The following is a 288358-nucleotide window of genomic DNA, read 5'->3' on the forward strand; positions in this document are numbered from 1 at the left end:
GTAGTTACCATTTAAAAGTTTTCTGTCTTACTTGGTTGCCCCTTTCTCAGCCCTTTGGTTACAGATTTAAAAAAAAAATTAAAGTATAATTCACATACAACATTATATTAGTTTCAGGTGTACAAAATAGTGATTCAACACTTGTACATACTACGAAATAAATGATTACCACAATATGTCTAGTGACCATCCATTACCATAAAAAGTTCCAAAAAAAGGTTTTTTGTCTTATGATGAGAATCTTTGAGATCTACTCTCCTGGCAACCTTCAAATAAATACGCACTACAATACCACTGACTCTAGTCACCATGCGGTACACCACATCCCATGACCTATTCATTTCGTGCTGGATGTCTATACTTCTGAACCCCTTTTACCCATGTTGCCCACTCTCCAACTCCCCGCCACCCAGCAGCCACCACTCTGTTCTCCCTATCCATGAGTTTTGTTTTGCCCTGTTTATTTTTTTATCCTGAATATGAGAGATCATACTATTTGTCTTTCTCTGGCTTATTTCACTTAGCATCATACCCTCTGAGTTTATCCATGATATTGAGAATGGCAGGATTTCATTCTTTTTTATGGCTGAGTGGCATTTCATCATGTGTGTGTTTGTGTGTGTATACCACATCTTCTTCATTCATTCATTGATGGACACTTAATTTCCACATCTTGGCTATTGTATATAATGCTGTAGTGGACATAGGGATGCATGTATCTTTTTAAATTCGTTTTACTTTCATTCTCCTTGGGTAAATACCCAGAGTAGAATTGTTGGATCATATGTTAGTTCAATTTATAATTTTTTGAGGAATGTCTGTGTTGCTTTCTACAGTGGCTACCTAGTTTACATTCCCATCAACAACATACAAGTGTTCCCTGTCCTTACATCCCTTGCCAACACTTCTTACCTCTTACCTTTTTGGTAACAGCCATCGTAACAGGTGTGAAGTGGTATCTCATTGTGATTTTGATTTGCATTTCCTGCTAATTAGTGATGTTGAGCAACTTTCCTATACCAGGTGACCATTGGTATGTCTTCTTTGGAGAGATGTCTACTCAGGTTCTATATACATCATCCATACATGTATTTTGAAAAATATATAATCATGTCTTCAGAGGTCTGAAAAAAAAGTGAATATAGAATGAGTAAATGGATGTATAGTGGATGTATTTCTCCTGTTCTTAAAGAGAAAGTTTAAAACTACCTTTTGACTTTAGGAGTGAAAAAGAATCTGGTCCACTCTATTTCTCTGTACATAACTGTATTGAAAATATGCAAGACCATGAAATTTTAATTTGCTTTTCAATACTGAGTGCTAAAATAAAACAAATAGCAGTGAGTTCGCGTTGCCTTCATTTACTGAATGAAGGCTTTTGTTTTGCTTTGTTATTTGTTTTTTATTTGTTTTGGTTTTTGGTTTTATTATTAAGGGTAAGTCACAGATATTTATAAAAACTCTAAACTATTTTCCAAACTTAAGTTTCCATGATTTGGAAGCTTAAAAAAAATAGAAATGAGAGGCGACGGGGTGGCTCAGTTGGTTAAGTGTCCAACTTCAGCCAGGTCATGATCCTGTGGTTCATGGGTTCAAGCCTTGCATCAGGCTCTGTGCTGACAGCTCAGAGCCTAAAGCTGCTTCGGATTCTGTGTCTCCCTCTCTCTCTGCCCCTCCCCTAGTCATGCTCTTTCTCTCTCAAAAAATTAACAAACATTAAAAAAAAATTAAAAATAGAAATGAATTCTCCAATACTACTTGTAGTATTAAGGCACATTGCAACACAGGCTCTAACATTCTCAGTGCAAAACTGAGGCCAAATACAGAATTTTTTTTAAAAACAATGTCTCAGAGTTTCTGTAATATTAAAATTTAAAGCATTTTAAAAATGTTTTTTTTACTTTTAAAGATGCATACTTTTAATAAAGTGTATCAAATGTTATAGCTGTGAATACCAATAGTCATGCAGTTTATTTGGAAATGAAAATTAATTTCTCAGATCATTGTACTCATCTGCAAAATGAAAAATGATTAATTCTCATGGATATTGTTAAGTTTCTTTTTTTACATTTTTTAAATTTACATCCAAATTAGTTAGCATATAGTGAAACAGTGAATTCAGGAGTAGATTCCTTAATGCCCCTTACCCATTTAGCCCATCCCCCCTCCCACAACTCCTCCAGCAACCCTCAGTTTGTTCTCCATATTTATGAGTCTCTTCTGTTTTGTCTCCCTCCCTGTTTCTATATTATTTTTGTTTCCCTTCCCTTATGTTCATCTGCTTTCTCTCTTAAAGTCCTCCTGTGAGTGAAGTCATATGATTTTTGTCTTTCTTTGACTGACTAATTTCACTTAGCATAATACCCTCCAGTTCCATCCACGTAGTTGCAAATGGCAAGATTTCATTCTTTTTGATTGCTGAGTAATACTCCATTGTGTATGTGTGTGTGTGTGTATGTATGTATATATATATTGTATATACATACATATTGTGTATGTATGTAGTTCAATTTTTAGTTTTTTGAGGAACCTCCATACTGTTTTCCGGAGTGGCTGCACCAGCTTGCGTTGCCACCAACAATGCAAAAGAACTGTTTTTGATAGTATCCTGACAGTGCTACTTAAAGTATAAAACTTAGAGAACTATGAAATCTATGTTCTCTTAAAAAATAGAAGGCTTTGAATGAAAAACCATTAAGGGTACATTAAATCTTATGACCAGTACTATGTATGTTAAAAATTATGCCATTTTGAAAAGGAATGAAATCTTGCCATTTGCAACAACATGGATGGATCTAGAGAATATTATGCTAAGTGAAATAAGTCAGAGAAAGACAAATACCATATGATTTCACTCATATGTGTAATTTAAGAAACAAAATAAAAGAAAAAAAGAAACAAAACAAAAAACAGACACGATTATAGATAACAAACTGGCAGTAGTCAGAGGGGAGGTAGTTGCAGGGATGGGTGAAATAGGTGAAGGGGATTGAGAGTACACTTACCAAGATAAATACTGAGTAATGTACAGAATTACTGAATCACTATATATACACCTGAAACTAAGATAGCACTTTATGTTAAGTATTCTGGAATTAAAATATTTAAAAATAATAAAAAATAAATTAAATAGAAAGTATCACATAAGACATAGTTTAAAATGAGGGCATCTCAGGGGTGGCTCAGTCGCTTAAGCGTCAGACTTTGGCTCAGGTCTTGATCTCATGGTTCATGGGTTTAAGCCCCATGTCAGGCTCTGTAATGCCAAGCCAGAGACTGCTTTGGATTGTCTGTCTCTCCTTCTCTTTGCCCCTCCCTATGTGTGCGCTCTCTCTCTCTCTCTCTCTCTCTCTCTCTCTCAAAACTAAACATTTTAAAAATAAATAAAAATCAGGGCATCTTAATACCCCCCCCCCAAAAAAAAGTATGCCAATTAAAAAAATTACCAGCTTCTCAGAAAGACAGGTATTTATTTTTGCTGGGAAAGCAAAGACAGGATTTCTGAATGAGAGATCCAACTTATTATTTACAGCAATAACAGCAATTTTTCCTTTCTCTAATTCTGCTCAAGAGATGTGTCAAGAGCAGATGTCAGCTGTGTATACCATGCTGTGTACCACCGAAGAGGAATCCCAAAATTATGAATCTGGAATCTTCTATAAAAACTTGACAGTAACACAATTTACTTCACTTCCTAAGAAAGGGAGAGAAACCTTATATTTTTAGTGTAAATAAATTCTATATAGTCAGAGAAAGGTGGAGAGGCTTGTGCTAGGATACAAGGATTTGACTCCAAGAAAAATAAGTTCCCCTGTTCTTTGAATGAAAACAGACGTCTCCATCATAAAGGAGACCACCTATCTAACACATTGGGAAGGTGAGGAGCAAATGGGTCCTGGGAAAAAGAGACATTCTAAAGAATGAAAATATTTACTTTATCCTTAGAGCCTTATGCTGTTACATCTTCCAGTCCATGGAAATGTGTATACATTGATTTAGAACTTCTATAGCTTAGATATTTCACTATTAATTATGATGTTGCCCATATATCTTAGTTTTTGTAAATGTATTTACATTTTGTTAGACTAAAATAAGGTATCTTTTATGTCCGTTTTAGTAAGAGCATTTAATGAATGAATATTATTTTATCAAATTATTTTTCCTTTCCAATTGAGATATTTAGGTTAGTATTTTTATTTTATTCAGTTCATATGGTGAATTACATTCCAGAAATATATGCAACTATTGTCATATTTTGTTACTTAAGTTTATACAGTTCTCATAAAATAAGACAGGAAGTATAATGCCATTCTGTGTTCACTGGAAAGATTATTATTATTTCTTCTTTAAATGCAGAGGACACATTTGCAAAGCTATCCTGGTCTAAAGATGTGTGTGTTTGCATGTGTGTAGACAGGTTTTTAATTATCAATTTTATTTCATAAAATTTTCATAAAATTTTATTTCACATTTACACGTGTGCATATATGCTTTTTAATGTTTATTTATTTTGAGAGAGAGAAAGGGAGAGAGAGAATCCCATGTAGGCTTCACACTGTCAGCACAGAGCCGAATGCGGGGCTCAATCTCACAAACCATGAGATCATGACCTGAGCCGAAATCAAGAGTCGAATGCTTATCTGACTGGCCACCCAGGTGCCCCTGAATATATTCTGAATTTTTCTATATTTTTTGCATTAGGTTGATTGTGTTTTTATAAGAATTTGTCCATTTTATTTAAATATTTAACTTTATTTTCATAAAGTGATGCAAAATATCCTTTCATTTTATTTTCAGTCTCTGGAGGATTAGTAATGATTATAAGATCTTAGTAATATGTACCTTCTCAGTTCTATCCTTAATCCATTTTGCCTGACGTTTCTCAATTTCATTAGTCTTTTTATAGAACCATTCTGATTTTGTTGGTTCTTTCATGTACACTTGGTTATCTGTACTATTTACTTCCACTTCCTCTGGCTTTAATTGCTTTTTTTTTTTTTTTACTAACTTCTTCAGATGGATATTAAAATCTGATTTTCAGATTTTCTTCTTTTCCAATATGTGTGCTTAATGCTAGCAATTTCCCTCTAAGCCCGTTTGTGGCTGAATGATGCACATATATACCTTTTATGTTATTATTACTCAGTTAAAATATTTAAAAAATTTTATTATAATTATTTTTTAAAGCATGAGTTATTTTAAAATGCATTTTTTAATTTTGAAAAGAAAGTAAGTTACCTCTGTATTATGGATTTCTAACATAGTTCAGCTGTGGTGTGAGAACATGTAGAATCTAATCCTTAAAAAATTATTTAAATTTGTGGTATATTTCAGGATATAATCAATTTTCATGAATCTTTTTCTTATAGTTGCAAAGAATGTGTATTTTGTATTTGTAGTTGCAGAATTACATATATGTTAAATGGGTAAAGTTTGTTTCTTATGTTTTCCAAATTTATATTCCTTTATTGCTTTTTTGTCAAGTTGGTATATTATAACATCCTGGTGTATTGACATTTATCATTAGGACATGTCGCTCTTTTATGTGCTTATCTCCTGTTAGTGGAGCTATCCTTCTTTTGATAAGTGTTTCATGTTCTTACTGTCAACTTTCTATATCCATTTATTCAAGGTGTATCATTCTTATGCAGCATAGCTGGGTTTCTATTGGATGTCTTGTTTGACAATCTTTATTTTTAATTGACTTAAAATTAGTTCATGTATTTATATCAGTATATTTTTACCTAAATCTATATTTTTTGATATAGGCTTTCATCTTGTTTTATTTCTTTTATCTTTCTCCCACTGTTTTCTCTCTTTTGAAATATACATGACTATTTATTATTACATTTCCATCCCAGTTAATTTGTTAGTTAGACATTCTACCAATATCTTTTAGAGATTGTCCTAGAGATTACAGTATTTATCTTTGCTTTATTCAAGTACAATATAAATTAGAATTTTATCAGATTCTAGACAATATAAAGATGTTTAAAATGGGAACACCTTTTATTACCCTCACTTGTGTGTTATTATCGTCTTTTCATTTCCTCTATATTTTAAGTAGCATAAAAAGTTATTATTATTTTATACAGTCACTATTCATTTAAATAAACCCACATATTTGAGCTTTGTATTACTGTTCATATCTCTTTGCATATCTGTTTGTTTGGGTTTTTTTCCTTCTGGTATCATTTTTCTTTTTCTGAACTATTTCATTTCACATTTCTTAGTGAGAGTCTGATAGTCATTATTTTGCTCATTTTTTGTTGTTCTGGAAGTGTTTTATTTTTCTTTCTTTAATAATATTTTCCAAACATACAACATTTTTGTTGTTAGTTTCTTCTTGCACTTCATGATGTTCTTTCATTTTTTTTTGTCTTCCATTGTTTTCTGTTAATATGTCAATACTTAGACTTATTGTTGCTATCTTAAAGGTAACTTCTCTTTATTTCCCTAGTGACTTTCAATTTTTTGTCTTTATTTTTTTGTAATTTCTATGCCATGATTTGGTATGATTTATTTGCTTTTTATCTGACTTTGTGTTCATGGTACTTCTTGAATATATGCTTGTTATTTTTTATTGGATTTGAAAAACTGTCAGCCATTATCTGTTTGAATAAGACTTTTGGTCCTTTTTTCTACTTCCTCTCCTGAGACAACTTTTCAGGTATCTCTTGTCTTTTACCTAGTTTTCTGCATTTCTCATTCTTTTCTCCCTGAAATTTTAATATCAACAGTTTTTTTTTGTTTTACACACATTTCAGTTTATTTATTCTCTCTTACTCTGTGTCCAATCTAGACCTAAACCAATCTAAATAATTTATAGAATTTCCATTTAATTCTTGTTATAGCTTTCAGTTTTCCACTTAAGTTCCCATCCTGTCATTATAGATTGTGCTAATAACATCAATCAAGATCTGGATCTCCTATGGTTTCTTTTTGTCTCTTCTTTTCAATAAACTTTTGTCTTTATGTATGACTGATTTGTTTTGGAGTTTTATTGAGATATAATTTATATACCATACAATTCATCCACTTAAAGCATATAATTCACTGGTTTTTATTATATTCACAGAGCTGTACAGCCATCACATATATAATTTTAGAACAATTTCATCACTCCACAAAAGAAACCATTGCTAATGGGTACAGACTCTATAACAATGACCATCTGTTTTGTTTGTTTTAAGCTAACTATTGTGTATGTAAAGTTGTATAGACAACCTAAGACTTGGGATAATATTATCTCCCTCCATAAAAGCTTGGGGTTGAAATCATTTACTAAATTTCTATCATGTTGTAGCTGAAGATACTCAAGTGTAGTACAAAGATGAAGTGATGAGTCCAAGATTCTACTCTAGCTATGGACAGAAACAGGACGAAAGGTTCATTTATGTTAGTTCTACTCCATAGATGTAGTGTATAGTATATAAAGAAAGAGTAAATATCAAATGAAAGAATTAGAATATGCAACTGAGGTAAAGATGTATTAAAGAAAATGCATTGTTCTGAGACTATAGAAATCAGCACTATATCTATACATTGCTCTTTTATTCCTTCTTTCATTTTTTACTGTAATATCATGACACTTAAATTTCATTTTCCCTGTATTAAATTTCATTGGCTTCAGAGTTCATTTTTTTTTATAATCACACAAATAAACACTTGTTTCCATAGTGGACAATTTTATTTTATTTTTTAAATTTTTAATGTTTATTTATTTTTGAGAGAGAGAGAGACAGAGTATGAGCAATGGAGGGATGGCAGAGAGAGGGAGACACAGAATCTGAAGCAGGCTCCAGGATCTCAGCTGTCAGCACAGAGCCAGATATGGGGCTCAAACTCACAAACCATGAGATCATGACCTAAGCCAAAGTCAGGCACCTAACTGACTAAGCCGCCCAGATGCCCCCAGAGTAGAAATTGAAAACAAAAAATGTTTATTTATTTGAGAGAGAGAGTGAGTGGGAAGGGGCAGAGAGAGGGGGAGAGAGAATCCCAAGCAGGTTCCACACTGTCAACACAGAGCCCGAAACGGGCTGTATCCCACAAACCAAGAAATTGTGACCTGAGCTGAAATTAAGAGTGGGATACTTAACTGACTCAGCCACCCAGGCCCCCCAGCAGTGGACAATTGTATTAAGTATGTTTAATTCAAATTTGAGTTGTAATTTTAAGTTTGAGATTACATGTAAGTACAAACAGAATAATTAACTTCTTAAAAGCAAGCGTAACATCAATTGTGTTTTTCCTTACAAGTCTAGGTATAGATATATCATCTTTTATAAAGTAACTATGCATTCATAAAATGACCATGCATTCTGTTAAGATAGTAGTGACTTATTCTGGCATGAAATAAGCTCAGGTAAAATTTTTTACATAATCAAGAATTTAATGCAGTATCTTTAGCTCCACAGAACAAATATATTAAAATAACTCCCTTCATGTTAAAATAACATATGGTTCTACATTTTACAACAATTGGTGAAATTTATAGAGAAAATTGAAATGGACAAGCAGATAGTATTAAAGTCACCAAGCATGTTATTGAATTAGAAGTAATTAACTATGCTTTAAAAAAGCAGCTACCATAGGATTTAGGATAATAAACTTATATTTCAAACTGACTTAAGTTGAGGCCTGATTATGCTATGTAAATAATTAAGACTATATGAATAGTAATGTTTTCTAAAATCTGTAAGGTTATAAAGTATAAATATCTATTACACATTTATTACTGCTGTAGAAATTTTTAAAATTCATAATTCACGGTCTGTGAACATTATGCTTTAACTTGATTTCTTCTTTTAGACCCTTAGGTTGTTGTTTAGTGAAGTTTATTTTCTGTGCATATTTACGTCAACAAAAAAATTTCTATGATTTCCATTTAATTAAAGCTACAATAATTAAGTTAATTAGTGTGATAGGCAGAATACAAAGATCCTCTGTTTTAGTTCCCTCAAGTTAAGCCACTGATTATGTTATATTACCTGGCAAAGGGATCTTGCAGATGTAATTAAGGTTTTTAATCAGTTGACTTTGAGTTAATCAAAAGGGAGATTATCCAGGCAAGCCTAACTTAATCACCTGAGCCCTTTAAATTTTTTTTTTTCAACGTTTTATTATTTATTTTTGGGACAGAGAGAGACAGAGCTTGAATGGGGGAGGGGCAGAGAGAGAGGGAGACACAGAATCGGAAACAGGCTCCAGGCTCCGAGCCATCAGCCCAGAGCCTGATGCGGGGCTCCAACTCATGGACCGTGAGATCATGACCTGGCTGAAGTCGGACGCTTAACCGACTGAGCCACCCAGGCACCCCACACCTGAGCCCTTTAAAAGCAGGTTGTCTTTGGCTGTTTATAGAAGCGAGACAGATTCAAAGGATGCAAGAGATTCAAGGAAGGTTCTCTATTGCTGTGGTGGAGGCAGGCACAGAGCAAAGACCTGAAGCAGCCTCAGAGGCAAGGGCAGTTCCTCTCTGACAACCAACAAGAAAATGAAGAACTCAGTCCTGTAGCCATAAAGTAATGAATCCAGCTAACAACCTGAAGAATGAACCAGCAAGCAAACATTTCCCAGGGCCTCAAGATGAGAACTCAGACTGGCTGACACCTGGATGTCAATTTGTGATACCCTGAGCAAAGAACCCAGTCATACACCCCCCTGGAATTCTGACCTACTGAAGCTAGAGATAATAAATAGGTGTTGTTTTAAGCTGCCAAGTTTACTATAATTTGTAATGCAGCAGTAGACAACTGATACAATCAGTAAAATTTGCTGGATGAAAACTCTTTACATGTTCAAAGAGACAAAATGTAGGCTGGTTTAGAGTACCGGTTGCCTGCAGATAGGTAAGATATGTGAGAAGCTTAGTGTGGGAAGAACTGGGGCCCAGAGAAGGCTTTCCCAGAGTCCAACTTTTGTCTGAATCTTCACATGAATATGGATTAATAATTTGGATTTGAAGAATCATAGTGTCCTGAAAAATTCCTGGAAGTAGAAGTTAGCTTTATAGCTATTAAATGATGGGAAGTTCTAAAGGCTAGAAGCAGCAGCTTTTTCTATGGGTGGTTCCAGAGTAAAGAGAGAATATAGATCATGTAAGAATTTAAGGGGCGCCTGGGTGGCGCAGTCGGTTAAGCGTCCGACTTCAGCCAGGTCACGATCTCGCGGTCTGTGAGTTCGAGCCCCGCGTCGGGCTCTGGGCTGATGGCTCAGAGCCTGGAGCCTGTTTCAGATTGTGTGTCTCCCTCTCTCTCTGCCCCTCCCCCATTCATGCTCTGTCTCTCTCTGTCCCAAAAATAAATAAACGTTGAAAAAAAAAAGTCTAAAACTTAAAAAAAAAATAAACAAAAACTTAAATTTGTTCTTACAGAATTCTGGTGGCTAGAAATCTGAAATCAAGGTATCAGAAAGGTTGGTTCTTTCTTGAGGGCTCTGAGGAAGTCTGTTCTGTGCCTCACACCTAGCTGCTAGTGGTTGCCATCAAATCTTGGTGTTTCCTGGCTTCTAAGTGTCTCCAATCTCTGCTTCTGTCATCAAATGGCTTTCTTTCTGTATGCGCCTGTTTCTAATTTTCCCTTTTATTATAAGGACTCCAGTCATTGGATTTAGGGACCTCCCTATCCAATATGACTTAATCTTAACTTGATTTACATCTGCAAAGACCCCATTTTTAAATCAGGTCACATTCACAGGTACCAGGGGTTAGGGCTTGAACATATCTTTTTGGGGGACACAGTTCAACTCACAACACCTCTTTTAAATTTTTCTCAACGATTGTATCAGGATTCTCCAGAAAAACAGAAAAAAATATATATATACACATATATATACACATATACATACATATATACACACATACATACATACATACATACATATACACATACACACACATATATGCACACACATATACACACATAAATGTGTGGCTGAAAAAAAATGGGTTGGGGCTAGCTGTAGGACCTTGTCAGGTTATCATTAGGAATTTCAACATGGTTCTATGTTCATCATATATTTATAGTAAGGAAGCTATTTTTAACAGCTATATGTTTTTTTGAAATGTAGCTGTTTTGACATGTAGAGGATATATTGAGGACATTAGTGGCTTGTGTCAGGGTAAATTTATTAGGAGGTTATTGCTATGGTCAGTCAAGAGAAGACGGTGGTCTGCAATGTTGGAATAGGTGTGAGAATGCAGAGCATGAGATATAAATGGGAGAGACCTCTTCATTTCATATAAAACACAGAATGCCTATTTAAACCACAGGTAGTAAATGAGGACTCAAAAACTGTAGACAAAGAAGGTAAATTTGTCATTCAGTAAGCATCAAGCACCGTCCTTCTGTCTACAAAGCATTTCATGACAGGATCTGATACCGTGACAATATAAGGTTTGCCCAGCCTCCATTTCCACATTCCAACCCACCTTCAGCTCAGTAACAGTAAAAACATCAGCAAAAAATTTTAGGCTTCAGTGGTGGGAGCTGGAAGGGATGCTCAAGGTGGAAAAGGACCCAGGGAGGTAAGGTAGAGGAAAATAAGGTATTTTGCTGACTCACATCTGCAAAATAGGATTTGTTGAAGGTGAATTTAAAATGACTTTTTAAAAATGTCTTCTAGTTGCTATGTAAATTTTTAATATTATAAATGAGGTAGTCAACTTTAGACAAATGCTTGTACTATCATTTAAAAATTATTTGGAAGAGGGGCGCCTGGGTGGCTCAGTCAGTTAAGCCTCCAGCTTCGGCTCAGGTCATGATCTTATAGTTGGTGAGTTTGAGCCCAACTTCGGGCTTCGTGCTGACAGCTCAGAGCCTGGACCTTGCTTCAGATTCTATGCCTCCTTCTCTCTCTTTTCCTCCCCAGCTCTCCCCCTGTCTCTCTCTCTCAAAAATAAATAAAGATTTAAAAAAAAATTTAAAGATAAAAATAAAACAATAAAAATTCTTTGGAAGTGAGAAGTTATAGTTAACTTCAGGACAATGTAGCCTTTTAACCTCTAAAATCTATGACTTATTGTCAATTAGCATTGGTAACTGCTAAATATATCTCTCACTCTACTCTTCAACAGTTCAGTGTGAATTGAGATTTTTCAGTAATGACCTCTTAATCTCCTCATTTCCCTAGATCTTCTTTTAGCATGAATTTTTCACTTTAGCCCTGAGTTATGGTTCCAGATTTTTATCTATATTGAATTGCATGCCTTCGTCCTTTGTAAGAGAATTAACCTAGATATAAAAGTATGCAGTTACATTCCTCTTTGTTTGCTATCTTTTCCAATTAGCCCCTTTATTTAAATTTTAAAGTCAGAATTTCATTACTATGTTTTAATTAATTTGCTTTAATGTTCACTGTGAAATTCTACCGACTTTCCCTGCATTGAATCAAAAGTAATTCTCTTATTATGTATCATGACTGAATGTTTCACAAGTTAATATTTCCCAGTGATTCATTATGCATTTGATGTTTTAAGAGCTTATAAAATATAAGAAATAAATGTAAAAGAAACTTTTAGTTTATGGAATCACATTCAGTTGGGGTGTTAAAGCTTCCCTAATGTTGATATGACTGATTAAGGGATATAAGAGACTGGCTGAGGGATTCCTTTGTAATACACAATCTCACATGCCTCTAGGTATACATTTTTAAATTATGCCTGTGACTCATTGTACTGTTTGTGTTTAAGTGTCATTACTCCTAAGGTTCTGCAGTAGCACTGAGATCTGCCTTATGGTTAAATATCAGGCAATCTAATTTTCTCTCTCTCAGCACCTTCCTCCACCCCTCTCTCAGGGCTTCCCTATGAGCATTTTTTCTGTGGTAGTCTGTTACATTAGCAATAAGAAACTAATAAGATGTTGGTACCTGGAAGTGTGATGCTGCTGTAACAAATACCAAAAAAAAATGTGGAAGTGGCTTTAAAACAGTAATGGGTAGAAGCTGGGAGAAGGTTGAGGAGCATTATAGCGAAAAGCCTAGATTTCCTTGAACAGACCGTAGGAAGAATTAGGGCATTAAAGGAGCAGGTAATGGAGACTCAGAGCAAGTAAGAATGCACAGTGGAGAAAACCTATATTGTCTTGGAGGATATTTAAAGCATTATAAATAGACTATTGGCAGAAATATGGGATATTAAAGCCACCGCTGGTGAAAGTTCAGAAGAAATAAAGAAAATGTCACTGGAAAAGGAAGGAAAAGGCTTGCTATTAAATGGCAGGAAATTTAGCTGAATTGTGTCAGTTGTATGGAAAGCAGAAGGTGTAAGTGATGAACTTGAGTGTTTAGCTGAGGAGATTTCCAAGGAAAGTATTAAAGATGTGGCTTGGTTTCTCCTTGTTACTTGTACTAAGTTGTGAGAGAAAAGATATAAATTGAAGGACAAACTATTAAGCAAAAAGGAACCAAGCTGGATGATTAGGAAAATTCTCACATTATCTAGATTTCAAAAGATGCTACTATTAAGAGATTCACTGTCAGGAAAGCATGCTCTGGAGAGAAAGCCACTGGTATAACTAGCCAACCTTTGTGAGTGCCTGCAAGAGATTAAAAGAGCAGTGTATTTAATCACCCAGAGAGATTTTTGAATTGATTAGGCATGTTAATCAGGGATTTCCTCAGTTATCCCATCAGAAATCAGGGGTAGTGACAAGATTGTCTAGAAAAATCTGTGGACAAGCCTCTTGTCTAATAAAGTGAACTCCCATGACATATGGTAGAAACCACCAAGATTCTTGAAGTGTTACCAGCAGAAACGCCACCTGTTTGTACTGAAAGGGACAAAAAGAGATGTGACTACAAAGTCAGAAGTGAGAATGATGCAACTATATGCCACAAAATGCAGGCAGCCAGCCTCTAGAAGCTATGAAAGGCAAGGGACACCTTCCCTCCTAGAGCCTCAGGAGACGCCAACCTGGTCAACACCTTGACTTTAACCCAGTGAGACTGATTTGATACTCTGACCTTAATAATTGTATGACTCTATGTGTGTGTGTGTGTGTGTGTGTGTGTGTGTGTGTGTGTGTAAGATACTCATTTTGTTATAATTTGTTACGGCAGCAATAGGAAGCTTTTACTGATTACGATTTTCTTTAGAATCATTATTACATTATTGGATAAAGGAAGATATGAGTGGGTCTTTAATAGTGGATTCTGGGTAGATTTTCTTGAAAAATACATTGACAACAATTATTTTTATAAATGAAATCAGGTTCTTTTGCCAGGTCATCAAAAATATTCAATCCTTGCTAGAATGTAAGCTTCCCAAGGGGAAGGGCTCTACGTTTCTTATTTTTACTGTTTCTCCAGGATCTAATAACACCAGTGTCTCCTCTTGGTATGCACTCAATGAAGAGTTATTAACTGGAATATGTAAATTAATTAATTAATTAATGGTTTATTATATCTAACATTTTTACTTAACTCTTTTGTCTTAGCACAAAATTTTCATTTTTGGTTACTTCTAATGACCTTATATCTTAAGTGATAGAGTTCCATAATAATTAGTTCACTAAGCTTCTTTCCCCTCCACTCTATCCTTCCAGATTAATCATTCTAAAACAGAGCTCAGAATATCACTTTCCTGCACAGTAACCTGGAGACATAATGACTTACCCATTAATCATACACTTCTTAACCTGCCATCTAGGGCCCTCTTGACTATAGCTTCACCGTATTTTTCTAGCTTAAACTTACTGTCACCCTACCTATAATCTACTCCAACTACTGCTTTCCTACCCTAAACTTTCCCACATCTCCATCTTGTCCAGTTGAAATGGTGTTTACTGTCACTACCACTACACCTGTTAAAATCCTAGCCAACTATCAACTATCTCCTTTAAACTGCCTTTTTAAACTCCCTTAAAAAGACATCTTTCTCTTCTTTGAACTCTCAAGGAACTTTTTGTAACTATAGTAATTTGTGTGCGATTTCTCCATATTGCCTTATCCTAATTAGGTGATAAGCTCCTTAAGATGAGGAACTATGTCTTGCTCATCTTGTTATCTTCTAAGTACTAAGAACAGTATGGTCCTAAATTTAAAAAAAAAAAAAAAAGATTGTTCAATTCTTTTTTTTTTTTAACGTTTATTTATTTTTGAGACAGAGAGAGACAGAGCATGAACGGGGGAGGGTCAGAGAGAGAGGGAGACACAGAATCCGAAACAGGCTCCAGGCTCTGAGCCATCAGCACAGAGCCTGACGAGGGGCTTGAATTCATGAACTGCGAGATCATGACCTGAGCCGAAGTCGGACACTTAACCGACTGAGCCACCCAGGTGCCCCAAGATTGTTCAATTCTTAACACATCCATTTATTTCAAGAATATAAATTCTGGTGGCACCTGGGTGGCACAGTTGGTTAAGCATCCAGCTCTTGATTTTGGCCTAGGTTATGATCTCACAGTTTGTGAGTTTGAGCCCCACATCAGGCTCTGTGTTAATGGCATGGAATCTGTCTGAAGGATTCTATCTCTCCTTCTCTTTGTTCCATCCTGCTTGTGTACACATGTGTGTGTTCATGCTCTCTCTCTCAAATTTAAAAACTTAAAAATAATTAAAAATAAAAATAAAATAAAAATAAAAACATATTCTAAACTCTGCCAATTTCTCAGCTTCTAAGTTATTTTCCCATTCTTTGTGTGTGTGGTGGGGGAGGATTATGACAGAGGAAGTAATTATGTAATTGAAGACTTAAATTGTTTAAGCTTAGAATCAATATTTAATGAAGTGTGACCTTAATTTCATCCTGCTGTTTTATCAAAAGGAATATCAAGTGTTTTAGAAATTTTAGGTTTAGCCATGTGATCAACCTGATGAGCCATTATACCACTTTTCATGGAGTTAATTCTAGAACCTAACAGGACATATGAATCTTATCCAAGATAATAACCTGAGGTATTATATTGGATAGTCTTTATACAAATAAAGAAAATTTCTATGCCCTTTAGACTATGGCAAATTGGATTGAAATTTAGAAAAATAAAAATCATCCAAAGTGGAAATCTTAGTGTTATTCTTTGAAACTCAAGACACTGAAATATTTTAGGTATATGCATTTCAGAAAACTCTATGGATTATTTATTCATTTGTTTTTGAAATTTACAAAGCCATAGTAAGCTGATATCAAATATATTCTGTTTACATTCTGTTTACTCACTGAATAAAAAAATTGAATGCTACATAAATCTAGCACCACGTGCCTTGGTTTTCTTCCCCCTTGAATTAATTTGATAGCAAAGCTCTTTTTTTTTTTAATTTTTTTTTCAACGTTTATTTATTTTTGGGACAGAGAGAGACAGAGCATGAACGGGGGAGGGGCAGAGAGAGAGGGAGACACAGAATCGGAAACAGGCTCCAGGCTCTGAGCCATCAGCCCAGAGCCCGACGCGGGGCTCGAACTCACGGACCGCGAGATCGTGACCTGGCTGAAGTCGACTGCGCCACCCCGGCGCCCCAGCAAAACTCTTTTTAAGAATATTCTATGATTATAAGAAGGGAGGTGTGTGGAGGGATGGGTTATATAGGTGAGGGGGATTAAAGAGTGCACTTGTGTTGATCACCAGGTATTGCATGGAAGTATTGAGTTACTATATTGTACACCTGAAACTAATGCTGTATGTTAACTATCTTGAATTTAAATAAATATTTAAAAAAGAAACTAAAAAAAGAATATTCTATAAATATTGGCCTCTTAACGGAGCATCTTACTGAAAAATATGACTTCTGGGGCACCTGGATGATTCAGTTGGTTGAATGTCCAACTTTGGCTTAGGTGATAATCTCCTGGCCTGTGAGTTCAACCCCGTGTCGGGCTTTGTGCTGACAGCTCAGAGCCAGGATCCTGCTTGGGATTCTGTGTCTCCCCCTCTCTCTGCCCCTCTACCACTTGTGCTCTGTCTCTCTCAAAAACTAAATAAACACAAAAAAATTTTTAAAAAGTATGACTTCATGTAGAGGGATTTTTTTTAACATCAAATTTGATCCTTTCATCTTATAAGTAAAAGATACAGATTTCTGCTGTCAGCTGGTTCCAAAGCATATTTGATGAGTAATAGTGAAACAAGTTCATAATGATAAAATAATCATTCCAGTGTCTATTAAAGTAAATTTTCATTGCTTCAGGATATAGCAAATAATTTGGAATCCAGATCAATTTAGGTATTATGTTATTTGCCTTATCTTTTGTTACCCAAAAATGGTTGTTAGAAAAAGAATTAGTAGCAAGCCAGAGTAGAAAAGTAGAAACAATTTGATATATTAATTTGTTTTCAAGCACACAAAATAGGATGGGAAATTCCCAGGCCCTGGGAGCAGTAAATATGAAGAGCAGTAAATCACATGTTCACACACATTGTTCAATATTCTGACAAACTTAAACTGTTGCATTATTGTAAATCAGTTGGGAATTTTATCTTATTTATAATACTTTTGGATGCATCTTTTTGTGAACATCACATTTTATGCAGGTAGAATATAAGAGATAGCCTCTGTTTATGTCTGATTAGGCCCCTTTAAATCTCTTTGGCCTTGGCCAAATCCCTTTACTTATCTGAGCTCAATTTTCTCATCTGTATAACATCTATTTCCTTTGAGATACATAGTTGCACAACTTGAAGTATGTTAAAATTGTTTAGAGCTTTCCTGAATCCTAGTACTAATCATCAGAAACTGTGTACAGATTCTGTATTCTTTAAATATTTGTACTGTCTTTGGTAGAGCTAACTTCCCTTTGAAATAAATAGTAATAGGGAAAAAAAACCCAAACCACTTACCCAGTGGTAAGACAGATGTAAATACATAATAATGAGATGCTGTGATATGATTGGGTATAATGTATCCTCCTCGGTTTGGGAAATGATACAGCAAGGTTGCTGACTAAGTGCCTATTTTTTACATTAACAACATATTTCCTCAAAAATGACTAGTATTTCTATATGAAATAAATGCAAATAACAGTAAGTAGAAAAGACCATATGAAATGGTGTGTGTAGGCAACAACTCTGTATGGTTATTTTTATGTCTTATTATTCCTTTTTGACTGATGAGGGATTTAGAGTTGAGAATCCAAATGCATTGCTCAGCAACACTCAGCTAGTATGTGGTAAGACTGTCTTACCTCAATGCCCATGCTTTCATCACTGTGTTACAACACTTCCCAGGAAATTTACTAGTATGAAAGAAAGTAAAATATTGTGTACTTTGGATGATGGATGGGACATTTTATTAGAGACAGATTTATTTTATATTTCTTCAGCATTTCTGTAAAAACTTTCCATTTTGTAATAAAATTTCCATTGTCTCATGTTTTAAAATATTGCTTCTTTTCTAGGACTGAAATTTAAGAAAATATTGCTACCTTGAGTGTTTTACCTGCTGAAAAATATACGATGAATCTTTAAGTCTGTTATTCCTTTTTCAGGTTTTTAAGGAGTCCAAGATTCTGAGAAATTGTATTGCTTTCTTTGATGCTATTCAATGATCACACATGAAAATATATAAAAATTGTATATACAAATTACTTGTTAAATTAATTATGTAAAATTGAATATTCGGTTATTTGCCCACTCATTTTAGGAGGTTAGTAGTAACTCACATTAAATTTTTTTTTCTTTTTTTAAAATTTTTTTCTTACATAATTAGAAAAATTTTTTAAGTAGAAGAGAGGAAATATGCTTGATAGAGTACTTGTGAATCCACAAAATTTGTGTTTCAGTGTTTGCTATTTTATAATTTAAATAACTAAAAAAATGAAATGATTAAGCAAAACACAGAAATAAAAGAATTGCTGGTATAGCCCATGGAACACTCTTTTATTATTTTTCTTAGAGTTTCACTATTATTAAATAGTGAACTTCCTTTTATGGCATGACACTAGCCCTGAAATTAAGAGATGAAACATTTTTATTTTGTTAAATCTGTGCTTAAACTAATAGTCTGCATTTATAGCTTTGAAATATATATCCCACATTAGAGGTTTCCTATTTTTTGTGAGTTAGTAATTTCCGGAATTGTTCTACTTGTATACTTTCATGAAACACATCAATATTATTTCCTACCATGTGTGTGAGTGTGTGTGTAAAACGTGGGAAATAGTCATTTACTGACAAAAACAAATATTACTCTTATTTCTTACTTCAAACTGAAATACGATGATATAATGGACGATGCACCTACATGATTATTTAGTTGTTCACTACTTCTTAATGACCTAAAATAACCAAATTGATGTTTGTGTAACCAGTGGATCAATAATTTGTTATATGGTTATATCATTGGTTTATTTTTTTGATACAGGATTTTAAAGCATGTGTATACATTAGTGACAGCTTTAAAAATAATACAGTTTTAAGCTTCTGTAAATAAAATCTTAAGACTCTTTAATTTCTTCTTTATCAATATGGATGCCTCTTATTTCTTTTCTTGTCTGATTGCTGTGGCTAGGACTTCTAGTACTATGTTGAATGAAAGTGGTGAGAGTAGACATCCTTGTCTTGTTCCTGATCTTAGAGGGAAAGCCCTCAGTTTTTCCCCATTGAGGAAAATGTTAGCTGTTGGTTTTTCATAGTTGGCCCCTATTATGTTGAGGTATGTTCCAACCCTTTTTGTTGAAAGTTTTTATTATGAATGGATGTTGAATGTTGTCAAATGCCATTTCTGCATCTACTGAGATGAGCATATGATTTTTATCTTTCAGTTTGTTGACATGGTATGTGATGTTGATTTGATTTGTGAATCCCAGAAATAAATCCCACCAGATCATGGTGAATGATTTTTGAAATGTATGTAGTTTGCTGTCACGACCGGCGTGACAAACACCGAGGTCAGGGTCCTGAGGGTAGGGGAATGCAAGAAAAAAGAGAGAGAAGAAGTTTGGGAACAGGAGGGTCCCCTGGGCTGATGGCCCAAGTGACGGCTTTATTGTTGCTGTACACAATCTTTTATATCCAGACTCTTATGGGTCAGGCCATTCTAAGAATAAACAGGTTTCACATAATCGCTGCCAACCAAAACATTTAGTTCTGTGTTTCTTGTGCATTTTCTAGACGGGGTCACAACAAGACCTTGTGATAAGATTGCTAGCAAAACACAATTCCCATGTTTGTTTCTATCTGACTCGGGGTAGAAAAAGGGAGGTAGCATTACTGCCAACACCTGCAGACCACAGGCTTCAGGAATTAACTTTCTCAGCCTTGACAAGGCTTTTGTATGCCCTTGAAAGTGGGGGAATGGGAGGGGGAACCACCAGGTTGGCTAAGTCAACAGGGAACGTTGCTCGACCCGGTCTCAGCCTGGCGCCGGGACCCGGCCCCCCACAGTTTGCTAATGTTTTGTTGAGGATTTTTGCATCTATCTTCATCAGGGATATTGGCTTGTAGTTTATTTTTTTGTTGTGTCGTTGGTTTTGGTATCAGGGTAATGCTGGCCTTGTAGGATATACTTGGAAGCTTTCCTTCCTCGTCTATTTTTTGGAATAGTTTGAAGAGAATAGGCATTAACTCTTCTTTAAATGTCTGATAGAATTCATTTGTGAATCCTTCTGGTCGTGCACTTTTATTTTCTGGTAGTTTTTTTTTGTTTTGTTTTGTTTTTTACAAATTCATTACTTGTAATTGGTCTATTCAGAATTTCTATTTCTTTGTGGTTCAGTTTTGGAAGATTGTATGTTTCTAGGAATGTATTCATTTCTTTTAGGCTGTCCAGTTTGTTAGCATATAGTTTTTCATAGAATTCTCTTATAACCCTTTGTATTTCTGTGGTATCAGTTGTTACTTTTCCCTCATTTAGGATTTTATTTATTGGGGTCCTTTCTCTTTTTTTTGATGAGACTTTTTGTGGAAAAGGATGGTTGTTCAGTAGCAAATGAAGATATAGTAGGAGAGAAGTTTTACTTTGTTTTGGGGAAATATCTTCATAGTAACATATTCTACCCATACAAACAGCTTTCCATATCTTGCAGTTTGCAACATACTTTTCCTAAATGAATAATGGAACATATCTGTTATGGTGGAGAGTTTCTTGTATCACATTGTTTATTCATGTTTTTCTTATAGAAAAATCCATTTTTAAGCCTGTACTGGTAAATGATTGGATTTTTGGATATAATAGTGTGAGTTTAATTTTATCCATGCTGTTTAATCTGTTTAATAATCTATTTAATAATAATGTATAACAACTATACACTTTTCTAGGTTCAAATTGCAGAATGTGGTGGAGAAGGAGGTGTGATACCCAGATGTTTCATTAAGGAAACACTTACTGCCCCACTAACTATGAGTGGTAGCAGCTCTCCGCTGCAGAGAACTGTCTTGCCCAAGTTCATGTTCTTCTAAGAGCAGGCCACAATTGATAACTGCTTGAATCAGAAACATAAAGACTTGGTCATTTTGACCCATGCATGACGATTCTGATGGACCATTTAGTTCCACAGGTCCCTGTGGGATTGACTGAAACCACTGGGCCTGGGCTGTAACACACTTCTGCCTTGGCCCTTATAGTCATCCTGCATACTCAACTCTGCCTGAGATTTTGCTTCCCTGGAGAATTATCCAACTTGTAATACAGAGATAAGAACTCAGGGAGCTCAGAGGAGAAAAGAATCCTATTGTGGAACACATACACACACACACACACACACACACATATTTAAGATTATTTAACCCCCTTGTATGTATAATATATAATATAATAAATATATTAATATAATATTAATATATATTACATTTATATATAATATAAACTATGTAATATACAACTAGTGCCAAAGAACATGATGTAGTTAAATACACATTGGGATTATTCTAAAAATCATATGTTAATATTTCTAAGAATTAATTCAAAAATGTTTTTAAAGTCTTGCTTAAAACCATGCATAAGCATAAATATTTATAAATTATATATAATTTTCTATAGAGCATTATATGTAAGCATTTTAGGAGTTCAATAAGGTTTTTAGACAATTTTGTGTGAATTTTAGAATAATTCCAATATGTAGCTGTGCCAGTATTTAATTATATCATATTATTTGGCATTAGCTTTTCTTTCCTTCAGGTTTCTCTTATTATAGATCATGTTACAACAAACATTCTTTTTGTAAATTTTGTGCATGAGAGTTCCTTTTTTATTCCTCTTACAACTCTGATTATTACAAAATTGAACTGTTTTATAGTTATAAAAAGTATTTTTATAAGTATAAATATTTATTTGTAGATAGAAGAGTTGCATTTTGCAATATAAGCTGTTCCAATAGAATGTTAATAAAGCACTAAAACAGAGCCTAAATAAAATTCAATTTATTAGACTGGGTTTTGTGGATTATAATTATAAATTAATCATGAACTTTTTGTCCAGGCTCTGTGTTTTGGGAAAAGTATAGAATTTTATAAACTGGATCTCTCTTGTCTTCAATTATTTGTATTACATTTTTAAAAATATATTGATGCACTTAGGAAACAGGTTTTAGGGCAACCTGTTTTCCAAACTGTTAATTCTGCCCTATTATTAAAGTTTTTCTACAGCTTATAATTGGCTTCACTAGTTTTTATTATGATCTATAATAGTCAGTTTATAACCAAATTTAATGATGCTAATCCATTTTTCTGGATGACCTATAATGCCTAGGATTTCTGGTTATCTAATACTTGTTAGAGATACATATTTTTAGCCCCAGTATCTTCTAACTATGACATCAAATTGGTAGCAGTTATTTATTTTTTTACTGCACCTAAGTTGCTGATGGAAATGTCCATGTAACTTAAGAGCTAAGTCTATAAATATATGTGGATCATGATTGGAAAGCTGCTTCCAGTAGGTTCAGAAAATGTAAGTCTGCAAAGGAATCTGTAACTCAAATATCCCTATTTATTTCTTATATATTTCTATATATATTTCTTATATATTTCTATATATAGTTTTTGTTATGTGTGTTCATTCAAACTGGAACAACATGTAGAAATATTTTTCCAAAAGCATTACACATTTATGCTTTATTAAAGCAATTTTATATCATTAATATTGAATTTTATCAGGCATTAGTAAAGTAATTATTAATGTGTTCTTATTTTTTAAATTTTCTTGGAGTGCCTGGGTGGCTTAGTCAGTTAAGCGTCCAGCTTTGGCTCAGGTCATGATGTCATGGTTGATGAGTTCAAGCCCCATGTCTGGCTCTGTGCTGACAGCTCAGAGCCTGGAGCCTGCTTTGGATTCTGTGTTTCTGTATTTCTCTGCCCCTAACCCACTAGCACTCTGTCTCTCTGCATCTCAAAAATACATAAACATTAAAAAATATAGAAAATAAAATAGGGGCGCCTGGGTGGCGCAGTCGGTTAAGCGTCCGACTTCAGCCAGGTCACGATCTCGCGGTCCGTGAGTTCGAGTCCCGTGTCAGGCTCTGGGCTGATGGCTCAGAGCCTGGAGCCTGTTTCCGATTCTGTGTCTCCCTCTCTCTCTGCCCCTCCCCCGTTCATGCTCTGTCTCTCTCTGTCCCAAAAATAAATAAACGTTGAAAAAAAAAAATTAAAAAAAAAAAAAAGAAAATAAAATAAAGTAAAATAAAATAAAATAAAATTTCTTAAAACAACCCTCCCATGTCCTAGGCAATTTTGCATTTAAGCTATGATTAGTTGGTCAAATACCCAGAGAAAGAGTCTGTCTCATTTTTTATCAATTAGAGGCCAGTGTGTTCAATGACTCCTAATCTCACACACCTGACAGGTAATAACTTTTTACTTTTCTTTGGGAAATATTGATATATTCATGATCTTAGAGAAAAAGTGCCCAGTTTCTCACCATTAACATGATGTTAGATAGAGTTGTTTTCCTTTTTTTAATCTTTTATTTTTCAGAGCAGTTTTAGGTACACAGCAAAATTGAACAGAAGGTATGGGATTTCCCATATACACCTTGCTCTCACACATGCATAACCTCCCCCATTATCAACAGCCCATACGATGGTATTAAATTTGTTACAATGGACTACATTGACATATCATCACCCAAAGTCCATAGTTTAGATTTGGATTCAGACTTGGTGTTGTATATTCTATGGGTTTTGACAAATGTATAATGACATGTATCCACTATTGTATTATCATACAGAATAGTTTTACTTCCGTAAAAATTCTGTATGCTCTACTTATTCATGGATTCCTTTCCACTAACCCTTGGAAATCACTAATATCTTCACACTGTCCATCATTTTGTCTTTTCCAGAATGTCATATAGTTGGAATCATGCAGCATGTAACCTTTAAAGTTTGGCTTCTTTTACTTAGTAATATTCATGTAATTTCTCCATATCTTTTCATGGCTTGACAGGTCACTTCTTTTTAGCAGTGAATAATATTCATTGTCTGAATGTACCAGTTTGTCCGTTCACCGACTGATGGACATTGTGGTTGCTTCCAAGTTTGGCAATTATGAATAAAGCTGTTATAAACACCCATGTGTAGTTTTCGTGTGGACATAAGTTTTCAACTCATTTGGGTAAATGCCAAGGAGCGTAAGTGCCAGATCCTATGGTTAAGAGTATGTTTAGTTTTGTAAGAAACTGTCAAACTGCCTTCCAGAATGACCATACCATTTTTCATTCCCACCAATAACAAACAACAGTTCCTGTTGGTCCACACCCTAATTAGCATTTTGCGTTGTCAGTGTTCTAGATTTTGGCCATTCTAATGGGTGTGCATCTCAATGTTTTAATTTGCAATTTTCTTTTGGCATATGATGTTGAATGTCTTTTCGTATGCTTCTATGCCATCTGTATATCTTCCTTAAAGAAGTGTCTGTTTCTTGGCTCATTTTTTCACTGCGTTGTTTGTTTTCATATTGTTAAGTTTTAAGAATTCTTTACAATTTTTGGACAGTAATCCTTCATTAGGTGTATCTTTTGCAAAAAAAATGACTCCCAGTTTGTGGCTTATATTTCATTCTTTTGACATTGTTTTTATTTTAATAAAATCAAAAGTGCAACTTAGCAATTATTACATGGATCATGTCTATGATAATTGTATTAAGAAAGTCGTCACCAAACCTAATATCATTTAGATTTTCTCCTATGGGTTTTAGGATTTTTGTAAATAATATTTATCAATCTAAGGAATTCCCCTCTATTTCTAGTTTGCTTGGCAGTTTTATTATAATAGGTGTTAGAGTTTGTCAAATAACTTTTCTGCACCTATTGATATTATCATATGATTTTCCCACTTTAGTCCATTGATGTTGGTTATATTGAGTGGTTGTTAAGTTTTGGAACTCTTAAGTGTTTTAAGATTTGCATAACTAGAATAAATAACAGTTGAAGTAGTGGGTTTTTATTTATTCAATTTTGTTGAAACTGATTTGCTAATATTTTGTTGAGAATATTTGCATCTGTATTTATGAGATATGTTGGTCTATAATAATCCTTTTTGGTAATATCTATCTGGTTTTGGTATTAGGATAATTCTTGCCTCATGAAATAAAGATTGCTCTTTCTGCTTCTATTTTCTGGAAGATCTTACAGAGAATTGAAATAATTTTTTTGCTAAATCTTTGATAGAATTCAACCATGAAAGCATCTGACCCTGATTCTTTCTGGAAGGTTATTAATTTTTCATTTAGTTGATTTAATAGATATAGGCTTATACAGATTATCCATTTATCTTTGTGTGAATTTTGATACTTTTTAGTACTTTTCATTTAAGTAATCAAATTTGTGGGCATAGAGTTTTTCATAGCATATCATTATCATCTTTTTAATGTATATGAGATCAGTAGTGATGATGGTGTCTCCTTCATTTCTGATATTGTTAGTATGTACATACTTTCTTTTTTCTTTCTTATTTATCCTTGCTAGTGTTTTGTCGATCTTAATTGATTTTTTTTCAAAGAATATGCTATTGGTTTTGCTGATTTTCTCTTTTTTCCTGTTTTGATATTATTGATTTCTGCTTTATTATTATTTTTTTTCCTGCTTGCTTTAGACTTAAATTATGTGTTTGTTTAGTTTCCTTCAGTAGAAACTCAGATCACTGATTTTACTCCTTTCTTCTTTTTTTTTAATTTTTTTTTAACATTTATTTATTTTTGAGACAGAGAGAGACAGAGAGAGACAGAGCATGAACAGGGGAGGGTCAGAGAGAGGGAGACACAGAATCTGAAACAGGCTCCAGGCTCTGAGCTGTTAGCACAGAGCCCGACACAGGGCTCAAACTCACGGACAGCGAGATCATGACCTGAGGTGAAGTCAGCCACTTAACCAACTGAGTCACCCAGGCACCCCTCCTTTCTTCTTTTCTAATACATACACTTACTACCATAAATATCCAAGTACTGCTTTTACTGAATCCCTAATATTTGTTATATCGTATTTTTATTTTTATTGAGTTCAAAATACTCTGAAAATTTCTCTTAAGACTTTTTTGATCAATGTATTATTTAAAACCATTTTTAAATTTTTTAAATATTTTGGGATTATCTATCTTTTTTTGTTATTGGTTTCTAGTTCAATTCTGATGTGGCCTGCAAAATGTTTTATATGATTTCTATCATTTTAACTTTGTTTCAGTGTATTTTATGGCCCAGAATGTGGTATATCTTGGTAAATGTTCTAAGTGAGCTTGAGAAGAAAGTATATCTTGCTATTGTTGGGTGGAATATTAAATAAATATAAATCAGATAAAGTGCATTGATACTTCCATTGGTTCTTTATTTATTGGTTTTTCTGCCTATTCAATCTATCAATTACTGGCAAAGTTTGTGTTGAAGTCTCTTATTATAATAGTGGATTTGTCTATTTTTTTGTTGCTGTTTTATGTATGTTGTTGATCTGTTGTTAGCGACAGAGGTACATAAATGTTTCAGATTGTTTTGTCTTAGAAGATAATTGATCCTGTATCATTATGTAATGACTCTATTTATACCTGAAAATTGTCCTTGTTCTGAGGTCTGTTATATCTAAAATTAGCAATTCTAGCTTTTTAAAAATTTGATTAGTGTTAGCATGGTAAATATTTCTCTTTCTTTTTACTTTTACCCTGTCTATGTACACACAAAGTGGGTTTCTTATAGACAATGGAGTTATCTTTTTCTAATTTTTAATTTTTTTTTTTGACAGAGAGAACAGAGTGCGAGCAGGGGAGGGGCAGAGAGAGAGGGAGACATAGAATCTGAAGTAGGCTCTAGGGTTTGAGCAGTCAACACAGAGCCTAACATGGGGCTCAAACTCATGAAATAGGAGTTTGTGACCCGAGTTGAAGTTGGACGCTTAACCAGCTGAGCCACCCAGGTGCCCCTAATCTTATTTTTTATAATCCATTATGACAATATTTGTCTTTTAATCATGGTATTTAGATGATGAATAATCACTGAGAGTGATTATTGACATATTTGGATTAATAGGTACCTTGTTTTCTATGTTTCGCATTTATTCTTTGGTTTTACCCCTTCCCCTCTTTTTCTTCCTTCTCTGGTTTAAATTGAGCTTTTTGTATGTTTTCATTGTATCTCAATTAGCATTTAAATTATATTTCTTATAAAAAGTGTAGTGGTACCACTAGAATTTCTAATATACACTTATAGTAACTTAAGTCTATCTGCAAATAACACTCTACTGCTTCAGGTTTACTACAGGTACCCTAAAGTATTTGGCTGATTCTTTCCTCCCATTCCTCCTGACATTGATTATTTCATTTCACTTCAACAATAGTAACATTTTTACTATTATTACTTTAAGCAAACAGCTAACTTTTAGATCAGTTAAGAATAAATAATGAAATATTTCATTTTACCTTCATTTTTTCTTTGTACATTTTTCCTTTATGAACACCTGTTTTTGATTAGTGTAATTTTCCTTCTCACTGAAGAACTTCTTTTAACATTTCCTACAAAGTAGATCTGCTGGTGATGAATTCCCCCAATTTTTGATTTTTCTAAGAAAGTCTATTTCTGTATTACCTTTGAAAGATAATTTCACTGGCTATAGATTATACATTGGTGGTTTTCTTTTTTCAACACTTTCAATATTTTATTTATATCACTCTCTTCTCGCTTGCGTGGTTTCTGATGAGGAGCCTGCAGTAGCTCTCCTCTTTGTTCCTTGATGTGTCTTTGTTTCCTAGGGCTGCGATAACAAATGACCATGCTCTGGGTTGCTTAAAACAACAGAATTTTTTCCTCTCATACTATGGAGGTTAAAAATTTGAAATCAAGGCATTAGTAGGCTTGGTCCTTTTGAAAGCTCAGAGGTAGAAACAGTCCCATGCCTTTCTTCTAGCTTCTGTGGATTGCCAGCAACCTTAGAAATTCCTTGGTTTATAGTTTCATCATTCCAATCTCTGCCTCCATCCATGTGTTTTTTCTTCTTTGTATTTGTGCCCAAATTTCTCTGTTCTTATAAAGATATCAGTCATTGGATTAGGTCTCATTTTAATCCAGCGTGACCTCATTTTAACTTGATTACATCTGCAAAAAATGTAATTCCAAATAATGTCACATTAATAGGTACCAGGAGTTAAGACTTCAAAATATTTTCTTTGGGAACATAGCTCAACTCACAACAGGTAAAATGAATCCCCCATGATTCAGAATGTTCTTTTTGTCTTTAGTTTTGCTATTTGAATGTGATATTGATGTGGAAATGTTGGGGTTCACAGCCCGAGCCAAAGGCCAAGAAAGAATTCTTAAGATGTCTTAGGTGCAAAAAGGTGGTTTTATTAAAGCACTGAGACAGGACCTGTGAGCAAAAAAAGCTGCACTGGGGTTGTGAGGAGTGACTGATTATATAAGATTTTCTGTCCTGTGGAGGGGAAGGTGATGTTAGGGCTCTGGGAAATTGAGTGTATAGGTTTCTGGAGATTGCCTTTTTGCTTGCAAATCATTAAGACTCAGGTGATCTCTATCAGTTAACCATTTGTTTTCCCTCTCCTTTCTTGTTGGGCAGCCAGGAATGCCAGAGGAACGTCACACATATCCCACAGTGAAGGTGGGGGGAGGGGGGTTGTGGGCTGTTAACTTGGTTTTGTCCTCAGCTTGCCTTTTGCTCCCTCATCAATATGACCAGGTATCAATTTTTGTTCCTTTAAATTTCTTTTTAATCTTGCCTGGTATATTTTCTGAGATGGTTTAGTGTCTAGAATGAGTTTTGGTAAGTTTCTTGGCCATTACTTCTTCAAATATTTCTTTTGCTCTATTCTCTCTTTATTTTCCTTCTAGTATTCCAATTATGTGTATGTTTTTAAATTTTCTCAAAATTCTTGTTTGTTTTATTTTCTTTTTCCCATTTTCTTTGTATTTGAGTTTGGAAAGTTTCTATTGACCTGGTCTACTCTTAGTCTCTATAAATTCATTAAAATTGCCATTTAAATGTTCCTATTAGTTTATAGCTTCAGTTACTTTGGCTTCAGGCAAGCAGATCTCAGCTGTGACTCTCTCAATTTGTCTGTCTCTCCAGATATTATGGGGGTGAGTTGTTTTCCCTGCAACCTCCTTTCTCTCATATGTCCCAGAAAAGTCATTGATTTTTAATTTGCTATGTTTTTTTCTTGTTTTAAAGATGATAATATGACTTCTGAGGTCTTTACACACTGGAGTTAAAACTAGATCTTTCCACTGTTTTTTTCCCCCATAACACATATTTTATTATTTCATTGGATATCTCCGAATACTCATTATTTTAACTAAGGAAAATTGTTATCTTGCTCTTAGAATTCAATATCAGTGGAAACTTGTACTTCACGTATTAATCTTGTTTTTCCTCCTCTTGGTTCTTGCATTCCCCTAAGTATATTTGTAGCTTTGTATGTATTTATTAGCTTGAGTCGACTTTTCAGATTGCTCAAGTTTTTAAACTTGGAGTACTGGAAATTAGAAAGTATATTCATTCTAGCTGGCCATGAATTTTCTACTGATGTAAAAAAGGGAATTCCCTCATTCAATTCCTCTCCCATGCAAAAGTATACACCCCAAACCAGGAGCAAATTACATCATAAACACAAAATGCTAAAGCCAAACCATTTAAATAAGAAGCATGCCAGGAATACTTAATAGCATAATGACTAACCAACATTTTGAGATACTAATTAAAACAATATGAAAGTAAAATAAGATCATTATAAAAGTGTTAAAATAAAGACACTATTCATTAATAAAAACATTAAATAATTATCTCTTAGTAGGAATTGACTATATAAATATACAATCAATCCTTTAGAAGTTAGCAAAAGTTGGTAAAATTAAACAGAGAAACCGATGTCAGGTGGAAATACACAAAATACATAAATACACAAAAATCAAGTTTTAGTCTTCTTTTTTTGCCTCTACTTAAAATAACCAACTGGAAACGAACAAATTAGTTTATTCACAATAATAATAAAAGATATGAATTTTTAGGTGAAAATAAAAGAGATAGATCTAAAAGTACTAAACAGTAAAACCTATACAATTTTATTAAAGGAAATGAGGACTTAGGTAGAAGAGTACAATCTATTTCTACAAGGAAGACTCAATATAATCAAAATACCATTAATTTCTAAATTAACACACAAATAATGCAATTACAATTAAAATCCAAACAAGTATGTGTTTAACAATATGAAATGGTTTCAAGTGCATATATCAAAAGTAACATAGGAATGCCTGGGTGGCTCATTTGGTTAAGCGTCCAACTCTTGGTTTCAGCTTAGGTCATGATCTTAACACTTCGTGGGTTTGAGTGCCGCAGCAGGCTCTGCACTGACACTGAGGAGCCTACTTGGGATTCTCTCTCTCTCCCTCTCTGTCTGTTCCTCCCCAGCATGTTCTCTCTCAAAATAAATAAATAAAATAAAATAAACAGTAATATAAATAAAAAATAAAGAAAACGTTAAAAAATGAAGAATAATGAGAAGGACTGGTCTTAGAAGATATTAAAGCTTAAATTAAAACCAGTGTAATCAAACTTTGGCTCAGGAATTGATCAAATCTTTGTTCACTGCCTGAGGGGGGAAAAAGGCAAAGTATAATATATCTATGGGAATTTAATATGAACATATATGATACTTAAACCTGTAAGATATTCATTTAATAAATGGCATTGGAACAATAGGCTGTTCAACTGATAGAATAAAAAGTTGGACTACTAAAAATTTAGAATAAAAAAATAGAACATGATTTCCTTTTTATACTGGAAAACCTCTGAGACTATGAAGTAAATGATAGGCCTTGCATTACCAACCCCTCACAAAAGTGTGCAGAACACATGCTACAATAAACAGAAAACTGAGGCTGACAAAATATTTGCTGTGTATGAAATATTAAAAATTGATATGTAATACAATGAAAAAAAGGGCAACTTGTGTGGAAAGACAATTAACAGGAAAGTAAATACACATATGAGAAAATGCTCAACTACTGCAATCTGTAATTGCATTTGAAAAATTACTAGATTGTCAACTACATTAATACTGGGTGTTAGCATGTGAAAAAACGTATCATATACATTTCTGTTATGAGCAAAAATTGTTATTTTTCTGGAAAAGATGAAAAAATACTTTTATATGTTTTATGATGATACAGTAGAAGAAAAGACTGCTGATTTCTAAATCCAATTATCCTGTCACTTATTTGATTTTTGTGGCTTCAGTCAAAGCATCCCTATAATCTTTGTGAAGACGATGGCTAAAATAAGAGGCTCAGTCCAAGGAATCTTAGTAAGAGTAAAGACTTGGCAGACCATCTCTGCATGATATGATATACAAAATGGATCTTGACAGTTTATAGAACAACAGTCTAGAAATTCATTACATAAAACTTTGTTGAGGACTGACAATATCATTTAATCCAGAGTTGTAACTCTAGAAGTTGTGTTTAGTTGTAATGGTATATGGTTGAAAGGGTGCTGGGTTTAGCTCTAGCTGTGATAGAAACCCATATTTTTCCAACATAAATAATCAGCAAAAACGGTAACAAAAACTAGCCTTCTGTATGTTTTGAAATACACAGTAGGGTGCTCCACTTAGCTTGTATGCACATTATATAAAGATGATGGACAAAATGGTTTTATGTTCTGTGAAACATGAGTGAGCACAAAGTGAGTGAGCAGTGCAACTCCGAGTCTTTTCTAAGTCCCTTCTCTGTCTCCAGGAAGACACAGAAAAGCTGAATTAACTGACTTGAGTAACATAAAATATAGCAATTTTAATATATCTTAAAGGAATGAGGACAGTAAGGATCAAGGAACTTGCCATCTATCTACTGGAAAAGTGAAAATAAAAATAAGATAAAAATTAACTGAGGGCTACAGGATGATAAATGTAAGTAAAGAAATCCTCAGGGTTGTAAGTGAATGGATGCTGGATGAGTAGTAGAAAGATTTAATAATCCCTGCCACATGGTAGTCACACTCTTATGCAATCTCCCTCCCTCTCTCATTCTCTTTCTTTCTTGCCTTCTCAGCTTACTCACTTTGATGAAGAAAACTACCATTCTGAAGCAATCCACATGGCAAAGAATTTATGGCAGGTTACAGCCAACAACTAGCAAAGAACTGAGTTCTCTCAGCCCATCAACCCACAAGCAATGGAACCCTGGCAACAACAAGTCCTGAGTTGGCTTGGAAGCGGAATTTGCCCCATTTAAATCTGAGATAAGTATGGACCTGGCTGAGATTCCAGGCTTATTATGAGAGACCCTGAAGCAGAAGATCCAGGTAAGGCAGGTTTGGATTCCTAATCCACAGAAGCTGTGAAACAATAAATATGTGTTGCTTACATCACTAAGATTTGTAGTAATTTGTTATGCAGCAGTAAATAGGTAATACAGTATGTGCTATTAGTTAAATATAAGAGGGATTATTGTGACATAATATGATTTAAGAAAACTTCCTGAAGAAAGCAAATAAGCTAAATCTTAAAGGGGGAATAATAGTATTTGCTGTTCAGTTAAACTTAGCACATTCTTTAAATTGCAAGGATCAGGAGGAGTTAAGATGGCGGAGAAGTAGGAGAACCAGGATTTCTTTCCTCCCTCAAACACAGCTGTATTGAGATCATAACACTTGGAACACCCAGGAAATCAATCTGCGGAGTGACAGAAAAATTTCCACAGGTTGAGGAGACAGTGTGGTGGGACAGAGGTGCATGTATGCAAATTGGGGGAGATAAAACACGTAGGCATGGAGGGGAGGGATCCCCTTCTATGGAGAGACAAAAGAGAGAGAAAGACAGAGAGGCCGTGGATTGTGGTATTGTGTTAGGACAAAGGAAAAAACTTTGAGTTTTCAAAAGTGCTCAACGTTCTCAGAACTGAGGCTTCCACTCTGTGCGCACACCTGGGGGGAGGAAGCAAGCCCTTGGACAAGGTAGTGATCTCAGGGGTGCACTGGGAGAGAACAGTCCCCACTGTTGAGTTCTGTGGAAAGAGGGTATATTGCCTCCCTCCTTCCCAAGGACAAAAGACCCTGCAGGCACCGGCCAAAGGCCCTTTATTGGAGGGGCAGAGTGGCACTACAGCAGAGCAGAATTCACAAAATGCAGGGCCCCTTACAACATTGGGTTTTGAATCCTAGCCTAGCGCCTAGGAGGTGTGAGAGACTGTGAAGCAGGACAATCGTACCGACTGTGCTACTCTGTGAGGGCTGCCTGAACAGCATGGTTTGAGACAGCTGGTCCAGGGAGGAGAGATTGGGGTGTCGCCATCTTTATCTCCATCACCAACATGGTGGGACTTCAGGGAACAGGACAACAGCTCCCAATGGAGGCGGGACTGGCTTGCACCAAACCCCGCCCCTCTGTGCCTGGCAACTGTTTATCTACCTTGGCAGGACTGACACTGACCAAACCAGAGGGCTTCTCCTCCAGACTGGCACAGCCACTGATCCCAATACCAATAGACAACTGTCCTACAGTTTTGTAGGTTAGTCTGTTGCTCTTTATTTTATTTTATTTTTTTTTTTATCTTTTCTTTCCTTCTCTTCTGTTTTGTTTTTCTTTCTACCCTCTTCTTTTTTTCCTTTTGAATCAGGCTTATAGTTTCTGATTTGATTTTTGGTCAATTCCTATATATATTTTCTTTCTTTTTTTCTTTCTTTCTTTCTTTCTTTCTTTCTTTCTCTGGTTTGTTTGTTTAATCAGGCATTTTTACTCTATTCTTTTTACACCTTTTCTATGTTTTCTTTTTTATTTTCCTTTCTCTTTGGACTAAGCCTTATAGTTTCTTTGATTCTCTGGGTTTTTTTTTTTTTTTTTTTGGCTCTTTCACTTTTCTCTTTGTATGGGATGGGATCAGGTTCCCTGCCCTTTCCTTTTTTCGAAGGTTACTTCAATGAACAAATCAAAGCACACCTGATGGAAGGTCCAAACAATCCACCACTATGAGCAAGGAGGCACTTTGTAGAGGACTGACCAGTGGGATAGAGCAGCCAAATATGCAACAACCGAGTGCACACAACACAGTCCAAAAACACTTTCTTGAAGTGCCAGGCCCTGGACAGTGTATGAGCCCTTTTTAATATAGTAGTACTCACAGGTTCAGGACACATAACAAGTTATTAAAACATGTAAAAGACAGAAACCTAGCCAAAATGATGAAATGGAAGAATTCTTCTCAAAAGAAAATCCAGGAAGAAATGACAGCCAGAGAATTGCTCAAAACAGATATAAACAATATATCTGAACAAGAATTTAGAATAATAGTTATAAGACTAGTAGACAAGCTTGAAAAAAGCATAGAAGACAGCAGAGAATGTATTGCTGCAGAGTTCAAAGATCTAAGAAATAGTCACAATTAAGAAATGTTGTAAATGAGATGCAAAATAAACTAGATACAGTGATAGCAAATGTGGAAGAAGCAGAGAAGAGAATAGGTGAAATAGAAGATAATATTATGGAAAATGATGAAGCTGAAAAAAAAGCAGGAAAGGAAATTACTAGACCATGAGGGGAGAATTAGAGACCTAAGTGATTCAATGAAACGAAATAATACCCATATCATAGGAGTTCTAGAAGAAGAAGAAGAGAGAGAAAGGGGCAGAGCGTTTATTTGAACAAATTATAACTGAGAACTTACCTAATCTGGGGAAAGAAACAGGCATCCAAGTCCAAGAGGCAAGAGAACCCCCTTTAAAAACAACAAAAACAGGTCAACACCAAGACATATCATAGTGAAACTGGAAAAAAAAAACAAAGAAAAGAGAGAATTCTAAAAGCAGCTATAGACAAATGGTCCTTAACCTATGAGGGTAGACACATAAGGGTAGTAGCAGAAAGTTGACAGGCCAGGAGGGAGTGGCAGGAAATAGTGTGCTGAATAGGAGATATATGCAGCCACGAATCCTTTATCCACCAAGGCTGTCTGTCATTTCAGAATAGAAGGACAGATAAAGGCTTTCCCAGACTAAAACTAAAGGAGTTCATAACCACTAAACAAACCCTGCAGGAGATCCTAAGGGGGACGCTGTGAGTGGAAAGCAGCAAAACAAAGACTTAAAGGATGAGACACATCACCAAAAGCAGGAAACCTACAGATAACACAATGACAGTAAATCCATATCTTTCAATAATCATTCTGAAAGTAAATGGGCTAAATGCCCAAATCAGAAGATATAGGGTATCAGAATGGATTAAAAAAACAAAATCTATCTATATGTTGTCTACAAGAGACTCAATTTAGGCATGAGGATACCTACAGATTGAAAGTGAGGAGATGGAGGGGTACCTGGTTGGCTCACTCGGTTGAGCGTCTGACTTGGCTCAGGCCATGATCTCTTGGCTCAAGTGTTCGAGCCCCTCGTTGGGCTCTGTGCTGTCAGCTTAGAGCCTGGAGTCTCCTTAAGATTCTGTGTCTCCCTCTCTCTCTGCCCCTCCCCCCCCACTCACACTCTGTCTGTCTCTCTCTCTCTCTCTCTCTCTCTCTCTCTCAAAAGAAATTTTTTTTAATTTTAAAAAAAAGGGGGCACCTGGGTGACTCAGTCAGTTAAGATCTGATTTCGGCTCAGGTCATGATCTACTGGGTTGTGAGTTCAAGCCCCACATTGGACTTTGTGCTGATATCTCAGAGCCTGGAGCCTCCTTCTGATTCTCCCTCTTTCCCTCTGACCCTCCCCTACTCACACTTTGTCTCTGTCTCTGCTTTCTCTCTCTCAAAAAATTAAATAAATAAAAATAAAAATAATTTTAAAAAAAGAAGGGGCACCTGGGTTATTCAGTCGCTTAAGGGTCCAACTTCTGCTCAGGTCATGATCAGGTGGGTTGTGAGTTCAAGCCCCCGGTCTGGCTCTGTGCTGACAGCTCAGAGCCTGGAACCTGCTTCTGATTATGTGTCTCCCTCTCTCTCTGCCCCTACCCTTCTTGCTCTCTCTCTCTCAAAAATAAATAAACATAATTTTTTTTAAGTGAGGGGATGGAGAACCATCTATCATGCTACCTAACTGCAAAAGAAAGCTGGAGTAGCCATACTTCTATCAGATAAACTAGATTTTAAAACAAAGACTGTAACAAGAGATGAAGGGCATTATATCATAAATAAGGGATTGATCCAGCAAGAAGTGCTAACGATTGTAAATGTTTATGCCCTCAATGTAGAGGCACACAAATATATAAATCAATTAATCACAAACATAAATAAATGTATATATATAATACTGTGATTGTATGGGACTTTAATACTTGACTTACAACAATGGACAGATTATCTAGGCAGAAAATCAATAAGGAAACAACAGCTCTGAATGACACATTGGACCACATGGACCTAACATAGATTTATAACTTTTCATCCAAAAGCAGCAAAATACACATTCTTCTTGAGTGCACATGGAACATTCTCCAAGACAGATCACATAATGGGTCACAAAAAAGACCCCAACAAGTAGAAAAGGCTTGAGATCATATCATTCATATTTTCATATCACAATACTAATAAACTTGAAATCAACCACAAGAAAAATTTGGAAAGCCCCAAATACAGATTAAAAAAAAAAACATAGTAAAGAATGAATGGATCAACCAGGAAATTAAATAAGAAATTTAAAAATATATGGAAGCAAATGAAAATGAAAACACGACAGTCCAAATCCTTTGAGATGCAGCAAAGACAGTCCTAAGAGGAAAATACATTGCAATTCAGGACTAACTCAAGACGCCAGAAAGGTCCCAAATACACAACATAACTTCACACGTAAAGGAACTATAAAGGCAGCAGCAAAGAAAGCCCAAAGCCAGCAGAAGAGAAGTAATAAAGATTGAAGCAGAAATAAACAATATAGAATTCCCCCCCAAGAGAACAGATCAATGAATTAAGAGCTAGTTTTTTGAAAGAACAAACAAAATTGACAACCCCCTAGCCAGACTTCTCAAAAACAAAAGAGAGAGGACTCAAAAAGATAAAATCATGAATGAAAGAGGAGAAATCACAACCAATACCACAGAAATTCAAACACACATTAGAGAATACTATGAAAAATTATATGCCAACAAACTGGACAATCTGGAAGAAATGGACAAATTCCTACACACTCACACACTACCAAAACTCAAACAGGAAAAAATAGAAACTTAGAAGTGACTGACAACCAGTGAAGAAATTGAATACGTTATCAAAAATCTCCTGACAAATAAGAGTCCTGGGCCAGATGGCTTCCCAGGGGAATTCTACCAGACATTTAAAGCAGAGTTAATACCTATTTTGTTTAAGCTGTTCCAAAAAATAGAAATGGAAGGAAAGCTTCCAGGCTCATTCTATAAAGCAAGCATTACTTTGATTCCAAAACCAGACAAAGACCTCACTAAAAAGGAGAATTGCAGGCCAATATCCCTGATGAATATGAATGCAAAAATTCCCAACAAGATACTAGCAAATCAAATTCAACATTATATTAAAATAATTATTCACCATGATCAAGTGGGATTCACTCCTGGCTTGCAGGGCTGGTTCAGTATTCACAAATCAATCAACATGATACATCACATTAATAGGAGGAAGGATAAGAACCATATGATCCTGTCCACAGATGCAGAGAAAGCATTTAACAAAATACAGCATCCTTTCTTAATAAAAATCCTCAGTCTGGATAGAAGGAATATACCTTAACGTCATAAAAGCCATATATGAAAGGCCCACAGCTAATAAGATACTCAATGGAGAAAAATTGAGAGCTTTCCCCCTAAGGTCAGGAGCATGACAGGGATGTCCTTTCTCACCAATGTTGTTTAACATAGTGTTGGAAGTCCTACCCTCAGCAATCAGACAACAAAACAAAATGAAAGGCATGCAGATAGGCAAAGAAGAAGTCAATCTTTCACTCTTTGCAAAAGACATGATACTCTATGTGGAAAACCTGAAAGCCTCCACCAAAAAACTGCTAGATCTGATACATGAATTCTTGCAAAGTCGCAGGATTTAAAATGAATGTACAGAAATTGGTTGCATTTCTGTACACCAATAATGAAGCAACAGAAAGAGATATCAAGGAATTGATCCAATTTATAATTGTACCAAAAACCATAAAATACCTAGGAATAAACCTAGCCAAAGAGGTAAAAGATCTATATGCTGAAAACTATGGAAAGCTTATGAAAGAAGTTGAAGAAGACAGAAAGAAATGGAAAAACATTCCATGCATGGATCAGAAGAACAAATATTGTTAAAATGTCGATACTACCCAAAGCAATCTACACATGCAATGCAATCCCAATCAAAATAGCACCAGCATTCTTCACAGAGCTAAAACAAACAATCCTAAAATTTGTATGGAATCACAAAAAAGCCCAGATAGCCAAAGTAATGTTGAAAAAGAAAGCCAAAGCTGGAGGCATCACAATCCCAGACTTTAGCCTGTATTACAAAGGTATGATCATGAAGACAGTATGGTATTGGCACAAAAACAGATGTATAGACCAATGGAATGGAATAAAGAACCAGAAATGGACCCACAAATGTATAGCCAACTAATCTTTGACAAAGCAGGAAGGAGTATCAAATGGAAAAAAGACAGTCTCTTTAGCAAATGTTGCTGGGAGAGCTGGACAGCAACCTGCAGAAGAATGAAAGTGGGCCACTTTCTTATACCATACACAAAAATAAATTCAAAAGGGATGAAGATCTTACTGTGAGATAGGAAACCATCAAAATCCTACAGGAGAAAACAGGCAGCAATCTCCTTAACCTCAGCTGCAGCAACTTCTTACTTGACATGTCTCCAAATGCAAGGGAAATAAAAGCAAAACTGAACTATTGAGACCTCATCAAGATAAAATCTCCTGCACAACAAAGGAAACAATTAACAAAACTAAAAAGCAACCACATAATGGGAAAAGATACTTGCAAATGAAATATTGCTAAAGGGTATCAAAAATCTATAAAGAACTTACCAAACTCAACACCCCAAAAACATATAATCCAGTTAAGAAATGGGCCAAACACGTGAATAGACATTTTTCCAAAGAAGACATACAGATGGCTAACAGGCACATGAATAAATGCTCAGCAATACTCATCATCAGAGAGTATATATATATATATATATATATATATATATATATGGAGAGAGAGAGAGAATGTTTATATTTATAAACATACAACTGAACATTACTCAGCCATCACAAAGAATGAAATCTTGCCATTTCAATGACTTGGATGGAGCTGGGGAGTAATAAGTCAGGAAAGGGAGTATAAATCAGTCACAGAAAGATAAATACCATATGATTTCACTCATATGTGAAATTTAAGAAACAAAACAGATGAACATGCAGGGGGGAAGAGGGAGGCAAACCATAAAACAGACTCAACAATACAGGACAAACTGAGGGTTGCTGGAGGGAGATGGGTGAGGGGATGGGTTAAATGGGTGGTGGATATTAAGGAGGACACTTGTGATGAGCACAAGGTGTTGTATGTTGGTGGTGAATCACTAGATTCTACACCTGAAACTAATATTACACTGTATGTTAGCTAACTGGAATTTAAATTAAAATTTGAAAAAAAAAAACACTTATTAGTAAAGATTGGAGTCTCTGAGGAATTTGTTAGTGAGTAGAAGCAGAAATAAGTAAATAAATAAGACAAAGAGTAAACCAGATTGTAAACCAAATTATCACCATCATTTTTAGTAGAGGCCAAAATAGAGCATGTAACCATGTGGCCTGCTAGTTGGGCACTGAATGAAGGAAGTGGTCTATGAGAAGAGCCACCTCTGTTGGAGTAATTCAGCTAGTGCTTCTTCCAAGTGAAACATGGATCTGGAAATGTCTATATCATTCTCAGTTTCTTCTCAAATTTATCAATCATTTATTGCATCTCTCCAGGGCCAAACTGAGGAAAGGGGCCTGGGAGGCCATGAATGGGTGTAGGAGCAATTCTTCCTGGGGGAGACCACGAATAGGGAAAATAATGTTCCTTTAAAAACAAACACATGGAAACTAGTCAATATCCTTACTTAGACCATTAAATTATATCCTTCAGGTGTTTTTTATCATGATTTATTCAGCTCCTACTCTTTTCTCATAATTATGAAACACTAATTCTGAAATTTCAACCAGCCATAAGGACATAATTATACACACAAAGTGAGCATAACCTGTTAATTAAAATAAAATTATGTGACTGGACTAACATACCTATTATTATCTCAATTATCTACTCTGACACTGTGTATTATTGTATTTTACATTGTATTAGTATGTATAGAAAACAGAGGGTAAAGGAGTCTTTAACAAATAAATCAGAGTCAGCATCTCAAAGCAACAAGGAAATTCAGAATTATTGTAGTCTACAGAAGAGGCACTGTGCAGACTTTGTAGAGGAAAGAATCAGAGAATTATTTACCACCCACAACTCATTGAAGCACTGGGAATATATAGGGAATATAGACAGACTGTTTGACAAGGCTTAGGCATGGAAAGTAGGATTGATAGAACACATTAGGAGGAGTTGAAGCCAAGTATTGAGGACAGATCACTGGAACATTTATAAGATACTTAGGAATGATTTTTTCATCTTGTAGTCCAGTGGTCTTCAAACTTGTTTTTCATGCACACTTATTTGTAAAAGTTTTGATAATATAACTATATTTACATCCACATGTTTAGAGATATATATATCAAATTATATATAAGTAATATTGTCACATTATTTAACTGGTCTTAGTAAAGTTTGATATTTGGATTTTCTGGTTTCTCAGTCTATACCATATTATATACAGAAAATTGGAAGTAGGAAAGTTGATGGAGACTAATAGGCTATTTACAATGGCAAGTTTGTAGAGGGTAAAATATCTGATTGTCATAATATAAATCCTTTGTCAGGAAAATATTCAATTATAGTTATTATCTCCCACTTAGAATTAATTATATAATACATTTTTGAGATATTGTCATTATAAATGTTTAAATACTAAATTAGGTATTTAAATGAATAAGCCATGTAAAATACATAATTATAAGAATAGTTACTTTCTTCCATGATGATAGATAAATGATTTGTTTCTGTCACTTTTGATTCTTCCTTAGACCTCATATGTGATGAATTATAATAATTATTTATAATGACACACTCTTACCTTTGTCTATGCATGGTTTATTTTTATCTAGTTAATTACATAAAACTACTATACTAAGTACCTTAAAACATACCAACTAAAATTTAGCTCCTTTTTATCAGTTTTGCCATTGAATAGTTTATCATGGATAGCTGAAAGAGGTTGCTGACTGCTACCAGAATAAATGTCATGCTTTAGAAGGAATTTTTCTTTACTTTTTTAAGACTGAACTTAAAAAATGGAACCACTCACTTACTTAGTGGCCACATACCTTCTTTACAATTACTTTAAATCCACTGCTGTTCTTTTCAACTAAGTGGTAATAACATGACAACATTGGAGAACTTAATTTTATATTCACAGTGGCTCATACATGATCACATTGATTACTTCTACTTAACACATTATACAATTTGTTGACTGGCATTAAGTCTTGAAATGTACGATACGAAAAATGATCAAATGAAATATTCTCCTAGTTAATGAGTTGAAAAGAAATCACCTACTAGCTTCAATTTTTCTAGGTTAATAAATATATAATAGATATGTTTCACGTAGTGTTTATTTTGTCTTTTCTACTAAGGTATCAAATGTTCATGTTTTTGTCTATACTAATGAAATGTTCCTCACTTTCATTTCATTTTAATGTTAAAGAAGCTAGAAACTGATCATAAAATAAAGCATTGCAAGGAAGGTGAACTTTAAATAATTTGTTCTTTGAATATTAGTTTTATCTTTTGGCGCCTGGGTGGCTCAGTTGGTTGGGCATCTGACTTCAGCTCAGGTCATGATCTCACGGTCTGTGAGTTTGAGCTCCGCATCGGAATCTGTGCTGACAGCTCAGAGCCTGGAGCCTGCTTCGGATTCTGTGTCTCCCTCTCTCTCTGACCCTCCCCCATTCATGCTCTGTCTCTCTCTGTCTCAAAAATAAATAAACATTAAAAAAAAAATTAAAAAAAAAAGAAAATTAGTTTTATCTTTTTCAACTCCCAATTTTTTTGTCCTCACTTTCCTTTTTAAATATTTTTATGGTCACAGCAGGAGATTAACTTCAGAACCAATTTTGTAATATGTGTTTTAATATACACTCAGATTAGAATATGCTTTATTTAAGAATAATCAAGAATAAACTAGTTGTAAATTAGGTAATATCCCAGACTCATTTAACCTTACTCTACTCTCTAACACTGAGTCTGTGTCAACCAACTCTATGACACAGTAGATAGTGATCCAACCTAGTAGAAAGTTAGCTTGTAAAAGAAGGTGAGAGAGATAGAAATCAAATTCTTATTTTCTGAAATTCAGAGGTAGCTGCTATTTCAATGTGTAAATTGTGTATTCAGTAGATAATATTTTCATGAGTATAAATAGATTTTTCAGAGTTTTCTAAGTGTTTATTTTGGTATAATTCAGTAACCTGTCCTCTTCCTCGGTCATGAAATATATATTTTAGGCTTAACCAGTACATAGTAGAGATATGTACTAACTCTATAGACAAATTAGGGAGGAGGAACCAATTTGGCCTTTGTACGGGAGTTGTAAAAAATGAGTATAAAGCCAAAAAAAACAAATGTACAAAATTCTGGGGAACAAAAAAGCATCATATATTTTGGAAATTTTGAGAATTTCAGTAAAGCTTTATGATATGTCTCTGTTAGAAATGCTACATGCCAACTTCAATGACCCTTCTAAACGATCAGTAGAATTGGGTTGACAGCTACTGCAGGCACGAAGTGTGAAGGCAAATATCTCCTAACAGTGGATATCACACAATATAAAGTATCAGCTGTACCTTCTGCCCTCACTGAGGCTAATTTGAATGTAGATAAGACCAACAACAGAATAGTGAAAATCCAAGGTATTGTTAAATTGAAGTCATCTCCAACCTCCTGTTGTATCTAAACTGGATACTGAAGAAAATTATCAGGCCCTGGGTTTGAGTTCAACCTTCTTGTGACCTAATAGGTTAGCCTGTTGTTTCTGTTTCATGGATGCTGGTAGAAGACATGAGACTCCTGGGTAGGAGGTAAAGAATTTTATTACTCATAGCAGCATGAGCACCATGTTTGTATTGGTTCTCCTTTTCCAGCAGTCCAATGGAGCCAATGCAGAGAGCCCTGAAAGATGCTGCACATGCAATGTTGCATTACAGGAGAAAAAACATGAAACATGAAGAATTTACCAATTCAAAGCAAGCATGAAGCAAGCCTGCTGTTTGTCCCAGAAGATGACATTACCTCATACCTCAAGCTTGCCTGCTATAAACACAACCCTGAGAAGTGGCCCAGGTAAAATGCTGTCAAGGCTTTGTATTCTTGGCAGACCTATTCAGACTTACAGAAGTATGAAAGATCATGGAAGACTCTTAACAAAAATGTAGTTGAGGCTGTTGAAGTAAGCCCCCATTTGCAAAGTCGCACCATATAAGACTTTTCTACTTTCATTCATTTATTCAGTTAGTTTTTGGGAAATAAAACTTCCCAGGATTCTCAGTTTTTAGGTAAACAATCATAATTCTGAGACAATATTCTCCTCACATACTGTGAGAATTAAATCTGGGGCTATTTGTCTACTAAATGGTTCTGATCTGAAAGGATAATAAACTTCTTATATTTCCCTCCAGAAGGCCAGTGGATGCAGCCTGGAGTAGGGCCCTAGGTTAAGCTACAGGGTGTCAAGAGACTAGAGTATTATTTCCTCAGCTGTTGACATTTAGGAAGTAATAAAGCCCCAGACACACAGGACTGTCTGGCTCTTAGAGACATTTTTACTTATATACTGAAGGATTGGAGGACTTTTTGAAGAAGACCCTGTCAGGAAGGGAGGGAGAGCTCCCTCCTTCTCCTTTATAAACAGAGAAAAGGCCTTTTAGTTTGTCTCTCATCTTAGGAGTTTGTGACTACTCAAGTGGGAAAAAATCCTATCAGCTTTTATTGTGTTGCCTGAAGATGGGAAAAGAGGAGTCAATGCATTTACTATTTACTATGAGGTAATAGGAAATCTATCTCTAACCCAGAATATATCCTGGGAGCATTTAGGATAAAATTAATAAGCATGAATATTAAAAACCAATATTAGTCAGTTTTCAGCCAATATCTATTGAACATCTATTTTATGCCAGTCCCAGTTTTAAGGCCAAAGATAGACTAGAGCTAAAAGCTCTAACACATAGGGCTCATAGCATAGAAAAAGCATCAAATGAACAAAAATTATACAATAAATGCACTCATATATTCTTAAAAATGCTTCAAAAATAAAAATAAACTATAACTCAGGTTGTTAGAGAGGAGATTGGGGAAAATCCAAGTTTGATTGGTATTAGACAGGCTTCTCTTAAAAATTACTTCACAATAGCTAATATATATTCATATAGATACACATATTTACATTCTCTTCTTTCCTTTCTCTTATAGTTTGGCCACTACTGTATCCCAGTACCTAAGACAAGGCAGGGGATACTTGTTGAATGATGAATAAATAACTCAGTAAGAACAGGTCATTTAGTCATTTAACCTGATCTCTGAAGTGTAACAGTTAATAAGGCCAAGAAAAGGGGGAGAAACATTTCAGATAGACAAAAAAAACCATGTTAAAAACCCCAGGAAAGGAGTAAACAAGAGCTTATTGGTGGTGTTAAGGATTTCATATTTATCTCAAGAGTGACAATAATAATTAGCCCATTTTAACAAACGTACAACAGGATCCAATTTCTATTTTTGAAAAATTCAACTGGCTGTTAAGTGACAATAGATTTTCTAAGGGCAAGAGGAGTCAGGACATGCCCTTAAGAAATACTCCATTAAGCCATAGTTGATAGGTAAGGAAGGCGACATAAAGTGGAAAAGTAAGTAAGTGAGAAGACTGAATATGAGACTTATACATAGAATCATCAGGACTTGCTGATGGGGAATGAGGGAGAGGTTGGCATCACCAGTGGTAGGTATGGAAACCAGATGGGAATCCATTAAAATTTGAATCTGAGGTAGTACTGTGAGCTTTGAAAGGACTGCTCAGGGATACATCCAGCATTAAAATTTAATCCACAGAAAAGAAGTGAAATGTAAGAAACAATGGAGAGCAAATTAATCCGTAAAATATTTGGAGAATGTTTATTATTGACTGTAATATGTGGCTCATTTTGTAGATGTCTTTTAAAATGCTGGAACTAAATTTCCCGACAAAAATTATTTGCAAGATGGCAGTGGAAATATTTTAAGGGTAGTTAAGCATAAGGTTCTTGGTGAAATCTTTGGATTATGCTAGAAATATATACAGTTAAATATGTATGTTGAAATTTTAATTACTAAAAATAAAACCTATAATATCCAAACCAACAGATAAAGTTAAAAAAAGAAGAAAATGGGAAGAGACAGCTAAGATTCAAGTGACTTGGAAGCTTCCAAGGCTAAATAGGAAGATAATTTTGCATAAATAGGCAAGTGGTACAGCAGGAAGATGAGACAAGATCAGAAGATTTAAGATCATAATTTGATACCTTGTTAAGGGCAATAAACACCAATTTGAATTATTAACAGTTCCTTTAAAAAGTGCAATCAATTAATTGAAAAAAATAAAATTAAAGATATGTTTTAGCATATGTAAAATCTACTAATTTCTGACCCCTGGCTGTTAATGGAATGGGATTTAAAAAAACAGTGTGCGGGTTGGGGCTTTACTTTAGGAAGGCATTCCCATCACAATTGAAAGAAAAACCTGTGCCTACTGGATAAAAGAAAGAATGATGTTTGCTTTCTTAGCCTTCAAGAGGGAAGACAAAGAACTTGAGCGAGAGAGAAACTCTGGCAACTGTGACCAAGAAATATTATTGCTCTACTGCTCCTGCCCTCAACCCCAGACATAATAAAGGAAACTATAACCTTGGTAGATACATTTGCTTTAATTGCAGACTAGATACTTATGCAGGTACAGTGGGAACACAAGGAACACACATGTCATAGAAGAGGGTGTTGTCAAAACTATTAATACCCTTAGAAGTATACAAGTCCTAAGTACGTTCATCCTGACACTATCTTTTTGTTCATCCCTTCCCCAAGGTATGGGTCCCATACTTGTTTCAAGCTCATCCTACACTTGAGCCTTATTATTTTTTTAAGTTTATTTACTTATTTTGAGAGACAGAGAGTGGGGGAGAGGCAGAGAGAGAAGGAGCGAGAGAGAGAATACCAAGCAGGTTCTGTGCTGACAGCAGAGAGCCTGATGCGGGGCTTGAACTCATGAACCATGAGATCATGACCTGAGCAGAAGTCAAACACCTAACCAACTGAGCCACCCAGGTGCCCCCTAGAGCCTTATTATTTTAAATGATAATAACCAAGTAGATTATATTGCGCTTTATATTATTTTATAAGGAATTTATATTTTCACACAATCCCAAGGGACAAGTTGATGTGTATATGATGTCCATTTTACACATGAGGAAGCGATGACCAGGAGAGGTGAAATGGCAGTCCTGTGTTTGCAGGTCTTCGGAGGGGAAAATAAATTGGGGCAAGTCCTAGATTCTTTAGGTTCAAGTTTGGTTCTCCTGTTTAAAACAAGATACATGTTAGATAGTATCATTTAATAAAGTTGGTTTGGTTAATCTGATTTATAAAGTAAAGGACTGAGAGCATTACATGGTTACGGTTTTAAATTAATAAAACCACACTATGCAGAGTAGATTTGATTTAAAATCAATACTTAGGGAGATGTGCATTAATAAAATATTTTAACAGTAATATGCATAAGAGCTGAGGGAGTGAAGTCAGCATATGGAGACAATTATTCTGACAAGCCTGGTAATCTCTAAGGGTACTAAATCTTACAGCTGGGTAGAGTACTGCTAGTAAAAACTAAAGATTTCTTTTCTGGTCTCTCTCCCTCAAAACGGATCAGTGTGTAAAACAAAGGAATGGTGGAATCAGCAACTGTTGTTATAGGACCTGGACCATACAGGTTACTTGAGCCTTAGGCATCTGCTGACACGTCCCTCCCTTGTCTGTCTCAAGGGTTCACAGGAGAGGGGGTAACTTTATTCAGTTCTTATGCTCATACTCTCTCCTGTGGGTCAAGTTAACAAGGAGATTTGAAAGCAAGGACTAATTTTTCACAAACTCTTTAGAGCAATGATTTACAAACTGGAGTATAGCCACAGAATCTCCTCATGGGCTATATGAAAATATAGATGTATAGTTCTCATGCCTTGATATTTTAATTCTCTATTGCTAGGGTGTGCTTTGGGCCCTTGTATGTGTTGAAAAAACCTTGCCTCCCAAGGTGGGAGCAGCTACTGTCAAATATTAACTTATGGGACCAGGGACTCTCATGTCCCCTCTTCAAACTTCTGGACTATCCACCTCTTTAGAAACACTCCAATCCCAAAGGAGAGATGATAGCAACTATTTTGTTGAACAGAGCTCAGGACATTCATTGGGCCATATTTTCATGTTAAATGAGATTAGTGTTCCTTACAGGAGACACCCATCATGGCATTGTATCCTTACTCCTTGGCATACAACCAATCAGGTTCTGCATTTTCCTACTTATTTTGAGCTTAATTGATTGGCTAATTTGGACTGGCCCTACATTCTGTTCTCTACCTTTTTCTCTATATATCAAAATACCCAATAGTAAAAAGGAGTCACCAGTAAATATGCTAATGGTTCTGAGTTTTTATATCTATCTCCTTATATTTCTGAGATACATTCTCTCCCAGGCCCTTTCAATCCTTAAAAATAGAATTCCTACGCTTTAAATTTGAGTTGGGAGCAGATAGTGGTCTGTTTAAGCCTGAAGCATAAACCATGTACCTAGCTGTTTGTTTTTGTTTTTGTTTTTCTTTTGAAGCCCTGACTTGGGAGTTGTGGGTTCATGAACAACAAAAACAAAGCCTTACTTTGATTCTTTTGTCCCCATGGTAAGCACTAAAACCCAAAAGGTATTTCAATTTTTCACAACTGACAAAATATAGACAGTTATGGATAAGAGATCTTTTCAAAACTTAATGCCAACCTTTAGTTTTGATAAGTGTTTAATTTATTTTATTGGATTTCACAGTGCTACAATTTATTTCACTGAAAATGCATTGGTAGTGTTCCTCCAATCTATTCTCAAGCACAGTAAAATGTAAAGTCCGTGGAGGCAGAGACTGTTGTCAGTTGTGTTTGTCGCTGTATGGCAGTACAGCACGCTGCCTGACGCATCACAGACACAAAGTGACTATGTGGTATTACTGAATTATGGCATCAAGGAAACCGTTGGGAACCTTGGTAGTCATCCACATGGCTGCCCAATATTTGATATTATCAATTACATTTTTATTTCACCATTCTAAAATATTTTTGAATGTCCTTTAAAACTATTAGATATATTCAGAAAGTTGTCTTCATTCTCCTCTATAGCCACCAAAATGAGGTAACTCCTTCCTCTCCAGTGTTGGTTCTGTATTTGCACACCATCTAGGTTATTCTGAATCATGTGAATAATACATTTATAATTTTGTAATTCACTGTGTTTATTCATAGTAATTATTTTGTTTGACCTTTCTTCATTACTGGCATGGTAAAGTGTAAAAATTACAAGGCTAAGCAGTTAGCAAATAAGGTTACATAAACATTTGGAGCAGAATTTTGTTAGTTCCATTAATGATCACCTCAGAGATGATAGTACTTCAGATATTCTGTTTGGAAGGTTCTTCTCCTCTACATGCCTGGGAATATCTTCAGCTTCTTTGATTTGGCTCTGAAATTGTTTCTGAGCCTTATTGCCTATGTTATGTACTGCCTTCCACTATTTAAAGACATTGTCATCTTTCTATGGCACTGTCAGTCATATATTCAACCCATATCTCATTCTCTCATGTTTCCTCCTGTCTTTCTCAGGCCAGAGTTCTGGTGTTCCCCACTCTTTGGAGGAACTGATTAGAGAAGCAGTTCCCACTGCTCTAAATTATGCTCATTTAGGCCATCATCTGTGCTTAGCTCCTAAGATCCAAAATTCTCTAAGTTTGTTGTAACCCATTCACTCCCCAATACATGTATTTACCACCAGGATACCAAGTTTGGGACAAATCAAGAAAGAGTCACCACTAAACATGTTGTCAATTTTGCACTTTATTGCAATGTCCTTGTAGCTGTGACAAATCCTCTCCCATGAAATCCCTTCTGCCTCTTAAAAAAAATAAATGTTTTGTTGCAAATCCCTATATCTTCAGACATGACTGAGATTCTTGTCATAAGAGTGTCCATAGTCCCCAGGTCAGGGTGGGGGTGGGGGGATTGGGAAAGTTGGGAATAATACTGGCAGACTGATGTCAAATTTCATACTGAAATCTCAGTTCTGCCTTAGTTGGGTCCCCTGCCATCCCATTCAGTGCCTAGTACTGTATAATTTATATACAAATTTATTCACACACACATATATACATACATACTTATCTGTATGTATTTATCCATCTATCTAATCTATCTATCTCTACCTATCTATCTATCTATATCAATCTCTACTTCCTCCTTACATAGATTTACCTTTATTAGCTTCGTGACACTATGGGCCTGGAGTAATCTGAGCTCCATTGGAGATTTGCATTTAACATAAATTCAGTTGAAGTTCTTTTTTTTTTTTAAGTTTAGGATCTCCCTTTAAAAGATTTTTTTTTCTGTTTTTAATGTGTTTCCCGAAGTACTTAATCTAAACAGCAAGAAAGAATAGTATTTAATCCATTTAGAATCTGAAATACATTTTTATTTATTTAACATACACATTTTTTTGTTGTATCTCAGGCTTTCTTATTTGATTTCTTAACCTTTGCGTTAGGAATTATTTTTATTTAAGGATTATTAATATAAAAATAATACATGGTAATGATAATAGAGATTAATTTTACATATTCACATTCCTTAATATAAGTTAACAAGAAAATTTCTGTAGATTTTTTCAATTTACTCTCAAGTATGATCCAATACATCTGATTTATATGGCAATTATGTAAAACTCTTTATTACCATTTGAATTAAGAGTACTTTAGGACATAATCTAATAAAATGGTGATTAAGCTATAGCAGCTCCTCCAAATGAGAACATGCAAGTTCTGGCCTTTTTTTCATTTTTACACTATGTTCTATACATAGAGTTTCAGTGAGGTCTGGAAAAATTTAGCTTGGGCCCCAAGTGACTCTATCTCTACTAAACATACTCCACTGAGGAAAAAAAAAATCTACTGGCTGTCAAGACTGAAATCCATTCCAATCAGAAGTCCGAATTTGACTCTTTTGACATCTTATTTTTAGAAACTGTCAAACTCATGAACAATAGAGAATCCTGCAGGATTTTCCTCTGTTATTAGTCTCAAATCATTCCAGAGGGTTTGGGGAAATCTGCGTGTACCTGGACCTCTGGAACTCAAGGAAGCTCAGCTAAGTCTAGCCAAGAAAAATGGAATTGAGATTTGTTTCCACTTAGTGCAAGCAAACTCAACCAATCATCATCAAATTGTGCTTCTTCCTCTTTAAGTTTCTTGGACAAATGACTTGGTTGCCTGTGAACAGATTTTGGGGGAGGCCATGTTACTCAGGGCTTTATGCATCTGAAACCTTTAGTTTGCATATCTTTTAAAATAATTTTGAAAATGTATGTACTCATTTACTATTTTAAATGACTCAAAATATTTTATTAAAAATGTATACAGTTGGAAGGCATATATAATTTAAACAGAATATTATAACAGTATTTTTAAAAGTGCCCTAATTATAAAACTACCATAGTTTTTGAAGCCTACTATTATTGATTTCAATATATATGAACAAAATATTTTAATAATCAGATATTTTATGTTGTTTTTTCTTCTTGAACACATATTTCCTTTGTACATAGTCCACAGAAATTTTTTTTCCAATTTAATATACTTTAAGCTTGAAAGACATTCTTTATCATCCTATCCTATTCCTTTGCATCAAAAACAGGTATATAAGCTTAAATTTAATAGAGTAATTTGTGTGATTCAAAAGTTTTACATGTTATGATTTTCATATGAATTGTTTTATCACCGATTATTAGAACACATGTCATCAAATAACAGAAATATATAAAATAATTTAAAAATAAGCAACATGAAAGTACAGTTTTACTGGAAATGCATCTCTTTATGAAGTAGATGAAGAGTTATAAAAACCTGTTCACATGTATCAATGAACAGATGTTAATTTTTAACTGAATATTACATGGCCAAAAATAAGTTTTTACATTTATTTTATTTTTACAAACTTTGAAAATCTTTTCAACATAAATTAGTAGGTAAGAATGGAATGGAGTTCTATGCCAAATATCATGTAGTAATCAATCATCAAAAATTATTTTTAATGATCTGTGTGCTGAGAATTCAGTTAATTTTTGCATCAATTTTGTTGAAAATAAGGCACTGAAACAACCTGCCTTGCAAAATGATTTGCTAATCCTTAGAGTTATTCAATCTCTCAACACTAACAATAATATTCCTTTTTTCTTTTTTTTTTGGCAATTGAAAAGGAGGGAGGCCCTCAGGAAGGAGAATCCATACTGTGACTTACCAGTAGGCACATTCTCAGGATAAAATTTTAGGAAAGAGACGTGGGAGTTGAAATTTTTAAATTTAAGTTCCTTAAAACTCTTCATGCCCAAGAACCCCTAGGAACCACCCACTCACTGGTTGCCTGTAACCATGATTCAAACCACTGAAGTAGAGAAGTGGTCTGAAAGATTTTCTTGATTTCAGGCTTATAAACTCCAAATTAACTGAGGCTGGAAAAGTCCCTGGGACACAAGCACTGGCAAAAGTTCTGTAGAGGCTTCAGCTACTTACACTTCTCTGAAAAAGTGATGCCTTATATGTTGCTTGGGTCCCCAAACATGATTGATAGCAATGTACTTCCAAGAACCCAGCTCAATCTTATGTGTACAGTCTATAGATCAGCCAACATACTACATAACTTCCCTGTGTATGTAATTAACCTCGGTGGTACTAAATTACACATCTGAGTTTCTATTGCCTTAGAAGAGGAAGGGGGAGCAAATTTGGAATAGTAAAAGAGGAGAAAAAGAAAAAAGTATTGTTTTCTTTTAGCCAGTATAATTTTGGCCTTAAATGCTGACACTATTTCATAGAGAAGTTCATGAGTGCTTATTCAATTTTTTAATAGACCTTATTTTTTCAGAGCACTTTTAGGTTCACAGTAAAATAAAGCAGTAAGTGCAGAGCATTTTCCACACCCCTGCCCTCACACATGCGTAGCTTCCCATATTATCAATATCCCCCATCCCAGGTACATCAGTTACAATCATTGAACCTACATTGACATGTTATTATAACTTTTTAAAATCCATAGTTTACATTAGGGTACACTCTTGGTTTTGTGCATTCTGTGGGTTTAGACAAATATAAAAGGACAAGTATCCACCATAAAAGTATCATAAACAGTAGTTTCAGGGCGTCTGTGTGGGTCAGTCAGTTGAGCGTCTGACTCTTTATTTCAGCTGGGTCATGATCCCAGGGTTGTAGAATTTATCCCCACGTTGGGCTCCATGATGAGTATGGAACCTCCTTAAGATTCTCTTTCTGCCCTTCTCTCTCTCTCTCCTCCCCCCATAAAAAAATAAATAACAAGAGTGGTTTCACTGACCTAAAAATCGTTTGTACTGTGCCTGTGCATCCCTTCTTCCCTCCAAACCCTGACAACCATTGATCTTTTTACTGTTTCTATAGTTTTACCTTTTCCAGAAAGTCATATAGTTGTAATAATATAGTATGTAATCTTTTCAGATTGCCTTCTTTCACTTAGTATTATGAGTATAAGGTTCCTCCATGTCTTTTCATGGCTTGATAGGCAATTTCTTTTTAGCACTGAATAATATTCCATTGTCTAGATAGATGTACCACAGTTTATTTACCCATTTACCTACTGAAGGACTTCTTGGTTGCTTCCAGGTTTTGGCAATCTTGAATAAAGCTGCTATAAAATCCATGTGCAACTTTTTGTGTGATATCCAACTCCTTTGGATAAACACCAAGGAGTGCCAATGCTGAATCATATAGTAAGAATGTGTTTAGTTTTGCAAGATACTGCCAAACTGTTTTCCAAAGTTGCTATAATCATTTTGCATTCCAACTAACAATGAATTAGAGTTCCAAATGCTCCATATTCTTGCCAGTATTTGATGTTGTCAGTATACTGGGTTTGAGTCATTCTAATAATGTGTGGTGGTATCTCATTACTTTAGGTTGCATTTCCTTGAAGATATATGATGTGGGGCATCTTTTAATATGTTTATTTGCCATCTGTATACCTTCCTTGATGCGATAACTGTTAAGGATCTTTGGCCCATTTTTAAATCTGGTTGTTTTACTTTTGTTAAGTTTTAAGAGTTTTTTGTGTTCAATATAATCCTTTACCAAAAATGCCTTTTGCAAGCATTTTCTTTCAGTCTGTGCTTATCTATTCATTCTCTTGACAGTTTCTTTTGCATAGAAGAAAATTTTAATTTAATGAAACCAAGTTTATTAATTATTTATTTGAGACATCATGGCTTCAGTGTTGTATCTAAAGTCATCACCATACCCAAGGTCATCCAGGTGTTCTCCTACATTATCTTCTAGGAGTTACATAGTTTTTCATCATACAGTTAGGTCATTTTGAGTTAATTTTTGTTAAGCGTATATGGTCTGAGTCTGGATTTATTTATTTATTTTGCATGTGGATGTCCAGTTGTTTCAACACCATTTATTGAAAAGACTACTTTTGCTCCATTGTACTACCTTTGCTGTTTTGTCAAAGGTAAATTGACTATACTTATGTGGTTCTATTTCTGGACTCTGTTTTATTCCATTGATCCATTTATCCATTCTTTAGCCAGTGCTATACTGGCTTGAATACTGTACCTTCATAATAAGTCTTGAAGTTGGGTAGTGTCAGTAATCCAACTTTGTTTTCCTTTAATATTGTGTTGGCTATTCTGGGTCTTTTCCCACTCCATATAAGTTTTAGAATCAGTTTGTGAGTATCACAAAATAACTTGGTAGGATATTCATTGTGATTACATTGAATCTATAGATCCAGTTAGGAAGAACCAAAATCTTGACCATATTGAGTCTTCTTATCTAAGAGCATGGATCATTTCTCCATTTATTTACTTTTTCTCTGATGTCTTTCATCAAAGTTTTATAGTTGTCCATCTTGTACATATTTTGTTTTATACATACATATTTTATTTTTGAGGGTGCTAAAATAAGTTCTATTATATTTTTAACCTCAAATGTCACTTGGTCATTTCTGGTATATAAGTAAGCAATATTCTGGTATATTAACTTGTATCAGCAATCTTGATATAATCACTTATTCCAGGATTTTTTTTTGCCCACTCTTTGATATTTTCAACATGGAAAGATATGTTTTCTGCAAACAAAGGCAGTTTCATTTTTATTTCCCAATTGTATGCTTTTGATTTCCTTTTTGTATCTTACTGCACTTAGCTAAAGTTCTAGTGCCATATTAAGAAACAGGTATGTGATGGGACATCCTTGCCTTATTCCTGATCTTAGTGAGAAAGCTTTGCATTTCCCACCACAGTATGATGTTAGCTGTGGGTTTTTTGTATAATTTTTTTTATCATGTTGAGGACATTTATCAGTGAACAAAATATTCAAGGGAAAAACTCCCATATTCCTAGTTTACTGTGTGAGTTTTTATCATAAATGGGTATTGGATTTTGTCAAGTGCTTTTTCTGTTTCTATTGCTATGATTAGGTGATTTTCCTTCTTTGGCCTGTTAATGTGGTGGATAATGGTAACTGATTTTCAAAAGTTGAACCAGCCTTCCATACCTAGGATAAATCCCACTTGGTTTTGGCATATAATTATTTTTATATGCTACTGGATTCTGTTTGCTGATATTTTGTTGAGGATATTTGCATCTATTTTCATGAGAGATATAGGTATATAGTTTTATTTTCTTGCAATGGCTTCTGATTTTGTTATTAGGGTAATGCAGTGTCATAGAATGAATTAGGATGTGTTTGCTCTGCTTCAATTGTCTGACAGTGTAGATAATTTTTTCCCTTAAGTATTTGGTACTATTTACTGGTGAAGTCACCTAAGTCTGATGCTTTCTGTTTTGGAAGATGCTTACTTAGTCATTCAATTTCTTTAGTATATATGGGCTTATTCATGTTGTCTATTTCCTCTTGTGTGAGTATTTGCAGACTGTGTCTATTAAGGAATTGATTCATTTTCATCTAGGTTATCAAATTTGTGGGTATACAGATTTCATAGTATCCCTTTATTATCCTTTTAATGTCAATGGGATCTATAGTAATGTCTTTGTTTTCATTTCTGAAATTAGTAATGTATGTCCTTTCCCTTTTATTTTTCTTAATTAGCTTGGCTAAAGCTGATTGATTTTATTGATCTTTTCAAAGAACTAGCTTTTTATTTCATTGATTTTCCTTATTGGCTTCATGTTTTCAATGTCATTGACTTCTGCTCTGCTTTTTATTATTTCTTTTCTTTTTTCCTTTTTTTTTTTTACTTTGGATTTAATTTGCTATTCACTTTTTAGTTTCCTAAAGGAGATTATTGATTTTTAGATTTCTTTTCTAATATATGCATTAGCTGATGTAAATTTCCCTCTAAGTACTACTTTAACTGCATCCTCAAAACTTTGATAAGTTGTTTTTATTTTCATTTAGTTCAAATTATTTCTTTATTTTTGTTGAGATTCCTTCTTTGATTCACGTGTTACTTAGAAGCATACTGTTTTAATTTCCAAATATATGCAATTTTCCAGCTACATTTTTGTTATTCATTTGTAGGTAACTCTATCTTCTAAACTCTGAGAACATACATTGTATGGTTTTTATTATTTTACATTTGTTAAGGTATGTTTTATGGTCCAGAATGTGGTGTATCTTTGTGAATGTTCTATGTGAGCTTGAGAAGAATGTTTAATCTGCTGTTGTTGAATTAAGTAGTCCATAGGATTCAATTATATCTAATGATTTAAGGTGCTAGTTAGTTCAACTATATCCTTGCTAATGTTTTGCCTGCTGGATATGTCAACTTTTAATAAAATAGTATCAAAGTCTCCCATGTAATAGTGAATTCATTCTTTTCTCCTGAAAGTTCTATCAGATTTTGCCTCATATATATTTTTATGTATATACCTATTGAGGATTGATAGTCTTCTTGGAGAATTAATTCCTTTATCATTATTTAATGCCTTTCTTTATCCATAACTTTTCTTCCTCTTAAGTCTGGTCTGTCTCTCTGTCCTGCTTCCTTTTGATTAATGTTAGCATGGCATATCTTTCTCCACCCATTTACTTTATGTATAGAAGTTATTTTATATTTAAAGTGAGTTTCCTGTAGGTAACATTCAGTTGGGTCTTGTTTTTTGATCCACTCTAACAATCTCTGTCTTTTAGTTAGTGCATTTAGATCATTGGCATTCAACGTGATTATTGATATAGTTGGATAAATATCTGCCTTATTTGTTACTGTTTTCTCTTTGTTGCCCTTGTTCTTTGTTCCTATTATAGTGTGCCACTCTTCTGTCTTTTGTGGTTGTAATTGAGCATATTATATGATTCCATTTTCTCCCCTTTCTTAGCATATCAGTTTTTTCTTTTACTTTTTTGTCTTTTTTTTTTTTTAGTGGTTGCCCCAGAGTTTGTCGTACGCCTTTACAACTAATCCAAGTCAACTTTAAAATATCATTTGACTACTTCATAGGTAGTGCAAATGCCTTATAATAACAAAACAAAACAATCTTAATCAAAATAATCCTAATTCTTTCCCCATCCCTTGTATTATTGCTATTGATAACTTTACTTATACATAAGCATACATAAATATATAGATATAATATATTGTGAGATAATAGAAAATATATGTATTAACCTCTCCCCCCAGGTCCTGGCACAGAGTTCCTGAAACTTTGCAGATTCCTAAGTGATAGGAGCATTAACAGCATCTTTTGTTCTAATATTTGTTCTTTGATCTCAGTTCCTGACACAGGCCTCTTAAATCCCTTGGAATTTCCTGGGTGAAAGGAGTGTCTTTTGTTCTAATGAGGCAAATCTGGGTGGCCTGGATGGCTCCTGTATGGGGGCATGTCACCAGAAAGACCAAGCCACTGTTAAAAGCTTGGAGTTTTCAGGGGGCACCTGGATGACTCAGTCGGTTAAGCGTCCCACTTCAGCTCAGGTCATGATCTCACAGTTCACGAGTTTGAGCCCCACGTCAGGCTCTGTGCTGACAGTTCAGAGCCTGGAGCCTGCTTGGATGCTGTATCTCCCTCTCTCTGCCCCACCCCTGCTCGTGCTCTGTCTCTCTCTGTCTCTCAAAAATGAAAAAAACATTTAAAAAATTTTTTTAAGCTTGGAATTTTCAGCCACGTTCCCCATTCTCCAAATAGGGGAGAGGGGCTGGAATGGAGTTAATGATTGACCTTGCTTATATGATGAAGCCTTCATAAAAGCCCCAAAAATGTGGTGTTTGGAGAGCTTCCCGGTTGATGAACCCATCCACTTAGCAGGAGGAGACAGAAGCTACTGTGCTCAAAATCCTCCCAGACTTTCCACTGTTAGAAAGAGAGAGAGAGAGGGAGAGAGAGGAAAGAAGGGGAAGAAAGAAAGAAAGAAAGAAAAGAAAGAAAAAGAAAAGAAGGAAGGGAAGAAAGAAAATAGGAAAAGAAAAATAAATCCTCCCAGACTTTGCCCTATGTAACCCTTGCTGTACATCTACTTTTTTTATCATATCCTCTAATAAACTGGTAGAACTAAGTAAGTGTTTCCCTGAGTTCCGTGAGCTCCTCTAGGAAATTAATTAAACTTGAGGAAGAGGTTGTGGGAACCTCTGACATATAGGCAATCATTCAGAAACATGCGTGACAACCTGGACTTCTGATTAGCACAGTCTTGTGGGACTGAGCCCTTAACCTGTGGGATCTGACACCTCTTTAGGTAGACAGTGTCATACTTGAGTTAAATAGTAGGACACTCAGCTAGTATAACAGAATTTCTTGGTTGGAGAACAAACCCAACAAACATTTGGTGACCAGAATGTTTGTGAATAACGAAGGAGACACACAGGAGGGAAACTGTTTTGTTTTTTCTCTAAAACATACATAAACATTCATAATTGAATACGTTGTTGCTATTATTATTTTGAACAAACTATTTCTGCTAAATAAATTAAGAATAAGAGAAATAAAAGATTTTATTTTACTTTCGCTTATTCTTTCACCAGTGATGTTCTTTTCTTTATGTAGATTGAAATTCACTACCTATGCCATTTCTTTCTGTCTAAAATATGTTTTAAGATCTCTTAAAAGGCAGGTTAACTGGCAACAAATTCAATTTATTCAACTTTTGTCTGAAGAAGACTTTATTTATTCTTTACTCTTGAAGGATGATTTTGTATGGTACTATTCTAGGTTGGTTGTTGTTTTTTTCTCTGAACACTTTAAATATTTCACTTCACTCTCTTCTTGCTTGCATAGTTTCTAAAGAGAAGTCACATTTGATTCTTATCTTTGTTCCTCTATAAATAAGGTATGTTTTCCTGTTGGCTTTTTTTTAGGATTTTTTTTCTTTATCCTTGATTTTCTGTAGTATGCATATGATATGCCTATGTGTATTTTTTTAAGGGTTTTTTTTTTTCTGCTTGTTATCCTTTGAGTTTCCTGAATATGTGCTTCATTTCTGACATTAATTTGGGGACATCCTCAGTCATTATTGTTTCAAACTTTTCTACTGTTGTTTCTTTCTTTCTTTCTTCTCCATATGGTATTCCCATGACATGCAATGTTATACCTTTTGTAGTTGTCCTGCAATTCTTGGATATTCTGTTCTGACTTTTTTTCCAGGAGGTTTCTATTGAGATTCTCTCAAGTGCAGAGATTTTTCCTCAGCTGTGTCCAGTCTAATAAGTTCATCAAAGGCATTCTCCATTTCGGTACAGTTTTTTTTTTATTTCTAGTATTTCTTTTTTGTTTCTTAAAATTTCCATTTATGTACTTACATTGTCCATTCTTGTATGATGTCCACCTTATCCATTAGAGCCTTTAACATAGCAGAGTTTTTTTAAAATCCTTATTGGATAATTCTAACATCCCTGGCATATCTGAGTCTGGTTCTGATGGTAGCTCTGTATCTTCAAACTGTGTTTGGTTTTTTGTTTATTTTGTTTTATTTTGCCTTTTAGTATGCCTTGTAATTTTTTTCTTGCTAGCTAGACATGATGCACTGAGTAAAAGACACTGCTGTAAAAAAACCTTTACTGATGTGGCAATCAGGTTAGGAAGGAGAGGAAGTATTCTATAATCCTGTTATTAGGTCTTAGTCTTCTAGTGAGCCTGTGGCACTTTAAACTTTACAAGTGCTTCTCAGTTTCCCATTCCCCACTTAGATGGGACAGAGTGGCTAGTGTGGGCTTGAGTTGATATTTACTTTCCTCTACATGGAAGACTAGAGCCAGTTGGAGTTGTATATTTCCCTTCCCTGAGGTCAATTAAGCTCTGATAAAATCCCAGCAGGATGGATTCTGGTTAAGTAGTTCCTCCTCAGGTCAGACCTTGTTAAGAACACATGCTCTGGTGTATTTCAAACTAGTTCTTTTCACCCTCACTCTTCTGGTAGCACAAGAGGATTTTTCTCTGATATTCACTGTGAAAGTCTGCTAGAGCTCCCATAAGTAAAACTCACAAAAATTTGCACACCTCCACTGCCCCTACCTTGTCTGGGGCCCTCTGGAGTTTTTACCTCAGATTTGTCCCCTCTGACACTTCCATAATTCATTATGGTTCAGGTTTTTCTATCCTGGCACTGGTTCTCATGGAGGTTTTTGCTTGTGGGTTTCTGCTTTGGTAAGTTGTGATTCTCTGCGCTTGCCTGTTTGTCTCTCCAGTTTTGGGAGTGATGGTTGGCCCTGTGACCTCTCCTACATATTTAAGAAGAGTTGTTAATTTTCTCTTTGTTCAACTTTTTACTTGTTCTTAGGATAGAGTAGTTGACTTCCAAGCTTCTATCATGCTGAACCAGAAAATGGAAGTTCTTTTAATTCTTTGTTCACTTTTAAGAAGAAAAAAAAATCTCTAATTATAGATAAAAGAAGAATATTTGTGTTTTATATTCAGATACAAATATACACATGACATGGTAATTCTAATTAGAAAACAAATAATGAGAAGATGTTAAATTTGGAGTTACTTCCTAAACACAGTTCTATTCCTTGAAGGGTAGAGCAAAGACATCTAACTAGTGCTGCCTGTGCCATTTTGGCTCTAACATCTGTTTCTTTATCAAGAAGGTTCATCTATAAAAGAAATCTATAAGATAAAAGTCAGTAATAAAAGATCATGCTTTATGCTGACAATCTATTGCTCAGATTTATTGTTAAAAGTGCTAGCAGGGCATAAGAAACTTGTAGATAACTCCAAGTGAAATAGATGATCTTTATACACTTTGACCAAACCTATTTAAAGAGAGAATTGAGTTTGTAGGATGGGGCATATGTAATTGCCCTTCTGAGCACAATTTATCTCACCTAATAGTGCAGTTAAGTCTATAGCATTCCCTTAGCAATAATCAGTGTGAGTGTTCTGGAAATCCCAATATCCCATGCATAATTCAGGAAAACAAACGGGTGGTTTTAGATTTTCTTTGGTGTAAAATCTAGATCTAAATTTACTCTTTTATAAACTTAGTGTTCCTACTTCACCTCTGTAGAAGAGATACATTTATTTACCTGCAATATCAGGCCTAGATGCTTTATCATTTACTTTCCTGCTTTATACTTTGTAGTACTATGTGTACATAAATACTAATATCAAATGAAGATGGACAATCATATTTTACCCAAGAAATATATTTGTCTAGGCATCTATTATAGACATTTAAAAGGAGGTACATGAAATTTTCTCTTTCAACATAGTGAAATTAATTCTATCAACTCCTTTACCAATGTAATAACACAGTAGACATACAGTAAGACTAGGATTAAGTAAATCTGTTTCAAGTGTTGCTTACTATTGATTGTGTATTCTTGGATCAGTTGCCTGTCTTTTCTTAGGACCTCACTGTTAAATACACTTGTCAAGGAAATAATAGCCCTGTGCTATTTGCCCTATACACTGATTCTGATTTTCAAGACTTCTGAAAAAAAAGCCAAAAACCTTTGCATTTGATACCGACATTTCATAATTCTGTGCATTTATCCTAAATATCAGTACTCAGCCCATCATTTTGTGGGCAGCTAAGGATGTGGCTTTTAACTATGGGCACCAGTGGTTGGTTGCTCTTCTTGCTGTCACTGTGTTCAACCTGGTCCATTCTTTCTGTCCATTAGCTAATTAGCTACACTCCATGCTGCTGCTAGACCTTTGTGTATATGGCACCTGGTTCTCATCATTCTCTTATCCCCACGCTATAAAACAAGTGTCTTAAAAGATATTTGGAGTAAGAAACCAGATGGGACTGTCACTCTTGAATTTCTATCCTACTGATGGGATTTTTTTTCTTTGCACGTTCCTCAGTGGCAATGTTTCTCAAATGCCTAGTGCCAGCATGTTCATCAGGATGATTGATCTCATTTTCACTTTAGAAAAGTAGTTCTTGACCTAAATGGAGCTTTCAAGAGTGCTGACACCCCACTACCAGATTCTGATTTCATGTTTTTTGGACATGATCAAGGGCTGAAGATATTTGTGAGCAGATCTGGATTGAATAGTTTTTACCTTAGTTTTTCATTCATGTGCTAAAATATATTCAGTTCTGTTGCTGTGTATTGCACATATATGATGTCCTTAAATAACAGATGTAAAATGCATATAGTACATGTGGCCGACTATATGATGAGTTTGATGAATGACAATATTATGAGTTTGAGGCTTTCTTGGTCCTAGATAGCTTTCCTGTCTTAAGAAAAACTTGCTTAAAATCTGATAATTTCTACTATAGAAAATACTTTCGGGGTGTCTAGGTGGCTCGGTTGCTTAAGAATCTGACTTAAGCTCAGGTCATGATCTCACGACTCCTGGGTTTGAGCCCCGCATCAGGCTCTATGCTGACAGCTCAGAGCCTGGAGACTGCTTTGGATTCTGTGTCTCCCTCTCTCTCTGTCTCTTCCCATTGCCCCCCCCCTTCTCTCTCTCTCAAAAATAAATAAACATTAAAAAAAAGAAAATTCTTTTTTTTCCCCCCAGAGAAGCTTGAAGAGCAAATATATGTCATGTGGGAACACTGATTAACATGTCAACACCAACTGTTACATCAGATTATCTACCTTTCACCTATAAGAACACTGGGATGTAAAGGATTAGGACATAGTAGGGAGATATTTTAATTGGGAGTTTGGAAATAAGAAAGGTCCAGTTTATGAGACAGACTTCAGAGAGGACTACTGGTTTTTACCAGACCATAAGAAGCAAGGCAAGTAGGAATGGGGCATATGTCAAGGAGGTAGGTAAGAAGTCCTGGAGCTGAGCAACCAAATCTCAGAATAAGAACTGGGCATGTGTTGGAGATAAGGAAAGGAAAGAAAAACTTCCTGCTTTATGTACTAAAGGCTAGGTAAAAATAATGTAAAAAGTTCACTATTTAATAATGCTTACAGTTGTTCCTGGTATCCATTATCCATTAATATCTTTAATAGTGACTAAGAATTTCATGATGAGGGTGGGAGAGACAAAGAGAGGAGGACAGGCTGAGAGGGAAGAATTTCACACTTTTCAGGAATAGCTGACTTGGGGGGTTAAGGAAAAAATGAAACTTCTCCTCAATTCAAAAATGACCTTTCCTCTTTTTTAACCAACTCTAACCCCTCCTTGCCTGCTTATCAATTCTTCTCTTACTGTTTATTCCAGATGATACTGTATTGCAACCCAAACTGTGTGTCTTTCAGAGCAATTGTATCTCATTCATCTCCTATATCCCTGTTCTTTCACAGACCTGGCATATAGAAAGCTTCTAGTAAACACTGACATTAACTGAACTGAAAGCACCCCATTGGTTTTCTGGTTTTCCAACCTGAGTAAAATTGGGTGTAATGATTGTTTCCCTATAAAAAAAAGCATACTCTGTGGTACTTTAGAGCCTCAAGCAATGCACTCTCATTCCACAAAGAGCCAGCAGTTTGCTTACAAACCACATTTGCATCTATTAATTCAAGATGGCCTAATTAAAGTAGCAAATATGTTTGAAAGCAACATTAAGTAATAGCCATGAATAATCGTTTTGCTTCCTGTCAAATTGATAGAAAAGGAGAAAGCATTTTTTTCTAAGATTAAATGCGTGATCTCAGTGTCAGTGGTTTCATGTATTAAAAAATCTTGATGTTAATATTTAAAAAAAGAGCATCATTGAATCTATTAGTAATCTGGACCACAGGAGAGCCTCAAAGTAGCTGCTAAATGCATGACATGTTTTCACAATTATAATCAGTTAAATTGCTTAAGTGAGTGATTCTATTTAAATTAGGAAATTAAAAGTTTGAATTATTTTTCTACAAATTTGCTACTGCTTCTTGAGGAAGCTAAAGGTTTGCTGAACGCTGAAATTCTCCATAGCCACTGATTGTGTGCTGTTTACAATCAATCTACAATTTGCCTAGCTGCTTCCAATAAAATATTAATGCAATCAAACCTAAACTGTTTTCTTTAACATTTATCTTCTCATCCTGGGTCAGGCTGTAACTTCTTTTATTAAAATGAACCATGCTGTTTAACTGCACACATGTAAGTTTGGAAATCACATCCTAATGCATTCAAGAGAGTTTTTTGAATTGAGACTTCATCATCTGTAACTACATGATTTTCAACAAAGTATTTATTGTTGATATATTTTTATGTCTTAGCACAGTTTGACTAGGCAAGATGTAGATTACTAATGGGTATAGGATAAAGTCTCTGACATTTCCAGTATGCTTTGGGAGACAATAATATATGCCATGTATACATATATGTAATGTAAGAATATTAAACAACGTGTTCTCAAGAGTTCTTCAGGTCATCATTTCTAAAAAGGAGTGGCTTTCATTGTGGGTCTGGAGTAGTGTCAGAATACTCATGGTTGGAGAGCACTATAAGAAATGGAGGCCAGCAGTGTGTAAGCCCTCCTCCCCTCCAAGTGACTCCGATCCTGTCCCTGATTCAAAAGTAGAGAGCGATTGTAAAAGCAGTTTAATAAGAGGGAAACCTCATTTATCTTGAAATGGCCACATATTAAAGAAGAGAATTTTGTTGTACCTGAGCTGAAGTTCTTAAGACTGGAAATTGGGCAGAATGAGACATGAAGGGCAGGGCCTTCCAGCTGCAGAAAAAAGAAAAACAAAAATCAAAACAACAGCAAAACAGGAACAAACCCTTGGGAATAATTATGACCTGGAAAAAAATGAGCAAGCATAAGTGAAATAAAAATGATGAAAGTAGTCTGGAACAAATAGATTTATAGCATTTTTGAAATACAAAGATAAGAAGAGTTTTTGTCTCAAAAATAAATCCCACAAAGGCCTTGACCATGATGACAGAGCTTTGATTTTCAGACGTCACAGAGATTATACTGGGCCTAGGACTTCTTTATCCTGGATATGATTAGAACAATCCTAAACTTCCTTGATGCCATCAGAGATTCCACATTTAGTAGCAAGAGAAGAGAAGCCCAAAACTCACCTCATACTATGCCCTGCCACGTGTGATAAGAAAACAGGGTTACTGGCTTCACCATTCTGAGCAGCAAATAGATTACACCAATTAAACAGCTTCTCACTTCATTCAGATATTCTAATTGCTTCTGATGCAAAAACTTATGTCTTACCAAACACCCTTTTGTCTTATGCCTCATGTCAAATCAAACTACAGACACCACTAAACTGGGGAAACAAAGCAGAGTTGGCTTATTATTGGGCAAAGAGAGCTAGATCATTTAAGAAACAAGCTTTGTGGGTCTCCTTGGGCAGAAATATAATGGACTAGCTTAGGGTTTCTTAGCAGTGGCACTACTGACGTTTGGGCTAGATAGTTTTTCACCGTGAGTGAATGTGTGTGGGTGTTCTATATATTGTGGGGTGTTAGCAGTATCTCTGGCCTTTATCCACTATATGCATGTTACCCCACACCCCTAGGCGTGACAATCAAAACTGCCTCCAGACATTTGCAAATCTCCCTTTGTGAGTAAAGTCACCCATGGTTGATAATCACTGGGCAAGATAAAGGAAAAAAGAATAGCAATTTATGCAGTATTCTGAGTTTAAATCTTTGGTCGACTTATGAAATAGATTGTAAACGCTTTTGTTTTTCTTTTTTTACAAATGGTCTTTATATGATTAAGTCTCAAAAGGAAGGGTGCAGCTCTCAAAGAGGTCCAAGACGAGATGAATAAGGCTATAATTAGGCTTTTGGATGTGCATAATACAGGCTTGGACAATTTTTCTTCAACATCCCACTTTATGGACCACTATTGTTCCTGAAAATACAGAAAAGGCCAGCACTGGGTTATATGTTAATAGCTTCCAGGTCTTCACCACTATATACATTATTACGAGCAGATGTTCTATGAAGTGGATTTAGATGAATGTTCTGGCATTCAGTGTGAGAAGAGCAGAAGCAGTTTATTTTCCTTTTGTTGAAGAATGAGTTTTTGAGAAATCTGACAAGAAAGCAGTTATGCAGCATCATTTAAGACTCTGGAGACCAGACATCTGAAGACGTGAGTTGAATAAGAATGACTACAGTCGTGTGAGATGGGACTAGAAGACACTTCAGAACCAGCACTGAAGATTCCCCATTCTTGACAAGGAGAACAGGTCCCAGAGACCTCCAGCGTCTATTTTTAATAACCAAGTTTTTCTTCCCTTTAATATGCATATAAATTATTCAACTGTCTCTGTGGTATTACTCCAAGCACAGAAGGAAATGCTACCAATGGCATATACTCTTCCTCAGCACACCAGTAGGAAAATTAAGGTGAGACTATTGTTCAGAAGCACTTAAGCCAATGTACTTGGTCTAGTTTGTTGTGCTCCTAGGGTTCATGCAGTGCCATTTACCACAGTCCCAATAGCTGAGTAACTTTTGGATTGGTATCTGTCCTTTAGTATCCTGGATTTTCCCAATAACACATAATATCATTTTGATGAGGTAACAAAATATGGTATAAGAAGTTAACATAATATGCAAAATGACATGAATTTTTCCATGAAGTGATGTTGTGATAAATCTCAATATTATAAGAGGATCTCTAATTTTATATGGTTTAAATGAAATCTTTTCATAGAAGGTGAGATGGTATGGTATAGAATATCATCTGAAAATATGTTTTAATCCCTACACTTGCATATACTGATACAAATTTGCATATGCAATATAATTGCATACTACCATAGGCACTGTGGAAATCATTAGAAATGGTTGATTCATACATTTCTCCCTTCTTAGTAATATATCTGTTATCTTTAACCTTTCTCATAGTTACCCTTCCTGCCCAGCCTAACATTAGAACCACAATTAGTAGCTATCTTTTCCCAAATTCTCATCTCTGTCTTGTTTGCCTTCCTCCTTTTAAAAACATTCTACCATACTCTAAATTCCATTCAACCTAGGGATTCTTTCCTCCATCATGCCCAAACTCCCCCCCTATATCTTCTGTATCTTCCTTAAGTGCCTATCACTGCACATTAACAAACCCTTGGCTTACTTCCTTTTAACATTTCCCATTGGGACTCTGGTAGAAGGAATCCCATTCACTTCTCTGAACTAATACAAAACTGTATTGTTACACATCTGAATTTCTGGGTTTGAAATTAGTTCATATACACCATGCTTGCCACATTCTTGTTTTAATCACACACAAACTTCAAGGAATAAATCTATCTTAACAACATTTTTTATGGAAAGGGAAAAGGTTCTACCAGGTTTTTATTACTAATTTAATTGTAGCAACAATATAGAATTGCTACCTACATAAAACTAATTTGTTTAGAGATTGCAAAAGTAGACATACAGTATAAAGAAATAGAGAGATTTTAGCTCCCAATTTACTTTGAACCTCAATGTTTGAAGTTGCTTAATCTCTGACAATCATATTTTATTTTTTTAATGTTTTTCATTTTTGAGAGAGAGAGAGAGAGAGAGACACAGAGTGAGAGTGGGGGAGGGGCAGAGAGAGAGGGAGACACAGAATCCGAAGCAGGCTCCAGGCTCTGAACTGTCAGCACAGAGCCCAACAGGGGATTCGAACTCATGGACCACAAAGTCATGACCTGAGCCGAAGTCAGACATGTAACCAACTGAGCCACCCAGGTGACCCTCAACAAGGTAATTTTGACACCTGGTCAACTTCAGAGCACAATTTGAAGGTTGACTTTTTCCTTTCTCTCAAGTGCTGATTTCTGAGGTCCAAATGTGTTTTAAGGTTTAGTTTACTGTAGACAGAACCATGTCTTCAAATGTGGGAGCCGAGTCTTACAAACTTTGTAAGATTTTGTAAACTCCAGACTTTGAGGTGTCAGCACAGAGCCCGATGCGGTGCTCAAACTCATGAACCGTGAGGTCATGACCTCAGCCAAAGTCAGGAACTCAACTGACTGAGCCACCCAGGCACCCCTGACAATCATATTTTAAAGATAGATCAAAGCCTCAAGACTGTACAGAGAAGGAGAGCCAGAGTAGTGGATATGTCTAGAAAGTATGTCAAATATGAAAGCTGTTGTATTCAAGGGTTATACTTTGTCTATTTAGTTATATTTCTATCCATAAGGTTTAGACATGTATTTTTCTGTGTATAAGTAGAAAAGAGAACTATAAATAGTTAAGAAAAATGTAGAAACTGTATCAAAGGCAGAAAATAATTGGTTAAGCCTAATCAGGTATAAAAAGGGCCCATCAAGGAGTTCTAGTATGATGGGTCAGCCACATGCATTAGGAGAGAGTATACAACACAGATTCGGTATCTTTCTCTTACAAGAGCTAAAGCCTCTGGATGACTGTGTGGGCAACAACACATTGCTAAGAAGTCACACTAAGGGACATTTCTTTGGACAAAGCTTTATAGATCTGGGGGAGATATCAAGAAAGAAGTTGGAAGTAAGGAGAAAAGCGAAAAAAGGAAAGGCCTCCTAAATTTTTTGCTAATTGACTGGAGCCTGTGGTTGTCCATTTCTTACTTCAAATTCCAGGTCATGGTGTAAACCAAGCATTTTCACTAGAAGAGTTTAAGAAATTAGCAATGTTCAGCTGTGAAAATAGAATATATTAATAGCCATCACCAAAACTTGAGGACTGTCATAAAGAAGTGAGATTAGACCAACCAGTAACCATCCTTAGACCCATTCAAGGTATTTCTGTGTTGTGAGCCATATGATTTAGGAAGATCTGAATACTGTGCATGTACACACATGAACACACACACACACACACACACACACACACTAAATGTATTAGAGAATACTCAGGCACCTCTGTCACTCAGAATCTGGCATGCAGTTCTGGTACAGCTCAACCTATAACCCAAACACGTGTTCTTGTGACTCAGTCTTTCAGGCCTCTAGGAAATTCTTCCACATTTCTTGCTTTACATTTTTTCATTTGAGTATAGTTGAAATACAATGTTACATTACTTTTAGGTACAGAACTTAGTAATTTGACAAGTTTATACATTATGATATATTCACCACAAGTATAGCTACCATCTGTCCTGTTCCATTGCTATTACAATATCACTGACTGTGTTCCTTGTGGTGTGCCTTTTATTCCTGTGACTACTCATTTCATAACTGGAAGCCAGTATCTCCGACTCCCCTTCACCCATTTTGCCCATCCCCACCCCCTATAAATACAAACTTGTATTTATAGGTCTGATTCTACTTTTTGGTTTTTTATTCATTTGTTATTATTGTTGTTCTTATATTCCACTTATGAGTGGAATCATATGGTATTTGTCTTTCTCTGAATTATTTCATTTACCATAATACCTCAAGGTTCATCTATGTTGTCTCAAATGGCACAATCTCATCGTTTTTTATGGCTGTATAATATTCCTCTCTGTGTGTGTGTGTGTGTGTGTGTGTGTGTGTATCTTTATCCATATATTGATGGATGCTTGGGTTGTTTTCATATCTTGGCTATTGGAAATAACTGTGCAATAAACATAGGAGCACATATATCTTTTTAAATCAGTGTTTTTATTTTCTTTGGTTAAATACTCAAAGTTGAATTACTGCATCATATGACAATTCTACTTTTAATTTTTTTCTGAACCTCCATAGTATTTTCTACAGTGGCTACACCAGTTTGCATTCCCAACAACAATGCATGGGGGTTCCTTTTTCTTCATATCCTCATCAACACTTGTTTATTGAGTTTTTGATTTTAGCCATTTTGACAGGTGTGAGGTGATATCTAATTGTGGTTTTGACTTGTATTTCCCTGATGATAAGTGAAATTGGACATCTTTTAATATGTCTGTTGGCCATCTGTATGTCTTATTTGGAAAAAATGTGTATTTAGGTGCCATGCCCACTTTTAATTGGATTGTTTGACTTTTGTATTGAGCTGTATACGTTTATGTATTTTGGATGTCAACTCCTTATCATATATATAATTTGCAATATCTCTTCTTCCATTCCGTAGGTTGTCTTTTTGTTTTGTTCATGGTTTCCTTTGCTGTGCAAAAGCTTTTTAATTTGTTTTAGTCCCAATAGTTTGTTTTTGCTTTTGTTTCCCTTGCCTCAGGAGACATATCTAGAAAAATGTTGCTGTGGCCAATGTCAGAGAAATTACTGCCTGTGCTCTCTCCTAAGATTTTTATGGTTTCAGTTCTCACATTTAGGTGTCCATATTACCCAAAGCAATATACAGATTCAATACAATCCCTATTAAAATACTGGCAGCATTTTTCACAAACCTAGAACAAATAATACTAAAACTTGTATGGAGCCATAGAAGACCCTAAATAACCAAAACAATCTTGAGAAAGAAGAACAAAGCTGGAGGCACCACAATACCAGATTTCAAGATACATACAAACCTGGAGTAATCAAAACAATATGATACTGGCATTAAAATAGACACGTAGATCAATGGAACAGAATGGAGGGCTGAGAAATAAATTCACAGTTATATGGTCAATTAATCTTCGACTAAGAAGGCAAGAATATACAATAGGGAAAAGAGACAATGGTCTCTTCAATAAATGGTGGGGAGAACTTCACAGCTACATGTAAAAGGAAGATGGACCATTTTTTGATACCATACATGAAAATGAACTCAAAATCTGTTAAAGATCTTGCCCTACATTTTTGAAAAAAAAGGTAACCTTGGCCAAAAGTTTTGAAGGTTTGGATTGTGCCACTAACCCCTTTTTAGGTAACTGCTTTGAACTAAAAGAAGAATTTCAGGTATGGAGACAGTTGAGTCAGAACAGAAACCATTAAACCTGTGCATCCGTCCTCTCCAATAGCAAGAATGCCATAAAGTCTTGCAGAATAGAGTATCTTTGGCTGGTGCTGGTGCTGCTAAGCTTTTTTTTTTTTTTTTTTTTTTTTTTGCTTGCTTGCTTCTCATTTTCTATTCTGTAGTTCCAGAGAAAATCACCAAAATAAAAATATTAGATATATTTTAGATAAGATATAAGATACAATAGAAGAAACAAATGAAACAAGAGTGATCTTCAAATAGAGTGAATTATGGTCTTTTGCCAGAAACTAAGCTTAAGTTTTAATTTGCACTGTTCACATTATTTGTTATAAACTTACTTATTTTTAGTAATATCATAAAGCTTAGCAAAAAAAAAAAGTTAACATATCTGACTGGAAAAATGCAACATAAGTAACATTCCAATAAAGAAACAAGATAATTAGAACAAGGAAATGAACATTATAACCATGAATATGAAGAATAAGATTCATGTACAAATAATTTCAACACTGATTTCTAAAGAGAATAATATTTTCTGGCAATTATAGATCAAAGTATATGAAGATAAGCTTGAAAAAAAATGGGCACCATACTGCTACTTTTATTTTCTATATAATATTCCAGCATTGAAAATTTTGAAAGAAGAATGTAAACAATAATCTATGGAATACTGCCATAAGAGATGGTGAAAATGGCAATGTAAGATGGCAATATGTGAAATGAAATTAAAATATTTTGCAATATTTTAGAATGATCATACTTTACTATTTGCTACCCCATTACAATGTTTGAGCATATTGTTTTAACCCTATAATTCCTGTTATAGTTTTTTTAATTTTTTACATGGCAAATGGGGTTTATTTTATTTTATTATTTTTTGAAACAATCTTATTTATTTATTTATTTATTTATTTATTTATTTTCAATTTAGCTAACATATAGTGTACTCTTGGCTTCAGAAGTAGATTCCCATGATTCATCACTTACATACAAACTCAGTGCTCATCCCAACAAGTGCCCTCCTCAATGCCCATTACCCGCCTTCCACACACCCCCAAACCCCGACCCCTATCAATACCCAGTCTGTTCTCTGTATTTAAGAGTTTTTTATGGGTTTGTCTGCCTCTCCGTTTGTATCTTATTTTTTTCTTCGCTTCTCTATGGTCATCTGTTAAGTTTCTCAAATTCCAAATATGAGTGAAATCATATGATATCTGACTTTCTCTGACTTATTTTGCTTATTATAATACCCTCCAGTTCTATCAGTGTTGTTTCAAATGGCGAGATTTCATTCTTTTCCATCGCTGAGTGGTATTCCATTGTGTATATATACCACATCTTCTTTATCCATTCATTGGTTGGTGGACATTTGGGCTCTTTCCATAATTTGGCTATTGTTGACACTGATGCTATAAACATCAGTGCATGTGCCCCTTTGAATCAGCTCTCCTTTAACCTTTGGATAAATTCCTAGTAGTGCAATTGCTGGGTCATAGGGTAATTCTATTTTGAATTTTTTGAGGAACCTCCATACTGTTTTCCAGAGTGGCTATACCAGTATGCATTCCTACTAACAGTGCAAGAAGGTTTCCCTTTCTCTAGACCCTCACCAACATCTGTTTCCTGAGTTGTTAATTTTAGCCATTCTGACATGTGTGAGATGGTATCTCATTGTGGTTTTGATTTGTTATTTCCCTGATTATGGGTGACGTTGAGCATCTTTTCATGTGTCTATTTGCCATCTGGATATCTTCTTTAGAAAAGTGTCTATTCATGTCTTCTGCCCATTTCTTCACTGGGTTATTTTTTTTTTTTTAGGTGTTGAGTTTGGTAAGTTCCTTATAGATATCTGATACTAACCCTTTATCCAATATGTCATTTGCAAACATCTTCTCCCATTCTATCAGTTGCCTTTTAGTTTTGTTGATTGTTTCCTTTGGTGTGCAGATGCTTTTAATCTTGACGAGGTCCCAATAGTTCAATTTTGCTTTTATTTCCCTTGCCTTTGGAGACATGTCAAGTAAGAAGTTGCTCTGGACAAGGTCAAAGAGGTTGCTGCCTGTTTTCTCTTGTAGGATTTTGATGGTTTCCTGTCTCACATTTAGATTTTTCATCCCTTTTGAATTTATTTTTGTGTGTGGTATAAAAAAGTGACCCAGGTTCATTCTTCTGCATGTTTCTGTTCAGTTCTCCCAGAAATATTTGCTAAAGAGATTGTCTTTTCTCCTTGGATACTCTTTCCTGCTTTGTCAAAGGTCAGTCAGCCATATATTTGTGGGTCAATTTCCGGGTTCTCTATTCTATTCCATTAGTCTATGTGTCTGTTTTAGTGCCAATACCACACTGTCCTGATGATTACAGCTTATAATCCTCCTTTCTAGTGGAGTTTGTGTCTGGTTTGAGAATCAAGGTAATGCTGACTTCATTGAATGAGTCTGGAAGCCTTCTTTCCATTTCTGTCTTTTTGGAACAGTTTAAGAAGAATAGGTATTAACTCTGCTTTATTTTTTTTTTAATTTTTTTTTCAACGTTTATTTATTTTTGGGACAGAGAGAGACAGAGCATGAATGGGGGAGGGGCAGAGAGAGAGGGAGACACAGAATCGGAAACAGGCTCCAGGCTCTGAGCCATCAGCCCAGAGCCTGACGCAGGGCTCGAACTCACGGACCGCGAGATCGTGACCTGGCTGAAGTCGGACGCTTAACCGACTGCGCCACCCAGGCGCCCCTAACTCCGCTTTAAATATCTGGTAGAATTCCCCTGGGAAGCCATCTGGCCCAGGACTCTTATTTGCTGCGAGATTTTTTTTTAATGTTTATTTATTTTTGAGAGAGAGAGAGAGAGCGAGAGAGCAAGCGCACAAGCAGGGGAGGTGCAGAGAGGGAGACACAAAATCTGAAGTAAGCTCCAGGCTCCAAGCTGTCAGCACAGAATCCAATGTGGGGCTCCATGAGGTCATGACCTGAGCCAAAGTTGGACACTTTACCAATTGAGTCACACAGGCACCCCTGTTGGGAGATTTTTGATAACTGATTCAATTTTTTCATTGGTTATGGGTATGTTCAAATTTTCTATATCTTCCCACTTGAGTTTTGGTAGTGGGTGAGTGTCTGGGAATTTGTCCATTTCTTCCAGATTGTCCAGTTTGTTAGCATATAATTTTTCATAGTATTATCTAATATATGTTTGTATTTCTGTGGTGTTGGTTTTGATTTCTTCTCTTTCATTCTTGATTTTATCTATTTGGGTCCTCTCTCTTTCCTTTTTGAGAAGTCAGGCTAGGGGATTGTCAATTTTGTGTGTTCTTTCAAAAAACCAGCTCTTAGATTTATAGATCTATTCTACTTTTTTTTTTTTTTTTTTGGATTCTATATTGTTTATTCCTGCTCTAATCATTATTGTTTCTCTTCTGTTGGCTTTGGGCTTTCTTTGCTACTGACTTTCTAGTTCCTTTAGGTGTGAAGTTACATTGTGTATTTGGGACCTTTCTTGCTTCTTGAGTTAGGCCTGAATTACAATGTATTTTCTTCTCAGGACTGCCTTTGCTGCATCCCAAAGGGTTTGTACTGTCGTGTTTTCATTTTCATTTGCTTCTATATATTTTTTAATTTGTTCTTTAATTTCCTGGTTGGCCCATTCATTCTTGAGTACGATGTTTTTTAACGTCCATGTATTTGGGGGATTTCCAAATTTTTTCTTGTGGTTGATTTCATGTTTATTAGCATTGTGATATGAAAATATGCATGGTATGATTTCAATCCTTTTATACTCGTTGAGGGCTGTTTTGTGACCCAGGATGTGATCTGTTTTGGAGAATGTTCCATGTGCACTCAAAAAGAATGTGTATTGTACTGCTTTTGGATGAAAAGTTCTGAATATATCTGTTCAATCTGGTCCAATGTGTCATTTGGAGCCATTTTTTTCCTTATTGATTTTCTGCCTAGATGATCTGTCCATTGTTGTAAGTGGAGTATTAAAGTCCCCTACAATCACAGTATTATTATCTATACATTTATTTATCTTCGTGATTAATTGATTTATATATTTGTGTTCTTTCACATTGGGTGCATAAACAATTACAATTGTTAGCTCTTGATGGATCAGTGGGTTTGGTGTAAGTGGTCTGGCCTCCACTGGTGATGCTGTCCTGTTCCCTGAAGACCCACTGTGTTGGTGTTGGGGAGAAAAATGGGGATACCCCAGTCTCTCCTCCCCAGACTGTCTCAAACCATGCTGTTCAGGCAGCCCTCCAGAGTAGTGCAGTTGGTCCACTTGCTCTGTTCCAGTTTCCTGTGCCTCCTAGGCACTGAGCTGGGATTCAAAACCTCATGTCTTAAGGGGCCCTGCACCATGTGGATTCTGTTCTGGTGTAACACCACTCCACTCTGCCTATAAAGGTCCTTTGGCTAGTGCCTGCAGAGTCCTTTGTCCTTGGGGAATAAACCTCTTCCCATGGTACTCAAGAGTGGGGACTGTTCTCTCCCAGTGCACCCCTGAGATCACTACTGCACCCCAGTGCTTCTTCTCTCCCCCTAGGTGTGCACACAGGGTCATGGCTTCTGTTCATTGTAAGTGGTGCACTTTTGAAAATTCTGATCTTCAGCTCCTAAGGCTCTTTGCAAAGTAGAAACTGGTACTCTCCATATTTCTCATTCCCCAGTCTGTGGTCTGGAGAGGTTTTTCTCTTGTCCTAACACAAAACCACAATTCACAGCCTCTCATTCTATCCCTTTTGTCTCTTCATAGAAGGACATCCCTCCCCTCTGTGCCCACTGTGTTTTATGTCCCCCAATTCATATACACTTGTCTATCCAAGCCATCTCCCTCCACTTTTGTAGATTTTTCTGTCTCTGCAGAAAGAATTCCTGGGTATTCCACATGGCTGACTTCAATACAACTGTGTTTGAAGGATGAGGGAAATCCCATCCCCCTACTTCTCCACCATCTTAACTCCTCATCCTATAATTCTTTTTTAAACCTAACTTTAAATTTAAGAATTTTATTGTCAATTCCAATGACTATTGTCTCTGTAGACTACAATTTTCCATATTGAAACTATAAAATAACTAAGAACTACAATAACTCAAAAAGAGCTGATATTGATTACAGGGAGTTATATAAATGGGCTTGAGGGAACTTCTTAGAGTAATGGGGATATCAAATAACTTCATTATTTTGGTGGTTACATGACTTTAAACATTTGTCAAACTCATCAACTGTACACTTTAAAAGGTTGAATATCACTGTTTGTAAAGTATACCTCAATAAAATTGACTTAAAAAATTACACCATCTGTTCTTTGAGCTCTAATACACAATTATACACCATTATTTCAATAAATGATCCAAAACATTTGATTTTGTTAAACATTTGTTTAAGTTTTCTAATTTAATATTACTGTCAAGGAAATAAAAATGTTAAAATTTTGGTTTTAACAACAATTAAGGGTGTTGATAAAGTAAAAGCTAAGTTTGTATAGAATTAACATAATCATGAATTATGTCATTCTGAATTTATTAACCACTCAAATACCACTGGTGTATCAATAATTGAATATTCAAACAAACACAATAAGATTGTTTACTTACTGTTTATATTTTGCCACCTTTCAGTCCACTAAAAATGGTATCTTAACATATATTTCCATTTTCTCATTATGTGGCTACATTTTTAGAATAGAAAAATAAAAAAAATATTGTATGTATCAATTGTGTTAGTTTGATTGTAACTTTTAGACAAGGGGTGTATGATCCTCCATTTTCACGCCACAGGTCCCACAAATATCAGAGGTGGGTCTGAGGTCCCCTTAATCTATGAGACTATTTATTGGAAAATTATTTCATTTCCAACATAAAAAGGAACATATTAGCCATTAATGGTGCCCTAAGCTAGAATGGACAAACCCCTTAGGCTGTGTATTCCCTATAATTAGACCAGTTCAAGGTCAGATGAACAGTTGCCAGAGAGAGACACTTTAGAACAGATTTCTTGCATAAGAATAAGGTTGATAAATGACATACTAAGGGTATTTTTAAATGCCAAACTACCTTCTGAGTACATTAATATTTATTGTTTAGAGTACTAGCCTCTGTGGTAAACACTTCTTAAATATTAAGTCATTTAAGCTCTACAAATTTTAAGGTAGGTGCCATATTCTCCATTTTATAATAAGAAAATCCAGCCTAGGGGAAATAATTTTAAAATAAATAATTTCCCCAAGATTAGCCTGCCACTATATTCAGAGTCTTAATTTGACTTCTGGTCTATTAGCCTACAGTGACCATGTGATTATTCATTACACAATAGTGCCTTTCATTTACTTCTCAATTTTGAAAGGATGTTTCCTCTAGAAGACATAACAGATGCTATCAATGCCTTACCATATCCTCTGAGTGCTCCCCTATTCCTTGAATTCCAGCCCACTTTCCAGCACATTTAACATCTAGCACCTGCACCTTGTTGCCAGAAGAATTTCTCTGACCCAGGCTAGCTCTGAATATTCAGATGACAGGTTAGAAATATCAGGAAACTAAGCCTCCTTGGGAACAATCTCCTAACCAATAACTGATGGGAATTACATGTAAAAGACCCTCTTTATACCTCATTTGGAAAAATTCCTAGTATGTGTCCCAGTAGTCTCTAGTAGAAATTTTATGCCCATCCACTTATTTGGAAAAATGACATTTATTTTACATAATAAAAGATATTCTATAAAATGTATTATAAATATACAAATGTGATGTTATTATATAAAAGCATAATAACTCCTTAATCCACATCATATAGTTCTCAGCTAAACCTATGTAAATCTGCAATGCTTCAAGTTATTAATTTCCTATAGCCAGTCTACAGTGTGTTCAAGGCTATTCAGGATAGAATCCCTAATGATTCAAATTAAAATTACTAAAGAAAATATTTTATAATATTATAAAAATGTTAATGGTAGCTTAATTGAAAAATGCTTGCAATACAAAGTTGGCTATAATTGAAAATAGGTCTTCCATCTTTTTAAGCCATAATCTGAAATATGATAAAAATTGATTGAAAGTCATTCTCCTATATTACAGATATTGCATTAAAAGCATTAAAGTATTTAAGATTTTTATTTCTTATGTGCATAAATTCATTTAATTGAAATCTTTGGTATTAACCAACTCTGCATGCTTATCAAGTAATCCTTTTGTACAAGTGGGTGCTGAACAGTCATTATTTTTCCCTTCCCCCATTTCCACTGATTGGTTTTATTGTCAGTAAATAACTTTGTTTTTAACAAAAGAATCACACCTGGAAAATGTGCTTATATAATACAGCCTGTTTAAATCAAATTATATTTATATGCTCAGGGTTCTAAGGAAGAGAGGTATTGAAAGAATCAGAGGATTGTGGCAGTGGACCCAGTGACTTCTTGTTTAGTTAAAGGAGAAGTTGTGTGGTTCATAGCTCTCAGGTGGTCTAGACAATGGCATAGGGACCTCAGGTGGCTCTATGGAAGCTGGACATGGTGGAAAGGACCTCAGATGTTCTGATTCTTTAACTCTCAGTGCTCACCAACACACACATCCATGCTGAAAAATGAGATGTTCCTCCTGGTTTAGTGATTTATTGATTTTTCATTGGATGTAAAATGTACCCTTTAATGGTGTCTTTTATTTGCTCATTTATCAATATTCTATAAGTTTCTTTGGGCATTCACTTTGGGATTTAACTCGGTATTTTGCATTAGACACTAGTTTTTGGAATACTAATTCTGTGGTATGTTCATAGAATTATACTGTGATAAACAAATGTCAGCCAGGGTGTTATTTACTAACTTTAAGGTACTGAGAGAAAGGTATGAAACATGAGCAAAAGAAGTGGGGAAAACAGGAAGAAAAGAAAACAACACAGGACCAGTGTTGAGTAGGAGTATCTCTCAAGTCTTAAGTTCCACATATTGCACCTACATCCTTTGAAACAGGTACTAATGCTTCAGCATAAGCTTGGATGTAATGCGGTAATTATCTTGGTTGCTAACTTGTTATTAATAAGGAAAATAGAAGAGTAAAAAGAAAAGTATTCTTCCTACTGAGTATACTTGAAAAAAAAAAACTAGCAAAACTAAAGATATATCTCCATGCCCTCAGAATTCTCCAAAACTGAGTTGGAAGGCCAAATCAGAACAATATTACCCTTACAGAGAACAAACTGAGGGGGAGTGGGCAGGGGGATGGGCTGATGGGGGGTGGGCATTAAGGAGGGCACTTGTTGGATGAGCACTGGGTGTTATATGTAATGATGAACCACTGAATTTTCCTAAAAGTAATGTAAAGTTTATTTACACTGTACATAAACTAATTAGAATGTAAATAAAAACCATAAATATAAAAAAAGAACAATATTACCTTGATATAAATTCTGCACAGTACAGTGTGGAAATGGTAAGAGGATAGATAAGGAGATAATAGAGTAAAAGTGTTCTGTAAAATAATCCATCAGGCAAATATAAGGGGTAATTACAAAATATTAAGAATAAGAATGCTAATATATCTTTATTTTTTTCTCCCCGCCCCCCCCCCCCCCCCCCGCTAATATATCTTTAAATTAAATGGAGAATAACTTTAAAATAACCATAGAACTAGCCGGGGCGGGGGGGGGGGGGGACTTGCTACATGGTATTTACCCTAAGAAATATATACTTTTTAAGACATTTGCAGGATTTCTATGCTCTTTTCACAAATGTTCCATGTTATGAATACTCATGTTTAATAACTTTGGAAAGGAAATTTAGGAGAAAGAATCAGGCACAGTATAATCTATTCTACCAAATTACCTGTTTGGAAGGGATTAGGAATGCCTGAACTTTTCTGATCCCTGTTGATGTGAAGAATGCAATCATTTTCCTCATGGTGAGTATTTTGCATACTTGCCTAGGTTTTGGCTCCAGAGCAGGTAAACACCTAACACTTTGAGGGAAATTTCTGAAGCTCCAAAGAGAATGAATTTCTCCATCTAATACTCCTTTCTACTAGCTTATTGATTTTAAATTTAATATCCCAAGCGACATTATTTATGGTGGCTTTCTGTTGCTTCTAGTTGTCACTTTATGGATATTACTAAACTTGAATTAAAATGGTAACTATTTAAAGAATAGTCTGATCTAATTTCAAAGAACTAACACAAATGTTGATAACTGCAGGAAATCAGAGTACCATACAAGCATTGTGGGAAAGTAGAAGGAAGGGTTTCCTCTATCAGGTCCTTAAATTCATTGGCATTACTAATTGGTGTTAATCTATTCTTTCTATGTAATGTTGACTATTTAAACCTTAGAATCTATTTCTCTACTCCAAACCCCACACACACAGACACACACACATACAAACACACATGCACACACACACCTACACACTCCCCCACCATGACAGAAAGGAAATGTACATGTACCAAGATAGTGAGAGAAAGTCTAGAATCTCTACAAGGTAATATTTTTTTGAACAATTACAAATATCAAAAGATTAAAAGGTTTATATCCATAGAAAACTATTTTGACTGTATATGTGAATGAAACCAATGAATGGAGTTTGACTATTTTCTTAAAATTTTGTAAAAATCTGCCTGAGTAATAGTCTAGAAGTTAAGATTAAGAAGCTGAGATAACATCTGAAAAAGAACAGCAGGGTTGATCAATAAGAAAAAAATGTACAAGAGAAGGGCATTGACTAGATTGAATTTTTTTCTAAATCTGATCGAGTCGAGCAATACAGAAATCACTCTTACAGTTATTACTCACATCACTACCACTACTAACTGCAGTTAATGCAAACAGAATGAACACAGAATCACAGCAATGAATAATGATTCTGCAAATCAGGATTGCCATAATTAAAACAGGAAGCAATTTTCTGTATCAAGCACATCACACAATTTATCGTTTAATCTGCACAACTCTGTTAGGCACCCTTATCTGCTTCAAGTCATGACAAACCTGGGGTGATGAGATTCCTAGTCTCTCATCATTTGTAAGATTAAAGTGTTTGTTTATTTGCCTATTTGTGGTTGTGCTTTCAAGGAAACAATTTAATCGGTAGGACAAAGTGAATTTTCTTCAATGATTTATGTATGTGAGACCCAAAATAAAGCCGATAGAAATTAGAAAGTACAAAATAGTAATAGTAGTTAACACATAAAATAGATACATATTTAATATTCAAAACAACCCTCTGAGATACATACTGTTGTTATCCTCATTTCATAGATAAGAAACCTGAGGCAGAGAATTAATAAGCCTAGAAATCAAGCAAAACTAGGGAGATTAAAAAAATAGGTGAACAACTTAAATCTTTTAGAAACAGATTTTTAACCTATCAAACTAGCTTCTTCAAGTTACATGTAACTTCAAGGACTTGTAAAATTCTAGAAAGCATCCTTATCAAATTTTCCCACAATTGGGAGACTGTCTCCTGAAAAGGCACTCCTGATTTCCACACTAAGGTCTTTGCCTTTAGCCAGCTAGATGGGGTGGGTGGCTATGCCCTGCCTTGTAACCACCATATGGAATTCTCTGACTTTGCTTATGACAGTGAATGCTAGACACACAAAAAAGATTACATGGTATTCGAAGGGCATTACTTTGCCTAAGAGGAACATTTTTTCTTTCTGGTTATTTTTCATTGGGCCCGTTTCTCAGGGGAGGAGTTTTTGTGATAGCTGTAGGAATGAGAGGATTTACAATAGGGTGTTTCACATCCTTCTTTGTTATTTAGAGGAAGATGTCAGAGCAATAGTGTACAACCAAAACAGATGTGAATGGTCTATTCCACTGGGCCTACATGTGTTCATATTCTATACAGTTATATCAAAGCAATATATAACACTGTCACATCTTCACATTTTTTTGTTAAGTTCCCAATTTTGCCATTGTACAGTCTTACCAGAGGAAAACCGATAAGTACTATCCTAGAAAAGAATGGAAGAGATAAAAGGAAATCATGGTAATGCCGAAAGCTGAAGAAATGAAAGGAGGTCAAAACTGACAAATCCCTGTTAAACCTTAGTATGATGTCGTTGGTGATTATGAAAAATGTAAAATCAATAAATACAAAGACTGAGGAGAAACAAGATAATGATGTAAAGACAGATGGAGCCCTAACTAAAAATTAGAGTGATAAGATTGAGTGGAATTTTTTTTATTTGTATGTTTGCTTTGGCGGGGGGTTTGTTTTGTTTTTGAATGCTGGGAGAAACTTGAATGTCTATAGAAGGCATAGAAGTTGTAGAGGAAAGACTGATGAAGACGGATAAAGGAGGGCGATGAATGGGGTTGTGATCCAGAGATGCAAGGCAGAGTTTGGATGGGAAGCGTGGCTTATTTCCAAGGAAACCAAAATAAAGCAGAGAAAGGCTGACTGGGTACACATGTACTGGGATATTTGTGAGAGACAGCAGGTTTAAGCGACTTCACACCTAACAGACTCAATAGCCATTAGGAAATAAGAGCCAAAGACGTTTGCTGAGAATGAGAAGAAAGTGGGCTTTCAGGGCAGGGGGGTGGCACTGAAATGAACTGCCACTTGAAGGGAAAGTTTTCTAAGAAAATCTGAGCATACAACTAAAGCTGGAGATTAGGAATGTGTAATGACTTCAGCACAATCATGGATCATTTCCTCTAGCACTTAGCCACATGGGCATAGGGACTGGAGAGATGAACAGTTGAATTTATACAAGGTGGTTGTTACTTTTCTGGTTACAAGTGGGTAAGTATTGTAGGTAATTTGTGCTAATTTGATAAGGAAAATGAATGAACAATATAAATCCAAAGTACCTGCAGCTTTGGTTTCTGTTGAAGGAATTTGGGTCAGGGGCAGTGTTGAAGGAGCTTCCCTAGCCTCTCTGCAATCACACTTTACACCTATATAACCAACAAGCCAGAGTCCCTGAGTGGTTACTTGCAAGGGCACTATAATCAGAATGCCAGGTTTCAAGCCCTGCCTTTGACACTTCCAGCTATGTAGTGTAGGGTCAGTTTCTAAATTGTTTGACTTCCTGACCTTTAAAATGGAAATAAAAGCATTTGTGCCAACCTCATGAAGATTCATTAAGCTAATACCTAGAACAGTGCCTGCCTGGTCACATTAAGCATTCTATAAATGTTGGAACTGATTAGACTCTACAGCAGTCGCTTCCTCAAATTCAATACAATCTCCACATGATGAAAGCAGAAAATTAAAAATATGCAAGGAATGAAGCCAAGAAATAATTACTTGATTTTTCTATTAATGTTATAAATAATATATGTAGTATTCCATCTCTCAATTACATTAACCACTGAATGCGGATAAGGTTCAGGGTTAATTTTTAAAAAGCAGTTAGTTTGCTCTACTAGTGACAGAACCTATTAACTTATTGCCATTTACTCCATTTCTTTACACATGGACAAAATCTTAATTCGGCTCCGAATATAGCTGTTCCAATGGCTGAGAGTAGTTTTATCACCAGCTCATTAGAAAACCATTCTTTGACATTTCTGACTGAGATATATTTTAATGGCAAAAACTCTGCATATGCTAGGTAGAGCAGGGTGGTGAAATTTGAAGAGTATGCTCTTTGTTCTGTAATCAGAGGTAATGAGGTGCTTAATTAAGGATGATTGGCACATCCTTATGCATCCATTCATAGGGCAAGAGACTAAATAATTCCTAAACGCCCAATGCTCTCCTCTGTTTCATTTGACTACTAGTCTTGGAAAAGTGCATTTGTTTAAGGAGGGTTGAGGAGGTGAACTTACACAGAGACTATCCTGGGGAGTTGTGCTCTGAGTAATTGGGTCAATAATCTCAGCATCACCTGTTAGAAATGTAAAATCTCAGTCCCCACTTTAGACCTATCAAAACAGTCTTGCATTTCAGCAAGATGCCTGGGGAATCCTCATGCAGGTTAAAGTCTGAGGAAGTTCTTATTCTCTGGAAAAATGGAAGCTGATTTAAGTTGTCAGCATTCTGCTGTTTTCCATCCCTTTGGTTTCTGACTAACTAGAAAAATTGTTAAAGCAAATCTAGGAAATTTGAGAACCAGTCTGGAAGGCAATCTGCCTCTACCAGCTACCCCATCTCCTCTTCTTTCCCAAAACCTAAGTGAAAGAGACTCTGTATTCACACACACCCCTGACCTTGGTTCTCCTCATAAAGTGATGGATTTGGGGTTGAAGAAATAGGATGCTCATGCTGCGGTACCAGCAGAGCTCATCAATTTTAGCAACCACAGCTTTTGAAAACAAAATCATAAAATATGACTGAACATACAGTTTGAAGACCAGGGATAAATTCTCCTATGACAAGAACATTTTTTAAGCCCACAAATTTGTCCTGGGTGATATGTGCTTTATCAATAGAGACAGGTGTTGTGGCAAGTTGTCAGGCTAAGTAGATTTAAGAGAACAAGGAGGGATGGGACGACACAGCCCAAACATATTTTTTTACAGTTATGAATTAAGTATTTCTTGTATTTGTTTCACTGGCTTATATAATCTTAGCATTTAGGAGAGAAGAGGGAATAATGAACTTGGTTCTTAGAACAAGATTTAAGAGAATTGAGTTTGAAGTTGCACCGATCATCTCTGATACCTTTTCAAATGATAAATCAACTCTTTATTTTGAAGGTATTTGATAAAACTAAAATCTCACAATTGAATGTAAATGACATTTTCTTCATTAAATCTTAGTAGAAATACATCTGAAGTAATACTTAAATAATATTTCTCCCCTGAGGACAAGAGTCTTTAAACATAGCAAATTGTAGGTTTCCCATGACCATACCACATCAATTTCTAAAATCAAATTATGTTCCCAATTACTGTGCAGATGAGTTGAATGTTTTTTAGATGATAACCCATTTTTTTTTGCCTTGATATATCTTCTGTGGGTTTAGTTCCATCTCAAAATTTACTTTGAAGTATAAGGTAAAAGAATAAGTTCAGAAAAACAAAACATAAGTAGATGATACAAAAAAATAGCATGATTATGAATAATCTGTAGTAGTTAATCTGCACTTGTGGTACCCTACCTGTTGAGATTTTAAAATAATGTTAGATAATCAGACTTAGGGGGTTCCAGAAATATTTGAGACTTGAAGTTGAATGTTCACATTATAAGGGTAATCCAAACACTGCCACATGGTGATCGGGAGTAGAGCTTTTCAAGCCTGAGTGAAATGCAGTGCCCAGGTCCACACCAGCCCAACTGAATCAGAATTATTCAGGGGATGTGGCTAGGTTAATATTAAAAACAAACAAAAACTCTCCAAGTGATTCTAATTACAGTTAGGGTTGAGATCTACTTCCATCTCTTATAAGATATCCATGGAATTAGTATTTGATATACATAAAATGCAATTCAACTTTAATTTTCCAATAAGGAAAATTGTACCTAATTATTATCCATAGTGTCTGAGTTTGAATTTCAGGTTAGTAAATGTAATTTTATAAGACTGATCATAAAATCTCCACTGAGTGAGATACTGCTTTAATATATGAAAAATACATTCGGATGAAATATCTGGCCATATTTCTTTTTTGGGGAGATCAGAAATGTCATTGTTTCTCACTATTAGTGCACTGCGATTTTATTGTCTTTAAAACTTTATACAGTGAGGAATATAGTCTTATAAACATCCTTCTAAGAAAAATAGAATATAACTTTTAGCTTAGGTGATTCCATCCACAATATAAATATCCTAGAGTTCAAGATATTAAAAAAGATTGTTATGTTTTATTGAAGTGACAGTCATTAAGCAAAATATCATTACTTACTTTTTCTTGTAATGCTCAGGTGTTAAAACATTTTAGCAAATTTCATACTGAAGCATTTTTGATGGTGACAAGCTGAGTTATTAGCTCTGTTTATGGCTTAGTGATTTATCCTATGTTCTTGTGAAGCTACTGGAGAAAATAGGTACTTTGTCTAATAGTTCACCAACTTTTTTGGGGAAATGTAGTTTCTCTGAGAGGTAGGTTTTATTCATATTCATGGCAAAGGGGAATATTAGGAGGTATGTGTATTTGCAAATAGATATAGGCCTAAATATATAAAGAAATGTATTCTCTGTATTTAAGAACTTTGCTTTGAGGACTTAAAAAGGCAAACAAAGAAACAAAAATCCCCTTGGAACAAGTTTCCTTTTAAGACTGTAGATTGTATATCCTACTTAAACTAAGTAATATATAATAGTTTCACGGTTTTGAGTAACCTAAAGGTATTACCTAAAGTTAGGTAGAGAATACAAAGGCTATTTGTAAATAGGTAACTGTAGAATCTACTGTCTCTAGTATAACTTAAAATATATAGGAAACAAAAGCATTTCTTAAAAATTTAAAAAAAAGGGAATGGCTGAGATACACACAGATATGTGTGTGTGTGTGTGTGTGTGTGTGTGTGTGTGTAGGTTAAAGTCTTGAAACAGGGGCTATGAATGTGCCAGATAGTTTGAAGGGAAGTGTTTGCTTCACTTCTCTACATGGTGCCAGTGTGAACTTATGATGTAAGACTGGAAAAACCATCAGATGATTACGTTATTTAGGAAGATTAAGAAGATACTTCATTTAACAAAATAATAAGGAATATACTGGTGAGAGAGCCCACCAATGTTAGAGCCTACAGTCTAACTGTAAGTGAGGATTTATGGGAGGAAGGTATTGAGAACTGGGCTAACTGATAAGAATGAGGATGGTAAGTTCCCATAATAATGGAGTCTAGGTAGTGGCTTTTATCAGTTTAAAGCAAGATAAGCTCAATGATTCTCATGGGCAGCAAGGTTGGAATGACAATCAGAGGGGCTTGGTAGCAGAGAGCCATAGATATGGCTAAAATAACAACTTTCTTGGGATCAGCGTAGATGTGCACTTAATGAGGGTATTGCTCAATCTCTCTAGCAACAAGTCAAGGAAGGATAATCAAGGAAAGAGACTTAATACTTAAATGTCTCAATCTTTGCACAATATCCAGATGTGAGCCAATTTTCCACTGAATAAAGGGCAACCTGGATCCCCAAGAAGTATCCTGTAGCACTCCAGTTATAACGATTACCTCCTCTTTTCCCAAAGAGACCTACAGCCATTTACTTAAGCATACACTAGGGAAAAGGGAATACCCAAACATTCTGAGGATTGTCGCACCTCGAGCTGAGTGGTCCCTTCTCTAATTGGCAAATGTATAATTTTCATGAACACTTTTGGCAATTAGCACAACCCCTACCTATAAGAAAAAATCCTTGGCCTATGAAGTACAATCTATCATAGTGGAAAAGGCAAGAAAATGGAAACCTCTGACACATTCCCCAACCCTGCCCCCCAACACAGGCTAGTGACAATATTTCAGGTGAAATGACAGAGATTGGTACTACTTTCAGGATCTAAAGGAGCAGAGGTAGTGCCTTCATCATATCTGCATTCCGTTCACTGGGTGGTAGGGCACAGGTGATACAAAGGGCCCCGAATGGGAGTCTGTGCATCTTGATCCTTCTTTCACTCTGGAGCATGATCATTAGGTATTCACTCTTTTAGCAGACACTAGTATTAGTTTCCATTTACTACTTATTACAAATTGTACAAAGCTAGTTGTTTAAAACAACACAAATCTAGGCGTGCCTGGGTGGCTCTGTTGGTTAAGCGTCCAACTCTTGATTTTGGCTGAGGTCATGATCTCACAGTTCGTGAGTTTGAGCCCTGAATGGGGCTCTGCACTGACATTGTGAAGACTGCTTGGGATTCTCTCTCTCTCTCTCTCTCTCTCTCTCTCTGCCCCTACCCTGCTCATGCTCTCTCTCTCTTTCTTTCAAAATAAATAAATAAACATTAAAACTTTTTTTAATAAATAAATAAATAAACATAACACAAGTCTGTAATCTTACAGTTTTGGGGTTCAGAAGTCTAAAATGAGTCAGCAAAACTGCATTCTTTCTGGAAGCTGTAAGGGAGAATTAATTTCCTTGCCCTTTATATATTCTAGAAACCATCCATATTCATTGGCTCATAGTCCTGCATCATGCCAACTGCTTTCATGGTCACTTACCTGATTCTGATGCTCCTCCCTTTTAAAAGAATACTTGTGATTATGTTGGGCCCATGTAGGTCATTCAGGATAATCTTCCCATCTCAAAGTCCTTCATTACATCTGAAAAGTCTCTTTTGCCATGTAAAGTAAACCATTCCTAGGTTTTGGAGATTAGTTTGTGAACATCTTTGGAGGTGATTATTCTGCCTAGCACCCTACCTCCATCCCCCATTCAGTATCTCAAGATGAGTAGTCTTTGACCTTGCTGCACCTGAGAAAGATCTGGGGCATTTAAAAAATGCCTATTATGGATCCCATCTCGAGACTGGTTTAAGTGGTTTAGCAATGAGGCCCAAGCAACTATATTTTGAAAGATTTCCAATTGCACCCTAAGTTAAGAACCATTACCATTACATGCCGTGGACTTATTCTCAAAGTCTCTAGCCTGACTCTCATTCCTAAGAACAAAGAGTATTCAAATGTAATTCAGTTTTACCTCATTTACTTATATATTCTAACCATTCTCATAGAAGTTCTTTCCTTATTCAAAATAAACTCAAAATTCCTCTATGTCCTTGGTTATAAATATTAACTTTCAAGCCTAATTTGGCCTCTATCTTCTCTGCAAAACTTTCTTTGTAGAATCTTTCAACAGCATTATCTTCTTTTTCCAAATTTCTACTTATATTTAAACGTATCGTTTCAGCTCACCTAACTGAAAAGAAGTTGCTTACACCACTACTTTGGCACCTTACAAGGATGGACTTGTATCTTGGATTGTTTTCCTGTGCTTCCCAGGACACAGGTACCTATAATCCTGGGTGTGGGTCTTTGTTGCCACAGTAAGTGGCTCACTTTGCTAAAACATAAGCTTTCCTGAATATTTGGAGAAATATTAGTGGTAATAATAAACTTATCAAAATATTATTAAAATTAAAATTATTTAAAATAAAATTAGCATTGCATCAAAAACAAAAGGAATAGTGATATGAATGCATTTTTTTTCAGATTCTATGGTGATCATAATCAATGTGGTCAATAAATGCAATTCTTTTGAAGAAAAAATGAGGTTTGGGAAGGTAACTTCTATTGCTGGATTATGGGATAACAGGTATAAAGGGCAGGGTGTCTAGAGAGACCATGCAGAATAGCTGAGAGGAGCTTGTGTAAAACACAGAATTGTAAAATATTGATCATTTTCTTATTGGGCCGAGACTCACTGGGATCTTCAGGAGAGTGGAGGACAGGTGCTTTCAACCCTTAGGCACACCTGCCTGTTTCTCCCCTCATCACCTCCTCTATTTTTTTCTCCCTCTATCCTACTTCACTTTTCCTTTTTCTCAACCAAAGATACCTCTCCCTTTCCCCCATCCTCTCAAGGAACTCAAATATTCTTAAAAGACTTGACCATCATTTGTTTGTAGGCAATCACTACTTTCTTTTCTGCAACCAGTTTCCTTGGGGAAAAACAAAACAAAACAAAATGATGGCTACATTCCTGGTAAAGGAAGAGATGAATGTACACACATTAAAGTCTCAATAAATTTTGTGGCAACACATTATAAAAACACTTCTCAGTAATACTCTCAAGTAAGTATCATTATAAAATACAAACTCCTTAATCCCCAATCATTTAGTGAGTGTAAATATAAATGAACCCATTTATGGAAAAGCTAGCTTCATGACCTAGGGTCACCTCTCTGAGACTCAAATTTCTCATTTTTAAAAGGAGGATATTAGACCAGGTGATCTCTAGGGACCTTTCCAAGCCCCAAATCCGCCTCTATATTATTGAAACTGTATGAAGAAAAAAGCTCAGTGGGATAGCAACTTATGAAAAATCTAACTTATTCCAGCCAGGAATTCTTCATCTTAGCAGGTTTTATGTCACGATGGGAACAGATGCCGTTTGATTTTGTAATTTGAGTTTAATTGATTTATAGGCTTATGGTGCCCTGCAGCGCAGTGGCTTCTCCAAGTAGGAGAGAAATGCTACTCTGGAAGATCTTTAAATTCTCTGATATGACATTATGCTTGTGTTTCATGCAGAAACCACAACTGCTTTTCTGACTTTCCCAAGGACCTGCCCTTGGCCTGCTACTCACTCTTGTGTCATGCCCTTTCCTTCTTTGTTCTTTTCCTCTTAGAAAACTTTGAACTATATCTCTCCAGACCCCTTCCCTGAGTTCATCCTGGATTTCCATCTGCTTGCCAAACATCTCCAGTTCTATGATTCTTAAAAACTGACACTCAACATGTCAAAAACAGATTGACTTTGTCTCCCTTCATTCTATGTCATTTTTCTGTGATCATCCTCTGCATCATTTCTGTCACTGAGGCTGGAAAACTGCTATCATGTCAGAATCCTATCTTTCCCATGCCTCCTTGTCAGTAGTGGGGTTCTAGAAAAGCACAGTTGCTAAGAGTCCAGCTCTAGACTGAGATGGCCTAAGTTTAAATCTCAGGTCCACTACACCCCAGGTCTATGGTCGTAGGTCTCAGTTACCACTTCCCAGAATGCAGCCAATTGCTCTTCTCTTAGGCCTGTTGAGGATAAAATTAAATAGTGTATGTGGAATTCTTGGCACAGAATAATCAACCAATAAGTGATAATTATAATCATTACCCTAATTGAGCTCCAAACTCAGTATTTTTCTGAAATCTCACTTCCCAGTCGCATCAAGCTAACATGAGCTTTCTTTGCCTCACACATAATCTTTTCACTTGCCTTTCTTTCTTTCTTTTTTTTTTGTCATTTAAACTTAGCATATCAGTCTGTAGGAACAGAATAGCTTCCCAATTCTGTTTTTCTATTGAATGAAATCAAAACTCCTTAGTATTCAACAACACTCAGGATCTGAACCCAATATTCTTTTCCAAATGTATTTGCTGCAGTTCCATTACTTGTAACTTTATTTATTTATTTATTTATTTATTTATTTATTTATGAGAGAGAGAGAGAGAGAGAGAGAGAGAGAGAGAGAGAGAGAGTGTGCAAGCAAAGGAGGGGAAGAGAGACAGGTAGAAAAAGCCCAAGCAGGCTCTGCACTGTCACCAGAGTCCAAGGCGAGGCTCATACCCACAAACCATGAGATCATCATGGTCTGAGCCAAAATCCAGAGCCAGATACTTAACTGACTGAGCCACCCAGGTGCCCACCCCCCCATTACCTATAACTTAAACCAGTGTTAAATGGTTACTTTCTTCCAACCATTCTGTGTAACTTGCCCATTCTCTGGTACTTCTTTTTCATGTTTTCCCTCCAGTATCTCCATACCCATGCAAGAGCTCAAATGCTACTTAGGTCTTCACATCCCTCATCATTTGGGAGTTTTTTTTCCTCTCTAATGTCCCCAAATTTACCTGTGCTTTACTTACAATGCTCATCTCCTTTCTTCCTTTTGTTAATGTCACTCATGTACCTAACTCAGGAATTCTGCAAACTACCTCAGGAAGGGACCATTTCATTTCATATTTGTATACTCCAAATAGATGTCCCATCAGAAATGCAAGTGGGCCACATTTTTAAAGAAAGAAGGATTTAAATAAATAAATACTGGACAGGTAAATGAATGAGTGAGCTATCAGACAATAATTATTTATTAGCATATGCCTTAGCACATTAGCATGTGCCTTTAGCACTCTAAATTGGGAAAGCGAAACACCAAAAGAAGACTTGGGTAGGAGAAATACAAACAAGTCAAAATTAACTCAGGAAATCACACTTTGGGTGTTACCACTGATGGAGTGAGACAAATAGTGGGAGAAAGCCAGGCAGGGGAATTAACATGGAGGGGCTAAGCTTTAGATCTGCTACTCAGCAGGTTTACCATCTTTGTCACCTATATATGTGTGTGATTTTACTCTAATATAAGATATCTTCAGTGCCACCAGAAACTAGTCTAATTAAATGTTAACAATAATATACTAATTTCTCAACTTATTGTTTTTTAATTTTTTTAATCTTTTTTTGAGAGAGAGAGAGAGAGAGAGAGAGAGAGAGAGAGAGGGGGAAGAACAGAGAGAGAGGGAGACACAGAATCCAAAGCGGTCTCCAGGCTCTGAGCCATCAGCACAGATCCCAAAGCAGGGCTTGAACTCACAGACTGTGAGATCATGACCTGAGCACAAGTTGGACGCTCAACTGAACAAGCCACCCAGGCACTCCTACTAATTTCTTATCTCACGCCACTTTATAGTTTCCAAGTATTTTTATGTATATCACCTCATGTTTAGTCTTCAAAATGATGTGGTATCAGTATTTTCTTTATTCAAAAAAGGGATTTGAACAGCAAAAATGATTAAGTTGCCCACCTGCTTAGTAATATAAGGCCTGGGACTCAAATCCAGAGTTTATGAATTCAAATTCAGATTTCTCCATTATTTCATTCCTGCAACGCATGTAGAGTAGATGGTATGCATCCAAATTCGGCAAAAAAAAAAAAAAAGTGACAAAGCTATATATTATCCTTCTAAAAATCCACTCCTACTCTGATGGATGCTATTTTTAAATAAAATACTAAGTTCAATTTGTCAGTGCTGAATATGAACCCTTTACATGCTGCTCATGCTGCCCCTGACAAAGAATAATGGCCCCTCTAAGATTTCTCACCAGAGTGTAACAAACCTGGGATGTAGAATCCATGCTGCCAACCTGTTCTGAGGAATTGTGTTGTTCCTGTATAATTTGTTTACTTTATCCCTGGGGTCTATTATCTCTGGATGATTTCAGCCCTGAAAATAAGGCAGAAATAGCAGCAAGCATATGAATGTTTCCTGACAAATGCTGCTTTATTGTTCTGGAACACATACACACACACACACACACACACACACACACACAAACACTGCACAAGGGAACTGCATATTGCAATACTATGAAAAGAATAATTCTTTTAAAGTAAAGAATATTGAAAAATAAAAAGAAATTGACTTATGACTTCTTGGTCTGAGTGGTACAGACAATAATTCACTAATGAATTTGACCAGCTGTATTTAAAATTATTTTATTTGGTTGCCCAAAGAGCTGAAGTTTGAGTTTAAACTGTATTTAGGCAATTTTTCCCTGCTCTAAATATGAAGATAAAATTAATTTATATTAACTTGTATAAATCACATATAATTTATATATTATCAAAGAAAGCATCTAATCAAAATGGAATATAAAATTGAGCATGCTAACTTGATAATTTAGGAATCTCAAAACTGGGAACAAATTCCAAATGATTCACAGATCCTGTCCATTGGAATACCTACAAAGGACAGAAAACGTTAAGATGACAAAAGAATGGGTAAAAATCAACCTGAAAGTAAACTCGTTAGTAAACGATTCACTGGGTAGATGTGTAGAACTGACTTCAAAACCACAACCAGTGAGAAACACTTGTTTTTCCTGAGAGGACCAAAAATTGCCAAGATTGAAAAGTCTTACTGGGAGACTCAGAGCTCCTTCCACCTTCTGTCTCCCAACTTTATAGTCTTAGAATAATCAGTGACAAGAAAATTGAGCAACCAAACTTCTCTTTCATTTTCATTTAGTGAGAAAAGATATTTTTGCTCTGCTTCCACATCAATATCTCTCCATCCGTAGCCATCTATAGATTGTAACACACACACACACACACACACGCATGTGCGCGTGCATATTAGAAATTAAGTGTAGGCTTGTGTTGCTTTTATTTTGCAGAGGGGGGAAACAAATCACCAAAAAAATGGTGATTTTTTTTTAAGTTTTGTAGTTTCAGAAGAACATAGAAATATAACTGAGGGTAGTACGTAATGGAAATTATAGTTGTGTTTGTGCAATCTGTAGTTTTACAGTGATCAAATCTATCAGAAAAACTCTTTGCTGAAACTAGTATATATTTGAGGTCTGTTTAGTAGTACACACTGGTTTTGTAGCGTATCCTAGCAATAACTTGTATATACTTTAAGGTGATTTGGGAACAATGCCAATATACAAGTTAAGAGTAACCAAGGCTTAAATCTTTACTTGATGACAAACATGGGTCTAGGATAGACTCCAGATTTATAACAATCCATAAACAAAAAAATCTAGAATGAGATATATGAACAATACTTCAGCACAGCAAAACATTAAATATCCTCAATACCTCAATGAATAAAAATACCACTGAGAATTATTTTTTTTCAGAAACCAATGAAACAATAGAATCTATTTGGTATTTTTTTTTAAATTTTTTTTCAACGTTTATTTATTTTTGGGACAGAGAGAGACAGAGCATGAACGGGGGAGGGGCTGAGAGAGAGGGAGACACAGAATCGGAAATAGGCTCCAGGCTCTGAGCCATCAGCCCAGAGCCTGAAGCGGGGCTTGAACTCACGGACCGCGAGATCGTGACCTGGCTGAAGTCGGTCGCTTAACCGACTGAGCCACCCAGGCACCCCTCTATTTGGTATTTTTAATTCAACGAAATAACTCATGAACTACAACTAACACATTGCTTAGAATTGTGCCTGGAACATAGTAAGCATTCAGCAAATTTTTACTCGTTACTAGAGACAAATAGCACATTATATAATGTTAAAAGGATCAATCCATCATGAAGGTTTAACTGTCATGAGCATATATGTACCTAACAGGAACCAAAAATACATGAAGCAAAAACTAACAGAGTTGAAAGGATAAATGAACAATTCAACAATAATATTTGGAAACTTTAATATCACACTTTCAATAGTGGATAAACCAGCTGGAGAGAAAATCAGCAAATAAATAGAAGACTTGAAGAGTGCTATAACAAACTAAACATAAGAGAGATCTATAGATCAATCCAGTCAACATAATCATAATATACATTCTCAGTTTCACATGGAACATCCTCCAGGATAGATCAAATCTCAGGTCACAAAACAAGTTTCTATAAATTTTAAAGGACTGAAATGTTACAGTATATTCTCTTACCACAAGTGTATGAAATTAATCAACAACAAGAATATCTGAAAATTCTCATATATGTAAATTAAACCACACACTAAATAACTTACTTAACCTAATGAGTCAAAGAAGAATCATCCAATCCCAAATAACTAATAGGTCAATGAAGAAATAAGAAGGAAAATTATAAAATAACTATAGATAAAAGAAAACTAAAACAAAACTAACAAAACTTATGGAATGCAGAGCAACTGTGATTAGAAGAAAATTATAACTATAAATGCCTGCACTAAAAAGAATGCAGATAGAAAATCAATGATCTAAACTTCTACCTTAAACTGGAAATAGTACATTAAACCCAAGCAGATTAAGGTAGGAATTAATAAATGTTAAAAAGAAAATAAATGAAATAAGGAATAGAAATAATAGAGAAAATCAATGAGACCAAAAGTTGTTTCTTTGAGAGATCAACAAAATTAACAAACTTTTACCTAAACTAATGGTGGGGGTGGGGGGTTTTCCAGGGTGGGTGAAGAATTAGAGAGAGAGAGAGAGAGAGAGAGGGAGAGGGAGAGAGAGAAGAATCAAATTCCTAAAATGAGGAATGAAGGAAAGGACATTATTACAAACTTTACAGAAATCAAAAGGAGTGTAAGGGAATAAAATGAATTTTCCACTCACAAATTAGATAAGTGAGATAAAATGAGCAAGTAAGTAGAAAGTAATAGTGAAACTGACTTTTAAAGATAGAAAACCCCTTTGGGGGCACCTGGGTGGTTCACTTGGTCAAGCGTCTGGCTTCACTTAGATCATGATCTCACAGTTTGTGAGTTTGAACCCCATGTCAGGCTCTGTGCTGCCAGCTCAGAGCCTGAAGCCTGCTTCAGATTCTGTGTCTCCCTCTCATTCTGCCCCTCACCTGCTCACACTCTGTCTCTCTCTGTCTCTCAAAAATAAATAAACATTAAAAAAATTCTTTTTTAAAATAAAAAAATAGAAAATCCCAATTGATTTACTAAAGAGAATAAATTAATCAAAAAACTTCCCACAAGAAATGCCTAGGATCCTACTTCACTGTTGAATTCCACCAAATGTTTAGAAAATTAGCACAAGTCTTTCTCAAACTCTTCCAAAAAGCAAGAGTTGGTGCTTCCCAACTCATTCCATAAAGCCAGAATTACTATGAAACAAACTGAAGACATCACAATAAAACTACAGAATAGCCTTCATAAATGTAGACTCATAAATCCTCACAAAATACTAACTAACCAAATTAAGCAGCCTACAAAAAGAGTATAAGTCATGCTCAGGGAGGATTTATACCACAAATACAAGGCTGTTTCAACATATGTAAACCAATCAACATAATATGCCATAAGAATAGAATTAGGAAAAAAAACCAACAACACATGATCATCTCACTAGATGCACAAAAAGCATTTGAGAAAATGTAACAATCTAATTTGATTTAAAACAACTCTAAGCAAAACAGGAATATAACAACTTCCTCAACCCGATAAAAGGCATCTGTTAAAAACTCACAGATAGCATCCTTTTTAATGGTGAAAGCATGTAAGCTTCACCCCTAAGATCAGGATTGAGTCAAGGCTGTCTACTCCTGCCAGTTACATTTAGCATACTATTAGAAGTTCTAGCCTGGGCAATTAGACAAGTAAAATAAATAAAAGGATCCCAAATTGGGATGGAAGAAGTATAACTATCACTATTTGCAGATGGCATGATCTTACACATTGTAAGTCCCAGTACACCCACACCAAACATATTAGAGCTAATAAATATATTTGCAAGGTTGCAAGATACTACATCAACACACACAAATTAGTTGCATTTCTGTACACAAGCAACTAATAATCTGAAACAAATTTTTAAAAAATCTATATACAGTAACACTAAAAAGAATAGAGTAAGAACTAATTTTAACAAATAAGTTCAAAAATTTTACACTAAAAACCACAAAACACTGTTCAAATAAAGTAACACTTATAAACAGATGTTTCATGTTAATAGATTGGAGGATTTAGTATTTTAATATGTCTATACTCTCAAATTAATCTATAGATCCAATGTGATCCCTGTCAAAATTCCAACATCCTGGGGTGTCTTGGTGGTACAGTTGTTTAAGCATCCTGCTCTTGATTTCAGCTCAGGTCATCATCTCATGGTTCATGAGATCGAACCCCACATTGGGCTCCATGCTGACAGTGCAGATCCTGCTAGGGATTCTCACCTGCTCTTTCTCTGCCTCTCTCTCTGCCCCCCTGCCCCGTCTCTGTCTCTCTCTCTCTCTCTGTCTCTCTCTCTTTAAAAATAAATAAATAAATAAATAAATAAATAAATAAATAAATATTTTAAAATATATTCCAACATCCTATTCTTTAGAAATTAGTAGCCTGATCCTAATATTCACATGGAAATGCTAGGAATAGCCAAAAGAATCTTGAAAAGAAATGACATAATAACTTGGAGAACTCACACTTCCCAATTTTAAAACGTATTAAAAAGTAACTGTAATCATTATAGTGTTGTACTGACATAAAGACAGACATATAGATAAATAGAATATAATTTAAAGTTCAGAAATAAAGCCTTGCATTTATGGTCAATTAATTTTTGTCAGTGGTGCCAAGATGATTCTGTGGGGAAACAGTCTTCTCAACAAATGACACTGGGACCACTGGATAGCCACCACACAAAAGAATGAATTTTAATCCCTACCTCACATCATGTAAAAAACTTTATGCAAAATTAACTAAATGTAAAAATAAAACTACACAACTATTAAGAAATAACTGATATGTAAATCTTTAGGAGCTTGGATTAGGCAACCATTTCTCTGTTAGATAACCCACAAAAAGGGAGAAAACACTTGCAAATCATATCTAATAAAGCTCTAACCCTGTAACTCAACAATAAAAGAACAAACAAGTCAAAAGTCAGGGAAATATTTTAATGGACATTTCCCCAAAGAATATAAATAGTAGCCATAAGTACACAACATGATGCATAACGTCATTAGTCATTAGGGAATTTCAAATCAATGCCACAATGATGTATGTCTTTATGCCCACTGACATAACTATAAATAATAATAATCGTTGATAAGGATGTGAAGATATTGAACCCTCATGCATTGCTTCTGCTGTTGAAAATTCTGCTCTTAAAAACAGTTCAACAGTTCCTCAAAAAGTTCAACATAGATTTATCATATAATTCAGTAAGTTTACTCCTATGCATATGCACAGAGAAAAAAACAAGAGAGGGCCAAATAATTAAAATTATGAAATTATAAATGAAAGAGCAGAGTTTACAAATGATACCACAGTCTCATAGGAGACTACCATGAATAGATATATGCCAACTAAGTGGACATCCTAGAAGGCATGAATAAATTTCTAGAAACCTACAATTTACCAATACTGAATCATGAAGAAATAGAAAAAAGTGAACAGACCAATAACAAGTAAAGGTATTGAATCAGCAATTAAAAATCTCCCAAAAAAGAAATGCCTAAGACCAGATAGTTTCACTGAAGAATTTTAAAGAAGAACGAATGCCAATCCTTCTAAGCCTCTTCCAAGAAATTGAAGAGGAGAGAACACTCCAAACTCATTTTAAGAGGCCAGAATTACCCTGATACCGAGTCAGATAAGAACACTACAAGAAAAGAAATCTACAAGTCGATATAACTGATGAACATAGATGTAAAAATTCTCAGATGTAAAAATTCTTAGCAAAATGAATTCAACAGCACATTAAAGATCATACATCATGATCAAGTGGGATTCATCCCTGGGATACGAGGATATTTTAAAATCCACAAGTCAACAAATGTGATACACCACATTAATAAAATGAAAGATACAAGTTATATGATCAGCAGTAGAAAAGGCATTTGACAAAATTCAAAATCTTTTCATGGTAAAAACTTTCAAAAATTGTGTAAAGAGGGAACACACCTCAACATGATAAAGGCCACATATCACAACCCCACAGCTAACATCATACTCAATAGTGAAAAGTTGAAATCTTTTCCTCTTAGGTCAGGAACAAGGCAAGGATGCCCACTGTCACCACTTCTATTCAACCTACTTACTGAAAGTCCTAGCCAGAGCAAGTAGGCAAGAAAATAAATAAAAGATACCTAAATCATAAAAGAAGTTATAAAATTTTCTCTTTTTATAGAAGATATGATACCCACCAAAAAACCTGTTAGAACTGATTAAAAAATCAATAAAGTTTCATGATACAAAATCAACATACAAAAATCAATTGAATTTCTATATGCTAACAACAAACTATCTAAAAAATAAAGAAAAATAATCCCATTTACAACAGCATCAAAACAAAATGCTTAGGGGCGCCTGGGTGGCTCAGTCGGTTAAATGCCTGACTTTGGCTCAGGTCATGATCTCGTGGCTTATGAGTTCAAGCCCCACTTCAGGCTCTATGCTGGAAACTCAGAGCCTGGAGCCTGCTCTGGATTCTGTGTCTCCCTCTCTCTGCCCCTTCCCCAGCTCACACTCTGTCTCTGTCTGTCTCTCAAAACTAAATAAACATTAAAAAAAATTGTTTTAATTGCTTAGGAATAAATGTAACTAAGGAGGTGAAAGATCTGTACACTGAAAAATATAAGACATTGATAAAAGAAACTGAAAAAGATACAAATGTGTTAAAATATATCTGTGTTCTTGGATCAAAAGAATTATTATTAAATTGTAGTATTAAAATTTCCATACTACCCAAATCTATGGAAAGATTCACTGTAAATCATGAAAATGAAAACAAAAATGGCACTTTTAGCAAAAATAGAAAAACAGTCTTAAAATTCATATGGAAACACAAAAGACCCCAGATACTCATGGCAGTCTTGAGAAAGATGAACAGAGATGGTACTGTACCGTCCAACGGAATAGATTAGAGATCCCAGACTGATCTTTGATTCTTCCATATGGGACAATGTGGATGAACCTTGAGGGCACTGTGCTAAGAGGAATAATTCAGATAGAGAAAGACTAATACTCCATGATCTCACTTTTATTTGAAATCTATAAAAAGACTTTCTCAGAGAAACAGATTAGGGGTTGCCAGGGGCTGAGGTTTGGAGGAAATGATTAGATGTTGGCCAAAGATCAGTAACATTTATAAGATGAACAATTTCTAGAGATCTAATGAACAGTGCAATGACTAGAGTTAACAATACTATATTATATCCTTAAATGTCTCTAGGAGAATAGATCTTAAACTTACCACATGTACACAGATAAGAAGTAACTACATGAAGTTATGAATGTGTTAACCAATCTAAAGTGTGTGTGTGTGTGTGTGTGTGTGTGTGTATAATTTATATATAAATTCCCAATGAAATATACAATTTGTATATATATAAAATCATCATATTATATACCGTAAACTTATATAATATTATTTGTCAATTATCTCAATGGAGCTGGAAAAAGATGCTGATTACTAGCTATTAGTTTTTCTACTTAACTCAATAATGCCAGAATCTTAGAACACTTTATTCAATTTAACCTCCTCTTGAATAATGTTTTATTTTTATCATTTATTTAATTCTTACACTTTAAATCACCAAAGGTACTATTTTCTTCATTTAAAACTCATTTTTATGCCTGCATATTTACCATTTCTGTGACTCTATTTCTCCTAATATTTATGCTGAGGAACTCACTTTAGTATTCATTGTTTAAAAACATAAAACATCTTTATGTCACTATCGTATTTTAAGATAATTATGGTTAATTTTTACTGTATGATTAAGCAGTATATTTATCCACTCTAATATTTATGTACACAGTTTCCAACTATGGGGTAACACGAAGAGTGACTTCAGAAACTGTAACGCCTGCCCCATGGTAGTGAGATAGAACCCAGACTGAAGATGATAAAAGAACTCAGTCTATCCAAACATCAAGAACTCATGAGGGTGAGTAGACTATATTATTGTTTGGGATATATTTTGGGCTTTAATTGGTAAGTTTAACTTATAAAAGGAAGCTAATATGGTTTCATAATTTGAATCAAATATTGTTTTTCAACATTAATTTTTAAAATAATTTAATTTTTGGATTTTAATATATACCAAAAACTTCATAATGGAAAGAATTTACATTCTTATGTAACAAATATCTTTGTTGTTACCATTCTTATGGAAATATCTAATTTTATGTAATTTTTGAAGTCTATTTAAAATATTGTATAACATCCTTTGAGCTATAATGGACTACATGTTTGAACCTAATTTGGGGTGAGAAAAAGAATATGGAATTGGCTTTTCAGTCTTGTTTATAGAGAGCCCTTGGACATAATTGTTTCAATTCACTGTTCTAATAGATGTAAGAGATGTCTAGGGAACTCTGAAATCTCTACTACATGCTAGTGGTCCCCAAACAAGATACATAAAGTAACTGTAGCTGGTAATAGGAAAGTGGGTTAATAGATTGCAAGCTATTAATGATTTCCTGTTGTGAGAGAGACAAGACCAGCTTTGATTAAGAATGAGTTTAATGGCTAAGCCCACTGAGAAAGGAATCATACCCTACAAAATGTGATTAGAGAGGGAGTCTCTTTCCTCTAATGTTATGTATGATACTACTTGAAGAGAACATCAGTAGAGTGACAGTTCTAGCCTTTGCTCTTTTATTCATTCCTTCCCAGTGGCAACTTTGGTGACATGCCCTCATAATGCCCTCTACAAATGTCCACATTCTAATAATCCCTGGAACCCGCAAATATGTTGTCTTATATATCAAAAGGCACTTCTCAAATGTGATTAAAGATCTTGAGATGGGGAGACTATTCTAGATTATCTGGGTGAGTCCAATGTACTCACAAGGGTCCTTACAAAAAGGAAGCAAGAGGGTCAAAGAAGGAAAAGACAAGGGGATAAAAGAAGTAGAGGTCAGAGCAATGAACTTTTGAAGATGGAAGAAAGGGACCACGAACCAAGGAATGCAAGTGGCTTATAGAAGCTAGAAAAGGCAAGGACCTGTATTCTTAGATCCTCCACAACGAATAGCTGTGCCAGCACCTTGATTTTAGGACCTCTCTTCTCCAGAACTGTTACATAATAAATACATGATATTTTAAGCTAGTAAATTTGTGGTAGTTTTTGCAGAAATAAGAAACTAAGATGGAAAGATTGTATCAATTTTGCCCCCTCCCTCCTCCTTCTCCTTGTTCCCTTTTCCTTCTTGTGATCTGCCTGCTTGCAGAGGACATACATTCCATTCTGTGCTTTCATGGCATATATTTTTCAGGCAGATCCCTGTGGAAACCATTGATTTTTAAACTCTGCCAAGGAGAGTGATTGACTAAGTGTGTCCAATTTAGTGTTAAAATATTAACACCCTTACTTGTCTAACAGATTTAATGTCCTATTGTTCAACATAAGCATTGTAAGTAATGAGTTCATTTTTTTACATACATTTATTTGATTCCAATATCTACTTCTCACTTTTTTCTTCAGTTCAGAAAGGTGAAATATTTGTGCTGTATATGAGCTCTTTCAAATCCCTTCAGTAGTCTCGTAGGTTAGCTAACTGTTTACATGTATGGCTTTGGGCTAGTCACTTAGTATATCTGTATCTCTTTGTCCTTATCTCTAAAATGTGACTAATCATAACATTTGACCCTCAGGATTGTTACAAGAATCAAATAAATTAACGTTTTGAGGCACCTGGGTGGCTCAGTTGGTTGAGCATCTGACTTTGGCTCAGGTCATGTTCTCCCAGTTTGTGGTTTGAGCCCCGGCTCAGGTTCTTTGCTGACAACTCAGAGCCTGGAGCCTGCTTCGGATTCTGTGTCTCCCTTTCTCTCTGCCTCTGCCCTCCTGGCACTCTGTCTCTGTCTCCCAGAAAAGTGAATACACGTTAAAAAAAAAAAATATATATATATATATTGGGGCGCCTGGGTGGCTCAGTCGGTTGGGCGTCCGACTTCGGCTCAGGTCATGATCTCGTGGTCCATGAGTTCGAGCCAGTGTCAGGCTGTGTGCTGACAGCTCAAAGCCTGGAGACTGTTTCAGATTCTGTGTCTCCCTCTCTCTCTGACTCTCCCCCATTCATGCTCTGTCTCTCTCTGTCTCAATAATGAATAAATGTTAAAAAAATTAAAAATATATATAATATAATAAATATTTATATAAATATATAATAATATAATAAATATATATTATATATAAATAAATATATAATATAATAAATATATTATATATATAATAAAAATGTAGGGGCGCCTGGGTGGCGTAGTCGGTTAAGCGTCCGACTTCAGCCAGGTCACGATCTCGCGGTCCGTGAGTTCGAGCCCCGCGTCAGGCTCTGGGCTGATGGCTCAGAGCCTGGAGCCTGTTTCTGATTCTGTGTCTCCCTCTCTCTCTGCCCCTCCCCCGTTCATGCTCTGTCTCTCTCTGTCCCCCAAAAAATAAATAAATGTTGAAAAAAAAATAAAAAAGAAAATATAATAAAAATGTATATGTATAATAAATTAATGTTTTTAAGTGCCCAGACCAGTGCCTGCTATACAATAAGTACTTTTTCAAGGTTACCAAGACATAATATTTTGGAAAAAGAACAAGCAGAGATTCTCCATATAGCCACGAGTTAATAGATGTTCTAAAATATTAAATAATACATTTTACAAATTAGTTATTTGCTTAAATGATAGAAATGTTTGTTTTTCTCTGTCTTAAGTTTATTGGCATAGCAATTTGAAAATTATGAGGTGGAGATAATATTTAAGCCATTAGAATTTTTACTTTAAAGTATTATTGAGCACAGTATGACAAATTGAATGTTCTTGTCCAGGAATTCTGGCTAAAACTGTTAAAGAGCAGGTTGTCTCAAAACAGTTTAATTGATCTGGATAGCTGTCTCTTTTCATATAAATCATACATGCTTATCAACCTTCTCTGTCCTTGTCATGCTGACACTATTGATAGCATAATATTAATATACATATTCTAGGTCTGGGGGTCACTTGAGAGTGAATTACAGTCTTGGAAGGACCTCACAGGTCATCTTAAGCACAGCTGTTCTTTTATTTTGTTTTCAGCTCTCGCCTTAGGAAAAAGCTTTCCAAAACATTTACGTTTCTCCTGTTTGCACCCAGTATCTGATAAAACAGGAAATAAGCACAGTATTCTCTCCACACATCTTTAAACAGGACTCTAGATCCTATTTCACAACTAAGAATTTAAGTTTTGTTGACAACCATTTCAACCTCAGTTCAGGAACTTAGTTTATTAGAAACTCTAGAAATGATACCGTTATCCAGCAATTGTTTTATATAATCTTTTTTCAGGCTTTATTTCATTACAGCAAATTTTAAGAAGAGACTTGGGGATGGCACTGGAATTTTTTGTTCCATTGAAAATTCACTTAAATAGGGAAATTCCCCCAAAATGGTACAGTACCAGTATCTACTAAGCAGATTTTATTTTTTAATTTTTTTTCAACGTTTATTTATTTTTGGGACAGAGAGAGACAGAGCATGAACGGGGGAGGGGCAGAGAGAGAGGGAGACACAGAATCGGAAACAGGCTCCAGGCTCTGAGCCATCAGCCCAGAGCCTGACGCGGGGCTCGAGCTCCCGGACCGCGAGATCGTGACCTGGCTGAAGTCGGACGCTTAACCGACTGCGCCACCCACGTGCCCCCTTTTTTTTTTTTTTAATTTTTTTTTCTACTAAGCAGATTTTGGACGAAGATACTTAAGATGAAGAATTTTTCTCACTGATACAAAGTAAGAAAATGACGTAATAATGTTAGTGATAGTTGACTATGACTGACATCCTCTATACTTGGGGAATTGAACTAAATGTTGGTAGATGGAATAAATTAAAGAAAATGGCAACCCATTTCGTCTTTTGGGTGACTCAAATCTTCCTTTTATTGAGCAGTTGCAAAACATATTAGAACATCTCTTTTTGCTCCTTTTCTCACCTATCAACCTTACACATCTAAATGATTGAGAATTGCAGCAATTCCCAACATATCTGTGAAGTGAGATTTGTGTCAACATCTGTCTGATGAATTGAGCAGGTGGACTGTGAGCACTTTGCTGAAGAATATAAGGTGGTATACCTCTTTGTTGAAATAAACTGGCTCTTACTTCTGGTGACTTCTACTCTGGTTAAATTTTTTATGTTTAACTGATGGTAGGAGATTTATAATGGCTCAAATAAGGTATGTTATTTAAGTAGCATTTTTCCTTACTTGGCTCTACTTTTCTTTCTGTTCAGCATGCTTTTGAAATGAAGACTCAGGCCCTTTCACTCTGAGTCCATTTGCTGCACCTGGTGTTAATAGAGATTTTCAAAATTTCTTTTTTTTTCAAAATATTTTTTATAAGACATGGAGTAGTTTCTCAGTAAACTTAAGAGGCACAACAAATGTATTGAACTTTCATTTTAATCAAGATATGTTTACTCAGTAGAGTTAGGAAGTAATACTAAAGGTAGGTCTTCTATGCAATAGGGATGTTTCTTTCAGGCATCATTTCACTATTTAATCTAGTAGTTTTGCATAGCAAATCCCACTCTTACTATTACAGCCTTAGATTATAAAGGAATTTTAGAGAAAGCTATTCGAAAGTGTTTTCACTACAGTTGAACTGAACATTCCAAATCTCTGTATTTATATGACTGAGCAGAAAAATAATACCAGCTAATTCATTACCTAATTGAATGGCTAGGAAAGACTAGAGCTGTGGTTGCAGAATTTGCAAATAAGAAATCTCATTTTCACACACTGACTCCAATTCACCCAGATTGTGTTTCCTAATTCAAAGTGTTCCGGTTCCCCCTAAAATCTGCCTCCGTATCGTCATATATGTCCCAATCAGATGGTATTTCCAACATCTTGAACTCTAAGATCCTTGACTGAATTTGGGATGGCATGGCACAACTTGAACCTTGGGATCCACTCCTAGCTCTCTTTTCTGTGTATCTATGTAGCTACTCTTCCATGGAATGGAGCTCCTTGGTCTCCTGATGTGTCCCTTTTCCTCAATCTAATGTCCACCCCTTTTTATCATTCGATTTTCTTTCTGCTAGCTTCACCTATTGACCTAAACATTCAGTTTCCACTGGTAATCATTCAACCCACTAAGCTCTGCTCTTGCTGTCTTGGGTTTTATGTAGGACTCATTTTGTAAATTACCAAACCTGACCTATGCAACCGGTCTACATTTTGCTATCTACACTTTGAAAAATCTGAAATCTAGCCCGTGCTCAAACCATACCCATGAGTTCCACACCTATATTTTTATTGAACATTCCTGTCTTCATGTTTCATAGACATTTCAAAATCAACACATTCAAAATTTTTTGCCTCCACACCTCCCCCTCCTGTACTTTCACCTTTGGTTAATAGAAAAACCATCTTCAGTTTAAGTGGCCACAAATTATTGCCTATCACAGTAAGCTCTTACTAAAGAAATGGGATTTTAAAGTCTCTGTTTATGATTTTATGTGTAGTGTATTCCATTTAAATCTTCTGTTCAGGCTCTTAAAATACAAATATTCTGAAATGGATGTCATCATATATTTCCAGTGAATAATAGCAATAATTTTAGAGCAATCTAGTATTATGTATGTATGAGAAATAAGAATAAAGAATTGCATTTAAATAAGAAATTCAGTTATATTAAGGAGTCTCCGAAATCATTAACATCTACTTGATTTTACAAAACATTTATTATAGATATTATTTATATTTTTTTCATTCCTAACACAATTTTGGATGAGAGGCTTTACACTGAAAAACATTCACTTTCTACAAAAAGCATTTATTAGTTCTGACAAACCATCTGAGACATGTTCAGAATGTTAACCAACAGATAATACATTTTTTTCAAGCATGTTATAAAAAAATACATGTCCCAGGGGCGCCTGGGTGGCGCAGTCAGTTAGGCTTCCGACTTCAGCCAGGTCACGATTTCGCGGTCCGTGAGTTCGAGCCCTGCGTCAGGCTCTGGGCTGATGGCTCAGAGCCTGGAGCCTGTTTCCGATTCTGTGTCTCCCTCTCTCTCTGCCCCTCCCCCGTTCATGCTCTGTCTCTCTCTGTCCCAAAAATAAATAAACGTTGAAAAAGCCAATATTTAAAAAAAAAAATACATGTCCCAAATCTCATTTCCTTTGCTTAAGATTAGTCTTCTAGCTGAGAGATAATACTCCCTCCTAAAATAATCATTTTTTAATTTTGGTTTACTTCATATCTTGATCAATAGTGTCATACGTGAAAACAAAATTTCTGTTTCAAAGGAATCAGGCTTTATCTTTAAAAAGAAAAAATCATAACACAAATGTATATACCTAATTTAACTATTAACTGCTACCATATCAAACTTAGGAAAACCTTTAATTTTTATTCTGTTAGAGATATACAAAATAATTAAATCTCTCAAGCACTTTTAGTTTTGCTTTTTAATTTTCTTTACTTTCTGTGACTTTACCAGTTCTACACAGCTTTATGAAAGAACAGTGCCCCCCAAATCATTTTTCAAATAGTTTATTTCTAGTGAAAAGGTACATAGCTATCATTTCAGGATAGCTGAAATTTTATGCTAACTTACATCACCAGCAGGAAAGTTAAAAGCAGTAATATTTGTTAATTTCCATATATATATATGTGTATATATACACATATATATATACATATATATGTATATATACACATATATATACATATATATATGTATATATATGTTACACATAATATTTAGGATACATGATTGTGATCCCTTTTAGTTCTTGAGTTGTCTTTCATTGAAAAAACCTAACATTGATTTGTACAACATTTTTCATTCTACTACAAATAGCCTATTTTCTTTCCATGCTGGATGCTTCCCTTCAAATATAATTTCTGAGCTTCAAATAGGAAACATATTGGGGCGCCTGGGTGGCGCAGTCGGTTAAGCGTCCGACTTCAGCCAGGTCACGATCTCGCGGTGCGTGAGTTCGAGCCCCGCGTCGGGCTCTGGGCTGATGGCTCAGAGCCTGGAGCCTGTTTCCGATTCTGTGTCTCCCTCTCTCTCTGCCCCTCGCCTGTTCATGCTCTGTCTCTCTCTGTCCCAAAAATAAATAAACGTTGAAAAACAAAACAAAACAAAACAAACAAATAGGAAACATAATTTTGCCCTGGATGTTCCCTTGACTTCTAGAATAGCAAATGATGCTATATTCATGTCTGGAAATGACTACACTTAAAGTCTCTGTATTCAGTCAGCCAGCTAGTTTTGATATTCACCAGCTGGGTGGCCTTAGGCCAGTTGCTTAACTTCTCAACATAAAAAAGTACCTATTTCATAGTCTTAGTTTGGATTAATATGTGTTAATATATGTAAAGTGCTTAGAATAGTGCAGAGCACATAAATGGTCAATAAATATTAGCTAAAGTTAAGTTAAAAAGTCTATATGAAGAAAAAATATAAACTGTAAACATATTCCAGCTTCCATAATTTCTCATTTGCTCCATTCTAAGCAGGAACATTAAATCATATGATGTGGTTCAAAATGCTTCTTTCTAGCCTATATAAACTGGGAGCAATGACTTCATTCTTTTTTTCCTTTAAAAAAATTTTTAAGTGTTTATTTATTTTTGAGAGAGACAGAGAGACAGAGCATGAGTGGGGGGAGGGCAGAGAGAGAGAGGGAGACACAGAATTCGAAACAGGCTCCAGGCTCTGAACTGTCAGCACAGACCCCGATGTGGGGCTTGAACTCATGAATGGTAAGATCATGACCTGAGCCGAAGTCAACACTTAACCGACTGAGCCACCCAGGCGCCCCACCTCCATTCTTTATCTTTATTTTCTTAAGGACAAGCTTTGTTTCTTTACTCTTATCTAGATCATGTACAAACCAGTTAGGGGTGAGGAGAAGAGAGTTGGAATAATTACCCACAGTTTAAGACAAGAGTCGTATTATTACAAGTTGTCTGTGAATGGGTTGTTTAAATTACCACAGAAGACTTACAACTTAGTTCATAGTCTTAGATACAGAAGGCAACATGCTGGGGAGCTAGAAAAGATTATGTACTAGTCACTAGTCACTCAATAATTTATTATTAAAGCCTTACACTCAAAAACCTTGCTCTTAAGAATATCAAAATGCTACATAGATTTCCATTGGAACCAATATGTAAGTTGAAATAAAAAGTTAAATGTATTTGTGAATCTAGCTTCCAATACTAGTGACAAAATTATTATATCTCTCTTTCTTTATTGTGCATGAATTCAGAGCCAGAATTCATTGAGAATATGCTGTAGGCAAAATGCATTATATTAAGCCAGGTGGATTTGATCCAAAGAAGCATTGCCAAATACAGATGGTATTTCTCAAAATGAGTGTAACTGATTTATTCTACAAGTGAAATGGAAAAATGATTAGATGTATATTAATAGTATATTTTTGGAACACCTGGGTGACTCAGTCAGTCAAGTGTCTGACTCCTGATTTCCACTCAGGTCATGATCTCACGGTTGGTGGGATTGAGCTCTGTGTCTAGCTCTGGGCTGACAGCACAGAGCCTGCTGGGGCTTCTCTTCCTCTCTCTCTGCCCCTCCCCTGCTTGTTCCCTCTCTATCTCAAAAATAAATAAACTGAAAAAAATAGCAGATTCTCCACTCATTTATGCCTGCTTAATTTTAATTTTTAAAGTGTTTATTTATTTTTTGAGAGACAGAGACATAGCACAAGTGGGGGAGGGACAGAGAGAGAGGGAGACACAGAATCCGAAGCAGGCTCCAGGATCTGAGCTGTCAGCACAGAGCCGGATGTGGGGATCGAAACCACGAACCATGGGATCATGATCTGAGCTGAAGTCCAATGCTTAACTGACTGAGCCAGCCAGGCACCCCTATGCCTGCTTAATTTTAAAATAATGTTTTCTATGTATGTGTGCAGCCAGGAATATTTCCATTAACATTCCAGTAATGTAGTTTATATCCTATATTGAACCAGATTTCCAGTTGACTAGATTTTAAGTCTACAGTAAAAGCTTTATTGAGATATAATTCACATGCTATATAATATATTCATTTAAATTTCATAATTTAGTGATTATTTGTATAGTCACAGATATGCACAAATATCACCACTGTTAATTTTAGAACATCTTATTCACCTAAAAAAAAATAACATTCATACCATATAGTTATGACCCATCCCCCACTTCTTCTATCATACCACTTGACTCCAAGCAACTATTAATCTACTTTCTGTCTCTACAAATTTGCCTTTTCTGGAATTTCATATAAATGGAATCATGTGATACATGGACTTCCATGACTGGCTTTTTTCACCAAGGATAATGTCAAAGTTCATCCATGTTATATCATGTAACAGTGATCCATTGCTTGTTCACAGCCAAATAATATTCCATTGCTTTAATCTGTTATTTTTTACATCTATCAATAAGTGGACATTTGGATTATTTATAGCTTTTGATATTAGGAATTATGCTGCTATAAAAACTTATGTGCAAGTTTTTGGGTGGACATAAGTTTTTACTTCTCTTGGGTATATATAAAGGAGTGGAATTGTTGGGTTGTATGACATTATATGTTTTATGTTTGAGGAACTTTCAGACTGTTTTTCAAAGTGGCTGCACGATTCTGTATTCCAGTCATCAGTGCTTCAAGGTTCTACCTTTTCCACATTCTCACCAACATTTGTTATTATCTGACTTTTTTTTTTATTTTAGCCTGCCTGTTGAGTGTGAAGTGATGGTATCTTATTGTGGATTTGATTTGTACTTCTCTGATGCCTAATGATGTCAAGCATTTCTCAGTATGCTCAATGTCTTTTTTGAGAGATGTCTATTTAGATCCTCTGTCCATTTTAGTTTTGTCATTTTTTTAAGTTTATTCATTTTGAAAGAGAGAGAGTATGAGTCAAGGAGGGGCAGAGAGAGAGGGGGAGAGAGAATCCCGGTGCAGAGCTCGATTTCACCAACTGTGAGATGGTGATTTGAGCCGCAATCAAGAGTTGGACGCTTAACCTACTAAGGCACCCAGTATGCCTCCAAATGAGTTTTAAAACCAGATGATTTCCATAAAGAATTTCCATGAAGAATCCAGCTGACTGGTTCGATTAATTTAGTGAAGTCTATTTTTCCCTTCAGTATGAAGCCTTTGATGTTGTTTCTCAGAGAATGCAGCCTAGATATGGCCACAGACACCTTGGGATAGCCTTGCCTTCAGTGCGGCTCTCCGTCCCTATCTACAACGCTAATTAGCTGGTTGTCTATTGTTTACAACAATGCTCTGAAACCTGATCTGCTCACAGACTGATCCAATAGCAAACCCAGACTCCTTTGAAGAGATAGTTCCTGTGGTTAGTGTTTGTTACTTGTCCTCACCCAGAAAGGCTCCCTCCTATCTCTTTTCCTCATTTCTCTCTTGCAAGTGAAGCTGCCTAACATTTAGCCTATATTTTCAATAAATCCATCTTATCCCAATTGTCTTTTATGACAGTCCTCACGGTTTTTGAGTGCCCTTAGACTTAAGCTTCTCCATTAAACTCTGTTGCAAATTAAGTCACTTCCTATGAAAAGAGATTAGGCATTTTCTGTACTATGGCCTGCTTCTCACCAGAGTAAAATCTTTGTGCCATGTCTCTGGTGCTGGGGATGGGACAATGGTGTTCTTCACTCTGAATGACAACCCCAATTAAGAACTGAATATTTCCTTGGAGTGGGAGGGCAACAGCCCTAGGTCTCCTTGGCTTCCCACTCCTGGCTTGGAATCCCTGATCCATAAATTAAGGCAAGAGGGAAGAAGACTCCTATCTTCAGTGCTATAATGCCCAAGGTAGAACCTTCATCTCACCAGTGGGGGTTGAGTGGCAAAAGGCATCTCACTGATCTGCATTCCCAGAACTCAACCTCAGTAACAAGTAGCTGGGGGCATCAGGAGAAATTGTGATGTCCAGACTCTTCTGGGAATATACCCCTCTGACTGGAAGCTGTAGGTGGTGAGGGAACCTTGCATTCTGGCTGTACCAGTCTAAAATTGGAGTTTCCATCTCACTGACCTGAGAAGGGAGAGATGGAGTGAGTCTTAGTTCAAAAATCACAGGCTCTTACTGTTCTTCCTGAATTTTAGTAGATTTTCTTGAACAGATGTTTCTTCATTTGCTGTATGCCCTTAGGAGCATTTTCAAGGACTTTAATGGTTACAATTTTATTTTTAGCAATTTTCACCAATTTTGCTGGAGAATGTGTCCACAGAGCTAGAAATCCTTTTAAGTTCTGAGTTTTGTACTAATAGAAAGTCTATAAGGAATACACTGAAAATATTGCTTGAGGCATTATCCAGCTTAATACTGCTAAAAAAAAAAAGCAAACTAGATACTTTTTTCTAACAGACACTCTTAAAATAGCCATTACATTTTCCTTTACTGTGAACTTAACTTTAATATCACAATTGAACATAACCCAAAAGATGTTCTGCTATGTTTACTGTATATTATTTAAGAAATATCATGAACTAGTTACTAGTAAATTTTGAGTATGCTACTACTCACTTTCAAAATGTGTATTAATATTTTTCATAAAAATATTGAAAATTACCTTGATATTTAAAATAAAATACATTCCTGTTCTCTTCATCCTTTTTAAAATAATTTCTTTAAAAATAACCCACCTAGGGGCGCCTGGGTGGCACAGTCGGTTAAGCGGCCGACTTCAGCCAGGTCACGATCTCGCGGTCCGGGAGTTCGAGCCCCGCGTCGGGCTCTGGGCTGATGGCTCGGAGCCTGGAGCCTGTTTCCGATTCTGTGTCTCCCTCTCTCTCTGCCCCTCCCCCGTTCATGCTCTGTCTCTCTCTGTCCCAAAAATAAATAAAAAACGTTGAAAAAAAATTAAAAAAAAAAAAATAACCCACCTAGTTCAACATTTCCCAAACCGAAATCCTGTTCTGGTCATTGAACAATTTCCAATGTTCCAAAATCAATTTAGCTACCAAATAACAGCATCAATTATCTATGCTGTGGAATGAAATTATTTTAAATAAGTTTTAAACATGTAAGTAAGTTCTCAAATCTTGTGAAAAGGTCTAGTCAGGTATTAAGAATATTTTTCAAAGCAGTATGGAGTTTCCTCAAAAGTTAAAAATAGAACTACCCTACAATTGAGCAACTATACCACTAGGTATTTATCCAAAAGATATCAAAAATACTGATTTGAAGGTACACATGCATCCCAATGTTTTACAGCAGCATATCAACAATAGACAAATTATGGAAAGGGCTTAAATGTCCATCAACTGATGAAAGGATAAAGAAATTGTGATATATATAAATGGAATCTTATTCAGCCATCAAAAAGAATGAAATCTTGCCATTTGCAAAAATATGGATGGAGCTCAAGTTTAATAAGCTAAGCAAAATAAGTCAGAGAAAGACAAATATCATATGATTTCACTCATGTGTGGAATTTAAGAAACGAAACAGATGAACATAGGGGAGAAAAAAAGAGAGGCAAACCAAGGTCGGCGGCAAGATGGCGGCTTAGGAGGACGCTGGGCTCACCCCACGTCCTGCTGATCACTTAGATTCCATCTACATCTGCCTAAATAACCCAGAAAACCGCCAGAGGATTAGCAGAACGGAGTCGCCGGAGCCAAACGCAGACGAGAGGCCCACGGAAGAGGGTAGGAAGGGCGGCGAGGCGGTGCGCGCTCCACGGACTGGCGGGAGGGAGCCGGGGCGGAGGGGCGGCTCGCCGGCCAAGCACAGCCACCGAATCTGGCTTGCAAAAGCGGAGGGGCCTGACGGACTGTGTTCCCACAACAAGCGCGACTTAGCGTCTGGGAGGTCATAAGTTAACAGCTCTGCTCGGAAAGCTGGAAGGCTGGAGGACAAAGGGAGGGAGAGCTGCTGAGCCCCCTGACAACAGAGCTCAGTTTGGTGGGGAACAAAGGCGCTCGCCAGCGCCATCTCCCCCGCCCATCCCCCAGCCGAAATCCCAAAGGGAACTGGTTCCTGCCAGGGAACTTGCTCGATCCGCGCAAACACCCAACTCTGCGCTTCTGCGGAGCCAAACCTCCGGCAGCGGATCTGACTCCCTCCCGCTGCCACAGGGCCCCTCCTGAAGTGGATCACCTAAGGAGAAGCGATCTAAGCCAGCCCCTCCTGCCCCCGAGCACCTTGCCTACCCACCCCAGCTAATACGCCAGATCCCCAGCATCACAAGCCTGGCACGGTGCAAGTAGCCCAGACGAGCCACACCACCCCACAGTGAATCCCCCCCCTAGGAGAGGGGAAGAGAAGGCACACACCAGTCTGACTGTGGCCCCAGCGGTGGGCTGGGGGCAGACATCAGGTCTGACTGCGGCCCCGCCCACCAACTCCAGTTATACACCACAGCACAGGGGAAGTGCCCTGCAGGTCCTCACCATGCCAGGGACTATCCAAAATGACCAAGCGGAAGAATTCCCCTCAGAAGAATCTCCAGGAAATAACAACAGCTAATGAGCTGATCAAAAAGGACTTAAATAACATAACAGAAAGTGAATTTAGAATAATAGTCATAAAATTAATCGCTGGGCTTGAAAACAGTATACAGGACAGCAGAGAATCTCTTGCTACAGAGACCAAGGGACTAAGGAACAGTCACGAGGAGCTGAAAAACGCTTTAAACGAAATTCATAACAAAATGGAAACCACCACAGCTCGGCTTGAAGAGGCAGAGGAGAGAATAGGTGAACTAGAAGATAAAGTTATGGAAAAAGAGGAAGCTGAGAAAAAGAGAGATAAAAAAATCCAGGAGTATGAGGGGAAAATTAGAGAATTAAGTGATACACTAAAAAGAAATAATATACGCATAATTGGTATCCCAGAGGAGGAAGAGAGAGGGAAAGGTGCTGAAGGGGTACTTGAAGAAATAATAGCTGAGAACTTCCCTGAACTGGGGAAGGAAAAAGGCATTGAAATCCAAGAGGCACAGAGAACTCCCTTCAGACGTAACTTGAATCGATCTTCTGCACGACATATCATAGTGAAACTGGCAAAATACAAGGATAAAGAGAAAATTCTGAAAGCAGCAAGGGGTAAACGTGCCCTCACATATAAAGGGAGACCTATAAGACTCGTGACGGATCTCTCTTTTGAAACTTGGCAGGCCAGAAAGAATTGGCATGAGATTTTCAGGGTGTTAGACAGAAAAAATATGCAGCCGAGAATCCTTTATCCAGCAAGTCTGTCATTTAGAATAGAAGGAGAGATAAAGGTCTTCCCAAACAAACAAAAACTGAAGGAATTTGTCACCACTAAACCAGCCCTACATGAGATCCTAAGGGGGACCCTGTGAGACAAAGTCCCAGAGACATCACTATAAGCATAAAACATACAGACATCACAATGACTCTAAACCCGTATCTTTCTATAATAACACTGAATGTAAATGGATTAAATGCGCCAACCAAAAGACATAGGGTATCAGAATGGATAAAAAAACAAGACCCATCTATTTGCTGTCTACAAGAGACTCATTTTAGACCTGAGGACACCTTTAGATTGAGAGTGAGGGGATGGAGAACTATTTATCATGTGACTGGAAGCCAAAAGAAAGCTGGAGTAGCCATACTTATATCAGACAAACTAGACTTTAAATTAAAGGCTGTAACAAGAGATGAAGAAGGACATTATATGATAGTTACAGGGTCTATCCATCAGGAAGAGCTAACAATTATAAATGTCTATGCACCGAATACCGGAGCCCCCAAATATATAAAACAATTACTCATAAACATAAGCAACCTTATTGATAAGAATGTGGTAATTGCAGGGGACTTTAATACACCACTTACAGAAATGGATAGATCATCTAGACACACGGTCAATAAAGAAACAAGGGCCCTGAATGAGACATTGGATCAGATGGACTTGACAGATATATTTAGAACTCTGCATCCCAAAGCAACAGAATATACTTTCTTCTCGAGTGCACATGGAACATTCTCCAAGATAGATCATATACTGGGTCACAAAACAGCCCTTCATAAGTTTACACAAATTGAAATTATACCATGCTTACTTTCAGACCACAATGCTATGAAGCTTGAAATCAACCACAGAAAAAAGTCTGGAAAACCTCCAAAAGCATGGAGGTTAAAGAACACCCTACTAACGAATGAGTGGGTCAACCAGGCAATTAGAGAAGAAATTAAAAAATATATGGAAACAAACGAAAATGAAAATACAACAATCCAAACGCTTTGGGACGCAGCAAAGGCAGTCCTGAGAGGAAAATACATTGCAATCCAGGCCTATCTCAAGAAACAAGAAAAATCCCAAATACAAAATCTAACAGCACACCTAAAGGAACTAGAAGCAGAACAGCAAAGGCAGCCTAAGCCCAGCAGAAGAAGAGAAATAATAAAGATCAGGGCAGAAATAAACAATATAGAAACTAAAAAAACTGTAGAGCAGATCAACGAAACCAAGAGTTGGTTTTTTGAAAAAATAAACAAAATTGACAAACCTCTAGCCAGGCTTCTCAAAAAGAAAAGGGAGATGACCCAAATAGATAAAATCATGAATGAAAATGGAATTATTACAACCAATCCCTCAGAGATACAAACAATTATCAGGGAATACTATGAAAAATTATATGCCAACAAAGTGGACAACCTGGAGAAATGGACAAATTCCTGAACAACCACACTCTTCCAAAACTCAATCAGGAGGAAATAGAAAGCTTGAACAGACCCATAACCAGCGAAGAAATTGAATCGGTTATCAAAAATCTCCCAACAAATAAGAGTCCAGGACCAGATGGCTTCCCAGGGGAGTTCTACCAGACGTTTAAAGCAGAGATAATACCTATCCTTCTCAAGCTATTCCAAGAAATAGAAAGGGAAGGAAAACTTCCAGACTCATTCTATGAAGCCAGTATTACTTTGATTCCTAAACCAGACAGAGACCCAGTAAAAAAAGAGAACTACAGGCCAATATCCCTGATGAATATGGATGCAAAAATTCTCAATAAGGTACTAGCAAATCGAATTCAACGGCATATAAAAAGAATTATTCACCATGATCAAGTGGGATTCATTCCTGGGATGCAGGGCTGGTTCAACATTCGCAAATCAATCAACGTGATACATCACATTAACAAAAAAAAAGAGAAGAACCATATGATCCTGTCAATCGATGCAGAAAAGGCCTTCGACAAAATCCAGCACCCTTTCTTAATAAAAACCCTTGAGAAAGTCGGGATAGAAGGAACATACTTAAAGATCATAAAAGCCATTTATGAAAAGCCCACAGCTAACATCATCCTCAACGGGGAAAAACTGAGAGCTTTTTCCCTGAGATCAGGAACACGACAAGGATGCCCACTCTCACCGCTGCTGTTTAACATAGTGCTGGAAGTTCTAGCATCAGCAATCAGACAACAAAAGGAAATCAAAGGCATCAAAATTGGCAAAGATGAAGTCAAGCTTTTGCTTTTTGCAGATGACATGATATTATACATGGAAAATCCGATAGACTCCACCAAAAGTCTGCTAGAACTGATACAGGAATTCAGCAAAGTTGCAGGATACAAAATCAATGTACAGAAATCAGTTGCATTCTTATACACTAACAATGAAGCAACAGAAAGACAAATAAAGAAACTGATCCCATTCACAATTGCACCAAGAAGCATAAAATACCTAGGAATAAATCTAACCAAAGATGTAAAGGATCTGTATGCTGAAAATTATAGAAAGCTTATGAAGGAAATTGAAGAAGATTTAAAGAAATGGAAAGACATTCCCTGCTCATGGATTGGAAAAATAAATATGGTCAAAATGTCAATACTACCCAAAGCTATCTACACATTCAATGCAATCCCAATCAAAATTGCACCAGCATTCTTCTCAAAACTAGAACAAGCAATCCTAAAATTCATATGGAACCACAAAAGGCCCCGAATAGCCAAAGGAATTTTGAAGAAGAAGACCAAAGCAGGAGGCATCACAATCCCAGACTTTAGCCTCTACTACAAAGCTGTCATCATCAAGACAGCATGGTATTGGCACCAAAACAGACACATAGACCAATGGAATAGAATAGAAACCCCAGAACTAGACCCACAAACGTATGGCCAACTCATCTTTGACAAAGCAGGAAAGAACATCCAATGGAAAAAAGACAGCCTCTTTAACAAATGGTGCTGGGAGAACTGGACAGCAACATGCAGAAGGTTGAAACTAGACCACTTTCTCACACCATTCACAAAAATAAACTCAAAATGGATAAATGACCTGAATGTGAGACAGGAAACCATCAAAACCTTAGAGGAGAAAGCAGGAAAAGACCTCTCTGACCTCAGCCGTAGCAACCTCTTACTGGACACATCCCCAAAGGCAAGGGAATTAAAAGCAAAAGTGAATTACTGGGACCTTATGAAGATAAAAAGCTTCTGCACAGCCAAGGAAACAACCAACAAAACTAAAAGGCAACCAACGGAATGGGAAAAGATATTTGCAAATGACATATCGGACAAAGGGCTAGTATCCAAAATCTATAAAGAGCTCACCAAACTCTACACCCGAAAAACAAATAACCCAGTGAAGAAATGGGCAGAAAACATGAAAAGACACTTCTCTAAAGAAGACATCCGGATGGCCAACAGGCACATGAAAAGATGTTCAGCGTCGCTCCTTATCAGGGAAATACAAATCAAAACCACACTCAGGTATCACCTCACGCCAGTCAGAGTGGCCAAAATGAGCAAATCAGGAGACTATAGATGCTGGAGAGGATGTGGAGAAACGGGAACCCTCTTGCACTGTTGGTGGGAATGCAAATTGGTGCAGCCGCTCTGGAAAGCAGTGTGGAGGTTCCTCAGAAAATTAAAAATAGACCTACCCTATGACCCAGCAATAGCACTGCTAGGAATTTATCCAAGGGATACAGGAGCACTGATGCATAGGGGCACTTGTACCCCAATGTTCATAGCAGCACTCTCAACAATAGCCAAATTATGGAAAGAGCCTAAATGTCCATCAACTGATGAATGGATAAAGAAATTGTGGTTTATATACACAATGGAATTCTATGTGGCAATGAGAAAAAATGAAATATGGCCTTTTGTAGCAACGTGGATGGAACTGGAGAGTGTGATGCTAAGTGAAATAAGCCATACAGAGAAAGACAGATACCATATGGTTTCACTCTTATGTGGATCCTGAGAAACTTCACAGGAACCCATGGGGGAGGGGAAGGAAAAAAAAAAAAAAGAGGTTAGAATGGGAGAGAGCCAAAGCATAAGAGACTTAAAAACTGAGAACAAACTGAGGGTTGATGGGGGGTGGGAGGGAGGAGAGGGTGGGTGATGGGTATTGAGGAGGGCACCTTTTGGGATGAGCACTGGGTGTTGTATGGAAACCAATTTGTCAATAAATTTCATAAAAAAAAAAAAAAAAAAAAAAAGAGAGGCAAACCAGAAAACAGACTCTGAACTACCGAGAACAAGCTGAGGATTGCTGGAGGGAACGTGGGCAGGAAGATGCGTTAAATGGGGGATGGGTATTAAGGAGGGCACTTGTATGAGTACTGGGTGTCATACATAAGTGATGAATCACTAAATTCTACTCCTGAAATTAATATTACACGATATGTTAACTAACTGGAATTTAAATAAAAACTTGAAAATAAAAATAAAAATAAATTTCTAAAAGTTAAAATGCCAAAAAAAGAATATTATTCAAATTTCCAGAATTCATCTTGTGTGGTATGAAATGAAAGGGAAAGAAATATTTATTTGGTTTACTATCCTATTTTTTCCTATTATTTTCTCCTATTATTGAAAATACATTTCTATACAATAAAGAGTGTACTTTTTTTTTACTTCCTCTCTTACCTGACACTTAATTTTGCAAAATATTTTGTGGGTTTTTTTCTATGTAACTAATATTTATTGAGAAATTTGGTCCTAAGTGATCAAAAGAGGAACGTGATTTTTTTTTTAATACAACCACCTTTAAAATAAAATTTCTAGCACCATTTGCATTTCTTTGCAAAGAAGACAGTATGAACAAAGAGGTTGGGTAGGTGCTTCTTCTGGAGATGACTGCATTCTTTTTCTTGCTGATTTTATATTTTAGTGGGAATTATATTAGTATTCGTAGGGAGAAAATGATGGGGAAGATCTGAAATGATTAACTGATGTATTCTGGTGTTGAAAGGAGAATTGAAATCAAATGATTTTTGCTTTAAAATAATCTGAAGAAAGAGATATGTAACAGCTCTGTGCTCACAGGAATCCAGATGTGCCAATTTTTGAAACTGTGTGCTCCGAATTTATTTCAAGTGATATGTTTGGTGGATTCGTTTTCTTTCTTTTTACATAAGAAATTATATTTTTTTACATTTTTGTTTTCATTTATACCATGATACTAAATTGTTCCCAGTTAACCTTTAATAAGAAAGATGATTGTTAATTACTATTTTCTTCGGTGTTCTCTCATCATTTAAAATCACTTTTCTATGTAGTACCAGGTGACTTGTACTTGTTTTTCTAAAGAAGAACTTGCCTCCTGAGAATTTAGTTGTTCCTTAGTCTAAATTAATAGCAGCATTAATCAGGATTTAATGTGGGGAATTACTTACAATTAACAAAACCCTTTTTATTATTCTGTTTAATTAAATCCTTATCATTTGTTGAAATAAATGACCCTAACTTAGTTGCTATATACCTATATCTTCATGGTGCACGTGTATACACACACACATACACACACACACACACACACACACACACACACACGTTACATCTCATCACATTTATGGAAATGTTCCAAAGCCATAGAATTCAAAAAAATTTTACCATACCATTTTCAGAGTGCCCTAGAATTAAATATATGAGCTTTTGGGATTACTTTCTTTGATGTATGAACACCCCTGGAAATTTATATTAATATTAATATCCAGGTATTAAAATATTTGCTATCTTCAGTTACACCTGGTAGAACTATAATGATTGTCAGTCATTTAGGAAGTGATATAATTCAGATGAGATCCAACATTCAAAATGAATATTGAGGACAAATGTTTCAGTAGCAGCAAATAGGGATTTCTGGGGTGTGTGAGCAGTCATTACAGTTGTTAACACTACCATAACTCAGGATTCATTTCACAAATAGAAAGTTACTTTTTAAAAATAATTTCTCCAGTTGTACCAGGTTCTTAGTTACAAGGTTTTCTCCTATATTCTGCATTCTAAACATACTGTGTATCTACATCTAGCCTCCGTGGGGTACTTCCAAGATAATCATTTCCAAAACGAGTATGCACAAAGCTCTGTGATCTGGGCTAGAGTGCACACTGACTTAAAGTGAGTAATCTGGGGTACCTGGGTGGCTCAGTCAGTTGAACATCTGGCTTTGGCTCAGGTCATGGTCTCGTGGATTGTGAGCTGGAGCCAGACAGCTCAGAGACTGAAGCCCGCTTCGGATTCTGTGTCTCCCTCTCTCTCTCTCTGCCCTTTCCTGCTTGTGCTCTGTCTCTGTCTCTCTCTCTCAAAAATAAATAAACATTAAAAAGAGATTTAAAGGGGCGCCTGGGTGGCGCAGTTCGAGCCCCGCGTCAGGCTCTGGGCTGATGGCTCAGAGCCTGGAGCCTGTTTCTGATTCTGTGTCTCCCTCTCTCTCTGCCCCTCCCCCGTTCATGCTCTGTCTCTCTCTGTCCCAAAAATAAATAAACGTTGAAAAAAAAATTAAAAAAAAAATAAAAAGAGATTTAAAGTGAGTAATTGGTTCTGAAGGAGTTTATAGGAAAGTTAGAGAATCAAACTATATATATATATAATATATATATATATATATTATATATATATATAATGATTAGTCAGAAAAAAGACTGTGCCTATAACAATAATATTAATAATAAAAGATCATTTATGTGGTACATTTTAAATATTTCAAAGAATATTTTATATAATTCAATAACACATTTAACTATATGTTATAATTCCCATTTTATAATTGAGAAAACCAGAGCTCAAAATATAAGCTGCCTAAATTCACACAGTTAATAAATGGCAGAACCTGGATTCAAATTCGGTATATTTCTTTTTATATACACTGTCATTAAGAGCTGAGTGTTCTGGTTTCTCCACTCTTTGTTTTACAGTTCCCTTACTATTCCTGATAATATTTCTGGGTTTTTTTTTGCAAAAAAAAAAACACTCTGAGATGAACACTATAAAATCTAATCTTTTCCCATCACCAATAGACATCACTTTTGCTTGATATGCTTTGTTCACATTTCACATACTTCCCCAATTTATTTTCCACTGAATAGCAGTGATGCCTTTTTCTTAGGACTTCTAACTAGAGCGATTGTAAGAACATGCTAAGAACATCAAATTAAGTGTTTTATAATTAGTTATCAGAAGCCATGGCTCTCTTAAAACCCATGTTGATCACGTATTCCAAAATTGTTTTAAAAGACAAAATTATTGTGTCTCTGTAGTCCATCCCAGCACTACTGTTCTGCCTTCCAACACCTTTCATATTAGCCCCTTCCTTAACATTCCTACTGCTACCACCTCTTTTGGGCCATCATTACATAAAATGTGGATGGTAACCATTGCTAAGCAACTAGATTCTGTGTATTTCCAGTTTCTCAAAGCAATCCACCCTGAACACACTGCCACAGTAGACTTCCTAATGCAGTAACTTGCAGTAGCCAACAATATTCTATGGATCTATATTACCTCTGGCATAAAGTCTAACTTGGTAGCAGCTAGAAACTCAAATGTCCAATTAACAAAAGAGAAGTGAATAACTAAAAAACCAATATTTCTACGGGATAAAACTCCTTTAGGGAGAACATTAGTATTAGTTTACGAGGGTTTCCAGAACAAGGTACCACAGACTGAAACAAAAGAAATGTATTTTAAAAATAATTTCTCCAGTTGTACTGGGTTCTTAGTTACTCCTGAAACTAATATTACACTATATTCTGGTTTTTTTTCTATACCTTCTTATCTCTTATTACCGATATATCTATCTATCTATATAGATATATATCCATATATATATACATAGGTATATATATAGAGAGATAGATAGGTATATATAGATAGGTATATATAGATATATAGGTATATAGATATAGATATTACAGAGATATACCTATATATATCTATATACAGATATATACATACATATATATATATATATACACACACATATATATATACCTATACCTCTCTTATTACAGAGATAAGAAGAAGAAAAAACTTCTAGTTGGAATAAAAATTTGGGCCATATTTTTGAAGGATAAAATTGAGGCAGAATTGAGGCAAAATTTAGCAAGTAGTCAAGTGTGATTAAAACTGTTATGGACTGAACTGTGTCCCCCTGCACCAGATTCACATATTGAAATCCTAACTCCCACTACTCAGACTATATTTCTAGATAGGGTCTTTAAAGAGATTATTAAATTAAAGGTCATTAAGATGGGCCCCAATCCAGTATGACTGGTATCCTTACATAACAAGATCAGGATAGAGGCATACACAGAAGGAAGACCAAGAGAAGACAAGGAAAAGCTGTCTATCTATCTACAAGCCAAGAAGAGAGGAGTTAGAAGTCAATCCTGGCAAACATCTTGATCTTCAATTTCTGGCCTCCAGATCTGTGCAAAATACATTTCTTTTGTTTCAGTCTGTGGTACCTTGTTCTGGAAGCCCTCGCAAACTAATACTAATGTTCTCCCCAAAGGAGTTTTATCCTGTAGAAATACTCACAAAAGTGGGTGAAGACAAAAACATTCATGATTGCCAATTGAGTACTGAGTATATTTTAAAAGCAGGAAATTCTCCCCAAATATTTTATTTGGATATTAAATAGAAACATTAAGTTCTGCATAAATAGAAAAAAATGGAATAAATGGAAAGCAGTTCTTATTCATGGAAAAAACAAGTTTAAGAGTAATACATAAAATATAATCTCATATAATAATAAACCCTTTGAACTTTTTTGGCTTATTTTATTTGCATGTTCTCTTGGATATCACAGTTTTTAATAGTAGCATAGCTTATAATTCATTTCAAACTGGAAATTTCCTTTTTAACAGTAATTTTTTCAGTTGAATTGCTTCTCTTTCAGTCCCTAGAAAGTTTGTTTTTATTTATTCTTGCTAGTTATCTATTTCTGTTGTACATAACCCCTTAAACGATCTTATATAAATTTTTCATCACTTTATAATCTGTTCCAAGTATTTATTCTTCTATTCTTATGCTTTTTATTTTGATCAAGATTAGCTTATTTTCCTCTTAATGCTGAAATAACTCTGCTGCTACTTCTGGTAGTGTGTTAATATGAACATTAAACAGGAGGAAAATTAGAAGCACATCTTTTTTACTGCATTATCAGCACTGGGATGATTTCTGAGTTACTAGTTCAGTCAAAAAGTATTTAATAATCTGTTTACTTCCTTGAGTCTATGCAGCAGACTGTAATCTCAAGAACAATGGCCCTACCTGTCTTTACCACTCTATCCCTAGCACCCCAATACTTGACATATGATTGGTTAAATTAAGAAATAAACTTTGTAGAAATTTTTGAAAATGTACAAAAATTTTTTAAGCAAATATTACTCAGGACTTAATACAGCTAATACAGGAAATTTTCAAAGCAATGTTTGTAAGTTTAAGACAAATAATTTGCTTATGTCAATTAGAAGATATTTTTAATGGATATGAAAAATAGGTGAGAAACATAAAGGGAAAAATTGTGCCATTCCAATTATAAGTGCTGAATGTCCTTGGTATTTAACCTATGGTCCACGGACCTGCACATCAGCATTACCTAGGAGGTTGTCTGAAATGCAGAATCTCAGGCCCTATCACAGACCTACAGAAATAGAATCTATGTTTTCATAAGATCATCAGGTGATTTGTTTGTACATCAATATTTAGGAAATGCTCTTGATGGACATCAAATAATGTAGATATTCAAAAGAGGCCAAAGAGTCAGGAAAGACCTCATAAAGGTGCTCAGTGAAGTCACATAAGTAGATAATTTCCAAGAATGATAGACGTCCTCTAGAACTCTGAGAACTTTCCAGACATAAACTAAAGTTTTACAACATTGTTGGTTTTCCTTGTATTTAATTTATATTAAACTGCTTATATTCATTAGAAGTAAGAGAAGAAAGAGTATCCTTCTTTCAAGCTTTTAGTGTTTGAACAATCTATTCTAAAATCTGAATACTCCCTTATATGAAACTTTTAAATTATATGAGCAACAATTAGACATCATTGAGAATTATATCAATTGAATGGTATAATTAGGTGGTGTGAAATTAAAGAAGCAGCAGAGACAATATATAAGCAGAGGACTGAGAACCTTAAGGTTGGTGCTGGTAAGTGTGGAGTACCAAGTCCCCTGAAATGATTAACTGCCCGTTAATCTTTCATGAATATATACTATATGCAGGTAACATTAAATTTCTATTTGCTCATTAACTTGAGGCACTTGAATCACAATAGCATGAAAAAGGCATAAACTATAGATCAAATTATAGCAGCTGCATGTAATTTTTGGATTGATCTTATTTTTGTATTCATATTCTCTTCTAACAGACTGAATCATTATCACAAGATCATCTTAATGATGTTGGACATTTAAGAAACTCACTGGTTTAAGGACAGTACTAGTTGTTAAAAATAATTAATTATTAGTTAAATAAAAATTGATGTTTTTTTAAGTACATGATGCAATGGCTTAGCATTGTATAAAGCCAGTATCAACTACACACATGAATTGTGGAGTGTAATGAACAGGTAACACAAAATCAAGAATAATCCAAAATCCCTTTGTATATATCATTGCAATACAGTAAGTGATTTTTCACATCTGACTAGCCTTTCCAATTTGCTTCTGTAAAGCAGTACTAAGATGACAATATAATTTCTAATCAATATAAACATAACATGATAGTTGGGTGCATACTGGAAATATGTAAGGGATGCCTGACTACACAGAATGGAGAAGTTAATTTAGAACAGAGACTTTATCATAATAATAACTGTAATAATTTTATTATCATATTAAGCTTATATTTATAGATTTAAAGTAATCTCTAATATAAGATTGGGACTGATAGAAATGCACTGACATTCTGTAAGGATGCTAATCTTAGACAGATGTCATCGTTCCTGCATATGCTTTATCCTTCGGAAGAAATTGATTCATGATAAGGACATTCATACGCAGAGTACCTCAAATATCCCATAGTACATATTTCATGTTTCCCTATTTATTATGTCAGCTTTTTTGTAAAGTTTAACTATTGTCATTATAAATGAAGATTGTTTTGACTTAATACAATCAATACATTGTACATTCTCTATACATTCTCTGTACATTCTCTATACAATGAATTTATAACAGATATTAATGCTAGGATTTGGAGCATTTTTTAAAGTTTATTTATTTATTTTGAGAGAGAATGAGAATCCCAAGCAAGCTCCACACCGTCAGCACAGAGCCTGACCATGGTGCTCAAACTCACAAACTGTGAAATTATGACCTGAGCCAAAACCAAGAGCCAGATGCTCAGCTGACTGAGCCACCCAGGTGCCCCGGTTTGGAACATTTTTAAAATAGATACATGTATTTTGGTGTTCTGTTCTCAGTCATTGCTATTATACAATTAATATTACTTAATTAGTTATTTTACGTTGAATTGGAATTGCAGTTAACCTCTGGCATTAACTTTTCTGAGACAATATTATATTGAAAGAGTATTAACTTTCTAAGCATTTATTAAGCTATCCTCCTTCCTTTAATTGATATTAAATTATAATGTCATGATAACAGAACTAATATGTTAACAATTAACCATGAAGCATCTAATTTGGAAACTAAGTCAAAGAGTAAGTTCATTTTAATATGAATCTTTATTTTAAGCAAAACGTGACATGAAAAACAAACTGAGCCTAGCCTTACAAATTATCTTGCCTTTCCCCTTTGCTTTAATATATACAAATTAAAAATTAAATGCCTTTTCATTTTGAAAAACTAGTGTGGGCTCTCTTATATAGCCCAATCCTGGTGATACTACAGAAGAGGAAATCTCTTATATCCCCAGGTCTAACAATGAAAAAAAAGGATGGGGGGGGGGGGGGAAGAGCGCCTGGGTGGCTCAGTCCGTTGAGTATCTGGCTTAGTCTCAGGTTCGTGGGTTCAAGCCCCACATCAGGCTCTGTGCTGACAGCTCAGAGCCTGGATCCTGCTTCCGATTCTGTGTCTCCCTCTCTCTCTGCCCTTCCCTCCCTCATGCTCTCTCTCTCTCTCTCTCTCTCTCTCTCAAAAATAAACATTAGAAAAAAGAATTTTAAATGATGGAGTGGGGGTAATCTCCTTAGGAAGAAGGTGTGGAAATGAAGTGATAGCCCAGAAAGGAAGAGGTCATTGACAGGAAAGGGGATAAAACCACTTCTTCCTTTCCTTCCCATTGTTTTTTCCCCCACCTTGCTCATTTCATTGCCTTATTACAGCTTAAGAAAGCAACACTGCCCGACCACACAGCCAGTTTGTCAGGGAAACATCAGGGCATGCCCAGATCCACTATGGCAAGTGTAGGTGAGCTGGCCCACACCTGAGAATTTGCTCTTGTACATCCTCCGTGGTTTGAGACAAACTGCAGTCTGTATTGGAGCTTTCCAGTCTCCTCATTTCCTGAACACCAGAAAGAGAAGCTAGGTCACGAGGTTCAGTACCTTCCCAGAGGTAACGAACACTATTGTTCACAAAAACTGAAAATCATGAGGATATTTGGAGGTGAAGTTAGAAACTAATGTGTCACCAGTGAAATTTCAAGCTCTATGGGAGACACGCAAAGTAGCATATAACAGAGTCCCCAGAAAACGGAATTTGGGGCCAAACTTATGTTCTAAAACTACTGTAATGTGTAATCCCCATGATCTATGAGAGAGGGTTAGGGAAAGTGAGGCAGTGAAGTGTAGGAAGCAAATACAAGGTGATTCATTATGGTACTGGCCACACTGGCATATAACTTTCCCTCTATAAGCTTCTGCTTTTGACACTAAATGGCCATAAACGTGACATTTGGTGTCTCTGGTGTCAGTGTCAACTCAGACCCCATATCAAACAGCCCTCAAAATGTTTTCAGGTTTTGTCAAATGGCTGCTGATATTGATGGAAGTATTAAAACATGCATTTTCAATGGGTGTGATAGCACCCGTGAGGGGCCAGAAATTGGTTCTAGGTGGTGGTGGAAAGGGGTTCCAAAAACCCGTACACCTAAGTATGATGTGTATGCATACAGTTAGGGCCAGTTGCATAATTTGCAATGCCTTGTGCCAAATGAAAATGCGGGGCACCATATTTAAAAGCAGGGAAAAGAGTGCCACTAAAGATTTTAAAATATATGGCTTTTTCCTTTTGTCTGCACTCTAGTTCTTTGCTTGTGATGGTGTTTATTTGCTGTGTAATGCCATTCAAAATAAAGAAAAATGAGAAATTTAAATTTTGGGATGAATTTCTCCTTCATCTTTACATCGTGCAATCACCATTTTAAACGCAAATGCGAGGCCAGTCTATTTAAGTCCTATGTGGAATCACTAAAATTACACAATCTGTGTTTCACAGCTCGTATATACATATGTATTTTTTTTTTGACAGCACACTAGAAACATTGAACAAAACTGTCTTACAAAGTGGGGGATTTATGTACTGGCTCTTCTTTCTCTCCTATTGATTAAACATTTACTTCTAGGGAGTTAACTCCTCACACACTTTGAGGTTCCATCACTTGGTCTTTTTACCAACTGCTGTTTGAAATGTATTGAAGTTTCTCTTTTGCACCTATTTTCATGCGTGTTCCACATGCTTTTAAGAAGAAGCTTTATTTTCTAGCATTGGTGCACAAAGTGGGATGCCTATTATATATCTTTATATATCTACCTTTAAATTAAGTCATTTAGGACTCCTTAGACTTTTTACTTATTTAATTTGCATAAATAAAGGTATTCTAAAATCCCTCCTTATCATAACTCTTCTATCTTCATTGTAAATTATAGTCATTACTATTATAAATTAGCTCTCTTGTTTAATATTGCTTTGCTTTGTCTAAATTCAGCCTTGTCAGAGATTATGTTTGTCACTCTGTATTTTTGTTGTGGTTGTTGCCTTTGCCTTGGTATTTCTTTACCATCCTGTAATTTTAGCCTTTGTTAATGGCTTTGTTTTAGGCGAGTCCCTTTCACACAGCAGAGGGCTGGGTTTTGCTCTCTGTGCCATTAGAACATCTTTTCTTTTTCAAAAGTTGAGATAAGTAGAGTTAAATGTTCTGATAAAATGGATTTGTTTAGTTTCTCTTCTGTCAGGTTATTTTATGTTTGATGTTATGATATATGTTCTATTTTGTCTCCACTGTGTGGTCTGCTTTCTTCAAATTGAAATTTTCTGTGGTTTTGTATTTCTTTTGGTATTTATTATTTTGTTGTTACTGTTTCAGCAGACACACTAATGCTAGTATCTTTATATAATTTCCTCAGTCCCAACCTGCTTGCCCTAGAATCTTAGTATTGATGTGTACATTTAAAATCTTATGTATTGCTCCTGTTTCTCACTTGTGTGTTCAACAATGCAATTTTGTATTTCCCATCACTCACTTCGCTCCTCCCACTTATTCTACTATGTCACAGCATGTACTATATGTGTATTGTTCTTATACTTTTATACCCACCTTTGTTATCCTTTAGGTTTGTAATTAAATTTATCCAACACTTTACGGCAGTTATTTTGCTAAAGTTTCCTATTTCACTTCTGAGGTGAATGAAGTTTCATGTTAACAAGATTATTAAAGAAGGTCTCATTAGTACAAAATTACTTAGCATTAGTTGTTTAAACTGGTTTTTCATAGCCTTCCTTTTTGAAGGAAAACTTAGTTTGATACAGGAAAGAATACAAACAATATTTTCAAGAAGCTTAGTTTTAGTAATTGTGCATGTTATAATTTTATATATAGCCATGAGATAATAAAAATGTAATGTGTAATTCCCATGCAAATAAAGGCTTAAAAATGTAATTACCCAAACACTCGAAAAGAAATCAAGAAATGAAAAAAGGAAGTACAAAACTGGCAAGGGCACCTGGAAAATACAGGTGGTATTAAAAAGTTATAACCAAAGGGTGTCTGGCTGGCTTGGTCAGTTGAATATCCAACTTTGGCCCAGGTCATTATCTCACAGTTCCTGAGTTCAAGCCCCACGTCTGGCTTTGCACTGATAGTGCAGACCCTGCTTCAGATCCTCTGTCTCCCTCTCTCTCTGGTCCTTCCCCACTTGCTCTCTCTCTCTAAAAAAATAAATAAACATTTAAAAAGTTATAAGCAAATATTTTGGAAATTTCATTGTATGTAAATATCCTAAATGATCTCATCAAAAGGCAAAGGTCGTCAGACTGGATTTCAAAAATCTAACTTTTTGTGGGGCGCCTGGGTGGCGCAGTCGGTTAAGCGGCCGACTTCAGCCAGGTCACGATCTTGCCGTCTGTGAGTTCGAGCCCCGCGTCGGGCTCTGGGCTGATGGCTCAGAGCCTGGAGCCTGTTTCTGATTCTGTGTCTCCCTCTCTCTCTGCCCTTCCCCCGTTCATGCTCTGTCTCTCTCTGTCCCAAAAATAAATAAACGTTGAAAAAAAATTAAAAAAAAAAACTAACTTTTTGTGATAAATTCATCTAAACAACTTAAAAGCAAAAGACATAATAAAGACACAGCATGCATATGTCCACAATAATAACTGCAAAATGACCTTTGGACAAAAAACATTTGTAGAGATGTATAAGGTCATCCTATAATGATTAAAAGTTTATTTCATCAGGAAAACAAACTATTGTGAATTTTTATGTCTCTAATCAAATGATCATAATATAAAAACATTTAAATATTCCTGGAAGAGATAGAAAATCTAATAATTATACTGGGAAATATTAACACACACTTCTCAGTAGTTGACAGAAAAAATAGACAAAAATAATCAAGGATAGAATATTTTCAATAAAAGGGACTTCCATACAATGTTTCATCTATAATTTCAGACTGAACATTTTTATCTCATACTCACATGAAGAAGTTACGAAGATTAATCATATACTGCTGCACCATAAAGCAGAGCCAACTCATTTAGAAGTTCTGAATTCGTACAGACTGTTTTCTGACCTCATGGAAATTAAGCTGGAAATCAATAAGAATGCCTAAAATCCTAAAAGACCTCAATGTTTGAAAATGAACAATGAGATGAGACTTTCTGGAATTGAAAGGCACGATGTACCTTGAACAGAGTATATTTTTAACTTGATTCTGTGTAAATGAGAGGAGGCAGGAGGGGGAGAGGGGAAAGAGAAAGACAAAGACTGAAGAGAACAATGCATACATTTCTCAAAGTGGTCACAACATGATGAGAAACATAATTTAAAATGAAGGGTAAGTACTGCTCACCAAATACAGTTTTTTCTATTTCTGATTTTGTTATTTTATTTCTTTACCTCCCCCCCACACCCCTTAGGCTTCCATGATTTCTAAAATCTCAGCAGGCAAAGTCTCCCTGGAAAAAAGGCAGCTCAGACTGAGTGATCCAAGGAGAGCCTAGCCTGTGTCTGCATTCAGGCAGGCTGTAGCTGTGACAGGTGTCATCTTACTTGACTGGTAGGTTTTTCATGGGCACTGGTGCCCACTCATGTGGCAGATACCAAATGAAGACTTTTTCTGTCCTCTGAGATTTTTCAAACTGGGACTTCAGCTTATAGGTCTCCAGGTCTGCTGGAGGTCCCTAATTGTCTGCTGGAGGTCCAGGCCCCCTCCAGCAGACAATTATCGTTTTTCTCAGTCCCTAGATTTCCTGCCATACCCAGATATTGTTTCCTCCTAGTAAGTGCCTTTTTGGGTAGACTCTCTCTCAAGATAACTAACAGTGGCTCCCTGAATAGGAACCACATTAGACCATGAGAGACAGACCCCTGACCTCTCCTGTTAGTGGACATAAAAATAAAATTTACTTTCATCCTGTCTGTTCTGCCATCGAGGCTGCACTAGCCACCCCTTGCCTTTATGAATCAGATATATTCCCTATGGCTCTGGTGACACTTGTCAAATTTTTCACATGGGTCTGAAATCCTCTTCACTTGGCTTGGTTGAAAAGGGAGGAAATATCTCAGCTTTCTAATAACTCTTATTATATAAATCCTTTCTAACCCTCCTTTGACCCAGCTCCATGACCCTAGATGCACCCAGAATGATGAGATAAGCTACATGCTCCAAAGCTTGTTTTGCACGTTGTTATCGTGCTGCACATAGATAATTTAGCACCTAAAATTCAAGCATTTAGGAAATCTGAAATTCTAAGACAACAAGAAAATAACGGTTAGCTTCCAGCTAAAAATATTGATATATGCACGTGTTCGTATACTATTACATATAAATGTTAATGCTATAACATATACATAGGCACACGTTTTATATGCTGTTACATGCATAAATACATACACACAAACACACATGCATGTACATCACACACAATTAAAAAACCAGCATAATATTTGGTGTTTATGTGTTATATATTGATGTACCTCACAAGTTATTTATCCAGTTTATTAAATGTTAGACAACTATTATCATTCTAGAGATGGAAGCCAATTACCTTGTCATTCTTTTTTATCCCTGAATTGGGGAGAATAGAGTCTAAAACTGGAAAATATGCAAATGCAAAAAGTCATTTATTATGTTACTTTTAGATCATCAATATTGATAGACGAAGAGAGTGCATAGTTTACAGAAATTGGATTTAGTCATAATAAAATTGGGATGGTTAGGTTACTTTGATTGCCATATATTTTCATTGGAAGACATTTAGGCTGCCATTTTACCACTGCGTATATGTTGTTTGAGGTGTATAGTCTCTGACCTATATAAAACTAAATATAATACAAACCAGAAGCCCAAAACCCTAAAATTATAAGTAGCATAGTGTGCACAGATGGAATAAAAAAAAAAGTCCCAGGTTGTCTAAATTCTTAAACTGGTTTTCCTAGAACTTGTCATCAGGATCTGAGAAAAGATGAGGTTAATAAACAAAGTAACAAAAAATAAAGCTAAAATAAGATAAAAATTTAACAAGAATTCTTTAACAAAAGAAAAACATAATGGATACCATATGTGAAAAATGCCAGAATGAAAAGAAAAATTTTAAACACAACGAGATGCCCTCTTTCACCCACAAATGAGCAACCAGAGTAAAGGTGGACTGAGATACGCACTTTGATACACTGCTTATAGGAGTGTAAATTGCCGTAACCCTTCTGAATAGCAATTTGACAATCAAGGACCTAAGAATGCTTCATTATCTTTGCCCCAGTAATTTTACATCCAGCATGAGGAAGTAACTCTAAATACAACCTCATGAATAAAGGCATCTGTTGTGAAGTTATTTATAATACTGAAAACAATCAGAATGTCCAAGAAGAGAATGCTTAATTAAGTCGTTACACTCACATATGAATGTTAAGCAACCTTTGAAAATTATGTTTATGCAGAAGTAGTTATAATATGAGAAAGTACTTATGGTGAAATTAATAATAACTGACAAATATTATATAAAAATATGATCCTAACCATGAGCAAATATGTCCTGCAACTCCTGCCAAAAACAAATACAGAACCTCTTTGCAGGAGGGTATCCTTGATCTCAGGCTCCTTAGTGCTCCTACAAATAAATTCTATAAAATATGAAATGAAAAAAATCACAAAATAGAGGAACTAACCAGCAACTGTAAGAGTATTTCGTATATAATAACTTTCATATATAAAGGGGAAAATTACCTTTAGTATCTTTGAAGAAATGGTGACAAACAAATAAGAAACCATTACAAGTGATAATAAATTTTTGTTAAAGACTCAAATAGAACCTCTCAAATAATATATATGGGGGTGCCTGGGTGACTCAGTCGGGTGAGCATTCAACTCTTGGTTTCTGCTCAGGTCATGATCTCATGGTTTGTGGGATTGAGCCCCACCATCGGGCTTCTCACTGACAGGACAGAACCTGCTTGGGATTCTCCCTCTCCTTCTCTCTCTGCCCACCCCCGCTACTCATATGTGCATGCTCTCTCTCTCTCCCCCCAAATAAACTTTAAATATACATACATATGATTTGTAATATAATACAATAATATTTAATAAAAACAAAAATGAATGCATATTTAAATACTACTAAAGAATTAATAAACTAGATAATAGGGCTAAATTTCACATGGCATGTTTGTTTATTTCCCTTTATTTCCAACAATCTACATTCTTCATATGTGAATCTGAAAATAAAGAAATAGATTCTGAATCCACTTACATAAGATTGGTGACATTGGACTCAAATGAAGATATTCTGAAATACTCCTTTCTTTAGTCCTGATGATCTTCTTTCAACATTTCTCTTCCTTTTGTGCTACGGGCAGAACTGGTATGAGAAGCTGTTCTATTTATATTAGTGACCTGTACTAATGTACTCTCATTGCTTGGGGCCTTGATTTGAGGCAATATGGATGCCAAAATTGATTCTGTCAAAGAATGCCTTTAGAGGAGTTGTGACCTCCACATAGAATATGAAGTTCATAATATTGTTCATATAAGCTCCTAAAATTGTAAAGTTGGAATATGAGGAACTAGTCTGCAGCATAAGCAATATACTCTTATCCAGTTATCCTTTCACTTCTGAAATACAGATTTCTGAACTACAACATGCCATATTGGCAACAAGATTCTCACATGCTCAATAGAAGCCCTGGATGAAATAGTCAAATGATCCAGATCAGCATTGACACATGGTATGAGGCCCTCAGAAATAATGGTCATGGGGTGCCCGGGTGGCTCAGTCAATTATAGACATCTGACTTTGGCTCGGGTCATGATCTCATGGTTCATGAGTTCGGGCCCACATTGGTTTCTGTGCTGACAGCTCAGCCTGGAGCCTGCTTTGGATTTTGTGTCTCCCTCTCTCTCTGTCCCTCCCCAGCTTGCATTCTGTCTCTCTCTCAAAGATAAGTAAACATTAAAAAATAAAAAATAATAATTATGAACATGATGGTACTCATAGTATCACCATTGGTAAGAGTGAACAAGTGCTTATAAAGTGAGGGAGAGTTAAGTACATTGAACAATATTTAGGAGCAATTATAAGTATGGGGTAACACCAAATACACGAACTTAAAAGATTCTCCAAATACTTGTTAAGTTAGAATTTAAAAAAACAAACAAACAAACATATAAAGCATAGCCCTACTTGTATTAAAAATGTTAACTAAAATCATATATATTCACATATGCTGCTATTGATTTTTATGGATGGGGAAACTCTGTCATTAGCAGTGTTTACAGCTAAAAGGTTAGGTTGGATTGAGAGCAAATAAAGTTGTTTTATAACTCTTTTCAATACCAAATTTTGTATTGTTTACTTTTTGTCACTAACATTTATTCTTATATTATTCGATGAATTACAAATAATCCAGGTAAAGTTGCAATATAATCTCATGAGAATAGAATAACATATTAGTTGGGAGGTAGCTGAGTTTTTATTGCTTTCTTGGTACAAATACATATTTCCAAGCATCTTTTGCCCCCAAATCCAAAAGCTTCATGTCCAGATTTTTAATATACCACCCATTTATGTTAACCTGCTTTCCCCACAATTTGGCACATCCATCTGGCAACAATCTCCTCTGTGTATGCTCTTCTTCAGTTTAAGAGAGTACAAAGAGATAGCAAGGAATGTGACAGATAGATATCAAGACCTGTGCAGAGTCTGAGATTTTACCCTACTAGAAGCCATGATATTCCTGGTCAGAGACAAAGGACTTATTACTAACAATAGCAATAGCAAGTGATTAGTATTTTCTTGTATCATTTCCCTTGGCTCACCTTCCTACCAGGAAATGCAGAGAGTCAAATGACACCTGCACATATAGTGGATTATACTATAGGAAAGAAACTCTGAGCTTATGATATAAATCTACTATAAATGGTCAGTTAGCATGTCTGACACTATTTCTATCAGCCAGGCTTGTATATTATGAAAATATGCTTGAAAAGTAGTCCAGAACAAAAAAGAAAATCAATGCCTGTGCTTGCAAGACATATATGCTGAAATACAAAACATGAAAAAGCACACTAATATCATTTTGATGAGTCACTGAGAACACTGCAAGGCTCTGTCATGTCACTGAACTATAGAGTCATGTTTCTTATAAGTAAATACCTTGCACTGTATAATTGGGTGAGCTTTGATAGTATTAACAGATGTTTAAAAATACACAGAGAAGGAAACTAAGATTTATGGAAAATCTTAGAGATGGGTGGAGGAAGTTCACTGAAATTTAAGCTAAGGGACAAACCATTCCTACTAGAAACAGTCAAACAGAACAAAAATTATTGTTAAGCAATACTTCTAACTAAAACTATAATGGTATTTGGAGAAAATGAGCTATATTGCCCTGTGTTTTGTGAGACCACACTAAGAAATTCAGAAGAAAAAGATTAACAGTAAAATGTTTTAATTCATTCTTTTTTTCTGGAAAATTAATTGATTCCAGAACTGTGTTTAGGAAAAGATACATATTTTCAGTGGAGAAATCTGGCAAATGGCATCCTAACCAAGTGATCAAATTTAACATCACCAGCACATCATTACTTATTGACACCATGTACTTCTAAATAGATGCACTGAAAAGGGCACAGAATTACTCCTGTGGTATACTTGCCAAAGATTCATATGCTTAATCCAATCATGAAAAAGCATCAGATAAATCCAGATCTGGAGACATATCACAAAATTACTGACCAGTGCTCCTCAAAAGAGGAGTCATGAGAGACAAGACAAGATTATAGAACTGTCACAGAATGGAGAAAACTAAGGAGATAAGAGGAAATCCTGGATTGGATCCTGGAACAGAAAAATAATATTAGTAGGAAAATTAATGAATCCTGAATAAAGCCTATACGTTAGTTAATAATATTGCACTAATGATTAATCCTTAGTTTTGTTAGTTGTCCTTTGGTTATGCAAGATGTCAACATTAAAGGATATGTGTGAAAGTATATGGGAAATCTCTGTACTATTTTTTTGCTTCTTTTCTAAGTCTAAAATTATAAAAAAAATGCTTAAGGTATATGAAACCAATAAAATAAATGAGACAAATAAACCATGATTTTATTTACCCTGGAGCATCATATTAGATCATTAAATTAATGGCCCCTAATAAATCATACCTCCTAGTATTCACACCATCCCACATTGACTCAGATGTTGGTCTTGCAATTTGGTTTGGCCAATGACATATCGGCAAACATAAGGCAAGCAGGGACTTAATCAGTGCTAGAACATTAGTATTTGCCCTCCTAGGATGCCATGACTGCCATTTGGTCCAACAGGTTATTCTGCTGACAGAACCAACAGAGAAGGATAAGTCACCCCAGACAACAGGCATAGCTAAACACCAGACATGTAAGTGAGACTCTTAGACAATCAAGCCCCAGTTCAAGCTACCAGCTGATAATAGTTTTTACAGGAGACCCCAGAAAAGACCAGCAAAAGTATCATCCAGCTAATTATAGTTTGATTGCAGAATTATAAGCAAATAAGTTGTGTTAGTCTTAAGCTATAGATATAGATATTATTTATTGTGGTAACTACTCAACTATGTGCACAATTTGATGTGTCATTCATGTTGAATAAAGTGAATGTGGTAAGCAATACTTATAAAAACATGGGTATGCATCATTATTCACCTAACATAACTAAGGTCAGAAGAATGGTAAGGGCCTCTTAGATCTGTATGTGTGGAGATTTTCTGTCCTTTACTTTTGAAGAGTGAAGGTGAACAGTATCTCTAAGCAGTGGACCACTTCTTGTAGATGTCTGTAATCAATAGCTGTAGGAAGAAGAGATCATCTCTGTGAACTGGAAATAGACAGCATGTGTTTGGTATTGTCTACTGGCACTGATAGCTGCTCTCCATTATTCAGTGCAAACCTCTTTGTAATAAAACTCATGGTAATTTAATGGAATATTCATACTCATTGCTTAAAGATATAGCTTCTTGACTGTACCAACAAAAAAACAGGTACAGTCAAATGTGCATCCTTTGGTCAGTATTCTTCTCTGAACTTACAAAATCTCTGAGATAAAACCCCTACCCACAAGTATTTCCAATGTTTCAGTCTTTCCTTACAATAACTATACAAGGTTTTTCTGACAGGCTCTGATTCAGGGGAATAAAGGAAGTGAGCTTCTTTCAAGAAGCAGAGACAGCTCATAGCCTCTGAGTACTGCTCTCAGGTATTTGAATTGTTGTTCTTTTAACCTTGGGCCCTCTTGGTCAATATCAGTCCTCATTAGATCTTCTTTGAGAGGAAACCCTGGGATTCCCCCTGAAGGCCAGAGCTCAAGATGAAGATCTCTGATTCTTGTGTCATCAGTCTTCTTTTTACAAAGGACACGAAGAGTTATGCATTGGATGCTTCCCTCAGGCCTTCCTAAGATAGATTTCTTCATTATAACTATTCTTTTTCTTTTCGTTTTAAATGTGTTTTGCTTTAAGAAATGCTACCATGCTGATACAGAAATAATGAAAGGAGAGAATAAATTATAAAGCACTCTATTTTTTCTAGATGGTGTATCAAATGCTGCAATCTTTCAATGAAGAAATCGTGTTTGATAAAATGTATATGAATTCAAAGTGAAATATAAATCCATCATAATTTGCAGATAATGTTATACATTAAGACCCTCAAAGTATCTATAGATACATTATTATAAGTAAGAGGATGATTTAGCGAAGTTGTGGAATACAGTACCAATATACCAAAATATTTAAACTCTATTGACTATAAACTAGCAACAAAAAATTTTAAATGACATATCAATGTTACCACTTACAATAACTTCAAAAATTATTAAATGAAAAAAAAACACAACAGAATAGTATTATTCCTTCATTAGAATTTAAAACAGATAAACATCAAATGCTGGAGAGAGGATATGGAATAAGTAGAACTTTTACATGGTGCTTGTAACCAGACACTAAAGTGTTAGCACTTATCTGGAAATAGTTTTGGCAATGTCTTGTAAACTAAATAGTCATCTTTCCTATTCCTTTATACACCCACTTCTAAATATTTACCCAATAAAAATGAAAATATGTGTCCTACACAAAGACGTGCACTAGAGTGTTCCTAGAAACTTAATTCCAGCATAAAGCTGGAAATAACTCAAAATGTCCCTCAGCAGAAGAATGGATAAACGATCAGTAGTATATTAATAAGAATAATGGAATATTTCTAAGCAATAAAAAGGAAGGAGCTATTGGTATACATGATGACATGAATATACATGACCAACATAATGTTAATTTAAAGATGCCAGGCACAAAAGAGTACCTAATATATAATTCTGTTTATATCTATTAATCTATAGTTTTAAAAAAATCAAGTATTTGCCTCAGGGGGATGATTAACTGGAAAGAGGCAGGGAGTAAATTTCTGGAGTGATGAAAATATTCAATATCTTGTTAGGATTATGGTTTATGCTAGTAAGTATAAAAATTACCTTAAAATAGGAATAGACTAGAAATTTTGAAACCATTTCCTCTATATTTTAGTTTGATTTAAAAAAGGAAATATATTGAGAATAATGGTAGACAGGATCTTACTATTGGAGAAAAGAGTTACACATCTGGAAATGGGGAAAACTGTATAATGTATTTCTTTTGGTTTCTAAATATTGTTTTTCACTATAGGGAATCAGGTGTCTCTCAAGAAAAGCCTGATTCTCAGGTGGGATGGAGAAAATACAAAATGAGCCTAGAAAACTTCTTTGAATTAACGAACAAACAAACAAAAAACAACTACCCAGAATTCTGATACAGAATTGAGCATGGCCTGTACAAAGAAAACCATAAAATATCAATGAGAGAATAATAAGAACTAAATAAATGTAAAGCTATAACACATTTAAAAGATTGGACAAATGAATATTAAAAATATTTCAAGGGTTGGGGCACCTGGGTAGCTCAGTAGGTTAAGCATCTGACTCTTGATTTTGGCTTAGGTGGTGAGTTCAAGCCCTATGTTGGGCTCTGTGCTTACAGCGTGGAGCCTGCTTGGGATTCTTTGTCTCCCTCTCTCTCTGCCCCTTCCCCTCTTGCATGTTCTCTCATTCTCTCTCAAGAATAAATAAAATAAACATTAAAAAATGTATTTCAATGGTTAACAAGTTTATTATAGATTCAATAAGCTCACAATAAAAATGTCAGCACCTTGAATGTCTGTGACTGAGTGTGGGTAAGCACGAGTATATGTGTAAATTGCTAAGCTGATTCTAAAACATATTTGGAAATACAAAAGGCCAATAATAGCTGAGACAATCTTGAAGAAGAACAAAAAAAGTTGAAAGATTTATACACACAAATATCAAGGATCATCATGAGACTACAATTGTTAACACATTACGGCACTGGTGTAAGGACCCATGAATAGACAATGGGATAGCATAGAGTCTAGAAACAAATCAACATATAAAGAGTTTGTCAAAAGCATACTGAATTAGAATAGGGAAATGATGAGGGTTTTTTCCTGGAAATTGTGCTATGACAACTGGATGCTCATATGGCTAACATAATACCTCACCACACAGAAAAATTAATTACAGGTAGATTGTGAACCTACATGTCATAAAGGGGAAAATTTTTTCTAGAAGAAAATAAAAGAAATTATATTCATCATCTGAGAGTAAGTATTTATTGAGCAAGCATAAAATAAATGAACAATAAATTGAACTTCATTAAAATTTAAATCTTTTCTTCTTCAAACGTGTTTTATCAGTGAAAGAACCAGCTATAAGGTGGGAGAAAAGTTTTTGAGGGAGAGGGGAAGAAGATGGCGGCGTAGGAGGACGCTGGGCTCACCGCGCGTCCTGCTGATCACTTAGATTCCACCTACACCTGCCTAAATAACCCAGAAAACCGCCAGAGGATTAGCAGAACGGAGTCGCCTGAGCCAAGCGCAGACAAGAAGCCCACGGAAGAGGGTAGGAAGGGCGGCGAGGCGGTGCGCGCTCAACGGACTGGCACGAGGGAGCCGGGGTGGAGGGGCGGCTCGACGGCCAAGCAGAGCCCCCGAGTCTGGCTTGCAAAAGCGGAGGGGCCTGACGGACTGTGTTCCGACAGCAAGCGCGACTTAGCGTCTGGGAGGTCATAAGTTAACAGCTCTGCTCGGAAAGTGGGAAAGCTGGAGGACAAAGGGAGGGAGAGCTGCTGAGCCCCCTGACGACAGAGCTCAGTTTGGTGGGGAACAAAGGCACTCGCTAGCACCATCTCCCTCGCCCATCCCCCAACCAAAATCCCAAAGAGAACCAGTTCCTGCCAGGGAACTTGGTCGATCCGCGCAAACACCCAACTCTGTGCTTCTGCGGAGCCAAACTTCCGGCAGCAGATCTGACTCCCTCCCGCTGCCACAGGGCCCCTCCTGAAGTGGATCACCTAAGGAGAAGCGAGCTAAGCCTGCCCCTCCTGCCCCTGTGCACCTTGCCTACCCACCCCAGCTAATACGCCAGATCCCCAGCATCACAAGCCTGGCAGGGTGCAAGTAGCCCAGATGGGCCACGCCACCCCACAGTGAATCCCGCCCCTAGGAGAGGGGAAGAGAAGGCACACACCAGTCTGACTGTGGCCCCAGTGGTGGGCTGGGGGCAGACATCGGGTCTGACTGTGGACCCGCCCACCAACTCCAGTTATACACCACAGCACAGGGGAAGTGCCCTGCAGGTCCTCACCACTCCAGGGACTATCCAAAATGACCAAACAGACGAATTCCCCTCAGAAGAATCTCCAGGAAATAACAACAGCTAATGAACTGATCAAAAAGGATTTAAATAATATAACAGAAAGTGAATTTAGAATAATAGTCATATAATTAATCACTGGGCTTGAAAACAGTATAGAGGACAGCAGAGAATCTCTTGCTACAGAGATCAAGGGACTCAGGAACAATCACGAGGAGCTGAAAAGCACTTTAAACGAAATGCAAAACAAAATGGAAACCAACACACTCGGCTTGAAGAGGCAGAGGAGAGAATAGGTGAACTAGAAGATAAAGTTATGGATAAAGAGGAAGCTGAGAGAAAGAGAGAGAAAAAAAATCCAGGAGTATGAGGGGAAAATTAGAGAACTAAGTGATACACTAAAAAGAAATAATATATGCATAATTGGTATCCCAGAGGAGGAAGAGAGAGGGAAAGGTGCTGAAGGGGTACTTGAAGGAATTATAGCTGAGAACTTCCCTGAACTGGGGAAGGAAAAAGGCATTGAAATCCAAGAGGCACAGAGAACTCCCTTCAGACGTAACTTGAATCGATCTTCTGCATGACATATCATAGTGAAACTGGCAAAATACAAGGATAAAGAGAAAATTCTAAAAGCAGCAAGGGATAAACATGCCCTCACATATAAAGGGAGACCTATAAGGCTCGTCACTGATCTCTCTTTTGAAACTTGTCGGGCCAGAAAGGATTGGCACGATATTTTCAGTGTGCTAAACAGGAAAAAAATGCAGCCGAGAATCCTTTATCCAGCAAGTCTGTCATTTAAAATAGAAGGAGAGATAAAGGTCTTCCCAAACAAACAAAAACTGAAGGAATTTGTCACCACTAAACCAGCCCTACAAGAGATCCTAAGGGGGACCCTGTGAAACAAAGCCCCAGAGACATCACTACAAGCATAAAACATACAGACATCACAATGACTCTAAATCCATATCTTTCTATAATAACACTGAATGTAAATGGATTAAATGCGCCAACCAAAAGACATAGGGTATCAGAATGGATAAAAAAACAAGACCCATCTATTTGCTGTCTACAAGAGACTCATTTTAGACCTGAGGACACCTTTAGATTGAGAGTGAGGGGATGGAGAACTATTTATCATGCTACTGGAAGCCAAAAGAAAGCTGGAGTAGCCGTACTTACATCAGACAAACTAGACTTTAAATTAAAGGCTGTAACAAGAGATGAAGAAGGGCATTATATAATAATTACAGGGTCTATCCATCAGGAAGAGCTAACAATTAAAAATGTCTATGTGCCGAATACCGGAGCCCCCAAATATATAAAACAATTACTCATAAACATAAGCAACCTTATTGATAAGAATGTGGTAATTGCAGGGGACTTTAACACCCCACTTACAGAAATGGATAGATCATCTAGACACACGGTCAATAAAGAAACAAGGGCCCTGAATGAGACATTGGATGAGATGGACTTGACAGATATATTTAGAACTCTGCATCCCAAAGCAACAGAATATACTTTCTTCTCGAGTGCACATGGAACATTCTCCAAGATAGATCATATACTGGGTCACAAAACAGCCCTTCATAAGTTCACAAGAGTTGAAATTATACCATGCATACTTTCATACCACAATGCTATGAAGCTTGAAATCAACCACAGGAAAAAGTCTGGAAAACCTCCAAAAGCATGGTGGTTAAAGAATACCTTACTAAAGAATGAGTGGGTCAATCAGGCATTAGAGAAGAAATTAAAAAATATATGGAAAACAATCCAACACAACGAAGGCAGTCCTGAGAGGAAAATACATTGCAATCCAGGCCTATCTCAAGAAACAAGAAAAATCCTAAATACAAAATCTAACAGCACACCTAAAGGAACTAGAAGCAGAACAGCAAAGTCAGCCTAAACCCAGCAGAAGAAGAGAAAAAATAAAGATCAGAGCAGAAATAAACAATATAGAATCTAAAAAAACTGTAGAGCAGATCAATGAAACCAGGAGTTGGTTTTTTGAAAAAATAAACAACATTGACAAACCTCTAGCCAGGCTTCTCAAAAAGAAAAGGGAGATGACCCAAATAGATAAAATCATGAATGAAAATGGGATTATTACAACCAATCCCTCAGAGATACAAACAATTATCAGGGAATACTATGAAAAATTATATGCCAACAAACTGGACAACCTGGAAGAAATGGACAAATTCCTAAACACCCACACTCTTCCAAAACTCAATCAGGAGGAAATAGAAAGCTTGAACAGACCCATAACCAGCGAAGAAATTGAATCGGTTATCAAAAATCTCCCAACAAATAAGAGTCCAGGACCAGATGGCTTCCCAGGGGAGTTCTACCAGACGTTTAAAGCAGAGATAATACCTATCCTTCTCAAGCTATTCCAAGAAATAGAAAGGGAAGGAAAACTTCCAGACGCATTCTATGAAGCCAGTATTACTTTGATTCCTAAACCAGACAGAGACCCAGTAAAAAAAGAGAACTACAGGCCAATATCCCTGATGAATATGGATGCAAAAATTCTCAATAAGATACTAGCAAATCGAATTCAACGGCATATAAAAAGAATTATTCACCATGATCAAGTGGGATTCATTCCTGGGATGCAGGGCTGGTTCAACATTTGGAAATCAATCAACGTGATACATCACATTAATAAAAAAAAGAGAGGACCATATGATCCCGTCAATCGATGCAGAAAAGGCCTTTGACAAAATCCAGCACCCTTTCTTAATAAAAACCCTTGAGAAAGTCGGGATAGAAGGAACATACTTACACATCATAAAAGCCATTTATGAAAAGCCCACAGCTAACATCACCCTCAAGGGGAAAAACTGAGAGCTTTTTCCCTGAGATCAGGAACACGACAGGGATGCCCACTCTCACCGCTGTTGTTTAATATAGTGTTGGAAGTTCTAGCATCAGCAATCAGACAACAAAAGGAAATCAAAGACATCAAAATTGGCAAAGATGAGGTCAAGCTTTCGCTTTTTGCAGATGACATGATATTATACATGGAAAATCCGATAGACTCCACCAAAAGTCTGCTAGAACTGATGCACGAATTCAGCAAAGTTGCAGGATACAAAATCAATGTACAGAAATCAGTTGCATTCTTATACACTAACAATGAAGCAACAGAAAGACAAATAAAGAAACTGATCCCATTCACAATTGCACCAAGAAGCATAAAATACCTAGGGATAAATCTAACCAAAGATGTAAAAGATCTGTATGCTGAAAACTATAGAAAGCTTATGAAGGAAATTGAAGAAGATTTAAAGAAATGGAAAGACATTCCCTGCTTATGGATTGGAAGAATAAATATTGTCAAAATGTCAATACTACCCAAAGCTATCTACACATTCAATGCAATCCCAATCAAAATTGCACCAGCATTCTTCTCGAAACTAGAACAAGCCATCCTAAAATTCATATGGAACCACAAAAGGCCCGAATAGCCAAAGTAATTTTGAAGAAGACCAAAGCAGGAGGCATCACAATCCCAGACTTTAGCCTCTACTACAAAGCTGTCATCATCAAGACAGCATGGTATTGGCACAAAAGCAGACACATAGACCAATGGAATAGAATAGAAACCCCAGAACTAGACCCACAAACGTATGGCCAACTCATCTTTGACAAAGCAGGAAAGAACATCCAATGGAAAAAAGACCGTCTCTTTAACAAATGGTGCTGGGAGAACTGGACAGCAACATGCAGAAGGTTGAAACTAGACCACTTTCTCACACCATTCACAAAAATAAACTCAAAATGGATAAAGGACCTGAATGTGAGACAGGAACCATCAAAACCTTAAGGAGAAAGCAGGAAAAGACCTCTCTGACCTCAGCCGTAGCAATCTCTTACTCGACACATCCCCAAAGGCAAGGGAATTAAAAGCAAAAGTGAATTACTGGGATCTTATGAAGACAAAAAGCTTCTGCACAGCAAAGGAAACAACCAACAAAACTAAAAGGCAACCAACGGAATGGGAAAAGATATTTGCAAATGACATATCAGACAAAGGGCTAGTATCCAAAATCTATAAAGAGCTCACCAAACTCCACACCCAAAAAACAAATAAGCCAGTGAAGAAATGGGCAGAAAACATGAAAAGACACTTCTCTAAAGAAGACATCCGGATGGCCAACAGGCAGATGAAAAGATGTTCAACGTCGCTCCTTATCAGGGAAATACAAATCAAAACCACACTCAGGTATCACCTCACGCCAGTCAGAGTGGCCAAAATGAACAAATCAGGAGACTATAGATGCTGGAGAGGATGTGGAGAAACCGGAACCCTCTTGCACTGTTGGTGGGAATGAAAATTGGTGCAGCCGCTCTGGAAAGCAGTGTGGAGGTTCCTCAGAAAATTAAAAATAGACCTACCCTATGACCCAGCAATAGCACTGCTAGGAATTGATCCAAGGGATACAGGAGTACTGATCACAGGGGCACTTGTACCCCAATGTTTATAGCAGCACTCTCAACAATAGCCAAATTATGGAAAGAGCCTAAATGTCCATCAACTGATGAATGGATAAAGAAATTGTGGTTTATATACACAATGGAATACTACGTGGCAATCAAAGAATGAAATATGGCCTTTTGTAGCAACGTGGATGGAACTGGAGAGTGTGATGCTAAGTGAAATAAGCCATACAGAGAAAGACAGGTACCATATGGTTTCACTCTTATGTGGATCCTAAGAAACTTAACAGAAACCCATGGGGGAAGGGAAGGAAAAAAAAAAGAGGTTAGAGTGGGAGAAAGCCAAAACATAAGAGACTGTTAAAAACTGAGAACAAACTGAGGGTTGATGGGGGGTGGGAGTGAGGGGAGGGTGGGTGATGGGTATTGAGGAGGGCACCTTTTGGGATGAGCACTGGGTGTTGTATGGAAACCAATTTGACAATAAATTTCACATATTAAAAAAAAGTTTTTGAAATATATTTATCTCACCAAGAACTCAAAGAATACATAAAAAGTCTTATAAATCAATCTAAATCAATGAGCCCAATTTAGAGAATTGGCAAAAATATTTACTGGGAACTTTCAAAAAAATCAAAATGACCAATAGAGTTATGAAAAGATGCTCAGCTTTTAAATTCACCATTAAAGTGTGAATTATAACCACAGTGAGATATCACTACACAACCACTAGATTATCAAAAATGTAAAAGGACTGCAATATCAAATGCTATTTAAAAAATAGTAAAATACGCTCAAGGCTATTTGGAGATATATAAATAGATACAACCACTTTGGAAATCTATTTAGCCACATATAATAAAGTTGAACGTTAGTTATTTTGTGACACAGTAATTTGATTTATGGAAATATATTCAACAGAATATATATATGTATATATATATATACATATACATATATATGTATATATATATATACATATACATATATATGTATATATATACATATACATATATATATACATACATATATATACATATATATATACATACATATATATACATATATATGTATATATATATACATATACATATATATGTATACACATATATATGTATATATATTCGTGGGAAATCATTTTCTAGTTTGAAACCGCTGGTTAACAAATATGCAATTTTCTAGGAAGTTCAGAGATACCTATATTACTATTGACTTACCCTCTTTTCCCAAGAAACACAAGCACATGCAGAAAATAAGGACAAAAAAGAAAACAGCTTTATTGTTATTTTGTTAACAGGCACTATCAAAGAATATCTAGTATGTTAGAAATGATGATTTTGAGTCACTTGTTATTTTCAATTCCTTCCTATTTATTTGCATTCAAAAATGAATTGATCTCACACTATTTGGTATAAAGTGGCAATAAGAGAAGATGCCTGCACATAAGGAAATTAGATTCTAATAGATTTTAATACATGGATTTATTCAAGTATTAAGTATAAAAATGTATTTGTGACAATGCAAGTATTTTTCCTTCATTCATATTCATTTAATACAAATTTGAAGACAAAATTCTCCATGGGTATCAATCAAAATCATTTCCCTTGAAACATTTTTTGTCACAATTTTTGTTTTGCAGAAAACTATATATATGACTATTAATAAGCTAAATAAGTGATGGCTACCTGACATCTCTCCAAAATTTGGTCCATGAATTGAATTAGAATCTCCTTTTTAAATTAATCACTTGCTTTATTATCTTTCACTATAAAATTTAATTTGGTAATTACAGCCTGAGATTCATTAATCTGTCATTCATATGCCTTCCAAACTAGCAACAACCTATTCCTCTTTTGTGTTCATGTATTTATGCATTCACTCATTCATTTAATTTAGCAATGCTGATTCACCAATTACAATGATCCTAAGCTAGTTTCCAGAGATAAAATAATAAACAATGTAGTGCTTAACATTACATTTTATTTTTTTTCATTTGTGAGCTTCCTCTAGCCTCTGAGAGAGTAGAAAGGACACAAGTTTTCATAATTGCTCATGGTATCCAGGAGGCAACTAATATTTTTCAGAAATTCTCATACATTATTTTCTTCTATTATTATAATGTATATAAATTTCTATCTGAACATAGGATGGCCCTGGTCCAGAAGGACAGATGTCCACATTTCTGGTAATAAAAAATAGCTTACCTCAGCCTCTATGACCTTACATAAGATGTTCACTTTTCAACAAAAATTACAGGGCAAACAAAAAAGTAACACACCTCAATTAAAACAGACTCAGGTGTGATAGAGAAGTTGGAATTATTTCACTAGGACTTTTAAATACTTATGATTATTATGTTAAAAACCATTATGGAAAAAGGTGGACAACATTGAAAACTCAGATGTATAATTTTCAAAGGCTGATGTAAACTATAAATAAAATCCTAATGAAATGGTAGAAATGAAAAGCACAGTTAAAAGCAATGAAGTATATGTTCACCAAGCTCATCAGCAGATTCAACACAGCTCTGTTAACAATCAGTAAACTTTCCCCTAAAAACAGGAAAAAAGGCAAGAATGATCTTTCTCACTAATTTTGAAAGTCCTAGTCAATGAAATAAAACAACAAGAAAAAAAAGGGCACACAAAATGAAAATAATTAAATACATTTCTATGTCCTATGGATATTTACATACATCACATTACATTCCCAAAGAATCTACAAAAAAGCCCTTAGATCTGATGGATAGATCTAATATAGATATGCCTCAGGATACTAAGTCAATATAAGAAATTCAATTGCATTTATGAATAATGGGTTTGAACAATTGCAAATTGAATTTTTAATGTAACTTTTGCAATAACATCAAGAAAAATATTTTAAAAAGAAAAACAAAATAGTTACTAAGCTAACAAAATACATATAGAATCTGCATGTTAGTAACTATAAACACTGACTAAAAATATTAAGAATGTCTTAATAAATATACTTAGTGGATTAGAATAATTAACATTTAATGATGCCAATACTCTACAAATTGGTCTATAGAGTGAATGCAAACCCAAACTGATTTTTTGTAGAATATTTTTGTAATATTGATGTTTGTTCTGAATTTATACAGAAACAGACAGTATCTGGAATTACTAAAACAAGTAGGAAAAAGAAAATCAAACTTGGAAAATTCATACTTCCTGATTTCAAGATTTACTAAAAAAAGTTGCTGTAATCAAGATATTATGTTATAAGCAAAAGAAAAACCATACAGATGAATAGGAATAGAAACAAACCCACAAAATACAATCAGCAAAGAAAAATTTATTCAACAAATGGTGGTGGACCAAGTGGACTTCAATACATACCTCCAAACTCATGCAAATAATTAAATCAGTATGAAGCACAAACTGAAATCTAAACTCTAAAACTTTTAACCCATCAAAAAGTATATATAAAGGAAAAACTTTGTGGTTTGGGGTTAGACAAAGGGTTTGCTTTATGCCATACCACGAAGCACAATCTATTAAAGAAAAATATTGATAATGGGATTTCACCAAAATTAGAAACGTTTGTTACATAAATAAGTGACCGTTACCATGTTAAGCAAATGAAAACACAAAGCATGCATTCTCTAATAGAATGAATAAAGGATTCTTGGAGAAGTGGTAGACTCTAAGATGAGTCTGGAATACTCTGCAGTGCCTGAAAATAAGGGAATGTTCAAAAGAGTACGGAGTCATGTTGAAATGTTACAGAAAACCCAAAAGAGTTCTCAAAAGCTAAAACTAGAAAAATTTGAGCAAAAAAAAAAAAAAATGATAGCATTGTTTTGTGATTCGGAAAATAAGATATAAATGAGCCATAGTAATACAATAAATAATTAAGTAAATAAACAAATAGAGGAGAATCAACCGCTATTCTTTGCAGAAGAATTCCAGTTAATACATGTATAAAGAAGTTGGGAAATAGAAAATCAGCACTCAAATCACAATGTGGTAACTTCTGCAGTCTATATCTAATATGAATTCTAAAATTATTTGCCAAATTAGAGGAAAAACAGGGTATCTTCATCATCTCCATGTTTCTCCCTAGAAATATTTATTAATAAAGGAAAAAATAATAACTTTACAATGAAGAAACTTGGAAGCCATAATCTTAACCAGGTGATCAAGATTAACATTATTAGTAATGGTATAATAACATCATCTAACTTGTGACATGAAGCATTGAGAAGGACATATCTCTTCTTTGGTTTTCTTTTCAAAAATGCGAAACTTCAATCTCATGGTGAGAAAACATTAGACAACACAAACTGGAGGACAGTCTGCAATATAATTGACAACCACTCTTCAAAAATATCAAGGTCATGTAAGACAAAGAAAGCTTTAGGAAGTGTCATAGATTGGAGGAGACTAAGGAAACATGACAAATGCATTATAAGATCCTGATCCTAGAACAGAGAAAAGCTTCTTTTCTGGAAAAGCTGGTGAAATCTGAATAAAGTGTGCAGTTTAATAATAGCAGCATAAGATAATTTACTTTGTGGAAAGGCTAATTATATTTTTATGCAAAATGTTAACATTAGGGGAAGTTGGATGTAGAGTAGAAGAGAACTTTCTGTACTTGTTTTGCAACTTTTCTGTAAGGCTAATAATTCAAAATTTAATTTTAACTTTAAAATTTAGAAAACAGGGGCACCTGGGTGGCTCAGTAGGTTAGGTGTCTGACTCCTGATTTCAGCTTAGGTCATGATCTCATAGTCATAAGATCCAGCTCTATGCTAGGTGTGGAGCTTGGTTAGGATTCTCTCTCTCTCTCTCTCTCTCTCTCTCTCTCTTGCTCTCTTTCTCTTTCTCTCTCTCTCTCTCTCTCTCTCTCTCTCTCTCTCTCTCTCTCAATCTCTCTTCTTTTACCCTGTCCCCACTTTCACTCTCTAGCTCTCTCAAAAAAAAAATTAAAAACAGACACATACAAAAGTAAAAATTTTGAAATATATTTACCATGCAGACAGTAAACATAAGAAAGCTGTGGTAGATATTATGTAGATCTCATGAGGTAGAATATTACCACAAAAAAAAGCCATTTCTTTTCAAGCATGTCACCTTCATCAATTTTTGTAAATGTTTGTTACGTACCTGAAAAGAATGTTTTGTGGCTGTTTATATATAAAAATACAACACTGAAAACCCATTAGAAAGGCTGAATTAAAAAAAAAAGAACTGACTTAACCCAAACAATCTACAGATTCAGTGCAATCTCTATCAAAATAACATAATTTTCACAGAACTAGATAGAACACATAATCCCAAAACTTAAATGGAACCACAAAAGACTCTGAATAGCCTAAAAAATCTTGAGAAAGAAGAACAAAGTTGGAAGGAAGTATCACAATCTCAGGTTTCAATATCTACTACAAAGCTATAATAATAAATAACAGTATGGTACTAGCACAAAATAGACAAATAGATCAATGGAACAGAATACAGCCCAGAAATAAACCCATGCTTATTAGTTAATTAATCTAAGACAAAGGAAGCAAGAATATACAATGGAGAAAAGAAATTATCTTTGACAAATTTGTGCTGGGATAACTGGACAGCTACATGCAAAAGAATAAAACTGGACCATTTTATTACACCATACACAAAAATTCAAAATGAAACTCAAAATGAATTAGGGACATAAATATGAGACGTGAAAACATAAAACTCTTAGAAGTTAACATAGTATTTTTTTACATCAGCCTTAGCAACATTTTTTCTAAATATGCCTACTTAGGCAATGGAAGCAAAAGCAAAAATAAACTATTAGGACTACATTAAAATAAAAACCTTTTGCACAGCAAAGAAAACCATGACCAAAACAGAAAGGTAACTTACTTAATGGGAGACGGTATTTGCAAACGATATATCCAGGAAGGGGTTAATATCCAAAATACATAAAGATCTTCTACAACTCAGAATCAAAAGATAATTATAATAATAATAATCTGATTAAAAATGGGCAATAAAACATTTTTCCAAGTAAGACATAGAGAGGGCAAACAGACACATGAAAAGATGCTCAACATCACTAATATTCAGGGAAATGCAAATCAAAACCACAATGAGATGTCACCTTACACTTGTCAGAATAGCTACAATCAAAAAGATAAAAAATATCAAGTGTTGACGAGGATGTGAAAAAAAAAAAGGAATTCTGGGGCACTATTGATGGGAATATAAACTGGTGCAGCCACTGTGGAAAATGGTATGGAGATTCCTCAAAAAATGTGAAATACCGATACCATATGATCTACTAAAAACACTACTTAATATTTACCTAAAAAATATACTAATTTGAAAAATATATGCACTCCTATGTTTACTGAGACATTATTTATAATAGCCAAGATACGGAAGCAACCCAAATGTCTATCTATAGATGAATGGATAAAGACTGGATGGTATATATAGCTATATATTTCTCAGCCATAAAAGAGAAAGATCTTACCATCTGCAACAACACAGTTTGACCTAGAGGGTATTACACTAAATGAAATAAGAAAGAGAAACATAAATGCCATATGATTTCACTTATATATGGAATCTAAAAACAATACAAATAAACAGATTCTTAAATACAGAGAACAAATGTGTTACCAGACAGGAGGTGGGGAAAGCGTATGGGTGAAATAGATAAAGAGGATGAAGTGATACAAACTTCCAGTTATAAAATAAGTCACCAAGATGAAAACTACAGCACAGGGAATATAGTCAATAATGTTGTAATAGCGTTTGGTGACTACATTCATCGTGGTGATGAATGAGTAGTGTTAGAATTGTGGAACACTATGTTGTACCCTTGAAACTAATATAACACTGTATGTTAATGACACTTCAATTTTTAAAAAACCTGAAAATATCAAGGCAGATAATACCAAATGTAAAGATGCACAGCAGTTACAACTTTCGTAAGTTGCTGGTAGGAAATCAAAAGTAAATACTACAGCCATTGAAGTCTAGTTTCTCATTCCTCATAAAGCTCAACTCATATATAGCATACAAGAGAGTAATTTCACTCCTAGATGTGTACAGAAGATAAATAAATACATTTTTACCCCCAAAAGACTGATACATGTATGATCATAGCAATTTTATGCACAATAGGCACACTGAAAGTGGAGCAAATATAATTGGTACATTTCCCTAATAGTATAAAATAGTTTATAAAAATGAGTAAATGTCCATTAACAAGTGAATGGTTAAACAAATTGTGGAATATGTGTACAATGAAACTCAGAAACTTAAAAGGGAAGAACTAACCGGTGGTTGACAAGAATTGGAGATGAGGAAAGCTTGATGCCATCATCACTCTATCATTACCAGAACTACTGACAAACCAGAGAAATCTGGGCATAGAATGCAGTGAAACAAAGCATAACCAGTGAGTCATGGTGCCAGTATCCTGCTGAAAAAATGAGCAGTGTCTAGCCCAAGACTATATATGGATTATCTAAATCCTACTCACAGTTAAAAGGAATAGAAACAGATGCAGTAGAATAATACTAACTTTTAAAATAATTGCCTTGTAGAAGTGGAAGAATAAATATAGTTTTAATTATATTACACAGCTCTTGGATGATATATTTTCTATAAGTCTGTTTGAGTGTTATTTACTATCTCTATGTCTCTGAAATTTTGTGAGTTTTTGAAAATAGAACAAGACACAACTTGTATTTGCAAGTTTGCATTTATAGAATTAGGAAACCATGTTTTAACTAACAGTTTCTCTCTCTCAACCTCTATCTCTCTCTGTTTCCCTGTCTCTTGTCTCACACACACTTGTGCACAAGTGTGTATAATTTTTAAATTTTTTCTATGAATTTGATATATTCCAAACTCCAACCAAAATCCTATTGCCTTGAGGATATTCTCAAATACAACCTTGATCCCACACCTACTGAACTTTCTTAGGTTCCTACATACCCTATAATAATTAACAGGTAGAAATGAAAGTACACAGTTCCCTTTTCATTGCCTAATGAAGGCAACATATCTAACCGGAGTTTTTGAGGAAGACACATCAGTTGGAAAAAACTATTTTATGTTACTTCATCAAAAAGCCAACAAAGTGAGATTTTGCTCATTAATGAAACACAGGTTTAATCTCTTTTCAACTTGAGCTGAAAAATATTTCTAGATCTTAATGAAACTATTTTAATGGTATTTTTAGAGGTGCAAATGTATTTGATTTACCAAGATCTAAGTTAAGCAAAACTCATTTGAAATCATGATTTTCTGAACTCCTGCAGATTCTGGAACTTAGATCTTAGGTGCAATGTATGTATGTGTGTATGTATAATAATAACATACTCTTCCAACTAAAAGAAAAACTTTTAGTTTCTCTTCCTACAGCAAAGAGAAAGCTAACAGACAAGCTCCTCTCTTCATCTACTCATTCATCATCTAGGTATATGACTACAAATCTTCAGTTGTTTTGCTCATTTGCATGTAGCTAATACTGAACCTTCTTTCTGCTTTCTTCCAAGATCAAAACTATTTTTAGATTCCTACATGGGCTTAAATATTTTTACAGAGTAATCACAGAACCACAATAGGAAAGGAAAAATGTTCTGAATTGTATGGGGACTCAGAAGTTTATAAGACAATCAGGTCCAACAGTGAAACATCTTATGGGTGGTAATTAAGACTACACATTTCTTGGTCTTTGCCTAAAATATGCCTGATTGATAGCACCTTACCTGAACACAAGCCTTTTAACTTAATGCACAATTTAGCCTCATATTTGAAAATACCCAATTTCCCCAAGTTCTTAATAAAATAAACAATATCTTAAGAAAGAGCTCCATATGAATCTCAAGTATTCTGAGATTCCTACAGAGATATCTGAGATATCTGAGAATCCTACAGAGTTCCTCTCATTTGTCATCCAATATAAAATTTCCTTCTACACAATTACTCAAGATGGCTTTCCATCTATATAAGCCCCAAATACCTCCCCTTGTTTTCAGAGTAGCTTTTAGGTTGGGTATCTGCCCCCAGATGTTTGGAATTATCTCTTACCTCCCTGATACACAATTTCTTGCTTTGATCTGGTCTATTCATTCCCATCCTGTGACACACCTATGAATTGTGCATTTTTACCAGCTCTTTTCAGGATGATATTTTATTTGGACTTTCTACATGGCTTTGATTTTAAATCAGTGCTAAACTTGCCTCTTGTATCACACTCGGCTTCATGCTCTGCAGGCTGGGCATGAATTGGACTTAGCAATTGCAGACCCTCAAGTTCTCCCAAATAATTATCCAGCCTCTTCTTGGCTTTTAAAAACTTCTTCAAGTAGCTATTGTGTCCTCACTTAGTTCTTTTGTCTATAGTCAAAGTATCCATAGTAACTTTAATGTTTACTCATAAGCTACAAAATGTAGTACAATGATTTCAAACTATAATAAAGGATATCAAGGGATCATGCATATCCTTTTACTACTAGTGGGTTGGTTGGGGCTTGAGAGAAAGCCAGAATGTGTGTGACTCCGGGTCCTGCCTCTCTATCTCAAGATCTCTCTATCTCTGACCTCACACCTGTCAGAATGGCTAAAATCAACAACATAAGAAACAACAAGTGTTGGCAAGGATGTGGGGAAAGGGAAGCCCTCTTGCACTGTTTGTGAGAATGTCAACTGGGGCAGTGACTCTGGAAAACAGTATGGAGATTCCTCAAAAAGTTAAAAATACAATTACCTGTGAATACCTAGTAGTGTAATCCAGCAATTACACTACTAGATATTTACCCAAAGAATATGAAACACTAACTCAAAGGGATTCATGCACCCTGATGTTTATAGCAGCATTATCTACAAAAGCCAAATATGTAAACAGCCCAAGTGTCCATCAACTGATGAATGGATAAAGAAGATGTGGTATATATAAACAATGGAATATTAGTCATATAAAAGAATGAAATCTTGCCATTTGCAATGATATGGATGAAGCTAGAGGGAGTATCATACTAAGCAAAACAAGTCAGTCAGGGAAAGATGAATATCATATGATTTCACTCATGTGGAATTTAAGGAACAAAAAAAATGAGCAAAGTGAGGAAAAAGAGAGAGGCAAACCAAGAAACAGAGTCTCAACTATAGAGAGGAAATGGATGGTTACAAGGAGGGAGGGGGGTGGTGGGATAGGTTAAATAGGTGATGGAGATTAAGGACTGCTCTTGTGATGAGCACTGGGTGTTGTATGGAAGTGTGGAATCAGTACATTGTATGCCTGAAACTAATATTACACTGTATGTTAACTAACTGAAATTTAAATAAAAATTTAAGGAAAGAAACTCAGCTCAATACCTATTAGCTATATTACTTTGGATAGATTAAGCCTATAAATACTCAAAATCATAGGGGTGCCTGGGTGGCTCAGTCAGTTAAGTGTCTGACTTCAGGTCAGGTCATGATCTCACAGTTTGTGAGTTCGAGCCCAACATTGGGCTCTGTGCTGACAGCTCAGAGCCTGGAGCCTGCTTCAGTTTCTGTGTCTCTCCCTCATATGTCCCTCTCTCTCTGCCCCTCCCCTGCTCATGAGCACACACACACTCTCTCTCTCTCTCTCTTCCTCTCTCTCTCTCTCTCTCTCAAAAATAAACAAATACTCAAGATTGTCGATTGTAAATGGGGAAAGAAATCTGTAATTCATATTTTGGGAGGATATAAAATGAATTTATGTTCCCAAAATTCTGAAAAAAACCCCACTTTCATGTAATATACTTGAAATATGATTCTTGGAATTCCAATTGTAGTCATAATAGAGTAATGAGTATCAAATTTAACCTTATGGTATAAAAATTTATAAAATTGGACAAGATATGTGAAGCAACAACATATGAAGATATATGAAAACAATGCTTTTCAAGCAGTGGACAGCACAAACAGTATTTTGATCATTTGAAGATGTGAAATACATTAGGAGAGTTACACATTTACCCCAATTTTCCACCTGTGGAATTTTCCAAATATCAGTCCAGAGAAGAAGAGACCAAATAAAGAGCAGTGGTTTCAGTACTTGGAGGTAAAGAAATCATTGTTCATGAATGCTGAGATTGTGGTAGAGCCGCTCCCTAAGGAATATGGTGGAGGCCCCTCAGAACAAAGGAAGGCAACTTGGTCCAGTCAACTCCTATACAAGTATGCATAACTGATACAACTCTGCAACTGGGACTGTGTCCAATCAGTGGGAGACAAACAAGTAGAAATTGCATAAGAGCTCAGTCTTTTTGGGGTCTTAGCCCCCTGAGCCCATGCTGGTACGAATAAAGTTGCTTCCTGGACAAAAAGGCTCGGTGTCCCGTCTTTCTGTGAGAGAACCTGGCTACCTTTCTTGGGGGCTCGCTTCCAGGATTTGGAGATGGTGCATTTCCACCTCCTTTGTCATGGGGGTGAGATCTCGAAGTGCCAGAAGCAGCATCCTAACTTGGCGCCAGTAGACCGCTTGATCCATAGGAGACTAGCCTTTCCTGGCATGTCGGAGCAAGGGCCTCGGATGCACAACAGAACCCAGTGAGGCCCAGGAACCAGTTCAGGGAGCACCGCCCATCAAACTGGTAAGAACCCAGGTTCATTTTGGTAGATCTGCCCCTAAGATGCACAATGGGAGGCTGATCACCTCCCAGAGTTGCCCGAATAGCTCCATAAGGAATAAGGAAGGAAACTGCAACTCTAAGGTTCTGGGCACTGGGTGGCAGGTTGGAGTTGCTACCTGACTGTGTGTGAATTAGACAGTGGAAAGTTTTTGACCTGACCAAGGGCCAAAGCAAGTGTTGAGTCCCCATCTGTGGTTAGTAGTTCCATGGTGACCTCATACGGCTTAAGGCAGTGTCAGACTTCCTCGTGAGTCTGGTCTGGGTCAGGGCTTGATACTGAACCCGCCAATGCTAAAAGGTGCCTGAAATATCTCCTGGAGGATGGGAGAGTCCTGGCCTCCTGAGGGAAGTATTCAGTACAGTACTCTCTCACAGTTAGATCTGTATTGTAGAAGAGAGGGTAAATGGTCAGAAGTTCCTTATATGCAGGTCTTCTTTGCCTTAAAGGGGCCAAGAAAGGCAAGTACTTGCAGACTTGCCCCCTGAGGCCTCTCCTCAGGAAAAGCCACCTGGTAGACCTTCATGCCCTCCTTATCAAGGATTGCCAGGAATAAAAAAATTCTCCACCTAAAATCAAGGCATGTTCAATGTATCTATGGACTGAAATGCCTCATGATGGATTTGGCTCCATAAAGGTCCCATTTTTCTTGCAAGATTCTAGGCCAACAAAAAGGACCTGGGCAAATTTTCAGACAACTCTGATCAATATATAGAAGTGTCAAAAACCTAACCCAGGTTGCTGAAAAAACAAAAAACAAAAGAAAACAAACAAACAAACAAACAAAAAACACACAGGCCATCCCTAACAAAGGAGACTTTAACACTCTTTCTCATTGTTTCTCCTAATACACTCTGGTTACTCTAACTGTACGTGGGGGTTTCTCCCTCATTCATTTCCTGAGTCCATGACTGTGAGGACTAGAGCCAACTGTCTCTGGTTAGTCTACCTCAGGATGGAGACTTTAAGGAATATTCCCAAGCAGCTGCCAGAACTCCTTTTGTTTCAGGGAAATTCCCGGTCTTCTCTAGCCCAACATGGACTGCCTAATTTCATTTGTTGGTGGGAAAAAAAAAAAAAAAAGTTTGCATCTGCTCATCCGGTCGAGCTGACAGGCTTTAGGACCAGGAGACCTCTTTCTCTGCCCTCTTGCCTTTTATCCGCCTCCAGGCCTCATGGCAGCACCTCACCTCTTCTGCCCTCCCCTCCTGTTTCTGCCCCCCCTTGGGTGTGGCCTGCGGAACTGGTTCCTATACCATCCTCAGTGCCTTAGACACCATTGGCTTCTCCCATCCTCAAGGTCAAGGAGCAAAGAGCACCCCCTTGGACCACCCACTTCAGAATCCCCCACTGTTATCCCAGGTAAAAACTGACAATGAGCAAAGCTGATTGACTTATGAATGGACGCAGGTGAAACATATTTGGTGTTCAAACTAATTTAAGTTTGTTGGACCTGTCTTTAAAGTTATCAGCATTAAATATAAAACTTTTATTCTACTAAGGTTTACTAAAGGTCAAATAAACTCATGTTATCTCTGTTGCAATTTGTTAGCAAAAAAGATGGTTAATTTTGTCTGTTTCAAAGTTTTCATGGGTAATTCTGAAGATAGCTTTCAAAGTCCTTGGTAACCTGAAACTTTAAAGTTTTGACTGCATGATAAATGAGATTAAATTCATTGGATATCTAGGTCTTTTCCAAATAGGATGGAGTGCTAACGCTTTGATTACTAAACATAGGTTTGTGCTTTTAACTTCTTCTTGCAGAGAAACTAAGGCTATTTGGGTCTATTGGAAAACATGCTTTGTGTTTAATTGATTCATGAATTTGCCATCTAAAAATGTTCTGATGTAAACACTTCTCAATTGGTTACTAAGTCCTCAATTGGAGACTAAGGTTTCTAAGAGTTAAAATTCTGCTAAGTGTACTTAAGACTGATGCAGTAAGGAAAGCAACTCTGTAGGAAAGTAGGAGATATGCAAGAAAGATAAAAGAAATGAGAATACATTTTTGTTGAAGGTCAAAGAAATTAATTTTGTCCTAAATGGACTGGTTGTTTGGAGAAAAAGGGCTTTGGTCAAAATCTGAAAGCAAAGGAAAGTTGTAGAATGTTTGTGAAGGGAAATCTTTGGAAAAAAATTTTTATATATGGTCAAGACGGACTAAGGTTCAAATAAATGGATTTTCAACGTATGCTGGTATAAGATTAAAATTCTGCTTTACTCTGTTAAAAAGGCAAAGTTTTCTTAGATTGTTGGTATGCTTTTGATAAAAAAAAAAGAGGTAAACAAAGGCTTTTCCCCCCTTTTTGTCTGCCTAAAAAGATAGGAAAAAAATATGATTTCAACCAAAAGAACAGAACACCCGGGCAACATGCCTTTTTGAGTTGTTTCACTCAAGTCTTGCTTAAAATTGCCCCTCCTTTGATCCAAAGGCTGGGGTGCAGGTGACATTGTCCTCACTGTCGGCCTCCAAATGCTCCATATTTGCATTGTTTCTGTTTAGCAAAGGAATGGATGCCTATGCCATATAAGGGATAGATGAGTATGATATATAAAGGGCTTTTACTGGGATACATATGAGCCATTTTCCTACACTTAGCCCAGTGTGTGCCAATTTGTAAAAACCTAGAAACTCTAAAATGGAAATCCACATGGCTTGAACACCTTTATGTGGGACTGCTGAAAAAGGCAAGGAAATAGACCTCGACTTTGGCCCTTTTAGCCCCCTTGACAGCCAATTTTATGCTTACAAAAACAAAAAAAGGTTTTTGCCACCCTTTTAAAATATATTTGTAATGAGGATTACTGTTGGGCCAAAATAAAATTAATGTATCCTTCTACAACCAGGGATGTCTTGCTTGGTCACAGTTGATACCAGAAAAATCCCACAGGCAGAAGATAGAGGGATAGGAGAAATCAGGGGAGACAAGGTCAGCTCTCAGAGGTAAGGTCAAGCCTGGATAAGAGCAACTGCTCCCAACACTTTGCGAGACTGACAAAGCTTTTGGCTGCCAATCGAATAGCTAGCCAAAACCCAGGGCCAGCAGATGAGGCTTCTCCTGGCCAACTATGGAAAATTAAGATAAGGGATGCCTCTTCCTCCTTTTTCCCATAGATGGGCAATTCCCCAACCAAGGCCAGTACTCCTTTGGGATGCATTCTGAAAAATTGGGATGATTTTGATCCATAAACTCTGAAAAACAAACAAACAAACAGCAAAAACCGACTCATTAACTATCATGGAACTGGAGGTCCTACAGGGAACTTCCAGTTTCCTACTGGGGCCCAGGAAATTCCATCCCCAAATCCTAATTGGGACCATGACCAACCCATTGACAAACTGTATTGCCACCACCTCCAAGCTTGTGCCTTAGAAAAATTAAGAAGGTCTAAGGTTAAGTCGTTAAATTACGCTAAATTAGCCACTATTTTACAAGCACAGAATGAGAGCCCAATGGCCTTCCTGGAGAGGCTGAGGGAGGCGCTCATGAAATATATGGCTATCTCCCCTGACACCCCTAAGGCTGAGATAATTTTAAAGGACAAATTTGTCACTCAATCAGCCCTAGATATTCAGAGGAAATGCAAAAATTGGCTGTTGGCCTGGAAGGGAACCTGGAATAGCTCTTATGAACTGCCAATAGGGTACATTACAACCGAGATAAAAATTAAAAAACAAAAACAAACAAACAAAAAACAGAAAAGAGACTTAAAAAAAATCTGAGGCCTTAGTCGTAGCCTTACGCACTATGTCAGACCAGACTTCCGAAGGTCCTGGCACCAAATGCCACTTATGTGGCCAGTCAGGGCACTGACAAAACGAGATGACCTTAGAAGGGACAACAGAAGTCAAAGCCTCCCAAGTTATGCTCCTTATGTGGAGACAATCACTAAAAGTCTGAATGCCCTCGGGGACCTCTATCTGCGAGGGCTCAGATAACCAGTATCCCTAAAAAGGACTGATGGGGCCTGGGGCTCTTCAGGGTGGCTCCCTGGAACTGTTTACTGGAAGCCTTGAGCCTTGGGTGACTCTGGAAAACTCAGGTAACTAAAAGGCCTGTTCATTTCCTTCTTGATACTGGAGCCACCTTTTCTGTCCTCCCTTCCCCTCCAGGCCAACTATCCCAAAGAGGCATAACAATTAGAAGTGTCTTTGGAAAACTTATAAGTAAATTTTTCTCTCTGCCCCGGGGGATGCATATGGGGAAAACTAATTTTTTCTCATGCTTTCTTGATAATACCAGAGAGCCTTACTCCCTTGCTAGAAAAAGACATTATAACTAAATTAGAGACTATAGTGCTACTAACTCCAGGACAGACAAACAATTGTGTGAGTTTTTGGGAATTACTGGGTAATTCCAAAGTAGCTTGCCTGCTATATCAATTACTAAAGGAGACTCAATACCACCTACTCTCCCAAGGAAATAAACTGGGGTCTGACTCCTGGACACTGTCTCCAGCTGTTGGAATGGTTACAAAAGGAGCAGGGGCAATAACTATTGCCGAGCTCACAGAGCTAAAAGATCATTAAAACACTGCATCAGGCCTTTCATTTAGGGAGGGATAAAACTTTTCAAATGACCCAAAGGATGTTTACTGGGAAAAATTTGTCAAGGACAGTTCAGCAAGTAGTATCAGCCTGTGAAGTATGTCTTAGAAACAATCTCTCAACCACAAACCTGCTCTCCCAGGAAATTAAGGAACTGGATGGAGGCTATCCAGGGAAGACTGACACTTAGGTTTCACTCATATGCCAAGGTCAAAGGAATTCCAACATCTGTTGGTATGGGTTGATACTTTTACTAATTGTATACATTTTGTATAGCTATTAACAAAAACCCTTTGTTGTTTCAAAATTGCAGAGGTTTACCATGGGAACAAGAATATAGGTTCAATGACAAGTATATGTGTGAACAGACCTCACCCCAATTCACATATTATGGTGATTGCTGGGCTTACTGACCCTATTGGAGCTGTGTCTCATGGGCCACTTGGAAAGGTAAAGATAATGTGGCACTCCTCTAAAAAGGGGCTACAACCTCCAGCTATAAATTGGGAGCCTGTAACCCCATTAATTTTACTATCTTTAATCCAGGAGACCCAAAATGAGAAAATGGCCTCAGGATGGGTATATATATATATATATATATATATATATATATGGCAGGAACCATGTGGTGCTTCAAGAGAGTTGCTGTCTCACTCTGAGCCTCAACTCGCAAAGTCTTTCATTCCCTTTATGAGAAAATAGAAAATATCCCTCTCCCTACCTCTGCCACAACAAGAAACATGTTTCTTGTCTTAGCAGAAACTATAGCCCAGACCCTAAAAATCTCTTCTTGCTATGTATGCAGGGGAACCACCATGGAGGATCAATGTCTTTGGGAGGCTAGAAAATTAGATCCCTGTGAACCCTATAATGGAACAGAACACCCCAGTCCTACTACCAGGGTTTGGCTCTTCAAAACCCGAATTATTGAGAAAAACTGCCTTGCCTGATGGGGAAGAAAGTTCACCATCTCTGTTGGAAGCTTAGCGTGCCTAGGCCAAAAATTTTATAATGCAATCTCCTGGGATACCCAACGGTGGGGGTCCCCAGATCACCTTGAGCCAGATCCTCACCCCTTGTCTAACTTCTCTCATCTCCAAGAGGCCTGGGATAATGTCAACACAGCCATCAAATGGCAGGCCCCAGGTGGACTATACTGAATATGTGGAAGGACAACCTATACAGTACTTCTCTCAGGCTGGTCAGGGTCATGTATTCTGGGAACTATTCATCCATCTTTCTTCCTGCTCCCACTTGCCAGGAGGGAATATTTGGGAGTCCAAGTGTATGGGGACAGGGAGACTCAAGGGAAATGACATGCCCTACAATTTGGTAACTGAAAAGATGATGAATAGCCTCCTGAGTGTATAATCCAATATTATGACCCTGGGCAGAGGGTGGGTCTGCTACTGCACTCCCGTTTATGCTAAACTGCATAATCAGACTACAAACGGTTGTAGAAATTATAACCAATGAAACTGCCAGAGCTCTTAATTTACTAGCAAGCAGCAAACTAAAATGCACAATGCTGTCTATCAAAATCGCCTGACCTTAGATTACCTGCTTGCTTTTGAGGGAGGAGTTCGTGGAAAGTTTAACTTGAGAAAATGCCACCTACAGATAGAAGATGAAGGAAAAGTCATAGAGGAGATCACAGATCGAGTGAGAAAGGTTGCTTATGTTCCAGTTCAGACCTGGAAATGTTGGAACCCCAGGGAGGTATTTGGAGGATGTTTTTCAACTCTCGGGGGGATTCAAAACCCTCATGGATATTATTTTCTTGATTTGGGGAAATTTGCTTAATCTTACCTGGCCTAGCTCCCCTGGTTATATGGTCTGTTACCAGCCTCATTGAGGTAATGGTTGAAAGGAAAACGGCCACACATGTGATGATGTTATGGAAATATAAACCTCTAAGCCAAGATGATGCTCTTTGATCCCAAATAGGGGGTCTGAGCATCAAAGAAGGGAATGTGATAGAGCCCTTCACTAAGGAATGTGTTAGAGGCCTTCTCAGAACAAAGGAAGGCAACGGGCAATGCGGCCCAATCAACTCTATACATGTATGTGTAACTCTGACATGACTCTGTAACTTGGACTATGTCCAATCAGACTATATGTGTCACCATATATGCAGACAAAGAAGGAGAAATTACACAAAAGTCTACATCCCGCTGTGCTCAGGGCTCAGCCTTTTTGTGGTTTTACCTTGCTGAGCCTGTGCCACGATGAATAAGGTTGCTTCCTGGACTAAAAGCCTCGGTGTCCCATCTCTCTGTGTGAGAAACCAGCTACAAGATGGCTGGGATTTGGAGCTCAAGGTATTAAAATTGAGGGATATTCACAGAGAAACAGTTCCAGGTGTGTGTGTGCATGTGCATGTGCATGAATTCTCCTGAACTCTTTGGCCAAATACTAATCTAACAGAGCAAGAGTCTATGGTAGAGAACACATCAGAAAGACTAGAGCTGAGCAGAGACTGCAGAGGTTGCAAAATGCCAAGCATCTTAGGAGTTTTGACAAAAGTGAATGGAGTTGATTTTGAATATATAAAGTTGATTTGAAGAAGACCCAAAGATAACACAGATGTTGGAATTAGCAGGCAAAGGATTTCGGCAATGATTACAAATACCTACAAGGAACTCAAGAAAAAAGGGGCATAAATCACTGAACACATGAAGAATCTTAGAAGAAAAATGAAAGCTATAATAAAGACTAAGGAAATTATAAATGAAAACATCTAATATCTAAAATAAAATACACTGGAATTATCCTAACATCAGATTTTATGGTGTCAATTAACCTGAGTACAGGGCAATAGAGACTATCCTGACAGTAATGGGGAGGAAAAAGATTTTAAAGAAATCAAGATAGCCTCGTTGACTTGTAGGAAAATATTTAGTAGTAGAATATACATAATTGGAATTCCCAAAAGAGAAAAGGGGTAAGGAGATAAAGAGGATTTACAAGCTTGATGAGAAGTATCAACTCATTTTTTTTTTTTTTAATGCTCAACAAATCCTAGGCACCTGGGTGGCTCAGTCAGTTAAATGTCCGACTTCGGCTCAGGTCATGATCTTGCGGTTTGTGAGTTTGAGCCCTGCATCGGATTCTGTGCTGACTGCTCAGAGCCTGGAGCATTGCTTTGGATTCTGTGTTTCCTCCTCTCTTTGCCCCTTCCATGATCCTGCTGTGTCTCTCTGTCTCTCAACAACTAATAAACATTTAAAAAAATTTTAAACAAACAAATAAATATATAAAATGCTCAAAAAATCCCAAGCAAAATAAATACATAGACACACATACACAGTCAAATACAAGCAGGCATATCAGAGTCAAATTGTTGAAAACCAAACATAAAAATAAAAGTATAAAAGAAGAAAAAATGAAGCATTATATAGATTTAGATATATATGAGAACATCGGATATGAATAGCTGTCAAGTTCTCATCAACAATACATAAACCATAAAGAAATGGAATGACACCTTTAAGAAGCTGAAAGAAGAAAAATATCATATCATTTAGAATTCTATGTATCCATCAAAACTATCTTTCAAAAATGATGGTGAAACACAGGATTTAAAATGGAACAATAACTAAGTTACTGCCAGAAGCCCTGCCCTCCAAGAAATATTAAAGGACATTATTATTTTTTTTTTAGTTTTTTAAATGTTTATTTATTTTTGAGAGAGAGACAGACAGACACAGTGGGGGTGGGGCACAGAGAGGAGACACAGAATCTGAAGCAAGCTTGCTCTCAGCTGTCAGCACGGAACTCGAACCCACGAACTGCTAGATCATGACCTGAGCTGTAGGCAGAGGCTCAACTGACTGAGCCACCCTGGCACAGGACATTATTAAGGATATTATTAAGGCTGATCGAAAATTATATTCAATGGAAACACACATTGTCATATATTCAAATGATGACATACTACTTAATGTATGGAATAAAGAAGAATGAATTAATGGAATGTTAACAAGTAATAAAGTATATCCTGTAATTTCACAGATATTATGCTGAATCTAAAAAGCCAGATGTGAAAGAGTACATGGTGTATGGAACATTTATATAAAGTTCTAGAGCAGACAAAACTAATCTATGGTGATAGAAATGTGAACAGTGGTTGCTTCCAGAATGTAGGATATAAATTGAAAGGGTAGGAGGTTACTTTTTTGAGCTATAGAAAAGTTCCATATTGTGATGGCTTTCTGAGTGACACAAGTATTTGAATTTGTCAGGGCTTATCAAACTGTATACCTAACCTCTGTGCACTTCACTATATGAATACTATGCAATGATGCTGCTGCTGCTGACAATAATAATAATAATAATAATAATAATAATAATAAATGGTTATCTTTCCTTCTTTCTCCTCTTCCCCCTTCAATTTCCTGGTTGCCTCCCTCCAAACCTTCCCCTCTCAAGGACACTATTTTATTTTTGTGCTTTTTCAAATGTGACCTACAGTCTGGTGGCTTTTAAAAGATTAATCGTTGCTCTTTTTCCCAGGAATATGATTATGAATTTAGAGTCACCATTTATGTAATTTTATCTCCTTGCCTAATATTTATTTTATTTAAGAAATATAAGAATTTACACAAATGGATATGTTTCTTTGACTTCAACCAGAATGTTTCTCTTATTCCAGTTTAAAAAAATTTTTTTAAATGTTTATTTATTTTTGAGAGAGACAGAGACAGAATGTGAGTGGGTTGGGGCAGAGAGAGAGGGAGGCACAGAATCTGAAGCAGGCTCCAGGCTCCAAGCTGTCAGCACAGAGCCCGACTTGGGGCTCAAACTGACAAGCCGTGAGATCATGAGCTGAAGTCAGACGCTCAACTGACTGAGCCACCCAGGCGCCCCATCTCTTATTCCAGTTTTAATATTATTGTTCAAAGTGCTTTTTAAAAAATTAAAGCCCCTCCTTTGACATTCTCCTTGGATCATGTTTGGAACTCACATGAGAAAGTTAGTCTCATAAGTTAATGGTAATATGTTGGTTTTAATGGAAATACTACTGTGGTATTAGAGTTCCCTATTTTTCACTAGTAGTTGTAAATGATTGGTTCATTTGATATATGTATAGTCCGTAAATCAAGTCGACTCTAAAAATGGGAAGGTTCTCTCTACCAATTCTGTCCAAACAACTATACCAGGAGGCCAGGAGTTGAACCCCTATTGTGTCATAAAGAGACACAGATTATAATTCTTCCATTCATACACAGAGACACACGGACACACGGTATAATTTATAAAGCCTAATGTAGACAACAAATTAAGCCTTAAAATTAGAAATACAAAAACATAACTGAATTTCAAGTATATTGTATTTATAAATTTAGGTCAAGTATCCTCTTCTATTAGGTTCAAAATGGTACACTCAACCAAATATTATATATATTATTTTGTGAAAAACATGAATTGGGGCACCTGGGTGGCTCAGTTGGTTAAGCTTCCAACTCTTTATTACAGCTTAGGCCATGATCTCACAGTTCATGAGATCGAGCCCCACATCTTGCCCTGTGCTGACAGCATGGAGCCTGGTGCAATTCTCTCCCCCTCTCTATCTATACCCATCCCTCTCTATCTCTCTCAAAATAAATAAATAAACATTATAAAAAACATGAATCTACAATAATCTCTCCCTCTTATGAGGACAAATACAATTAAAAATGAGAAAAATAGATGTTAGTTTTTCTTAATTAAAAAAAAAGAGAGAGAGAGACTCTCCCTTATCCTATTTCTTAGAGCACTTGCTTTAGAAAACTTGTAATAATGTGTATTTTCTCTGCTCCTTTGAAGTATCTGCATATCTTTTGAAAAGCTAACTAAGCCTCATGTCAGCTTTACCACCCCGGAATATTTTTCTAAAGAATTTGGGGGGAAAATGTCTTTAAAATGTAATCATCAAGGAAGATGGAGCTCTTATCTCCCAGTTTCTATGAGAGGAGAGGAGTCTAGTTTCAGCTGGCATCTGGTTCCAAATCCACCTCTTTTCACAGATATAAGAAATTTATTTTTCCTTTGGATAAAGGTGATTAGCAAACACTGGTGGCTTTACCCAGTGAATTTAGGACAAACTATGTGTGACAAATAATGTTGTCAAGACTTCTTATTTGAAGAATAATTGTTTATTTTGAAAAAGGTATGCAATGAATTGTATCTGTTTGACTATATGAAACAGTAACATTTCTTTTTGTCTTTGTGATCTCTTTAGTGGATTGTCTGCAATGAGCATCTTATTCTGTTTTAGTGCTCATTCAATAATAAAATTGTTTTCTTACTGTGCTACTTTTTGGACAGGTTATCTGGTTTGACTAGAGAGAGATTTTGCTTTTAATTATATTTCCTCAACCCCCCACACCCCACCTCTGCACTTCTGACAGACTAGTGGACTAAGGTTATCCCACAGAGCTTGAGTTTACATGTGTACAGGCCAGAGACAAGTTACCATTTCAGTAAACCTTGCAGTTCCAACCCAGATTCCCAGAGAAGGATTGATGCTTCATAAAATGTATTAACTACATGAGAATACTCCTGATTTTACAAAGAAAAAAGAAATTAAGAAATTAAGTTTTAGGATAGTTAAATATCTTGAAGCAGAATTAAATATATATTTTTAGTCTGCAATGCCATGGAACTTTGGAACTTCATGGCAATATTCTTTATTGAATGTTGAACCAAACATGATTATTTGTTTAGATGTCTAGCTATGCATTCTTTAATGTGATGCATATTAATTTAATCATCTAAATATGAAGGGTTTTCTTCTTTTGAAGCTAAAATTTACTGAGTGAACAAATTATATAATAATAGTATTGCTTCACAGACCATTGTAGGGAATCTTTATTCTTTGTCTGAGAGTACTCTCAAGAAGAATTAAAGTTGGTTTGCCAAAGGGCATATAGATAGAACATGAACAATAAGGTTACACGTTTATAAGAATCCCTGACCTCTTTCAGTAGACATGAGAAGACAATATGAATCCTAAAATTTTATACTTCATTCAAAATAATCTTTCAGTTTGAGTAAGATGTCTGGTGCTCAGCATGGTTAAATTATATGATAAAAAGACCAGCATCAAACTTATTGAAATAATTTTTTCTAGACTTGTTTTACAAAATATTTCTCTCTGTCACCTCTTCTAAGATTTTTTGAAGTTTTTTAACTGAATGGAAATATCTTCAAGGTAAGGAGTATAATTTGTAGCCATAGGTAGCAAAATCACATAGCAAAAATATCAGCAAACTTGAATTCAGCAAAGTCATGTACCTGTTCTGCCTTTACAGCTAAGAATTACTGTGATCCTGTGAAAGTAATTTCATCTCCTGTACCTTTATTACTTCATGTGTAAAATAAAAGCATTGCACCAGAAGTGTTTTCCAACTGTGTGTTTTTCAAGTGTTCTGGTGATGCCATTCCAAATTAATAAAAGAGCAATGACAGAGAAATAACATAGTGATGGAAATATAAACACAAACTGTAGTGTGATGATTCTTTGTTCAAGTAACATTCCTGGCTAATCAAAAGAAAGCAAATTTTCTTTATGATTGCTTTTTTTGTCGCATCTGTTCAGATATTGACATAAGAATGTGATGTCTATATTTTTCTCTTTCTTTCATATATTCGGCCTTTGATATTTCTTTTTTCTTAATTTTTTCTAAAGAGAAAGTCACTTAATTTATAAGTTAACATGAGGACATGTGCAATTGAATGTGCTTTTCCATTTTCAGTGACCTTTTCCTGGTGAATGCATTAAAGTGCATTGTCTGTATACTCAGGAGCTGCTCAGGAGGCTTAGTGAGTCCAGGAATTTCTGAAAGGTCATAGATTTTATTGCTATTCATTTGACAGCTTTTTTTTCTTACTTTGAATCTACTCCATAAAACTCATTGTTGTTAGTCAATAGATTAATTTATATATCTTGGATCTTTACATCCAATTATTTACCACTATAATTGAGATTCTTTACTGTTGGGACATCTGGCTGGCTCAGTCTGTAGAGCATGCAACATTTTTTTTTTTTGACAGAGAGAGAGAGAGAGAGAGAGAGAGAGAGAGAGAGAGAGCGAGCGCAGGCATGTGAAGGAGGGGCAGAGGGGAAAGGGAGAGAGAAAGAATCTTAAGCAGACTCCACATGCATTGCAGAGCCCCACATGGGGGATCCATCTCACAACCATGAGATCATGACCTGAGCTGAAATCAAGAGTGGGATGTTTAACTGATTGAGCCACCCAGGCACCCCTCATGGGACTCTTGATCTGGGCATTGTAAGTTCAAGCCCCACGTTGGGTATAGAGATGACTTAAAAATAAATTAAAAAAAAATTCTTTTTCTGTTAAAATAATTTGGGAAAATTCTATTTCTCAATAAGGATAATAATTCCATCAAGGAGACACATGTGCAAAGGATGTCATAAACTTGAAACAAGTCAACTATACTCTAAGGTGGATCTAATCCTTTTTCTGTTTTGCCTAACATGATCATGATCCCAAGGTACTAATTTGATTGTGCTTTTTTTTCCTTTAACAAGTCAACTGCTTGATAGGGTTATCCATAATTTTAAAGGTAAGTATATCATGCTCTAAATGAATAAAACATATCAAAATCAACATTTTCTGGCTTCAAAAGTAAATTCACATTTATTTTAAAATCCTGAAAATGATCTAGCTCTACTTCCTGTATACACTGTCATGAGTTTTATGAAATTAGTTGCATATTTTGGTAAAGGTTCATCAAACTTGCAACTCTCAACACACTTGACAATTTCAGACTGAAAAGATTAAATAGCTTTATTATTAATCATGGTGTCAAGGCTAATAAACCACTCTTACATTTATAGAAAAAGAATGTTTTATTATTGAGTCTATACTGAAATTTAAAAATCATTTTTCAGTTTTTCAATGTTTGTTTATTTATTTACTTATTTATTTATTTTTGAGAGAGTGCACATGAGTGGGGGAGGGGCAGAAGAGAGGTTGAGAGAGAGAATCCCAAGCAGGTGCCATGCTATCAGTGCAGAGCCTGACATGGGGTACAATCTCATGAACCATGAGATCATGACCTGAACCGAAATCAAGACTCAGATGCTCAACTGACTGAGCCACCCAGGCACCCCAAAATCATATTTCATTTTAAATGCTTATTCTAAGCATACTATAGCTATATTTAGTAGCACCTTCATTAACAGTTCCCAGTTTACAATTTTAAGTCTTCTTTGGTGGCACTAATTAGAGACTGAAGTCTTTAGAGATATTGTTAAGAATGCCTGCAGTGTTCTCTTGGTAAGAGCTTTGTCTTTGCTGACCCTTTTTCGTAACTTTTAAAAATCTGCAGAGGAATTATCTATGTCTTTAAAACAGTTCATTTGATGAATCAAAAGAGAATAGTAGATCTTTCTCCAAAATTCATTTAATTTAGATTTAATAGCTCTGTTAAAATTTTAATTGAGTTTTAACAGACCATAAGGTTTTAATAGTCAATTTGTTGAGAAAATTTCTGTGAAAAAGAAATCTCATTTTCCCCACACCAGTATTATCAATAATAAAAATAATTAAAGCTAATCAATTATTTACTATGTTCTAGGCTCATATATTTAAACATATAGGTGATACACATAAAAATAACACTGTTCTGTAAAGTACAACCTTGTCATGACTAATTTGATCTAAGGTACCATTGAACCACCGATTCAGGTAGTAAGATGTGCCATTTCTATGTGCCACCAACAAAGAAAACAAAGCTGACAAAGAAATTATTACATCAACTTTAAGATACAACAATTACAATTAGTGATGGTATCTATCATTCCCATCTTGCATATAAAGTCACTGTATGAGGAACTGCAGGGTTCTACAACTTGCCTAACATTCACAAAGCTAGTGAGTGGCAGAGCTTACAGTCTCGCTTCAGGGTCTTCAGGCATTAACCACTACCTCACACTGTCTCTGATACAAAAAGCACATAATTTAAACCTGTATCAGAATCCAAAATATCTGGAAGAGAACAACAAAGCCAAATCTGGTTGGGTTCTGATAAAAAAAATCATTCTGGTATCTGACATTTTAAAATCAGAAAGGAACTCATTTGGGAAAAAAGATATCATGCGGCATATGGTTTTTAGGTCAAGTCAGCTGTAAAAAAGATATTTTATACTGATTTAATTTTTTTAATTTGGTTGATAATGTGATGTTTTATTTAAATGGAATGGTGGAAATTATTAATCAGAACCAGCAGGTTGCAAGGCAGGACATATACTTATGATCTAATTTTTGTAATATATATATATATATATATATATATATATATGCACACATATGTACAGAGAAGGCTCCAGAAGGGTATTTATAGTAGGAGGCTGGTAAACCTGCTTGGGGAATGGTGCTTAATTTCTAGCACTTGCTGATCGTAAATATGCCCACTATGGCAATCAGCCATATGGCAATCAACACAATACCAATACAATGTCACTGAACGCACAACTGGAGAAGATGTGCACAATTAGGTCTAGGAGACAGTAGGAACCAGTTAAAGCATACCTCTGGTTATGCGCTAAGGTATTAACTGTGGTAGTCTCTGGGTGAGGAAAACGTGAAGTTTTGAGTTTTTGTTTTTATTCTGCTTATCTATGATGTCATTTGTTTTACAAATGCAAATTGTTTATGTATATATGTTTATGTGGGGCCATGGGCGTGTGCATGTGCACACACAGCCAACTAGGCAAAGACTTTTGTCTCCCTAAACTCTCCTTACTCTATGGAATGTGATAGCATTACCTTATAAATCAAGGAATTGGAACCCATGTATCAAAAGGAATATTGTTTTAATGAAGTAAGGGGTTTTAGTCCTCAAAAATGTTTCATAAAAATTCTGTTCAAAATGGCTCAAAAAAGCAATCTGAAAAGCAGTCAAAGGACAATTATTTTGTGGTCCATGCTTAGGAAATACTAAGAAGTTTATTTCTGGGCGTTAATTCCTTCTGCCTGTATGACAAGTATTCACAAAGTGCATTTGTTCAAGAGTACTTCTAATATTTTCCCTTTGGATAGTACACTAAAGTAACAAAAATCTCCAAAAGGAATATGGATATAGCATGTTTCAAGATTTGTTTTCATTGGTGAAAAAATCTTCATAATTTAAAAAATATATTCAGGGGCGCCTGGGTGGCGCAGTCGGTTAAGCGTCCGACTTCAGCCAGGTCATGATCTCGTGGTCCGTGAGTTCGAGCCCCGCGTCAGGCTCTGGGCTGATGGCTCAGAGCCTAGAGCCTGTTTCTGATTCTGTGTCTCCCTCTCTCTCTGCCCCTCCCCCGTTCATGCTCTGTCTCTCTCTGTCCCAAAAATAAATAAACGTTGAAAAAAAAATTAAACAAAAAATAAAAAATATATTCAGTCAATCATGCCATTTATGGCGGAAAGGGTCTAGTAAAGTAGTTAAAAAAATGTGAAACATTTATGACTCATTGTTCCCCAGGAGTATTCCCCAGATCCTTAGAATCTTGTTCTTGAAAAAGTCTTGAAAATCAATGAGACTTAGCCATAAGATGGAAACATCACTTCAGTGACCTAAACCAACTTTTTGCAAAATACTTTAAATCCAAATGGAAAATTATCTCCACAATCTGAAGTTTATCTCTAATGGAAGAATTACTGCTGGGACAGTGAGTCACTCTCAAAAAGGTAGGTATCATATGTATTGGACAAACCATTTCTACCTAAAACATTGGTTTAACCTACCTTAAAACATCGGTTACGAACAGTCTGTCTCAAGCACCATTTTACTAAACTGCTATTTCTTCCTAAATCTTTGCAGTGTGGAAATAAAAGAACTTCTGTTTGTTGTTTAGCACTTACATATGAAAAGCCTTTTCCATATTTATAAGCGTTTGCCAAATTAAAGGCAGAATTCAGAATATATCTATATGATTTGTTCCCATCATGGACTTGTGCATATATCTACACTGTCTCCTCATTATACATATGGAAATGAATTAAATGTATTTAAAGACATGAAATCTCAAAAAAATATGCTTCAGGAATTTTGAAGATTAAGATTCTCTCATGATTGAGTACATCTATTTCCGGGGAAAAGACTTTTCATGTGTAATCTAAAAGAAAATGGGAATATATACAAATTATGCAACCTAAATAATGTTTTTTAAAGAAGAAAGAACAATACATATTTAATAAAAATGCAGATATGAAGCCAGGCAAGGTACAAGTTCAGCCATAATTTTAAAGTATCCACTTAGCCTCAAAAATTTGCCCATTAGCAGTTCATCTTCCTGTTCGCTAGCATTCAATGGTGGTGGACGTTGAGGGGCTTTTAGGAGTGAGGAGGGAAAATTACATAAAACTGAATAATTTATTTCTGAAAAGTGAATTACTTTCTGCTTTTCATCTCTCTAGAATAGTCGTGTTGGTTAGGTTTATGTTGTTTTACTTCAGAAGCACAATACCTGACAATTCCCATTGTGTATGAAAGAAATACAACATTACGATGAACCCTACATTATTTCGCCATAAGTATAGAATGCTAATTATTTCTTTATAATTTTGAAGTGCTTTTTGTTATTTCTTAATAAATTTTTAGAGCTTTTGAGTTGAAAATATCAATCTTAGTTTAGCTCAGACTGAATGGGGTGATGGGAGAGATGCTGAGTTGCATTTTAAGACAATGGTACAATGACCAAATGAGTACAATGTCCAACATATCCGGGGTGAGTTTTGTTTGTTTGCTTTGGGTTTAATACAATTAAGCCATTAAATTGGTACTCTATACATAGGAGTGTGCCAGATGCAGATTAAAACTTTAACATTCAAACATATAAAATATCTGGTCCTGAAGAAAATGGAAAATGTTTCTATTTGAATGAATCTTAAAACCTGAATTTTAAGTTCGTATTCTCTTGCATGTTTTCATATTCTGAGCTTTATGCCTAAACGCGCTTTAGAACTGCTTTGGGTCAAAGTGCAAACTTGCAAACTTGGCTTCTGCAGGCTCTGCATCCCCATTCATTGCCAATACTTTCTCTTCCTCATACACTCATCTGTGTGTGTGTGTGTGTGTGTGTGTGTGTGTGTGTGTGTGTGTATGCACCCAGGATTTAAAGAAAGGTTAATCTTAATCCAAAACAATACCAATAGCCAACCACAAAACATATCACTTCTTAGCATTTGGTTTTTTTGTTTTTGTTTTTTCCTTATACCTGTGAACTCCAGCAAGAGGTTGGCCTTGATGTAGCAGCACCAAACTCGGGGAAGATAAGGATAGAGGCATGGGACTGAATACAGAGATGTTAATAAAATGAATGGAGAGACTCTACTATATTTCCAACTCTCAGCTCCCCAAATCATCTCTCAATAACAGCACCCAGAAACCTCTGGACAACAGGCCAAGATTAGACTTATAGCAACTGACTTCACAGTCTCTCAATTAACTGTCAGGTACTTTGGATGAATGCTGTCCTCATTCTTCTTTGGCTCTGCCCCCCTGTGCCCCGGCTGACTGCCTCCCTCTATCCCCCAATCCCCACCTCATGGGCATCTCTTAATCCATTTGGGCTCCATTCTCCAGGCAAGGCTACCTCTTTTTGTGGATGTCTTTCTTTTCTTCTCAGGCTCTGATGCCAGCTCTGACTCTCATACTGTGCTCCCGGCCACCATGGCCCCTCACCATCCCCCCCAGTACAGATGCCCATCTTGTCTTCTCCTACCTAATGACTTGAGGATTGAATTGTTTAGTAAAGGAAAGAAAGAGAAACAAGAATAGTATATCACTTTTAATTTTTTGTTGAATAAGCTCATCTCATGACAAAACCTAATGCAACTTTTGTCTCTTGCTAACTCATTAAAATTTATTCAGTAGGGGAATATTTGCATCTTCTTTTAGATAAAAACCTAAAGAGATTACCCTATCAATTTTCTCTTTGACTCCTGTGTTAAGATTATCATCATGAACTGAATGTGTCTCCCTTCCCTGCCACAAATACATATGTTGAAATGTAATCCCTATTGTTGCAGTATTTGGAGAGTGCTGCCCCCTCATGAATGGGATCAGTACCTTTATAAGGAGAGGTCAGAGAGCCAGCGCCCTCTTTTTCTGTCCTGTGAGGATGCAAGCAGTTGGCAGTCTGCAAACTGGACAAGAGCTGTCACCAGAACCCAACCACAGTGGCACCCTGATCTCTTCCCAGCCTCCCCAAACTGTGAGAAATAAATTTCTGTTGTTTATTAGCCACCCAGGCTATAGTAATTTGTTATAGAAGCTCAAGTTGACTAACACACTTGTGATTCTCTCAATTCACAAGGTAAAGTCACAAAAAATCTCCGTTTCTTAGAATGCCCAGTTCTATATAGAAATGTAGTAATCAAGTTTCAAATTTGATTTACTGTGAGATCTTCTCTCTGTCCTATGACTACAGGAAATAATGACTCACAGTTGGCCTCTGTTGGGGATCTCTGTCTTGTGTATCTTCACCCTTTCCAAACCCCTGCCCACTCAGCTTCGGATCTCTCTAGAGTCAAGGTAGTAGTGGAGAGGAGAGAAGAGAGCAGGAGAGGCAACTCTGGGCACTTTTTATACTGACTTTACTCTCCCTGACCCAGTAGGTGTTGAAATTGGCCCTGTGGGGGCTCTTTAGAGTGGTGGGAAGTTGATGGATTAAGAAGAATGGATTAAAGTTTTATATATCCCTGGAGAGAGCCAATTGCAGAAATATCATAGAATTGCTGGGAAATATTAAGGGCCAATTGATGTTCTCTATCAGAAATATTTATAAAGTTCTATACAATTATTCAAAATAATTCAATGTGCTGTTATTGTGCATTACTGCTAACTGACCCCTTTTATGCCTCTGCCACTGGTAACTCTAACCAAAGGATCCACCGCACATATGAACGAAAAAGAAATCCCCTTCCCCAAATCACTGTGAGCTATGATTTTTTATTATACCTAAATGCATTTTTATCCTTTACAATTGAAAATTAGTAGGTAACATGATATTTTAAAAATGTATAATTCTTGATCTACTTAGTTATATTAAGCTTTTAGCAGAGAATATCTTATAAATATTGAAGCCACATAAAAGTTTAACATTCTTAACCCTTAAGTGAAGGAGAAAATTGAACTACAGAACTAAAAGTTACATGAAGTTGCAATTATTCAAATAAATTTCAAAAAACTGTCCTTGGATCTCAAGCCTAATCTTAGGCTGCAAGTCCAAAAATAGGAAACAAAGACCTTGGACATAAAAATACAATGAGACCTGCAGCTCGTCCCTCATGGTAGGAATGACTAGTCTAGTTCATGTCCCCATGGCTGGCAGTAACCACTTTAAAACATGCTGTATAGTAATATAATATATAGTGATATATTTAGTAATATATATATACATATACATACAATATATATTACAATATATTACAATATATATATATATACAATATATATATATACTATATAAATAGTAATATAATATATAGTGATATATAGTAATATATATACATATATATACACAATATATATTACAATATATATAGACTATATATATACAATATATATTACTATATATATTGTTCTGTAAATCCCTAAGAAACCTATGATCAGAACATTTGCTGTCATTTTCAAAGCTTTACATCATTAAACTGGTGAAAGACATGTATATAATATATACAATATATATGCAGCAAAAGGTTCATATTCAGAATGAGAAAATAACCACCTCTAAATCAAAAATAAAAAGAAGGAAAACAACAAAAAACGGACAAAAGACTCTGGTAGGCATTTCACAAAAGAATATATTTAAATAGCAGGTAAGTATTAAGAAGGTATCAAGCCTTTGCTAAATTCAAAGTATAACTGTTTTTAGGTACTACTACACACTTACTAACATGTATGGAGAAAATATGTAGCAGTTGGAGGTCTACACATTGCTAGTGAGACTGTAAATTGGTAAAAGCTGTTTGGAAAACAGTCAGTACATTCCAAATATAAAGCTAAATATATATATATGTGTGTGTGTGTGTGTGTGTGTGTGTGTGTGTGTGTGTGTATAAATGGCTTCCATATGACTCACCAGTTCCACTTTTAAGTGTATACCCAAGATAAGTGAGAGCAGTGTCTAGCAAAACACCTGTGCAAGAATCTTCAGAAGGATTAATCACAGAAGCCAAAACCTGTACCTTGCTCAAATACCTATCAACAGTTGAATGGGTAAATATAACAACGCTTATTCATACAATGAAATACCACTTAGCAATAAAAATGACCAAATGGTTGCTACTTGCAACAATGTGGATGCATTTTATTGATACCGTGATAAGCAAAATGAGTCAAACAAAAGAGTACATAGTATATGATTTCATTTATATAAAGTTCAAAAATAGGCAAAACTATGTTTAAATTATGTTGCTTTAAGTCAAGAAAAGTGTTTATTTCTGGGTGTGGGTGTGGGTGTGGGAGATGTTCTAAATCTTGCTGCGTGTGATGGCAGGTGTATACAGGTGTATACATTTGTGCACTATATTATAACTCAAAAGTGTAACTTTTACATCTTATTTCTTAAGACTTCTTTTTTTTCAAAGAAGTTTTAGGTTCACAGCAAACATAAAAGCAAGGTAGAGAGATTTCCCAAATATCCCCCGCCCTCATACATACGTAGTTTCTTCCATTATCAATCCTCCCCCTCACAGTCGAGTAATACATTTACTACCTACGTTGACACATCATAATCACTCAAAGTCTATAGTTTACATTAGAGTTTACTCCTGGTTATATGTTCTATGGGTTTGGAGAAATATATAATGATATATGTACATCATTAAGGTATCACACATAGTATATTCACTGTCTTCAAAATCCTCTGTACTTAACCTATTCAATCCTTCCCCTCCATCCAACCCCTTGCAACCACAAATCCTTTTGCTGTCTCCATAGTTTTGCCTTTTTAAGAATGTCATATAGTTGGAATCACACATATGTAGCATTCCCTTCCCTAGTAATATGCATTTAAGTTTTCTATAATTTCTTTTCATGGTTTAATAGCCCATTTATTTTTAGTAAGAATAATATTCCATTGTCTGGATGTACTATATTTTATTTATCCATTCACCTACTATCCATTCATAACTGTTTTGACAGTTATGAATAAAGCTCCTATAAACTTCCATATGTAAATTTTTCTGTGGACATAAGTCTTCACAAGTAGTATGACTGCTGGATCATAGGGTAGAGAGTGTGTAGTTTTGTAAGAAACCTTCATACTGTCTTCCAATATGGCTGAACCATTTTGCACTCCCACCAGCAAAGAATGAGAGTTCCTGTTGCTTCACATCCTTACCAGCATTTGGTGTCATTGGTGTCTGGATTTTGATTTTGGCCATTTTGATGGGTATGTAGTGGTATCTCATTGTTGTTTTAATTTACTGATGACATGTGGTCAGGAAGGTTCTTATTTGTTTGTTTCTTATTTTGTTTTGGGTTTTAGGTTTCATTTAAATTCTTGTTAGTAGCTAGAATGTATGGAACCACAAAAGACCTTAAGTAGACAAAGTTACCTTTAAAAACAAAGCTGGAGGCATCACAATTCCAGATTTCAAGTTGTATTGCAAACCTGTACTGATCAAAACAGTATGGTACTATCACAAAAATAGACACATAGATCAATGAAATGGAATAGAAAACCCAGAAATGAACCCACAATTACATGGCCAATTAATCTTCGACAAAGGAGGTAAGAATATGCAATAGGAAAAACAACCTCTTCAACAAATGGTGTTGGGGAAACTGGACAGCTATATGCAAAAGAATGAAACTGAACCAGTTTCTTGCACCATACATAAAAATAAATTCAAAATAGATTAAAGACTTAAATGTGAGACCTGAAACCATAAAATTCTAGAGGAGAACACAGGCAAAACTTCTTTGACATCACATTGACATTGTCTCCTGAGGCAAGGGAAACAAAAGCAAAAATAAACTATTGGGATTTCATCAAAATAAAAGTCTTCTGGGGGAAACTGGGTGGCTCAGCTGGTTAAGCGTCCAGCTCTTGATTTCGGTTCAGGTCATGATCTCACGGCTCTCAATTTCCAGCCCTGTGTGGGGCTCTGCACTGACAACACAGAGCCTGTTGGGATTCTCTGTCTCCCTCTTTCTCAGTCCCTCCCCCACTCATTTTCTCTCTTTCTCTCTCTCTCTCTCTCTCTCTCTCAAAAATAAATAAACATTTAAAAATATTTTTAAAATAAAAATAAAACAAATTAAAGAAAAATAAAACGCTTCTGTATGGCAAAGGAAAAACAATCAACAAAACTAAAAGGAGTATCTTTCAATATGGTTATTTGCCACCTGTATATCTTTTTTGGTGAGGTGTCTCTTAACGTCCTTGCTCATTTTTGAAAAGTGTTTATTTACTTATTTTGAGTGAGAGAGTGTGAACAGGGGAGGAGCAGGGAGAGAGGGAGTCCCAAGCAGCCTCCTTATCACTAGCACAGAGCCCAATGCAGGGCTCAGTCTCATGAATGGTGAGATCATGGAGTCAGGTGCTTACCAGACTGAGCCACCTAGGTGCCCTGGTTTTTGACCATTTTTAAATTGGGTTGTTATTTTTCTTATTATTGAATTTTAAGATTTCTTTTTGCATGTGTTGGATAATACTCCTTTACAGACATGTATTTTGCAAAACACTAATATTTTTTAAAAGTAATAGATCTTTGAAAATTTGTAGATTGTGTCAAGACTCATGCATGAAAAGGCTTAGATGGCCACATCAGAAGTGTCTCAGACTCTTGTTTCAGTGATATTTTAGCTCAATGATATTCAAAGCATTAGACTGAAATTATTTATATCGATGTGAATCCCTGATAGAACAGTTGGCTCTGAAGTCATCTAACATTTTGTAGCAAAGCTGTGCCCTCTTCAATAAGTACATCATCACCATCTGAAAACCAACATATATCTTTACATTTGTAAGTAGTGAATTCTAAATGTCTTACCATGGAGGACCTATGGACTGGGTGTCCAAGTCCTTACTGTAAATTGGGCATTAGCAGATCCATCTGCCACATCACTGAAGATGCCCAGAAGCACTTCCTGTGCTCGTCTCTGAAAAATTTGATCAGGCCCTGAATGGCACAAGGAACTTGTCCATCTTTTTAACATGATAACAGCTATCCTATAACTGACCTTCTCTTTGGCCCCTCACGCAGAATTCCCTAAGTAGTATTAATTGATAAGAAAAAAACATTTTAACTCTGGTTTACAGATAAGGCTGCGCAGTATGCAAGCACCAACCAAGAGGGGATCTTTTTAGCATTATTTCCTAAACACAAATGCCCTGAAGAAAAATGAAGAAGAGAAATCCTGCCTGTGGGAATAACTATGCAGTATGTGTCATTTTAATGGGAAATCAAAATAGCCTGAGGTAAGGACCTATACTTCTAAATGGACAATGACTAAACTACCGGTCACTTAATGGGGACAGAATAAGGGCTTGGAAGCAATGTGACTAAGAAATTTGGGAAAAGAATGCACAAATGAGTCTAGAGCACTAAAAATGAACCCAGAGAATAAGAAAATTTGTGCCCCTTGTGAGTGGTCTTAAAAGAGCCTCCTTTCAGAGGATATTTCCTCTAATCAAGAAAACAAGATGGTCTTTTGTACATGTTTCAGACATTCTTCTTTAACATTCACACCTCTATTCCGTCAGTGGACTCATAAATACATTGGCAAGTTGACAAGTCAGGTCAGGCTTGCATGGGCTCTACAACATTGGACTTTGCCATTACCCCGATGAAATGTCTAATGCTTCTGTTGAGAACCCAATGATAGCAATAGGAGCTACTGAACTTGAGAGAGGATTGCTTGGTTACTAAATATCATGTATGTCATCATTGTATTTCATAAAATATTTCTTCTGACCAAGGGAATAACTTTTCAGAGAAAGAATAAGTCAGAGAAAGATACTAAGTCCATATAGTATGCTTTCTTCCTACCATTTACACCATAATCTGGAAGCAGATATTGAATATTCCATTATGGTGCTATGTGTGAAGACAATACTTTTCAAGGTTAGGGCATTGATTCAGGATGTGTTATCTAGCAGCTTTTCCTTCCATAGTCAAATTTTAAAGGCTCTGGACTTTAGGGATGAAAGCATGAAGAGCAACTATTATTACTCACATAATTATTTATTCACAAAACTTCCTTGTTGTCTTTTACTTTGGGCTGTACTCAGAGGAGTTAGTATTAAAAAAAAAAAATTGGAGACGGGGGAGCTCCTGGGTGGCTCAGTCAGTTAAGCATCCAACTTCGGCCCAGGTTATGATCTCACAGTTCATGAGTTCGAGCCCTACGTCCAGCTCTGTGCTGACAGCTCAGAGCCTAAAGCCTGCTTCAGATTCTGTGTCTCCTTCTCTCTCTCTGCCCCTTCCCTGCTCACACTCTGTCTCTCTCTCAAAAATAAATATTAAAAAAAATAAAGAAATATTTTAACGAATTCTACCAGAGAACAAAGTAGCTGCACTGAATTGAAAGTTGAGATTCTCACCTAACCTTTTTTGTGCTTTATGACTTCATGACCCTGGGTGAAACAGTTAAAAAAGGAATTTCTGTGTTGGTTTGCAGTAATTATCACTGCTACCAAGATGAAACATAGTTTCAGAGAAACTAGGAGAATAAAGAAGTAGGGGAAACCCCTTGTAACTTTACCTTGAAAGTCTAGGTTCAGTATTAAAGATAAATAAAAGTTCAGATCTCTAATAAAGTTGACTTACCATTATGAGCAAAGAACCCTCAAGAAACTGGGGTGCTGGACAAATGCTAACCAAATACCAAATAAATATTCCAGGAGGGTAATCAGAAATTCCCAAAGAAGGCCACTTACAGAACACCACTGCAAAAAACATTAGAAGTGAGCATGCAGCCTATCCCTGTATTTATTTCCTTGATGGAATTGGCAAATGTCTAGTTGTTTTAACTAGTTCTCGTTTTATTTCCTTAGTCTTTTTGCCTGAAATAATAGATAATAGTTATGTATTTATAAGTATATATTTAAAGATAAAGTAAGGGTGAAGAAAATTTGTTTTAGTCCACAGATTTACTGTCAGGGTTGTAGCAGGACTAGAGGAAGGATGGCTATTGCTCAGAGGTGATAGACTTGGGATCTCTTCCCTTTGCAGAGTGGATAAACACCTTTTTAAGCTACATGGACAGTAGCTACTGTATTATACAGGAGACATTTTTAGAAGTGTTTACATGGGAAGATGACCTGTGGATGTTATATTATTAAAAGCAGAGACTTGTGTTAGCATTTGTTTTATTTATAGCTAACTAGTATGAAGTCCTCAATCCTAATGGACTGAATTTCCAATTTCCTATTATGGAATTACTCTGAATCCTTCAAAGTAATTCATTAACAGTTCATTGTTTTCATGGATAACAAATTATCTTAGCCTTTACTTCATCTTTAAATATTTGTCAATCTTCTTTGAATCTCTAGCACCTATCACAGTGTCTAGCATATGACAAATAGTTACAAAATGTTTGTTGAACTGAACTATGGTCAGTCATCCGCATGATGAAATTTTGAACCTGTCTTGTATTTTTGTTGCTTAATTAACTATGTAGTATTCAGAGAATGAATTCTGTATTGGTTCTGAATTCTTTTAGAATTTTTGTTGTCACAGAATATGAGATTTCTTCCGGACATTCCATAAAAAGTCAAAAAGAGGAAGTGACTCTGTAGAACAAAAAAAAAATGTGTTTTACATCCATAATTCTAGTTAGTCACACAAGAATATCATCTGCAACTGTATTTTTATGATGAATTTCTAATTTTGCCTATTTTTTGTGTATTTCTAATGGTTCTTGCTTTGATATCTGTGGCAATGCTGTTCATCACAGAAGACTTTTAAAATGTTATTTTTGTTATTAATTATATACACAGGAATGAATGACTTCTGTTCCTTCATACTTTTAGTTTAAATTCTATCTCACCTGACATGAAATACCAAGGAAGATGCAGTTTGTCATAGGTAATCAGAATTTTTCTCTTGGCCATTGAGCCACTTGATCTGTAAATCACTCAAAGTTTTCCCTCCTACTTACATTATTGGAATTGTAATCTTGCTTCTAAGTTTTAACTTCTTCCTGAATTAATCTGTATTCGGATTATCTTTATTCTCTGAAATTATTTATGGTTAGTTGTCTTATTTCTCTTATCACTTTTGACAAATAACAAGTTATTCTTTTTCACCTCTCTTAAGACAGTAAGATCTCTCTCTTTCCTTAACTATTTGACTATGCATTTATCCTAATAGTGGACTCTTCATTAAATTGTCCTGGCTTCTCTATGCTACACATTGCCAACCTTTCTGTTTCCATTCCCCATCCCTTAAGAAAATTTACCTCACATTTAAGAGGAAGACTCACTTCTGTTTTGCAGAATGGCAATCCAAATTTCACCCTAACATAATTTTCTTACTAAATTTATTCCTGCCCCTTCACGACATGATTTATGTAATGAAGAAAATGGGAAGTGTTTCAAAGGTAGGAGCTAAATGGAAAAGTAAAAAAAAAATGTAAATAAATGCTAATCACATTTGTATAAAATTACCAACGCCTTTTCTTTCTTACCCTACACATTCTTTTTCTTACTTATTTATATCCTATCCCTATTTATATCTGATTCCTCACCTTTGCTCAATTTAAAGTTGCACAGAATTATTTATTAGACAGACAAAACATTTTGCTCTGGCCAGTCTCTAGTTTATTTTTTGCTTGTTACCTTCAAGTACTACTTTCCCTATATCTCTGAACTTTTTCCTATAGACATCCAAGTATCACTCCCCCAACTCTAACTTATAGATATGCAGAAGTCGAGATAATTTTTAAAACCTCACTTCATAGGATAATGCTGATGAATCATCTTCCAAAGACCAACTGGTCTTTGTGGCAATCATTTGATGCATCCCAGTAGTCCAGTGTCTGGTTCTCCAAATAACATCCAATTAAACCAAAATTAAAAATGTGAATCAGGGGTCTATGACATAGTTCAAATCATAGGTGTGATTTATTTTTAAGACTGCAGAGTGATTTAGAAAGGTAGTTTGGTAGACGCTCTCAGCTTGACAAAGATGTAAGAATCTTAAAAATACTGTCGCATAGTATTCCGACAAATCCAGAACAACTCTTAAGTCTAGAAAAACAAGCATATTTTAAAATTAACTTTGAGAGGTGCCTGGGGGGCTCAGTCGGTTAAGCGTCCAACTTTGGCTCAGGTCATGATCTCACGATCCGTGAGTTCGAGCCCCGTGTCGGGCTCTGTGCTGACAGCTCAGAGCCTGGAGCCCGTTTCAGATTCTGTGTCTCCCTCTCTCTGCCCCTCCCCTGTTCATGCTCTGTCTCTCTGTCTCAAAAATAAACGTTAAAAAAAATTTAAAAAAATAAAAAATAACATTAACTTTGAGTCTGGCTTTTGTTGAATGCAGTTAGAGTCATAGGAAACCAGTTTTCCAAAGATATGTATTACAGAATATGTTGCAACTTATACCAAATTTATTGAGATTTTTCAAACTGCAAGATATTTTTTAAGCTCCCAAATTTCTATGGGTAGAAAGCTGCTTAGCTGCCAAAATAGTCCATCTCTTACAAAAAAACGAAGGACATTACATAAGTTGAAATCAAGAGTCTAGATGGTAAAGTCAAGAGCCATGGACAACAAAGGGATCCCCAGGGGTTAGTAGAAAACAATGGACCAAGGAACCATTTCCACAGAGCGGAAATGGACATTAACTGAGGAGCATTTCTTCTCCATGGATCAGGGCAGCAATGTTTATTCAGTGGAATTTCAGAATTGCAACAGAGCAGTGACTGTGCATGCTTCTCATGTGGCTCTTTGACAACGACAGTATCTTTTCTGGCTATGCTATCCACATCTCACCACTGCATATTGGGTGGGGTGGGAAAGGGGCAGATAACTTGTCTTTTTAGTTAATAGATCTCTAAAATATGGAGAGATTTGTCTGGACATAATATGGGTCATACAGTTCTGGGCTTTGTAACTGACGCCATAATTAAATGAGTCTTTTGGGAATCCTTGAGTACAGCAGAAGCACATTTCACATGTGAGAGGAATGTGAAACACCATGGCAGACGGGCAGACTGTAACAGAATGCAAAAAATGGCCATAAATTATTCTCTTCCCCAAATTCATGCCTCTTTGCAATTTGCAATGTCATTTTTCAGCTACTTCCATCAAAAGATGGAAACTATTTCTTCATCCCGTAAGCTGGACTGGACTTTTTATCTCTTTGGCAAGTAAATCAAATGTAGGGGAAGCAACATGACATCGGTTCTGAAGCCAGGCCTCAAAACACTTTGCACACTTTTGTTTACACTTTTAGAACTCCACTGAGTTACCATGTGAACAACCCTAGTTGAATGTGTTGCATGAGTGACACATTATTTACACACCCCTATTTTAGTTGCAGCTAACTTCTGGCCAGTTCCCAGAAGCAGAGCTACTTAATTTGACGAGGCAACTTCAGATGTATCAGTGATCCCAGCCATGACCAGAACTGCCCAGTGGAGTCCAGACTAAATAACTTCTGGCCATGATAAGTGGTTATTGTGAGATACCACAAAGTGACTCTTTTAGGGTTTCTGGATCCAATTCCAATGTCAGAAAGTTGCCCCAACATACAACACCAAGCAATTCTCAGACACCAGCTGAGAATTGAATTCAATTCTGACACTACCCAGAAATAGCATCAGATTCCACAGGTTAAACATTTAGTCTTACAGATTGCTCTCCACCCCCCAACGTCAGACACCAGTCACAAGGCTCTGTCTTTTACCTGTGTTTCTGAGCAACTGGCTACAGATTAGAGGTTCCAACAACCTCCTCCTTAGGTTCAATTAATTTGCAAGATCAGCTTACAGAACTTGAGGAAACACTTACGAATGCCAGGTTATTAAAGGGTATGATAAAGTTATGAATCAATAGCCAGATGAAGAGATCCATAGAGCAACATCCTAAATAAAGGAACTTCTGCTATTGTAGAGCTTGGGGACTGGCTCCATGGCATGTGGAAGCATTCTGGTTTTCTGAGCATGGAAGCTCTCCAAAAAGGAACCAAAAGGCTGTCTTCTTGTTTCTTTATGGAGGCTCCATTACATAGTCATGATTGACTAAGTCATTGGCCATTGGCTGATTCAACCTCCAGCCTTTCTTCTACCCCTGATTTCCAGGGAGGGACCAAAATTTCCAAATCTCTAATCACATAGCTGATACCCCTGGCAACCAGTCCCCACCTTTAGGTGGGGTTCAAAGGTCACCTTCATTAATAACAAGATGCCCATTTCACCTTTATGGCTTTGAAGCAATTTCAGGAACTGTGGGTGAGGATCAGCTATATATGAATAATTTGGATGACCAAATATATATTTCTATAAATTACTATATCACAGTTACTAAAACAACAACAACAACAACAACCACACACATACACACACACACACACACACACACACACACACAAAACTAATACACAGTATTCCTGGACAACTCAAGAGAATCAATGATAAGTATAATACAAATGATAAAATAATTCAGCATGGTGGCAGAATATAAAATAAACAGACAAAAATCAACACATTTAATACATATAAAAAACAAAAATTTAAAGATTATAAGTGAGGAGAAAATATTTTTTATCTTATATTAGTTATAAATAGCTAAAATACTTAGATAAATGTAATGAGAAATGTGAAAACCTGCTGGTGAAAACTTAAAAATTCAAGCAATAACCTGCACAAATGGAGAGGCAATTATTGTTTTTGGAAAAGATGGCTCACTGAAGATGTTGGTTCCTCCTAAGTAATAAATCAATTTAATGCCATTTCAATAAAAATACCAATGTCAGAGCCTAGACAAGTTACTTCTGAAGTTTATATGAAAAATAAGTTTACATGGAAAATAAGCTTCCAATTATATCTAAAAATTCAAAGAAACAAGAGCAATAAAAGGTTAGCTAACTAATATGATACAAATCCTCTATAATTAAAAGAACATAGCACATGCAAATCAATGTTTATATGGCATTTTAATACACAATAAAGGAAGCATCTCATACATAAGTTAGGAATATAGTGGTTTTTAAAATATGTAAAGTTTGGAAACTTAAAGAGCCAACTAGACAAAGGTAAGAATGAATCCACATCTGATACCATTCCCTAGAGTAATTTCCAAATGTATCTGAGATATAAATGCAAAGCATGATTCTACTTATATATGAGATATTTAAAATAGTCAAATTCATGGGGCTTCTGGGTGGCGCAGTCGGTTAAGCATCCGACTTCAGCCAGGTCACGATCTCGCGGTCCGGGAGTTCGAGCCCCGCGTCAGGCTCTGGGCTGATGGCTCAGAGCCTGGAGCCTGTTTCTGATTCTGTGTCTCCCTCTCTCTCTCTGCCCCTCCCCCGTTCATGCTCTGTCTCTCTCTGTCCCAAAAATAAATAAACGTTCAAAAAAAAAAAAGAAAATTTAAAATAGTCAAATTCATAGAAGAGTGGAAGAATGGCATAAAGTTTCAGTTAAGCAAGATGAATAAGCTCTAGACATGTGTTTGCTATGCAATAATTTTAACCTATAGTTCAAAACACTGTATTGTACATTGTAAATTTTATTGAGAGAGTAGATCTCAGGTTCTGTTTTTAGCATAGTAAAATACAATTTTTTTAATGTAAAGCAAAAAAAAAATAGTAATTTATAACCTGGATAGGAAAGGCATTTTAATATTCTGTTAAAATCCAGAAGCAATAAAAGAACATATGGCTAATTGAAACAATTAAAACGGTCTTTTTCATAGGGAAAAGAAGGCATAAGCAAAGTCAAAAGAAAACAGAGAGAAAAATATTTTCAGCCAATATAACATAAAAAGTAGATGAAAAGGCTAATTTACTTAATATATGAGATGTTTAAAAAGAAAATAAAATAATAAAACCAAGCCCCAAATCAAAAATTCTGCTCAAAAAGTCAATCCTCATGAAGATACAATTCACAAAGTAAGATTTATAGTCATTAACATGTAAAAACATATAAAACTTTACTCATAATAAAATGCACATATTAAAATTAGACTCAGATACCATTTCTCTTGAAATTTTCAAAAAATTTAAAGCTACAGATCACACAGTCAGCAAAGCTGTGAGGAAAGCAGTAGTAATTTGTTGCCAAGAGAGTGCAGAGAAGTGGACCACACCCATGGAAGGGAATTTGGCAATTAGTACAAAATTACCCTTTCTTACTCCTAAAAGCTCATCCTAAGTATATACCCCACATTATGAAATCATGTATGCACAAGGTTATTTGCAATGATATTATATGTAAAAGCAAATATTGGAAAAATATTAATGCTCATCCACAGGAGCCTAGGTACAAGCACTATGATAGGTACCTTACAATAAAGAAATACACTAATGTGAAAATAATTGGAAAGATCCACATGATCTGATTTGGAGTGATTTCCAGGATACGATGTTAAATTAATAAAAATACTTAAACATGAGAGAAAGCCCCATTATATCTCTGTATTTTCGTTCATTGAGACATCCCCTATATCTTTAAATAAATTTCCCTATTAAGTTTAAATCATTTCACATGAGCTTTAGTACTTGCAATCAAACATACTAAGAAAATTTTCGGTGTCTAGAATGATACACACTTTCACATTTTTCATTCTTCAAGGTAAGGTGAAATCAAAAACAGAACTTTAAGAAATCCCCTTCTCAATCTGATAACAGCTCCAACACCCTCAAGGGCATTCAGTGTTGAAGGAAGCAATTTTCTTCTTTTTTAATCTAATTTTCTCTTATTTTCCTTATCACTTCCCTTGTGCACTCTGTGTCCACCTTGCCAAGTGCCAACATTTACATGAATGTCTGAGTGTCAAGTGATGGGAGCAAGGTAAATAAAACGTTACACTCTCCAGCAAGCCTGTCTGCATATTAATGGTGAAAGAAGTAGCTAAGATTTACTAAGAAACAAACATAATTATTTTCTAAAATATAAGGCTTCCTGAAGTTACATTGGAAAAGAAAAAATAAAATGTGTCTTGTGAGATTATTTTTTTAAAAGAATCAGAGTTTGCTGATGGAAAATGGAATGTTTTTGAAGAATAATGTTATAGCAGTGAAAAAATAGTTGCAAAAAAAAAAAGAATGATAATGCTACCTATCTCAAATTATTATGGCAATGATGGTTTACATTGACATTGCCCCTACCACCTCTCAGCCGAAAGCAATGGTCAGATGGAAGAGGTGATTAGAGGAACCTGACCCTGTAATGTCTAATGAGACATTAATGAGGCAGTTCAAATTTCTACGTTAAAAACAATTGGGGTTATATCACATCCTCAGTTGGCAGAAAGAAAACAACTACAGAGTTGTCAAGGGAATTAACTCCTTTTATGTGGCGACATTCAGCCAAGGTCACACTCAAGCACACTTTTAGTAAATTCCCCAAGTTTTCCCACTCTTTTCCAATTTTCCACTGTTTCTCTACTACAGTAGTTGCGGTTTTCAAAAATCATCAGGGGAAATTTTGAATTCATGAGTTTTGGAAAGAAAGTTAGCTTCCGCATATTCCTAAGAATGTGATTTTGAGTGATTTTATGTCCCCTTGCAGTTTTAAATCTTTTAGAAAATGTCTAGGGAATACTGCTCAGTAACACTTTACTTCGTTTACAGCATTCACACTTTTGTTTATACAAACTATATGCAAACAAACTTCATTAGGAAATTATTCAGCAGGTTTTTTGGCTATTTCCCATTTGGGGGCAATAGTAGAAAAAAGGTTTCCTAAAGAATGCAAGACAGTCAAAGGACTTTCAGAAGAAAATGAACACTTCTGGCATATTTTGCAAATGTGATTTATTGGCAAGCATAATTGTCATTTTAGGATTCACACCTATTTGGTGTTCTATGAAAGTTTAAAAACCAAGAAAAATGAAAAAGAAAAATTATTATTGTGGACAAAAACAATGAATGAGAAAAGAATGCAGTTTTAGGTATGAAAAGATTTGTCTTTCTACATTTTCATTATTTATTTATTTAAGAAAATTTTTTTAATGTTTTACTTTTTTTATTTTTGAGAGAGAGCATGAGTCAGGGAGGGGCAGAGAGAGAGGGAGACACAGAATCTGAAGCAGGCTCCATGCTGTCAGCACAGAGCCCTTTGCGGGGTTCAAACCCACTACCACGACCTAAGCAGAAGTCAGATGCTTACCTAAGTAACCCACCTAGGCACACCTACATTTTCATAATTTAATCTCAGATATTCTAGAAATGTAAGGTGTTATTTTTTTTAATGCTGCTTGTTTTTATGACATTTAATTGACTGGAGAGTGTTTGTGTATAAACATTCTCTATCTTCTCTATTAAAATATTTATTTGTTACATTATTATCCCCAAGCAGCAAACACTGCCTCATGAAAAATCCAATTTTCTGTATTAACAAAGTGAAAAATCATCAAAGTTTGGTTTTAAATATTTAATCATTTTTAGTACTTAAAGGTTCAAGATATTAAGGGAACATTTGAACTTAACTTTTTAAAAAAGTGCTTATTTTTCTGACTTGAAAAGTAGTATCTGTATTTTATTTTTTAAAAAATTTAAACTTTATTTATCTTTGAGAGAGAGACAGACAGAGTGTGGGCAGGGGAGGGGCAGAGTGAGAGGGAGACACAGAATCTGAAGCAGGTTCCAGGCTCTGAGCTGTCAGCACAGAGCCCGATGCGGGGCTCAAACTCACAAACTGCAAGTTCACGACCTGAGCTGAAGTTGGATGCTTAACCGACTGAGCCACCCAGGCATCTCTGTATTTTATTTTTAATGAGTAGTCTAGCCTGTGCTTATAATTATATCATCTCTTAAAAACTGAAAGCAAATGTATTTAACAATTTCTGCAGTGACTGATGTAAGTGAATTCAGATGGGGTTATCCTAAATGTAAACCTATAATGATGGAGGTTCTGCAGTTGTCCAGATTTCTTGCCGTTCTCCCATAGCTAACTTATGATAAGAAATCGAATCTAATTTTACAGTTTGATGAGAAAAATGTGGCTACCCTAGAGAAAAAGTAAACAATTTAATTAGCCTGAGTCTCAGTGCATCCTTGGTTCCCAATGGCACTGAGCAATACAAGGTATTCTCAGTTCTCTATGCTCCTGGTTTCATTTGTAATGAACATGAAGTGGGAAGGGAGCTACTATGAGGGTCAGCAGATACTTCTATGGTCTAATCACCAACTGAAATTTTCTCACTTTGCCCAAGACTATGTTGCTTCTATGGAAAGTACTTAATAGCTCCAGGCACAATCCTAGTTGTTCTGAACAGAACTAACTAGTTGCAGAATGAGCATTGTAACTTACAAACCAACACAAACTTTGAGCTATATAAATAAATGTCTTGGTTTTCTGACTGTCATTGAAAGACAAGTGATGTTGGAAGGAACCTAATGTTGATGCCACTTCCTTGGCCTCTCAAAGTAATATCTAGTCACATGAAAATTATTTTAAATCTTTATTAACTGTCTACATTCTGTGCCAAGGTTTCTGATGATTTCTGAAGATCACTCTCAGGATTATGCATGTAAGCTGCGAAATTGATGTTATAATAGAAATTTCATTGAACCTGGGAAAGCTTTAGTGAGGTGGACACTTTCCAGAAATACTGTAAATGCAGAAAAGGGTAAGATCCTCCCCTGATGACTTATTGAGTACAGTGCACATAAATTAATCATTGTTGTTGCCTCTGACATGATAAAGTTGTTTGGTACAAATAAGGGCATATATAAAATTGATGGGCAATTTCTTTAGAATTACAATTGAGAAGGGATGAGCTGCCAAGATGCCTTTTAAGAAGCAATCTCACAAATGTTATCTTGGGCTGAAAATCTTGTCAGAAAATGTTAAACTCAGTCTCTGCTACTTTTTAAAACATGCATATCTAGATTACACATTCAACTGAAATCAGCCAAGAAATGTCACATTTCTATCCTTAATTATCCAAAACAGAATCAATTCAAGTAATATGGAAAGGGCCCCGGAATGGGAATTAGGAGTCTTGAGTTGTTATCTCAGCTCAACCTTTATCACTGTATGATCTTTGCCTGGACCCCAAACCTGTCTGGGCTCCATTCTCTCATCTATGAAGGAGAAGGCATGGTTTAAGTCAATGGTTTTCCACCTCACAGTTGGTTATGAGTTGAATTATGTCCCCCCAAATTCATATATTGAAGTCCTAACCCATACTACTTCAGAATGTGATCTTATTTGGAAATAAGGCCCTTGCAGATGCAATTAGTTGTATTAGGATGAGACCATTACTGGAGTAAGGTGGGCCCCTTGATACAATATAATTGGTTTCAATTTGGAATGACACAGAAAAGTGGGAAAACTACTTAAGCAAGAGGTGAGAATGGACATGTCAGTAAAATGCCAATTTTACTTTGATAAATTAAGATCATGTTTTATGAAGAGCATGACTAACTACTCTTTAATTCTAAATAGCACAAATTAAAAAGTGTTTTGTAAGTAAAAATACTTACCTTAACTATTAAATGATCACCAGTCATTCTATATAGAGAAGTTTTTTTTTTTTGATGGAAGAAAAATCCTAGCATATTTAGACAAAGATAGAACTCTACTGTGGTAGGCTGAATCATGGCCTCCAAAGACTTCTGGGTTCTAAACCTTGGAACTTGTGAATGTTACCTGGCATGGCAACAGGGCCTTTGCTGATATGATTCAAGTTAAGAATATTGCAAAGATTATCATGGAGTATCTTGTTAGGCCCTAAATGTAACTATAAGTGTCTATAAAAGAATGAAGAGGGGGGTGCCTGGGTAGCTCAGTTCGTTAAGTGCCCAACTTCAGCTCAGGTCATGATGTCACAGTTTGTGAGTTGGAGCCCCGCGTTGGGGTCTGTGCTGACAGCTCAACAGCTCTGAGCCTGGAACCTGCTTCATATTCTGTGTCTCCCCCCTCTCTGCCCCTCCCCTGCTCACACTCTGCATCTTTCTCTCTCAAAAATAAATACAATTAAAAAAAATGAGAGGGAATCTGATGGTATAAGAGGTGTAGGAGATGTGATGACTGGACAGGAGATTGGTATGGTCATGAGCCCCAGCATACAGGAGTCCTCCAGAAGCTAGAGAACGAAAGGAAACAGATTCTCCCCTCAGAGCCTCCAAAAGGAAACTGCCCTACTGACACCTTGACTTTAGCCCAGTGGAAATGACTTCGGATTTCTGACCTCCAAAACTTCAAGAGAATAAATTTGTGTTGTTTTAAGCCACTGAAAGTGACAACACCAAGAGGAAAGTAATACATATAACATTTCTCACACTCCTCTCTGAATTAGGTCTTTTCCCAAACTGTATAACTCCTTCTCAGTCTCAGGCAATATAGGCAACTTTTAAGCAGTTGACTCCAATTCTTTCTAACCCAATGGGCTACTTAAAAATTAATGAGTCATTAATAGGATAGCTTTTCCTCTCTGCTGTACTGTGAAGGTGGCAGTTTTCCACCTATTTAACCCAAAGTAATGAGAGTAGACACATACTGTATATGTCATGCATTACCAGGAGCACCACGAGTAAGAAATATGGGTGTCATTGATATACTCAATATATAGCGACAAGCTACTACTACTAAAACTGTCGTTTAGGTGAAGTGATTTTGTGAAGCCTTCAAATCATACTACTTATCTTGTACAAACAGATTTAAAATACTCTGAGCCACTGGAAATATATTTATTGAAATAATAGTATTCATTTTCTTTTTCAACCTAAAAATTCCATGCATTTTAAGAAAGCTCAATGAGTTTGGAATCAATAAAAAATACTGGCTATCCAGCTGCTGATTGTTGTTCATAAGAGTCAAAGTGGTTAAAGGAATGTATTTCCAAAAGATGAAAAGCTATTTTGAGGCTTGGCTCTCTTACTCTTGCTGAAATGGTCACTGTAGCAGATAATTCCCCTGAGAAAGGGCAAACGGAGATCCATTTTTTTTTTTGAGGAATTTAAGGTCATGCTATAATATTGGATTTGTTGTTTTTTTTTTTTTAATGGAGGGAGCAGTTTTATTCTGTTATCATAATAATATCAACACATTATACTAAGAAAAACAAAATATGAAAAAGGAACAGATAAAAGGTAAAAACCCATGACAAAAAAACATTTGGAAAACAGGCAGAGGAAAACAGACACATTACAAACAGGGAAAAAAAAGTGCAAAATGATTGCAAACTTCTTGTGGGAACAAACCAAGGAGAAGTCAATCAAACAATATTCTTAAAGCGATAAAAAACTATGCCAACACAAACTCAACAAAACCTCTCTAAAGGGTCCATTAATCTTGTGAAAATCTTTCAAAGGCAAAATAAACAAATTATGTGTCCAGCAGACCTGTACTATTAGAAATGTTAAAGGAAGTTCAAGTGTGAAGCAAATGATAGCAGATGCAAATTAGTTCTATGAAAGGAATGAAGATTTCTGGTAAATGCATGAAAAACAGAAGATAACTGTTTATTCAATTTCCTTAAAAGGTAATTAACCATTTAAAGGAAAAATAACAATATGACATGTGTTTTGTAACATATATAGAAGTAGAAAGTATGATGATCGCACAAAAGATGGAAGAGGGTTCTGAAAGAATGTTGCCAAAATTTTGTCACACTATCCTCGAAATAATATTATCCTCTAAATAATATATGGAATATGGCAGAATAATATGATTTAGGGGATCCTGGATAATTTATTATTTATTGTAAGCATGAGAGAAATTACTAAAAGAACACATTAAATTTACATGTGTTATATGTCAAATACATTTCTATTAAAAAAGTCACTAAAATGGAAACAAAGAATAGTAATAATAGTCCAATAGTGAAGGCAAAATTGAATAGTAAAAATAATAGAAGACAAGAAGAGAAAAAGAAGAAGGAATAGATGGAATATACAGAAAATGAGTAGCAAGACAATAGACTTCAACTCCTATGTATTGATAATTAGATTAAATAAAAATGGCCTAAATACTGCAAATAAAAATGTATATTCACTGCATTTTTAAATTTTTAACTTTTTAAAATTTTTAACTGCATTTAAAAAAAGCAAGACCATCTATATGCTATTGCAGGAATCATGCTTTAAATTTAAAAAATACATATAAGTAAAATTAAAAGAATATGAAATAATATATGATACAAACTCTGATCATGAGAAAGCTGAAATGGCTTCATAAATATCACTCCAAGTAGATTTCAGAAAAAGGAATATTACAAAGGAGAAGGAAACATTTTATAATGTTAAAACCGTTATTATTCATAAATAAATAATTGTAAATGTGTATACCCTCAATAATTGTGTATCAAAGTACATGAGCAGAACAGAACTGAAGAATAAATAAAACTGCCATTGTTACTGAAAATCGCAACACTCTTTTCTCAATAATTTAAAAAAAAATTAGACACAAATTTAGTAGGAGAATACAAGATCTGAATATCACGATCAACCAAAATGACCTAATTATATTTTTAGACCATAACAACACTTTTAAAAGACTCTATTACTAAAACTCATTCAAAAACAAATACAAATCTCAATTGCCTGTTAATATATTAGAGAATATATTAAAGACGTTCACAATGAATAAACCTGGGCACAATGTTAACCCTAAACTCAGATAGCTTTACTAGAATACTCTATCTAACATTTAAGAGAGAGATAAACCAATCCTACAAAAAAATCTTTCATAAAAAAGAGAATATTCTCTGACTTATTTATTAGGTCAGCATTATCCTAACACCAAAAAGAGGCAAAGACAGTATAAGAAAAAAAAATTATAAACTAACTTCCTCATGAATATAGATTCAAATATTCTTAGCAAAGTAATAGCAAATTGAATCCAGCCAAGTGGAATTTATCCATGCAGTGAAAGGTCAGTTTGGCATAAGAAAACCAAATCAATTTAATTTACCCCATTAACAGAATAAAGGAGAAAAGTCATATTATAATTTCAATTGATGCAGAGAAAGCATTTATCAAAATTATAAACCCATTTATGATAAAGTCTCAGAAAACTAGGAAAACCAAAAACATCTATCAAGCAAAAATAACCAACATCTATTTAATGATAAAGTAGTGAATGCTTTCCCTCTATGACTGAAAACACGGCAATTGGATTGGTTATCCATTTGAAAAAAAAATTATCTTTATCTTATGTCAGATTCAGTACCCCCCAAAAAAAACAAAACAGAACAAAAACAAACAAACAAACAAACAAAAAACAACCTCTAAATCATATTCTAAAACAGTTAAAACTATAAAAACTTTTGTTGGAACACATAGGACATTATTTTTGCAAAGTCTGATGGGGGAAATATTCTTAAATAGTATGTAAATCTTAAAAGATAAAAACCCCATTAATTTGTTTCAAAATTTAAACTTCTCTTTAAAAGCCACTAGTAAGGAAATTAAAAGGCTAGCATTTACAATACTTATTTCAGCTGTGAAACTAATATCTAAGAATATACATATTTTAACTTCCATAGCTCAAAAATAAGAAAGCAAACAACCCAGTTAAAAAAAATTCAAAAAGACAACCAAGGAATATTTTGAGGGTTATTTTTATGTGGATAAAATATTTTCATGTGTGAATATATTTTTACAGTGATACAACCCTTTTATATATTGATTCTGGAACAGGTTCTACAAACCCATGCCTTTGTCTAAATTCACGGAACTTAAAGCAAGTAAATTTTACTGTATTTAACATGCTCAAAATATTTGAATAGGCAGTTCCAAAAAGAGATATATAAACCAGTAACAAAAAGATGTGCAACATCATTACAGTCAGGAAAATGCAAATTAAAACTACTCTACACCCATTATCATGGCTGAAATTTAAAGGGCTGAAAACATCTAGTGTTGTCCGAAATGGCGTGGGGCAACTGGAATTTTCATTCTCTGAAATTCCAAACATAAAATGGTACAACACTTTATAAAATAGGTGATTTCACACAGAATTACATATACACTTACCACATGTCACAGTAGTTCAGCTCAGAGGCATTTCCTCAAGAGAAAGAAAAACCTACATTTAAAGAAACTCAAATTTAAATAATGTCCCTATGGACTAGTGAATGGATAAACAAATTGTGGTCTATCTATACAATGGCATACAAGTTGGCAATTAAAAATAACAATGTAGGGAGAGGTCGGAAGATGGCGGCGTAGGAGGACGCTGGGCTCACCGCGCGTCCTGCTGATCACTTAGATTCCACCTACACCTGCCTAAATAACCCAGAGAACCGCCAGAGGATTAGCAGAATGGAGTCTCCGGAGCCAAGCGCAGACGAGAGGCCCACAGAAGAGGGTAGGAAGGGCGGCGAGGCGGTGCGTGCTCCACGGGCTGGCGGGAGGGAGCCGGGGCGGAGGGGCGGCTCGCCGGCCAAGCAGAGCCCCCGAGTCTGGCTTGCAAAAGCGGAGGGGCCTGACGGACTGTGTTCCGACAGCAAGCGCGACTTAGACTTAGTGTCTGGGAAGTCATAAGTTAACAGCTCTGCTCAGAAAGCGGAAAGGCTGGAGGACAAAAGGAGGGAGAGCTGCTGAGCCCCGGGACGACAGAGCTCAGTTTGGTGGGGAACAAAAGCGCTCACCAGCGCCATCTCCCTCGCCCATCCCCCAGCCAAAATCCCAAAGGAAACCAGTTCCTGCCAGGGAACTTGCTTGCTCCACACAAACACCCAATTCTGTGCTTCTGCGGAGCCAAACCTCCGGCATCGGATCTGACTCCCTCCCGCTGCCACATAGCTCCTCCTGAAGTGGATCACCTAAGGAGAAGCAAGCTAAGCCTGCCCCTCCTGCCCCCGTGCACCTTGCCTACCCACCCTAGCTAATACGCCAGATCCCCAGCACCACAAGCCTGGCAGTGTGCAAGTAGCCGAGACGGGCGATGCCACCCCACAGTGAATTCCGCCCCTAGGAGAGGGGAAGAGAAGGCACACACCAGTCTGATTGTGGCCCCAGTGGTGGGCTGGAGGCAGACATCAGGTCTGACTGCGGCCCCGCCCACCAACTCCAGTTATACACCACAGCACAGGGGAAGTGCCCTGCAGGTCCTCACCACTCCAGGGACTATCCAAAATGACCAAACGGAAGAATTCCCATCAGAAGAATCTCCAGGAAATAACAACAGCTAATGAGCTGATCAAAAAGGATTTAAATAGGGGCGCCTGGGTGGCGCAGTCGGTTAAGCGTCCGACTTCAGCCAGGTCACGATCTCGCGGTCCGTGAGTTCGAGCCCCGCGTCAGGCTCTGGGCTGATGGCTCAGAGCCTGGAGCCTGCTTCTGATTCTGTGTCTCCTTCTCTCTGCCCCTCCCCTGTTCATGCTCTGTCTCTCTCTGTCCCAAAAATAAATAAACGCTGAAAAAAAAATTTTAAAAAAAGGATTTAAATAATATAACAGAAAGTGAATTTAGAATAATAATCATAAAATTAATCGCTGGGCTTGAAAACAGTATAGAGGACAGCAGAGAATCTCTTGCTACAGAGATCAAGGGACTCAGGAACAGTCACGAGGAGCTGAAAAACACTTTAAACGAAATGCAAAACAAAATGGAAACGACGACAGCTCGGATTGAAGAGGCAGAGGACAGAATAGGTGAACTAGAAGATAAAGTTATGGAAAAAGAGGAAGCTGAGAAAAAGAGAGATAAAAAAATCCAGGAATATGAGGGGAAAATTAGAGAACTAAGTGATACACTAAAAAGAAATAATATACGCATAATTGGTATCCCAGAGGAGGAAGAGAGAGGGAAAGGTGCTGAAGGGGTACTTGAAGAAATCATAGCTGAGAACTTCCCTGAACTGGGAAGGAAAAAGGCATTGAAATCCAAGAGGCACAGAGAACTCCCTTCAGACGTAACTTGAATCGATCTTCTGCACGACATATCATAGTGAAACTGGCAAAATACAAGGATAAAGAGAAAATTCTGAAAGCAGCAAGGGGTAAACGTGCCCTCACATATAAAGGGAGACCTATAAGACTCGTGACTGATCTCTCTTTTGAAACTTGGCAGGCCAGAAAGGATTGGCACGAGATTTTCAGGGTGCTAGACAGAAAAAATATGCAGCCAAGAATCCTTTATCCAGCAAGTCTGTCATTTAGAATAGAAGCAGAGATAAAGGTCTTCCCAAACAAACAAAAACTGAAGGAATTTGTCACCACTAAACCAGCCCTACAAGAGATCCTAAGGGGGACCCTGTGAGACAAAGTCCCAGAGGCATCACTACAAACATAAAACATACAGACATCACAATGACTCTAAACCCGTATCTTTCTATAATAACACTGAATGTAAATGGATTAAATGCGCCAACCAAAAGACATAGGGTATCAGAATGGATAAAAAAACAAGACCCATCTATTTGCTGTCTACAAGAGACTCATTTTAGACCTGAGGACACCTTTAGATTGAGAGTGAGGGGATGGAGAACTATTTATCATGCTACTGGAAGCCAAAAGAAAGCTGGAGTAGCCATACTTACATCAGACAAACTAGACTTTAAATTAAAGGCTGTCACAAGAGATGAAGAAGGACATTATATAATAGTTACAGGGTCTATCCATCAGGAAGAGCTAACAATTATAAATGTCTATGTGCCGAATACCGGAGCCCCCAAATATATAAAACAATTACTCATAAACATAAGCAACCTTATTTTGATAAGAATGTGGTAATTGCAGGGGACTTTAACACCCCACTTACAGAAATGGATAGATCATCTAGACACACGGTCAATAAAGAAACAAGGGCCCTGAAAGATACATTGGATCAGATGGACTTGACAGATATATTTAGAACTCTGCATCCCAAAGCAACAGAATATACTTTCTTCTCAAGTGCACATGGAACATTCTCCAAGATAGATCATATACTGGGTCACAAAACAGCCCTTCATAAGTTTACAGGAATTGAAATTATACCATGCATACTTTCATACCACAATGCTATGAAGCTTGAAATCAACCACAGGAAAAAGTCTGGAAAACCTCCAAAGCTTGGAGGTTAAAGAACACCCGACTAAAGAATGAGTGGGTCAACCAGGCAATTAGAGAAGAAATTAAAAAATACATGGAAACAAACGAAAATGAAAATACAACACTCCAGACGCTTTGGGATGCAGCGAAGGCAGTCCTAAGAGGAAAATACATCGCAATCCAGGCCTATCTCAAGAAACAAGAAAAATCCCAAATACAAAATCTAACAGCACACCTAAAGGAACTAGAAGCAGAACAGCAAAGGCAGCCTAAACCCAGCAGAAGAAGAGAAATAATAAAGATCAGAGCAGAAATAAACAATATAGAATCTTAAAAAACTGTAGAGCAGATCAACGAAACCAAGAGTTGGTTTTTTGAAAAAAATAAACAAAATTGACAAACCTCTAGCCAGGCTTCTCAAAAAGAAAAGGGAGATGACCCAAATAGATAAAATCATGAATGAAAATGGGATTATTACAACCAATCCCTCAGAGATACAAACAATTATCAGGGAATACTATGAAAAATTATATGCCAACAAACTGGACAACCTGGAAGAAATGGACAAATTCCTAAACACCCACACTCTTCCAAAACTCAATCAGGAGGAAATAGAAAGCTTGAACAGACCCATAACCAGCGAAGAAATTGAATCGGTTATCAAAAATCTCCCAACAAATAAGAGTCCAGGACCAGATGACTTCCCAGGGGAGTTCTGCCAGACGTTTAAAGCAGAGATAATACCTATCTTTCTCAAGCTATTCCAAGAAATAGAAAGGGAAGGAAAACTTCCAGACGCATTCTATGAAGCCAGTATTACTTTGATTCCTAAACCAGACAGAGACCCAGTAAAAAAAGAGAACTACAGGCCAATATCCCTGATGAATATGGATGCAAAAATTCTCAATAAGATACTAGCAAATCGAATTCAACAGCATATAAAAAGAATTATTCACCATGATCAAGTGGGATTCATTCCTGGGATGCAGGGCTGGTTCAACATTCGCAAATCAATCGACGTGATACATCACATTAAAAAAAAAAGAGAAGAACCATATGATCCTGTCAATCGATGCAGAAAAGGCCTTTGACAAAATCCAGCACCATTTCTTAATAAAAACCCTTGAGAAAGTCGGGATAGAAGGAACATACTTACACATCATAAAAGCCATTTATGAAAAGCCCACAGCTAACATCATCCTCAATGGGGAAAAACTGAAAGCTTTTTCCCTGAGATCAGGAACACGACAAGGATGCCCACTCTCACCGCTGCTGTTTAACATAGTGCTGGAAGTTCTAGCATCAGCAATCAGACAACAAAAGGAAATCAAAGGCATCAAAATTGGCAAAGATGAAGTCAAGCTTTCGCTTTTTGCAGATGACATGATATTATACATGGAAAATCTGATTGACTCCACCAAGATTCTGCTAGAACTGATACATAAATTCAGCAAAGTTGCAGGATACAATTCAATGTACAGAAATCAGTTGCATTCTTATACATTAACAATGAAGCAACAGAAAGACAAATAAAGAAACTGATCCCATTCACAATTGCACCAAGAAGCATAAAATACCTAGGAATAAATCTAACCAAAGATGTAAAAGATCTGTATGCTGAAAACTATAGAAAGCTTATGAAGGAAATTGAAGAAGATATAAAGAAATGGAAAGACATTCCCTGCTCAGGGATTGGAAGAATAAATATTGTCAAAATGTCAATACTACCCAAAGCTATCTACACATTCAATGCAATCCCAATCAAAATTGCACCAGCATTCTTCTCGAAGCTAGAACAAGGAATCCTAAAATTCATATGGAACCACAAAAGGCCCAGAATAGCCAAAGTAAATTTGAAGAAGAAGACCAAAGCAGGAGGCATCACAATCCCAGACTTTAGCCTCTACTACAAAGCTGTCATCATCAAGACAGCATGGTATTGGCACAAAAACAGACACATAGACCAACGGAATAGAATAGAAACCCCAGAACTAGACCCACAAACGTATGGCCAACTCATCTTTGACAAAGCAGGAAAGAACATCCAATGGAAAAAAGACAGTCTCTTTAACAAATGGTGCTGGGAGAACTGGACAGCAACATGCAGAAGGTTGAAACTAGACCACTTTCTCACACCATTCACAAAAATAAATTCAAAATGGATAAAGGACCTGAATGTGAGACAGGAAACCATCAAAACCCTAGAGGAGAAAGCAGGAAAAGACCTCTCTGACCTCAGCCGTAGCAATCTCTTACTCGACACATCCCCAAAGGCAAGGGAATTAAAAGCAAAAATGAATTACTGGGACCTTATGAAGATAAAAAGCTTCTGCACAGCAAAGGAAACAACCAACAAGACTAAAAGGCAACCAACGGAATGGGAAAAGATATTTGCAAATGACATATCAGACAAAGGGCTAGTATCCAAAATCTATAAAGAGCTCACCAAACTCCACACCCAAAAAACAAATAAGCCAGTGAAGAAATGGGCAGAAAACATGAAAAGACACTTCTCTAAAGAAGACATCCGGATGGCCAACAGGCACATGAAAAGATGTTCAGCGTCGCTCCTTATCAGGGAAATACAAACAAAACCACACTCAGATATCACCTCACGCCAGTCAGAGTGGCCAAAATGAACAAATCAGGAGACTATAGATGCTGGAGAGGATGTGGAGAAACGGGAACCCTCTTGCACTGTTGGTGGGAATGCAAATTGGTGCAGCTGCTCTGGAAAGCAGTGTGGAGGTTCCTCAGAAAATTAAAAATAGACCTACCCTATGACCCAGCAATAGCACTGCTAGGAATTTACCCAAGGGATACAGGAGTACTGATGCATAGGGGCACTTGTACCCCAATGTTTATAGCAGCACTCTCAACAATAGCCAAATTGTGGAAAGAGCCTAAGTGTCCATCAATTGATGAATGGATAAAGAAATTGTGGTTTATATACACAACGGAATACTACTTGGCAATGAGAAAGAATTAAATATGGCCTTTTGTAGCAACGTGGATGGAACTGGAGAGTGTGATGCTAAGTGAAATAAGCCATACAGAGAAAGACAGATACCATATGGTTTCACTCTTATGTGGATCTTGAGAAACTTAACAGAAACCCATGGGGGAGGGGAAGGAAAAAAAAAAAAAGAGGTTAGAGTGGGAGAGAGCCAAAGCATAAGAGACTGTTAAAAACTGAGAACAAACTGAGGGTTGATGGGGGGTGGGAGTGAGGGGAGGGTGGGTGATGGGTATTGAGGAGGGCACCTTTTGGGATGAGCACTGGGTGTTGTATGGAAACCAATTTGACAATAAATTTCATATATTGAAAAAAAATAAATAAATAAAATAAAAAATAAATAAAAAATAAAAATAACAATGTATAATTTATGTATGCATATCCACTAAAATATTGTTCTAGTAGAAGCCAGAAGCAATGGAGTCCATAATGTAACATTTCATTTGTATGAAATGGAAAAAACGAATTTGTAGTGATACAAAGCAGATTGATGATTGCTAGGAAGCCAGTGATGGGGGAGCAGGGTAGGAAATGGGGCTTGAGGGATAGCAGCAAAAGGGCACAGGAAAACTCTCTGGGTGATAAAAATATTCTGTATCCTGATTGTGGTGGTAGTTATAGGGGAGTCACTTGTTCTGCATGCTTTCTATGTTTAGATAAAATACCTACCTAAATATACAAAAGATGCAGAAAACCAAAATGATATTTTAACCGGTATTACTGAGGTATGTAAGCCCATTTCTATCACAGGAAATGATATATAGCTCTTTACATGTAATGACATTGAAAATTAACTTCTAAGATTGTTAATTTAATTTTTAGTATTTCTGCAAGGGAAACTATGAGCAACGTCATGTCTTATATACTAAGTTTTTCTTTCCCTCTGCTTCTCTGGCAAAGGGAACTAGGGATGATATTTAATCAAAGTATCTACTGCAGTGGCTCCAGTGAGTAGCTACCCACCACTAACGTGTGACTGAGTTTGAGCCTTTAAATCTTCACTAGATGAAGTATCGCGCACAAGTCTCGTCACACACAAAAAGTTCATATTCACTGGATAAAATGGGATACGGAGAGGTTTTCATGTGTGGATACTATTGCCTTAAAAAAAAATCCAGCTACAAAGACCTCTAAGAATCCAGGAAATCCTGTTGGATGACCTTGTTTTGAGCAGTATACACTGAGTTCTTTTAAGCTGTTTTCATTGATAGGTTCTTTCTCCACCTTTACCTTATTGAGTGGAAGGCCTATTGAAATTGGATAATGACAGTCACTGCTTCCTGACAATTGAACAGCAGTAAGACAAAAGGGAAATAGAAATGGGCTAGGGTGATGGCAGCCAGGCATTTACTTGTCAAAGAATATTTTGAGACAGGTTTTTGTAAGATTTCAGCTTGCTGTAGGCATCAGTGCTTGGAAGGCACCGGGACATATTTGTTCAATGCTAGTTTTGCTTTTAGAAAATATTCTAATATTTTAATAAATACAGCCTAAATTTAGTGACTAGAGAGCAATAAAGGGAAATCAGGACTGTGCTTGTTTTGGAGCATTGGGTTTATGGGTGATTTTATTCAATATCATGAATATACGTTTAGACCTCAACACCTATCAGAGGAAGAAAAAAAAAAAGTAACCGAACAAATAAGCATAGTTGCCTTAAAGGACTAAAATTAGCTGGTCTTGCTTCTGGGAAAATGTGGATATTTTTAAACCCATCTAAATTCATTCACCTCCTATTCTGTTTGAAAAAATATATGGATTTTTAAAGATACACAAAATCTTGCATCAGTGTTAGATGCCTCTGAAGAGAAACATCCAAGTAAATGCACAAACTTTGGGGAAGTTTTTTGTTTGTTTGTTTTGTTTTTGTTTTTGTTTTTTGCTACATGCAGTACAGATTCAATGAGATTAGAAGATTTATAAAAAGAGGGCACCTGGGTGGCTCAGTTGTTAAGTGTCTGACTTAGGCTCAGGCCATGATCTCGCGGTTTGCGAGTTCAGGCCCCGCGTCAGGCTCTGTGCTGACAGCTCGGAGCCTGGAGCCTGCTTTGGATTCTGTGTCTCCCTCTCTCTCTGCCTCTCCCCCACTCACACTCTGTCTCTCTCTCAAGAAATAAACATTAAAAAAAATTTTAAAGAAGATTTATAAAAAGTATTTGTCAAAAAACATATTTGTCAAGGAGTGACCTAGCCTTCGAAAGGGGGGAAAAAAGGAAATTGAAGGGTGTTTTTTATACCAAATAGGCACTGCAGGTTGGAGGGATGAATGGTGACGATGAAGAGGGGTTGAGAGAATGACAGAAAACTTGCTGTAATTTGGCAGAATTAAAAAATAAGTGGTGGGTGATAGGAGCTCATAAAACTGTAAATATCGCGGGTTGGTGATGAGGATGTCATTTCAAAGTGAGTAGGTGCCGGTGGTCTCTGGTCCAGTACGAAGTCCCACAGAGCAGTAAGCCCTTTGCCGTGCTATATGATGGAGTGGGAGCTTTGGAGTTGGGTTTCCCTAGGGACTGTAGTGTCATCCTTCACAGGCACAATGCTTAGCAACTTAAGGGAGGCCAAAGAAGTACCAGACCACAGAACTACTTCCTGTCTACACAGGCACAGCATCTTTGATATTGAGTCTTGTCCTATGACCCATCTTTATGCACAAGACAAACCCCATTCCTCTGGCAGCAAAAAAAAAGCAAGACAGGCAATTAAGGGAGCATAATGTCATCATACCTATCATAGTATAAAATATTAACCCCGAGAGAGAGCTCTACTTTTGTCACAGTACTGGAATTTCCTCCCAAGTAGCCAGACCTCCCAGGTGGAAAAGTAAAGAAAACCTGATGCGTGTCACATTTAGTGTATTTACACTGACTCAACAAGCCACCTGGAAACACAGAAGTACACATTAGCGTAAAGTCCAGGAATAACCATGCTATATATTCTTTCAGTTTTTAGTTGACCTCCCATGTCTGTTCTCTCTCTGTGTAAACTTCAAATCCTTTCCAAACTGAAGATACCTAAAAGCATCTCTACTGCAGAATTAACAAGAAGCACAAACCACCGAGGAAATTGTTGACAAATCTGACTCATTAAACCTCGACTCTCCAATAATAAAAAAGATTTCATAAAAAAAAATTAAATGAGGGGTGCCTGGGTGGCTCAGTTGACTGAACATCTGACTTCAGCTCAGGTCATGATCTCACGGTTCATGAGTTCAAGCCCTACATTGGGCTCTGTGCTGAAAGCTCAAAGCCTGGAGTTGCTTCGGATTCTATGTCTCCCTCTCTCTGCCCTTCCCCTGCTGGCATTCTGTCTCACTCTGTCTCAAAAATAAATAAAATTTTTTTACAAAATATTAAATGATAAATCAGAAAAAGGATTTGTATATAGAATTTTAATTCTTCTAAATCATGACCTAGGGGGTCTAATGTTCCCCCCCAGTTCAACTAAACTTATGATAGGTTGCTTTTTGACTATAGGAACCTGATTTCCCTTTTCTTAGAACATTACTTTAGAAAATTTGCCATTGTAAACTCTTTCTCTGCCTCTTTGAGATAAAAATCTTCCCCATCCTCTTTCAGTTGTACCAGGGATGTCTTTCTCAAAGACAGAGATGTCCCTTTGAAATATAATCATGCAAGGAAAAAGCATTTCCTCTATCTCCCAGTCCCTATGGGAAGGTAGGAACCTAACTCCCCTAAGCACCAGTTAGTAAACAGTAATGGCCTAATTACATTGACCAACCCCACCTATAACGCCTTCCAAGATTTTTCCACTAGCTCATCCTAGGGCTTAAAATTTCCCCTATTTAAATATTTCAGTGGGGTTGAGTTCAGTCTCTTTCCCCTAATGCAGTAGTCTTGAACAAAGTCTTCCTTGCTTTCTTAACTTGTCCAGTGAAATTTCTCTTTCATAAACCAATATTAAAAAAAAAGGATAAATGTGCACTAAGAAATGGTCAAATGATTTCTTCCAGAGAGAGTGTGGATTGCTAATAAGCATATGAAATGATGTTCAGTCTCACCAGAGAAATGCAAATTAAAATATCAGTGGCATACAATTTAACAGCCATCAGACCAGCAAAATTTAAAAAGTCTAAAGATATAAATAGCACACAGTTGATTTTAGGGTAAATAGATACAATTCTTTAAAAGTAATTTTACGGGGCGTCTGGGTGGCTCATTCGGTTAAGCGTCCGACTTCGGCTCAGGTCATGATCTCGCGGTCGTGGGTTCGAGCCCCACGTCGGGCTCTGTGCTGACAGCTCAGAGCCTGGAGCCTGTTTCAGATTCTGTGTCTCCCTCTTTCTCTGACCCTCCCCTGTTCATGCTCTCTCTCTCTCTGTCTCAAAAATAAATAAACATTAAAAAAATTTTTTAAAGTAATTCTACAATGTTAAACTGAGGTGAAAAAGTCCATTATCTAACACCCCAGCAATTCCACCAGTAGGTATGGCACTAGAGAAATTTCTCACAAGAGAAATGTGGACAAGAAGAAATGTACAAGGTAGGGCGCCTCGGTGGCTCAATCAGTTAAGTATCTGGCTTCTGCCCAGGTCGTGATCTCACAGTTCATGAGTTCAAGCCCCACATCTGACTCTGCTGTCAGCACAGAGCTCACCTCCGATCCTCTACCCGCTTCTCTCTCTGCTCCTTCCCTACTCTCGCACTCTCTCTCTCTCTCTCAAAAATAATAAGTAAAAAAAAAATTTAGGGGCTCGTGGGTGGCTCAGTCGGTTGAGCATTGGACTTCAGCTCAGGTCATGATCTCACAGCTCATGGGTTGAAGCCCCATGTCGGGCTCTGTGCTGACAGCTCAGAGACTGAAGCCTGCTTCAGATTCTGTGTCTCCCTCTCTCTCTGCCCCTCCCCTGCTCACGCTCTGTCTCTCTGTCTTAAAAATAAACATTAAAAATTTTTTTCTTTAAAAAGAAGAAATGTACAAGGAAATTTATTAAGGTATTCTTGATGATAGTCAAAAATTAGGAAAAAAAGCCTAAATGCCCATTAATAGAATAAACTATATATTCATAGGTTTGAATATTGTTATAGTTAAAATCAACTACATTTATTAATATGTAATTCTTATGCAAATCATAAGAATTGAAAAAAATGAAGGGTAGTTGTATGGTAATAAATATATGATTTTTTAAAACCTGTCAAGCAATATATTCACACATATACGCATACAAAGTAAAATTTACAAACAATAAATTTATTACAATAGTTTAACAATGGTGAAGCACAGCAAAAGATATGAAATTTCAATGATCTTATGTAAATAAATGAAGACAACCTAAATGACTTTGCTATTGAAAGGAAATCAGTCACCATCACTTGCATTTAGCAAAGACTCAGAGGAAGACAGAGGACTGGGGAAGATTTACAGTTATAAAGAGATAGAGACAGACAGACAGACAGACAGAGGGATAAAGCTTCAGTTATGCTCTGGAAACTGTCGGCCTGGGGAAACTGAAGTCAGGCTAACTAAAATCAGGGCATCCATGTCATTGGTTAGGGGAGCATATTTGCTTTTTCCAGTTGGTCCTAAATTGACTGTGAGGGCAAAACTTGGGGAAGCTGTCCATTATCCATCAAGTCCTGGCCATGTGGGGCCACTTGTTATAAGAGTTTTTGTTTGGCTTCCTGGACTGGCCACTACACATAACGGTTTGGCTTTGTGGGCTGCTGAAGGTTGTGGGTCAGACTTCTGCTTTCATATATGGTCTGACCACTGGCCATTTGCCTGTCCAGTCTATCACTCTGAAAAGTTTATACCTTAAGGAAGACTCACACTATTCACATAAGACAACTGTCATTCAGTGGATACTTCAAATGACAAGAAGCATAACTTTAGAGTAATAAAGATAAAATCTAAATTAAGGTATAACCATATGGTATTTTTTGGCATTTGCTAAAGGTTATCACTTATCTGCATGTATATATAAGCACAATTTCTGAGCGAAAACTACGCAATGTGTTTCCAAAATTCTGATTCTTAAAACGTACAGCTCAAGATATTTTTGACACTCATAATGCATATTATTATATAATTGCAAATAAAGTTTTATGAATACATATTTTCATCACTGAGCATTGTAATTGAGGCTGGGCAATGCAATTAACATATTGTATTTCTCAAACATTATTTTCTTTTACCTTCAACATTTCAATTTATGAGACAGAAATCTATGATATTAGATATTGTGAGTAGCTATCTGACAAATGATCATTTACCCCTCAGCTAGTAGAGTGTAAGTGTTGATAGATAGTAGTAACTTTTGTTAGAAGAGAATTAGACAATTCTAGTGTAATAAATACTGTATTTTAGGGGTCAAAAGTATCTATTTGGAAATGGGGTGTTTCCTTGAAATAAGTCCTATTATTACCAAGCTGAAAAGCAAGCATGACTTCATATCTGATAAAGTATTATAGCCCATTTCAATTTCTTTCTGGATTTTATTTTGATGCTTCAAACTCTCCTTAGAGAAGAAATGGCAAGGGTTGTTACTGAGGAAATCATTACAGTTTATTGAGGAACTGACTGATTTGAGGAGGGGTCATAGAGATTTACTAATGATCTAGCCTTTTGCTTCTTAGCATACATGTCAGATGTTTGGAATGATTAAAAAAATAACTGTGGATGACTGCGATTAGCTTTTGTGAAATTTGTGTTGGTTCCATTTTTAGGGACACAGTGCCCTAGTCATCCAAATGGTATTAACAGAGATTGAAAATTAGCTTCTTCCCCCCTCACTCAGCTTCAAAATCAGGTCAGGTTGTTCTGTAAATGAAAACCCGACTGAAGCTGTTTCTCTTATCCTCTTTGACTAAATCAGGATTCTAGACTTCAAAGCTAAAAATGTAGTCTTTTCAGGAGCAATACAATCAGTGCAGACAAAAGTAAAACTCACAGATCAGCCTCTTCAAACTTTGAAATTCAGATGAAAAGACCCATTTTAAATTCCATTGACAGGGAGATGTCATACTAATCACAAAATTGACCCACAGGTATGATTTTCTTTGACATGCTTAAGAGCAGTGGGCTTAATCATGTAGTCTTTAAACTGAGATAAATTAAATGAGTTTTGCTTTAATAAAGGCTATAGATAGTTTCTACAGGTTCATTCAGAAGTTGCAAAACATCTCCATAAATATGTGTCCTTTCTGGATTATAGTTGCCCAGTAAAAATCATCTAAAATCTGTTTTAAGGGAAAATTTACAATCCTGTGCACCATTGCTGAGTGCCTGTCTTGTAAATCTGGAGATTGACCACATTTCTATTTTGTCCCTCATGTAGAAAAAAGGAAAAGGGGGGAGGGGACGGAGAGAGGGAGAGAGAGAGAGACAGAGATCTTTTTAATTACCATGTTGAACCTCTTCTTTCAAATCTCAGAAAAATATGTTGAATAATACTTTAAAAAATACCCAAGTCCTCAAGAATCTCAAGTTCAGTATGGAAGGCAAACTCATAAATTCATAGTTAATAAACTACATATAACAGTGTTATAAGTGCTATCATGGAGTTTATGATACTGCAGGTAAGAAAACAACCAACTCTCTAGGAGAACTGAGAAGGCATTGCAGGGAAGACAACTTTTAATATGAATTTGGAATTATGAAAAATAGCACAATAGGCAAAGAAAATGGGGAAAAAAGAACTGCTAGGCAGAGGCAAAGAATGGTCCAAAAAGCATGAAAGAAACTTCAGTGTATTTGAAAAAGTTCAGCTTGGTTGAGGCATGGAAACTATCATTGAAGATACAGCTTGATGAACCTTTCCTCACATGACAAAGAATCTCAACACCAGTTTGTAGGCAACGAGCAATACACATGACCACATTTTGAATTTATGTTTGTTTGTTTGTTTTTAAGATAATTGCCAATGGTGCCATGAGCTATGAGTGGAGGATGAGCTATGAGAAGAAATCAGTGGCAGGAAGTTGGTAATGAGGCTGTTTCAGTGATGAATAATTTAATTCAAAAGCCTCTAGATAGGAAGTAAAGAATTCAGCTTTCATTACAGAGGTAGCAATTAATAAGTGATTAGTCAAGAATCCCTTATTAGTGATTTTTATGATGAGTCATGAAAAAAAATTGGAGATTAAGATTCTAGTTTAGGTAAGGATAGTGGTAACAACTTAATCCAAACAGGGGATATTATAAGAGGAGCATATTGAGACCTCTGGCTGGGATAGAGAATGGAAGTAGAAATACATGAGATCTTTGTACCTTCAGTGATTCTGAATTCCTAAAGAAAGCTCACTAGAGAGTTAGACATACAGGTATAGATCTTGAACCATTAACCCATCAATTCAGTAACTGATATCCTGACAGCTGAGTAGTTCACCCAGAAACAGTATAACAAACGAGAAGAGACAAGGTCAAGAATAAAACTTGAAGGAGCTATAGCATTTGAAAGCATGTGGAAGAAAAAGATTCAAAGAGGGACACTAAGAAAATCTCATACAATGAGTTCTCACTGGTGATGATAGCATTCTAAAAGCCAAAAAAGATCATTTCCAAAAGCTCAGTCAACTTTGTTACATGACAGCACATATATCACAACGTTGCCACAATGTTACTTTTATTGATGTTTTGTTATTTTGTCAAACAACCAGGTGGTGATTATATATGTAAAAATGCATTTATGTATGTAAAAACACACTTACTATCATAATGCGTCCCTTTTTTTTATCTTGCACACACACACAAATGAATATTGCATTTAACAACATTTTTGTTTTGTTTTATTTTTTTTTTTTAATTTAGCTCTCTGTCACTTGTAGATTGCATTTAACTGGGAGTAATAGAATATCAAAATATTGTGACATAAATATTCAAGGATTTAATTTTTCATGTGAAAAATAAATGGATGCAGCCCTTTTCAGTCTGCTCCATTAGCTTCATGGTATCTTGGATCTAGCTCTTTCATTTAATGGCCTACTTTACCAACTTACCATGTGGCTTCCATTCTCAAGGTCAAGATGGCTGTTGAAGTTTTGGTTAACACATCTGAGTTGCCAATCTAATGAAAAAGAAAGAAGAGAAAGATAAAAACAATGCTTCTCTCAGTTGATTCAGATCTTTTGAAAGATTGCAACACTTAGGTTTATTTGGTCCACATCTTGCTTGGGTGAAGATTGGAAATGTAGCCTTTACTTCTAGTAGCAATGGATTGCAGTAACGTCTGGTAAAGAAAACAGACATTTGGCATGTTACTAGCTGTTTTCCCTCAAGTTTCCAATATATGGGAGAGTTTGGCTAATTTGTAAACATAAAAATATTTAAGGGTAGGGGCTCCTGGGTGGCTCAGTTGGTTAAGCGCCCAACTCTTGGTTTGGCTCAGGTCATGATCTCACAGTCATGAGTTCTAGCCCCAGAGCCTGCTTGGGATTCTCTCTCTCTCTCTCTCTCTCTCTCTCTCTAACCCTTCCCCATTCGTTCTCTCTCTCAAAATAAATGAACTCCAGAACATTTTTTAAATATTTAAATGTAGTCCCTTCCTTTCACCAAGAAACTAATAGCCAAATAGAAAAACATGTAAAAACAAATATAGAAGCTATATTTTACAACTAAGAAGAGACTGTACAAAGTGCAATAGGATATAGTGGAAAAATGATCCCTGGTGGAATGCAAATTTTCCAGGTGGCGAAGGCTGGCACAGGACACAAGAGGATGGAAGACTGATAGGGAGAAAAAATGTGATAAAGTACCAAAAATAGGATTGTGAGAATAACACTAAGCCGCAGAAATTGAAACAGAAAATTAAAATCCACATCAAAAACTTAGAAATACTAACTTAGAGAACATTAGGCACTTGGGTATATGGAAGCTTCTAGGTCCTAACTATCAGCTCCTGAGGAATTTTTCATGAAAGCCATTTCCCAAAACTGTAAGGCAAATTATTCAGTAAAGCCCTAAGTAGCACCTAAATTTGATGTTAATCTGCTAGAAGTCCTTACCCTTTTCTAAAGAATAAATTGCTAAGGGCATTGTACCAAATAGGAAGAGAAAGAAGTTTGTTGTTTTATAAATCTTCAAGCATTCAGTTTAGATTAAGTTTATTGTTTGATGAGAATTGTGAAGTTAATTAAATAAGGAGATTCTTAGATGAAAGTAGCTCTAATGCCAGGGAGGTCTGTGTAAGCAAACCCAAATCTAAAGCTGGAGGTCCTTCAAGGTTACAGAATCAAAATGCTAAGGACAACCAATTACAAACAGCCAATGAGGTTTTAAGCTCTAGCCAATCAGCCAATCAAATGCTGCTGCTGCTGCTGCTGCTGCTGCTGCTGCTGCTTCCCCTTCCCCTTCTCTTCTCTTATTGCTTCTGCACTTTATACAAGTCTTTTAACTGGCTCCTGTCCTTGGAACACTCATAACCATTTCTGGTTTTATGCTGCCTAATTCAAACAGGTTTTCAATAAACTCTTAAAACTTTTATTTTTTTTTTAATGTTTATTTATTTTTGAGACAGAGAGAGAGATAGAGCATGAACGGGGGAGGGGCAGAGAGAGAGGGAGACAAAGAACCGGAAGCGGGCTCCAGGCTCTGAGCCATCAGCCCAGAGCCCAATGCGGGGCTCGAATTCACGCTCTGAGCCACCCAGGCGTCCCTAAACTCTTAAAACTTTTAATATGCCTGAGTTTATCTTTTAACATGGTGAAATACAAAATGTATTTTCGACGTATGCTAAATTGTATTCCAAATGAAGATGCAAAGGCTATGCTTAGAGACATTTAAAACATTCACTTGAAATGATTTATATTCAATCAGATCTCTTTTTGTAACATGAGCAATTTGGCTTTCTGAATTTTCTTTATAGACCCTTGGACCCTGATAATTGTCATTAAGTACTTTATTAAATTACTAATTTCTGATGTTATGAGTTAACATATTTCTATCAGGTAATAGTACTAGCATTTATATTTACTAACTTGCTTACCTTACAGCAACCCTCTGTAATAGATACCATAAGGAGTAAAATGTTACAGACACAAAAATGTAAACATTGTATGTTCTAGTCTTTTCTTTCAGGGAATAGGGAGATGTAACTTTCTAAATGTGGTAATCATTAGCTACTCATGAGCTGTGCTGCCTACCACATAGACTGCAGCAGCATATTCTACAGGAAGATGAACTTCCTTCTTTCCATGAATTAGTTTTACTCATAAAACCAATTTCAACCATTCTTTCCAAATCCAAAGAAACAAAGAGTTATGTAATGATAAAATCAGCATAGTCTTTGAAAACTCAATTCTGGGAATTAAAATAGTGCCTATCCAAACTCTCTTACGTGTCTTTTCTTTTTTATTTATTTTCATTTTTTTAAGTTCTATTTATTTATTTTGAGGCAGAGGGAGAGAGAGAGAGAGAGAGAGAGAGAGCGAGAGAGCAGAGGAGGAGTACTGTCAGTTCAGAGCCCAAGGTGGGGCTGGAACTCAGGAACCGTGAGATCATGACCTGAGCCCAAATCAAGAGTTGGTCGCTTAACCGACTCAGCCCCCAGGGCGCCTCTCCTCTGTGTCTTTTCATAGAACATTTTGCCTGTATCGAACACACCTCTTTATTGAGGCAGATTGAGTACTGAAGCCCTGTGCGTACAAAGTAGCACGCATTTGGTATCATGACGGTTTTTGTCAATAACACAGGTGCAGTCTCCAAGAAGCTGATGGAAACCCTAGAGAATAAAAAGGCACATGATTCTTCCAACTGAACTGAGCAACCACTTCAGGAATTTGAAGTGAAGGAGAACAGGGAAAAACAAAGCCCTAAGTTTTTTTTTTTTAAATAACACTTCTTTAGCAAGGCATTTATTTTGGGAATAGCTCTCAGTCTCTAGGGTCTACGGTAACCTTATTTGCAGCTGTCAATTCTACTTTTCTCTCTTCCTTTCTGATTCCCTTACAAGTCCAGAGAGCTGCAGTACTTCAAAAGAAAATTGTCTCACTTATTGACCTTAGTGAGGTGTGATATGGCAGCAGAGTCAACAATAGGCTTTTACCCTCCCACTGTTGGGACCTTTAAAACTTCAAAATCAAAACCGCTTCAAATAGAACCTATCAACTTCCGAGATAGAATTTTTCAAGTACATTGGAACGTTGCTGAAATAAATAATTTACCTTAAGTCAGCGTTATGGCAAGAAATAGATTTTTCTTGCACTCTATCCACGATTCTTAGTTAATTAAGAATCTTAAGGCAGTTAGGTGTAGAAAATGATTTCAGACTTGGAGCATGATTTTGGAGTCAGACAGGTACGCAAATGAATTTGGCACATGGACTATTTTGAGCTAAAGACGATCAAGACCCTCTCAGCTCAGGAGAAACTTTTCTCCCTCCCTTAACAACCTAGACTAATCTAAATGGGGGTCTTTCCCATTATAAGAGTAATTACCAGAGATAAGTTTGATCTGAGTGAGCCATCTGTATGGCAGGGCACACATCTAATTTCTAAACATCTGCTCTTATTGCCCTGTGAATTACCCTTCTTTCCTTCAAACCCTCAGGCCTGCATCTCATTCCCCCCACCCCCTTTTTAAGTTTTTTTTCTAATATTTATTTATTTTTGAGAGAGAGAGAGAGAGAGAGAGAGAGAGAGAGGAGAGAGAGAGAGCCCAAGCAGGGGAAGGGGAAAGAGAGAGGGAGACACAGAATCTGAAGCAGGCTCGAGGCTCCAAGCTGTCAGCACAGAGCCTGATGTGGGGCTTGAACTCAAGAACCATGAGATCATGACCTGAGCTGAAGTCAGACACTTAACCGATTGAGCCACCCAGGCGCCCCCATTCCTAGCTCAGGATGGCATATATACCTCATTTTACCGTTCTGTCTTTGAACCTCTCATTTGTGTGGGCTTCCTGTACATATTAAATTAAATTATACTTTCTCCTATTAATCTGCCTCATGTTGGTTTAATACTTTGAGGGTAATGAAAAAATGTTCTTCCCCAACAATACAAATATAGATTTAGTCAATTTAAAAGAATATTTTAATTTCATATGCTTACTAGGCCTTGAAAAATCACAAAAGCTTTGGATGATTACTTTTAAGATATTCCAATTTATCACTAATTTATAACAGCATTTTCCTTAGGTTTAAATGAATAGAATATTATATTAAATGTGATTGCCTTTAATAACCTGAAGGGAATATACATTTCAGTCTATTGCTCTTTTAAATTATATTTTTATATATTTTATGTCTTTCACATCATATAAATATACATCAATTTTCCATAAATCTATAAATTGTCCAGATTTGCATTCAACCCTCTCAGAAATAATAAAATGTGTAGTTTATCAGAAGCCGGTAGGTTGGCATTTAGACTATAAAAAGTAAGTAGTAAAACTATAAATCTAGTGCACAACTGGAGGCATCTTTTGAAATAGCATTTGTATTGCATTATTATTTTCAATTTATTAAGGAAGATACTCGATAGCCAAGAATGGATATATCACTCTTTGAATAATAGGTTTTGAGTGATATATATTTTTTTAATCCTGTCCTTGGCTAATATTTGATAATAGTCCTCAGTCTATTCAATATTTTTGTTTTTCTTTCCCTCAGGAAGTTCCAAATGTGCTTGCAGATTTTAACCATAATGACAACAGTAAAAACCATGGAATCGAACAAGTAAGTCCCCAGAGGCTCCAGAGTTAGATTTTTTCATGCCCTAGAAGGAGAGAGCAACCTAAAATATTGTGTGAACGGGATCACAGCATATGCACTGTCTATGGAAACCCTCTTCTGCTGATTTGGTGAAGGTCTGAAATGAAGTAAACTGACTCTACTCCTCTGTGTGAAAGGATGACAGAGGCAAAACCACAGTAGCAATGACAGAAAACATGCACAAGCACTCTGATCTCATGGGGAGCAGCCACCCAGACAGAATCATAATTCTGAAAGAAATCAGGTTTAGGACACCTTTGAAATCCTGTTGAAAAGCTTGCGTGTTACACCTTGATTTCCCTCTGCGGAAGACAGTCAAAAGAAAATAAACTTTCACAGCCAGAACTGACAATAATGAAATCCAGAGCATGAGTTGTATAAAATCTCATTGAATCTACTGAGGAGATCTTGGTTTCTAGTCTAAGTCCACATCTAGGACAAATCAAGGAGTGGAAGAGAAAAAGATGAAACCAGCACTCACAATTTTGTGCTATAGATGCTTATTACAAATGTCGGCAGTTGAAGACTCCAAGTCCGCCCCTCCCCTACCTCACCTGTTACTGAGTGGAGGATTCCTAATAGTTCATTTTTTATTCCATAAACAAAACTTTGGTGAGGACTGATGAGCTAAGGGATTTTTGATGTTTTGTTTGTTTGTTTGTTTTGTTTTTGTCTGTCATTGGTTGTTATGCGTTTTCTTTAAGGAAAAAAAAATAAAAATTCATACAAAGAAGCAAATGGGAAAGAGTCAGAAAATGGAGGTAGATACATGAGAAGAGTTCCCAACTTCCAGATCCTCCTGTGAAGCTGGCTGATAATCTTAAACTAAATTGTCTGGACACAAAAGTAATATATTTCTGAGAAATGAAGTAAGTTTTTGTTTGTTTGTCTGTTTGCTTGAGAATGTTACATGTCTAGGTAAGCTGCCAGTGTGGCATTATGTTCACAAGAAGAGAACAAAGAAAGGTCTCAAGGGTGTCGCCACTGAATGTCCTCTGCACAAGAGACTGAGGTCATGGGCTGCAACTCCCAGGACACAGAGTCTGCCCTGCCCACATCCCCCGGGGTGGGATAAGCTGCCCTCAAGGACATTTTCAGAGTAAGCAGACTTATAAAGCAATTACTGCATTCAGGTGCTTCACATGGTAACATTACCTTCAGTCTGGACCAAAAGTATTGTTTTCCTTAAGACCTCTTCAAAGGGGTTTCCTTTAATCACTGATTCCATGCTACACATGCCGGAAATCCCTAAAAACCCAGTGAGCAAGTTCACTTGTGTATGGAAAGTACAAATTCCACCACTTGCTCCCTTGTTTTGTTAAGTGACATTCTGTTTCCTTAGTTTACTTTTTCCTAAGACTCTCTTACCCACCAATTCTCCCTTTCTGTTGGCCATATATCTTATTTCCTGTTTTACATGTGACCTTTTTGATTAATGTCTGTTTAATTCCATTACCTAAATTTTTCTCCCAAAATCTTACCAAGCTAAGACTTGCATTGCCATCCTTCTCCATCAATTCTTGAGAGAGGGAAGTGAAAATACCAACTGTGATGGAAGAATTGTCTATTTCTCCTTTTAGTCCCATCAGTTTCTACATAATATGTTTTGAATTCTGTAATTAAGCACATTTACAAATATGATTATAAGGTTTTCCTGATGAAATGTCTCTGTTATCATTATAAAGTTTCCTTCTTTATCAATAGTTACCTTTGCCCAAAAGCCTGTTTTTTCAGGTATTAATATAACCAACCTGATTTTCTTAGGCTTATTGTTTGCATGGTATATTTTTTCCACTTATTTACTTTCAATTTATTTCATTCTTTCTCTTTACTGTTTTCACTTATAGGCAGCATGTTTTTTCAGTTGTTTCATGTTTTTACCAATTCTGATAATCTTTGCTTCTTAAGTGAAGTGTATAGTTCAGTTATTTATGTGGTTTGATTTAAATTTACTCTTTTATTATTTGTTTTATATTCTGTGTTAGTCTATTCCTCTGTTCCCCTTTAATGCCATTATTTATGATATCTGAACATTTAAAAATTCCATTTAATTAGTCTGTAAACTTTTTAGCTAAACTTTTTTGTATTATATTTTCTAAAATTGTTTTAGAAATTACATCTTTAACTTTTCAGTCTGATTACAGTTCATATTCAGCCACTTCATTCAATGCGTACAAATTTTGCAAATGTATAGGTCCATTAAGCATTTTCTGCTGTCCTTTATGTCATACATTTCATAGGCATTACATTAGTATATGTTATAAATCTCACAAGAACACTGTAGGGGAGGAAAAATAGTTTTTCCTTTACCCTTCTAGGTTCTTGGCTGAGACCCACCTCCCACCTTGTAATAAAAAAGGTAGGTTAACAGGAGAAAAACAAACAATTTAAATAACATGTATACCTCCTGTATACAGGAAAACTGAGTATCTCTCCAAGAGGGCTCTAGCTATCACCTTAAGTAACATCTCCAGCTAAAGACAAAAGATGTTGGTGGGGAGGTTGTGGGAGGCCACCAGGAAAAGCTTACAAACAAGGGTAAGGTTGGTATGCAGATTTAAGTCATTGCTTTCTCTCTTGATATGAGATTCTAGCATTTTAGTCTTCTCTTCCTGGTACAGAGAGGGAGACACACTTACAAATAGAATTCCCTTATAAATGCAAATGTCTGCTCACCTTCAGTGTCATAATGTTTGCTTAAACAGTCAAATGTACCTTAAAGAAATTAAGAGAGAAATTACTTTATATTTACCACATAATTAATTATCTGATGCTTTTAATTCGTGCTCGAAAATCTAAGCTTTCCTGTAGTATCATTTTTCTTTCAAATGAACGAAAATCTATTTCTTGGAATGTAGGTCTGCTGATAATATTCTCGTAAGTTAACTTTATCTGAAATTGTTTATATTTTGGGTGTGCCTGGGTGGCTCAATCAGTTAAGCATCTGACTCGATTTTGGCTCAGATCATGATCTCACAGTTGGTGGGTTCAAGCCCCGCATCAGGTTCCATGCTGGCAGTGTGGAGCCTGCTTGGGATTCTCTCACTCCCTCTCTCTCTCTCTGCTCCTCTTCCATTTGTGCTGTCTCTGTCTCTTTCAAAATAAACACATAAACTTCAAAAAAGGAAACTTTATATTTTGCTTAATAATTGGAAGATATTTTGATGGATATTGAAATTTAGTTGACATTTTTTTTTCTTGTGCTTCAAAAGTCTCCTGGTACTTTAAAATCTATGCTTTCTTGCTTCCATAATTTCTGATGTGATGTCTGTTTATTTGAATTTTTTCACCCCTATATTTCAGATATCATTCTTATCTAGATGCTTTCATAATTTTTTTCTTACATTTATTTTAAAACAGTTATAATTTGATGATGATGTGTGTAAGCTTTGTTTCCTTAGAATTTATCCTGTTTGAGCACCATCACCGAATTTCTTGAATCTGTAAATTGTTAAAATTTATATATTTCACCTAACTTGGTAATTTTTGAGTGGTTATTTCTTCAAATATTTTTTTTTCTCCTTGGCTTCTGGAATAGCAATTACTTACATGTTAAAATTCTCCCACAAGTCACTGAGTCTCTGTTCGTTTTTTAAAAATCACTTTTACCCTTCTTTAAACGTGATGATTTGTATTGATGCAATTTCAAGTTCAGTTTCTCTTAACATAGTTGATTCTTTCTTTTTGTTTTTCAGAGATTGTAGGAGGACTATAAATCTGTGGTGTTTTTTGTTGATATCCCTATTGAGATATAATTTATATATCATACAATTCACCTATTTAAAGTGTACAGTGAATAGCTTTTAGATTATCCACAGAGTTGTACAATTGCTACCTCATCAATTTTAGGACATTTCATCACTCCCCCAAAACCTCTTATATTATAAGCAGGAAGAGTTAGGGGGTCCCAAGAAAAAGAAAGAGAAGTCATTTTATGCAACCAGCTATTGGCTCCACTTGCCCTAGCACACTTTTGCAGAATTTCCTAGGAAGTGTCAGAATTACAAAGAAATGCAAAAACCTCGGTAGTTAGGGAATTTAAGAGGAAGAAAAAGGAACACAAAAACTCAGTATCTAGAAGACCTGGAAATAGCCTAATCACTCCCAGTGCTGTTTCAAAAGTAAGCAAGACTCTGCATTCCTGACCTGAGATAAGGATCCCAAGAGCCCATCCAGTTTATATTGAATCTTGGAGTTTGCCCATGGCCCCCTCTCCCCATTTAGGTTGCTTCTGCTTCATTATAATGTTACAGTTTCTGCCTGAGGAGGAGCACAGCTTCATTAACATAAGCTAGGATGTTTGTATAGGCATGTTTTCTAAGTACACCTGTGCAACTTATGCCTGCCTTTACATGCCACAACAAAGCTCTCCTTTCTGAAAATGCATCCTGACCCAAATATAAGGAGCCCATTCATCCCTGCTCAAAGTCACAGTTTTGGAAATTATTCCCCATGATCTCCTTATGTGTTGCAAATAAAGTTTCCTTTGTGTGACAGCTACATCTGGTGTAGTCTCTATCTGTAACTCACCAAGGAGTGAGCTCAGGTTAGTTCAGTTACAATATCACTTAGCCCCAATTTTATCTCCCAATTATCCCATGTTCTGCAACCCTTGGCAACCTTGAATCTATGTTCTGTTTCTATAGAGCTGCCTATTCTGCATATTTTATGTAATATATGTAGTCTTTCGTGACAGGTTTTTTTTTTCACTTATCCTAATGTCTTCAAATTTCATCTCTGTTGTAGCATGTATCAGTACTTTGTTATTTTATGGTCAGGCATCATGTTTTATCTGTTCATCAGTTGATGTACATTATAGGGAATTCTCTGTGTTGAGTTTCTCAGTTACTTATTTTCAGTAAGTGTCTCGGGTTTTTTTTTATAAATTCCCATTTATCGGTATCCTTGGTGGAATCAGATAAATTCTTTTAATTCTTTTTGTGCATCCATTTGGCAGTGTGGTGTGGGAGGGCACTATATAAAAAGGTGTTTTTCATATGAAGGAGAATCACTGGGGAGAAAACAGATAGAGGCCCTATAAGCCTATTGTGCAAGCCAAACCACAGCCTGTAACTCAACAGGTGGTTCTCACCAGACTGGTGTCATCCAGAAAAACGTTGCAGTGGGCCATCACCAAACCCAATGTGAATATAATCCAATCACAGAAGAACAAATACTATATGATTCCACTAATATGAGGTATATAAAATAGTCAAACTCAGGGCGTCTGGGTGGCTTAGTCGGTTAAGCGTTGGGTTCTGTGCTGACAGCTCAGAGCCTGGAGCCTGTTTCAGATTCTGTGTCTCCCTCTTTCTCTCTCCTCCCCCGCTCATGCTCTGTCTCTCTCTTCTCAAAAATAATAAACGTTAAAAAAATTTTTAAATAGTCAAACTCATAGGAGCAGAGAACAGAATGAGGATTGCCCCTTCTATTTTCCCCAGGTCCACAATTCAGACTTAAAAGTTACAAATTTTGTCTTGTTCGTCAATTCTGATAAAATATGTAGATGCTCCACTTTGTTCAGAGAACAAGTAAGCCTACTTAAGAGAAGCATTCCCCTTTTTTCTTCAGTCTTAGCAGAAAAGGTACATAAAGTTTCAAACGATAAATAACAATTTTGCCAAAATACCATCCATTATTCAGGGTATAACTTATCTAAGGATGAAAAAACACTCTCTTAGACCACACACACACACACACACACACACTCGCATAGGCACACACACACACACACACACACACACAAAATGTTAACCTTTACTCAAAAACTACACTTTCTGTGCCACCCACAATCTCCTGGAAAGGTTGAAATGACCAATGACATCCTTAAATTAAAATTACCAAAACTTTCAGAAATCCTCAAGTCCCTTTGGCCAAAGGTACTCCCACCCCCTGTGATGGCCACTTGGGTCACTATCTGACCTATAATTCCCCATTAGGGAATTTATCTCTGATACAAGGCCTTGCCATACTGCATGCAGGCATGGCAAAACATTGAAAGGCACTGATGTGCGACACCCATGTACTATCCACATTAAGCTTGTCTTCTCACAACATCCTCCTAAACAGACTCTTCATGATTGTCAACCAAGACATGTTCATCTATTGGAGGAGAGATCAAATATGTTCTTGAACTCTGTCACAAAAGACATTAGCAGGTATTGCGAAGAACAAATTCCAAACAAACTCCAGAGAGTCAAACCTTGGGTTTGCATTTCAAAACTAAGAAGAAATTTAGAATTCTACACAACTGTCCGACTACACCAATAGGGAGGCTCACACTGAAAATTCTCAGAGATGGCCTAGAAGCAGCTGATCTTTGAAAGCAGATAGTTGATCCAAGACCTTTGGTATAAGTGAGTGACTTCAAATAGTAAACAGCTTCTACCCAAGATGTAGGACCAACATTCATAACTAATTCCTGTTTTGCCTTTGATACACTTTTTAATAATTATTTTTCTTTTCATTTTCTATAGAGCCTTGGCTGTAATCCACCCATAGTAGCCTTTATCCTCCTTCATTACTATAATTGTTAATTTAGAACATTCTCACACATCACAGGACCTCAGTGATAAATAAAAACCTCTGGGCAATGCTGGAATCATCAATGAGACCATAAGGATTTATAGACAGTGGCATTTCTACCTTTATTTACATGGACAAATGATGTTTAAAAAAATCAACCTATGGCTTTGCTAGTGTCTCTTTCTCAGAAAAAGAATCAACTATTAAAATCTATATATTGATCAGACCATACGAAGTTTTAAATTTGAACTCAACAGTCTTCATAGAACAGTGGGCAAATACTTTCAACATAGAAAAGACTAACAGAGGTCTATATGTGTAACGTAGCTTATGTAAGGACTTGGATCTTATGTTGTATATAATTGTTTTTTCCCTGAATATCCTCTATTTCCTTTGAGGTCATGGCACTTGTCCTGTTTACCTCATAATAACACTTCATGCACATTCGCAATTATATTCTAAGACTCGTCCATACACTAAGACCCTAATTTTATAAATCACAAAGTCTGGAAATTTCAACTCAGAAGCAAGCTCCACAATGAGGCCACCTTGATTATTCAGGCAGTCTACCAGAGGGAATTACTGACCTATTTTTTTTATGTGAGGAAGCAGAACAGTGTTTCCATCAGTAGCATGCATTCAAACAGAAAAGACTATAAGAAATGTATCACTAACTCAGGGAGAAGTTATTAATGATACCACCTCTCTGCCCTACCTGGAAAAATGATCAGTCTCAACTCATTGATACAAGTGGTGACGGAAAATCACATTGCTCTAGATATTTTTGTTGGCCAGTCATGGTGGCTTCTCTGTCATTGCGGTATTACTTGTTGTACTTAGATCAATAGAAAAGATATGGTAGGAAGGTTGCGGCAAGATGGCGGCTTAGGAGGACGCTGGGCTCACCGCACGTCCTGCTGATCACTTAGATTCCATCTACACCTGCCTAAATAACCCAGAAAACCGCCAGAGGATTAGCAGAACAGAGTCGCCGGAGCCAAATGCAGACGAGAGGCCCACGGAAGAGGGTAGGAAGGGCGGCGAGGCGGTGCGCGCTCCACGGACTGGCGGGAGGGAGCCGGGGCGGAGGGGCGGCTCGCCGGCCAAGCAGAGCCCCCGAGTCGGGCTTGCAAAAGCGGAGGGGCCGGGCGGACTGTGTTCCGACAGCAAGCGCGACTTAGCGTCTGGGAGGTCAGAAATTAACAGCTCTGCTCGGAAAGCGGGAAGGCTGGAGGACAAAGGGAGGGAGAGCTGCTGAGCCCCCTGACAACAGAGCTCAGTTTGGTGGGGAACAAAGGCGCTCGCCAGCGCCATCTCCCCCGCCCATCCCCCAGCCGAAATCCCAAAGGGAACTGGTTCCTGCCAGGGAACTTGCTCGATCCGAGCAAACACCCAACTCTGCGCTTCTGCGGAGCCAAACCTCCGGCAGCGGATCTGACTCCCTCCCGCTGCCACAGGGCCCCTCCTGAAGTGGATCACCTAAGGAGAAGCGATCTAAGCCTGCCCCTCCTGCCCCCGAGCACCTTGCCTACCCACCCCAGCTAATACGCCAGATCCCCAGCATCACAAGCCTGGCACGGTGCAAGTAGCCCAGACGAGCCACACCACCCCACAGTGAATCCCGCCCCTAGGAGAGGGGAAGAGAAGGCACACACCAGTCTGACTGTGGCCCCAGCGGTGGGCTGGGGGCAGACATCAGGTCTGACTGCGGCCCCGCCCACCAACTCCAGTTATACACCACAGCACAGGGGAAGTGCCCTGCAGGTCCTCACCATGCCAGGGACTATCCAAAATGACCAAGCGGAAGAATTCCCCTCAGAAGAATCTCCAGCAAATAACAACAGCTAATGAGCTGATCAAAAAGGACTTAAATAACATAACAGAAAGTGAATTTAGAATAATAGTCATAAAATTAATCGCTGGGCTTGAAAACAGTATACAGGACAGCAGAGAATCTCTTGCTACAGAGATCAAGGGACTAAGGAACAGTCACGAGGAGCTGAAAAACGCTTTAAACGAAATGCATAACAAAATGGAAACCACCACAGCTCGGCTTGAAGAGGCAGAGGAGAGAATAGGTGAACTAGAAGATAAAGTTATGGAAAAAGAGGAAGCTGAGAAAAAGAGAGATAAAAAAATCCAGGAGTATGAGGGGAAAATTAGAGAATTAAGTGATACACTAAAAAGAAATAATATACGCATAATTGGTATCCCAGAGGAGGAAGAGAGAGGGAAAGGTGCTGAAGGGGTACTTGAAGAAATCATAGCTGAGAACTTCCCTGAACTGGGGAAGGAAAAAGGCATTGAAATCCAAGAGGCACAGAGAACTCCCTTCAGACGTAACTTGAATCGATCTTCTGCACGACATATCATAGTGAAACTGGCAAAATACAAGGATAAAGAGAAAATTCTGAAAGCAGCAAGGGGTAAACGTGCCCTCACATATAAAGGGAGACCTATAAGACTCGTGACGGATCTCTCTTTTGAAACTTGGCAGGCCAGAAAGAATTGGCAAGAGATTTTCAGGGTGCTAGACAGAAAAAATATGCAGCCGAGAATCCTTTATCCAGCAAGTCTGTCATTTAGAATAGAAGGAGAGATAAAGGTCTTCCCAAACAAACAAAAACTGAAGGAATTTGTCACCACTAAACCAGCCCTACAAGAGATCCTAAGGGGGACCCTGTGAGACAAAGTCCCAGAGACATCACTATAAGCATAAAACGTACAGACATCACAATGACTCTAAACCCGTATCTTTCTATAATAACACTGAATGTAAATGGATTAAATGCGCCAACCAAAAGACATAGGGTATCAGAATGGATAAAAAAACAAGACCCATCTATTTGCTGTCTACAAGAGACTCATTTTAGACCTGAGGACACCTTTAGATTGAGAGTGAGGGGATGGAGAACTATTTATCATGCGACTGGAAGCCAAAAGAAAGCTGGAGTAGCCATACTTATATCAGACAAACTAGACTTTAAATTAAAGGCTGTAACAAGAGATGAAGAAGGACATTATATAATAGTTACAGGGTCTATCCATCAGGAAGAGCTAACAATTATCAATGTCTATGCACCGAATACCGGAGCCCCCAAATATATAAAACAATTACTCATAAACATAAGCAACCTTATTGATAAGAATGTGGTAATTGCAGGGGACTTTAATACACCACTTACAAAAATGGATAGATCAACTAGACACACGGTCAATAAAGAAACAAGGGCCCTGAATGAGACATTGGATGAGATGGACTTGACAGATATATTTAGAACTCTGCATCCCAAAGCAACAGAATATACTTTCTTCTCGAGTGCACATGGAACATTCTCCAAGATAGATCATATACTGGGTCACAAAACAGCCCTTCATAAGTTTACAAGAATTGAAATTATACCATGCTTACTTTCAGACCACAATGCCATGAAGCTTGAAATCAACCACAGGAAAAAGTCTGGAAAACCTCCAAAAGCATGGAGGTTAAAGAACACCCTACTAACGAATGAGTGGGTCAACCAGGCAATTAGAGAAGAAATTAAAAAATATATGGAAACAAACGAAAATGAAAATACAACAATCCAAACGCTTTGGGACGCAGCAAAGGCAGTCCTGAGAGGAAAATACATTGCAATCCAGGCCTATCTCAAGAAACAAGAAAAATCCCAAATACAAAATCTAACAGCACACCTAAAGGAACTAGAAGCAGAACAGCAAAGGCAGCCTAAGCCCAGCAGAAGAAGAGAAATAATAAAGATCAGAGCAGAAATAAACAATATAGAAACTAAAAAAACTGTAGAGCAGATCAACGAAACCAAGAGTTGGTTTTTTGAAAAAATAAACAAAATTGACAAACCTCTAGCCAGGCTTCTCAAAAAGAAAAGGGAGATGACCCAAATAGATAAAATCATGAATGAAAATGGAATTATTACAACCAATCCCTCAGAGATACAAACAATTATCAGGGAATACTATGAAAACTTATATGCCAACAAATTGGACAACCTGGAAGAAATGGACGAATTCCTGAACACCCACACGCTTCCAAAACTCAATCAGGAGGAAATAGAAAGCTTGAACAGACCCATAACCAGCGAAGAAATTGAATCGGTTATCAAAAATCTCCCAACAAATAAGAGTCCAGGACCAGATGGCTTCCCAGGGGAGTTCTACCAGACGTTTAAAGCAGAGATAATACCTATCCTTCTCAAGCTATTCCAAGAAATAGAAAGGGAAGGAAAACTTCCAGACTCATTCTATGAAGCCAGTATCACTTTGATTCCTAAACCAGACAGAGACCCAGTAAAAAAAGAGAACTACAGGCCAATATCCCTGATGAATATGGATGCAAAAATTCTCAATAAGATACTAGCAAATCGAATTCAACGGCATATAAAAAGAATTATTCACCATGATCAAGTGGGATTCATTCCTGGGATGCAGGGCTGGTTCAACATTCGCAAATCAATCAACGTGATACATCACATTAACAAAAAAAGAGAGAAGAACCATATGATCCTGTCAATCGATGCAGAAAAGGCCTTCGACAAAATCCAGCACCCTTTCTTAATAGAAACCCTTGAGAAAGTCGGGATAGAAGGAACATACTTAAAGATCATAAAAGCCATTTATGAAAAGCCCACAGCTAACATCATCCTCAACGGGGAAAAACTGAAAGCTTTTTCCCTGAGATCAGGAACACGACAAGGATGCCCACTCTCACCGCTGCTGTTTAACATAGTGCTGGAAGTTCTAGCATCAGCAATCAGACAACAAAAGGAAATCAAAGGCATCAAAATTGGCAAAGATGAAGTCAAGCTTTCGCTTTTTGCAGATGACATGATATTATACATGGAAAATCCGATAGACTCCACCAAAAGTCTGCTAGAACTGATACAGGAATTCAGCAAAGTTGCAGGATACAAAATCAATGTACAGAAATCAGTTGCATTCTTATACACTAACAATGAAGCAACAGAAAGACAAATAAAGAAACTGATCCCATTCACAATTGCACCAAGAAGCATAAAATACCTAGGAATAAATCTAACCAAAGATGTAAAGGATCTGTATGCTGAAAACTATAGAAAGCTTCTGAAGGAAATTGAAGAAGATTTAAAGAAATGGAAAGACATTCCCTGCTCATGGATTGGAAAAATAAATATTGTCAAAATGTCAATACTACCCAAAGCTATCTACACATTCAATGCAATCCCAATCAAAATTGCACCAGCATTCTTCTCGAAACTAGAACAAGCAATCCTAAAATTCATATGGAACCACAAAAGGCCCCGAATAGCCAAAGGAATTTTGAAGAAGAAGACCAAAGCAGGAGGCATCACAATCCCAGACTTTAGCCTCTACTACAAAGCTGTCATCATCAAGACAGCATGGTATTGGCACCAAAACAGACACATAGACCAATGGAATAGAATAGAAACCCCAGAACTAGACCCACAAACGTATGGCCAACTCATCTTTGACAAAGCAGGAAAGAACATCCAATGGAAAAAAGACAGCCTCTTTAACAAATGGTGCTGGGAGAACTGGACAGCAACATGCAGAAGGTTGAAACTAGACCACTTTCTCACACCATTCACAAAAATAAACTCAAAATGGATAAATGACCTGAATGTGAGACAGGAAACCATCAAAACCTTAGAGGAGAAAGCAGGAAAAGACCTCTCTGACCTCAGCCGTAGCAATCTCTTACTCGACACATCCCCAAAGGCAAGGGAATTAAAAGCAAAAGTGAATTACTGGGACCTTATGAAGATAAAAAGCTTCTGCACAGCAAAGGAAACAACCAACAAAACTAAAAGGCAACCAACGGAATGGGAAAAGATATTTGCAAATGACATATCGGACAAAGGGCTAGTGTCCAAAATCTATAAAGAGCTCACCAAACTCCACACCCGAAAAACAAATAACCCAGTGAAGAAATGGGCAGAAAACATGAATAGACACTTCTCTAAAGAAGACATCCGGATGGCCAACAGACACATGAAAAGATGTTCAGCGTCGCTCCTTATCAGGGAAATACAAATCAAAACCACACTCAGGTATCACCTCACGCCAGTCAGAGTGGCCAAAATGAACAAATCCGGAGACTATAGATGCTGGAGAGGATGTGGAGAAACGGGAACCCTCTTGCACTGTTGGTGGGAATGCAAATTGGTGCAGCCGCTCTGGAAAGCAGTGTGGAGGTTCCTCAGAAAATTAAAAATAGACCTACCCTATGACCCAGCAATAGCACTGCTAGGAATTTATCCAAGGGATACAGGAGCACTGATGCATAGGGCCACTTGTACCCCAATGTTCATAGCAGCACTCTCAACAATAGCCAAATTATGGAAAGAGCCTAAATGTCCATCAACTGATGAATGGATAAAGAAATTGTGGTTTATATACACAATGGAATATTACATGGCAATGAGAAAAAATGAAATATGGCCTTTTGTAGCAACGTGGATGGAACTGGAGAGTGTGATGCTAAGTGAAATAAGCCATACAGAGAAAGACAGATACCATATGGTCTCACTCTTATGTGGATCCTGAGAAACTTAACAGGAACCCATGGGGGAGGGGAAGGAAAAAAAAAAAAAAAAAAAAAAAGAGGTTAGAAAGGGAGAGAGCCAAAGCATAAGAGACTGTTAAAAACTGAGAACAAACTGAGGGTTGATGGGGGGTGGGAGGGAGGAGAGGGTGGGTGATGGGTATTGAGGAGGGCACCTTTTGGGATGAGCACTGGGTGTTGTATGGAAACCAATTTGTCAATAAATTTCAGAAAAAAAAAAAAAAAAAAAAAGAAAAGATATGGTAGAAGAGGTTATGAATGATCTTCAGGAAAATCTATTTAGTTCTCTAGGGTCTATCTTCAGGGCCAGTGGGATTTATTTTCTTCACTTGCTTTGGGAAATTGAGGCTTCTGATTCTGAGGCATCTTATAAGGACTATTAATTTGTTTATTTTTTTCATATTGTTCATGATGCTGGTCTAGTGGATTCTATGCAGAGTCTTACATGTTTCTGCACAACTGCCTTCTCCTCAGATGATCATTAGGATAATGAAACAACAGAAAAGGTCAAGAAGGTCATACAACAGAGCTGGCTGTGGAGGTCACTGAAAAATAGCTCTGAGTGGTGAAGATCTGTATCACTGGCCTCCCCTAAATTTCTCAACTTCTCCCATGCTAAAGCATGACCAAAAGAGGTACTGGGACACTGAATATACAAATGGAAAATTTCCAGATCATATATGAAAATAGAACTCTGACCCTCAATTTTTGTAGCAAACAGTCCAAGAAGCCAAAGCACACACCTGTAGCAAATAGCTAATATTGGTCAAGATTTGGTCAAAAACTGCCAGCTACCCTAATTTTTGGCCCCACCTCTATTTTGAGACCAAGGAAAAAAGCTGATTATGCTCACCAAACCAATCATATCAGATGCTTTTCTTGCTCTGCATAGAATACTTCCAGCTTCTCCAGGGCAGCAATCTTCAGGGCTCACTTGAATCCCTCCCTGGTTTTCACTCTAAAGTTTTTCAAGTCTCCTGCTTCTACCTTTGAGCCTCTGTCAGACACAAGTGATGGTGGCTGACTTCCTTGCTGTAGTAAGCTCCGAACAATAGCCTCAGCTTGCCCTCATTTAAGTGGACTGCATTTATTCGCATAATACCTTTATCCCAAATTTCAAAATTTAAACCAGATGAATTGTTTTTGACATCGTAAACCTGCATCTGGAAAAAGATGCACACAAAACAAACAAACAAACAAACAAACAAAAAACAACACAAGAGTTAAACCTTTGAATGGACCACTTAGGGAAATTTCTTGTATAATATGTACAGTATGTTATCTGTTAGAATTGTATACTTTTCTACAAATATTATTGTTTATACAAAAATCACATAGTGGACTCTTCTTACTAGTTAATTTTTGATAAAATTTTTATGCACACATCTCTGTGTACTAAATGGTCGCTTCGTAAAGTTGCTGTACTAGTTTCTGGACTGCTTTCTCAAATTTTTATTTGGCTTTTCTCTCTTGTGTAAGCATTTACAAAAAAAATGACAAAGAGAAAAAAATTAAAACTTCATAAAGAACAGTCTTCGAGGCATAATCTGTTCTTACTTTCTTGGGTTTGTTCACAAAGTCTTTGTTTACTTTCTACCATATTATAAAAACTCTGCATGCTTCCACAATAGAAAGGCAAAAAAGACATGTCCCTGAACTTGATACCCCCAGATGCTATTAGGGGTTTTTTATTACCTATATATGTAATAAAAATCAAGTAGTGTGAAAATTACATTGTATAAAATGGAAGTACACGCAATTCTAAACAAGCACATTGAGGGGAGATGTACTGTCTTCCCACAGTATCAAAGATGGCTTCATAAAATAATTCATACTTGAAAAGAAAAGGAAAGCTGTAGGCATCACAATTCTGGAATTCAAGTGATATTACAAAATGTAGTAGTCAAAACAGTATGATCCTGGAACAAAAACAGACACAGAGATCCATGGAACAGAATAGAAATACCAGAAATAAACCCACAATTATATTGGCAATTAATACTTCAACAAATCAGGAAAGAATATCCAATGAAAAAAAGACAGTCTCCAACAAATGGTGCTGGGAAAACTGGACAGCTACATGACCACTTTTTTATACCATACCCAAAGACAAATTGAAAATGGATGAAAGATCTAAATTTGAAACCAGAAACCATTAAAATCCTGGAAGAGAGCCTGGAAGGCAGTGATGTCTCTGACATCGACCATAAGAACATTTTTCTATATACATCCTCGGAGGCAGGGAAACAAAAGCAAAAATAAATTATTGGGACTACATCAAAATAAAAACCTTCTTCATAGCAAAGGAAATAATCAACAAAACTAAAAGCCAACCTACGGAATGGGAGAAGATATTTGCAAATGACATATCTGATAAAGTGTTAGTATTCAAAACCTATAAAGAACTAGTACAACTCTACACCCCAAAACACACAATCCAATTAAAAATGGGCAGAAGACAGGGGCGCCTGAGTGGTTCAGTCTGTTAAGCCTATGATTTTGGTTCAGATCATGATCTCGTGGTCCATGAGTTCAAGTCCCATGTCGGGCTCTGTGATGACAGCCAGAGCCTGGAAACTGCTTAAGATTCTGTGTCTCCCTCTCTCTACCCCTCCCCCACTTGTGCGCATGCGCTCTCTCTCTCTCTCTCTCTCAAAAATAAATAAAAATTTAAAAAAATGGGCAGATGACATGAAGACATTTCTCCAAAAAAGACATCCAGATGGTCAGCAGACACATGAGAAGATGCTCAACATCACTCACCATCAGGGAAATGTGAATCAAAATTACAATGAGCTATCACTTTGCACCTATTAGAATGGCTAAAATGAACAAAACAGGAAACAACAGATGTTGACAAGGATGTGGAGAAAGAGGAACCCTCTTATACTGTCGGTGGGAATGCAAAATGGTGCAGGCACTGTGGAAGACAGTATGAAGGTTCCTCAAAAAGTTAAAAATAGAATGACCCTAGGATCCAGCAATTAATCTTTAACAAACCAGGAAAGAATATCCAATGGAAAAAAAGACTGTCTCTCTCTCTCTCTCTCTTTCTCTCTCTCTTTTTAGAACACACTCTACACATAGAATGCAAAAACACTAATTCAAAGGGACACATGCACCCTATATTTATAGCATCATTATTTACAATAGTAAAAATGTAGAAGGACCCCAAGTGTCCATCGATTGATGAATGGATAATGAAGAAGTGGTGTATATATATTAATTTATATATTATAATATATAATAATACAATATAATAGATATAATAAATAATATATAAATAATAAATATAATAATTTATATATAATGGAATATTATTCAGCTATAGAAAGGTATGAAATCTTGCCATTTACAGTGACACAGATAGCGCTAGAGAGTATCATGCCAAATAAAGTAAACCAATCAGAGGAAGACAAATACTGATGATTTCATTCATATGTGGAATTTGAGAAACAAAACAAATGAGCAAAGGAAAAAAAGAGAGAGCTAAATCAAGAAACACGCTCTTAACTATAAAGAACAAACTAATGGTTTCCGGAGGAGAGGTGGGGGAGGAATGGGTAAAAGAGGTGATGAGAATTGAGGACTGCATTTGTTGGAATGAGCACCAGGTGATGGAAGGCATTGTTGAATCACTATATTGTACACCTGAAACTGATATAACGCTATATGTTAACTATACTGGAATTAAAATCTAAAAAAAAAAATTGGTACTTGAATTCTATCCTTAATTAATTAGGTTGAAAAGGGACAGAGAATATGACAATGCACAGATTAGATTGTATACACTTACGGAAGTAGGAAAAAATAGTGCTTTCAGTGAAAAGCAACTATTTAAGTGTAGCTATATATAATAATATGGTGGGAAGTAGGGAAAACCTAGTGTAGGAAAATCTGGTGAGTCCAAATTATACAGGACCTCACATACTGAGTTAATTCTTTATCTTAAAGGAAATACTGAATCATTCATGTTTTTGAAGTGGGAGTACAACACAATCCCATTTCTATGTTAGAATGGTATTGCTAAAACTGGGTAGTGATTAGTAATACAGAATCTGAGAGAGCTCAGTTTGTATCTATAGTAGGCAGAATAATGGTCCCCAAAGATGTGTATGTTCTAATCCCTGGAACCTGAAAATGTGTTGGGTAACATGGCAAGAGGTAAATAAGATTGCTAATTAGCAGATCTGCAAATAAGATTATTCTGTATTACTAGATGGGCCTAGTGTAATTACAAGGGTCCTTTAAACGTGGAAGACGGAGGGGTGCCTGGTTGGCTCAGTTGGTTAAGTGTCCAACTCCTTGGTTTTGGCTCAGGTCATGATCTCACGGTTTCATGGGTTCGAGACCCACTTCAGGGTTTGTGCTGACAGTGTGGAGCCTGCCTAGGCTTCCCTCTCTATCTCTGCCCCTCCCTTGCTCATGCTCTCTCTCTCTCTCTCTCTCTCTCTCTCTCAAAATAAATAAATAAACCTTAAAAAGCATTTAAAAAAAAAACGTGAAGAGGAAAGCAGAAGAATTAGTGTCAGAATGAATATAGTGTAAGAAAAGAATTGACTGGCCATTGTTGTCTTTGAAAATAGAAGGGGACCCTGAGCCAAGGAATGAAGCTAGTCTCTTAAGGCTTGAAAAAGCAGTAAAATTGATTCTACCTCAGAGCTTCTGGAAAACTCAGTCACTGAGCCCACTGACACCCATTTTGGACTTCTCACCTCCAAAATTTTAAGATAATACATAGGGTGTTGTTTTAAGTCACTGTTTGTGGTAATTTGTTACATTAGCAATAGGAAATTAATATAAAATATTATCCCATGCACTAGATACATGTGACCTTTGGTAAGTCACGACACTTTACATTTATCCAATTATAATAAGAGATAAGGATATTATCCTATTTGTCTTCGAGGAAAATTTAAATAATGTATATAACGTTTTTCCTATTGTTAAATAAATAGTAGTAGGCAATAAAAGTAGTAGTAACTGTAGCATCATCTCCATCTTATTCATCATCATTGGAAATTCTATGAATTAACCAATTTTACATTAGGCAAAAGAAGACTAATTCTGAATTATTTCAAGAGATCATGTTAGACATAAATAGGTTATGGGGTCGGTGAGGAGAGGGGTCGGTGGGGTCGGTGAGGAGAGGATGATCTGAGAAGTATTTAAGGGAAGAGTCAGACTTTTTGGAAATGGATATAAAATATAGAAGGAAAACTTCTATTTGGATGATTGAATATATTTCCAAAGTAGCAATATGGGTTAATAAATCATGCCATGCCCTGATACATGAGCTCCTGTGTGACTCAGGCTGAGAAACATATGAGAAGTAGTTTCAAACGCACAGCCCTTTCCCACTTTCTTGAAGTATTAAAGACATTAAGTATCTCTGTGCTGAGCTTGCAAGAAAAACTGATCCAGTATCAAATATGCCCTGCTGTCCATTGCACCTGCTCTGCAAGATCTTCAGTAACATCTTAAAATCTTCTTAATAACTCCATTAACACCTTTTTCTCCCTGCCAGACTGACTCCCCACTTCTTTATAAAATGCTTGCCTGCAGGGTGATCACACTGTCTCTGCTTGTTGATGGTGCCTGAATGTTCTAGCCTAATAATTATTTTCTCCAAATAGCTCCCCTTTTCACCTAGGCTTCCAACAGCAAAGTTTCTTTGTTGCTATGGCTTCTGGACATAGAACATTTTGTCAACTTTTGAACCTAACACTCTCCTTCCCACCAACAGTTATTTAGGTAGATATTTTCCTTTACCTTATTTCCTTGTTAACAGACAAACATTTATATATTAAGAACATACTTAATCTGGCATCCTGCTGAAATTAGTCCTTGGACTTCTGCTGATTTTAATCTTTATAAATGATCTAGAGAAAGGAAATGACTGTGAACTAGCTGGAATTACTAATCAGCCAAAATTGCAGGGGAGGAGAGTAGAAGAAGCTACAACCAAACACAGGCAGGGTTCAATATGCCCTGCAGCTAAGTGAGTATGTGGCAAACGGAACATAATAGGGAACCTTGTGAAGAGCTCCATACATCGAGCCAAAATGATTAAGAAGTAAGTAATGCCATTCAGTTGAAATGCATGAAGTTTGGGCCATAATTATGGATCAGTCACTCCAAAAGGGTAGGAACTGTGTGAAGCTTCAATTAGACTGGAAAAAGGGATAAGACTCACTAATATGGCACACTTGGAAAGAGATTTGCATTTCAATGTATTTTAACTTTCATAAAAAAAAAAAACTGAGAGAGGAAATGAAATGAGATACCAGGGTTTGCTGTCAGAGACTCATCTAATAAACTGGAATATGTATGCGTGTGCTTGTGTGTATGCCTATATTTGAAGTTAAGTGTACAATTTAATAAATTTTGATACATGTGTACAGCCATGTAAGTAGCACCTCAATCACTATATATATAATTCCATCCACCAAAAAAGCATACTTGATTCCCCTTAATGGCAATCTCCCTCTCCCCTTAGGCAACTACAGTTCTTATTTCAATCTCCATAGATTTGTATGGAATGTTTCAGAATTTCATATATGTGGAATCACACAGTATGTGCTCAGTATTTGGCCACTTTCACTGAGCATAAGGTTTCTAAGATTCATGCATACTGTTGGGTTTATTAGTATTTCTTATCACAATTTGTTTATCGATTCTCTAATTGATGGACACTCTTGTTTCCAGTTCAGAGCTATATATATATTTTAAAGTGTCTACGAGCTTTCTTGCACAGGTTTTTGGACATGTTTCAATTTTTGTAGAATTGGGTCATAGAGTAGGTATATATTTAACAGTATAAAAAATAGCCAAAAAGGTTGGCAAAGTAGTTGTACTAATTTATATTCCTACCAGCAAAGACAGAGTTCTAATTAATCCATGTCTTTGCCAACATTTTGTATTGCAAGTTGTTACATTTTAACTGTTCTACTTGATGTGAAATTATTTCTCATTTTATAATTTAATTTGTATGTCTATGAAGACTAAAAGTGCTAAGTATCTTTCTGCATGCTTTGGGACCACAAGTCTTTGACTCGTTATAATTGAGTTGTTTCTGTTTTCATTATTTATTAAAAAAAGAAATATATATATATATATATACACACACACACAGTACTTTGTCAAATATATATATATATATATATAGTAAATATTTCTCTTGTCTATAACTTGCATACTCATATTCTTAACAAAATGTATTCATATAGAAGAGGTTTTATGCCCAATATATATATTTTTCTTTTTTTAAACAGTCCTTTTTGCATTATAAGAAATCTTGGTCACAAACATAATCACTTATGTTCTCTTCCAGAAGTTTTAGATTTAGTTTGTGTTTATATCTATGATCCATCTGGAATTAAATTTTATGATATGATGATGGATCAAGGTTCATTTCTCTGTTCCCCTCATGTTTAACTAATTTTTCCATCCACATCTGTTAAGAAGATGACCCTTCCTCTTTCAATTAGTTTGGAACCTAAGTAGAAAAAAAATAAGTTGATAGGATGTGTGTTGGTCTGTTTCTGTGGCCTCTATTCTGCTCCATTCATCATTTTAACCAACCTTATACCAGTAGCTCACTGAATAAGTTTACCTTTATTGTGGAAGCTCTCCAACAGTAATGTTGTTTTCAATTCTTTTATAGAATTTTCTGACTTCTCTTTTAGTTGTTTTCTCTTTCCTCTTTCATATAAACTTCAGAAACAACTTGTCAATTTCTACTTTTAAAAAGCCTAGGATTTTTGTTAAGATTGTATTGAATCTATAGATCAATTTATAGAGAGTCATAGTTAGTCATCCAACTCACAAACATGGCATAGCTATTTACTTAAAACTTCTTTATTTTCTCCTAGTAATAATTTGTGTAGTTTTCCTATAGTAATTTCACACACTTAAAACTTTATTTCTAGTTCCATACAAATTTTAGGATTGCTTGTTCTAGCTTCGAGAAGAATGCTGGGGCAATTTTGATTGGGGTTGCATTGAATGTGTAGATAGCTTTGGGTAGTATTGACATTTTAACAATATTTATTCTTCCAATCCATGAGCATGGAATGTTTTCCATTTCTTTGTATCTTCTTCAATTTCCTTCATAAGCTTTCTATAGGTTTCAGCATACAGATCTTTTACATCTTTGGTTAGGTTTATTCCTAGGTATTTTATGCTTCTTGGTGCAATTGTGAATGCGATCAGTTTCTTTATTTGTTTCTCTGTTGCTTCGTTACTGGTGTATAAAAATGCAGTTGATTTCTGTACATTAATTTTGTATCCTTCAACTTTGCTAAATTCGTGCATCAGTTCTAGCAGACTTTTGGTGGAGTCTATCAGGTTTTCTATGTATAGTATCATGTCATCTGCAAAAAGTGAAAGCTTGACTTCATCTTTTCCAATTTTGATGCCTTTGATTTCTTTTTGTTGTCTGATTGCTGATGCTAGAACTTCCAACACTATGTTAAACAACAGTGGTGAGAGTGGACATCCCTGTCGTGTTCCTGACCTCAGGGGGAAACCTCTCAGTTTTTCCCCATTGAGGATGATATTAGCTGTGGGCTTTTCATAAATGGCTTTTATGATGTGTAAGTATGTTTCTTCTATCCCGCCTTTCTCGAGGGCTTTTATTAAGAAAGGATGCTCTGTTTTTGTCAAATGCTTTTTCTGCATCAATTGACAGGATCATATGGTTCTTATATTTTCTTTTATTACTGTCATGTATCACACTGATTTATTTGTGAATATTGAACCAGCCCTGCATCCCAGGAATGAATCCCACTTGATCATGGGGAATAATTCTTTTCATATGCTGTTGAATTCGATTTGCTAGTATCTTGTCTAGAATTTTTGCATCCATATTCATCAGGGATATTGGTTTGTAGTTCTCTTTTTTTGCTGTGTCTCTGTCTGGTTTGGGAATCAAAGTAATACTGGCTTAATAGAATGAGTCTGGAAATTTTCCTTCCCTTTCTATTTTTTGGAACAGCTTGAGAAGGATAGGTATTATCTCTGCTCCAAATGTCTGGTAGAATTCCCCAGGGAAGTCATCTCATCCTGGAATCTTATTTGTTGGGAGATTTTTGATAACTGATTCAATTTCTTTACCAGTTATGGGTCTGTTCAAATTTTCTATTTCTTCCCATTTGAGTTTTGAAAGAAGAAAACCAAAGCAGGAGGCATCACAATTCCAGACTTTAGCCACTACTACTGAATCAAAGCTGTAATCATCAAGACAGTATGGTGTTGGCACAAAAACAGACATATAGACCGATGGAATAGAATAGAGACTCCAGAATTGGACCCACAAATGTATTGCCAACTAATCTTTGACAAAGCAGGAAAGAATATCCAATGGAAAAAAGACAGTCTCTTTAACAAATGGTGATGGAGAACTGGACAGCAACATGCAGAAGAATGAAACTAGACAAGTTTCTTACACCATTCACAAAAATAAGCTCAAAAGGGATGAAGGACCTGAATGTGAGACAGGAAACCATCAAAACCCTAGAGCAGAAAGCAGGAAAAAAAACCTCTCTGACCTCAGCCGCAGCAATTTCTTACTTGACACATCTCCAAAGGCCAGGGAATTAAAAGCAAAAATAAACTACTGAGACCTCATCAAGATAAAAAGCTTCTGCACTGCAAAGGAAACAATCAATGAAACTAAAAGGCAATGGACGGAATGGGAAAAGATACTTGTAAATGACATATAGGATAAAGGGTTAGTATCCAAAATCTATAAAGAACTCACCAAAATCCATACCTGAAAAACAAATAAGCCAGTGAAGAAATGGGCAGAAGACATGAATAGACACTTTTCTAAAGAAGACATCCAGATGGCCAACAGGCACATGAAAATATGCTCAACGTCACTCCTCACCAGGGAAATACAAATCAAAACCACACTGAGATACCGCCTCACGCTGGTCAGAGTGGCTAAAATCAACAAATCAGAAGACTATAGATGCTGGCAAGGATGTGGAGAAATGGGAACCCTCTTGCACTGTTGGTGGGAATGAAACTGGTACAGCCACTCTGGAAAACAGTGTGGAGGTTCCTCAAAAAATTAAAAATAGATCTACCCTATGACCCAAAAATAGCACTGCTAGCAATTTACTCTAGGGATACAGGAGTGCTGATGCAGAGGGGCACTTGCACCCCAATGTTTATAGCCGCACTCTCAACAATAGCCAAATTATGGAAAGAGCCTAAATGTCCATCAACTGACGAATGGATAAAGAAGATGTGGTTTATATATACAATGGAATACTATTTGGCAATGAGAAAGAATGAAATCTGGCCATTTGCAGCAATGTGGATGGAAGTGTTAAGTGAAATAAGTCAGACAGAGAAAGACAGACACCATATGTTTTCACTCTTATGTGGATCTTGAGAAACTTAACAGAAGACCAGGGGGAGAGGGAGGCGGGGGGGGGGGGAAGTTACAGAGAGGGAAGGAGGCAAACCATAAGAGACTCTTAAATACTAGAACAAACTGAGGGTTGATGGGGGGGCAGGGGAGAAGGGAAAGTGGGAGATGGGCATGGAGGAGGGCACCTGTTGGGATGAGCACTGGTTGTTGTATGGAAACCAATTTGACAATAAATTATATATATAAATTATTTCTAAATATTTTATGTTATACTGATGCTAGCGTAAATAGAATGTTCTTAGTTTCCCATAAACTAAGAAAATACCACAAAATGGGTGGTTAAAACAACAGCAATCTGTTCGTACAGTTTTTGTCAATGTCAGAAGTCTGAAATCAAGGTGTCCAATCAGGAGCCCTCTGAAGGCTCTAAGGATAAATCTTTGCTTGTCTCTTTGAGCTTCAGCTCTGGGGACTCCCAAGTTCATTGGATTATGGCAAATAACTCTAACTTCTGCTGATATCTTCACATGGCCTTCTCTGCATGTCTTTTATCTATTCTTCTTATGAGGAAATTAACCGCTGCATTTAGAGCCCATAGGAGTATAGTATGACCATTTCTTAATTGCAAAGGCCCTGCTTCCAAACAAGGTCATGTTGTGAGGTCCTGGGTGGCATGAATATGGAGGAAACACCACTCAATACACTGCATCTAGTCCAGAGAAATACTATTTACATTGTTCAATGAGGTAGTTAGTGTCTGGTCACCTTGCTAAATTCATTGATTAGATACTGAAGTTGTTTTATACCTTTTCAGGGTTTTCTTTTTGCACAGTCATCTGTGAATTACCAGATGTGTCACATCTTTCATTCCCATCTGTTTCTTTCATTTCTCTTTCTTGCTTGTTGCTCTCAAGACTTCCAGTACAGTACTAAATAGAAGGAGTGAGCACGAGCATTTCCTCCTTCCTCCAATTTTAGGGGAGAGTATTACAGATGCTCTTTACCATGTTGAAGAAGAGTCTCTTTATTCCTACTTTGTTGAATACTTTTTTATGATGAATGACTGTTAGATATTCCCAAATATTTCATTTAATACATTTATAAAGATGCTCATGTTTTTTTTTCTTTACTTTGTTAATTAAGTAAAGTACATTGACTGATTTTCAGTTGTTAAAGCACCTTGCATTTCAAAGATAAACCTACCTCCTCTATTGTGCTTTGTTCAACATTAATAATAATAATAATAATTTTGAAGATTGTTGTGCTCTGTCCATGATAAATGTTGTTCTACAATTTCATTGTCCAATTTTGTCTATGACAGTTATGCTGGCCTTCTAAAACAAACTGGGAAGTGTGTCCTCTTCTTCTGTTTTCTCATTGTGTTTGTGTATGACCGTAAATATTTATTCCTTAATAGTAAAAAAAAATTACCAATAAAAGACTATATTGTACCTGGAGTTTTCTGTGAGAGAAAGTTTTTGATGATGAGTTCAATTCATTTCTTTAGATTTGTATTTATTCTTTGTCAGTTTTAATAAATGTATTTTATAATAAATTTTCCATTTCAATTGGCTGAATTTATTGGCAAAAAGCAGTTCATAATATTTACTTATTATAATTTTAATATCTGTAGTATCTATCGGGATGTATTTAATTTACTTTCTGATATTGGTAATTGATATTACTAGCGCTTTGTCAATTTTATTAATCTTGTCAAAGTACCAGCTTTTTAAAGTTTTTATTTTAATTAAAGTTAGCATACAGTGTTATATTATTTTCAGGTATATAATATAGTGATTAAACAATTCCATATATCACCCAGTGCTCATCACAAGTATGCTCTTTAATCCCCATCACCTATTTTACCCATCCCCCCCACCCACCTCCCCTCTGGTTACCATCAGTTTCTTCTCTATAGTTAAGAGTCTGTTTCTTGATTTGTCACTCTCTCTTTTATTTCCTTTGCTCACTTGTTTTGTTTCTTAAATTCCACATATAAGTCAAATCACTGCTATTTTTTAAAAATATTTTTTGAGCGAGAGAGAGAGAGAGACAGAGACAGAGCATGAGTGGGGGAGGGACCGAGAGACAGGGAGACAGAATCTGAAGCAAGGCCCAGGCTCCTAGCTGTCAACACAGAGCCGGACATGGGACTCCATCTCACGAACTGTGAGATCATGACCTGAGCCGAAGTCGGGCACTTAAGCGACTGAGCCACCCAGCTGTCCCAATCATTGGTATTTATTTGTCTTTCTTTGACTAACTTATTTCACCTAACATTATACTCTCTAGCTCTATCCATGTCACTGGAAATGTTAAGATTTCATTCCTTTTATGGCCGAATAATATCCCATTGTATACATATACCATTTTTTCCTTATCCATCAATCAATGGATACTTGAGCTAATTCCATATTTTGTCTATTATAAATAATGCTGCTATAAACATAGGGTGCATGTGTCGCTTTGAATTAGTGTTTTTGTATTCTTTGTGTAAATACCAGTAGAGCAATTGCTAGAACATAGGGTAGTTCTATTTTTAACTTTCTGAGGAACTTTCATACTGTCTTCCACAGTGGCTCAACCAGTTTGCATTCCCACCAATAATATAAGAGGGTTCCTTTTTCTCCACATCCTCACCAATATCTGTTGTTTCTTATGTTTTGGATTTTAGCCATTCTGATAGGTGTGCAGTGATATCTCATTATAATTTTGATTTGCATTTCCCTGATGATGAGTGATGTTGAACATCTTTTAATGAGTCTGTTGACTATATAGATGTCTTCTTTGGAAAATGTCTGTTCATGTCTTCTGTCCATTTTTAATTGGATTATTTGTTTTGAGATGTTGAGTTGTACAAGTTCTCTATAGATTTTGAATGCTAACCTTTTATCAAATATGTCATTTGCAAATGTCTTCTCCCATCCCATAGGTTGGCTTTTAGTTTTGTTAATTGTTTCCTTTGCTGTGCAGAAGGTTTTTATTTTGATGTAGTCCCAATAATTTATTTTTGTTTTTGTTTCCCTTGCCTCAGAAATATATATAGAAAAATGCTCCTATGGCTGATGTCAGAGACATCACTGCCTGTGCTCTCTTCCAGGACTTTTATGGTTTCTGGTCTCACATTTAGATCTTTCATCCATTTTGAATTTGTTTTGGGGTATGATGTAAGAAAGTGATCCAGTTTCATTCTTTTGCATATAGTTGCCTAGTTTACCCAGCACCATTTGTTGAAGAGACTTTTTTTTCATTGGATAGTCTTTCCTGGTTTGTTGAAGATTAATTGCCTATATAATTGTGGGTTTACTTCTGGTTTTTCTATTCTGTTCCATGGATCTCTGTGTGTATTTTTTTAAAAAAAAATTTTTTTCAACGTTTATTTATTTTTGGGACAGAGAGAGACAGAGCATGAATGGGGGAGGGGCAGAGAGAGAGGGAGACACAGAATCAGAAACAGGCTCCAGGCTCTGAGCCATCAGCCCAGAGCTTGATGCAGGGCTCGAACTCCCGGACCGCGAGATCGTGACCTGGCTGAAGTCGGACGCTTAACCGACTGCGCCACCCAGGCGCCCCTCTGTGTGTATTTTTGTGCCGGGACCACACTGTTTTGATCGCTACAGCTTTGTACTATCACTTGAAGTCTACGCTTGTGATGTCTCCAGCTTTGTTTTTCTTTTTCAAGATTGCTTTGGCTATTAGGGGAACTTTGTGGTTTCCTACAAACTTTAGGATTGTTTGTTCTAGTTCTGTGAAAAATGCTGGTGGTATTTTGATAGGGATTGTATTAAATGTGTAGATGGCTTGAGTAGTATAGAGATTTTAACAATGTTTGTTCTTATAATCCATTAGCATAGAATGTCCACTTCTCAAGAACCAACTTTTCACTTATCTGTCCTTTTATTCTTTCTTTCTTTGTACTTTTTATTTATTTAATTTGCTAATTTTTATAGCTTCCTTTAAATTTTTTTTAATGTTTATTTATTTTTGATAGACAGAGACAGAGACAGAGACAGAGACAGAGAGTGAGTGGGGCAGAGAGATAGAGGGAGACACAAAATCCAAAAGCGGTCTCCAGGCTCTGAGCTGTCAACACAGAGTCTGACGCAGGGCTTGAACTCATGGACCAGGAGATCATGACCCGAGCTGAAGTCAGACACTTAAACGACTGAGCCATCCAGGTGCCCCTAATTTTTGTAGCTTCTTAAGATGAAAACATAGGTCATTGATTTTAGAACATTCCTATTTTCTAATATTGACTTTAAAGCCAAATATTTTGCCATAGTAACTTTTGTCTCTTTAATTTTTGTTTATATTCATTAAAACATAGTTCAAAATGTTTCCTCTTGTTTTTGAATCATAGTATAATTATAAGTACATATATTGTTTAATTTTCAAGTATTTTGGAATTTTCCAGATATCTTTCCTTTATTGATAGTTTGTAATTTAATTCTATTGCTATTAGAGAACATACCGTGTAATACTTTATTTTTTGCAATATATTGAGTTTCATTTCATTTCCCAATGTATTTTTTTTATCTTGATACACATGACATGTATTGATAGCATAGTGAAAATATTCTGGTATCCTTACTCTTTTGTTTGGTTTAACTGTTCTACAAATACTATGATTGAACTGTTGTGGCAGACGCAAAGATGAGAGTCCCAGATTCCTTTTCATGAAAGGACTCATGCCCAGCTGTGAAGAATGTGATTAAAGACAGTATCCAGGTGTTAACTCTCTTAGGTCTGCCTCAGAACTTAAAAAATCATACTTATCAAGGTAGCCCCAGCTAGTGGTTGAGCAGGAGTGTAACACAAGGGCCTAATCTAGTTACTACTCTACTGGGACATTCCTCTAATTGCTCTGGAGTTCTTGTTTACCAGAAAGACAGATTTTCATCACAATGTGAGATCTCTTGCCAGGTTCCCTGTTTTCATTTTCTAGGTATATGAATATACCTTTTGCTGTTCTAACTCCATTTCAGTGTGTATGTCTTGGAAAATTAACAAATACAGTTGTTAAAATCTCCCAGTATCTTTGTGTATTTGTGTAATTTTCTGTTTATCTATGTCGGCTTTCCTTAATTCATTTTGAATCTCTTAGTAAGGTCATACACATGTGTGGTTATTGTTTCCTAATGGATTGAAAATTGTCCCTTTTCATCTCTGGAAAGACACGTTTCGAGGCCCATTTTCCTGTTATTAACATGGACATAGTGGTTGTCTCTTATGTGAAATGCATGTAGTATATCTTTTTTCTATCCTTTTATTAGTCAATCTACTTTTTGGTTTTATATTAAAGTGTATGCGTTTTTTGGACAGAATAGAGTCTCTCTTATCTAGTCTGATAATCTCTGTCTCTTTATTGAATGTTTGGCATATTTACATTTTAGGTAAATGTAGGTAAATGTAATGTAGGATATATGTATGTGTTGGTCTACCATTTTGCTATTTATTTCGATTTGTCTCTCTGATTTTTATTCCTATCTTCCTCTTTCCTTGACTTCTTTTGGGATGATTGAATACTAGTCTTCATTTACTATTTCATGTTATTTCATCAATTTATTTTTAGCTATAATCACTCATTGCAATATTTCTTAGTGGTTGATCTAGATATTGCAGTATTAATTCTCATCACAGTCTTTTTAAATATTGTACTACCGTTATAGAATCTAAAAATTTAAAATCACTATAATGCCATTTAGTTTTTAGTTTTTGCGCTGTTTTGGTACTCACTTTTTAGTAGAAATCTAGTTGTCTTTTAAACATTTTTAGAAGATACGGAAAATCTTTGTATATCGTTTCTCATAGTGCAGGTCTGCTAGTAGCAGTTTTTACCTTTCATTTATCTGAAAATGCCTTTATCTAGGCTTTCAATCTTGTAAGATATTTTCACTGGATGTAAATTCTTCTTTGACAGGTTTTGATCCCTTTCATCCCTTTTAAAGATATCATTCCATTGTCTTCCATACCCCATAGCTACCAATGAGAAGGCAGCCATCATCATCACCTTATTAAGTGATGTGTCTTTTTACTCTGTAGTTTTCAATTTCCCTCTCTTTTTCTTTCTCTCTTTCTCTCTCTCTCTCTCTCTCTCAGCTTTCAGCAATTTCCCTATGATATGGAAGTGTTATGTTCTTCTTATTTATACTCTTTAAGGTTTGTCAGGTACCTTGGATTCTCATGTTTATATTTTTTACCAAATTTGAGGAAGTTTTAGACATTATTTCTTCAAATATTTCTTTGGGCTCATTTTCTTATCTTCTTTTTTAATGGATTGCAATTATAGATGTGTTTGCTACTTGATTTCATCCTAGGAGTTACAGGGGCTCTGTATATTTTTTTTCCTTCCTTTTTCTTTCTTTTTTTTTTCACATTGCATAATTTTTTCATTTGTCTTTGGGTTCACTGACCCTTTCTTTTGTCCATTCTATTAATTTTATTTAATGTACTGTACTTTTTAGTTCTGCCACATCTATGTGGCTCTCTTTTAAAATGTCCTTATTTCTCTCTTCTGACATTCAGTGGGCCCTTTAACATTGAGGTGTTTTGTTTCATTTTTCTTTAACTCCAGGAAGTTTATTGTGCATTTATTAAAATGTTTCTTCTTAGTGAATTTAATTTTTTTTTCACTTTCTGGGAATATTGTTTGTCTGTTTGTTTGTTTTAGATTTTCAATATTCTTTTACTTCCCTTTTTTCCTTCTGGAACAATTTCTCAATCTAGTCTTATTATTACTAATGCAGGTATATCTATCCCTCCATTCCCAAGTCTACTCTGTTATTCTTCCTACTATTCAATTCTCATTCCAATATTTCTACCTAATCCCATTTTTGTTTCATATTGCCAATATTTTTCTATTTTCTGTAATATAATTATTATGCCTGTGTGTTATGCTTATTCTTTTTAATTCTTGATCTATATATTCTGATGTTTTTGCTTCTACTATATCCCCTTTCTTCAAACTACTAGAGAGATTCAGCATCTGAGAAAAGAAAGTCTTCTTAGATTGAATTTTACCAACACTGGTTGTGTAGGGCAGAGGGAGAGATACTCAGTTCTAAGTGTTTACCCAAACTCTGTACCTCAGCAAGATTTTTCCAACAGCATTGGTCATTTAGTGAATTTCTACAGTGAAGGGGAAGAAGAAAAATGTCTTGTAGCAAATGGGAGAACAATAACTGAACCTAAGTAGCTTTTCTGCAGTTTACGGTCTCATTATCTCTCCTGATCAACCTTCTGCAAAGGACCGGAACATTCAACCCCTAGTTCAAAGGAGCTTTCTCTCCCTAGAAAAGTTTCCATCTGTGGTGATGTTGTTTTCTGGGTTCTGTTTTCTTTCATAATCTCTTGGGTTGACTTGGGGGGGGGGAGAAATAGCTATTTATTCTAATTCTTATTCCTGGCAAGTATCAGATCTCAATTCTTATATATCTTTACATTCAAACTAGCGCATTTCCTGGGATATAATAGGCAAGTGCTTTTGAATGAGTAAATTGAGTCCTATCCCTTTCTCATCTTGCTTCTCAGGGGATTTCTCTTCGTGAAGATTTTCTTTTTTCTGACTGTTCTACTCTCTCTAAGTCAATCCAAGCCTCCCTCAAGTTTAACACATAGTTTCTAAGCTAGGTCACATAAATTTTACAGATATTATGCTTGCCCCACTGATTTTATAACACAAAATTTATTATGTTTATTCCTTTGGGCTTATATATAACATATTATTTTAGCTAGAGAAAATATGATTTTAATCAATTAGGTAAGTTGACTACTCTTGTTGAGACCTGCAACAGAGTAAAATTGATATTTATTGTAATTGCTGAAAATTGCATTTAGTGCCAGGAAATAAATGCAGGTTTGGTGTGTTTGTGCATGTGTGTATGTGGAGGGGCCAATTGATGAAGTCAAGACTCACATATCTGATGTTCCTTGAAATTAATTTGTGAAAAGAAAGTTGCCTTTAATATATTAACAACTTAGAGTGTCAGAAATTATTTTAATTTCTTAATTGTGAAATATCCATGGTATAAAAAGACCATATACACTATACAAATAATAATTTTATAAACATCCACATACGTACTCCTTAGACAGGTGAAGACATAGAAAATTACATTCTTTAAATGCTCCCTATATTATTCTTCCTAATCTCATCCCCTTATCTACCCACTCTGTTAAGCAGTATCCTAACTTTTTAACTTTTTTTTAAAATTTTTTTTAACGTTTATTTTTTGAGAGAGAGAGATACAGACAGACAGAGAGCAAGCAGGGGAGGGGAAGAGAGAGAGGGAGACACAGAATCTGAAGCAGGCTCCAGGCTCTGTGCTGTCAGCACACGACCCAACGCGGGGCTCAAAACCACAGACTGCGAGATCATGACCTGAGCCGAAGTCCACTGCTCAACCGACTTGAGCCACCCAGGCACCCCAGCAGTATCCTAACTTTAATGTCAATTATTTCCTTAGTTTATAGTTTTCCACCAGTATGTGCAGTGTAATATTTTGTTTAACTTGTAATACTTATAAAATTTAAATTAATAAAATCATATTGTAAATATTCTTATATGAGATTTACCTTAACATATTTCTAAAATTCATATTAATGCAATAGTTGTATTTTTTTCATTTTTACTGAAATGGATTATTTTCTTACATGAATATATTATTTACTTATCTACTCTGCTATTTATGAACGTTTAGTTACTGGACTTATGCTAATACCTACAATACTACTATAAATATTCCTCTATGTGTCTTCTATACAAACACAAGAATTTTTCTAGGGAGAACTCCTAGGTCATAAGCTATCTGCATGCTCCACTTTCCTATAATGTGCCAACACTGAAGCAATTATTCCGTGATTTACTATATCACTTCTTGATTTCCCAAGCCATCTCCTCTGTCTTTGTTCTTAGTCTAGAGAATCCAAATAAATCATTAAAACAAAACTCATTTCTTATAACTCTTTATCACTTATGCTATCCCCAAATCAAAATTCTATCAGGGAAAAGTACTGCATAATTAGACATGATTCTAAAAATCAATGCATGGCTAATTTGATCATTTTGGTATTCTTTTACAACTATGCCTCACTGCCCAATTTATCCATCTATTAACAATTGGTTCTGATAACATACACAGCTAAATTAGATTCCCAAATATGTCTCAATGCTTCAATCACATTTCTCTTCCAAGGACATGAAGACATCTGGTCTCTATAAAGCAGAATAGAATGATTTTTTACATTTATACAAGACCACAATTTTGTTTATGAATTTTCACACTAAAAGAAGATCTCTGCCAGCAAAGAGATTTTTCACATTGGTATTTATCATTTGCAGGGAGATATTATGGAAGAGAAGAAATTCTCTTCACAGATTCTTTCAGAGATCTATAAATTTGACTTTTTGTCCTTTCTTATTATATTACATGTTCAAATTATGTTTCTTTAAATATTATTTGTATAGCATATTAATAGTATGCTTACTTCATCACAGAACTATTTTAATCTCAAGGTTCACTATCAGATTAATAATATCTTCCTGAGAGAGTGCAAAAAATTGATACATACACATTTTCACTACCTCAAAATTTCATTTTCTATCCACAAAACTACATATTATCTTTTTCTTCAGTAATGCAATTAAAGCGCCAGTATGTCTTGCTCACATTCAGAGTCTAAAGATTGTATTGGCCTGTGTTTGGCCAGTGGATATCTCATTTTTCAAAATACGTGCATACACAGGGATTCTTATTACAGAGTTGCACAAAATACTGCCTGTGGACCAAATCTGACATACCATCTGTTTTTGTAAATAAAGTTTTATTGGAACACAGCCACGCCCATTCATTAACATAACGTCTATGGCTGCTTTTGCATTTTAATACAGAGTTGAGAGTTAAGAAAGAAATCACATGGCCCCACAGAGCCTGAAATACTTATTATCTAGCCCTTTACAGAAAGTTTGATGATGCCTACACTAGTACATCAAGATTGACAGCATAATTTAAAAGAATACAGGAGGAAAAAAATAGTTTCTGAATTTCCTTCTTAATCTTGTTTCCTTTCATTGTTCCTTTCACTTTTCTTCTTAATTTAATTATGTGTTCTTCGATGTTAAATTGCCCTTCTTAAAACTTAGTGGGATTTCAACTGATAAGATGTTTGACATCTGATTAATAAGTAGTTTCACCATTGTAGTAGTCATTTGAGCTATTCACCAAGTATTCTGATTTTTTGCCTTTGGGGTACATGGTAGGATTCTACCTCTTCACTAACTTAAAATAAGGTATAGTAATGTAACTTGGGTTGTTCAAGAAAATACGAACAAAAATAAGACATATGTTTTTTTCTGGGCCAAAGTGCAGAATATCCAACTCATTTTCTTCCAACTTTTGGGGCACCCAAACAACCATGAGGGTCTGAGTCCCTTTTGCTGATATGTAAAGATAACAAGTGAGATATAAGGTTTGTTGTTTCAAGCTTCTGAGATTTGGGGACTACTCATTACCAGAAGTGTAGCTGAACCTATGTTGATCGATATATAAATTGGTTCAAGAGGTGGTATTTGCCATTATGTTAAATGGTGGATGGTGGATGTTAAATGTGGATGAGGAAACAGTTTTTAGAGAATGTGAGGACAGTAATCACTGATAGGCAGGTACAAAAGAATTGCTAAAACTCACCTAAAATAACTTGAGAGGCAGCTGATATTCCAATGAGCTTATAGCTTTGGTGCTGCTCGAAAAGAGCCTGCTAATATTATAAATTAGTGATTTTAGGATTCTTTTGACAAAATAATAACAGATACATGTAAATTCAGAAAATGAATGGTCAGTTTTCAAACAGTATTGACAGGGAATATAAGAATGTCCAAAGACTTAAGGACATACTGGTGTCGAAATTACAAAATAAGTATTAACAACATGACAGTTTTAAACACTTTGAAAATATTTGTAGTGTGAATAGCCCCACTCTATATTTTTTACATTTTTTGACAGCATTTCTATTTCAATATTAAAGTCTGCACACTCACATTTACTTTTTCTCTTTCCCTGAAATTTCATTTAAAGGATAATGAAGGATAAAAATAAAACATAAACCTACAAAAGATAGAGGCAATCTGAAGAGAACTTTAGTGGATATTTCAATACATTTCTTGAAGGTAGAAAGTGAATTGAAGAAAGGAAACTGAAATATCTCAAGGATCAGAAGAAGTGTTGCCAGGTAAAATACAGGATGCTTAGTGAAGTTTAATTTCTGATAAAAAAACAAGTTTTATTAGTGTAAGTATGTCCCATGTGATACTGGACATTTTGTATTAATTTTTTTCCCTCATTTATTTACTTTTACTTTTTTGTCATTCTGACAATCCTAGCCACAAGAAAACTACAGTTCTTAGACTTGTGAAAACAGATAATTAATAAATCCCAAAAAGATGGCATTGAAAACGTAACAGTCACAGAAAAAGAAAGTAATCTTGAAAATACAATTACAATTGGAAATAAAAAATTGAAAAAATAAAAAATTCTTCCAGAACAGTGACAAAGAAATTGTAAATATGAGGAAAATGAAAATCTGCAGTAGGGGTTGGAAAACTGTGGCACATGGGTCAAATCTGGTTTACTGCTTTCTCCTGTTTGCCTGTGAACACTGCTCAAGAAGTTTAGCACTCCCAGGAGAACAAGTTGGGGCATCTCCTTCTGTTCTATTCCTGCTTCACTCCCAGCTCCTGCCTGCCTCCTCACTGGCAGACACAGCAGTGGTCAAGCTTTGGACTGGTTACCCCCTGAATGTGGGAGTCTCTGCAGTTGGTAATTACCAGGCACACAAGGCGGACTATCAACTGACTATTGAGAGACTCAGCCAATTTTCTCATTTCCAGCCAACTGCTCAAGTTGAGACAGCTGGGCTCTCCTGAGGGGGAGAATGGCACATCTTGATCAGGTGTGATAACTGAGGCAGTGAACGAACCTGATAAGGGTGGCTTCCTGACTCACCTCTCACTTGCCTCATCCTCCACATTCTCTTCTTTCTGGATGGTGGCTCTTTGTTCTTCATCCCAAAAGTGTCTCCCGTGTGTAGCAACTGGGTGCAAACCATGCTTATTACTTCATGAAATCCATCACAGGAGTGATGGCAGTGCAGGATTTTCTCTCTTATTATGTAAATACCACATATTATCTTTGATTCTGCCACTTCCCTGATAAAACGGAAAATATTTACAATCTAGTACATTACATAATGTGTTTGCCAACTAGTGATCAATCGAGAGAGTCAAAAATACGACTGAAAACAGTTGCATAAAGAATGGGGAAGCCGAAAAAGATGGAATGATCAAAGAAATAATAGAAGAAAGGCCCAAAATTAAAAAAGGGAACACATCTTCAGTTGAGAGGACCCTCCAAGTGTATAGAAAAATGAGCGGGAAAAAAATCCATATTATAAAGAGAAAAGCTTACATGTGTTCTAAGGTAAGGGGAAGTGTGAGGGGAAAAACAAGATTCAACTGCCATCAGACTTTTCATTAGCAACATCTGATGTAGAAGCTACAAGCTTGAATGACTCCCAATTGCTGAATTAAATTATTGTCATCCTAAAGTTTTGACTCATCTTCATAGTCATTAAAAATCACAACCAAGGGGCGCCTGGGTGGCGCAGTCGGTTAAGCGTCCAACTTCAGCCAGGTCACCATCTCGCGGTCCGTGAGTTCGAGCCCCGCGTCGGGCTCTGGGCTGACGGCTCAGAGCTTGGAGCCTGTTTCCGATTCTGTGTCTCCCTCTCTCTCTGCCCCTCCCCCATTCATGCTCTGTTTCTCTCTGTCCCAAAAATAAATAAACGTTGAAAAAAAAATTTTTTTTTTAAAAATCACAACCAAGAACATTGACAAAATGGAAATATTTTCAGACAGGCAAGGACACCTGTTTTATGTTAATAAGTTACTGACGGATGCAAACCAAAAGAGGAATAATAGAAAAACAACAAAGTATACATTTTAGGAGAACAGTGTGGTGAGAGTTATCCAAGGATCATAACTGCTACAGGCTTAGGCTCCATGAGCCTAGAATTGGCAGAGAATAGAGGACATGAAAAGACAGGTCTATGCATAGGAAAAATAATTGTCTGTAGAAAAATTAGTATAGTTGAGATCTTGCAAAAATTGAGAATATGCTAGAATATAATAGGGGAATGTAAGAAGAATTTATTTGAATTTGACGCTTGGCTCATTTTACATTGAGTAAGAGTATTTAAAATGTAGATAAATCAATGTAATTCTAGCACAGTGCTTCCATGGCAAGGAAAAAATATAGTATCAATATACTTGACATTGTTTATTTCTTTTGTAACTTTCATAATCAGGCATTAGTAAATCACAGAATGAATTATAGCTACAAACAAACAAATAGAGTTCTTTATATTATAAACCTCTCTAGGGAGAGATTAATGAAATGAGTTGAATATAGACCAGACTACTACAAACCAAAAAGCTAAAATAGAATTACGAAGACATAGGAGTGTCACTCAAATTCCTCAAAGAAAGAAAAAGTTGTTTCATTCCTAACGTCTTAGTTGTTTGGAGGAGGGATATGAAAACATTTGGATTGGGGGTACAGGTTTAAGGCTGCATTATCAATATCCATAACTTGTCAATACTTTAGAGACAATAACCTCCTGTTTTCAAGTGCAACAACTTGAAAAGGAGAATCTTCTCATTAAAGCTACTCGAAATGAATTTTTAAAAGGACATTTTAGCATGATAACAGCAACAAGAGCTTTTATCTGGTGGATTGATTGCTATGTTAGAAACATACAATGATTTCTTTTTAAATTTCACTTTGCCCTCACAATGACCTTATAAGGTATTACAGTTTTAATTTTATATGTGGTGAAACTAAAGCTCTGAGCAATACCTTGCCCAAGCCAAGATCACACAGTTTGCAAGAAGCAGAGTCAAGATGTAAATCTAGGTTTGTGTGATTCCTGAGAGACTGAATACACAGATGGAAAGTATCTAGACCATATAGGCCAATGGAAGACTGACCCACAACTTCTGTAACAGTAGTCCCAACATGATCAGGACTTGACTATGACTGCCAGCTTCCCTATTCTCCCCAATTCCACCTGTGTCCAACTTAGACCAACTAGAGAGAGACAGCCAAATATGCTCCCACGCCGATCACATCGGACATCCCACTGTTACTTAGCCCACCTCCAGTTTCCCCATGCCAACACCCTCCGGTCAGAGCATTCCTGAAGCCTTCCCTTTTTTTACTGTAAAGCTTCCCCACTTCCTTGACTTTTGAGTCTCTGCCCAATACAAGTGATGGTAGCTAAATCCTTTGCTATACAGGCTCTGAATAAATAAACCCTGTTGTACCAAATGCTGTAATTTCAGCCACTATACAGTAAGACTTAGAAGTCCAATGCAATAACTAATTGATAGTTGTTTTTTTAACTACTTTTGGAAGGCAAAGTTTTCTAGGCAAAAAGAAAAAAGAAAACCATTTAGAGGAAGGAGTTGCACCACTGTAGATAACTTGGGGGTAGCAAATTATGGTAAAAGAAAACTGCAAATCATTGCTCTAATCCTTAAATTGACTTGTGTTCTGTATTCATAGTTGGAGGAAAAGATCCAGGGCCAAATGACCTTTTATATTGTATTTCTTGGTTCCATTCTACAGCTGGTATTGTTACAGATCAAAAGAACCAGCAGTGCCCAGATGTAGCTGCAGATAGTATGTTAAAGCAAAGTGTTTTCTGGCTCTCTAATGGCTTTCCCTCTGTAAATGGAATGAAACACAGCGGGGACTAAAAGCAAGCACCTAAATATTTCCAATAAAAACAAGATGTATGGGCAAATAAATAAGTTTAGGAAAAACGTTTAAAATAGTATCAATGCATGAGGTATGACTCCAACAGAGCGGGAGAGATTCTATCTCCATCCTTTCCTAGTATTTTGACTTCAGACTAGGCCACTTTGGGCCACGCAGCATTTGACCTATTTCCAGAGGCCAGTGTGTATTTCTCAACTGATATTTCTGGGAAGATCAGTTTCTCCAGAGCTTATGCAGTGTTCTCCAAAAAGTAAGGGGTAGTCTGCTCTCAAATGAAATGTGAGTAACTGGGTTTTACACAACATTGTACAAGTTCCTTTCTTATATACTACTTCCATGAGCTTTTAATATATAGGAGGATGTGACCTGAAAATGTTTCTGAACACGTTCACAGTTCGTTTCATGGGACTAGAGTTCAAAGAAACATAATTGAGCTGATATGCTCTTCCTTAGAAGCCATCTTAAAGCCTTAATGCATTTCTATATCCATTGCAATGAAGACATACAGAATGCCAACTCTGAGAAAGTTCCAAGGAGTTATACTTTTGAATTTTTGAACTAAGTTAGGTGAAATAAGGAAGGTTCTTGCATAACAATATAAAACAGTATTTAAAGGCTGTGGACATGGAACCAGTCTTCTAGGTTTGAAATGCTGGATTTGCTGCTTTATGGCTTAAGGCAAATTCTTACTCCATGCCTTAGTTTCCTCTTCCACTGAAAGTTATTGAGAGGGTTAAGTAAGTTTGTATAGGTGAAGTGCCAAGAATGTTAACTAGCTCATAATGTTCATTATCATCAGCATAATTATTAATTACCATTTTCTGGGAAATTTGAGGGGTAAACTGATGACTATTCTAGCCTCACTCTTTCCTCCATTTATGGAAAACACATTTAGTTTTTGATGATATGAGAAATTTGGGGTCAGAAAATGAAAAAATATATATATATATATCAACATGTGCTATTGGGATGGGTGTTAAAGAAAGTGGGGCTCATAAGCAAGTCATACATGCCCATCCCTTAGCATTCTTATCCCCAGTAAAGAGACAGGTTAAATTCTCTCCAAAATGAATGCCCATTGTGTTATATACCTCCCTCCTCAGGGTGTCCTTTACTTCTGTGGAACTATGCTGAAAATTGGAGCAAGGGGCAAGTCACTCCTCTGCCTCCTCTTTCAGAGTTTAGGATTAGCTCTGAAACCACTTGAAGCATAAAGACCCTCTACCAAGTCTAGGTTAATTTCCCTACTGCCATGTTTGCAATTAGGTCTCTCCTTCAACTGAACAGTGACTCACTCTTGATTTGTCTTGATTTATAGATGTGAATTAAATAATTGTATTTTAAGTCAGCCAAACATTTAAAATATCATATTCTAATTGTCTTCCCAAAGGTCTTCCTTCACAGTGGTACTGCATCAGGATAAATATCATTTCCAAAAATTGAGAGTTCTTTGGTCTAGCACTCTATTGAAATCAGCACTAACTTCATAATCTGACTTATTCAGTTTCAATTTTAGCTATAGGATTAGAACTAATGAGCAACATTTGGATTATGTTTTTGAGATATTGTGCTATAAAAGTTCCCATCCTCCTAATATATGGTAAGCTATTTTTGTGGCTGTCTGGACTTTAAATACTTTCTTCACTGGAAGCTAATCCATTATAGCTATTAGCTTCTTGCTCTGTCAAGGTACAGAAACTAATAAACCTTGAAGAATTTAAAAAGCTACAGATTCTGAAGTTCTTTCATCAAGTTTGTTTGGCAGGTTAAATTACTTATTCTTATTAATTTCAGAGAATAGTTCATCCCAATAGTGAAAGGTCACCTTCAGTGTCTCTGTAAATAATTATGTGATGCTAAAATTGTGCAGTTGAAATACCTGTTTTTAATCATTCTGCTCACTTCTAAGGACATATCAAGGCAATGAGATAATTTCAGAGGTGATATTTTAAATATCTTCTCCAGTTTAATCATTGCTTATGGTAGGAAGAAGGTCTGTAACCATATTCAAAACTGTTTTTAAGACTGTCATTTAATTTACCTCAATGTTACCTTTTTTTAATCCTTTCTTTCTTGTCAACTCTATTTTCTAAAGAAGATGTGTTGAGAGTTATCAAAAATGTTTCATAAATAGTTCTGTGTAAAAATGTGCATTTGTACTTAAATTTTAACAATGAAGTTAGCCTTCACTGAAGATTCTTCACCTTGGGCTTTGCAGATTATATTTCCTTTTTATATTTCAGAAGTGTAACAAACATTTGAAAAAGAATAAGTCATGCTTCTTTATATCACAGCCATATGATATTAGCAAGATTATAACTTCAACCACAACTATAATTTGGATTTTTGTTTTTGTTTCTTTGGCGTAAGGCCTAAAATCCAAAACAATGATAAGATGTACACAAGCACCTAGCACATCGCAGGAGTAAAGAATTTAGAAAAAAATATGTATTTGCAAACTACAAATACAAATAATTCTCTGTAATTCTACTTACATTATTCAAGCGAAACTTAGGTATTTTAATCATTTCAGCCCTTATTAGAAATTACTCTGAGGGTAGATAAAAGAAATAAAATGGGATGTTATATATACCCTGTTTAGTTCTCTGTAACAATATGATATGAAAAAAGATAGAATAAACAAGCTAATTAACGTTTGTATATTCCAAATTTTCCTTAATATACATGGGCTGATCTTCATTTTTTCATTAGAAAAAAAAAGGATATTCTGCACTATAAAAACCACAATCTATGTACTACTGAGAACCACAACAGATATGATGCTTGCCTTCACCTTCAAAAATCAAGCTAAGGAAATTTTCTTAAGTCTCCTCTTGAATTTTTCTCTTTTTTACTATCCCCTTTCTTTTAACTCCTACTTGACTTAGCAAACTTCTCTAGGTCTCATTGTTCACTTCTTTACTCTTCCTCCAACCTCATGGGCATTCTCATCATAAGCTAATGCATTTATCTAAATTTATGCCATGTTACACTTTTCCTTTTTTGGGGGGGGGCAAAGAGAGAGAGAGGGAGAGAGAGAATCTTAAGCAGACTCCATACCCAGTGAGAAACCCAATGTGGGACATGATCTCACCACCCTGAGATCATCACCTGAGCTGAAATCAAGAGCCAAACATTTAACCAACTGAGAGCCACCCAGGCACCCTGCACTTTTCTTGATTGTAAAAGGGCCTGAGCTCACATGAAAAGTGTTTAAAATAAAATGCTGTAAAATTAATGAATATATTATCAAATTAATTTTAGAATGCAGTATAATGAGCTTAGGAATGCAAGTCTTATAAAAGCACTTGCCCTCGGGTCTACAAAAGGCTTCAAAAATTACCTCTAGAAGGATAGACTATTTGGTTTATAATTAACATATAATTTCACATTATACTTTTGCAAATGAGAAAAGCATATAAAACCTTATGTTCCCAAGACCTTTACAGGACTTAAAGAATCTACTCCTGAAATCATTGTTGCACTGTATTCTAACTAACTTGGATATAAATTAAAAAAATTAAATTAAAAAATGAAAATGAATTTATAATCTTGAATATTAATTTAGCAGACCCTAAAAAGTGGGATAGTAGCATAAATATAGAAAATATTCCTCAAAGTTGTATTTACCAGCTATATAAACTTTCTTACAGTGAGTTTATTACTACTGGATTAACTTGAATGTTTGAGAATAGAACTTATATAATAGACATTTTAAAAAAACATTTTTATATAATTCAAGCTCAAATATATTATATTGGTTATAGTAAACTATTGGGACTTCACCATGTGGCATTTAAAAAATAATCATTTGGTCTTCACTGTTGGGTTTGCAAGGGCTAATCCAGTTTTAAGTGATGAAAATGAGTTATCTAGAATAAATGACAATATCATTTTTTCCAACATTTGCTTTGACAAGAGAGTACAGAATATAAGGCATCTCTTTCTGAAATTATTTTTTCTTTAAAGTTTATTTTGAGAGAGAGAGAGAGAGAGAGAGAGAGAGAGAGAGAGAGAATCAGCAGGGAAGGGGCAGAGAGAGAGAGAGAGAGAGAGAAAGAGAGAATCCTAAGCAGGCTCTACACTGTTAGCACAGGGCCCAACACAGGGCTTGATTCCATGAATGGTGAGATCATGACCTGGGCTGAAATCAAGAGTTGGAGGCTTAACTGACTGAGCCACCCAGATGCCCCTCTCTCTGAAAGTCTGAGGCCAAAAGAAGACCAAGGATAACCAAAAATAAATGTATCATTTTTTTCAGTCACCTCAGAAAATACTGGCAAAGCAAGTATAAAAGCCTCATGAAAGCTTAAAATAGGGTATAATACATAGAAAACCATCTTATGCCAGTAGAGCAAGACCAAAGATATCTGAGCAGGTGAGAAAGCTATTTTGTGCTACTATGCCCTAGTGACATGCTATGAAACACTGGGACTGAGATTGGACTAGAGTGAATACCAAACTGAGAACCCATTACAAAGCCTTTGTTTCTCTTTGTCTTTCCAAGTTTACCTCAGAAAGTAAAAAACAACAACGACAAAAAAATTGGCGATAGCTATCAGACATAAAGGCTCCAATCTAAGTAGTTTATTTGACGCATAAAGTCCATCTGCCTGTTACTTATTTATTTCTTCTATTAGGAGTTAAATGGCCCCTGTATCATGATTGCTATAAACTGAAACTACTGATTAAGTAGAAGATTAAAATTATATGGACTGGAGAGGTTATGAGTCTGGAATAATAAGAGACATATTTGCTATGTTTTAAAATACATTTTAATGCTTATTTATTTGCTTATTCACTCAATGAATATTTATTGAGCACCTGTTATGTGTCTTTTATAAGTTTTGAAGATACAACTTTGAACAACACACACAAAAGTGGCAGTCCTTTTGGAACTTACATTCTGGTTGGGGGCTACATCCAACTGTACTTGAATCCAATATCCCATGTCTGCTAGGCCTATCAAACTTGACAAATCCAAATAATTCTCAATCCTCTTCCCCTTCAAATGTATTTCTCCTCCAGTCTTTCCTATCTCAGTAAATGGCATCTCCATTTACCCCATTGCTTCTGCCCAAATTTCAGAGCTATTCTTGTTTTCCCTCATTCCCTCACTTCCCATACAGACTGTCATAAAATGCTGTCGGTTCCACTTTCCAAATCTGACTGCTTTCAACACCTGCTGCCACCCTAGTCCATCCTTTTTCAACTATACTGACATAATAAAATTTCTAACTTACTTGTTTCTGTAAGAGGAAGTAGGAGAGGGGGAAGAGACAGAGAGAGAAAGAGAGGGAATATAAAGTAAAACAAATAAAAGACTATTTCTAGTTGGCCACTCAAGGAAGTAAGAAAATAGGGATAAAATATAGATTTTAAATTATATACATAGGTTTTCTATATATAGTTTAATAAGTTTGATTTTGTAATTGTACAATATATTAGCAATTATAAAACACAAATTAAAAAACAATCTCTAAATATAAAATTTTAAAAATGATTTTCCTATCCATGTTCATTGGAAAGTCCTTAAAACAATAACAACCTGGTAGCAAAGAACATTCTCATTGCCCAGAATGTGGTCTTAATATATAATTTTCCTATGCAAAAAAACAAGATTCCTTGAAAAAAAATGGACAGAATTATATAAAGTCTTCATGGACACAGTTTTTTTTTTTTTTAAATCTTAGATAGCAAAAATCTCAAATATACTGTGAGGATCATGTTAAAGGACTCAATAGTAATTGAAGAGTCTCACACTTTTATACTTATCAGTGAAGATAAGAAAGTCCGAATAACAAAAAATAATTTGAACACCTAAAATTCATTTAAATATATGAGTTCATCATGATGCTAAAAAATAATAATTACTCATCATTATCTTCAAATGCTGGTAAATGGACTCATTATGCTGTGAAATAAATGTTTTTAAAAAAGGCATGTAGGGGCGCCTGGGTGGCGCAGTCGGTTAAGCGTCCAACTTCAGCCAGGTCACGATCTCAAGGTCCGTGAGTTCGAGCCCCGCATCAGGCTCTGGGCTGATGGCTCAGAGCCTGGAGCCTGTTTCCAATTTTGTGTCTCCCTCTCTCTCTGCCCCTTCCCCGTTCATGCTCTGTCTCTCTCTGTCCCAAAAATAAATAAATGTTGAAAAAAAATTTTAAAAAGGCATGTATCCCACTATTTTCTACAATAACTCTTCTTTTGCATAATCACACAGCATGTAAGTTTGTTTTATTTTTTATTTTTTTAATGTTTATTTATTTTTGAGAGAGAGAGAGACAGAATATGAGCAGCGGAAGGGCAGATAGAAAGGGAGACACAGAATCTGAAGCAGACTCCAGGCTCTGCAGTGTCAGCACAGAGCCTGACATGGGACTTGAACTCATGAACTGTGAGATCATGACCTGAGCCGAAATCAGAACCTTAACCAACTGAGCGACCCAGGAGCGTTGAGAAGTTTATTTTTAAGAGAGAACAGCAGAAAATAAAGTAATACAGTAGATAGAATTATATCATTGTATATACCTAGATTAATTAATTTTCTAGATACTGATAAACAACTAGTGCTAACATCAGAAAATAAGACAAACACATAATGCATCACATTTGAGACAAACACAACACTATCTATGAAACAGTATTGCTAAAAAAAAAAAGAAAAATTCATAACTTTGAATCATATCAAGGCTCCAGTTCTAATCTACAGAAAAATACACAAGAACATTGGCTCACAAACTTTGGAATTTCCCTGGTGAAATCTGAAGCTGAAGCTCTTGTATGGACAAGAGGGCAAGAAGAAACAAAGAAAGAGATAAGCCTTTCCAGATTTGCAGGTGACAGGTTGAATAAGCAAGAAAACTTGCAGGTTTGACTTGGGCGGCTACCAGATGAGTAGATCTCTATACTTGCCCACCAGAATTATAAAAGTTTATGCCATTACTTGGGCTCAGTCATGTATACCTTTCAGATAGTCTCAATAATACATTGCTTTTTCTCAAGGCTACACCCTTGAAAGTGTTTCCCAATGTTGGAATGGAGGGGAGAGCTGCATTCCAAGGATAGAAGGGAGAGCAAGGAGCCTCTGATTGCCCAGGTGCACCTTGAAGGTCAACTGGAAGTCACATTGTCTCCATGACCTCCTCTGACAAAGAGAGAAGAACACGTTAAAAGACACATGAGGGATGCAATCAGCAAAAACTAAACTGTAGGAAACTGCTGGGCAAAGGATCTTATTTCTAAATCAATAAATAAGTTGCAAGTAATTTTAAGGTGTTTCTTTTTTCTTAAGTTTATTTATTGTGAGAGAGAGAAAGAGCACAGCAGATGAGGGGCAGAGAGAAGGAGAGATAGAATCTCCTCCTTTCTCTCTCTCTCTGCCCCTCTCTCGCTTGTGCTCTGTCTCTCTCTCTCTTTCAAAATTAAATGAGCATTAAAAAAATTAAAAGAAAGAATTTTTCTCATTTTAAGAAAAAAATAATCACTGTTTTTATGAGGCAATATATACTCATGGTACAAACTTAACTAAATCATATATGGTAAAAAGAAATTCCTCCTCCCCCTTTCTTCATTTAAGTTCTATTCTTTGTTTACAAAATGTCTTATGCATTTACAAATAATGAATGAGAGTGCTTGATTCTGGAGGTATTATTAATAATATTTAAAAAATCAGTACTGTACAGATTTTAACAAATCAGAATATATTTGGCCTTGGCACTGATCAGGGTCCTGGAATCATCCCCTGGTTAGGACACTGGCCCACAGTCAGCAGGTTGATAACTGAATGATGTCAGGATAAAAGCTAAGTGGTTTTTACCCAAGCTCTATATTAAGAGTGTGTCCATTAAAAAGGACAGTAAAAGGGAAGTGGTGTATGTTGAGAGAGGTGTATGTTTTCAATTTCACAGCTTTTCCTGAGCAAATTTTTTTTTGTATTGCAGAGATCATAGCTAAGGTACTATAACATGTATTTTATAGTATATGTACTATATATTTATACAAACTACAGTATATATAGTATATATACTATATATATAGTACATACCATATACTATGTATATGTATTTTAAGTCTCATATAATTCAGTGTTCACTTTCAAGTGTATTCATCCAAAATCTTTCTCTTTCTGTACCTCAAACTCAAGAGAGGTATTCCTATAAAAGAATTTCCTAAACTACTAGTACATAGTACATATACTATGGTATGTACTATATATATACAATACATATAGTAATTAAGGAGTTGCCCAGAACTATGAGTTAGGATTTTTCCTATATCCATGTAATTGTGATTCTAAAGTCAAAGGTTTTTAATTTGACTAATCAGTCTTTTATTATTGCTGATTCCTTGGGTAAAGATAAAATTTATTCTCTTACCTAAGATTAATATTTTCTAAGCTCTAAGAATTTTTACTTTATTTTTATTTGTTCTATATGCCTGTCTTCCTCCTTTGCCTCCTCCCTAAACTCCTAAGAATTCTCATTTTCTAGGATTTCAGGATGACACTTTCTGTACTATCATATTTTTCACTTTTTCTAACTTTAGAAATGTGGCAGTCAATGAGAATTTTGGACAGTTTTCTTCCATTTCAATCATATACATGACTCATTCTGCTGTCTCAGGCCCTTTCATGAACAGGCTCAGAAGTAAGGCTTTTCAGATTTGATATACTTTAAGTCTCATATAATGCAGTGTTCACTTTCAAGTGTATTCATCCAAAATCTTTCTCTGTCTATACCTCAAAGCCAAGAGAGGCATTCCTATAAAAGAATTTCCTAAACTACCACTGCTAATTCCATGTGAATGCAGTGAGGAGACAGTAGAGAGAAATGCCCAAAGGAGGCACCGTTTGCACAGGCTAAAACAAAATAAAATGTCAAGTAATACATGTCTTCCTCTTTTCCTTTCATCCACTTATTATCAAGCACGGATATCAAAAAATACTTAAGAGTTAATATGTGGTTCCAAGGGCACCTGAGTGGCTCAGTCGGTTGACACTCTGACTCTTGATTTCATCTCCACTCATGACCCCAACACCTGCGCTGAGCACAGAGCTTGCTTGGGATTCTCTCTCTCCCTCTGTCCCTCCTCTGCTTGTGTACTCTCTCTCCCTCAAAAAAAAAAAAGTGGTTCCAGAACTTTCTGTCTTTCAAATAACTGATGCTAATTGGTGTGTCCACAAGACAATATAATACAATGGAAGTTGGAGTAGCTGCATGAGCCCCAATTTTCTCTGACTAACGTATGATTCTAGGCATCCATTCTCTGAGCTCCAGATTCATCTTCCACGAAATCATCGTATTATCTATTTTTAGGGCTATGTAGAAGATTAAGCGATATATGTAAAATGTTTTATGAACTTTAAACACATAAAATGAAGGTTATATTTACTATCTCTGACAAATGGTTTTTTCTGATAATAGAGTTTTGCCACAAAACTGTTCACTACACTTAAGAATATATGCAAATATTTAAAACTGTTTTCAAATTTGGCATGTGAATCATGGCAATGAAGATGGAATGGTAACACCATAATAGAGAGAGCGTGCAAGGTCCAGACATGGTGGTTCTGTGAACTTCAGGGCCATCTTCTTTAATAGTAGAAATAACATGATAAAATTGGGGAAACTTATCCAGAAGGGAATTGAAGAACAAGACATGTAAAGTGCTATGTCTAAGGCAACAAAAAGAATTATTGGTAAAGCATTCTACCACCCCAAATCCAAGGCTCTCAGATAAGCTTTCTCTCTGCTCATCATACATATGTATTATCTCTAAAACACTAATGCTAGAGTCCCAGGTAATGGGCAATTCAGTAGTGGAAATATGTGGGAACAGGCAGCTCTGACCAGCCTAATTCATACCACATAAATAACTCAAGATAGTTCTGGTGCTAACCAAACTTCTAAGGCTCTCAGCTTGAAAATACATGCCCAACGACTTGTATCTATAAAGAACAGGAATACAAGCAGGAGCCGATCACTTTTTTTGCTTCCACCATTAACTTTTTTTATCCTTGATTATTTTTTTTGTTAGTTTCTACTTTCAATAAACAAATTTAAGGAAATCATTGTTAGGCTCAAAGATAATGTTCATTCACTGAATGCTAAACTGGACAGTTAATGAATAAGGAAATAAGACAGCTTTAAAGGTTAAATAGTTCTTGCTTCTATTCTAAAAACAAGAATCCTTTATGTTATAACTGATGTCTGGAAATTGAAGAAAAATGAAAATATGAAGCCAACTTTGTTTTTTGAAATAAATGTGTTTCTAGCATGTGTAACTTACTATTGTGTGAATCAAACATTTTCCCCAAATTAATAAAAGCATCTTGATATTCACATTTCAAAAGTTGAGTAATGTTTTAAATATAAATAAATATAATTAAATATATCTTATTTACAAATTTTGATTTTTCCCCTTAAATTAGTAGCATATGGTAGCCTTATTAATTCTGTAATATAGACAAACAAGACTAACTGTGATACAGCATTTTTGTCACTGCTGTATTTATTTAATATAATGTGGCAGTATGACAAAAGATAGGTAAAAGAATTTTGACATTCCTCTCCACACTGCATAAACACTGACTATGGAAGATCTAATTCACACAAGATGCACAACAGTTACTGATTTCTGAGGAATGACGCTCTGTTTTCACACACTGGACCACAGGAAAATAATACCCAGAGAACTTGGCAATGCTGTAAGTTCTCATCTTGGCTTTTCCCAAACTGTGTGTTGTAGGTAAGTCCTTTAATATTTTGGGGCTTCTAATGCGCAAAATACAGGAATTGAAGACATCATAGGACTCCAAGTTTCTACTTCAAAGCCCTTTTTAAAAAAATTATTCAAATGCCTTTTAATCTAATCTTAGACTTACATAAGTATTCAAGAATAGTACGGTTCCCTTATATCTCTCTTGCTAATTTTATAATCTTGCATAACCATAGTAAAATTATTAAGAACAGAAATGTAAAATTGGTACAATATTAATTAAACCACAGACCTCATTCAAATGTCCCCAATTTTCTTCTTTTTTTATTTTTATTTTTTGAATGTTTATTTATTTTTGAGATAGAGATAGAGCATGAGCAGGGGAGGGGTAGAGAGAGAGGGAGACACAGAATCCGAAGCAGCCTCCAGGCTCTGAGCTGTCAGCACAGAGCCCAACGCGGGGCTCAAACTCACAGACTGTGAGATCATGACCTGAGCCGAAGTTGGACACTCAACCGACTGAGCCACCCAGGCCCCCCCGCAACTTTCCGTGTTATGTTTCTTTTCTAGGATTCTACAGCGTCTCACATTATATTTAGTTGTTATTTATATTTGTTATACAGTCTATAGCAGTCTCTCAGTGTTTCCTTGCCTTTCATGAAAATGACACATTTGAGGATTATTGATCAGTAATTTTGTAGGATGACCCTGAATTTGGGATCTGATGCTGCCTCGTGTTTAGATTGATATCATGCATTTTGTCAAAAGTACCATGAAAATAATGTTACGCTTTTCTCATGCATCCTGTCAAGGGGTTCACGATGTTGCTATGTGTTATTCTCGGTGATGTTTACCTTGATCACTTAGTTACTTACGATGGTGTCTGCTGAATTTCCCCACAGTAAAGTTACTCTTTCCCTTTGAGTAGGCTATGAAAATCATTTTTTTCCTCAAACGTTTTTTCTAATTTTCTCTAATTTTAGTATCCATCAGTGGATCTTCTCTGCAACAATTATTGCTGTAGTGATTGACTCATGAATCTACTTTTTTTCTTTTGTTCCCTCCATATGCATTCATTTGAATTTTGAATTTTACTGAAAGGAAGACTTGTCATATCTCTTCCACTTATTAATCTGATTATTTATTTATATCTATAAGTTTCCATGAACATTTATTTTATTCTATGAGTTATATTCCAATACTATCATTATTTATTCTATTGAAAAACTTGTTCCAGCTTTGCCCATTAGGGGCTCTTTCAGGTTGGTTCTTGTGTTGTTTCTTTTTTTTTTAATTCTTTTAAAATTTTTCTTACTTTCTGGGACCAGAAAAAGTTTCAGACTCCTCTTATATTTTCTGCTATGGTTTTGGAATCAAGCATTTCTTTTTTATTTTTTTTTTAATTTATTCATTTATTTTGAGAGAGAGAGACAGAAAGACAGAGCGAGAGAAAGTGGAAGCAGAGGAGGGGCAGAGAGAGAGGGAGAGAGAATTCCTAGCAAGCTCTGCACTGTCAGCACAGAGCCTGATGCTGGGCTTGATCCCATAATCCTGGGATCATGACCTGAGTCGAAATCAAGAGTCAAACACTTAACCAATGGAGCCACCCAGGCACCCCTGGAATCAAGCACTTCTTTAAGGAGCTCTAGTTCTTTTTATTGGAGTATGGTGCTTATGAACAAAGATCTGGGGGTTAGGTGTGTTCATTGCTAATGAGATGTCATGGCTTCTAGGCCATGTCAATAGACAAAACTAGGAAATAGATGTTTGTGTATTAACCCCATGTAAGCTCAAGTCTGTGTATACACACACACACATACACACACACACACACACACACACACGTATTTTTTATGTAACTATTTATCATTTCTTTATTTGTAACTTCTTTCCACAAAAGTGAGAAAGCTTGTTCTCATTGTATTTATTCTATATTTCTTAATTTGTTCAATTTTAGTATACACATAAAATAGTTTCAGAAGTACTATGAAAAACATTTCAATGACAAGAATTCATTTTTATCTTTAGCCTGACAGTATACAATCAAGATACTGTTTCCACAGTTACTTATATTAGTTCTTAATTCCCCCACTTCATTTGGTGTGGATGTGTTATTCATCTGTAATACATTAAGTTCATTTGTTAGTGTTTTTGGTTCTTACCACACCCTGGTTAGTTTTAAATGTTTGTTCATTTTGGGCACATATGAATAGTACCAGGGTAATTTTTTATTATTTCTTTTATTTTTTCATTTTTTATTATTTTTTCAAAGATTTAGGTTTTTAAATTGTTGACTAATGAAACATTATATTTATTAAGTGGTAATGTTCCATTTCCTTGTTTATTTTCTGTACTAATTAGTCATAGAAAATTGCAAGTAGATACTCCAGTGTTATCCTGAATTGACTTAAATTCTGACCAAAATAAAGGAAAAATTAACAATCAGATATCTCATATTGTGTTGAGAAATATATAATTTTAATTAAGTAAAAACATTGTAAATAGTTTCCCTTACTACTTTCATAGGCCCAAAGGATAAAACGCTGGAATAAATGATTGAAAAGAATGCATACCCATTGATGATTCAATTCTATATCACAGAGTTTGAGAACATCAGTAGAAGAGGTCCAAATGCCTGCATCACACCTACCCACAAGACCACTTCCCAGGGAGAGATAAAGAAAGGGGGATAGATGTAAACAACTAAACATAAACCAGGTATGGGAACATGCTCAATTTTCATATTTATCAATGGTCAAAGTTGCTTAATTTAGACCATAGAATTATAAACACTGTATTTTTCTTCTGATACTAGTTTTAATTCTTATATTCTGATATGTGAAGTGGGAATCATAATGATTCAAGTTATGCAATTTTGTAGTTACACAAACTACTAAATTCTGAAAGCAGAATTCCTCAGGTTTAGCAACCTAAAATGATTTTAAAATGAAGTTGATGAGTTTGACAAAATCTTCCTTAAGAAAATGATGCATATGGTATAGTTATTTTTAAGCAAAATATGCCTCAAGTAATATCATTTCAACCTCTTATTTTAGAAAAATATTTTGTGTACTTAAAAGTCTTTAATTGAATTGTACTTATTAATATCCATAATCAACGTGGAAGTAATATAAAGAGAATCACGTTATCTCGAAAAAGCTGGAGATTGGCAAGTCTCGTTGCCATTTTAGTAGAATTGTACATATACCCTGGCTCAGAATTTGAAATCTCTCACATAGATTGTATGCTAATTAATACTAAATAGCAATATCCTTCTTTATAACTTGTGATTTGGTTAAATTCAGGTGAACCTGAAGTGCCAGTTCAAATTGAAGATTGTGTTGAATCCAAGCCCTGGCATTTTTCAGAGCACATGCCCATTAGGAAGTACTTATCCGATAGATCCAATGGTGGCATTTTGGAGTGCCCTCAGTTGCTACACAAAACTTGGCAGTGGGTATAGCAGATCTTCTGATAGTAAAATGTCATGATATTCCTAACAAGACTGATGATAAACACACTCCTATAAAGTATGAGATACCTCAAGTGTGAAGATTATTTTACATTGGAGAACATTAGATGGCATTGAACTTAAGTGCAAATATGTCTGAGAACATTTCCACTGAAATTCCAAGCCTATAATAATTCTTGTTTTCTTTGATATTAGATCATCTGACTCAGAAGTAGATTTTAAATGACTAAAATGTCTGACTTTCTTCTAAGTTGTGTTTTTGGTCCAGAGAAGGGAATAAAACACTTGAAAGCTCAAGAAGTTATAATTACCTAAAGATTTTGCTTTTTCTGATTTATCATACTTTCTAAATAATGTCTAAAATATCCATAGTTTGCTTATTGTTATGCATAATTAGATTATTGATTCAGAGAGTCAGGATCCATGGATAGAGTCTTGACACTGGCTGCATTGTTTTCTCCTTTTATTGGTGTAAAAGTATATTTCGTTCATCGTTTTAAGTTAATCAGCTGGAATTTTAGTGTTAGGAATTCAGATTTTAAAAACTTTTGGTACTAGCATTATATTCAGAATAATATCACATTCTATATTTTCTCACTGAAATAATGGGAACTATAAACTTTTAGTAAGTAACAGAGTCCCTTGCATTAACACAGCAACCTGTAATTAATTTCTAATGTAAAATCATGCCCTGTTTTAGATCACACCACATCTCCTATCCTCTGATAATCAGAAGTTGAGTGAATGTTTTTATTTCCTTTTACAAATGAAGTTAAATAGTTCCCATATTGGATTTCTACCACCTTTTAGGGTGTGATATTTAACTTGCTGCTGCAAATTTCTCACCCTTAGCCACATGCACACACTAATTTAGTGTTCCCATAAACTTTCTGAGATTTTTGTTCCGGAAGGTATACTCTGGAGATGACTCACATCAATTATCTCATGTCTGATTTGAACTCTTAGCAAAAAAAAAAAAATTGCTTAAGAAAAGGGGCTGCTTAGCCCAGACTTGTCTTCTCAATACTATTCTTCAATAAAAGGAACCAGGTCTCCCTGCAAGATGGCTGATGTCAGAGCTGAGGCACAGAAATGTACATGACCCTGGAACATCCTGACTTGCCAGTCAGTAAGAACATACATGAAAAGACATGGGGCATATTGAAAGAATACAGGAGCCAACTCAAAGCAGCCAATTGTTAAAGCTGGCACAAATTTAACAAAACAATGAACAATAAATACTGGATTATAAGAAATAGAATAAAATAAATATATGTGAATCCATACCAGTATATGAACTAATGAATAAATAAATAGTCACATAAATGCAGAAGAAGAAATGGCTCCTTGTTTGGAGGAAAATTACAATTAAAAATGTATCAGGAATAAACAAAATAGAATTCATCATTAAACATATATCATAATAATAGTTATGGCAGGCAAGAATCATCCATGGATGCTAAAATTAATGGGTAAGAGTAGGATGAGAAACAGAATATTTGGATAGTCTTAAAGGATCTCTTTACAAGAATCTTGTTAATTACAAAAAGAAAAATTATAACTTCACATTGAAGAAAAATGGCTGACACCACATTAGCTATATGATCAAGGTTAACATTACCAGCAAGAAGACATATTAACCTCATGCACTTCCTGATACGGTGTGATGACAGGGGCATATAATTCTTGTGGCATTCTTGCCCCAAACACATAACATCAATGTAATCATGAGAAAACATTGCACAAATCCAATTTGAAGGTGATTCTACACATAACTGTTCTGGAGTCTTCAAAAGTGTCAATCAAGGTCATGAAAGACAAAAGGAAGACTGCAGAAATGAGGTACTATCCCAGAAGGAAAGTAAGGAAGTATGACAAGCAAATAGAGAGTCACATTCAGGACTGGATTGCGAATCATTAAAAGGGTGATAGTAGGAAAACTGGCAAAATTCAAATAAGGCCAGTAAATTATTTAATAGTATTGTATCAAGGTTAGTTTTCTCTTCTTGATAGTGTTACAATGGTTTTTAAGATGTTAACATTAGGGAAAGCTGGGTGAAGAATATATGGGAAGTTTCTTTAAAGTTGTGTTTGCAACTTTCCTGTAGGTTCAAAATAAAATGTTAAAAAGACAAATGTCTGCTTTTGAAGCTTTCCCTCCCATACTTCTAGAATTGAGACAGAATATCAAAAGCTGCCTTAAGATAGTAAATCAGCTGAGATAATCCTTCCAGACTTAAGTAACATAAAGAGAAGCCCTTAAAAGAAAAAGCAAAATTTGAAAATTTATTAATGTATTCCTGTGTCCTTTTTCTAAAATGCCATGTAGTTGACCCTTGAACAAAGTTTGAGTTAGGGTGCTTGACAATCAGTGCAGTTAAAAATCCACATATAACTTTTGACTTCCTCAAAACTTAACTGCTAATAGCCTATTGTTGACTGGAAGCCTTACCGACAAAGTCGATTAACACATACGTTGTATAATTATTTTATACTGTATTCTTGCAACGAAGTAAGCGACAGAAAAGAAAATATTATTATAAAGTCATGGAGAAAATACACTTACAGTGTAGCACTATAAAAAAATATCCATGTGTAAACTGACCTGCACAGTTAAAACTCATGTTGTTTGGGGTCAAGTATATATGTAAACATACATGAATACACAGGTAATATAGACACAGATATAGACGATACAAATATAGATATCAAGGATACTTCTGTTCTCTTTTCATGCAAAAGCAATGAAACATGAAGCGACATGCATTAAAGATAAGCAATCTTTTACAGTCCTCTGCCACCTTTTATTCAGTTGGATAATTGTGTAGTTTAGCACAACACACAAGTAAGAAGAGACATGGTGCATGTTGGGCCGTTTTGGATTTTGAAAGCACTATTTGCCACACTTGGCTGTGACGCTCAGGCTGTGACCTGGCTGCCTGTTTTGTATAAGACTCAGAGTATAAACTACTCTGCAGCAGTTCCGAAGCCCAGATGCAAGGTAGCATGCTCTTCAGTCATTATCATTAAATGGCCAAATGGTATTCAAAGTGTCTGTGACAGACTGAGATGTTGTATGGAATCTATGGCAAAGTACAATATGAAAATCACAGCACAAGTTTTGGCATGAGGTCATGCTTTCCTATTCTTAAAAACATTTCCTCTATTTGCAAAGCTACGGGGCCCTGTTACAGGCTTAACACTGACCATGAAACGGCAAGTGTTTATGTGACCCACAATGCCTACTATGACTTGAACTTTATATGATCCATCAAATTATAGAATTAGGTATGCTGAGCAGCCTTACATTGAAACATAAAAATAGTATAAATGAATATATATACACATATATATGAATATATATATATATATTCATATATATGTGTATATATCCACAAAGTGTATCTACCAAAAGAAAATAGAAATAGGGGAATAGTATATAGAAGCCTGAGCAAGTCTGCTGGAAGGCACTAGGAAACTGCATGAGAAGATGGCTGAGACTCCCGTGGAACCTGTTCCTACTGATTTCTGCCTCTACCTCCACCAACATTGATAGCCTCACGGGAGGTGGTCTGTAATCAGTTAACAGATAAAGTAGGATGGCCCTGTTCATGGTTGGGTCTGTTAGTGCAAATGTGCCAGTTAGAAGTGGACCCAGAGAATTACAGTCGTTCCCAGGGGTAATCCTGATGAAATCCTCCCAGTATTTAGAATAATGTCAATTGGTACATCTGCTTATCCACTTCACATAGGGGAGAAATCTTGAAATACAAATCTACATTGATTTACAGACTGCTTCTAGTAATTGGCAGTTTATGAGATTTAGAGCTAGGAATTTAAAGGGAGAGGTAGATAGATAAACTATTAAAATGATCACAGAGTGTGAAGATATTTATGTCCAAATATATGCCTACTCAGATTACATGGAAATAAATGTTTGTTTATTGCTACTCAATCCAGTCATGATCCCTGAATAAATCTACTACGGGAGAGTCTCTCAATAATTAGTGGAAGAAATTTCCCATTCTTTGGACATCACTTTCCCAGCCACTCTCCTGCTCTCTCAATGTACACAATAAACCGATATCATGAACTTCCTCTTCCATGCTGATTCACTACCACCACTGCTGAGTGCCCAACCTACCAATAGCAGAAGCCAATGCTGTGTCCCCAGTAAGCCACCCTTCCCTGATGAGACGAGGACACCACAACCACGTGGTGACAAGTTGATTACTTTTCATCATGGAGGAGGCAGCAATTTTTCCTCTATGGAATAGAAATATATTCTAGGTAAGGATTATCTTCCCTGCCTGTGACACTGTGGGCTTTCAGAATGACTTACTCATCATCATACGACATTCGGCATGATTCTGATTAAAATAAACAAAAACAAAACAAAACAAAACAAAACAAAACAAAAACCTGATATTTAATGAAGATAGTATGATAATAGACTCCCTCTGATACAATTCACAATTTTTAGGATGTATCCCACATCCAGGCACAGATACCTTGATAGGACAGTATAGTGGCTGCTGGAGGCTCTGTTATAGTACCAATGGGGAGATAATACACTGTGAGACTGGAATGCAGTCTTCTGAGATACACTGCATGGCTTAAACAGCAGCCAATAACTGGCGACATCTTTCTCAACATTAGAATACATGTTTTCAAGAATAAAGGGGGGAGTTGCGGCAAGATGGCGGCTTAGGAGGACGCTGGGCTCACCGCACGTCCTGCTGATCACTTAGATTCCATCTACACCTGCCTAAATAACCCAGAAAACCGCCAGAGGATTAGCAGAACAGAGTCGCCGGAACCAAACGCAGACGAGAGGCCCACGGAAGAGGGTAGGAAGGGCGGCGAGGCGGTGCGCGCTCCACGGACTGGCGGGAGGGAGCCGGGGCGGAGGGGCGGCTCGCCGGCCAAGCAGAGCCCCCGAGTCGGGCCTGCAAAAGCGGAGGGGCCGGGCGGACTGTGTTCCGACAGCAAGCGCGACTTAGCGTCTGGGAGGTCAGAAATTAACAGCTCTGCTCGGAAAGCGGGAAGGCTGGAGGACAAAGGGAGGGAGAGCTGCTGAGCCCCCTGACAACAGAGCTCAGTTTGGTGGGGAACAAAGGCGCTCGCCAGCGCCATTTCCCCCGCCCATCCCCCAGCCGAAATCCCAAAGGGAACTGGTTCCTGCCAGGGAACTTGCTCGATCCGCGCAAACACCCAACTCTGCGCTTCTTCGGAGCCAAACCTCCGGCAGCGGATCTGACTCCCTCCCGCTGCCACAGGGCCCCTCCTGAAGTGGATCACCTAAGGAGAAGCGATCTAAGCCTGCCCCTCCTGCCCCCGAGCACCTTGCCTACCCACCCCAGCTAATACGCCAGATCCCCAGCATCACAAGCCTGGCAGGGTGCAAGTAGCCCAGACGAGCCACACCACCCCACAGTGAATCCCGCCCCTAGGAGAGGGGAAGAGAAGGCACACACCAGTCTGACTGTGGCCCCAGCGGTGGGCTGGGGGCAGACATCAGGTCTGACTGCGGCCCCGCCCACCAACTCCAGGTATACACCACAGCACAGGGGAAGTGCCCTGCAGGTCCTCACCACGCCAGGGACTATCCAAAATGACCAAGCGGAAGAACTCCCCTCAGAAGAATCTCCAGGAAATAACAACAGCTAATGAGCTGATCAAAAAGGATTTAAATAATATAACAGAAAGTGAATTTAGAATAATAGTCATAAAATTAATCGCTGGGCTTGAAAACAGTATACAGGACAGCAGAGAATCTCTTGCTACAGAGATCAAGGGACTAAGGAACAGTCACGAGGAGCTGAAAAACGCTTTAAACGAAATGCATAACAAAATGGAAACCACCACAGCTCGGCTTGAAGAGGCAGAGGAGAGAATAGGTGAACTAGAAGATAAAGTTATGGAAAAAGAGGAAGCTGAGAAAAAGAGAGATAAAAAAATCCAGGAGTATGAGGGGAAAATTAGAGAATTAAGTGATACACTAAAAAGAAATAATATACGCATAATTGGTATCCCAGAGGAGGAAGAGAGAGGGAAAGGTGCTGAAGGGGTACTTGAAGAAATCATAGCTGAGAACTTCCCTGAACTGGGGAAGGAAAAAGGCATTGAAATCCAAGAGGCACAGAGAACTCCCTTCAGACGTAACTTGAATCGATCTTCTGCACGACATATCATAGTGAAACTGGCAAAATACAAGGATAAAGAGAAAATTCTGAAAGCAGCAAGGGGTAAACGTGCCCTCACATATAAAGGGAGACCTATAAGACTCGTGACTGATCTCTCTTTTGAAACTTGGCAGGCCAGAAAGAATTGGCAAGAGATTTTCAGGGTGCTAGACAGAAAAAATATGCAGCCAAGAATCCTTTATCCAGCAAGTCTGTCATTTAGAATAGAAGGAGAGATAAAGGTCTTCCCAAACAAACAAAAACTGAAGGAATTTGTCACCACTAAACCAGCCCTACAAGAGATCCTAAGGGGGACCCTGTGAGACAAAGTCCCAGAGACATCACTATAAGCATAAAACATACAGACATCACAATGACTCTAAACCCGTATCTTTCTATAATAACACTGAATGTAAATGGATTAAATGCGCCAACCAAAAGACATAGGGTATCAGAATGGATAAAAAAACAAGACCCATCTATTTGCTGTCTACAAGAGACTCATTTTAGACCTGAGGACACCTTTAGATTGAGAGTGAGGGGATGGAGAACTATTTATCATGCGACTGGAAGCCAAAAGAAAGCTGGAGTAGCCATACTTATATCAGACAAACTAGACTTTAAATTAAAGGCTGTAACAAGAGATGAAGAAGGACATTATATAATAGTTACAGGGTCTATCCATCAGGAAGAGCTAACAATTATCAATGTCTATGCACCGAATACCGGAGCCCCCAAATATATAAAACAATTACTCACAAACATAAGCAACCTTATTGATAAGAATGTGGTAATTGCAGGGGACTTTAATACACCACTTACAGAAATGGATAGATCAACTAGACACACGGTCAATAAAGAAACAAGGGCCCTGAATGAGACATTGGATGAGATGGACTTGACAGATATATTTAGAACTCTGCATCCCAAAGCAACAGAATATACTTTCTTCTCGAGTGCACATGGAACATTCTCCAAGATAGATCATATACTGGGTCACAAAACAGCCCTTCATAAGTTTACAAGAATTGAAATTATACCATGCTTACTTTCAGACCACAATGCCATGAAGCTTGAAATCAACCACAGGAAAAAGTCTGGAAAACCTCCAAAAGCATGGAGGTTAAAGAACACCCTACTAACGAATGAGTGGGTCAACCAGGCAATTAGAGAAGAAATTAAAAAATATATGGAAACAAACGAAAATGAAAATACAACAATCCAAACGCTTTGGGACGCAGCAAAGGCAGTCCTGAGAGGAAAATACATTGCAATCCAGGCCTATCTCAAGAAACAAGAAAAATCCCAAATACAAAATCTAACAGCACACCTAAAGGAACTAGAAGCAGAACAGCAAAGGCAGCCTAAGCCCAGCAGAAGAAGAGAAATAATAAAGATCAGAGCAGAAATAAACAATATAGAAACTAAAAAAACTGTAGAGCAGATCAACGAAACCAAGAGTTGGTTTTTTGAAAAAATAAACAAAATTGACAAACCTCTAGCCAGGCTTCTCAAAAAGAAAAGGGAGATGACCCAAAGAGATAAAATCATGAATGAAAATGGAATTATTACAACCAATCCCTCAGAGATACAAACAATTATCAGGGAATACTATGAAAACTTATATGCCAACAAATTGGACAACCTGGAAGAAATGGACGAATTCCTGAACACCCACACGCTTCCAAAACTCAATCAGGAGGAAATAGAAAGCTTGAACAGACCCATAACCAGCGAAGAAATTGAATCGGTTATCAAAAATCTCCCAACAAATAAGAGTCCAGGACCAGATGGCTTCCCAGGGGAGTTCTACCAGACGTTTAAAGCAGAGATAATACCTATCCTTCTCAAGCTATTCCAAGAAATAGAAAGGGAAGGAAAACTTCCAGACTCATTCTATGAAGCCAGTATCACTTTGATTCCTAAACCAGACAGAGACCCAGTAAAAAAAGAGAACTACAGGCCAATATCCCTGATGAATATGGATGCAAAAATTCTCAATAAGATACTAGCAAATCGAATTCAACGGCATATAAAAAGAATTATTCACCATGATCAAGTGGGATTCATTCCTGGGATGCAGGGCTGGTTCAACATTCGCAAATCAATCAACGTGATACATCACATTAACAAAAAAAGAGAGAAGAACCATATGATCCTGTCAATCGATGCAGAAAAGGCCTTCGACAAAATCCAGCACCCTTTCTTAATAAAAACCCTTGAGAAAGTCGGGATAGAAGGAACATACTTAAAGATCATAAAAGCCATTTATGAAAAGCCCACAGCTAACATCATCCTCAACGGGGAAAAACTGAAAGCTTTTTCCCTGAGATCAGGAACACGACAAGGATGCCCACTCTCACCGCTGCTGTTTAACATAGTGCTGGAAGTTCTAGCATCAGCAATCAGACAACAAAAGGAAATCAAAGGCATCAAAATTGGCAAAGATGAAGTCAAGCTTTCGCTTTTTGCAGATGACATGATATTATACATGGAAAATCCGATAGACTCCACCAAAAGTCTGCTAGAACTGATACAGGAATTCAGCAAAGTTGCAGGCTACAAAATCAATGTACAGAAATCAGTTGCATTCTTATACACTAACAATGAAGCAACAGAAAGACAAATAAAGAAACTGATCCCATTCACAATTGCACCAAGAAGCATAAAATACCTAGGAATAAATCTAACCAAAGATGTAAAGGATCTGTATGCTGAAAACTATAGAAAGCTTCTGAAGGAAATTGAAGAAGATTTAAAGAAATGGAAAGACATTCCCTGCTCATGGATTGGAAAAATAAATATTGTCAAAATGTCAATACTACCCAAAGCTATCTACACATTCAATGCAATCCCAATCAAAATTGCACCAGCATTCTTCTCGAAACTAGAACAAGCAATCCTAAAATTCATATGGAACCACAAAAGGCCCCGAATAGCCAAAGGAATTTTGAAGAAGAAGACCAAAGCAGGAGGCATCACAATCCCAGACTTTAGCCTCTACTACAAAGCTGTCATCATCAAGACAGCATGGTATTGGCACCAAAACAGACACATAGACCAATGGAATAGAATAGAAACCCCAGAACTAGACCCACAAACGTATGGCCAACTCATCTTTGACAAAGCAGGAAAGAACATCCAATGGAAAAAAGACAGCCTCTTTAACAAATGGTGCTGGGAGAACTGGACAGCAACATGCAGAAGGTTGAAACTAGACCACTTTCTCACACCATTCACAAAAATAAACTCAAAATGGATAAAGGACCTAAATGTGAGACAGGAAACCATCAAAACCTTAGAGGAGAAAGCAGGAAAAGACCTCTCTGACCTCAGCCGTAGCAATCTCTTACTCGACACATCCCCAAAGGCAAGGGAATTAAAAGCAAAAGTGAATTACTGGGACCTTATGAAGATAAAAAGCTTCTGCACAGCAAAGGAAACAACCAACAAAACTAAAAGGCAACCAACGGAATGGGAAAAGATATTCGCAAATGACATATCGGACAAAGGGCTAGTATCCAAAATCTATAAAGAGCTCACCAAACTCCACACCCGAAAAACAAATAACCCAGTGAAGAAATGGGCAGAAAACATGAATAGACACTTCTCTAAAGAAGACATCCGGATGGCCAACAGACACATGAAAAGATGTTCAGCGTCGCTCCTTATCAGGGAAATACAAATCAAAACCACACTCAGGTATCACCTCACGCCAGTCAGAGTGGCCAAAATGAACAAATCAGGAGACTATAGATGCTGGAGAGGATGTGGAGAAACGGGAACCCTCTTGCACTGTTGGTGGGAATGCAAATTGGTGCAGCCGCTCTGGAAAGCAGTGTGGAGGTTCCTCAGAAAATTAAAAATAGACCTACCCTATGACCCAGCAATAGCACTGCTAGGAATTTATCCAAGGGATACAGGAGCACTGATGCATAGGGCCACTTGTACCCCAATGTTCATAGCAGCACTCTCAACAATAGCCAAATTATGGAAAGAGCCTAAATGTCCATCAACTGATGAATGGATAAAGAAATTGTGGTTTATATACACAATGGAATATTACATGGCAATGAGAAAAAATGAAATATGGCCTTTTGTAGCAACGTGGATGGAACTGGAGAGTGTGATGCTAAGTGAAATAAGCCATACAGAGAAAGACAGATACCATATGGTCTCACTCTTATGTGGATCCTGAGAAACTTAACAGGAACCCATGGGGGAGGGGAAGGAAAAAAAAAAAAAAAGAGGTTAGAAAGGGAGAGAGCCAAAGCATAAGAGACTGTTAAAAACTGAGAACAAACTGAGGGTTAATGGGGGGTGGGAGGGAGGAGAGGGTGGATGATGGGTATTGAGGAGGGCACCTTTTGGGATGAGCACTGGGTGTTGTATGGAAACCAATTTGTCAATAAATTTCAGAAAAAAAAAAATAAAAAATAAAAATAAATAAATAAATAAATAAAATAAAAAAAAAAAAAAAAAAAAAAAGAATAAAGGGGCAAGGTGAGAATGGCTCCTCTAATGTTTTTATCTAATAACCCACTTGAGAGGAATTTCTACTTCCTACCCTTGCAGGTGTTAATTCAGTAGATTTCAGGTTTTAACTCAAAAAAACATGTTCCACTAGGAAACACAATGAAATTTGGTGAGTTGTAAGCTAAGGCTATTTCTCATCTATTATAGTTTCCTGATGCTGTGCTGCTAAAGCAAATGACAGGTAATGTGCTGTATTGGACGGGGTGATTAGATTACCACAAGTCAATTGAAGCAATAAGGTGTGTAGCTGGAACCAAAGGAATTCACTAAGATCCTTTTTTTTTTTCTTTTTCAATGTTTACTTTTGAGGGAGAGAGAGAGAGAGAAACAGTGTGAGTGAGCAGGGGAGGAGCAGAGAAAGAGAGGGAGACACAGAATCCAAAGCAGGCTCCAGGCTCTGAGCTGTCAGCACAGAGCATGACACTGGGCTTGAACCCATGAACTGTGAGATCATGACCTGAGATCATGACCTGAGCCAAAGTTGGACACTTAACCAACTGAGGAGGTGCCCCTTTGCTGGTCTTTGATACACTTGTGTTAAAATGTTTTTAATGTACTTGCATCAAATATAATTTTTCTTGTAATTTTAACTCTTGTTTTAATGCTTAGAAGGCCATTTCATCCAATGTTATTTAAATATGCATCTATATTCCTTTTAGTACAGTTATGGTTTTATTTCACAATAAATATTATATCCAATTAAAAAACTATATAAAATAAAATAGTAAGGCAGAAGTCTGATTTTCTTTCTTCATCTTCCAAATGGATCCAGTTACTTATCAAGTATATCAACAATTACCATCTATCAAGTTATTATGTTTTGGTATGTATTCCTTGTTTTTTTCATAGGGTTTTTGAAAAATGAGGTACCACAGTAGCTTAAGAAATATTAAAGAAATAAAAAATATTACTCAATGTTTAACCCATTAAGTAGATAGAAGATTGGCCTCCAAAAGCTATATAGTCCATTTCCCTTTTTGAAGCAAGGTAATATATAAATGGTCCAACTCAAATTATTATATATTTATTTAACTTGGCAGTTTTGTTTAAATTTCACAAGGGCAGGCCACTTGGGTTTTCACTTTGCATTCCAGATTCATGTATCTCTAGAATGACTGAATAGTCTTATGACCTAAAGAGATAAATATAAGTAGCACATGTTCACTGAAAAATTGAAGAAAATACGTAGTCTAGAGATTCGCTTGATTCAAAAGTAAGCTTCAATTGGAATATAAATTAGAACCAAATTATAAAGCAGAGTAGGATACAGAATGGAAACTGACATATTTACTTACATTCTAAATAGCAATTTTCTCATACTTTCATCAGCAAGATCTTACTCTTTATAATAAGACAAAGTCTAGGGAGGTGATAGCTGAACTTCTCAAAACCATTTCTCTATGCAAACAAATATATGTGAGGCAATAAAAACCTGGTAACCAATCCAGACGGGGCTGAGTGAATTGTAGGAATTACTGTAAATTAAAATTAATTGAGGAGCAACATATGGGTTGAATAATAAGAAACTTGCCTGGGGTACATGTCAGTGATAGTCTGTATGACATAATAACTTCTTTGCTTTATTGACAAATAGTTGACTGATTTTTGTTTTTGATTTTTGTTTTCTTTTTTCTTTTTTGGTTATAAAGTATAGCATTATAGGAAGATTTGTCATCTATCTATAGTATCCCATTTTACAACAAAATATACTCAGACCCCAAATCTTTCATATTCTAAAAGACGGTTTCAAAGGAGTTGTCTGCTAGCATGCTGACTGTGTTTTATTCTTTAAGAAGACATTAATATACTCCAAACTTATGCAGATGTAGGTAGAATACATATAAAGAAATTTCACTTGTAGATCATAGGGGTGATTGAAATTCCATCAGCAAAATAAAGTTTTGGGAAAATACTGATTTTACAAAATGATCTGTGAATCCTTTAATATTTGGAAAATAACAAATATGTTAGAATAAATTGATAACCTTTTTCTTTGGAAAATTTTATTCTTTCTTTCTTTCTTTTTTTTTACTTAAAAAATGTGGAGTCATACACGGGGCTTGAACTCACCCCCCTGAGACCAAGACCTGAGCTGAAATCAAGAGTTGGACACTCATCCAAAAGAGCTACCCAGGTGTCCCTGGGAAATTTTATTCTTATAGTCTCAGGAAAAGTTGAAAATTTAGGGGAATAAAATTGTCTTCGATTTTTGTAGAAGTATGTAGTAAGGTTTTACTATGATACTATTGTATAGCAAAATCCCCGCTATGGTGGCTTACAGTACTAGACATTTATTTCATATGAATATGAATATGAATATGAATTAAACATATTCATAGGTTTACCAGTTGGCTATAATTCATTTATTTTGTCTGAGCTTAAATAGGCTGGGTGACATTATAACCTTTGGATTTAGTTCAGGTCTACTTTCCATGCAGTCATTCTAGGATCCAATCTAAGAGAGTAACGGATACATGGGTGTACTCTTCCACTGTCATACCTCCTGAAGTCTCAGCTCAGAACTGGCACACTGTCACTGCTGTTCACAACAACAGTTCCATGGTCAAATTCCAAACCCATGAGGAGGAGAAGGCAGTGAGTATTTGATGAACAGTAATCTAAGCTACCACAATATGGACGAGCTAGTTCAAATTCTCTACTGGAGGAAGATAAAATGATAGGTTCTGCTTGAGTGAACAACATTCAATAAGTCTGAGAGGAAATGACACTTTTGGACACTTTGTCTAGTCAAGAACTTACACTTTGGGTACAGAAAACAGCATCATACTATAATCTCTTCTTTTGCCCAAAGGTCTTGGAAATTTAAAGTGAATTTATTATCGCAGAATCAGAGCCAAAATAATGTACAATGTTCTTAATTAAATGGTTTGGCAAACTTTTCATTGTCAAAATGCAAAAGGAATAAAATTGCAGGGGCTATCATACATTCTCTATTTATCTATCTAAAACTCTTTTGCATCAAATTATCTTCCCCAAAATAAGGAAAATGCCATCTATATTATATTTGTTAATTCACATGTACTTAACTACATAACCTCTCTGGCTTATAAATGCAACAATGTAACATATTTTTATTTCTCATTGTAGATCAAATGTTTGACCCTTCTGCATCCTCCAAGTACAAACAGTGTTTTTCCCTGGCAATTGAACAAGATGGTCTAACATGATTCAAGGTAAAATGATGATTCCAAACACAGAACAACAATGTTAAAGTTGTTTACTAACTTCTATATTCATAATTCTTTAAATTACGTCCTCCCCCAAATCATTAAAATATCATTTTCTATTTGGTAAATGTTAACTCACTTTCTATACCATGCTACTTGATTTGATACAAGTCTTGCTGAATGGGTTTTACACTCATTCCAACTTCAATATCCAGCTAATATTCCACTTTCTCCATGAAGGTTTTTCCAGATACAATGACCTACATTGATCTTACCTGCCTCGGACATCTTTCATTTTTTTGTAAATATTAAGTGTTATTGTTGTCTGAAGCTCATGTGCATATGTGTTATTCTGTCAAGTAAAAAGACTTTGGTCACCTAGGGCTGTGTAACAAATTCCAAACTTAATAGTAAAAACAGTGACAATTATGTATTATTCTTATCTCTCCTTCCGGAGTGACTGGTCTTAGCTAGGCAGTTGACCCATAGGATTTGTTATGTGGTTGCAATCTGACAGCACCTGGGGACTGAAGTCATCTCAAGGGCCACCTCAGTTAAGTGTCTGGCAATTGATGCTTTCTGTGAGCTAGGATCTTACTGGGAGTTCTCAGCCAGAACTCCTATACATGGTTTCCTCATGTGCCTAGGACTTGACACAGCATGGCAGCTGGATTCCAAAGGTGGGGGTCTCATGAGAGAGAAAGGCAGATGGGGGATGCCTGGGTGGCTCAGTCGGATAAGTGTACTACTTTTGATTTCAGTTCAGGTCATGATCTCATGGTTGGTGAGATCAAGCCCCGTGTCATACTCCGAGCTGGAAGTGGAAAGCCTGCTTGGGATTCTCTCTCTCTCTCTCTCTCTCTCTCTCTCCCTTTTGCTCTTTCTCTGCTGCTCTCCCATTCATGCTGCCTACCTCTAAATATATAAATAAATAAGCTTAAAAAAAAAAGGCAGATAAAAGCTGTGTTACTTTTCTGAACTAGCCTCCAAAGTCACACACCTAGATCTCATTTTAAAATGACATCTACTTGCACTAGATTCCACATTCCACTCCATGTCCCATTATCAAAAAGGGCTAGGCAAATAAAGATTTTTTTTATTTAATAGACAATGAAGCCAATGTTTTGATTCCTGTTAATTATAGTTGCCTCAGGCCTATGTTACTCTCAGTATCTATAGTGTTCCATAGTTAACTTTTTGATTAATAAAGCTATATTATAAAATGAAACTTAACTGGGTATTTTACTCTATCTTGATTTAATAACTTAAAAAAAAGAAGTTGAAAAAGCAGAGTTAAATTCCATTATGAAGCAGATACCAGATACCAGAAACACAATGAACAAGGTTGTATAGAATTTGTCAGGATATAACAGAAATCTGTCTTCTGAATTATGCCTAGGGATAAAATTTCATATTCAGAATAATCATATTCACCAGAAAAAACTAAGGACTTATTTTTATTTGATTGCTGTTCAACTTGTTCATTGGTTTTCAAATATAAGTAGACTTAGTTTAGATCACTTATCGATACAATATACTTTCCATCATGCTTGAAGTCCTACTTACACTTGTGTGCACTGTTCACATCCCTAGGGTCCTGGTTAAGAGAGTGAGTGGAGACTGAAGTTCAGTCTGTGCTGTTTGCCAAGTCATACACCTTTGGCACCAAGATGCACTGAATACACATGGGAGGTGCTCTTTTGAATTAGCATGAAAATGATGCCATGTGGGCTTCAGCATCCCTGATTATGAGACATGATGTTACAGGAATTCCCTTCAGAGAAATGGTGTAATAGAAAAGTTACTACTATCTCGGCATGAAAATCTTGGCTCTGCCGCTTAAGTACGGCGACTTTGAGAAAGTGATACACCTCTGTGAACTTCCGTTTCTTCACATATAAAATGGAAATCTCAATTCCTGTCTTTCAGACTTGATATGACACATAGAGCTAATAATACACAAGGAGCATGAAACACAGTGTCTAATAGAGCAGGAATTACTTAAATAGCATCCATAATAAATTCTAAGAGAAGTGTTGTCATAAACTTTTAATCCTTGGTTCTGGGTTTGTTTTTGATAGATACAGAGCTTTGCAATTCTATTTTTGGTACATACTTATATAACTCACTGGTTAAAGCCACAGAAGGAAGAATAAAGGAAAGCAATTTGTTATAATTCCGTTCAGGAAAAACACTCCTAAGTGAAATACCCCTAAGTGTTTATGTAAGAATTAGTTTGGACTTCCAAAATTTTCAAGTTTTGAAAATTAGTTCTCAAAATCTAGCCTGGCGCAGCAGGAACTGGCTTTGTAAAATCACATCCTGTGATATCTTCTTTTAGGTAAGAGCTGTCACCCACTGACAGTATCCAGTTAGGTTCTGGCTCTGCCCCAACTCTTTTCTAGCCACACCCTGCTACAATGCAGCAGGTCATCAGAACTGAAAAGATTCAAGGTTAAAAATAAAGATAGACTTCATAAACAGCATATATAAGATGTATGCTTGTATTGCATACAGGTGAAAAAAAAATTAAGAAACCCAAATATGTCTTTAGAATATAAATCTTACTGGATCATTGCCTCCTTAGATGGTGTACTTCTAATTATCCCTATTGTCTTAAATCTTAAATAATTAATTAGAACTGTTTCACAGTGGAAAATGACACCGCTACCTAAACATGAGGTGATTTAAAGTATTCCTCAGGCAAATTGCAAGTATGTTTCATAGATGACTACAATTTTAATAGCTGCACAGTGTAACCCCCCAGAATTTAAAGTCCTTACCAAAGCCTACAAGACGCTGCCTTATCTCTCCTGGTTCATCTTGTATTATTTCCCTTGCTCATTATGCTCTAATTGTGCCAATGTTTCAGATCTTCAAAAATATTCAGCCTCAGAACCTTTTTACAAACCGTTCCCTCCTTCACTAATGCTCTTCCTCCTATACTTTGTACGTATCATATCTCAGCTTAAATTTCCATTCATGAAGACACCTTCCCTGACCATCCAGTGGATTATTCTCATAACTCTCATTGCAAATATAAATCACTTATTTATTTTTTTGAAAAAGATACAATGCTCTGAAGAGCTTCAATATTTCCAAATTAATACAAACGAGGGTCTGGAGAAAAATCTTTGTAAATAAATTTGGCATTCATATGAAATACAATTAAAAAATAATGAAGCATGAGCTCATAAAACAAAGTAATAAACACCACATAACCAATTATGTATATACATAATTTCCCTTTGTATCATTGTTTAACATAATAAAAAATAAAAGTTTACTTAAATGGATATTTCATCTGTAAAATATTTAAAGCTAAGAACAGATGCTGTTAAGAACAGATGCAGTTTTGGGTTTATTACCAAATAGAGTTGTTCAGGTTATACCTATAATTGAAAGTCAAGACTATAACCATTACACCTCATATAATTCTGTAGCAAAGGGTGGGGGCAGGGGTGACAAAAATTTAATAGGAAACATGTTTAAAAGAATGGAATTACAGGTGATTTTCCATTTTTTAAAGTTTAGTTATTTTGAGAGAGCATGCATGAGCAGGGGGAGGGGAGAGAGAGGAGAGAGAATCCCAAGCAGGTTCAGCACTGTCAGCACAGAGCCCAACACGGGGCTCAATCCCATGAACCAAGAGATCATGACCTCAGCTGAAGTCAAGAGTCGAATGCTTTACCGACTGAGCCACCCAGGTGCCTCTGATCCCCGATTTTTCATTTTTTATTGATTGTTGCTTGCTTACATTTTCTAGAATTTTCTACAAA

Source organism: Prionailurus viverrinus, chromosome A3, assembly GCF_022837055.1.
Source record: "Prionailurus viverrinus isolate Anna chromosome A3, UM_Priviv_1.0, whole genome shotgun sequence".
Lineage (NCBI taxonomy): Eukaryota > Metazoa > Chordata > Mammalia > Carnivora > Felidae > Prionailurus > Prionailurus viverrinus.